We start from the raw sequence: 271,910 nt of genomic DNA, 5'->3' as shown, positions 1-271,910 counted from the left end.
CAGCCGATCATCATTCCTGATGTACATCAAAGAATGACTGATGTCGGCAACAGTGATGTCAGCGCAGATCAACATTCGATGATCTTCCTGAGGGTCCCGCCGCTACTAACACTCAACGCAGACTTCGCGACCCCCAGGGCAGCGCCGACCTCTGAGGGGAATTCAACGGTCTACTAGGACTTTCTCAACCGAGATTGTTCCAGCCGCTGAACTTATTCTACGATGATCAGCCGATCATCATCCTCGACGATGAGACAAGTAGCCACCGGGTGACAGCTACAATGACATCAGCAGAGATCGCCATGCAGCCTGATGTCTCTACACTGATGTCAGACGACTTACCTGAGGGCCCCACCACTAACAGCGCAGAGATGGCACCGACTACTTCGCCGCAGACCATCCCAGACGAAGCTACTACGGCAAATCATGGTCGTGGATGGAGGGTCACTACAGACTGGAGAAGCAGCCAGCCCAGAGTACGAGCCTTCGCTGGGCTCCAACTTAGACAACACTCTAGAGGCACCTCCAGTCAACGAGCAGCCAAGACGATGCAGCCTTCGCTGGCGGAAGTCGCAGACCACCTTGACGGCGACCCAGATGTACAGCTCTTCGCTGCCTTCGCTGGGCGGATAGATCATCACATTCCTCGCTTCATCCTTAGATGCAGACTCAGCCACCAGACCTCACGGAAGCCTTCGCTAAGCTCAAATCGCCGCTCCCAGCACCGAACGAGGAGGAAGCTTCGCTCATGCGCGCTGGAATGCTCAGGAAGGCGCTCGCTAAGGCATTCGCTAAGGCACTCGAAGGACACCAATATAGATCGCCATTTAACAGAGTCAAGGGACTACTCAAGAGCTTCGCTGGCTGTCAATAGTCTCCGATCTCCTCAGACATCACCACATCGACGCTTCACAGGTTACCACACAAGTTCTGCACACAAGTCTACATCACCTTCCTAGAGTGGCAGTACGACGCAGACATACCTGATGAAGGAAGACGACGCAGATGCTATCACCCTACCCTCCGACGAATCCATTGCCGCGTAGCACAGAATCTAGACATAGCATCCCATAAAGCCACAAAAGTTCAGACACCATAATTGCCGAACTTTCACGCCTAGAAGTTTTCCACGCACAACATGGACCCCTTCTTCAAGGCTTAAGACATCGATGAAAACTACAAGTTGATCATCGATATCAACAATAAGAACTACAATCGTGAATTGGTTCAGTTGAATCCATGACGAGACGTGATGTTCGCTGGCCTAAATAGATCTAGAACGATCATTGAGACACTTATCACCAGATTTCGTGAATACTCCACTTCTGAAAATGATAAGATGATCCACTCGCCCTACTTATGCAGAACCAGCAAGTCCCAGGTCAGCCCGCTAAGGAGCTAGAGCCTCACCAGCTACAAGGGACGCCGCTGAGGAGAAGCGCCACGACCCCACATCCTGTTAAACACAGAGGCCATTCACAAGCAAGCCTTATATATATATATATATATATATATATATATATATCTAATCGACTTTGATTCTCGATACCTTCGCTAAGGTCGCTAAGGCTAAGTGGCTCCAAGTCTACTTCACCAGTAGATCTAGAAGGGATACTTCGAGCTTCGCGGAAGTCTCCGGCGCTCACCGAGGAAGTCTCCTCCAAGGTCTCCATATACTAGCCACTCGCCATATATAGCTACTCCTCAGTCCGCTCAAGACATCGCATAAGTTGTCTATCAACTGTATGCCAGATGCCGCCTATAAGCCTACGCTAAGACAATTGCACAGGCTATTTACAACACAGAACGCCGCTGTATTAATTTGTCAACGACGCTTCATAGATCTTCACAGAAATCAACTATTCCGTGATAAATTGCTAGTATATGCAATCCCGACGACGATACGATTATCTACATGCGACCATTACGCATATCTGCAGACAATTCAATATCGAAATTGAACAGCAGCCTTGTTACAGCGAAGTATAACTCATAATCGCCAACATTTCTGAGAAGAAATATGTACAACAAATTCAGCTTTAATTCTACAATTATGACGATACATTCATGTATACAGTCTACAAGCTGACAACTTACAAGTTATTGTACCTTTATATATAAAGAAGTCGGAATTATATTCAAAACTGAAGTACTTTCACTTATTAGCCAGGAAAATAACCTACCCAGCATTAATATTACAGAGCAAGGTATTTTATACCGAAGCTTTCGCTAGCTACCATTAATCCTCAAACACGGTCACTGGGTAACTTCGAAGTTACGATGAAGACCGATGATTGTTCTAATATCAACGACGCACTATATTATACAAGGTTCCTTTTCCTGCTACACCGGGTGACATCACAGCTGGTACTCTACAGAATCAAAATGCCTTATTCTGATTGGACCCTCGATGAACAACGCCTACACAGAGGTCGAAAGCATAGTTCACAGTTCAAGACATAGGTTGCAAGTGACAACTTTATATCAATGAACGAAAGCAAGCCTCCTTACAGCCCAGTTAACCTGAACCTTCATGATTAGGCTGCTTTCTTCAGGTTAGAGACCTCCCCTGTCAAGTTTAGACAAGGGCACAGCAGTCAGGCGATTTTACATAAAGTTCATCGAGGACACAAACTCCCGGTTAGTGCACATACATCGCCAAGGACATCGCAACGATTTACCTAGACGACGCGGATACAAGTGGATCGAAATCCACAGCTTCAGACTACACCTGAATTTCATCATCAAGCTACTAACACAACTAGATGGTTAGTAAACCTACTAAGTTTCTGTTTGGAGAATAAACGGAAGTTTCACGCACACTCAACTTGGGGATATGAATATAGTGCTACAACACCTCACAAGTGAGGTTTATGAACATGCCTGGATGACATACTTGACTCCATGATACGATGATGCTATCACGCTGGCCAGCAAGAGCACTGTAAATTTATCTCCACCAAACCAAACAGGAAGAAAAAATACAACAGATTTTTTTCCCTCTATCATCAACTTACGAGAGTGTAGTCTCAATGCACTATATCTCCGCTTTGATCAGAACTGTCATACTACGCATACAAGACAGATGGACCTAATCCGACCCTCCATGAGCTTTAATACTCTTGATATTAGAGCCCTAACTTCTACAATTTCATCTACACAAATGTTATTTGAAATAATGGAGGGTTTATTACTGTAGATCCGATATGGTGGTTGCCAACCATTATCTGAGAGATATCACCACCGAGGACATCTCAGGTATCCACCAATTCGATCCCATGGTCCTTGCACAACAGTTGACAGTTCCTCGAGAAGATAAGTCAATCTTACAGATTTTACTTATCTTATAACAGTACTAAATAGCTTCATGCTATATATAATTTGCTTAAGCTCGCTTTTTATCATCACAGTGGTTACATGATAAATGCATTAGCTAACAAACTCTACAGAGTTTTTTTGGCTATTATATAATGAGCTTAAGTCAAGTATATTTTAAGCATAGTACTATACTCATATTGTAAAAATACATTAGCTAACAAACTCTACGGAGTTTTGCTATTATATAGGTAGCTTAAGCTCATTCATATCTTAAGCTCAGTACTATGTTTATATCATATAACTATATTAGCTAACAAACTCTAAAGAGCTTTTGCTATTTGGCTTAAGTTTCATCATATCTTAAGCAATATGGTTACATTATAACATGTATTAGCTAACAAACTCTATGGAGTTTTTTGCTATTATATATGTAACTTAAGCTTATTCATATCTTAAGCTTAGTACTATGTTTATAGCATATAGGTATATTAGCTATCAAAACTCTAAAAGAGTTTTTTGCTATTATATATTGGGCTTAAGTTTTCATCATATTTTAAGCTTTATGGTTACATTATATCATGTATTAGCTAACAAACTCTACGGAGTTTTTGCTATACATATGTAGCTTAAGGTTTCTTCATATCTTAAGCTCAATACTATGTTGATACCATATAAGTATATTAGCTATTAAAACTCTAAAAGGTTTTTGTTATTATATATTTAGCTTAAGGTTTACTTCATATCTTAAGCTCAATACTAGGTCTAAATCAACATAATAAAATGTATTAGCTATCAAACTCTACGGAGTTTTACTATTATATATATATAGCTTAAGTTTAATCATATCTTAAGCTCAGTACTATGTTTATAACATAAAAGTATATTAGTTAATAAACTCTAAGGAGTTTTTTGCTATATACATTTAGCTTAAGTCTAATCATATCTTAAGCTTAGTACTATGGTTACATTATAAATCTATTAGCTAATAAGCTCTACAGAGTTTTTGGCTATTGTATATGTAGCTTAAGTTAATTATATCTTAAGCACAGTACTATACTCATATTGTAAAAATATATTAGCTAACAAACTTTACTAAGTTTGGCTATTATATATGTAGCTTAAGTTAATTATATCTTAAGCACAGTACTATACTCATATTGTAAAAATATATTAGCTAACAAACTTTACTAAGTTTGGCTATTATATATGTAGCTTAAGCTAATTATATCTTAAGCACAGTACTATACTCATATTGTAAAAATATATTAGCTAACAAACTATACTAAGTTTGGCTATTATATATGTAGCTTAAGTTAATTATATCTTAAGCACAGTATTATACTCATATTGTAAAAATATATTAGCTAACAAACTCTACTAAGTTTGGCTATTATATATGTAGCTTAAGATAATTATATCTTAAGCACAATACTATACTCATATTGTAAAATGTATTAGCTAACAAACTCTACAAAGTTTGTTGTTATATATATAGCTAAGCTTATTCATATCTTAAGCTCAGCACTGTCTATATCATATAAATATTTTAACTAACAAACCCTAAAGAGGTTTGTTATTATATAATTAGCTTAAAATTAATCATATTTTAAGCTTAGTGCTATGTTTATATCTTAAAGTATTTTAGCTAACAAACTCTAAGGAGTTTATACTAGCATATTAACAAGCTTAAGTCTATTAGTCTTAAGCATTGTATTAATATTATATATACTTATCATAATAAGTACATTGTAATAACTCTCTATATGGCAGCTGATAAGCTGGCAGCAGGAATTCATCAGTTCAATGCCTTTATGAAGTTCTCATAGGGTTATTACAATCATCACAGTTCAAATCACTAATTATTAAAATCCAAAGTATTATATATTCCCACCTCCGCCTGTTGATTCTACAAGCAAAGAGCATGAGTCAGGATAAGGAAAAATATGTAATTTTTGAGTAAAATTGATATTTTATACTTATCCTGACTCATGAGGTCAGCCCCTCCCATCCTCCCCAAATAACACTTTGGATTTCCTGTAAATTCAAATGTTGGGCTCAGTATATGAGGAGAGAGTGAGGCACATGGGTAGAGGGTGGCTCTCGCTCCCCGCTTTGGCCAGGAAGGGAGGTAACTCGTGGTGTACTAATTAGTGATTTTACATTGAAGGAACTTCAATTAGGGAGATACAAGTGTTCCACTATGTTCGCAAGAGGAAGGAGACAAGCAAAAGAGCATGAGTCAGGATAAGTATAAAATATCAATTTTACTCAAAAAATTACATTTATGACCATTCAAGAACACCAACAACAGGAGGAGGTAATGTGCTGACTATTCAAAGATGATGTCAGTGTGATTTGGAAGTCGTAACCGTCCAATAAATGTCGATATCTATTAAATGGATAGTTCCTATGTTGCTGTTTCATCATGACCCTTAAGATGTTTTCAAAACAGACTGAAAGATAATATGATGTTGACTTCAAGAAAATGTTGAATATGCACAAGTATACATTTTAAAAACATTCACTTTGTTATTGTTTAACGACTGTAATCGGATGTACAATCAGGAGGTTAGCCAACAGTCTCAGGACGCAGCTGTGAGTGTGGATATCGATTCCTCGTGCAACAGCAATAGCTTAAGGGGCCCTGACAATGTGTCAGTAAATGTCACAGAGACCTATAGTCATGGAAACAAATAAGGGAACATATGAACGTGCAAGTGTTCCTTTATTCTTGTCCAGGTTTCTTCACAAGGTATGTATTGCAATGTGGGTGAAATTCTGGAAACACTTGTACTTTCATGTGCTCCCTTATTCGTTGCCATGAGTATATATACTGAGAGTAGGTATATGACCTCTGAATGTCAGCATCCTCATGGACAGAACAGCTAGAGTGTTCTCTGTCCTTATGCTTCCATCAATAAAATGGGTTAGAGGTTCCTATTACTGGCGCACAGTATATGAACGTAACCCATGTGAATATTAGCAGCAAATGTCGCTTGAGTGTTCGATTTTAGAACCATTACCATGGCAACAGTTAATATCATGTGCAATAAAATGAAACTAACAAAACATTTGTAATGTAGTTTGATATGATATAGTTGTGATAACAGTAAAGTGAAATCAGAGGACTTGGTTGCCCAGAAATGTCTGTGAGAGTATTAAAGATATGATCGTTTAATACAAAGGGAGGTAACTATGACCGTACTAAAGGAAGGATGGTAGCTATCGGTATGATAGTACAAAATAAGGGCATGTAGATTGACCAGTGCTAGGATAATTACAGCTATGAGAACTGCAGGAAGCATGTGTTGCTGTTAGTGTATATCCTGCTGATATGCTGTTCTTTCCTTACTGTACATAATATCACAACTGAAGGAAAAATGGCATCATGCTGATTCTGTGCTTACAAAAATGAATTTGAAGATTGAATATGTATAATATTACGACCAAGTCCAGTGCTTATGACAGTTGTAGTGTTTTGATTACTTAATCTAGTGCTTGTTTTTTCTTGCCAGGTTAACGTGTACATTCCGAATGTATGTTCCGAGTACATTGTTTCATGAAGAATCTGATATTGATTAAGAATCTTAGAAATAATGCAATTTCATTTGATCAAACTTATTTACTGCTGATCTTGAGCTGATGAAATTGTGTCTGCAAAATTAGAATTGAAAATGTTTATGGTAAGATTACATACTAATAAGATAGAGATTCTACACATTGTGTCTTTCAAGGTTGTTTCCATTTTCATGATTACTGAGCAGGTATTTTGACAGCAGTTACACACAGACTGTGTTTAAGTTTCATAAGTACAAATACAAATAATATTCAGATATGGATGAAAATGGCCACCAGACTGTTTAGGGTAGTCTTCCTAAAAAATAAACAGCATGCCTTGGTATTTCTTGAGTTGACTAGTTTTTGTTGACTCCGCTTAGCTCCAACAGATGCCACAAGTATATGAGAGGTTAGCTGCCCGTATGGTCGTGTGCGATGCTCTGTTACACAGGGACATCTGACGATACTTGTTCCATCTGTCGTCTGCTTACAGGTTGTGCTTCAAGTCACTTCGAGTGTAATCAGATATTGCATATTACTAAATATTTCTTTTTCAAGTTTTGACATCTATCCCTTTCTTGTATTTACAATACTTGTGTACAGTTGACTCCCATGCTTGTGTGTATATGTGTTTATATGTGTAACATAATGGTGTCAATATTATACAGTTGGATTATTATTATAGTGTACATAAAATCTCTACTCCATCTGATGTAACATATTTCATACTTGGATTTTATAAATTCTAATTGTGCAAGTCATATGCAACCTGTATCATTATTTATGCATGTGTATAGCATCAGTAGAGGAGCACTTTTTCATTGGAACTTGTTTCTTACTGGGAGGGAGGGTAAAATTGTCAATAAATTTGAGATCAGTGAATATGACTTTGTTTTTCATGAATTATTAGCTTCACAAAGTGCTGTGTCACATATCTGAGTGTACATCATTGGACAGATTTACTGCAGTAGAATGTGATACAGGGATGGACCTTTATTGAAGGAATGTTATTGTTCTGGAGAGAAAGTTAGTTTCTTTGGTTTTTGATATCTGATAGGTGAAAAAACATAGCCAAAACACATCTTTACAAGAACCATGAACGTTGCATCAAAACGCAACCATAACGCCTCTAGCAGTCACTTTTTGCATGTGCAGGGTCGAGCACATGTGTTTCTGACGGCTTGGTGGATGGTCGACAATTTTGATCAGTGAGACTCGTACTGGCCGTAGATTACACAAATAGTTTGCCATATTCGGGCATAGTATAGATACTAAACAATTTAGTATTATAGTTGTGTATCTTATCAGATAGCTTATTTAGTTCATGTAGTTTCATAACGTATCATATTTAGTGTGGTGGTCGGAGTGGCAAAAGTATCATATTTAGTTTGGTGGTCGGAGTGGCAAGAACGTTGTTTATTTACCATTTAGTTAAGCACGTTTCACGTTCACAAATTATTTTAGTAATTCCACTGCGTAAACATTTGGTAGCAGAGCGTGGTTACTGCTCTTTATTTCTGAACTGAGTTTGTTTATTCAGGTAAGTTGTGTTCTCTCCTTTCTCTCAGTGTAGATAGTGTTATTTTTTCAATATTTTGTTTTGAAAGTCATGGCCAAACCAGAAGCTGATAGCAAGAGTACTATGCTCAATTTACAAATAATAAAACTTAAACATGCAAAGACCAGTTCGAAAACGATACTCACAAAAGCTAAAAACCAGTTGTTAGCTTTACTTGAACAAGAACTACCTTCAAGACAGTCAATCAGAGATTATATTAACAAGGTTGCCTCACTACAAAGCAAGACTGTGGGTGCTATTGTAAGCTTGGCGGAAGCTTATCAAGAAATTGATGATCTAGAAAAGTTTGTTAAAACTATTAAAGAGATTGAACCACTTGAAGAAGAAAGTGAAACTGCCGAAACATGGCTTTGGTATACTTGAACAATACTGCTATAGTACTGTCGGAAATAGAAAAAAAACTGTATTTTCTCATTTATCTCTACAATTTATGTAGTTGATATGTGAAAGTGTGAAATATCTGTTAAACTAAGTTCGGCCTAACTACAGTCTCAGTGGTAGAGAGATAGGAAACGGAGAAAAAGGACTGAGGGGAAATTAGTGCAGAAATGAGCTATGCGGTTTTTTTCTAAGTCCAAAAAGACTTATTAGGAACAGACCATGGCTTTATGCAAATTAGTGTTCGACGATATTGTATTACAAAGGACACTTTTTAAATGCCCAATTTGAAATTAGACGTAGATTCATTATAAACGATAGCTGACGTAACAAATAATAACTTTTATGCCGAAACTATTAAGGATGTAGCTACCATGCAGTCTCACTGTCACTATAAAAAGAAACAGATAGGAGGGGTCGCCTCAAAAGCAAAACCTGGGGTCGGGCTTGGGGATAGAGATATCAGCTAAGATAAGATAACCCTTTAGGGCAATTATACTGGGGAGGTATGGTCGCATATAGGCCTTATAAGGCCCAAAGTCGCCCTAAAACCTTATCTACCTATACTGGGGAGGTACACGGCACGTCATAACAATTTACAAATAATATCCAGTCCTGTGGATCTTCGGGTGGTCATGCCACCTATATACTACGATGCGTTTCTACGGTTTTCGGGTATCATACTCTCTTACATATCTCAACATAAACTTTATGAAAGAAAGGGGTGCAGGCTAAAACGGCAACGCGTCAAAACGGTACCAAAACCAATTGGCGAAAACGGAACCACTCTGGCGAAAACGGAACCAATTTTCTCTGGCGCAAACGGAACCACATTTTAAAAAAAAAATGGACACCAAAATACTAGTTTTTTATTTTTTATTTAACACGATCATTTTATCGCATCAATAACAATACACTGAACAGTTCTCTAGTTCATTAGGCTGGTTATGTCAACATAGTTCACTAGTTCGTTTGGCTGGTCATGTCTGCATAGATGTTTTCATTGGATCACTGGTCCGTGGATCATGGCACACCTGGAGAGCAGCTGGCTGAGTGTGAGGTCTGTTCTTTTATACATCCTCCAGGCGGCAAAGATCTCCTCCTGACGTGCTGTTGCTGCTTTCCTCAGGTAAGACCTGAGTCTCCCCTCCTGGATCAGGCGTGTCTGGATGTGCAGGAGGTCAGCTTCTCGGTGTAGATCTGGTATCAGTCTATAGATACCCAGAGTTTGCTCCCCAACCTTGCCGTTCATCCGTCGGTGCCATCCTGAAATAATATGAGATACTGTATAAATAAAACTATACAATTCATGTTTTTATTACAAAATCTTATCTTATCTAATATAAAATACTATAATATAATACTACTACTACTAATAATAATATACCTTCGACGTGGTTGTTGGTGCGGATGGTCACGCGGTATGCACTCCATGTAGATAGCGCGAAAACTGGATGCTCCATCCACTGACGCCTGAAATAGCTGACCAGCTGATTCAGTCGTCCATGTCTCTCCACCCGGTCCGCAATCTTAGCAAACATCCTAGGAATGTGATCAGAAGGCAAAAACGGAAGGGCCATGAGTTTTCTGACAAACTTGTGGACCGCGCCATCCTTCTGGTAGGCAACCTGGGGAAAATTAGGGAAATATATATATAAATACATAATAAATAAAAATATAACTGTGATAAGTATAAATAAAAACACAACTTACCTGTAGACCAAATTCCTGGCACTTTCTCCAGACTGCTTGCGTAAGGTGGAAAAGGCATCCACGAAGACGGACGGCAGGTAGGACCTTCCCAAGAGCTTTCCATGTAGCCAGCTCAAAATCTAAGATGACAGTCTTCACTTCATGCTCCCTTGGTAAGACGGCCAGCAATCGACGAAACACCTGAACGTAATCTGATGTACGTCGACGAGACATGATAACAAAAGCGAGAGGCAACATCTTTGCATCTTGTCCAGATCTCAAAAAAGCATGAACAGACAACAGCTGGTAGAAGGGAGCCCGCACAATTTTAAAGGTTCCATCTTCAAAGCATGGTGATGATGTAAAACCAATAGAAACCGTAGCTACACAACCAGTTCATGGTAGACAAAAGGTCGTGACAGATAACTCTGAAAATGCTGAAATTGGACGAGATATGTGGAAACAACTGAAAAGAGTTTCAATTCCTGTATTCTCTGGTAAATTTCAAGAATATGAAAGCTGGAGAGCAGCATTTATGGCATGTGTGGACAAAGCACCCGCAACAGGACAAAGCCCCGCAACAGGCGAATATAAGTTGCTGCAATTAAAACAATATTTGTCAGGTGAAGCTCTAACATAGATTGGGCCACAGTGCTTACGCTTATGACATTGCGTTAGAAAAACCTGATAGGAGATATGGCTGTAAGCGGAGAGAGATAGCTCTAAAAATAGAGGAAATTTCAAAATTCAAACCTGTTAGAAACGGAAATGCAAAGGATTTTGAACAATTCGCCGATTTGTTGGATGTCTTAGTTGTAAGTCTAAGAGACAATGATATGGTAGAAGAGTTGGGAGACGGCTGTCTTCTCTCTATATTAAAAACAAAACTGACTGAATCAATGTTAGTTCACTTTCAGAGATGGATGTTCGAATCACAAAGGCAAGAGTCAGTAGAAACTCTGCGTGAATGGGTAGTAAGAGAATCTGAATTTCAGATGATAGCATCAGAGGTTAAACATGGTGTTTCAGAAAAATCTAAGACAGATCAATCATGTTCACGTACACAGAAACGGGTTTACTTTGGTGCAAACAACAACGAGAAAACATTCAAGTGTCATATATGTCAAATGCAAAACCATACAACTTCAAAGTGTCGTAAACTGAGAGCTCTTGATGTTTCTAACAGATGGGAAACAGTAAAACGCCTGCAACTTTGTTTTCGATGTTTAGACAAAGGCCATGTAGGGAAACATTGTCAACAGTCGGAAAAATGTAACATTGACGGATGCCAAGCAACGCATAATCGTTTACTTCATAGCAGCAAAACACAGTTACAAGTTGATGTTGAACAAACCTCAGGTAGTACAGAGCAATTTTCACCTGTTACAATGTCAACTTCTAAACAACAAGCTAAGACCTATGCACTCAGGACTGTACCAGTTGTCTTAAAGAATGGCACTTCTGAAATAAAGGTCAATGCTCTGCTGGATGACGCCAGTACTCAAACTTCCATTAATGAGGACATTGCTAATCAATTAGGTCTTCAAGGTAGATATCAACAGATCTCTGTTAACGTTTTCAATAGCAAAACTGAGACGTTTAATAGTCGGTGTGTTCACTTTGACCTTGAAAGTGTTGATGGTTCAGTACAAATGTCAATGAAGGCGTTGACGACTACCAAAGTGATAGGATCATTGCCTGCTGTGAACTGGCAAAAGATCCGTGAAAACTGGAAACATTTGGAACGTGTAGATTTTCCTAAACCAGTTTCTCCGCCAATAATAGACATCCTCATAGGGATGGATTATATTGAGTTGCACAGTTCACAAAAAGAACTGTATGGACTACCAGGAGAGCCGAGTGCAAGACTCACACCGTTAGGGTGGACATGTGTGGGGATTGTTTCAAAAGGTTGTGCATCCCAGAACCAGATGTCACATGTATGCTTTGTTCAGCACGCTGTTGCTGGGTGTGCAGATGATTGCCTCGATGAACTTGTTCAGAAGTTTTGGGAAACTGAAGAGGTTGCTGTTGCAACACCCAAGTTGAGTCCTGAAGAGGAAGATGCACTTCAAGCTGTTAACACGTCCCTTAGCTACACAAATGAGCGATATAAAGTAGGCATTGCTTGGAAATTGGATCCTGAAATGTTGCCAGACAATTATGAGATGGCATTGAAACGTTTGAAACATACAGAGAAGAAATTGTCAAAAAATGATGCAATATTAGCAGCATATGAAGATGTCATAGATAAGTACCTTGAAAAGAATTACATCAGAAAAGTTCCAGAGGAAGAAATCAGTAAATCGAAATGGTACTTACCTCATTTTCCAGTGGTGAATATGGACAGGTCAACAACAAAAGTCAGGTTGGTATTTGACGCATCTGCTAAATGTAGTGGAATTTCCCTTAAATGTTATACACCAGGGTCCCAAGATGCAAAATGATCTGTTTGAGATACTTTTGAGATTTAGAAGGTATCCAGTTGGACTCATCTGTGACGTCGCAGAAATGTATTTGCAAATAGAGATTGCGGAGCGTGACCGTCCATACTTCAGGTTTCTCTGGCGATCAAATGATCAGGTCAAACCTCCTGCTGTTTATGAATTCTCTCGAGTAGTGTTTGGGATAAACTGTCCACCCTTTCTGGCTAAACATCACACAGGAGCACGCAAAATTACATGAAACAGACTTGACTATGGCGTCTACGGCAGTTGTTAAATCAACTTACATGGACGATAGCATAGATTCTGTTCAAACTAACATTGATGCATTAGAACTTTACAACCAGCTGATGAACTTTTGGGGAACAGCAGGTATGCACGCCAGAAAATGGCTGTCAAATTCAAAGAATGTTCTGAATGAAATTCCAGCGGAAGACAGGCTGCAGGAAATTAGCATATTGACAGATGAATCGCCATCAGTCAAAGCCTTAGGACTTGTCTGGTGTGCTGAAGCTGACGAATTTAACTTTGGTTGTAGTTCAAAAAACAAATTGCTCACAGTGACAGAGAAATCATTTCTCAGAGAAATTGCCAAGGTTTTCGATCCGTTAGGATTACTAGCACCATTCGTTGTGAGAGCAAACATCTTACTCCAGCAAATATGGCTTGCTGGGCTCGGATTGGATGAGAAAATGAATCCTTATCTCGAAGCAAAAACATGGAAGTGGTACAATGAAGTGCAGCTGATTTCTTCTCTCAGATTTCCGAGAAACATAGGTTTAAATCAAGCTGCAATTGACCAGCAGTTGCATGTATTCGTAGACGCTTCTCAAGAAGCATTTGGTGCAGTCTTCTACTGTGTAAGTAACCTCCCCAGTCAAAGCAGGTCTAGCACTCTAGTAGCATCCAAAAGCAGAGTTGCCCCGCTAAAAGCAATGAGCATTCCTAGGTTGGAACTGCTTGCAGCTGTTCTTGGTGTACGACTAACACTGATTGTCACAGAGGCTCTTGCTGTTTCTCCAAAATCAGTAAAGTTGTGGTCAGACAGTGAAAATGTCTTATGTTGGATTAAAAATCAAAGCAGAAACTTTAAACCTTTTGTTGCAAACAGAGTTGGGTTCATACAGGACAATACTCACCCAAGTCAGTGGAAATATGTCCCAACCAAGCAGAATGCTGCTGATATTCTCACAAGAGGAGCACACGTTGAAATCTTAAATAGAAAGGAATGGCTTAAAGGTCCAGAGTTTATAAAACAAGATGAGAAGGAGTGGCCAAATCAAAGGAACTTGAAAGTTGATGAAAACTTAGAAAGAAGCAAGGGATGTCAGTCAGATATTACAATGGTAAGATGTAAAGCTGCTACAGTGATGACCAGGCACTTGGACCCTTCAAGATATTCAGATTGGAGGAGATTGTGCAGAGTTACTGCCTGGATACTTCGGTTCGTTCACAATGTTTCTTCTGGAGAAACTAGGAAGTCTGGTGAGCTTGATGCCGATGAGATTCAAGATGCTGAAACACTAGTTCTTTTGAACGCTCAAAAGGAAGCATTTTCTGAGGAATACGCAGCTGTGACCAAAGGAATACAGCTTCCTAACTCTAGCAAATTATTGGGTTTACATCCATTTTTAGACGATTCTGGACTGATCAGATCAGGCGGTAGACTCAGATATGCTGAGGATCTTTCCTATGAATTGCGTTTTCCAGTCATACTTCCTAGAGCTCACTGGGTAACAAAGCTGATCGTGAAACAATTCCATGAAGTCTGTTGTCATATGGGAACCAATTACACATTGGCTGCATTGTCAAGTAGGTTTTGGATTATAGCAGCTCGTGAAGAGATTCGTAGTTGGGAACATGAGTGTGCTTCGTGTAGACGTCAGAAAACCAAGCCTGCTACACAGATAAGGGCACATTTACCAAGTGTCAGGGTTAGATGTTCCATGAGACCCTTTGCTCAGACAGGTGTAGACTTTGCTGGTCCCTTTCTAACAAAGCAAGGTCGGGGAAAAGTCGGCAGAAACGGTATTTGTGTTTATTCACGTGTCTATCAACTCGAGCGGTACACCTGGAGATAGCTTTCGGTTTAGACACAGACTCTGGGTTAGATGTTCCTGAGACGCTTTCTCTCGTATGACACACAGAAGAGGAATGCCAAATGAAGTCATCTCTGATAACGGCACTAACTTTGTGGGAGCCGTCAAGGAACTTAGACAGAGGAACTTGAACTTGATGGAGACGATCTAAAAGCTTCTTTTGCAAGCAGAAAAGTCGTGTGGAAGTTTAATCCACCACATGCTCCACATTTTGGTGGAACTTTCGAATCTTTGATTAAATCAGCCAAAAGAGCAATCTATGCTGTTCTTAGTTCTGGTGATATATCAGACGAGGAACTGATGACCGCCTTTGTAGGGGCAGAAGCTTTGTTAAACTCTCGACCTCTGACATATCAGAGCGCACATCCCAGTGATGTTGTGCCTCTTACACCAAACCATTTTCTACATGGTCAATGTGGTGGCCCCTTTGCACCTGAGGAAGACCTACAAGACTTCAATCCTCGTAAATGTTGGAGGCGTGTGCAGGAGTTACTGAGGCATATATGGAAAAGTTGGATGAAAGAGTGGTTACCCACTCTCAATGTCCGCAAGAAATGGCAAGCTACACGTAAGGACTTAAAAATAAATGACGTTGTCATTGTTGTTAGTCCTGAATCTCCACGAGGAAGCTGGCCGCTATGTAGAATCACCAAGATATATCCAAACAAAGATGGACATGTCAGAGTACTGGATCTTCAAGTGGGGCAATCGGTGTTGACTAGACCTGTTACCAAGCTTTGTCCACTGGAGTGGAATCCAGAATAGGATGAACATCGTGTACATTTCAAGTTCAGTACAACTCTACACAACATTTAGTGTAATTAGATGTAAATAGATGTCTCTCTGAAAGACCAGGGTCTTGTCAGCAAAGGGGGATATGTTCTGGAGAGAAAGTTAGTTTCTTTGGTTTTGATATCTGATAGGTGAAAAAACATAGCCAAAACACATCTTTACAAGAACCATGAACGTTGCATCAAAACGCAACCGTAACGCCTCTAGCAGTCACTTTCTGCATGTGCAGGGTCGAGCACATGTGTTTCTGACGGCTTGGTGGATGGTCGACAATTGTGATCAGTGAGACTCGTACTGGTCGTAGATTACACAAATAGTTTGCCATATTCGGGCATAGTATAGATACTAAACAATTTAGTATTATAGTTGTGTATCTTATCAGATAGCTTATTTAGTTCATGTAGTTTAGAAAACGTATCATATACTAAACTACAAAAGTATAGCACATTTGTGGAAATTGTATTTAATTTTCAACAAGTAACACTTGATGCTATAATTCATCACGCACAGAAATAGAGTGACCATTTGACCGCACAATGGAAGTGTCAAAAGACGTGTTCAATCCAGGACGTCAAGCTGACGTTACACATTGTAGGGTAAGGGTGAAACGTTCCAAATGACAAAAACGAGTTAATAGCGTGTGTGGGCTCCACGTGCGTGAATGACGGCTGTGCATCGTCGTCGCATACTGCGAATGAGGGTGTGGATCTCGACGACTGTGATGTTGTTCCACTCTTGCCGCAGGGCCTGCTCAAGTCGATGGCTGTTCACCATATTGGGATGGTCTGCCAAGGAGGTCCCACGCATGCTCGATAGGGGACAGGTCTGGTGATCTTGCAGGATAGTCTAGTACCCGGATGTTGGATGCCTGCAAGAGCTGCGTGGTCAATCTTGCAGTATAGGGTCGTGCATTGTCCTGCTGGAACAGGAACTGTGGCTGATTCTGCACGAATGGAATGACGGTTGGTGTGATGATTTCGTCACAGTAGCGCTGAGCATTGAGCCTTCCAGCGACTACAACCAAGTCTGTTTTCCCGTTCAAGTGGATACTAGCCCACACGATCACGCTACCTAAACAGTAGCGGTCCCGTTCAATGACGTTGGCGGCGTCATAGCTTTCCTCTCTTCTCCGCCATACCCGAGCTCTACCGTCCGCAAACTCCACACAGAAGCGTGATTAATCACTGAATAATGTTTGGTTCCACTGTTGTTGTCGCGACCGTTGATGGATCTGCGCCCACCTCAATCGTTCATTCAAATACAACCGGACGTCGGGCACGTAGGCCTGCTGCATGGAGACGCCTACGGACTGTCTGGAGGGGAATGTGTGTACCCGTAGCTTGTCGCAGCTCGTTGGCCAGACGTGGGGCGCTTGTTAACCTGTGTCGTCGTGATGACGTCACAATGTGGCGGTCTTCCCGTGGGGTGGTAGAACGAGGCCTTCCTGACCTTGGTCGGTCTCTAACTTGGCCAGTTTGTTGGACCCGTTGCCGCAGACGAATAATTGTGCTGTAATGCACTTGGAAGTGCCTGTCGACGTCTCTTACTTGATGGCCAGCACGTAGGGCTTCATTGCGTTCAATCCGAGGGCTTCGTTGCGTTGAATTTCTGGCATTCCAAGCCGACGACCCATGCTTCAAACTGAACAATTCTTTGCGGTTTTTGTACACTGAAGCTCCAGTGTGTCATGTCAACCCTTTTATACACCCCAGTTTGCATGATTTTTCTGCCGATGGGCATAAACACAATATGCACGTGCACCATCCTGGTTTTTACAACGGTCCAACAATCGAGTAAAGTTTGATGGCACTCAAGTGTGTCATCATGTGTTCACGTTTCGGCCAAATTTCAGTATTTTGTCTCATATCATTCTTTTGTATATAAATGTTACAAAAATGTGCTAAACTTTTGTTGTTCAGTATATTTAGTTTGGTGGTCCAATTGGCAAGAACGTTGTTTATTTACCATTTAGTTAAGCACGTTTTTTCACGTTTCACGTTCAAAATTTCTTTTAGTAATTCCACTGCGTAAACAGTTATAGCTGATAATAGGTATGTGATACAGGGATGGACCTTCATTGAAGGAATGTTATAGCTGATGATAAGTATGTGGTACAGGGATGGACCTTCGTTGAAGGAATGTTATAGCTGACCTTAGTATGTGATACAGGGATGGACCTTCGTTGAAGAAATGTTATAGCTGATAAGTATGTGATACAGGGATGGACCTTCATTGAAAGAATGTTATAGCTGATGATAAGTATGTGATACAGGGATGGACCTTCATTGAAGGAATGTTATAGCTGATGATAAGTATGTGATACAGGGATGGACCTTCATTGAAGGAATGTTATAGCTGATGATAAGTATGTGATACAGGGATGGACCTTCATTGAAGGAATGTTATAGCTGATGATAAGTATGTGATACAGGGATGGACCTTCATTGAAGGAATGTTATAGCTTATAGCTGATGATAAGTATGTGGTACAGGGATGGACCTTCATTGAAGGAATGTTATAGCTGATGATAAGTATGTGGTACAGGGATGGACCTTCATTGAAGGAAGTACAATCTGCTTAAACTCCAGCTTTCACTTCCAAATCTGTCTCTGTGTACAGTTTGTTGTTAAACAACACACTCAAATCTTGTGATTATGACTGACAGTATCATGGTACGATGACACGCAACCTTCCAGTCGTTGTGTCTGATTACCAGTTTGGTCACCTCTTTCAACCAGACTAGGTTGGCGAGTAACCGGAATGCTCACTGGGTGTGAAGAACTTATCCATCCTGAGTGAGAATCAATGGTGCAGCTTTTGGAGTATTGTGAGTGGGTTATTCTATATCCAACTCTTCATTTTATGGCAGAAAATGAAGAAATAAATGTACAACATGCAAATCATGCAGAGAACCTTTAATGAAGTCAATCAAATGTTCAAATTACTTCTGAAAAATATGACCTTGGTGTCTTGAATAGAGCACAAAGAAAGTGGAATACCGCGAGAACATTGTTTGCTTGATCTGGTATTGTCATACAAAGAGAGTGAGTGGGTTTTAGTTTTACGCCACTTTTAGCAATATTCCAGCAATATAAAGGTGGGAGACACCAGAAATGGGCTACACACATTGTACACATGTGGGGAATCGAACCAAGATCTTCTGCATGATGAACGAATGCTTTAACCACTGGGCTACCCCACCGCCCCATACAAAACATGGCACTTATTGTAACCCTGCCTGGTGATCGGCAATAAGTGGGGAACACTAGGACTGGTAGGCTTTAGTCTGTATAATGAATCGGAGTGGGGTCACCATGTTAGACTGCTGCATGGTAGGCTTGCATAATCTGGACAAAGTACTGTCAGGTGAAAGCGGCCACACACTTCAAAATTATTATTTGTGTGAAACCTTTCTTGTAAAGGTCACTGAACCCAATTTCATCTCAGGTTTAGTGTTTATGGTAATATTATGTCATCGAGCTGTGTAAACCCTTTGTTGATTGCCAGAGCTTCCTCTTGTTTATTTTAAGATTGAGATTAACAAGCTTTTTTTTCATACTTGTCTTATTAGTAAACAAAGGGTAGGTACTAAAATTGCTGGGAATGATAAATAATTTGTTGATCTTGTATAGTCAGTGTTCACTGAAATTGTTTTATAAATGAAACATGAATTCTTGCAGTTCTTGGTAATAATGGTATGTTCCATGATGTGACATCAAATGACATTGAGTGAAAGCATCCATACAGACCTATGAAGTGCCTTAAGCAAGTTATGTTAGTGTATTCCTGGTTGCAAATACAGCAAGAATGGAATGCTGTCACACACATTAAAAAGCACTTTTTTCCAGTTGGATTGAAGTGAAATAGGGTTTAACATGCTGTTCAAGATTAGATCACTTACATGAAGACGTGCCTTTTTCATAAAGGTGGTGAATTAGCTGACACATGTCCAGATTATACAACATAGGCTGAACCTGTCAGTTTGTTTGTGTAATGTCTTAGGCATCACTATTTAAGCCACAGATGGTGACAACTACTCCAGTTTATGCAGGGATTCATATAATGGATAACATCCCACATTGCTTTAACAAAAAACACATATATCAGAGCCTGCCCATCCAATCCATTTAGTTGCCTCACATGCTCAGCATTGCTGGTGACCTATTCACACCAAGATCCCACAATGTGAGACTGTTACATACAACACCTGAGCAAAAAACATCAACACCCATGTGCAAGAAATAGGTTTATTCACCATCTTAGCTACGAACATTGTGCAGAACTGCAAGTGCATACTGATATTCTGCACCAACCACCCTGCTGTGACGGCGCAGTGGCCGACGTATACACACATCTTCATCAACTGACAACCCTGCACTGCTGGGGCAGGAAGACTCATCACAACAAAATCAACAGAGCTGGTACGATTCACCCATTCACTATGAGAGTCTTGCCGTGTAACAATAAAGATCATGACACTGGTTAACCAACTGATTTATCAAAGTTAAGCTTCAACAGGATGATAGATTTGAATTTGATTGCAGTCAAGGTCAGAGCTTAAGCAGATGATATACATAGCCTCAGCTCAGTGATAATGTTTAACCATGTAGACGCAAGTTGTAGATCTGCCTAAAGAAGGGATGGAAATTGACAGTTTGGGAGTAAATCTAGGATTAGTTTTTACTCTCACAATCTATTTACAACAAATTACTGCTTGAGTGATGACTCAGCATATGGTGTGTGCCCTAGACCTTGAAGCAGTTAGGAAAATATTTCAAAGCACTGGATGAGTATTATTTTCAATATATGAATGTGAGATACATGTAGTTTCTGTGTTTTCGCAATAAATATTGAAACTGTTATGAATCATCAGATGATTGATAAACCAATTAGGTAAATCATGATAAACCTGAAAATGTCTTGTAGTGCTAAGGATTCACTGTATGACATAATGCCACGTAAACATCAAGCTGCATATACATGAAGTCCTACTGTTTTGATCGAAAAACAGACTGGCAGACATGGCCCCAGACAATCACTGTAAATCGCAAACTAGCTTCTCCTGCAGGTCAGAGAAACAGTTTTAGGTTACTGTAGGTTTAGCACTGGTAGGAAAGGGAACTGTCCTCTGCTGAAACTGTTTAACTACCAAAACATTAAGGTAACAATTTGCTGTGACTTCAAAGTTCATATATCATGGACAATGTCGGTGGGCTGGTTTCTCAGCTGCAGCAACTGCTGAATAACCTTAAGAAAGGATTGGACAGTGATTCTTTTATGATAAAAATACCATTACACCACTGGAAGTCAAACTGTTCCAGTTGCACAAAACTGTTATAAAGAGGTTTGGATACAGCAGTGCTCTTGAATACAGTTCTATAGCACACTCACAAACATGTCGGTATATAGTTGAAGATTGTGTTTTCTAATAAATGACCGAAAATAATATTTGATTTAGGAGCAAGCACTTATGATTATGACACCCAAATCTATGGCATAATGATACATTCAAGCTAAAGATGCTGTCATGAAGGCTATACACTGCCTGAACCTAGATTGGAGGTTCTCTTCCATATATCCAGGGTTTAGATAGCTACAACACAGGGGCTCCAGGTCAACCCTGGCAGGATCCTTGCATTATCACCCACAAACATATTAGCTTCAGCTAAGTTGGTATGTTTGAAATCAAGCTGGTGTCTGAAAAGGCGCCAATGTCATCAACTAAATACAAGTCGATAACAAGGTTCCTGATCAGATGGCATTGTCAACAGAAGATGCCATAAACCAAACATCACCTTAAATGAACATACTTGTTTCTTATAACAAAGTAAGCAGTGTACACACGATAGATAACATGTGATGCCTTGAAGTACCAGAATCAGCTCACACATATCACCGGTTAAAACTTCCAAACAAGATGACAAACAAACTATCCAAACTTACACAAGTTACTAAATATGTAAGATGAAAAAAGAAAACAAACGTGTCTTTTTGGATGAATCTATCATCAGTGAATCTATTGCCATCAATCGATTTCATAACCAGGGTGAATTTGCATAATTAAATCCTTCCGATACAATCAAGTCATCTTGTATATATCACAAACTTCCATTATTCAAGTGAATCGCCCCAGCTCCAAAAACATAAGAAATCAGGATCTGTAGCCCCAAGAAGTTGGGAGTCCAACATTGCTTATTAAACATATCACCAAATGCCGGCAGGAACAGTGGCCACAAACACAGCATAAATAACATATTCACTTTGATAATGTCATATACAGGCTTGTACAATATGAGTAGACGGGTTCCTGCTTCCAGTCCCATGACACAAGGTGAGCTGAACAACACCAGAATTATGTGATGAATTACAGACGGTTACTGTCCCAGAGCTTGGCCAAGTCCACTACAGTTATTACGGTGAATTCACTATGAAAGCATGATTTGACAAAGGACAGTGAGTGACGATGCAGGGTACCTGATATCCATCAGCCGAGTCTCAAGTAATCCTGTGGTACCCTGTCAGTGATATATATATATACCTTGAGAGTAACTACAAATGATGATGTCTGTTTTAAGCAGCAAGTAATTTCAACACACACACACGTCCATGATTATTAGTGCTACGTCACAACAGAATTATATCTGAATGGAATTTTTCTACAAGTTGCAGACAATCTGCCTTTAGTCATAAACTTCTTTGAAGTTATTGTCATTGATTCATGATTGATGTTACTGATTTGTCATTTTCGTTTGTTCTGAGAACATCTTCTATCAATAAATAACGTATCATCTTCATGATTTCCATGACATGGCTCCTCCTCGAGGTATGAGGTCCAGCAAGTATTGTCGTTGTAGGTCAGAAGGTTTGGTGAATGGGATCTGGTACGGGAAAGGTCCGCGGTGTCCAAAGGGTTGTAGTCCAAGAGGCTGTCCTGCTCTTAGCTGGGCTTGATGAGCCTGGATGAAATTCTGGTGCTGTCGCAACTGCTCCTGACTAGGCTTGTAGGAGGGTGTGAGGTTCATTGGCGAGTTTGTGGAGAGACCCATGGCAGAACTGGACACTAGACCTAGTGGTGTTGTAGACACAGGAGTTGAGGCAGTGGTGGTTGTGCTTGACCTCGGTGACGGGGGCTCATTCACACTCTGAGCCTGCATCCGTTCGATCTCTTGTTCCTGTTGCAGTGCTTTAACAAAGGCACTCTTCAAACGATTTGTGTGTTCCTGCTTCAATGCCTTCTTCTGGTTGGATGTAACACAGTGTTCACAGATAACATTTTTAGAACCTGGCTTCTCTCTTTTCCCAGACTGGAGTGAAGTCGGAGTTACACTGCACACATGAGAAGGGGTTACACACAAACTTCTCATCAGGGTTCTTCTCTCCCCGGGCAATCAGCTGAGAATCAATGATGTAATTAACCACTTCTTCTAAACCCAGCAACAAAACAAAATCAGGGCAGGACAGGCTGGGAATGAAGTTCATCTCTGGTGGTGGTGGTTTGGGAGGTGGTATCTGCAGCAATGTCTTCTCTAGCTGCTTACGTAGAGCCAGTTTGGCTGCTGCCTGTCTCTGAGCTGGTGTCTGCACCTCTTCCTGCTGTTGTTGCTGTTGCTGTTGTTGCTGTTGCTGCTGCTCCCTCTGTCTATGGGCCTGCTGCTGCGACATGCTACGGAACCCAGAAATCAGACTTGGAGGAGTTCCTCCTGGTACCATACCTCCCCTCATGCCGTGAGTCATCAGATGACTGTGACTGTTGCCAATTCTGGGGGCCATGACTAAAGGTGGAGGTCCATGCATCTGGGAGCGAGAGGACTGAGAGATTTGTTGTCCTCTCATTGGTGGTCCATGACCATTGTGTGGCACCATCTTGGAGGAAGAACTCTGCTGTCCACCCCTGACAAGAGGTGGTGGTCCACTGTTGCTCTGTCTGCTAGAGCTGGGAGGCTTTGTACGTTCCGGTGGATGATCTTGAAGCTGGTGGGACAATTGGCTTTGTCTTAATTTCTTCAATAAGACCAGTTTAGCTTCTTCATTGCGTAGTTCAGCCTGCAGTCTTTTTATAAGCCTGCGCCTGTGCCTCAGTTCCTCCTCTGTTGGTTCTTTAAATACTATTCCATTTGGCATCTTAGCATCCTCATCTTCATCATCAGACAATGTAATAACATCTGACCCACTTTTCTTTGGTGCACTCAAATCTACAGGATTCTCTGGTATCCGAATATTTTCTTTCTCACTATCATCTGACTTCACTGTGGAGGTATCATCATTCCCATTCTGGGCTGGAGAATCTGTGAATCTTTGAGCCTCAGAATGTTTCACAGAATTATTCACTTTAACCGTTAGATCTTCCACAACTTCCTTGACAGGCTCCACCTTTGAAGGCTCACTATCACCTTGTTTGTTAGCACTGCTTTTGTCTGTTTCCTCCTTTTCATCATTTTCATCTGTTTTCTTTGGCTCAGTCATGTCAACATCAACTGGTTGAGGACTTTCAGTTTTGGCAATATCTTTGTCTTTTGATGATTCTTCACCAGGATTTACATCCTGATCTGGAGATGCTGCTTTATCATTTTTGTTGGTAGCAATATCTGTGTCTTTATCAGATGGAGTAACCACATCTTCGTCAGGATTTTCTGAGATATCTTCCTTCTTTGGGTCACTAGTAGTTTCTATTGCCTCTGCAGAATCTTTGTCCCCCAATCTGGCCCTGAAAAACAAAAGAAAGCAATCACATAACTGTCAAAATAGCATTTTAATGACTCGGTGAGTGTGTTTTTTAACATCAGAGGTGGTGTACCAGTGGTATCCAGGCAACCTGTAGATAATGTCAATGGTTAATTCTATCAAGGCACATGAACCACTTTAATGACTCTGCCATCAAGGTCATATACTGTACATGTATTTCAGATAATTCTAACAACTAACATGGATGATTGATGAGACCCATCTTCGGGCCTGTAATACTTGCACTGTTTACAGTCCTTGTAGCAAACTAGGATCCTGTGGTTCTTGAGATTTGCTGCTATAGCATTTGATTCTACGATGTCACCTAAATCTTTAACTTTGGGAAGGTGACAACAGGGTCACACTGAATGCAAGTGTTGCTTCTTATGTTCTTAAAATCGTAATAATTAACATTTCAAGTCCCGGGAATATGATAGGATGTCAGTTATAGCCACTGAAATCAAGCAAAGCAAGCCACAAGTTGCCAGGACATTGTTCATGTTCTGAACCAAATACAATTGTTACTCCTGTGGAGTAAACCAGAGTATATTCTTGTGACAAGGACCCCTTGACATTCATACTAAATACTGACTACTTGTTTGTAATGAACAAAAATGACAGGGATTAAGATGAATTTAGGAGTCATTTTAAAACATAGGTGATTTGATTTGAAACATGATGATGATGATCATTCCAGTTCATCGAGAAAAGGAACGAAAACCATAGGATTTCAACTTCCATTTTGTGAACTCATATGGTTTGAACAGTTCTTTGAGATAGGCTGGAGCAGTGGTATGCACTGGTAGACGAGGGTTAAAACTTTAAAGTTCAGAGCCATTTATAAGCATTGAAGCACATGCGTTGCAGACGGTTTAAGAGCTCTTGTGAGATAATCAGATGAGATGACGGTGATGATGATGATGATGATGATGATGATGATGAGAAATGGGTGAACTCATAAGGATTTATAAGCGGATACTGTCCAACTGTTCCAGTTGTTTCAATGCACTGAAAATTTTGACCAACTATAACATTGCTTGGCATCCTTGCATTTTCAAATAACCATATGAATTCACACCTTTATAATTGAGATATGCCAGCCCAAATTTCTGACCATGTTTGTCAAGAGAAGTTTGCACCTATTACACACAATGTTTGTTAAGACATGTCAGCTTCAAGTGAACACCCATGTGAATACAAGGCCCAAGCAAGAACACTGCTTGTAAAGAGAGATCATGTTTTGTAAATGTTTTGTTTTCTCTATACGAAACCTTAATGACATTTGCGGTTGTCTTCACGAATGCCACTGACACAACTGCAAAGCAATATGTTTAACCACACTTATAGTCAGTGAGCATGTCAGTAAGTTCATGCAACAGTGTTGGGTTCTGTTAAGCGGTCTTCACATGGCAAACTTAAGTTTCACAACACATGTTGAAATTTTAATAGTTGTCAAACTCACATTTTCACACATCAAACACATGCTGTCAACCATTCGTGTCATTTCAGCACCATGTCGCTATCGTTGCGGTCACGTGACAATTCCGTTGACTGCGATTGGTTGTTTCTGAACAACACGAGTTTGACAACACTTCACACGTCAAACTCTAGTTTGACTGCACCGAAAGTTTTATGGAAAAGTTGGTGAGTGAGTGAGTGAGTGAGTGAGTTGAGTTTTACACAGCACTCAGCAATATTCCAGCTATATGGCAGCGGTCTATAAATAATCAAGTCTGGACCAGACAATCCAATAATCAACGGCATGAGCATTGATCTACATAACTGGGAACCGATGACATGTGTCAACCAAGTCAGCGAGTCTTCATGGGTAAAGTCAATTTAAGATTTAAGAATGTCTCACTTGCATAGATTGTTCTGCTTTACTTGACAACATTATGCTGAAGTACTGAAGTGGATAGTTGTGAATGAAACCAATGATTTATGCAATTAATTGATGCAATTCCAAGCTGATGATGCAAAAAACATAACAGGGAAGCTGTTGGCGATAGTCCTAAGTTAATCAAAATTGTTTCTTTTGAAAAGAAAAGTCAGTTAAGTGCAGATAGTTGGAGTGGAGAAAAGTATGCCTTGGGGACATGAAAATAATTCCGACAGTTTTTTGAGATTTCTGTTTAAAATCGTAAGTTCTGATGTTATTCCCCAAAGACTAAAATTTGCTGTTGAAACTAGAAACAGCTAACATTATTCTGCAAGTAGGTGGGTGTATGTTGCCACTGTTGGAACATTCCTGCTATATATAACAATACCAGGAAGCCAAGCAAAACCTCCAGTATGGTTATTACTAATACCCTGAGCCCCAATCTATGGCAGCGGGGGAGGGTCATGGACACATGCAGGTCACTGTACACTTCAGTCAGTAAACATGGGCATGTAAAAGCTACTCTGCCCCGGAATCTCCACAAGTCAAAGTCTCCACTTATAATGTCTTTCACTTTTAGATATTTAAGGTCACTGGAAGTGGAACATAGTCAGACAGATAATGCATTGCGCATTTGACTAGATATCATGATATGCAGACATTAAAATTAAGCAGGAAAATCACGGGGTCCATGTGATAACCCCAATGTTAATGGTTAATGTAGGGCTGGCCTATAAGGACAAACTTTATGGATGAGCAACTTCTTTATTCAGGTGATGTGACGCTTTGATACAGATTCTTATATCGTTGTCAAGCAAGTATGATACAAGAATCTGTATCGAAACTTTGCATCACCTGGATAACGAGTTGTTTATCCATAAAATGTGTCCTTATCTGACTCTCCAACTTCAAAATATGCCACTCAAAGAAATAGGGCTGGCTATCGAATTAGATTGTAGAGATTGAAAACCAGTAACTCAATATCAATCGATTATCGATAAATATCAGAGAGGTAACTTTAAGCAAAAATTAAAACAAAATAGTCTGAAAGAAATGAATATATTTCACACCATTGGTGAGTGGTGACATGTTTAAGCATAGATTACTGTAAACATACTTTTTTTTTCACTTGGTGCAAATTTCACGGAATTGACAGTTTAGACCACGTCAATTATTCGCACAATCAGTAATTGCCGGAACTGCCAGCTGTCTCTTAGGCCGCCACTAATAGCAATGAAACAACCAGAGTGGCTTAACCTGTCAGGCGGCGTGTATTGCTTAGTCACAGGAAATCCCTACATGCGCGATTATATATACTAATACGTTTACTCACGGAAGTATTAAGTTCTTTGGAAGTGAGATATCGTGATGGTACTAGTATACTATATAAAGAGATGAAAAACACTTCAGTCTTATGTTTCGATTCTGACAATGGCATTGCGAATGTGGTTAAAGAAAGCACCTAACCCCAAGGCACCTGGACATCCAGACTTTGTGATTTCATTTCGTGATATGCACGAATAAATATAAATAAAATCTTAATAAATAAATAAAATACTGCTGTATTATTTCTTTCCGAGTAGTTTCATGGTAATCCATTTTGTATCAAACCATCTGTCACTATGATTGGTCAAAATAGAACATGTCGGACATGATTTGGGAAATCCATTACAGCAACAGTTAAGTATGATTCTTTATGCTACTATCAGTCGTCATTTTAAGATTCCCGTAGATATCTGTCTTCAAACTTGATGTGTTATGGTAACAACTCAGAGGCGTGGGTAGAGTGAATGAATGAAAGGTTTATTCGCTGTGTATAAATTTTCGCTGTAAAATATTTTGCACGAAAATAAAACCTGCGCGATATATATTACGTTTACAGTATTATTATTATTATTAGTATAGGATATTTTTTATTATAGGATATTTACATAGCGCACATATCCAGGCAACTAGTGTATGCTCAAGGTGCTCGTATTTTTCCTCGATCATTGGATGTCAATCTCAACGGCACATCGTATTATCAATCTCAACTCCCTGGGGAGTATATAACTCTTGCAGCCACTAGGCGCACCAAGTTATTTTGGCTTTCTCATCCTAATGAGGTACTCATTCACAGCTGGATGGACTGGGACACATAGTCACAGTACCTTGTCCAAGTTCACTGCACGTTACTGTACCAGCAACTAGGTGTTTGCACGTATTCATGTGGCCACCATCTGGTCATATACCACGGATTCGTGGGTTCTTTCAAGTGCACAGGGTTGTGAACTGTACACTAGGGGTTGTGACAACACTGAAAGAGTGCACACAAAGTTGACTCCAAGGTTTTTACACCCGGTCACAGGTGGGCTCGATCCTGACACCTCAACCTCGCTGGATCACTAGCCTGGCGCCTTAGCCAGCTCACCCTATTACTAACAAAAGACTGACTGACTGACTGACTGAGTTTGGTTTTATGCCGCTTTTAGCAATATTCCAGCAACATCACGACAGGGAACACCAGAAATGGGCTTCACACATTGTACCCATGTGGGACTAACAAAAGAGCATCCTGAACATAATTTACAAGCAGCCCATGAATAAATACCAAAGTTTGAGTAAATTTAAACTTTACTTTATCACAAAATTGTAGGTATGGTATTATCATTGACACTATTTTCCTATCAATAATCATTAATAATTTTTCTTATAGATGATATTTCCAAATATTGATCTTTTTAGCCAACCCTAGTCTAATTTGTGCCATGTTGAGAAGGGGGAAATACGGTGCACTGTTGCATTTAAGATTTGGCAATGCTTAAGGTGGCTCAAGATTAAAAAACACAATAGCAGCAGAGCAGGACACTGGTGTTTCCTTTACAATTTGAAACAAGGATGTGCATTGCACCTTGATTTTCTTGATTTACTGATGACACAACTGAGTGAATACATATTCATGATCTACATAGGAAATGTATGTGCAGCTTCTGGGGGAAAACAAACCTCTTCTCTGGCATCTGCTCCTCGTCCTCGTCTTCATCTTCATCGTCTGGCGATGATCGCTTCCGACTTGTCTCCACCGTGTCCTTTTCTTTCACATCATGATCAGGGACACAGGCCTCAGTCTCCTCTCTGTCAGAGAAAACATGTCATCAGTGTGACTAGATCTCACATGACACCCAGTTCAGAACTGTCACATCAGTATTAAAGTGTGTCAACCTTTTTGGCATGACTGACCTACATCTAACACATATAGAGATATCTTGACATTAACATTATCTGATACGGACAAATTGGCCCCAAATCATCTATTCTATCAGCCCATACTTTTTCAGCACTTATGCTAAATGTGGGCTATAAATATCACCCCAGCATTAATGTAAAGCCGGTCTCAGACCAGATGATTCTGTATATTGATGTTATCAAATTTCACGGGGCATGCTGGACATATGTAGTCTTGGGGTATGACTCTCATACTTTAATCGCTTCTTTGCTCTATCAGATGACTTTAAAAATTACAGTTAACAAAGAGGTAAGGCGTTTACAAATTCAAATGAGGGCTTGTTCTTGTATATTAAAAGAAAATGAAAATGCTCAAAGACAGCCTAGATTTTTAAGGTTGTAAAGCAAAACACCAGTCCTTCAAAAAGGTAAAGCAAAATGACAATCATCAATAAATTAGAAGCAGAAAAGGTGATACCTAACTTAACCTAAATTATTCCCATGAGGTGTTGCATACTGCATGAGGGGGATTGCAGGTGCAGTTATTTCAGAGAGATATCTGTGAGTATGTATACATACTTCAATACATCGCCGACCTTTATATTATGACATGCAATACATGAAATAACAATACCAGCTAAAATATACCACTTACGTTTGATCAGCATCCTTCGTTTCACTAGTTTCACCTGCATCCATGACCTGCAAGGATAACAATGATATAATAAGACACCAATCACCATCATCATCATCAGTATTGTATGGACATATATGCCACTACTGTACTGATGAGTGCAAGTCAATTTCCTAAAATGTTAAAAAAGAACGGAACTTTAATCCTATGATTCCCAGTTTTTGTAAATGAAACAGCTAATGTATTAACAACTATGGGATATTAAGCCACATCCATGGAATGTTGAGATATAAAACTAAGAACCCCTGTGAAATATTGAAAGTATTACTTATGACACCCCATTTCTTCATCAACTTAATTAAATTAGGAGCCTACAAATAACCAGTATGTAATTAAAACAACAGAGTACAAAACTAAAAAGTAGAAATAACCGTAATAATACTGAAATATAATCAACACCAACAAAATCAAACAAAGAAATGCATTGCTTTGGAAAAGGGAAAGCCCCTCCCCACGTTTAAGCATCCTTCATGTAAAATATAGACGCATTCAGTCATAAAGTCACATAAATTATAAGAATGAACTTCGATTATTAAAATAAAAATGTTTACGATTCCACTTGATGTTGAAATAACAATATTATTCCATTACAAATGGGCCTACTGATCTAAGAATGCAGTGGTGTTTCCCTTCGTTTGCCGGTCACTGCTAAAAATAGACAAATCCAGAACGAGGCTACTAACACCATGACCTTTTCTAACACCGGAAAATTAACAGATTAATAAAATTAACTGATTTGGGTGAGGTGTCCTGTGCGACCATTGACCTATTCCATATTCTCAAACCATTCCTTAATGTCTTTACTACCTAAAATCTACAAATAACTGTATATTTACCGGTAGTTATTGACATATATTTCACATATCAACACAAACATGCGCTGATCTTTTGTTGTGCAATGAATCAGATAAACGACCAGAACGTTCGAGCAAGACGCGATCCAGGGCGATTCAAATCTAAACTTGCTCCAGTGTAATTCTGACTTGTTAAGTAGTTAAATAAGTCGATAATAAAGCAAAAATACGTGGATTTTCACGGGGGAATCTCCGTTCTAAGATTAGATTTCACACGTTATTCATAGCGCGGAATCCACCTTTCGGGCACTTGCTTCAAATCGGAAAGTAGGCCAAGCCAGGCATTGCTTAACTAAAATGGCGATATTGTAGTTAAGTAAGCATGTTGAGACTTCAGTGAAACATATCAACAACGAAAATAAGCTTCAAGTAGAGTGGATTACAAATATACCCCGACCTGGTATGGGCCACTTACTCACCGTCACCGATCAGAACAATCCACTTCACGATGGGTAGACAGGGTAAAGTTTCAGTTTCCACGGAGCACTCGTGCCCGACCGTCTCCAATCGACCCGCGAATCACTGCACGGCGTGTCTCGCACGCCTCAAATATGTCTCCGAGAGCGTTAATGAGTACCTCCGGCGTCAATCCGCAATCAAATTCACCTCATTGTTCTTTTCTCTCCATCTTTCCTTTCAACATGGCTTCCTTCTGTTCATCTTCATGTATGGGGTTCTCCCCTGGCTCGGCACGGCGCAAACAAACAAATTGTTTACAGATAAACAATCTATAAATAGTGATTGGATTGAAAAGTCACGTGACCCTCAAGGAAACAAGCTACCGCGCATTATGTGACCACCGTCTGTTGACCTTGTTTCCAAAAATAGGCATCCCATTTTTCCATCATCTTGACAACTCGGCACCTCAAGTCATTGGCGTAACATTACATACGCAGGAAGGAAATCTGTGAAAAATTCGCACATTGATTCGTTTTCTCCTAAAATCGTTATTTCCGGCAAATCCATATTGAATAATTTATCGTGTGTCTACTGCCACTTATCTGCCATGTTTTACACAAATCTTCTTATATAATGTTGAGTACTTGTATCAGAGTATTGATTCTGTGCACATACGCTCTTATGTATGGCAAAATGATATTGCATTTCACGTTGAGCTTAGATAGGTGCTGACATAATTTCACTTTCCAAGGAGCTGACTGATATAGACTAATCGATTTTTTACAATTTAATGCGACCACCATTTAAGGAATTGTAAAATTCCGCTCCATAGCATTCGCCTAGGATGACCCATAAAATCTTCTGACGACATATTTCACAAAAATATCGTTGTAGGATTATGCAGGCAGTCAGGCTAGTGGATGATACCAACATATATGGAATGTTAAACGATAGGTGTGATATTTTCTGTTTATCACTACAGTGTGCAACCATCTATACCAAACCCGTTTAAGTACAGTTTTACTCATTGTGTGTTCACTGTAAGTCCATCCCATCTTTAAAATTGTTTCGATCACCAGGTATTATAGGCAAATACAACTACATGTTTCTTAATGTTGTAAATCAGTCTTACAACTGGAGACCCGTGTGTTTGAATCTCGTCCTGATAGTAACACAATATGACAAAAGTATAACTGTAATTAATATACTTTACTTCAGTAAATCTCTCACACTATCCAACACTCTAACATGGCAGCTAACATTGACTCTATCGCACTCACATGGCCACCGTAACGCACATTCGAACGCCCTGACATTATCGCCTTAAGCTGTGTAACAGTCCACTGTCCTAAGCTCTATAACATGGCTTTTCTAACGCTCTACTATGGCCACTCTACAACGTCATAAGACAAACTCATCGTTCTCTAAGAACACTTACAGAACAGTGCGACATTAGTTTCATATATATGAACCTGTAAAGGGTATCTATAGGTTATTCACATTTATTTTATGTATATGGTATAAGGGATGTGCAGTAAGAACCACACCATACATGAATGTATAAATTATTGACATATATAGGCTTAAAACTCATTGAACACAATCGCTATGTTGTTAACACTAGAGCAGAGACGGTACATTTTGTATCGTCAATTGCCATACATACATTCCTCTCCCTGAACCTGTGCGAGTGGTGTATATAGAGAATACTACACGAGGTCTCATTACATACGAATTATACGAAACGAGTGTCCTTCCTATGGTATCTGACCGAGCGAAAGTGAGGTCAGATAACATAGGAAGGTCACGAGTTTAATTCGTATGTAATGAGACCAAGTGTGGTATTTTATTTATTACCCACGTCTTACATGCATTAAATTGACAAAATAGCGTATTTTTGTTAATATTTTGGTTTCAAACCGAAACCGGTTTCATAAAGAGGTTGCAGAAGAGTTTTGCACTGTAGTACAATATTTGCATGACGTCACTGTAATGACGTCACTGCCTTGGTAACCGACGTCACGATGCATGTCAGTTGTCATCGCCTCGTACAGCCTCCTACAGTAAACTACTCCGTAGCACCCCGTTTCTTGGTTTGCAGTTGCTTCATTCGGCTAACATCACTGGTGGAAACATTGCGTTTACGTTTTTCGACGGGTATAATGTCTCAGTTCGGCTCACAATTAAACAGCGACACGGCAACGTTCGCGATGTTTACATTCCCACAATGCATTTAAGTTGTAGAATGAATGGATTCACGTGTTTGTTATGAATGAAAAAATAGTAAGGTCAGAATGTGGCCTAATTGAGAGGTCATCGGTTATCCAATCAAATCGTTAGAATCTCAGGTCAAGTCGTTACGACACAGGTCAACGCGATACGACACTCGTGTGACGTACGAGATTAGTATGCAACTTCCCATACGTTGACCACGTGGGTAATAACAGAATTTATTAAACGTTCGCAGTCCACAGAAACAAGCATATTTTGCCCATATACCCATTACACTCCACTGGCTTGGTGGGATTAGCGCTGATACCCGTGAACATTTTAAAATGTGTATAGATATATTAAAACGTGTATAGATATATTTTGAAAGGTATTTATTAACAGAACCCAGCATTTGTGGGAGCGAATCCATGATACATTGGATGGTTATTCAACATAATATCTTATTTTATGTAAAACGTGTTAAGGCTTTAATCGTTGCATATTGGCCATTCGATGATGGTGTTCCCATGCTACAATCTACTAGACGAACCTTAAAACCACCCAAAGGTGACCATTAACTGCTATTTTGATACACATATTAATGTCTTAGCTAGCAGTCTACCAAATAAGAGTTTAGGGACCATAAATATAATTTACTATCGGTAACTATTGATCCCTCGGTAAAGAGAGACGACATTGAGATCGGTACTGTATCCATTTTCTAGTCTACGACTATATGTTGAAGTAAGTGCCCTGCGCGAAACTGAGTCAGCGTGCGTATGTGTTGCAGGGTAATAGGTATCATGAAATTATCAGACAAATAAGTGAGGGTCTAATGCCTCGAGTCATATTTGCCACTTGTTCCTAGCCACTCTTGGATCGGCGTTTGTAACAACCTTTAATAGGGCCTTTGCTACACAAAGCCTTCACTGTATACCTCGCCTTACATGCCTGTCCAAGTGCGTGCATGTCACAACATATATACCAATGTATATGATCGAGCCCTTCCACATGCACATTATGTGAAGCATTGGGAGATGTTTCATCAACATTTCTCCCCTAATATCACGTAGTCAGATGTTTGTAAAATGATATATATTGGTATATCGCCCTCATTCTGGAAGTGGTTATGTGGTTACAGGTGGCGTACACTAAAAGCAGGTGCGCGACGTTATACAATTTACCGTGACTGTTGACACGAGCGTGGCTGTCTGGCCAACAGGCATTTATCCTTAGAAATACATTTATTTTTTTTCAAAAACTACGTATTAAAAAATAACAATGGTTTATTACCTAGAGCTGACGCAGTCTTGACTTACCGAATCATTATAAACTTGACTTTGGCCTTTTAAAGAAACATATTATCTAGTGTCTTGTAGACAGACTAGCTCATCCCTATAACAAGTTAGAATCATGTTTTGTCGAGAATACTTTACACGTCTACATTTATTGACATTCTCGCAATATATTCACACACTGATGACTCATATTTCTGTCTGTATTTTTGTAGTATTCATCTATTCGTTGTTTCAGCATGAGCCCAATAGTTATGATAAAAAGTGTTCGCAATTGCCATACTAATTTGTTTATAACCTAAATATTCATTTAGCTATTGATCCTACTATTTGTACCTGGCTCTCACTGAGCTAAACTACCCTTCCACGACAGACGAAATAGCATTCCTGATCTGTTCCATCAAATTACAATATGCACTGCTGTTGATATCTTCATCGCCGTATCCTCCCAAGACTTCAATATGCCAAAACTGCCTCAGACTAAAACAACAAAGTATAGGGTCCAGCGGTCCCGGTCCAGCACACAGCTAATCTCCGGCCTGGGAGAAGGACAATTGCCACCCGGACAATTGTCACCTATAGGACAACTTGTTATGGATTACCATGTCAAACTCAATTAAAATTGGTAAAGAAACCGATTTTTTTATGTTTTGAGTGGCAGATTATTGGACTTAGAGATTGCGGAATGTCTTATGAAAACTAATGGTAGAAGAACAGGTCGTCACCACTCGGTAATAAGCCGTTTAATTGACAAACATCGACAAACGAATGATGTGAGGGATCGCCCAAGATCTGGCAGACCGAAAATAACATCTGTAAGAGAGGATGACGACTTTTGAGGATCGTTAGACGAAACCCTTCCCAAGTTCGAGACCAGTGGTACACTAATCAGAGACTCTCTACAAGGACTGTTAGACGGCGTCTCAGAGCTGCAGGTTTCGATGCCAGAAGACCAATAAAACGGCCTCAAGTAACTCGTCGGCACATACGTGAACGATTGACGTGGTGTCGTGACAGATCAAACTGGAATTTGGTACACTGGGTCCCGTTCTACAAAGCGATCGTAGCGATACGACTGTCGTAAGTCTATGTTAAAGTATTGGAGTTACGATCATCTTAACTCTACGATCGCTTTTCAGGAACGGGACCCAGAAGACGGATCCTTTGGTCAGATGAGTGCAGGGTGCTTTTGCGGACGGTCGATGGTAGAGTGCATGTCTGGAGGCATTTGCCGCTACAAACATTCAGACAACTCTAGCATGAGCAGGGGGATCAGTCATGATCTGGGGTTGTGTATCCTACGACTGCAAACTGCCTCTTGTGACAGTCAGAGGGAACCTTAATGGTCAACAATATCAGGATGTCATCTTACGCCCAGTCGCTGTCCCTCATTTCGATAACTACACCGACTGTGCACAAGACCTCTCAACATGGACGACAATGCTAGACCGCACAGAGCCAGAGCGGTAACCGAGTTATTGAGACAAGAAGCCATCACCACTCTGCCTTGGCCAGCTTGTAGTCCGGATCTGGCACCTCATATGGTCAGTGCCTTGCATAAATTATCCGCATGCTAATTTTTCTGTTAAAATGTACCATTCAGCAAAGTTTAGTTTTTCAGTGTACGCACTTATTATCAATAAAAGACAGTTTGTCATAGTTTGCTTTTGTCATTTGCTTTGAAGAAAAACACGTTTCTATTTTTGTTTATAACACTAATGAAAATTTCCGACAATCTCAAGAGTGATCTCTCAGAAAGATATCGGGTGCTGCTTAACATTAAAGTTATTTTTAAGAAATGGGAAATAAATATTTTGTAAGACATGACACCATTCTATTAGAATGTCTGATACCACAGTTAAGTCATGAAACCATTGTATTACAGTATCAGATAGCACAGTTATGTCGTGATACCATTGTATTACTCCATCAGATAGCACAGGTAAGCCGTGATACCATTGTATTACAGAATCAGATAGCACAGTTAAGTCGTGATACCATTGTATTACAGCATCAGATAGCACAGTTAAGTCGAAATACCATTGTCTTACAACATCAGATAGCACAGTTAAGTCGCGATACCATTGTATTACAGTATCAGATAGCACAGTTAAGTCGTGATACCATTGTATTATAGTGTCCGATAGCACAGTTAAGTCATGAAATCATTGTATTACAGCATCAGATAGCACAGTTATGTCGTGATACCATTGTATTTCTCCATCAGATAGCACAGGTAAGCCGTGATACCATTGTATTACAGAATCAGATAGCACAGTTAAGTCGTGATACCATTGTATTACAGCATCAGATAGCTCAGTTAAGTCGAAATACCATTGTCTTACAACATCAGATAGCACAGTTAAGTCGCGATACCATTGTATTACAGTATCAGATAGCACAGTTAAGTCTTGATACCATTGTATTATAGTGTCCGATAGCACAGTTAAGTCATGAAATTATTGGATTACAGCATTAGACAGCACAGTTAAGTAGTGATACCATTGTATTACAGTATCCGATAGCACAGTTAAGTCGTGATGCGATTGTATTACAGCATCAGATAGCACAGTTAAGCCGAGATACCATTGTATTACAGCATCAGATAGCACAGTTAAGTCGTGATACCATTGTATTACAGTATCTGATAGCACAGTTAAGTCGTGATACCATTGTATTATAGTGTCCGATAGCACAGTTAAGTCGTGATACCATTGTATTACAGCATCAGTTGGCACAGTTAAGTCAAAAAATCATTGTATTACAGTATCAGATAGCACAGTTAAGTCGTGATACCATTGTATTACAGTATTACAGTATCCGATAGCACAGTTAAGTCATGATTCCATTGTATGATAGTGTCAGATAGCACAGATAAGTCGTGATACCATTGTATTACAGCATCAGATAGCACAGTTAAGTCGTGATACCATTGTATTATAGTATAAGGGTAATGCTATTTTTGAGGGCATTATCATTTGCAGAAGCCTGAGGTCTTCCATTAAACTGCCCGACGAAGGAGTGCAGTTGAAAAAGACCGAGGGCTTCTGCAAATGATAATGCCCTCAAAAATAGCATTACCGTTATTATTGCTAAAATACATGGAATTTGTGTTGAAAAGAAAATGGAAACAAAGAAGGAATTTGATTGTAAGTTTACTCAAAACAAACTTCTGACGGGGTTGACTGCCCGAATGCAATTACGTCTTCGAACAATTCAAGTGACGTCACAACAGAAAGTGACGATATTCGACCTTGGCCTTTGACAAGACCCTGCAACATGTCAAACCATGTCAGTGTTCGGTTTTGGTCCAACAACAACGTTAATAGTGCAATTGTTAAGGTTAGCACCAGCAAGAAAGCTAATATTACCGCTATTTAAAGCGGGAATTCGGGTTGCTTTGACTTGTTTGACCTAGAATATCTGCCAGTCCAAAGCCAATGTCGAATGAACCGACGCACCCACTATGACGTCACTTGACAACAGAACTGATAGTGGCCCGTCGTTAAGGTTGAGCGGTCCAATATCATTTGCAGCGGCCCGCAAATTTCTGATAATAGGAGGGCCGTTTCATGATAATTCCATGTGTTTTAGCTATAATGTCCGATAGCACAGTTAAGTCATGAAACTATTGCATTACAGCATCAGATAGCACAGTTAAGTAATGAAACCATTGCATTACAATATCAGACAGCACAGCTAAGTCGTGATACCATTGTATTATATTATAAGGGTAATGCTATTTTTGAGGGCATTATCATTTGCAGAAGCCCGAGGTCTTCCATTAACTGCCCGACGAAGGAGGGCAGTTGATAAAGACCGAGGGCTTCTGCAAATGATAATGCCCTCAAAAATAGCATTACCGTTATTATTGCTAAAATACATGGAATTTGTGTTGAAAAGAAAAAGGAAACAAAGAAGGAATTTGATTGTAAGTTTACTCAAAACAAACTTCTGACGGGGTTGACTGCCCGAATGCAATTACGTCATCGAACAATTCAAGTGACGTCACAACAGAAAATGACGATATTCGACCTTGGCCTTTGACAAGACCATAGCCTGCAACATGACAAGCTATGACAGTGTTCGGTTTTGGTCCATCAACAGTCTTAATAGTGCAATTGTTAAGGTTAGCACCAACAAGAAAGCCAATATTACCGCTATTTAAAGCGGGAATTTGGGTTGCTTTGACTTGTTTGACCTAGAATATCTGCCAGTCGAAAGCAACTAATGTCGAACTATGAGGTCACTTGACAACAGAACTGATAGTGGCCCGTCGTTAAGGTTGAGCGGTCCAATATCATTTGCAGCGGCCCGCAAATTTCTGATAACAGGAGGGCCGTTTCATGATAATTCCATGTATTTTAGCTATAATGTCCGATAGCACAGTTAAGTCATGAAATCATTGTATTACAGAATCAGATAGCACAGTTAAGTCCTGATACCATTGTATTACAGCATCAGATAGCACAGTTAAGTCCTGATACCATTGTATTACAGCATCAGATAGCACAGTTAAGTCGTGATACCATTGTATTATAGTGTCCGATAGCACAGTTAAGTCATGAAACCATTGTATTACAGCATCAGATAGCACAGTTAAGTCGTGATACCATTGTATTATAGTGTCCGATAGCACAGTTAAGTCGTGATACCATTGTATTATAGTGTCCGATAGCACAGTTAAGTCGTGATACCATTGTATTACAGCATCAGATAGCACAGTTTGAAGTCAAAAATCATTGTACAGATAGCACAGTTAAGTCGTGATACCATTGTATTACAGTATTACAGTATCCGATAGCACAGTTAAGTCGTGATACCATTGTATTATAGTGTCCGATAGCACAGTTAAGTCGTGATACCATTGTATTACAGCATCAGATGGCACAGTTAAGTCAAAAAATCATTGTATTACAGTATCCGATAGCACAGTTAAGTCGTGATACCATTGTATTATAGTGTCCGATAGCACAGTTAAGTCGTGATACCATTGTATTACAGCATCAGATGGCACAGTTAAGTCAAAAATCATTTACTATTACAGCATCCGATAGCACAGTTAAGTCGTGATACCATTGTATTATAGTTTCCGATAGCACAGTTAAGTCGTGATACCATTGTATTACAGCATCAGATGGCACAGTTAAGTCAAAAAATCATTGTATTACAGTATCAGATAGCACAGTTAAGTCGTGATACCATTGTATTATAGTGTCCGATAGCACAGTTAAGTCGTGATACCATTGTATTACAGCATCAGATGGCACAGTTAAGTCAAAAAATCATTGTATTACAGTATCAGATAGCACAGTTAAGTCGTGATACCATTGTATTACAGTATTACAGTATCCGATAGCACAGTTAAGTCGTGATACCATTGTATTATAGTGTCCGATAGCACAGTTAAGTCGTGATACCATTGTATTACAGCATCAGATGGCACAGTTAAGTCATGATATCATTGTATTACAGCATCCGATAGCACAGTTAAGTCGTGATACCATTGTATTATAGTGTCCGATAGCACAGTTAAGTCGTGATACCATTGTATTACAGCATCAGATGGCACAGTTAAGTCAAAAACTCATTGTATTACAGTATCCGATAGCACAGTTAAGTCGTGATACCATTGTATTATAGTGTCCGATAGCACAGTTATTCGTGATACCATTGTATTACAGCATCAGATTGCACAGTTAAGTCAAAACATCATTGTATTACGGTATTCTGGTGGGTGGTCAGTTGCTGCTTGAGGCGGTTTGCTGTACAGCTGGGCCTTCCTTTTACTGGACAGCCGGACCAAAGTCTTGAGTCGTGCGCCAAATGGCCTCCCAATAATCAACAGAAGCAGCCCTTCACCTCCGTGCCAGCATGTCTCGTGTTTTTACTACAAGAAAAAAAATACTAATTGATGTCGCTTTTGACAATCCTTCTAATTAGCTACACATCAAAACAGGTATTCTCATTTTCCTCCTTGAGCTTTCTGTAGCGGTTTTGGCATGTAGAAGGTTTGGGAAGGAAAACCTCTGACGATGATTCGATTGGCGGTACTCAGTCGTGGCATGATGATGGGGAGGAACCTTCATCACATCACTGTAGAGCTGGAATGTTATTAAAGGTGACTGTAAGGCGATGTCCTGTACAGTGAGCTATGTGGTTTGTATCTGATGTTGTTTGACTAATGTGAAATCAGAATGACGAGAGGACACAACACATCACAGACATGAAGGTAGCGTACTAGTTCTAGTTAACTGCCGGACAAAGGAAAGAAAACTGGATTTGACAGAAAAGTTACCAGGCTTTACAAACGTAAAGTCTAAAACACAACTATCATACCACAACATATCACACCAGGACCAATAATTACACGACCATCCTCATGGATGGGTGAACCTGTAGGAACACCCTAAAGCCACTGGTCAACGAGTACTTGCCCAAGTTCCTGCAAGGTCTGGGGCAGTCGCACTCATCTTCTCAGCTCAAATGTGTTCGTTCGGGTTCAAGCCTGGGGAACGTGTAGGTCAGTCCACAATATCAACACCGTCGTTACGTAAGAAGTTGTGGGTCAGAACTGCACATGTGTTGATGTATCTGAAAAGCGATGCAATCGTGAAGTTACAAATGCAAAAACAAAAAGACGGCTTTTTATTCTTTTGTGGATATATAGATCCAGTCGTTTCTGAGCGCAGGAAAACATATACCCTGTCAAGTATACACTTGTGTCGTGTTTCTTCAGCTAAGATCGAACTTTTGAATCGAAGAGGTAAAGACATGATCCACATCGTTTAGAGAACGGACATTTGATTGGCTCAAGAGTGAGTGAGTGAGTGAGTTTAGTTTTAGGCCGCACTCAGCAATTATTCTTTTGTGGATATATAGATCCAGTCGTTTCTGAGCGCAGGAAAACATATACCCTGTCAAGTATACACTTGTGTCGTGTTTCTTCAGCTAAGATCGAACTTTTGAATCGAAGAGGTAAAGACATGATCCACATCGTTTAGAGAACGGACATTTGATTGGCTCAAGAGTGAGTGAGTGAGTGAGTTTAGTTTTAGGCCGCACTCAGCAATATTCCAGCTATATGGCGGCGGTCTGTAAATAATCGCATCTGGACCAGACAATCCAGGGATCAACAGCATGAACATCAATTTACGCAATTGACATGTGTCAACCCAGACAGCGAGCCTGACCACCCGATCCCGTTAGTCGCCTCTTACGACAAGCATGGGTTACTGAAGATCAATTCTAACCCGAGTCTTCACGGGCGATTGTCTCAAGAACCCACACCTACTTCATATAGATTTATAGAGTCCACCAGTTTCGACCCACTATGAATGTGTTGTCAGATCTCAGAGACGCGTCAGTGTAAACGATCTGATTTCAGTGAGATTGTGTCAAATCACCCAGGTGGTTGAGAGCTTAATGGTTAAAAACATCAGTTCGCCCATTTGTGGTGGATTACAGCTAATACGGCGTTAGACTAAACTCGATCTTTCAAATCGATCACTCTTAAACTGATTGAATGGTGCGGTGCCCACGACACAATTTTTGTCATAATGATCAGGAAATCAGTTAATCACTTAACCTTAATTGTTATATATTTTTTTTTTGTCAAACAGTATTCAGCACTTGTACGCCATGGGCCGTTGTTTATGCAGTGTAGAAGACAACCCATATTTTAGCTTTATAACCGCCTTTACATAAACTGTTCTGTTGACACCACTGTCATGAAATAAATACTTCTGTATTCACACTTGTACGCCATGGGCCGTTGTTGGTGCAGTGTAGAACTCAACCCATATTTTAACTTTATAACCGCCTTTACATAAACTGTTCTGTTGACAACACTGTCATGAAATAAATACTTCTGTATTCATACTTGTACGCCATGGGCCGTTGTTGGTGCAGTGTAGAACTCAACCCATATTTTAACTTTATAACCGCCTTTACATAAACTGTTCTTTTGACAACACTGTCATGAAATAAATACTTCTGTATTCATACTTGTACGCCATGGGCCGTTGTTGGTGCAGTGTAGAATACAACCCATATTTTAACTTTATAACCGCCTTTACATAAACTGTTCTGTTGACAACACTGTCATGAAATAAATACTTCTGTATTCATACTTGTACGCCATGGGCCGTTGTTGGTGCAGTGTAGAATACAACCCATATTTTAACTTTATAACCGCCTTTACATAAACTGTTCTGTTGACACCACTGTCATGAAATAAATACTTCTGTATTCATACTTGTACGCCATGGGCCGTTGTTGGTGCAGTGTAGAACTCAACCCATATTTTAACTTTATAACCGCCTTTACATAAACTGTTCTTTTGACAACACTGTCATGAAATAAATACTTCTGTATTCATACTTGTACGCCATGGGCCGTTGTTGGTGCAGTGTAGAATACAACCCATATTTTAACTTTATAACCGCCTTTACATAAACTGTTCTGTTGACAACACTGTCATGAAATAAATACTTCTGTATTCATGCTTGTACGCCATGGGCTTGTTGGTGCAGTGTAGAAGACAACCCATATTTTAACTTTATACCGCCTTTATAAACTGGACAACACTGTCCTTCTGTTTCACACTTGTTGGGCCGTTGTTGGTGCAGTGTAGAACTCAACCCATATGTAACTTTATAACCGCCTTTACATACACACCACTGTCATGAAATTTTATTCATACTTGTACGCCATGGGCCGTTGTTGGTGCAGTGTAGAATACAACCTTTTTAACTTTATAACCGCCTTTACATAAACTGTTCTGTTGACAACTGTATTCATGCTTGTACGCCATGGGCCGTTGTTGGTGCAGTGTAGAATACAACCCATATTTTAACTTTATAACCGCCTTTACATAAACTGTTCTTTTGACAACACTGTCATGAAATAAATACTTCTGTATTCACACTTGTACGCCATGGGCCGTTGTTGGTGCAGTGTAGAATACAACCCATATTTTAACTTTATAACCGCCTTTACATAAACTGTTCTGTTGACATCACTTTCATGAAGTAGGTACTTCTGTATTCATACTGACATGAGGCTTCCGCAATGACGTTCAACATATTTGTAAATATTAAATCTTTGAAGGGCATTTAGAAGTGGAATACATAAGAAAAGCAAGATTTATGGATGTCAACTTCTTTATTGTGAATAACACGACGTTTCGGAGTGTATGCTGGCTCCTTCACCTGATGAAGAGTCAACGGCATGATCTTCGTTCATTATCCCTAATGGGTACGGTGTGATCTGCCTTCATCTGTATGAGCTCCAAACCCCAGTATGGTGTGATCTGCGTCCATCTGTATGAGATCAGTACACCGTATTGACATTTGGAGCTCATACAGATGAACGGAGATCAAACCGTATTGCCCTTTGGAGCACACACACAGATGAACGCAGATCACATCTTAGTGACCTTTGTAACTCATACAACTGAACAAAGATCACATCGTTGTGACCTTTGTAACTCATACAACTGAACAAAGATCACATCGTAGTGACCTTTGTAACTCATACAACTGAACAAAGATCAAACCGTATTGCCCTTTGGAACACACACAGATGAACGCAGATCACACCGTAGTGACCTTTGGAGCTCATACAACTGAACAAAGATCACATCGTAGTGATCTTTGGAACTTACACAGATGAACGCAGATCACATCGTAGTGACCTTTGGAACACACACACAGATGAACGCAGATCACATCGTAGTGACCTTTGTAACTCATACAACTGAACAAAGATCACATCGTAGTGATCTTTGGAACTTACACAGATGAACGCAGATTACCACCCTTTGTAACTTGAACGCAGATCACATCGTAGTGACCTTTGGAACTCACACAGATGAACGCAGATCACATCGTAGTGGCCCCCACCAGTGTGTATATTGTTTGTATTCACTGCCTCCGCCCGTGTGCATATCGTATGTATTCACTGCCTCCGCCCGTGTGTATATTGTATGTATTCACTGCCTCCGCCCGTGTGTATATTGTATGTATTCACTGCCTCCGCCCGTGTGTATATTGTATGTATTCACTGCCTCCTTCCTGCCTCCGCCCGTCTGCATATTGTATGTATTCACTGCCTCCGCCCGTGTGTATATTGTATGTATGTATTCACTGCCACCGCCCGTGTGTATATTGTATGTATTCACTGCCTCCGCCCGTGTGCATATTGTATGTATTCACTGCCTCCGCCCGTGTGTATATTGTATGTATTCACTGCCACCGCCCGTGTGCATATATTGTATGTATTCACTGCCTCCGCCCGTGTGCATATTGTATGTATTCACTGCCACCGCCCGTGTGTATATTGTATGTATTCACTGCCACCGCCCGTGTGTATATTGTATGTATTCACTGCCTCCGCCCGTGTGTATATTGTATGTATTCACTGCCTCCGCCCGTGTGTATATTGTATGTATTCACTGCCACCGCCCGTGTGTATGTATTGTATTCACTGCCACCGCCCGTGTGTATATTGTATGTATTCACTGCCTCCGCCCGTCTGCATATTGTATGTATTCACTGCCTCCGCCCGTGTGTATATTGTATGTATTCACTGCCTCCGCCCGTCTGCATATTGTATGTATTCACTGCCTCCGCCCGTGTGTATATTGTATGTATTCACTGCCTCCGCCCGTGTGCATATTGTATGTATTCACTGCCTCCGCCCGTCTGCATATTGTATGTATTCACTGCCTCCGCCCGTGTGTATGTATTCACTGCCTCCGCCCGTTGTATGTATTCACTGCCTCCGCCCGTGTGCATATTGTATGTATTCACTGCCACCGCCCGTGTGTATATTGTATGTATTCACTGCCTCCGCCCGTCTGCATATTTGTATGTATTCACTGCCTCCGCCCGTGTGCATATTGTATGTATTCACTGCCTCCGCCCGTGTGTATATTGTATGTATTCACTGCCTCCGCCCGTCTGCATATTGTATGTATTCACTGCCTCCGCCCGTCTGCATATTGAATGTATTCACTGCCTCCGCCCGTCTGCATATTGTATGTATTCACTGCCTCCGCCCGTGTGTATATTGAATGTATTCACTGCCTCCGCCCGTGTGTATATTGTATGTATTCACTGCCCGCCCGTCCGCCCGCCCGTCTGTATATCGTATGTATTCACTGCCTCCGCCCGTGTGCATATTGTATGTATTCACTGCCACCGCCCTTTATATATTGTATGTATTCTCTACCCCCGTCCATGTGTATATTGTATACTTCTCATCAAAAGTTTAGACACAATAGTGTAAACATAGCCACTTACTTCAGGCAACTGTTGTAAACTAAATTTTGCAAAATATTCCATGCTGTTTAAATGTACTGTTTACACATGAACTGATGTATTGTAAAACAAATTCGTAACGTTGAAAAGATTATTGTCATGAATTCAGTAAATGATGAAATTAAGTGAAAATTGGCGAATTCTTAACAAACTTTTACACCACCACGCAGCTGTTCACATACACGATATTTGCACATGCTTTTCAGCAATTTGATGCATGATCCTCGTGCAATACAGCTGCAGAAAGTTTGCTGTTGAATCCCTCAAGATAGTTGAGAAATCATCTTCGATGTAACCACACACACACACACACACACACACACACACACACACACACACACACACACACACACACACACACACACACACACACACACACACACACACACACACACACACACACACACACACACACACACACACACACACACACACACACACACACACACACACACACACATAACATATAGTGAGTGTTGGGAGTCTAAACGTTTGAAGAGAAGTATATGTATTCACTGACCCTGTCCATGTGTGTGTGCGTGCGAGTGTATTTTGTGTATAGCCCCTCACTCCGCCCGTGTGTGTATATTCGCTGTCACTACCCATATGTATATAAGTAGACCTTAACAAGTGCGGTTATTTTTAAGATTGTGGCATACAATCCTCAAGAAATCACACTAGTATCAATAACCCAGCACAATGTCAGTACCTGGTGTATCCTCCGCCAACTACAGTGACATCCACGACCCTCCTCCTCGCTGACTGTATCAGACGATGAATTTGACTTTTAGATGTTGCGTTTCATTTTTGCCGGGGGACTTGTTCCAATACATCAAGATGTGTACTGATGGATCTCACTGGCGTATTCTGCAACCCATAATGTCCCAAACGGGGTCTATCGGCTTGGCAAATGAGCTCTGGGTGAGGAAGATAGAATTGCTATCATCTCTTGACTGCCACGGTGTGGCTTAGCACTGTCGTGCATAAAGACTGGAGTTGTGTGCAGAGGATGGTCATCCAAAGGATGTCAGTGATGCCCATCCAGATCTTGTCTGATCGTGACAAGGTCAGGGTTACAGTCATGTGAGAGCACCCCACACCCTCATTGCACCTCCGCCAAACAGTACTTGCTCCAAGATATTCCGTTGTGCATATGAAATGTTTCTGTGGCGCTAAACACGAGCTCGTTCATCAGACATCGACTTTCGTCAGACTGTTGGGCCATTCCCAATGACCTCAAATTCCAATAACGTCGAGTTTGACACAATCTGGTCGTGCTGCTTTGGAATAACAGACGTCTGGTAGATCGTCTGGCTCTTTCTCCGGTTTCAGGTGATTTTGGACCGTTCTGGTGGACAAACAACGTCACGTATCATGAACGGATGATGTCTTGTGGTTCTGAAAAGGGCTGTATCCTCCCTAAGTGTTGTCTCTCGTGATCGACCTGAACCCTGACAGTCTTTAACGTTATTAGTTTGCTGGTGTTTTCTGGCCACTCGGCTGATAGTCGACAGATGACAATGAACATCTCTTGCAATAATCTCTGAGCAGTGTTAGTTGAGGAGACCACATACTAACTTCACCACAACGATGTGAATTCATTTACCAGGCTATCGAGCTTTAAGAACAGTTTACTGAAACTTAATATTTGCTTAATGATGGATACACATTTTGCACTTGATGCTCGTAGCACGTACATAATATTATCTAACATCAATGTAGGGTGTACTTAAAGGGTCAGATTAATCATACGAATTCTTTTTGAGAGAGAGAGAGAGAGAGTTTATTCGCATAATGGCCTCATGACCCAGAGTACAAAAAATACATAATTTTTTGTTTGTGCGCATTCAATACATATACATAAATATAGTACATCAATATATAGAAGTCAAACAGGTAGCTTTCTCTTCAGATAGATTGCTAGACTTTTAATAACATTCACATTTTTGGTGCATAACAACTGCTTAAACTTAAAGACAGATGGATGTATATGATAATATCCAGGTATAAACTGCATCCGACTTGTATGGTAATAAGGACATACTAATAAAAAGTGGTATTCGTCTTCTACGACATCTAAATAACACTTGATACATATTGCTATAGTATTATCGACATTGTCTTTATTGAAACGCAACTGTTGGACACCCAATTTGTGCGATAAGCAACGAAATTTACATAAAATACGCCTTAAGTGTCTATTAGTGTACAACGCAGTTATATACACTTCTGTTTCCAAAACTGACTTGTACGATGAATAAACTTTAAGAAAAGAACTACTACCAATATCACTGCTCCAAGTTTGGAAACAGATATCCTTGCAGCGCTGCTTAAACGTTGTCATAAATACATCTACGTCGCCAAAGTCATGTGTAATCCACACAAAAGAAAATCCAAATTTAAACAATAGTGAACGAACATGAGAAACCCAGTTAACATTTCCATTTTCGTCAAAGACTTTAAGCATTTCATAACAAGCTCGAAGATACCTATGGCTACTCATTCTCACGAGTCTACACCAGTACCTGATACAACGACTAATAATTAACAGCCATTTGATATCTGCCCAACTCCCCTAACACAGCTTTTGTAGACACAAATTTTCCTAAACCTAAATACTTCTTGAAGAACGAGCCCTGTAGCTTTTCAATATCTGCTCTCTATGTATATCCCCAAATTTCAGCGCCATAAAGAAAAATACGTGCTATTTTCGTGTCAAATATGTTCTTAGCCATTTCATGAGGTACGTCATACTTTATCAACACTTGTTTGACAGGAAAGCTCGCTTTCATTGCTCTTAACGACAGAGTTTCATAAGCTTTAGACCATACTAGCCTTGAGGAAAATATGACACCCAAATACTTATAATAGCTAACAACTTTCATTTCCTGACCATCATAAAACCATTTCTCTGTACTTCTAAGATAGCCACCATTTCTAAAGACAATAATTTGAGACTTATCTAACTTCTCCTCCAGACCCCATTTCAAACAAAATTTATGTAAGAAATCTAATTTTCGCTGCAGCCTTACGACAGAATCATCTACCAAGGTGACATCATGGGCAAAGAGCAGCAGTAAAATGTCGTCCAGTTCCAATTTGACAAATATACCCCTCATACCACTATTTTGCATATCCTCTACTAACTCATTTATAAAAAAATATAAACAATACCGGACTCAACATACACCCTTGTCTGACGCCATGTGAAGTTGTGAATATATCCGACCTATTACTGCCACTCGGACGCACGCTTTGACCTTATTATACATGTCTCTTAAGAGCCTAAAGATCTTACCATGAACACCTTTGCTTAACAGTACATACAATAACTTATCCCTACCTACTAAGTCAAAGGCCTTGCGAAAATCAATAAATGAAGCATAAAACCTATGACTAGGTTTCCTTAGGTACTTTTGGACAAGCGACTGTAGAATGAAAATATTATCAAATGTTGAGTAGCCATTAGTGTAGCCACTCGTGTAAAGTTTTGTTTAAGTCCAGCCAAACTCGAATACCTGAAATCTCGAATCTAGAATGCAAGTGAATATTTTACCCATTACATTTAATAAAGAAATTCCCCTGTAGTTGTTTGGGTTTTGCCTGTCACCCTTCTTATACAAAGGATATTCCAACTATCCGGGAAAATCCCACTACCCAGCACTGCATTAAATAACATTTCTAAGTATAGAACAATCATTGGAAGAAACTTATAAAACTCTGGAGGGATACCATCCATGCCAGGAGCCTTTCCACACTTCAGAGAATCTATTGCCTTCATAATTTCATTCTGATTTATAGGATCTGAGAGAAAATCTGGCTCCCTACAATCACTACATTGCTTAATATCATGGGAGTTTACACATCCTTCAACACACTTATCAAAAGCTGTTGATGGTAGCGTGACAGGATTTAATAAATTCATAAAATACGTGAACCATGTGTCAACTGATATATTCACTTGAGAGGCTGTTGAACGTAAAAGAGACTGTACTCTACCCCAAAAGACAGCACCTTGAATATCGCCAATAACAACCCGTTTGTGTTGCAACTCCTTGTCACGACATAATGTACGGATTCTTTTTATTAAGATATGAAATTAAATGGCTAAATGGGGGTTGTGATATTTATTCCATTTGTATACATGTATTTTGGTTCTATAATCAAAAGGTATTTGAAACAAGTGGAATTTTTACCTTGTGGATTCTCATATCAACTCAAACCATCTGCTTGAATGTTTAACGTCTAGGAAAGGTGCAGTTCTATTAAAACATTATCTGTTCTGCCCGTTACTACACTAGCACAGCAAACTTTAGGAAACAGGATTCCTGGGCCAATGGGACATTTGTTACCATTTGGTGACCATTGATGGAGTTATATTGTTTTCATAAGAAGTTCAGAACAATTCGAAAAAGATGAAAGCAAATGGTATCTGAAACAGCAAGTGAAATGTTTCTCAAAGATAACATCTAAGTAAAATGTCGGGACAGAAAACTTACGCATGAAGTAGATAGCGCCGTGGGAATCAACGCTGAAGGGGTCGTTGCCGGCACATGTACTACAGATACGTACCCCAGGTACGTTTCTGTATACACACAAGTACCCTAAACAAAGTCAAAATACAGAAACGTACCCGGTACTCTAAAAGGCGGACGAGTCCATATTCCGCAATCCAAAACCGAAACCGCATGTAGTTGTTGCCGTTCAACTGATTCCGAGTGGTATTCATGTGCATCGCGAAATATCCGTTACTGTGTATTCTCATTACTTACATAACGCAATCAAATGTATCTAATACAACAGCATGACAGTTCCGGTCAAGAATACGACACAATGGGAATGGAATCGTCCTAGGGTACGTTTCTGTATTCTCATTATGGTACATATCTGTATACAGAAACATGCCTAGGGTACATATCTGTAGTACCCGTGCCGACAACGACCCCTTCACCGACTCTGTTCTGCTTCTTTCTCTATGCATTTCTTCTCGGATTGGCAAAATCAAAGTTTAACTTCATTTATATCAGTGATCTGATATTGTTTAATGATGCTCAAATAGCCGATTCCCTACGGATGATTACACCTGAGTTAGAAACTAAAGACAAATGTTGAAAGATCAAGGCTACGCCATTAAAAGTCCGAGCAAAGCTTTAACACATTTAATAGTTGACATGAGAAGGACATTCCAAATTTGACGCATCACCAGCAAAGATGATTTCTGATTCAATTCCTTATTTAGACTTGTACCATACGTTTCCGTGTTCTTTTATGTTAACACTTGTCTTGTTTTTGCATGTATGTTTGATGCGTGTGATGCAAGGTGTCTGAAGAAAGTCTGAAGAAAAGGGAGAGTGCGCTCGTCTTGCACTCTCATCACGCGTATGTAATTATGATATGAGTATGCGATAACGCATTAATAGTGTTTCATATTTCCGGCATGACTGTCTGAATATTAAATGAACTGTCTTTACACTGCTTCCTTTAAAAGTGGAGTAAGGCCCTTCAGAGTCATACCAATATTACCATCTAATACAGTGGTGACTTCAAGGATAACTTGTTGATATCACACTCGAGATACAAATATCTGTTTACCACAGCAGACACGCATTTAGTAATATATTTATCTGTGCACATGTCATTTCGCGAGTTTCAGTATTTACCGACTGATGTATCTATGTATCTTACTGATGCCTTACTCGCGAGGGACTGGGGTAGGTTAGGTCAGTGGTTAAGGTGTTGGCTCGCGTCACCATTGACTCGAGTTCGCCTGTGTGAAACCCACCTTTGGTGTCCCCTGCCTTGATATCGTTTGAGTATTGCACAGAAACATCCTCGATGACCGATGTATTGCAAACTGCCGGGAAAAACAAAGTACAGGGGTGTGGTACTGGTGTTTTGGCTCTTACGTTTGCAGTGTACCGTCGAATGCCCAGTACCGTTTTGATAACGTTTTTGATGTTTCGGTCAAATCCAGCGAGTACTTTCTTTTGACAATGTGACAGAACACTCTTCATTTCTTTCTTGTAACGTTCCATAAAATGCATACATTGGTGTGATTTGATTGGATATCTGTTTTAGCGTCAAGTCACACGAATCACACTCGACACAAACAATAGGAGCGAGAGATCCAGGGAGTTATTGCAAAAGAATGGCAATTGGACAAACTCGAGAGTCAAGTATCAAGCGGGCTAGAAACTCCTCTCGATATATGGTGTTTACACTTTCAGACACAATATAACGCCCTGATCAAAGTGGATGTTCCCTACAGTCCTACCATGTTCAGAAACACCTTTCGTTTGACAGCGCAAGATATTTTCCCCAGTTATTATTCCTGAATATCTCATTGAATGACATTTACACGCTAGAGTTGGTTTCATTCTTTATTCAGGCGTTTTCTGGCGAAACCGAAAGCTCATAAAGATAGCAGTGTTTCGTCTCTACAAATTACTAGCCATGTTTATAGACTCGAGATGGTTTGTCAGAACGTTAAGTCATGAAATTTATAAAAGAAACTTTGACTTCTACCTGTTTCACATTTGCACTTTTGCATGCTCTTCCTAGTTTCACACAACTATCAATATATAGATCATAAACAAAGACATTCTTTGAATTTTTCAAATATAATGTCAGTCTGACCTTTCAGAACGAACAATGTTAAAATGACAATATTATTTCTGTCTATAAGGATGATACTGAATTAAACATCCTTCTGTGATGTACAAGCAAAACATATATATATTGCATAACAGTGTCCCATGGCGTAAAGTCTGATAATGCATATGCAGTTACTGACGGCTGTTCCAGCTGATCCCGGAGTGAAGCTTTGACCACAGCAGTAATTGACCAATCACTGGTATTACTTAGACAAACTTGACATGTGCAGGACCGGTCACGTGACCCCCTGTAGCTAGCTCGGATCACAGCTATATTGATCAATGTCTTCAGGTCCCGACCAGAAACTAGGTCACCGATGACATGGAGAGGATATATTTAACCTCTTTTTGTAATAAATTAGCACCGCAAAGGCCATAAACACCAATTAAAATCCCATTGTTTTTATATTTTCAAATCTTTATTGTTTCATAATGTTGTGTGATATGAAGCTATACCCATGGTACGGAGTAAAACAGCTTTGCTTTTTGTGGGCTCAGTATTGTTTTCACAAAGGGAGATGGAGGAACGATACATCTGTCGCCATTATATATCACATGGGACTGTAAACCCGATGAAACAGAACCAAGGTCTCTTCGCTGTGTTCAATACCGTTATTGTTTCCCAAAATGTAATAAAACCTACCAAACGCCATCGATTTAAATGGAGGTGCACTCAATATTATCAAAGGATAAGATATGCATTTTGTAAAAATGATAAGTCAAATGAATTTTTTAAATCCACAAAACAATGTTATGATGTAACGATGTTATCTGTGTATCATGATCATTTGTATTTTCTCTAAAGTTTATTCAAGTAGCATGTGACGAATGTATGGTGTTAAAATATAGAATCGATATTTTGTAATTACATAATCAACATTAAGAGTCGAGGCGTGATGAAGCGGTATGATCCGGTTTGAGTGGGCGGCCATTGAGCACCGTGTGCAAAGTGTCGTCTGCTTCCCTGTCGTCGTGTTCGCGGTGTCGTCTGCCTCAAGTTAGACCACGTCAACATGCGTGTGTATTGCTCCACACAGATCGATGACGCAGTCACAGGCGTCTTATATTTCTAAAACCAGAGTCAACAAAAATAATACACGTCTATCGCTATGGTTACTCATTAAGAAAAGCAGCTTTACCAAAAAGACAAACTGACATGGAAGCTGAGTGCCATATCTGTGCTCAGGGGGTGATATGCTCAGTGAGGACAATTAGTGGGCAATGTTTATGGAACCTAAAAATACTTCTTTGTGACAAGGACAGTGGTTCTCATCCCACACCTGCCATCTCCAATATATATTATGCCAATACATCCTCAACTTGACCATGCCTTGCCATACATCTCATAAACTCTGGTGCAAACATGCTCATTAAATATGACGTCATTTTTTTAGGGAAAAGATGATATCACGTCTTCTAATACAATTTGACAATACCACACTGAAACGATACTTTTTTAAATATCTAAACAACAAAGGCTGGTCTGGCAGCTGTTTTATAGCTCAAGGACTGAAATGAGACAAATACACCATGGCGGTATATGTATACATGCCTGACTTTAAACATGCAGGCCTCGACCATGTTGGTGCACACCAGAGGCCCGGGGTTGTTGAAAAAAAATCGATCATGTTAGCACAATAGCCCCCTCTGGGTTTATTGAGAGAAATGTGTTTGAGTGTGGTGTTTGTGCGGTGTGATGTGTCGTAGTACTGTGTGAAGGCGGTGGTGCTGAGGGTGTGTGATGTGGTGTGGTGTGGTGTGGTGTGGTGTGGTGTGGTGTGGTGTGGTACTGTGTGAAGGTGGTGGTGCTGAGGGTGTGTGATGTGATGTGGTGTGGTGTACAGCGAAGGTAGCGGGGGTGCTGTGTGGTGTGAAGGTGGTGGTGCTGTGTATGTGGCGCTGTGTGAAGGTGGTGGTGCTGTGTGATGTGGTGTGGTGTGTGGTGTGGTGTGGTGTGGTGGTGCTGTGTGAAGGTAGTGGTGCTGTGTATGTGGTGCTGTGCGAAGGTGGTGGTGCTGTTTGAAGGTGGTGGTGCTGTGTATGTGATGTGGTGTGAAGGTGGTGGTGCTGTGTGAAGGTGGTGGTGCTGTGTATGTGGTGTGGTGTGAAGGTGGTGGTGCTTGATTGCAAGTGGTGGTGCTGTGTATGTGGTGTGAAGGTGGTGGTGCTGTGTATGTGGTGTGGTGTGAAGGTGGTGGTGCTGTGTATGTTGTGTGGTGGGAAGGTGGTGCTGTGTATGTGAAGGTAGTGGTGCTGTGTATGTGGTGTGGTGGGAAGGTGGTGGTGTGTGTATGTGGTGTGGTGGGAAGATGGTGGTGGTGTGTGTATGTGGTGTGGAGTGAAGGTGGTGGTGCTGTGAGTATGTGGAGTAAAGGTAGCGGTGGTGTGTGTGGAGTGGTGGGAAGGTGATGGTGCTGTGTGAAGGTAGTGGTGCTGTGTATGTGGTGCTGTGTGAAGGTGGTGGTGCTGTGTGAAGGTGGTGGTGCTGTTTATGTGGTGTGGTGTGAAGGTGGTGGTGCTGTGTGAAGGTAGTGGTGCTGTGTATGTGGTGCTGTGTGAAGGTGGTGGTGCTGTGTGAAGGTGGTGGTGCTGTTTATGTGGTGTGGTGTGAAGGTGGTGGTGCTGTGTGAAGTGTGTGTGAGTGGTGCTGTGTATGTGGTGCTGTGCGAAGGTGGTGGTGCTGTGTGAAGGGTGGTGCTGTGCTGTTTGAAGGTGGTGGTGCTGTGTGAAGGTGGTGGTGCTGTGTATGTTGTGTGGTGTGAAGGTGGTGGTGCTTGATTGCAAGTGGTGGTGCTGTGTATGTGGTGTGAAGGTGGTGGTGCTGTGTATGTGGTGTGGTGTGAAGGTGGTGGTGCTGTGTATGTTGTGTGGTGGGAAGGTGGTGCTGTGTATGTGAAGGTAGTGGTGCTGTGTATGTGGTGTGGTGGGAAGGTGGTGGTGTGTGTATGTGGTGTGGTGGGAAGATGGTGGTGGTGGTGTGTGTATGTGGTGTGGAGTGAAGGTGGTGGTGCTGTGAGTATGTGGAGTAAAGGTAGCGGTGGTATGTGTGGGTGGTGGGAAGGTGATGGTGCTGAGTATGTGGTGTGATGTGAAGGTGGTGGTGCTGTATATGTGGTGGGAAGGTGGTGGTGTGTGTATGTGGTGTGGTGTGAAGGTGGTGGTGCTGTATATGTGGTGGGAAGATGGTGGTGTGTGTATGTGGTGTGGTGTGAAGGTGGTGGTGCTGTGAGTATGTGGAGTAAAGGTAGCGGTGGTGTGTGTGTGGAGTGGTGTGAAGGTGGCAGTGTGCGAAAGGTGGTGATGTGTATCTGGTGTGAACGTGGTGATGCTCTCTGTGTGTGTGTGTGTGTGTGTGTGTGTGCGCGCGTGTGAAGGTGGTAGTGCTGTCTGTATATGGTGTTCTGTGGAGGCGGTGGTGTTGTGTGTTTGATGTGTATGTGGTGTGGTGTGAAGGTGGTGCTGTGTGTATCTAGTGTGGTGTGAAGGTGGTGGTGCTGTGTATGTGATGTGGTGTGAAGATTGTAGTGCTGTCTGTATATGATGTGCTCTGAATTTGGTGCTGTGTGTATGTGTTGTGGTGTGAAAGTAGTGATTCTGTGTGTGTGTTGAGTGATGTGAAGGTTGCTGTGTTGTGTGTTTGATGTGTATCTGGTGTGGTGTGAAGGTGGTGCTGTGTGTATGTGATGTGGAGTTTAGGTGGTAGTGCTGTGTGTATGTGGTGTTCTGTGGAGGCGGTGGTGTTTGATGTGTATGTAGAGTGGTGTGAAGGTGGTAGTGCTGTGTGTATGTGATGTAAAGGTGATGGTGCTGTATGTATGTGGTGTTGTGTGGTTAAAAGGTAGCGGTGATGTGTGGTGTGGAGGTGGTGCTCTGTGTGGGGTGTGGAGGTGGTGGTGATGTATTTGGTGTGTGGAGGTGGTGGTGCTGTGTATGTGATGTGGTGTTTAGGTTGTAGTGCTGTGTGTATGTGGTGTTCTGTGGAGGTGGTGGTGTTGTGTGTATGTGGTTTGGTGTGAAGGTGGTACTCTGTGTATGTGGAGTGGTGTGAAGGTGGTAGTGATGTGTGTGGTGTAGTGTGGATGTGTTGGTGCTGTGTGTGGTGTGAAGGTAGCGGTGATGTGTATGTGGTGTGGAGGTGGTGCTCTGTGTGTGTGAGTGGTGTAAAGGTGGTGGTGCTCTGTGTGTGTGCGTGGTGTAAAGGTGGTGGTGATATGTATGCGATGTGGTGTGATGTGAGGGTGGTGATGCTGTGTGTGTCGTGTAGTGTGCAGCTGGTGGTGATGTGTATGTGGTGTGTATGTGGTGGTGCTGTGTGGCGGTGGTGTGGTGTGGAGGTGGTGGTGGTGATGTATGCGATGTGGTGTAGTGTGAAGGTGGTGGTGCTGTGTATGGTGTGAAGGTGGTGGTTTTGTCAAAGTGTGTATGCGCGCACGCGTGAGTGTGTTTATCGCGGTAACAATCCTTTGTCATTGCCTCGCTGATCGGAGGCGTCATCGCTGAGCAGTTCCAGGATACCCTTTATCTAGACTGGAGTGCCACATTTGATTTGATTATGGCTCTTGGCAAATCAGCAATAGATCAGTGTTAGTTGGTGTTCATCATCCAACGACCGCCTCCGTGGTGTAGTGGTTAGAGCGTCCGCCCGGAGAGCGGAAGGTCGCGGGTTCGATCCCCGACAGCGTCATACCAAAAGACGTTAAAATATGGTACTTGTTGGTCCCTGCCTGGCGCTCGGCATTAATGGGTACATCAAGGACTGGTCGGCTCGGAGTCAGTATAATGTGTCTGAGTGGGGTATTCATGCTTCACTACAGCATGGTATCTCAGTGGGCTAGCACTATAAAACCAGTTTCAGTCTGGGCTAGTACAAGCAGCCGCGCATACACATACACAGGCATGCACGTCGTCATATGAGCGAAATATTCTCAAGTACGACGTTAAACCCAATTTCACCTCACCTCATCATCCAACATTCATTCCTCTGGCAAGTACACTGTCTAGCAAACATACATTGAAACATTAGGCATAGCTCAGTAACTGATGACGGCGTATCCTCTTCGTCAGTGCATCGTGTTGGTCCGTCTCGCTAAGTTTGATGCTTCGATACGTACATACACTTGCTGTCCAGTTAGTTAGACGGACGACTTTGGTGTTGACAAACACAGAAACAAGTTCGAACATGGATTCGAACCCACAATCATAAGATTCTGGCACGCATAAAAGTATCCGCGCCCCCGAAAATATTAACATAAGTATTTGTCAGTCGTTACACACATGTCAAATGAATTAAATAGAAGGAGTTGTTATATTCTTTTCTCTGTGTGAGTCTGTACTAATTATGCCGTTCTCTTCAGCACCTATATCCTTAGTTATTATAAAGTCCTGGGCAGAAGATGGACATATTTGTCCGTAACAAGTTTTATTTATCAACTTCATCTATTGTCTAGTTAAGAGGCGACTAACGGGATCGGGTGGTCAGGCTCGCTGACTTGGCTGACACATGTCATCTGTTCCCAATTGCGCATATCGATGCTCATGCTGTTGATCACTAGATTGTCTGGTCCAGACTCGATTATTTACAGACCGCCGCCATATAGCTGGAATATTGCTGAGTGAAAACTAAACTCACTCAGTCTATTGTCTAGTACATTAAAGTTTTATCCTCAGATTCCTATCGCTGGATAACGAGGCATATGGGTAACTGAACTTGCATCCTACTGATATAGAAAGACATGTGTTACCGACAACGGCAAACTGAAAGTAAGAGTCTCTGTTACTTTCCTTAAACTAGCTAACAGCCATGTCTGAAAATATGTAATCGTCATATCATTCATAGATGCCGTTTACAAGACGGCAGGAACAATATATGATATGTTTGAGCACCATCTGTTGTCCGTAAGATAAAGGCCCCAGAATGTTTTAGTAAGATCAAGAGGGATGTGCATCCGCCCAGGAATTATTATTGTTGGACTTATGTAAAACATAACACACGCCGAGTGGACTAGGTGTAAGTGGTGACCTGTGTCACACAGAGACTGAACTTCAGTCGAACCAGGTTTTTCACATAACAGGTACATAGTTCTTCTTAAATGGAGGGATCTTCAGTAACCCATGCTTGTCGTAAGAGGCGACTAACGGGATCGGGTTGTCAGGCTTGCGGACTTGGTTGCCACATGTCATCTGTTCCCAATTGCGCATATCGATGCTCATGCTGTTGATCACTAGATTGTCTGGTCCAGTATTTACAGACCGCCGCCATATAGCTGGAATATTGCTGAGTGCGGCGTAAAACTAAACTCACTCATTTTTATACATTTATATCTACATTTCCCTAATGACATACAGTTAAAACAAGGGTTAAAATCTCATTAACTGTAGGACATAATAAAGCATACTCTCGAAAATTCGATTTGAGCTTAATATAATTACAAACATCCAAACGTTACTAGCTTGAAAATATTCTCCGAAACACGAAACACAACCATGACGCCCGTATTAACATCTCCATCGACAAACCATGTCATCTACATTTGTGTCGATGTTAGCCACCCTCTTAACACGGGTGGACACGGACACCATGTGATTGGCAGCTCGCTGTTATTTCTAGGCAGATAAGACACTGCTGAATATAGATCAGTATGAACCTGGGTAGAGATGCAGACAATCTTTATAGACAACTACTTCTATAGTTCCTGAGTGCGACGTTTCGATACAGAAACACGTGGCGATTACTTGGGCAAAGGTCATGTGAATAAGTTGGATGTGCTGGTAGCTGTCTCCACATTCATTATAATCAGCCATTACAACTTGAGTAGGGTGGACCGGAGCATTGTCTGATGGAGAACATCAGGTCGAAATTGCCCCGACGCGTCTCTTTGATGGATGCACGTAATCTTTTCAGTAAGGTGGCATAATATTCACTATTCATAGCTGTTCCCCGCGGTAAATAATCGATTTGTATTAGGCCGTCCCTAAAGAAGGTGGCCATAACTTTTAAGTGAGTCTGGTTGCTTTAAACCACATGGTTCGGGGAATCCAAAGTGTTTCCCGTTCATGGATTCTTGTATGCATCCGTGATCATTGTGATAGATTCAGGTCTCATCACCTGTCACAGACCTAAATGAAAATCTTTAGGTTTCGAACATATCTGGTTAAGAGTTGTGAAGAAGCCGGCGAAGCATTCATTACATCCGACAGCATTCTAAGATCCACTTCGGCACAATCTTTGACATAAGTAGATGTTCAGGAAGGATTGTTTCTATTGGCCCAAACTAGACGCATGTGGTCTCCTCCTGGAGTGTAATGCGCCTATTTCCAGAACCAGGTTGTGGACGGCATCGACCTTTTCTTTTGTTGTATACGCTGGTGGTGGATCGACCTGAGCTGGTGTGGTCTTCCAAACCCTCCCCCAGGCTGAAATTCCTTCACCCAACGTTAGTGGTATATGCTCGCGTGGCCTCCCAGTAAACCTCCGTTCGCATCATCATCATCATCGTCATTATCACTATCATTATTTATTATTATCACTGACCCACTCAGGGAAAAAACCCAGATTAATCCATATTCAGTTTTGTTAATATTTTGCTAAGGGATAGGGTGCCTTGGTTTCGAAACCAGTTATCAAGAAGTTACATAACTGAAGAGCGACGATTTGTGACTGATTACTCAAAAAGCACGCCCTATACGTCACATGTAAGCGCAACACCTCCCATATGGCAGATACCCTTCGCAGACCAGAATATCAAATATTACGCGAAAGAGAAATAATATCCAAGTACACGTACATGTGATCTTGCCTTTGATCTCAGTTCCAGTCGAATGATTATAAACAAGCGAGGCCTGGTTTGAAACGATGGGGTGAGTGATGGGGACATCAGATAGGGAGAAACTGACACAGGTACACTGTCTCGAGGTCGCAATTGATCCGGACGATCACCTTCCATATTTCATTAGGTAATCACAAGTCAGTTTTCTTTCAATGCACTCATCGTGTTAGCATCTATGCCAACTACCCAGCCACATAGGTCCACATTTGTCTAATATAAAATCCACAGAACATCCACGTTCCAATGCGTCCAGATTTTATGAACACTTCTTTGCTCTAAAATGGCTTCAGTATGTGTCGGCCATACAAACACATATTGATGAACATTTTCTTTGCCCTAAATGGCTTCATACACTTCTTTGATTTAATAATGGCTCCAGACAGTGTCCGCAACACAGCTTCAGCAGCGAAGGCACTATAGCATGGGCGAGTGGCACTTGGTACACAGAAAAACTCAAAACTGTTTGGTAACCCCGGCAGACGAGATATCAGGAGAAAAGTGAGAACACTTTGTTGTTCTATATCCTGAAAAATGACAACGTCATAAACATGCGACTGTCTTAGTTGAAATCTCCATGTCACCATTAAAAATAAAGACAAACAACTGCTTAGTTTTTACCTTTTTATAAACTTGATTTGATTGTAAAATACATAAAAATGACGTATTTACAAAGCACTCCTACTGTGTACATCAACCTACAGTTATTGTAGTGACGTTCAATGAGATGAGCGAAACAAGAGGGAAAACAACAGTAATCAGCAAGCTCCATGATCATACCAGAAACAATTTGTATATCCTTCCACAGGGCTTCAGGTGGTCAGATGGCTGTTCTCACAACTAACACTGCCCATCAGTTGTGAGAAACTTCAACAAGTCACAGGCCAGTATAACCTGCTGATGCCAACATTAAGACTGAACTTTATAAGATTATACATATATGTAATCGATTGATAATGTATTCCAACGAAGGAGGGGGTTGTTTCTTGTTGTTTAAGCTTCAATATTCCTGCTATGTGACAGGGCTCGTAAATAGTATAAAAAAGTGGACCAAACAAACCAGTGATTGATGTAATGAACAATGTCCCCAGCGATCTAAGATGGAGACACTAACTGAGCCAGCCTCAAATGAGAAACATACCAGGAAGGTTGCTGTCAACCTATTTAAACAATTACTGTTGGTATAAAAAGCTAAAGGCCTATTTGGTTAAATGTCTTGTCAGCTCTATAACAGTGGGAAAACTCAAAAGTGCAAGCCTTAACTCAACTGGACAGATAATCCACACTTATTGATGTGTCCAGTCTCTTATTCCCATAATACATTCTCAACAAGCAGCATAACCACACAATCCCTACTTCAGATGACACAAGCATGGATAGTTGGGAAACATAAGAACTGATCCTACCTCAGTAGTGTTACATTTTCCCCATTGGTATGGAGACCTGACTCTTTGAAATATTTCTCTCCTTTAGGGGGACTTACAAATTGTGGGCCAAAAGGGGTTAATAGATGGTACATGAATTTGTAAAAAATCAAATTTTATCTTGAAATTCATGAATAATTTGCAGTACTTTAACATTAATTACTGACAGATTTGAGTGACTGAGTTTGGTTTTACGCTGCTTTTAGAAATATTCCTGCAATATCACATGGGGAACACCAGAGATGGGCTTCACACATTGTACCCATGTAGGTACTGACAGATTTGAAGTATGTCTAATTTGAATGAATGATTTATATTGTAAATAACTTACTAGTATTTATATTGATAGTGACAGAATCTATTTCCCTTATCGACAGAAATACACCTCTCTTTTTTGTTCACATTTCAATTATTTCACGTTTGTAGATTGTAAACCAATTTGACCCTGATAGAAAAGAAGGGTGTAGTATATGTTAAGGTTTTGAAACTGGTCACAAGGTTGTTATCCTACCATACTGCCCCCATAATCCACAATGAAGCATTGCTATTATTCTATAGAAGAAATTCATCATGATAGTTGAATAGCAAACAAAGAAACCCAGTAGAATATCAAATCATATGCATAAATAAATATATCGCCTCGATTCAGGCATAATTCATACGTATGTCATACAAATGATTCTCAAAATATCCCAACCGAAGTCAGCATCAACTTTCCTAAACCCACAGCCCTGTTCCAAAAAGTGTTTTTCTCACAGCTATGACCAATATCGAAAGTAGAATACAACAATCATATTGCTAAGATGACTTTGAGGAACAGGTTTCTGACAGCAATAATACATGATCTACAATTACATACAAACCAACATTATTGCATGATTATTTATAAAATTTTACAAGTATAATTTTCAAGCATTTCAAAGAAAATTAGCTCGTAGTTACCAAGAGCTCAACACAAGTACTCAAAACTTCCAGCTATGTCTTCCTATAGTAACATAATATATGCCACTTGTTTATTTATTCAATAAAACTTGATTATCAGCTTTGGGTTAACAGTATATTAAATATACATCTAATTTTTCAAGAATACATATAAAAGCACTCTCTTTTACTGCTGGTGAGCTTTCATTGAGAAATCATGACTTCAATACCTTGAATATTCTATTTGTCATAATTTAGTTCATGAAGGAATCAGATGTTTGGGTTAATACATTTCTATAATGTTTGTCAAAAGCAGTAGATTGATACAGAAAGACAGAAGACAGATGGCATGATAAACCATCAAATATTCCCCAAGTACATAAAAGTTTAACATTGCTTTGAAAAACATTAGGCATATCACAATGTATCGGCTGAAGAGATGGTTGTATACATTTATCACTTTGATGAAACCTTCAAGTATGGCTATTGTGTGGATAGGCAACAGGTCAAATATGAAACCTAGATCATCAGTGCCAGTTATGGGGAAGGGTCACAACTCTGCTGAGTGAGTGCCATTCATGCTCCGTCACCTAAAACAATTCCACCAAACTGCTATTACACATTAGGCCAAATAAAAAAAATGTTGCGGTTCCGATTACACCTCCTTAAAATTTAGGGTAGGTAGGTAGGTAGGAATTTTCTTTTCATATTGTTTTTAAGAAGGAAAGTACAAACTGATAGCACATGTATCAATGTGTAATTGTTTATTCAATCAAGCTTGCGGCCATCATGTCCACTTTCTCTATCAGAATGACCGATATCTGTCGGTGCCGGGGAAAAAACAATGGTATCTGAAAGCTTATTTTATTCAGTCCGCTTACACAGAATAGGGTCGGCACCAGCATTCAAGGGGCAGTCGGGTAATCGGAACAACATTTTTTTGGAGGGGGCTTTACATTATTCATATGAACCTCCGTAGCTATTATCATAAATGTCTCAGGTAGGACTCTGTTGTTCAATAATTCTATTTGAATATTTCAGTTTATAGGATAAAGAAAGACACAAAGTTAACACTTCCTGGTATGACATGTAACACAGCCATAATAATAGTGATTTTAGGATGAAACATAAGGAAACAATGACAATGGATACTGATAATCACAACATAAAGACAAGACATACAGCATAATGACCATGTACATTGGTTCCACCTCAACAGCAAGGGGAACCATCACAGACTGGTACAAACTTCCTCAGAGGTTTCAACCTTCTCTCCCCAGAGACCAGGTACCATCGCTGTGTCAGACTAGGGTGTAAAAGCATATATCATTAACACACTGTGGATTTGGTGTGAAGGAAAATAGTGTCATATCTAAAAATATATATATGTGATTTAGCTATGTTGAAAACCTTGAAATACAGCACTAATATCATTTAATGGCTATGAAAGGCAAAGATAATGTAGTTCCCCCCTTGATGTGATATTGATATGAAATAGAAGAGAGACATTTTCAGCTGAAGGGTAATGGTTAAAAAGAAACAGCTATAATTATGAATGTTTCCACTGTACATAAAATGAAACCTGTCCAACATCTTGAATCCTTTTTTATTACTGACAGAGAGTACACGCCCAAGAAAATGATATTCCCAGAACCTGCAGAGAGAGAGTTACTCAAGGCGTCTTGCATAAAGCTGATAATGAGAACAGTTGGATACAAATTTACAAACAGTGAAACTGATTACACATGGTGTGGACAAATCCTTTTATCACATGATGGATGAAAACAGGCCATGGCAAGAGTAACGGTGCCTTGCCACCTCCTCACATGGATAAGATTTACATGATATATGTTTGTTGCAGTTGATGTTATGTTTTATGATTAATCAATTCATTGCCTTCATCTCCTTATTATGTTTACATTCCATGACTTCAAAAGTGCATTCTGTGTAATACAGTACTAGGAAAAATACCAAAGTACTATCATCAAGTAAACCAATTTCAAAAGGGGAGACAACGTCTTCCAGAAATACACCGGTTTATAAATGTATGATACATGCACGTAAGTACAGTGGAAGCCCTCTAAACTGGCATTCGTTGGGACCGGCAAAAAAAGGCGGCAAAGAGGGTGTGCCGGTTTAGAGAACTTTTCCCTTTTCACCCTGAGAATGATCTTCCCTATGTCGTAAAGTAATAACCTTACTTCGCTTGTCAAAGCAAAGTATCTGATGTCTTTCAGCATATCAAGCAAGTATACAAGTGATCTCACCTACTTGGGCCTAACAGGGGCAGATACAGCTTTTTGAGAAAGGGGGGGTGCACACTATTGAGAAAAGGGGGGGTGCACACTATTGAGAAAAGGGAGAGGCACACTTCATTTTCACCAGAGTTTCAATTAATAAACTTTCAGGACAAAAGGGGGGGTGCGCACCCCTCCTCTGGATCCACCTATGGCCTAATCCTTATCCATACTCCTTTTATCAGGCAACATCAATGAGACGATGGTAATCCACTGTGTTGTTAATATACGTTCAGCCAATCAGCCGATCAACAGGAGAGCCAAGATACTGGATGCTGGTATAGAGAGCATTAATTACTGTACAAACAGTCAATTGGGCGGTCTTTGTTGTGCTGAAATACGGAATTAGAGGGCATGTAAATGATCATAAATTAACTAGCTTCTGCCGGGACCAACTTCTAGTGCCGATATTGAGAGCGTGCCGGATTGGAGGTCTGCCGGTTTTGAGAGCTTCCACTGTATATACTCTATGAGAAATTCATCGATAAAACTTATAACTTAAACTTTAGGCTAATAATATTATGTAAACCATTCATATAGCATCATTCCATTTGACCCTAAGCTTGAGTCCATTCATGTAAACAAATAATAGGACATATCCCTTTTGTCCTGCAAACCTTTTGAGACTATTAGCGCACACTTTGCTCTTATTATCTCCACAGTACATATCTATGTTATGAAATATGGACTACTATTAGCAGAGTTTCCTACATTCAACAGGCTTTTACTTGACTGGAACTGAATAGTGGTACCAACTGTAGTGTAGTGATGGGCTACTCTAAGACCTGACTGCCCTGCGATAGAGACGATGGAGATTTCAATGATTAAGATGCAGATGCAATTGGCGCACAAAATGTCAGTATATTTACATAGAAGGTATTGTTAGAATTCATTGTTTATATTTTTCAGAGACAAATGCAGTATAATCAACATTAACACAAGCATTTTCTATATGAAGCTGTGAGACAGATTTAGACTTTTTCTTAAAATGGAATTTTTTCATCACTCTATATATAACTGCTTAGTATCATCTTATTTATTTTATCAAGCAAAATATTTAAGTGAAATATTACTTACTGATGAAATATGTAATGTACTACCGTTTAAATGGGATCATATAAAATGTTCCAGAATAAGGTCATCTTCCCTCAGCACTTCAGCATAAAAATAAAACAGTTATGTGTAAAATGTAAAGTGAGACTGAAATAAATTTGCAGCCAACATACAGGATGAACACAGGCAATACCAGGAGCTAACAGGACAAACCAAGAGTGCACTTCCCATAATGGTGTTGAATGCAGTCATTGTAGTTGTAGGACATCTTTCAAGGAATATGAATATGGCAAAGATATCTGTATCGGAGATGTTGCTTAGCATGACGACAAGAACAATGGTGAAGGGACCTGCCCTTTCTCCTGACGGGAATCTCAACTGGATTCCACAAATGTGGCAGCACTTCTGGTGTAGTGACTCATCCTTCCCTCTAAACATATCTAGTTGTGAGCAAGAGGTTTGACTATTCCCTGACATCATGTTTGGATAATATCTCATGTCAGTCAAGCTCTGTAGATCTTGTCCTGAGAGGGGTAAGGAACTGCCTCGCACCACAACACTTGCTTTTGCTCTGTGCTTGGAATCTCAGGAGAGCCCAAACCAGAAACAAGAACCACGTTCAGGTTTCCTTTTTGCTGCCATAATGTGTTTAACACATTTCAAAGGACCCTCACGGTTGCTAGCAGTTGGCTCAACTGCAGCCATGGCAACCACAGACACGGGGGCCAGAAGCCCAGGTCCATATATTCTATACACAGCCAGGTCATTTGGACCCCACCTTAGTCAGCTTTCACAACATAGAGCTGGACCCCACTGATGTACTACACAGGTGAAACGGGCACTGACCATCTGTCCACTGAAATGAACAAAAAAACCATCACATATCAGAATATAACAATTGTAAAATTGTTTTAAAAAAATAAGAAAAAAAGAAAGAAACACAAGTGTACTCTCCATGTGCATCTTTCTGAGTAAATAATTATATTTTGAAGTATGGGGTCTTAAATTTTTATATATATTTTGATATTCTTCATAAACTTTAACATTCTCAAACATATTTATTGAAAACTTTTCTGTGGGTGTGTAAGCAAAATATGATAGAGTCCTAAGACTATCACCAACTTGATACAAGTATTTCCTGTCCACCGTATTACTATCCATTGTATGATTACATAGTAACACTAGTCTTTAGCTTATAATTACAAAATCACATTGGATGAGGTTAAAAGGAAGGAGATATTGTAATACCTTTTTAGTTCCAAGAATAAGATACCATATTTCTGGGTAAAACTTACTACAAACCTAGGCCTACACACAAAACACATTAATAGCAGGTGGCTATGCTACCTAAACATATAAAAACAATGTCACTTCAATAGTGTATGACCACCAGGAGACACTATCAGGCAAGTGTGATTGCCTTATCATGAATATCCAATGTGAAAATGTTTAGAAAGTTTGCTCTGAGGTCATTGTATATTTCTTCCACTGAAATTAAATTCACATCTGACTGTACACAACAAGCAAGAAACTGTCTCCATCAAGTTTAACAAAAATGAAGCTTGGGATTTATGTAAGGCCCACATACTTATTCAGTATTCAGAGTTCAGAATCAACAATAAACAGAACCTGGAGCTATCTGTGATCTGAAGAGCTGTATCTGACAATATGATCAGTGTGAGCGCATGGTATATAAAGCTGGGGGTGTAACTGACCTGTATGAGTCCATGTTCTGACATCTGGGAGGACTGAAAGTGGTCTTTGAGGAGGGACTGTGAGAAACTTGAGTGCATCCGGAACTCTTCAGCCTCGTTATGAGAGTCCCCACACATACGGTAAAGGTCTGAAACACCACAGTAAAGATAAAATGCATAATAATATTCATGACGACCTCCGTTTTACACGTATCAGAGTTTGTCAATGTGATGGAGTACATTTCCACTATATGGTATGGTGCTGTCACGGTTAAACCGGGTCTCGACAATGCCCAAGGGATGCACAGCAAGAACATATATGAGAAAATGAAAACAAACCTATCATTACCTGTAATCATATTCACAGAAAAGCCTTAAATTTGTTCAACTTGCACATAAAGAGACTTGTTTACCTTTTAAGAGTGACGATGCCCAAAGTTGGACATGAACATCAGGGATTTTCCCAGCAAGCTGCATTGCAGGTGTTACCATATTCATTGCTTCCTGGAAATATGGGCAATATGGAAATAATACACGATATGAAATCTCACAAATGTCAACAGCACGTATCTTCCACCACTACCAGTAAAATTCTAATGCTAGCACTGACAACACCCACCGGAGGTTTTAGGCATGAACACTGACCTCACCCACAGAGGTGTAGGCATTAACACTGACATCACCCACAGGTAGTTTTAGGCGTGAACACTCTCCTCACCCACAGGAGGGGGGACGGGTGTAGGCATGAACACTGACCTCACCCACAGGGGTGTGTGTAGGCATGAACACTGACATCACCCACAGGTGGCTTAAGGTATGAACACTGACCTCACCCACAGGGGGTGTAGGTGTGAGCACTGACCTAACCTACAGGGAGTATAGGCGAGAACATTGACCTCACCCACAGGTGGTGTAGGCATGAACACAGACCTTACCCACAGGTGACCCAGAACATTGGTGTGAAGGCGTAATCATTGACCCAGTCTACAGGAGTACAGGTGTAATAACTAACCAGCTCTCAGGGGTGAGATGTAATCACTAATCAGCCTATAAGGGTGAATGTGTAATCACCGACCCAAACTATAAGGGCACATGATAGCTTGGACACATCTCAAAGGGAAGTGTACATGAAGACAGTAGGCCAAAGGAGGTTACTTTCTCATACAGTTATACATCAGTATGAATGGTTTTGAATAATATTGACCACTTAATAATGACACAAAAGCATTTGAATGGCTGAACACGAGTTTTTTCCTGGCAGGTGACCTGTATTCATATACTGGAGCACCGAATCAATATCTGTGACGAACAGATAAACTGCTTACAAAATGACGAAACTACGTACTCTGTTGTTTCCTAATGAAAGAAATATATGCCCCAGGAGTACAAGCGAACATGATGTTAATCTGTTCAAATCTTCTGCGTTGGACATCTTCAATGTTTCCCTGAGGTAGCGCCTGCAACACAATGTCATCTTCAATCAGTTACCAGTCTAGTATCAAATTCATCTCACATCACATATTCACCTATACATGCCATTCTTCAATTAAAGACAGGAAAAAGATGTCCTGGAATCATGTGTTGTGATTTGCCACACATGTCGTTGTCTGCTGTCCACACTATCAATAAAACAAACAAACACCCTTAAATGTTCAGACAGATACTGCTTACTGTTATACATTCACATAACAGCCTCATCCAAGTCTAACAAATCTCTGTGGATCAATGTTGTATCATGCTACGCCAACAATTCTACAGCTGCTAAGCCTGTAAGAACATCATGAATAGGGAAACATGCATCTGTCACTTACTTTGCTTCATTGTATCTTGCTTGGAAAAATGCTTGTAAACCCTGGACATAATATGCTGCTGCCTTTAAACTATGTGATCTGCAAGCATATGTGTTACAATAGATAAGCACTCACACTAAAGATGGTAATAATGACAAACATTTTTAATAACATCAACCTATCATAAACGACTATCATATAATCTCCGAAATGAAAACATTTCATACAAAAATGTAGTAAAATTACTCAAAAATATATCAAATGGGAGCCCAGGGACTCTTCATTTACAGAAACTAATCTAAACTTACTGTTATAGCTTTGCATACTATTACTGTTAGAGAATGGGATGTATTTAATAGATTTGTTTCAGAGTTTATGACAGACTAAACACTAACCTAACTTACAAAATTTCATCAAAAGTTTAATCCTGCAAAGGATTAAACCTATCTTCTAAATATGAGGAGCCACTCACCCTGATTCCAGTTTCTCAGGGTCTATACTTTCTAACAATCCCACTAGTTCTGTTTGTCGGTTTGTTCGTAGGTATACAATTGCAAGATTTAAATTTACAAAACTCTTCAGGTCTGATACTGTAGTTAACTGAAAAGCAAAGCAAAACCATTTTACAACCCACCTGACAATTAGAAACATAAAATTATTAAACAACAATACATAGAGTTGCATGATTTCCTATGGAATACAGATGTTTCCCCTTACAACTGTTTACATTACATTGTATCACTGAATGAGTATGTTACTAAATAAGTTTAGTTGCTAGGTGAGTGAGTGAGTTTAGTTTTACACTGCTTTTAGCAATATTCCAACATGTCTTCGGCATGATGAGCGAACACTTTAACCACCAGGATAACTCACTGTCCCTGTAGTAGCTATGTGAAATGGGGTTTCACATTAAGTTCCGATATTATTTCCCACATAAAAGAAAAAACAACAACATACAGTCATGTCAATGAGTGAGTGGGTGAGCATCTTTTCTCCTGACCAGTTTTATGGCCCTAGCACACTGAGACACCATACTACAGGTTTAACTTGAATATCCATCCAGACACAGGTTTAACTTGAATATCCATCCAGACACATTAAACTGACAAAAAGGTGGCCAGTCCATGTTTATCCATTCAGCAAGGACGATTAATATATTTTTGTTTGTGCAAGAGCAAGAACTACTATTACGCAAATGGATATAAATAGTTCAGAACAAAATCCAGTATATCCTGTATGCAAAGTGTGCAATATGTTTCCTCATGTGATAAAACTGGCTTACCTTGGATGCGGTTTTGAACTGGGCTTCAGCTGCTTCCATACAGTTCATCGACATTGCATACAAGCCCTGTAAACAACAACCCCAGATGCAATCAGCATACTGCAAATACAAATCTTGTTGATCCCATACTTTATTCAATAAGCAATCTATCACATCACTGGGCCCCGTTCCACAACACGATCGTAGCGCTACAACTGTCGTAAGTCTATGTTAAAGTATGTGAGTTACGATCATCTTAGCGCTACGACTGTCGTAAGTCTATGTTAAAGTATGTGAGTTACGATCATCTTAGCGCTACGACAGTCGTAAGTCTATGTTAAAGTATGGGAATTACGATCATCTTAGCACTACGACAGTCGTAAGTCTATGTTAAAGTATGTGAATTACGATCACCTTAGCACTACAACAGTCGTAAGTCTATGTTAAAGTATGTGAGTTACGATCATCCTAGCACTACGATCGCTTTGTGGAACGGTACCCTGATTATCAAGTATATCAAATCTCCCTTCTGATTTAACAAATACACAGGACACACTAACGACGAACATCCTTTTTTTGGTGATGACAGCCACGTTTGTTAGAATCTGCTGCACATTCCCCCATTGTGTGATTATCAATTTCACGCCCTTTTTCAGTTATGTCTTGAGGGTGTTGTATTTCCTTTTCATGTTGTAATGTGGTGAAGTATGATTGACGATAATTTTCAGTCATGGTTGTTTTGTCATATTTTGATGGATTTTATTTACAATCTAGCTCTACTCAAGTAGTTCATGGCAAACTTAAACAATTTGTCTTTATGAATGCACCTACAAAATCTGTCTGGACCCTGCTACCAGAAAGACGGGATACCTTTAGATATTTTCAACAAATAGTGAAATAATTTCTGTGCAACTCACCAGTAACGTGTGAATCTGTGCCCCATGTGTAGTAAATAACCTTGGTTGTTGCTGACAAACATGACACGCCTGGAATATCTGGAAGATGCAAAACATGGAGGTTACACAGCAAGTAAAGAAGACAAACTAAAATGTTGCATTAATATGATGAATTTAATTTTCGACTCAGTTTTCAACAATGTGTTTTTTAGAGTAAGAATGTTTTAATAAGCTTACATTCAGACGCACATTTGCTTATACTTACATGTATAGCTATCTACCGTAAGTCTAGTGGAAACGAAGCGTAAACACAAAATATAAACACCTGTGCAATTACCTCCCCTTCCCTGTCACCAATCTTTTCAGAGCAAAAGACCAAAAAGCTGTATAAGAGTGACAAAGAGGCCAAGTCCAGAGGAGTGGATGGGTGTGACTAAAATGTACATCTGAATGTAAACTTGTTGAAACATCGCTTTTATTAAAAAAAAAACCCACCATGTTTTAACTTACGTTTAGCCGTACATTTGCGGTGGGGGACAAGGCCCAAACAATATAAGTGCCTATGTGAAGCCTACGCAACCCTGGTGACACATAGTATTGACAGACTTCACTAGTAGCGTTGTGTTTACCCAAGTTCACAAAGAATGAACAATAACAGCCCTCCATAATAGCCTGTAGAGAGTAGTAACATGGAAAGCTAACGTGGATGCAAGTGCACTAACTTCGTGAGGGTGGGAAGAGGAAGGTGGGTCCATATTCTGCGCTGCAGACACTCATAGAATCACAGACTGTAACCAGTAGGAAAGAGTATTTCTGGTAATCTCCAACTTGGGGGTCGCAGATAATGGGATGAACAAAAGGCAAATGTGTAAAGAACAAACCGGACAAAGTGAGAGGTCAGGGAGTTCTTGAGAACACAGGATGGCGGAAAATGGAGGAATGTGATATATTCGAGGCTTTGAGCAATGCCAAACATGACATTGTAAGTTTTGTATATCCATGTGAAGGTCATCACTGTATGGATGCAAAAGATCCTCCCGGAACGGTAGAGCAATTGCAGGTCTGTTTATGATGTGTAGCAGTTCCGGGAACCACATCCTGGCCGACCAATAGGGCAAGACCAAAAGCAGACTAAGTCGTTTGGCCTGTGGAATCTTCTCTAAGATCAAAAGTAACAGAATGGTTGGTGGAAACGCATAAGCAACCAGATCCTCCAACAATATTGCTAGGGCGTCGTGGTCCCAAGCCAGCCGGTCTGGGACAGGAGACACAAATCAAGGAAGACAGTTGTTGTGTCGGGACACAAACTGATCTACTGTGGAGTCCAGAAATACCCTGTCAGAAGTTGAAACGTGATTGGATGAAGCATCCACTTTGTGGAAGGACTAGATGGCCCTCCAGTGAAGCATCTACGACTGACTGACTGACTGAGTTTGGTTTTATGCCGCTTTTAGCAATATTCCAGCAATATCACGGCGGGGGACACCAGAAATGGGCTTCACTCATTGTACCCATGTGGGGATTCGAACCCGGGTCTTCGGCGTGACGGAAGCATCTACGAAGAAGTGAGACTGAAACTGAGGCACACTCAGAGACAGCTTCGCAAACGTTCGACGGCTGCAGCCACCTCTCCATAGGTGGATTGGCAGTTGAACCAGACAATCTGGAAATAGCAGATGTGGGTGAAGAAATCTCTGAAGTTGGAGACGGCCCTGTGAAGAGAGGTCTTGTGCTGATGTCGACAGCCACAAATCTCCTGCCAACTATGTCACTGGGGCGTGCAGCAGATAAGGAAGACTGCTTACAATCTTTTGCCATCGGTCTTTAGGAACCACAATTAGGTAGAACGCCATTTTGAATCGAATGTTCACTTATTGCAGATCCTGAGTTGGGGATAACTCAGACTTCTGGAAGTTGACTATCCTCCCTAGTGAGCTTGAAAATCGAGTGTGATAGTCATGTAAGTAAGTCTGGCATGATTTAATTCCCTTGTAGTCCGACCCTGATAGCTTGGCGATCCACGACAGGTTTAATAATTTGAGTGAAAATGTACATTGAAATTCCAAGATGAAATGGAGGTATTTCTGGGACCCAGGGTGAATCGGGGCATGCAGATATGTGTCTTGCAGGTATAAGGAGATTAGAAAATCGTTTGGCAAAAATCAACCGTCGTAGAGAACTGAGAGAGATCATGGTGAACTTGTCCGGCGTTTGGAAATATGTGGCAATGAAGTACTTTAGATTGAATATGAGGTGCATTTTTTACGGTAACTTCTCCAATGGTTTTGCCACTGGGGGAGGGTCCATATCTCTCGCTTCTTCCCCTGCGTGTCCCCCTCCAAAGTTGGAGAAGGACACCATTCTTCTGTCCCCTGTAGGGCATCGGTCGCCACCTGACAATCTATTGGCTCGAAATACCCTCTGAACATTACAATGCAGCTATCATTGCTCCTGTTAATGTGAACGGGTTGGCGACTTGCAGGTCTCTGGGCAGTAGATTTAACCCAATAGCTTCTCGCTCTCAAGAGTGTATTTACCCTACACCCTACGTTCATTTCTGTACACACAATAGCGTAGACATCACCATTCTGTCATCGTCCGAAAGGTAATCTTTACCCTAAAAAAACCCACACAATCAGTCACTGTGGATGTCATGGCAAGTGGCAGCATTTGGTGTCGTGCAGCGTTATCAATAGCTTCCAAATGTTTGTCATCAGTCGAGTAAGAAGTTGTATTAGGAAACAATAATGCCCAGTCAAGATCCTTTGATACTAGAGAAGAATAATTCATACCATAGAGGGGAAATGTATGTCGCATCCCAGGTTTGGCAAAATTCTGAGAAGGCAACGCTGAAGCAAAATGAGTCATCGGGAAGTTTCGTGAATGATGAAGGTGACAGAAAACTTAGCGAGTCCAGTAAGTGGCCAAGCTGAAAAAACCCTGCCATGGGGTTCGATTCATTGTTGGCTTCCATGAAGTTTGACATCCACACAAGTACTTCAGTGTCCCGTAGGGGTCAAGGAGGGCTATCACCCCCCTCAGGTGGATCCAGTAGGGGTTGGTGTAACATTCAATGTCGAAAACGAAGTCGTAGTTGGCACAGTAGACAACGACAAAGCCGGCATAACAACAGGGTCAACAAAGGGAAAAGTGCAGCACGTAAATGAGTAACAAAAGTCGTCCAGTAAATTAATACTGGGTTGGACTGGTGCAGAACGAATTGGTGAGGTGTCTGGGTACACACTAGAAGAAGTAGTAGTCGCCGACGTCGAGGAGAACGACTACGTGAATAATTGTAAGTTAAACCATGACATGGATAATAGTCATCATCCTCGTAATAACAATCCTGTCGACAATGAGCGGGAGAAGCTGATAGTGATCTGTCATGGTAGTTCCCATAGTAATCGTTATATCGAGAAGGACGATCATAACGAGAAGAACGAGAATCTTCAAAATGCCGAGAAGAGCTATTATCGTTTTGATCAGGCCGATGACACGAAACACCCCTTATACTATCATAGTCGTCATAGCGAGAATCCATAGAATGTCTAGAGACTTGATCATCGTATCGCTCATTTCGTTCACGCCAATCCGTTCGTTCATATCGACCGGAACAATCTGACGTATCCCTGACGCGATGAATGACAACTCGCACAATATCGACCGAACGAGAGGAGGTGTCAACACGATCACTATGATCTGGTGTAGACATTGACCAATCCGCGAGGCATTGAATTCTATTAATAATAGAACATAGTCCCTGACATCGTAGTGGTTGTCATCGTTTGAGTCCCTATCGCTTGAGTCGTGAGTAGACGACATACCTTTTTACCTTGATTCTCGTTGGTTGTTGACAAGATGCCTGATCAATACAAAATGGCGGAGTGTCAACCGTAGGCCGCTCGGTCAAACTTCTGTTCAACTATAACAGCCTCCTTAGCCTGATCCTGAGAAGAAGCATGCTTCTTTTCATATCACTGATCAGCCTTCTCGCTTGGCAATGGCTCTCAAGTATGCACTGAAATCTTTCTCGGACAACTTACCACACATGATACATTTGAGGTTCACTGAACATGGTGGAGGTCATGATTCCAACAACAAGTTCAATTCACGGATTAGTGTTAGTGAAGCAACAAGTGTTTACACCAAGGAATAGGTTAGTAAAAACTTTACTTATTCAAACTCTATCAACACTGCAACGTCTCAAACACTGGAGCTCTATTTCCACACGTCCTATAGGCACAAGACACAGGAAAAATTGGTGACTGGGAAGGGGAGGAAACTGCACAAGTGTGTTTTTTGGTGTGTTTCCACTTGACCTACGGTAGGTAGCTATACAGGTAGGTATAAGCAAATGTACGGCTGAATTGAAGCTAAAACATACTTTTTAAAAACAAAGCATTTCTTTAATTTTCAGCACAGCCAGCTTTGATAGTGAGAAAATCACTTTAACAGCAGTCAGCTTTATGACATCCATACCATGATGGCCTGTAAAAAACTGAAACAATAGTTTGGACCAGATAATCCAGTGAATGGTACCATCAGCAATCTTCCATGCTGCTGGGATAACAATTCAAGTCATAGACCAAGACATAGGCTGACGACCTGATCAACTCAGTGGCTATTTTACACCCTGTTTCAAACAGTAACCCCAATGGAATCTTGTTTTCAGTCTGCACTTTATTTTATCAGAGGCATGTGGAGTTGGGGATATATTCTGTCCCCAACAAACCTTCACTGAAATAGACTTACTTCCTGGATTGCCATGGATTTGTTGCCCATGATGAGACGGCACATGACGATGTGTTCCAACAGCATCAGCTGGAAGGATGACAATAGCGGATGGCAGTCAAGCACTGAAACACAAAAGATATAAGGTTACCACCAATACACACCACATCGAAAGTAGGTCATGATTATCACAGCGATAGATAACTGACTGACTGACTGAGTTTGGTTTTACGCCACTTTTAGCAATATTCCAGCAACATCACGGCAGGGGACACCAGAAATGGGCTTCACACATTGTGCCCATGTGGGGATTCGAACCAGGTCTTCGGCGTGACGAGCCAACGCTTTAACCATTAGGCTACCCCACCGCCCCGCGATAGATAACACTGAAGTACTCTCACAGACTGCTGAAGTCCGTCGAGATCATTCATACTGTAATCCCACTGGCTGAACATCGTTCTTCACTTAAAAACTATGAAATTCTTGTAAATCCATAGTCAGATGGCAATCTATTAAAAAAAAAAATTACTGAAATTTCCAATTCAAAGGAAGGCAACTATGATTTGTCTCCCAAAATTAATTCAATGAAAAACAATGCCATTGTTGCCTGCAAGTAAATGCTTACTCTTCAGTTTCTCAATCTGCATGAGTGCTTTATCTGTGTACTTCTGTGCCTTGTCCATGTATCCTGCCTGCATTGAGTGCATCACAGTCACCTGAAATAAAAGCACATGGAAACATTCTGATGTTGGACTCAACATTTGGGGAACACAGGTTACACTGATGATCAAATGCCTGAATGAGGTTGGCAAGTAGACTTTCACAAAGCTTGATAACGGTACCACAGTCTACATCAAAACAATGCTAAATGCAATAATCGAGGAGTTTTTATTGATTAAGATGTATGTACTTTTGAATACTCAGAAGGCATAAAAACTGAAGATTAAAAACAAATGCTTTTGCTCATTGGTCCTGTGTGAAAGTCAGAGTTTTAGGGTACGAAACTAATGTCCCCAGGATATTCCATGCCCTATTTCTGAACAATTCTCAGTACTCCACACAAACACCGACACTACAATGCGCTGGGACCCCTAAACCATATTAGCAAGTATATAAGCAGATCAAACATTAGCAGTATATGTATGATATTGTAATGACAGTAATTTCATTAAAACTGATCTTTCACTACAATATCACATGATCTTGTGCAAATTTCTGACATCCATTTCCTGATTACTCATAATATACGATTCTCAGGCAACTAATTATAACAGAACCTATTTTCCCAGGCATAAATATGAGTCAGTGAGCAAGATTCAAGTAGAAATGAACCACAGGAAGATTCCACTTCCTGAAAGTTCTTGAGGCTCTGACATGTTCGACATGCTCTCAAACATCTATCGATCGTAGGATGTCCACTGAGAGATAATCATCTAGAGAGGGTACAGAATGTATGGTCGATCTGTACCTTTCTGTGGCAGAGATTTATCTGGATGTAGAGAAAGTAAACTCTGCTACCATGGCAATGGTCACTACTCTGACAAGTAATGTTGTCGTCTCCACTGAATGAACTAAGTCCGTTGATTGTAAAGGAAAGACGATGATGGTCTCCAAGTCTTTGCCGCTGCTGTAGATACTGATTTAGAGAAACCTGCATCTTCTGCAAACTAAGTTTCCAAGTGGCCACACTGAGCATTGGAAGATTGCTGTTGAAGGTATCCGACTTGGCTTGTCCAAGATCTTGTCTCAGTGGATTAGTAACAGTAGAAATCATGGGAACAATGCTTTGCTTTGGTATCGGCATCCTAGATAATTTCCAGGGTATATGTTCCGATAAATGTCCACTTGTACCCTGGATGCATCTACGTCTCAGCCAGATAATTGTATTACCTCCTTTTGCTGGCTCTGCCTTCACACAGTAGCCAATCAGATAAGCCGTTACAACTGAGCTTGCCAGTGTCAACACAGATGGTGTCTATAGCTGCGGAGGTTTGCTTGCTGTGTGACTCAGATTTAGGGAAAAAATCAAAGACAAATTGACAGGTCTGAAAGCTTCAAAAAATATATGCAAGAACTCCTTCTACCTCTTTTAGGGTACCTCTGCAACAATTATGTTGCCAAGTTTAATGGGTTAGATAAAAGAAGCGAAGTGAGTTATGATAGAAGCCTTATGATTGGTACACTCAACTTCCCAGATACCTGATTGGATAAAAAGCTAGCAAAGGGAGGTAATACAATTATTGGGCTGAGACATAGATGCATCCAGGGTACTAGAGGAGATTTATCAGAACGTATACCCTGGAGATTATCGAAGATGTGGTATTGGGGGAATAATTAGAATGATTTTGGCATTTATTATCTTAAGGATTTCATTTTCCAGATTAACTTTGAGAGGGAATCTGTAGGCAAATGAGCTTGTTAATTCATGGAAAGTGTATCTACTTGAAAGGCCACTGAATATGGAACTCAACTGACATATATCAGGCAACGTTCAGGCAAGTAGCAAAGAGGTGGTGTATCCCACTGTGATGTTAGTAAGTGGAACACTTCTGATGTCCCATGGTAACAATGGTTGCCTGCTTGGATATTCAGTCTCATTGAATATGTCTCGTTTCTCATGGAATATGTCTTGTTTCTGTCCAGCAATTGATGGAAGCCTGCCAAGGCATACAAATTACAATTATGAAGTCTCTAACATCAGTCAACTGGACTAGGTTCCCCCTTCCTTCTGAATGTAAGCTACAACTATGATGTTGTCTGTGGGTATGAGGATGGAGAAGTTAGGTAGCAGATTCCTCCAGTTTTTGAGAACAAAATAGATTGCCTTCATCTCTAAGCAGATGAAGTGAACATTCTCTTCTATAGACCCTGCATCTTGGGTTTATCCATATTGGCTCCCCATCTCATATTGGATGCATGTGTAGGCAATCCACAGGTGTTTGCATTTATCAAAGGCTCATGCTATTCATCACATGATCTCTGTGAAAGTCCAAAGTCTGAGATCTCGGAAACTTGATCCAGTATGGGAGCTGTCGTGGTATAAATCTTCCTCTGCATGTCCAATGTTATAGCAATGTAAGGCTTCCTGGTAGAGACATCCATCAATGGAGGCTTTGAGCTGGCAGATCTGGCAATGCTTCAGTATATCGATCCAGGCAGGCAGATATCGTGCTTAACACTGTCATTGCTTTTGGGGATATCAATCCTCCGCAGTTATGACTGATATTATTAGGTAAACCACATATCCATTAACTACTGTAATTACATAAACTAAGTGCTAGAGACATAAACTCAGCAGAAAGGCAATGTTGACTCTAAAAACACAAGAAAGGGTTGAAGCTTTTCCTGCCTTGACAAGCTGAATGCTCACTGGCTGTACTGTTCTTTTGACAACTAATTGTGTGCAGATGAGTGAGTGAGTTTAGTTTTACGCCACACTCAGCAATATTCCAGCTATATGGCGATGGTCAGTAAATAATCGAGTCTGGACCAGACAATCCAGTGATCAACAGCATGAGCATCGATCTGCACAATATTGGGAACCAATGACATGTGTCAACCAAGTCAGCGAGCCTGACCACCCGATCCCGTTAGTCACCTCTTACGACAAGCATGGGTTGCTGCAGATCAATATTCTAACCCGGACCTTCACGGGTCATGTGCAGATGAGAGTGAAGAGGGCATCTGTTGAAAATTCTGAAGATTAGGTTTGCCTGACTGAAGCCTAAATAAGGGATTTCTGGTAGTGATGTAATAGAGGTGGAGGATTTGTAACAATATGTTTCTGGCATGCACAAAGATAGCTGAAGACGACTCACCAGGTACACCAGCACACACATATGTTCCTTTGGCAGCCACTGGAACAAGTCAACTGGGTTTCCAGACAGTGGCTCTGAAAGGAGAACTGCAATATAGATTTACAATCATGGTTAAAAACAACTGAACATGGTCATGGTATACAGTGGTAATACTGGTATGGGTCAAGTTTTAACACAACACATAACACAAAAGTTACAGACACAAATATTCTCATAAATATTTCATAAGCACTCCTTTAGCATGTGTTTCTCAATGACTGATTTTACTTCTTTGAGTGGCATTAATCATGCTTGACAACGGTACAAGAATCTGTATCGAAACGTTGCACTCAAAAAATAATAGAAGTTGTTATCCATAAAGTTTGTTCCAAATTGACTTTTACATTTCATTAAATAACTAATCAGCTTAAGGATGTCATTCCCATGGAGTCAAAAAGAATTCAGAAAAATGTTATTAAACATGCTCCATCTGGGTTTGATAGTAATTCATATTTTTTCAAGAAACTGTAAACATGATCTGCTACAAAGTTTCTTTCTACCTAAATGTAAAAGTACACAAAGAAATATTACTTGTAGTTGTTGAATTTTATCACAGAGATGTTAGAATGAAAGAGACAGCCTCATCTTCTATAAATCAAAACGAAAGTAATATTCAGTAGTATCTTTACCATCATCTGTGTGTATCTGTGTTATTGTCTGGATACTCTGCTGTAGCTGCTTGAGTGCCGGTTTTACACTTTTCACCTGAAAACAACACAGAATACCACAATTGGAACTATCAAACATAGGACCCGTGAAGGTCCGGGTTAGAATATTGATCTTCTTCGACAACCCATGCTTGTCGTAAGAGGCGACCAAGGGGATCGGGTGGTCAGGCTTGCTGACTTGGTTGACACATGTCATCTGTTCCCAATTGCACATATCAATGCTCATGATGTTGATCACTTGATTGTCTGGTCCAGACTAGATTATTAACAGACAGTCGCCATATAGCTGGAATATTGCTGAGTGCGGCATAAACTAACCTCACTCACTCACTATCAAACACAGACACATGACCAAACTAACTTCCAGAGACCATTCTGAACATAGTTGCCTCATTCCAACATTAGGTGAGGATCTAATACTACATATGCATGTTTAAGGATCTTCCAATGAAAAGTTGCAGCCTGCAGTTTAGAAGCAACTTGGCCACAATTCATGCTACCATCAAAGACATATGGCCTCACCTGTCCTGACATGAGATAGTGACACACTTGCAGGACAAGGAAGAACACTTTCAGAGATTCCTTGTGTATGGGTGAGCCCTGGTATGTTTCAATGAGACCTGACACCATGGATAGACACTCATCAACATCCTTCATCTTCTTATCAATCAGCAGAAGCTATAAGGAAAACAAAACCTTTCTATATTAACAATTATCCAAACGTTTTTTGGGAAATTTATTGCCACAGTTTTAATACCTACTGCACTGACACATACAGTATTCATACAAAATTAATACACAAATGACACCTAATGTATTTATAGTCCTGATGCTCACAGCATTGGCCAATACAGTATTAATGCAAACAGCATTTATATGTGCATAATATATTGATTCAGTCTTCTATTTTATAACAATTATGTAAATGTTACTCTTTCCTGTGAAATGTGAGAAAAGCTGATATCAAAGAAAGAACTATGAATCTGCTAGCATACCATAATACTGAGATACTTGTTCAATCTGTTGTATAAAGCAACAGCTGTCACTAGCCTATCTGAAAGTATGGGTGTTACGATTTCCTGAGCAATAGGATCAGTTTTGAATGAAGCTCTAGACAGTATAATGTTTGGAGTGTATGCTTGCTCCTCCATCAGGTCTGATGGAGGAGCAAGCATACACTCTTAAATGTCGTGTTATTCACAATAAAGAAGTTGACATCGATAAATCTTTCTTTTCTTATGCATTCCACTTCTAAATACCCTTCAAAGATTTCAATTCGATGGGTGTTTTTAAATCCCAAATATGACCCAACCCCTCAAAATACTAGAATCTTAACTTTGCTGGGAAAGTGTAATCACAAATATAATTTATACTGCATATGAAACTATCGAAGGTCTGATGGTTAAAAAGGTTTGAGGTACACAATTTTCAAAGCTGACTGAATGCTGATGCAATATTTGTGACAACTATAGGAGAAAACCCTGGGTAGCATAGATCAGTTCCTGTGTGGGTCATCACAGTTACCATTTAACAGGAGTTATGTAAATACCGTTGACTTGGGAAGGGACAAGAATACAATTCTCACATTTACCCACCCCACCCCAAATACTACTACCAATATTGGATTTCTACTGTGCCCATCACAATTTTGTGGTCTTGGCTAGTGGATCAGCATTCCAAAAGCTGAAACTTACCATGCCCTTGCTGAGGAGGAACAGCATCCGTGTGTAGTCTGACTGAGCTGTTCGAGCAAACTCCGCCCCGACTCCTAGCAGTCCACAGGCAGATAGGAAATCCTTTTCTATGGCAAAGATTTGCTGAAAACAGTAATGAGGACTGTGACAAAAGATTTACTAGTATATAACAAAAGAAATTTTATTTGACCAGAGGTCATCTGTAGGATCATTATGAACTTATCCTTCCAAAGGTACAATTTATAATCATTATAAACAGACTGAACACAAAGTTATCAGTTAATCAAGAAGATGGATACATATGATGTTTTTTAAATAGAGATACTTCCTATGTACACATAGTTACATTTAAGAAATTACGATTACCATTCCTGCACACATGTAAATTTTACCCAATGATTTTGTAAAATGAATTCTCCAGCTATGGTGCAACAGTAAATGATATAATGTTGAAAAGTGAAGCCTCAACATTGCTCAAATATTACATCTATATCATTATGGCCTTTCAATCAACAGAGGCTGGACTGGAGAAAACCAGTGAATATTAGTAAAATCTAAATATTTTTTATATTTGTATACTTATCCTGCACTACTTTCTTCCTGCACTTATTGCATGCATGTTTTGAGTTAATGACTAAAGAGGTGGGTGGCAAGGTTACCTGGCTTACTGCGAGTCATTATGCCTCAATTGTATGGTCGAATGTGTTTATTTTTAACTAATCCAGCACTACTTACTTACTGCACTTATTGCTTATGACTCGAAACATGGCTGTGCCAGACGATTGATGTTGAAAGCGTAGACTGCGATCACTTCCTTGTCTCGGGTAAACATCCGTCACCGGAAGTGACGTCAACCACCTTTGATTATTGCCGTAAATCCCACAGATGAAAACAAAGAGGAGAGGTAGCTGAAAGCGCAGGGTGGGCCCTTATCATAAGTAGTGCAGGATAAATATACAAATATAAAAAATATTTAGATTTTACAAAAATTTTAACTAATCCTGCACTACTTACTTCCTGCACATTTATCGGACAGGCAGGAAGGAGGGCGTATCATCTGTGGGGATCGCCTCGCAAGGTAAACAAAGACAGCTCAGTCAATGTTATCAAGTGCGCCTCGGACAGCGAGTGACGATCAGGCAGTGGTAATAGGTATATAAGACACGTAGTCTTAAATGGAATATACCAGACGATTTTTAAAGCGTTATTAGCTTTAGGGAAATGTAGTAAAAAGCAGTGACTCGGGTTAACCCAATCGTTACTCCTTAACTGACACACCCAGTTGTTCTCCTAGAACAACTCTTTTTCCATACGTCATCGCGTGCTTCATGGGAAGAAAAGCATGGTGGAAGGTATCTTCATTGCACCTGGCAGAATAGTCAACAGACAGTGACTATCTCTCAGTGGTAATTCGCATATAAGACATGTAGGCTTAAATGGAAAAGACCACGCGATTTTTAAAGCGAGATTAGCTTTAGGGAAATGCAGTAAAATGCATTGACTTGAGTTTTTCGAGGTGTTGCTCCTTAACTGACACATCCAGTTGTTTCCCTCGGAACAACTCTTTTCCCACACGGCGACATCATGCCTTGTGGGAAGAAATATCATGAATGAAGACACCTTCGTGGAATTTGGAAGACTGGTCGACGGAGAGGATTACATCTCAGTGGTAATTTGCATATAAGCCATGTACACATAAATGGATTTTTAAAGCGTTATTAGCTTTAGGGAATGCAGTAAGAAGCATGGACCTGAGTCTATCCAAGTGTTACTCCTTAACTGACATACCCAGTTGTTTTGGGTACTCATCCCCTCATTCATTCCCCACATGACATCGTCGTGCTTCATTGTGAACAACAATGTAGGATGTGATATCCTTCGGGGATTGTTGAGGTGCTGGTCTGGCACCAATGGACACATATGGTGTGGAGACTGATTGGCGAAGACTGTGTCCCACTTCTAGAAACACTCTTGCATTATCAATGCCACTGTACAGTTACAGTGAAGCGCTACTGTACGGTGACAGTGAAGCGCCATAGTAGAGGCGAGTGTGCGAAGTACTGGAGGATGGTGTAGATGTAGGGGAAACCAGATCAGCCGCATTTTACGCATGAATAAAGGAAGTCCATATCCACAAAACACTTGGGGTTTTGCTTACATGCCTCTGACGGCTTGAGTTCGCTTAATGTACAAACTGAGTACACCAGCTGAACACAAGAGGAACACAGGAACGTCTTCACCCCGACAACAGATGATAATGGCGAAATAGAGAACCCCAACCTTGACCTCAAATAACACACGCATTGGCAAGATCTGCCCGTAAGTGTTCGCCAAGGACAGTGGGGACCATCCACTACCAAGCCATCATAGAAGAAAGGTAACGATCCTGTACGGATTCATCTCACGTCAGGTCTGGAGAGACAGTGTTAATAGCCGAAGCTAAGTTTGAGATAGGTGTGAGTTTGAGATAGGTGTGAGTTCCAAATCAAGGGCCGTCATCCCTTGAGACTCTCGCCTTGTAAGACGCACTGTACGAAGAAAACTGTCACGCTCTTAATTTCTTGACAAGGGATTGCGTAAACGCCACGCCCGGCCTTAGGCACCATAATAGTTGAAGTCTCCGAGGGCAAGATGTGTTCGTCGCCTGATGTAGGGGCTATCGGAGACAGTGGCGCAACCAACAGCTGCCGAAACCCTTGAACATGTTGGAGGTGGTAATGCAGTATGTTGAACACTGGAGGCACTAGATATAGTGGAGGCGTCATATAAGTGCTGAATCTGGCATAAACGCCGCTGGAACACAGTATTCAGAGTCCAACACTGTTCCATTGAACTGTCTGCCTGCTGGAGTGAGTATGGGTTTATAGGCGCTAGATCTAGTAGAGGCGCCATACAGCTGGTAGCTGTACAGGCGCTAGATCTAGTAGAGGCGCAATACAGCTGGTAGCGCTGTACAGGCACTAGATCTAGTAGAGGCGCCATACAGCTGGTAGCGCTGTACAGGCTAGATCTAGATCTAGTAGTAGCTGGTACAGCTGGTAGCTGTACAGGCTTAGATCTGTAGAGCCATAGAGGCGCCATACAGCTGGTAGCGCTGTACAGGCGCTAGATCTAGTAGAGGCGCCATACAGCTGGTAGCGCTGTACAGGCGCTAGATCTAGTAGAGGCGCCATACAGCTGGTAGCGCCGTACAGGCGCTGCATCTGGTAGAAAAGCCGGACAAGACGCTGGAGTGAGTGAGTATGATGGTATAGGAGTTGGATCTCGAAGAGGCGCCGTACAGCTGTTAGTGCCGTACAGGCGCTATATCTAGTAGAAAAACCGGACAGGCGCTGGAGTCAGTAGGCGCTATATCTGGTAGAACCGCCGGACAGGCGCTGGAGTGACCAAGTGAGTATGGTGTTATAGGCGCCATACAATCGCTGGATCTGGTGGAAACACCATACAGGCTCTGGAGTGAGGAAGTATGGTTTACAGGCACCGTACAGGCGCTGGATCAGGTAGACCATACATTTGCTGTAGTCAGGAACGAAGCTGTAACAGGTAGGTATGGCGACGGAGACGCTGACACCAACTGCTGAACGCCGAGGTTGTAGTCGATGTGGTAGATGCGCCGTACAGGCGCTGCAGTCCCTGCTAACTAGGTCAAGTGTGGAATGAAACATCCAGTGACTGCTGAGCGTGCGGCGCATGGATCTTAGGCGTCAGGAGTATGACGCCTGCCATGGAAACTCTGAAAACAGCAACCTGGAGAATGGAGATCGAGCGCGCCAGACGCCCTGGAGTTTGTGGACGTCAGTGGTGTGGCAAGTATCTGGGTGCTTGCTATAGGCGACATCATAGGCACTTCATAAACGGGGGAAAAAGTGTTAAGATGATATATTAAGAAAGCGCAACAAGCTGGCTGACTGGCTGAGTATGGTTTTATGCCGCTTTTTAGCAAGATTCCAGCAATATCACGGCGGGGGACACCAGAAATTGGCTTCACACATTGTACCCATGTGGGGAATCGAACCCGGGCCTTCGGCGTGACGAGCAAACACTTTAACCACTAGGCTACCCCACCGCCCCCGCAACAAGCACATTCATCATGTTAAAAACGGGGGAAAACACGGAAAAGTGCAATTCAAACAGTATGAATGAAGGCACTTATGAGATACCCCGTCTTACAAACTATACAGCAGTACTATAGTATAACAATAGTAATGAGGAACACAAAGGGAAACAGCATAATTGAGAACAAACGTCTCACAAATACTGACAAAAACTGGAGACCAGAATTAAGGCTTATATATATACGATAATAGTATAACAAATAAACATGAGCCAAGAACAAGCCACTACAAATACATCGAAGCCACGTGTTCTGAATGGCGAAGTGACCGATAATAGTGATGAAAACTATCGTGTTTAACACAAACACCATCACTACAACAGTACTATAAAAAGAAACAGAAGCGTAATACCTACACCCTCTGAAAAACAAAGGAAAACACCCAAAAGTCAGTTTATTATCAATAAACACAATTCATAGGATACAAATCAGTCGAGCTGGCAAACCACACTTCTTGCGAGGCATGCGAAAAGCAATAATCAGAGGTGGCTGACATCACCTTCCGGTGATGCGTGGGCAGACGGATGTTTACCCGAGACCAGGAAGTGATCACAGTCTACGCTTTCAACATCAATCGTCTGGCACAGCCACGTTTCGAGTCATAAGCAATAAGTGCAGTAAGTAAGTAGTGCAGGATTAGTTAAAAATAAAACATATTCGACCATACAATTGAGGCATAATGACTCGCAGTAAGCCAGGTAACCTTGCCACCCACCTCTTTAGTCATTACTCTGCATGAGGTAGTGGGGACCTATTCTAATCAGGAATCCCTACAGAGCAGGTGTATGTACATACCGCCAACTGGAACAGAAGTCGACAGTGCCAGTATGGAGCCTGTTGGGACATCTCAATTGCCCGGTGTAGGATTGGTTTGGCCAGCTGAACCTGGTTCTTCAAAAAGAACATTCCCAAGTCAGTTTCAGGAACATGATATTACATCACAGAGTATGGGCAATATAAATATTAAGACAAAACATGTAAAAATTATATGTTGTAAGAGACAAAACAATTAAGAGTGGTAGTAAATACAAGAATACAAATACTTTTAAGAATCACTGGGCAATAAATACAAAGCCTGTATATAATAACTTTATATCTGTTTAAAGGAAAACATAACTTGGAAAACATGATGCAATGCTTAAAACAAATACAACTAATAACACTGTACCATCCCAATGACATATGAAACACCGTTTTGGGGTAATTTCATAAATACATCACATCAGTTTCAGTGATTTCTGAAGTACAGTCAGACCAATATGCAGTGTGAGCAATGTCTCTAATATCCTCCTGATGGCTAAATATTACCCTGGTTAAACTGAGTAAGCAATGTTCTCAAGATGAACCGAAGAATAAAGGATGGGAGATTTAAGGATCACTAATTTCAAATACCAAGGGAACAAATGCAAAGGACTGCAGGAACTTACACACCTAGCATCTGGGATGATAACCCCATGCTATGAAAAGACTGACATAAAAAGCAAATCATCAGAAAATGTGGTCACTTATATTGACACCCCAAAAACACAAGCATGATTTAGGGTGAGGAGGTGAAAAGCTAATATTTCTCTTGAAATTCTCATTTCAGTTGTGTCTTATGACAAGCTATGTCTGAGACTTTCAAATTGTACTTGTTAGATCTTGGGATACTATTAATATATAAGTTATGTTTTGAATCTCATGTAAGAAAAATATCATAAGCAATTACCCATGCTCCCATGAGGTCCACTTAAAGCATAGCAAAACAGATCAGATGTCTGTGGCTTACCTGCTGTTCATAGAGCTGAGACAGGATACTGGCTGACTCAAACAGGACGTCATCATTTGCTGATAGCTGGCATAGTTAAGGTTACAACACAAATAATGTAAATATCCAATTGTTAAGTACTTCAGCTTTAACCAAACCTCAACATTAAACTTGCAATAAGTTATAACATATTTAATTCAGTGAACTAGAACAAATTCTACATGTTTTTTTCTTTAAAAACTTTTGTATTGTAACATTCAATTCAAATAAACTAATGACAACATGAGAGCATTAAAAATAATATTACCCTATTTCTCACCTCTGTCAATATTTGCTGTGTTTAGAAACACCACTCTATGATGTTATCAACAGCAGTGATAATTGAAAAACCTGTGGGTTTTTTTCCAACAATCTCACTACATTAACAAGACATCTCCCTTGCATGTATCAGTAGCTTTTCTACAATGGTGAAATGTAAGATAAGCACCTGTAAAAGTCTTCACTAGTTTGGTACAAAATTTAAATAATTGACTAAAAAGTATGAAACTGTGGGTGTTGCTCATATTTTTCTAAAGTATCAAATGAGTTAAAATTCACAAGTAAGCTTAAATCTATTTGAAAATTAATATCTAATAATAATAGTTAATCAGTATTCTTTGCAAAGCTTTAACAATATTGCAGCAAATGGACCTCACACTGTACCAATGTGGGAAAAGAACCCTGAAATGAGGGAATGCTTTAATCACTAGGCTTCCCTACTGTCCCATATAACAAATGTCAGTTGGGGCAAACATATTTCACATTTATCAAACAAACTTACAAAACCTTACAAAATCTAGCTGCTAGTAGTGGTTTTTGCTTAAATAATCAGATAAATGTTGAGTAATCTTTGACAAAACAAAGCAATGACATAATGTTTGTTTGATGAGTATCTAATCTTACAAACTGATCAAGCTTCAGTTGGATTATAGGCCATGAGCTAAATCTCATCACATGAACTTCCATACATTTGTATTGAAACAATCTAAGTAGTAACTGACTAGTTCCCATTACACAAATGGAACTTCAGTACATAACTGACTCCACATATATGCTCATAGAACAGAATTTTCAAGCAAAAAATTACTCCTCGTGGAACCACACGGTATCAATTATCAACAACTACCACTGATTAATATAAACAATGCTCTACTTAATTATCAATAAAATTCAGAACAAATTCAGAGTTCAATCACACTCATGAAAAGAATATTACAGGAATGACAAAACAAATTCTTTTTCTGAGCACTTTGTCGAATGTCAAAGTTCACAGACCGTTCATTGTTAACACGCTGCATATGCATTTTCCTCATTTCATGATCTTTCATTTTCAAAACAAATGTACAGTCACCAATGTTTGATATTAAGTAGTGCTTGTTACATATCCATACAAAAATTGAGTTAGTTCAGCATGTTGTAGGATCAATAAACATCAATCTACACCATCAAAAATGACCACTACATTTACCATGTGAACAGTCCTAATATAAAATATATCCAAATTTTGAAATACACTGCGTCATTACAAGGCACACTCACAATATATTGAAATCAATGTCATTCAGAAGAAGGAAAAGACGATATCATCACATTAATGGATATAGGTCACATGATCAAAACAAAGCAGTCAGCTGTCAGAACCTAAGAAACCCAGCCATGTTCTCTTTTGACACGAACAGACGAGGAAATACACTGTAGGACATATGACTGTATATGTCAACTAAATACTGTTATTGAAACGTTGTCACTGTGGTATGCCAACATAAGCTGATGTGATAATGTCAGTTTACACAATGTGCACCTGTTCCATGCTTGGCTTCTCAACCATTGGCATGCCACATTTCAGAAGGATACCGATGACGACACGCTCCACTGAAAATAAAAGTAAAACGAAATTAATATTGTAAAGTGCTTAAAATATCAAATTACACATACAAGGCTACGAAATACTCTACATTAATTGCCTTGATCGCTCTAAGAAAGTGACAAAAATACTTGAACATACCGCCTTTTCCAAATGAGCCCGTGCTGCGTCGATGTTTTTTGTGTGGGTCAGTAAAATATTGCCGAGTTGGAGGTGCGTACGAGCCTCGATTTGTGGCGGAGGCTTGAAAGTAAAGATCGACTGAAGACAGTGTATGCAAAGTCGGATGTTTGGTGGGTTAGAAGTCCTGAAATTTTCTGCAAAACCAAGGAGGGCCGTGTACCAAGGTTGCTCATTAGAAGTCGACGCCATTTTCATTCCTTCCCGCTGGACTAAATCCGCGAAGATAATGTCAATGTTTTGTCCCCAAATTCGACCACAACACCCAAAAACATTTAACGAAAATCAAATGTTAATTTACTAGTCAAATATGAATCCAGAATATAATAACTATTAAATTCAATCAATTATTTCGGAACAAAGGCGTAAGTGCGGAGCAAATCGACGACCCTAATGTACAAATTGCGGAATGATGTTTTAACGAAACGAAATTCTCACGCGTCAGAAACTACTAAAATCCATTCCTATATTTACTCTCCACGTATTCTTGTGCATGTGTATTCCCGTGTTATAGGTTTTAGGAAGTTTAAAAAATAAATACAAAAACACATCACCCTCATACAAAAGCCAACTTTCCCCAAGTATCAATTCAGATCATTCAATAATTTCACTAACTCTTTCTCTGGGAGATACACTAAGAGGAAAAGGTTTTTGGAAGTTTAATAATTCATTACTTTATGACGAAAAATATGTGGAACGTGTAAAAAATACCATAAAAAACACTTTACAGCAATATGAGGTAAAAAAGAAAATGAAAATGAAAACAAATATACCATCAACGACCAGTTATTATGGGAAATGTTATTGCTTGAAATAAGAGGTACAATTATTCATCTACCCAAAATAAAATAACATCTAACAGAGAAAAAGTTCTAGAAAATAAATTAAGAGAATTAGAAATTTAACTACATAGTGTGTCAGAGGATAAAAAGACAGAGATAATGAAAGAAATAAATGAACTGAACCACGATTTGGACGATATCACAAGCCAAAAGACGAAAGGGTTATATATAAGATCCAAAGCAAAATGGATTGAACAAGGGGAGAAACCAACTAAATATTTTTTGCAACTTGAAAGAAGACATTTTCCTAATAAATCAATAATGGAATTGGAAAAAATGACGGTTCAGTGATAAAAGATCAAGCAGAAATACTTAGGGAGACTAAATCATTTTATAGAAAATTGTATTCAAGTGAGGAATGTACACAGATAAATTTAGAAGATTTATTTACAGGTGATGAAATACCAAAATTGTCTGAAAATATAGCATCTTCCCTGGAAGGGAAATTAACTTACCACGAAACATTATCAGCTTTAAAGAAAATGAAAAATGATAAAAGTCCAGGCCCTGATGGATTTTCAAGTGAATTTCTTAAATTTTTCTGGAACGATTTAAATAAGTACCTCATAAATTCGTTGAATTATGCATATGAAAATGCTTCGCTGTCTGAATCACAAAAACAAGGACTCATTACATGCTTGCCAAAGGGTACTAAAAGTAAAAACTTCCTAATAAATTGGAGACCTATATCACTACTAAATACTTCATATAAGTTAGCATCAGCTGTGATTGCAAATAGGATAAATGCAATACTTCCGAATATTATCAACGAGGACCAAAAAGGTTTCGTTCCTGGAAGATATATAGGGGAAGTCACAAGACAAATATATGACATTATGGACTATACAGAATCATACCAAATTCCAGGATTACTACTACTTATCGATTTCGAAGGCCTTCGACTCAGTTCATAGAAAATTCATGCAAAATGTTCTAAAGTTTTTTAACTTTGGGCCAAGCTTACAGAAATGGATAAATATTTTTTCAAATGATATTGAATCTAGCGTAATAGTAAACGGTTTTGCAAGTGACTTCTTAAGATAACCAGGGGCTGTCGCCAGGGAGACCAAATATCACCTAATATCTTTATTCTATGTGCCGAAGTGTTAGCCTTACTAATCAGGAAAAAAAAAAAAAAAACGGGAATAAAGATAGGAAATATTCAAAGTCTGCTTGCCCAATTCGCTGGTGACACTACAGTAACTTTGGATGGATCAGAATCAAGTCTTGAGTTTTGAACACATTGGCTTTCTTTGCAAGATTTTCAGGGTTAAAAGTTAATACAGAAATAACTAGGCTGATATGGATAGGATCCAATAAAAGACCTAAGCACAAGATGTGCAAAGAATGGAATTTAGACTGAACGCAGTCAAACTCCAGATTATTAGGAATAGACTTTGATGTCGAGTTAGACGATATAATAGACCTCAACTATAAAAACAAATTTGGAAAATATATAAAGAAATGAACCTCTGGTCCTTGAGATATATGACGCCAATGGGTAGAAATACTATCTTAAAATCATTGCTATTACCAAAACTAAATCATCTATTTTCTTCAATCCCTAGCCCCCGGATGATATAATACAAAAATTTCAGAAAAAATGTTTCAATTTTGTGTGGCAAGGAAAAAAGGATAAGGTAAAACGAGAAATCATGTCTCAAAAACCCAAGAATGGAGGCATTAGTGTACCTATTATAAACAATACCATAAATACATAAAAACTAATGTGGATCAAAATGCTTATCACTGGAAATTTAAAATGTATTTCTATTGCCAATGTATGTATACCTGATAGGATTAAATTATGTTATGCTCATACAGATTATGTACGCAACTATATCATGCCAAATGTTACAAACCCATTTTGGAAAGATATATTATTGGCTTGGTCCAATTACCTAAGAATTGCTATTCAGAGGTGAACGGAATCTCAGATATTCTCTGCCAATCTCTATGGTTCAACAACAATATACAGATAGAGGGAAAATTTGTTTATTATGAATACATGGCCAAAAGGGGAATACATTTTGTTACAGATATCTTTGACCATAATGGGAATTTTCTACAAGAAGCTGAGATAGAAAAAAAATATGGAATACCCAAGGTAAAGTTTCTGCATTTTGAAGGTATAAAATGTGCTGTGTTGGCTTATTGCAGATCTAAACATATAACTGTTATAGGGAAAACTGGTTCAGAATTTCAAAATCCAATATTACCGTTTAATATAGCTTGTATTTGTGGAAAAAAATAAAGGAGCAAAGCCTTCTATAATACTCTCTTGCCACAAAGTCACGTCGTTCCCAGTGGCCAAAATAAATGGGAGGATATTCTGAAACAACATTACAACAAAGAAGAGTGGACTAATATTTATTTAATGGCAAACAGATGCACAGAGAGCGTACAGTTAAGATGGTTTCACTTTAAGATTACTCATAATATTTTAATGACAAAGTACAGATTACATTTAATGAAATATACTGATTCTCCCGTGTGCTCTTTCTGTGAATCTACTCCTGAAACAATAATACATCTACTATGTGAATGTCCATATACTGTGAAATATGAAGGGAAGTGTCCAGTTGTCTTGATATATTATCCGAAGGAACATCAATCTCTCGCATGAAAATATTTTATTCGGCTTGAAAGGCAAAAACAATAATCCACTAAATGTGTTTAACTTATTGTAAAGTATACATTATATAAGATGAGTTTGAAAAATACAAAGCCAAACTTTCAATATTTTCAGCGGGAAATACTAAATTATTATAAAGCCACCAAATATATTGCCTTTTCAAATGCGAGGCTAACACAATTTTGTACTTTTTGGTCTTCCTTCCATACACTTTTTTCAAATATTATTACCCATGATGTATCTATGTAAACAATCGTATATATATACTCATGCCAATAATGGTTGTCATCCCCCTTCAATTTTTTTAATTGGAGAGGGGGTGTGGGGTGTGTGTTGGGTTGGGGTGGGGAGGGGGTGACAATCATTATTGGCATGAATATATGTATACGTATATATATATGTATATGTGTGTATGTATATATATGTATATATATTTACGTATATGTATGTGGAAGTATGTATGAATGCGTATGTACGTGTACTTGAGGTATATATATATATATATATATATATACCTCAAGTACACGTACATATGTGAGGTATGTGCATGTATATGGAAATGTATACAACTTGATACAAGCAATGTATATTATTATCCTATTATGTATCAGCTAAGTAATGAATACGACTCATGATCATACAACTGTGTAGATTTCTTATTATACATATTGCATTGTCTATATAACTGAAAAATGTACAACATACTGATGGGAAATAAAAATACTTAAAAAAATAAATAAATAAAATAAAAGCCAACTTTATCTTAAGAAGCAAACCATCATCCGATTATATTCAGTAACATATAGTTGTGACGCCTCACCACCCCCTATATGAAAAAGTGATCGCTTCCGTAAATGTATTACTATATGTCCTAAACCTATAATCCAACTTTTGTATATGTGATACTAATGCCATTTCATATTTCTATCTATACAGTTGTGGGGCGGTGGGGTATCCTAGTGGTTAAAGCGTTGGCTCGTCACGCCGAAGACCCGGGTTCGAATCCCCACATGGGTACAATTAGTGAAGCCCATTTCTGGTGTCCCCCGCCGTGATATTGCTGGAATATTGCTAAAAGCGGCGTAAAACCAAACTCAGTCAGTCAGTCTATACAGTTGTCAACTGTGTTATAGTTTGCCGCGACCAGAAAACGATCGTTCTCTCGATCAACAGCACTGTACTGTGGTTTGAAATTACTTAAGAAGTTTTTTTGTTTTTCTTTTTTTGATTAGGTAAGAATTTGTTTGTCATGTTTGTGTTATCTATCACTTGAATGAACAAACATATTTGTTAATGATACATAATGCTGCTAATTTAAGTCTTTCATCTTCGATGTTTACAAGTAATGTGGGTCGCAGCTAGTTTTAAAAGCTCCCCGGCTACACCCACTCGAGGACCATTACACACACTTTTTTCCATATGAATTATACACTGCCCCCAATTCTCTCCGTGAACATACTCTCTCTGGAATAAGGAAACCAGACATTTTATGGCCGCTACATTGGGGCCCAACGTGGGGCGGAGCACGTCCGTATATGGGATTTCTGCATAGGCGGATCCAGAGGGGGAGGGGGCCTTTTGTGCTGAAAGTTTGTTTAATGACCATTGAAAGTCGGGTGAAAAGGAAGTGTGCACCCTCCTTTCTCAATAAGTGTGCACCCCCTTTCTCAAAAGCTGTATCCGCCCCTGTTCTGAGAGCCCCACTTTGTGACATGGGACGTGCCCGAAGGGTGAGTATGTAACGGCGTGGATTCAACCCGCAGGTGACATGGCAGCCCAACAGCTTGCTGTCGAGGTTAACCATTATCCTTTATGGCATGCAAAGGTATACTCGCAGCCGTACCCCTTATTATCCACACAAATATTAATCGATTTATGTCAATTTAGCATTTAACGGAAACTTGGCTTCACAGCACCTCGTATGAAATGAAAGTGCAGTTTCATTGTAATACTATGACCGCCATTAACAATTCGGATAATCGATATATTAAAGAAGAGAGTTTTCAGACAGTTTTCGAGTGTTGCCTGTCATGACCTGATCAAGACCTGCTGGAGATGCTGATGAGTGCTTATAAACTGATGGCCATAATTACACACGGGCACTAGTTATGATTTACCAGCCCTGGAAAAGGCACCAGGCTGTGACGTATAGCCCTGTACAATCACAATGACAACCGACCCGTGAAGGTCCGGGTTAGAATGAGCCTTCAGTAACCCATGCTTGTCGTAAGAGGCGACTAACGGGATCGGGTGGTCAGGCTCACTGACTTGGTTGACACATGTCATCGGTTCCCAATTGCGCAGATTGATGTTCATGCTGTTGATCACTGGATTGTCTGGTTCAGACTCGATTATCTACAGACCGCCGCCATATAGGTGGAATATTGCTGAGTGCGGCGTAAAACTAAACTCACCAACTCACTCACAATGGCAACCATACACACAAAAAAGCGCACATAAAATTTGCAGATTTTGCCGCGTTTGGTATTCTGGATAATTTACTTTACTCTATGCGATGATGGGATACTAAAAATAGTATGTAATAGCATCAGAGGGGTCTTGGATATACCGTAGAGAGGGGAACTGAAGTGTGTGGGCGTGGCGTGGCGTGGCGTGGCGTGGCGTGCATGTGTGTGTTTGCGCATGTGTGTTTGTGCTTGAGACTGATGTGTTGGTGGGTTTACTGCATGTACTATTTCGGGCTCTCCTTCAGCAATGAGTGAGTGAGTTTAGTTTTACGCCGCTTTTAGCAATATCACGGCGGGGGACACCAGAAATGGGCTTCACACGTTGTACCCATGTGGGGAATCGAACCCGGGTCTTCAGTGTGACGAGCGAGCGCTTTAACCACTAGGCTACCCCACCGCCCCTCCTTCCGCAATGAACTGACACTGACTGGGTATGGCTGGACTCCTGATGAAAACGACTTAAAACTCAACTCACACTATACTCAACTACCCACACCTCTGTGATACGCCTTAGCCATCAGACACACCATACTGGTCTCTTACAACTAAACTCGCCGACCTTGTATCTATTCCCATGTGAATCGTGGTGATTCCAGGTTAGGATATGTTAAACTATTCAGCCACCTGTATGCTGGTGGTGAGATGTGACGTCATGTTTGTTGTTTAGCGCCTCATGCCCCGATATGGTGGTGGCCCGTAAACCATCGCATCTTGTCTAATTGATTTATTAATCCGGCGAATGACAACATGAACATTGATTCACGCAACTAAGATACGGTGACATACAAGTCAGCCAAGCCTGACCACCGATTCATTTAGAGGCTTTCACTTTAACACAGGCTGCTTGTGATGAGTGGGTGAGTGAATATGGTTTTACGCCGCTTTTTAGCAGTGATCACGTGAGGTATGGAGAATATTTCGCGCCGCTGGTTTTATAGTGCAATATACCATGCCGCAGTGAAGCCAGCAATATCACGTTGCGGGGCCAGGCAGGGACCAACAAGTACCATATTTTAACGTCTTTTGGTATGACGCGGTCGGGGATCGAACCCGCAACCTTCCGCTGTCCGGGCGGACGCCCTAACCACTACGGGGACACCAGGAATGCTTGTGATGAAATTCCGACCAAGGGTCCCCACGAGTCGACATGATGGAACGGGTGGCTTTGGTGGTGGCGTCGTTCCATATCACTGTGGGCCTCTGTTCACAACGTCAATGAAGCAGTGACATCTATATAACGGTGATTATGTTGTGTTATTGTTTAGAGGTAAAATAAGAAAGAACATAATATATAAGTCATAAAAAGATTATAAAAAATATTGATGATTGGTGGCAGTATTGTATCGTTTGTGGTTTTAAGCGAATGTCGGTTATGTTGGCATTTGATTATATTTGTTGAGGATTTCCAATGTATTTTGTTAATTTGAAAAGTTGTTTAGCTATGGTTAAAAGTAGCAGTAAAGAGTATTGTCTCATTCTGGAGCCACGGTGACACCTGTTTATCACCTGAACATGTTTCGTAGCTCCCAACTGATCTAATTTCAAAACTAACATATAGTTCCCATGCACCGATCTGACCAACCCTGGCACAGAACTTTCGTTACAGCTGACGCCGAGAAAACACGACTGGCTGTGGGGGGTGAATCCGTTTATTTCCAAGAAGCAGATTATCAGAGGAAATATACCCCCTCTATAAGACAAAGCGACTCCTTTATATCTCTGCACGACGGCAACCTGATGATACACCTGGTGACTTCTCCAGCTCGAACTCACATGTTCAGCTCTCAAAATGCAATGGCAACCACAAGACACGAGCTATAATCTTATTGAAGCAGATGATCCAATCAGCCAATCAAAATCCTCACTATTACAACAAACATTCCCATTAACATGAAATGCACGTGATCTGCATATTCATCAACGTGGCCTACACTGAGAACAGGCACAGAGTGAGTGAGTGAGTTGGGTGTATGCCGCTTTTAGCAAGATTCCAGCAATATCACGGCGGGGGACACCAGAAATGGGCTTCACGCATTCTACCCAAGTAGGGAATCGAACCCGGGTCTTCAGCGTGACGAGCGAACGCTTTAACCACTGGGCTACCCCACCACCCCACCGGCAGAGAAAATACCATGAATAATACTGTTGCCCACAAAACTGTATAACATAAACAAGAAAGTGAGTGAAAGGCAATCTTCCGTCTTCACACGCTGCCATTCACAACACGGTGCAGTTAATACAGCTCAGTTCCACACATGGGACTTTGACTACATTCCATGACAACATGACCATAAACCGAGCACCGCCTCATGTTTTAACTTGGTCCCTAAAATAGCTGTAAAATAAATCAGTTTTGTATGGTCCTGGCTGAATTATGTACACGTAACCGTCATATAGCTCAAATATTGTGGCGTTAATCACCCAACAAACAAAAAACCTAAAACTATAACACCCCCCCTACCCCCAAAAAACCAACAACAAACAAACAAAACAAAACAAACAAAACAAACACACAAAACCCACAAAACAAACAAACAAAAACCCAAAAAACACACAAACAAAACAAAAAAAACCCACACAAACAAAAAAAAACAAAAACAAAACACACACACTGCTTAAATCGAATTCATTGGGACCATCAAACATTTGTCGTGATGTCCGTAGTTCGAGGCAACATCAATCTCAGATTGATAACGAGTCTGCAGGGGCCTAAAGGGATAAATCAAGGTGAGTTAGTTCAAGTGGGCTGGGTTTCACTGTATATGCATGTACCGGTACGTGATATACTATACATTACTCGTCTCATATTCACACACGTCGTTGTGTCCACTTTCCTCAACACATGACCTAAACCCGGATCTGCATGGAAATCAGCTAATTCACACAAGACACCATCTGAAACTTGATAGGTCCTAATTTTTTAAAATATTATCTCAACAGGAAAGTATGTGAACGACTACACAATTAACCCACACTAACAAATTAAGGCTATCATGTAGTGTCTACACACTTCTCTGGTATGGACAATGGCGATTCATATTTATATCATGACACATGCAGAACATGCCCATCAGACCCAGAGAGTTTCATTTGTAATGGCCGACTTTGTCCGGAATCGTTGTTGTATTATAAAACTACTGAAAGCAGTCAATCGTGGTCAACAGGTATCATTAAACCCATTTAAGAAAATGGGTAATCCGACGTACCACACAAGGTAAATATGGAAATATCAACCTATTACTATGTTGAGCTATTTTTGTTAACCACCTCTATGTGTGTTTTCGTTTGGCTTTCCCAATCACTGACATTGATAAGACAGGACCATCTCTATGTGTGTTTTCCTTTGGCTTTCCCAATCACGGACCTTGATAAGATAGGACCAACTCTATGTGTGTTTTCTTTGGCTTTCCCAATCACGGACCTTGGTAAGATGGGGCCATCTCTATGTGTGTTTTCCTTTGGCTTTCCCAATCATCACGGACATTGATAAGATAGGACCATCTCTATGTGTGTTTTCCTTTGGCTTTCCCAATCACTGACATTGATAAGATAGGACCATCTCTATGTGTGTTTTCCTTTGGCTTTCCCAATCACTGACCTTGATAAGATAGGACCACCTCTATGTGTGTTTTCCTTTGGCTTTCCCAATCACTGACATTGATAAGATAGGACCATCTCTATGTGTGTTTTCCTTTGGCTTTCCCAATCACTGACATTGATAAGATAGGACCATCTCTATGTGTGTTTTCCTTTGGCTTTCCCAATCACGGACATTGATAAGATAGGACCATCTCTATGTGTGTTTTCCTTTGGCTTTCCCAATCACTGACATTGATAAGACAGGACCATCTTTATGTGAGTCTTTCTTTGGCTTTCCCAATCACTGACATTGATAAGATAGGACCATCTCTATGTGTGTTTTCCTTTGGCTTTCCCAATCACTGACCTTGATAAGACAGGACCATCTCTATGTGTGTTTTCCTTTGGCTTTCCCAATCACTGACATTGATAAGATAGGACCATCTCTATGTGTGTTTTCCTTTGGCTTTCCCAATCACGGACCTTGATAAGATAGGACCATCTCTATGTGTGTTTTCCTTTGGCTTTCCCAATCACGGACCTTGATAAGACAGGACCATCTCTATGTGTGTTTTCCTTTGGCTTTCCCAATCACTGACATTGATAAGACAGGACCATCTCTATGTGTGTTTTCCTTTGGCTTTCCCAATCACTGACATTGATAAGATAGGACCATCTCTATGTGTGTTTTCCTTTGGCTTTCCCAATCACTGACATTGATAAGACAGGACCATCTCTATGTGTGTTTTCCTTTGGCTTTCCCAATCACTGACATTGATAAGATAGGACCATCTCTATGTGTGTTTTCCTTTGGCTTTCCCCAAAACTGACCTTGATAAGATAGGACCATCTCTATGTGTGTTTTCCTTTGGCTTTCCCAATCACTGACATTGATTAGATATAGGACCATCTCTATGTGTGTTTTCCTTTGGCTTTCCCCAAAACTGACCTTGATAAGATAGGACCATCTCTATGTGTGTTTTCCTTTGGCTTTCCCAATCACTGACATTGATAAGATAGGACCATCTCTATGTGTGTTTTCCTTTGGCTTTCCCAAAAACTGACCTTGATAAGATAGGACCATCTCTATGTGTGTTTTCCTTTGGCTTTCCCAATCACTGACATTGATAAGATAGGACCATCTCTATGTGTGTTTTCCTTTGGCTTTCCCAAAAACTGACCTTGATAAGATAGGACCACCTCTATGTGAGTCTTCCTTTGGCTTTCCCAATCACGGACATTGATAAGATAGGACCATCTCTCTATGTGAGTCTTCCTTTTGATAAGATTTCCCAATCACTGACATTGATAAGATAGGACCACCTCTATGTGAGTCTTCCTTTGGCTTTCCCAATCACTGACATTGATAAGATAGGACCACCTCTACGTGAGTCTTCCTTTGGCTTTCCCAATCACTGACATTGATAAGATAGGACCACCTCTACGTGAGTCTTCCTTTAGGTTTCCCAATCACTGACAATGATAAGATAGGACCATCTCTATGTGTGTTTTCCTTTGGCTTTCCCAATCACTGACATTGATAAGATAGGACCACCTCTATGTGAGTTTTCCTTTGGCTTTCCCAATCACTGACATTGATAAGATAGGACCATCTCTATGTGTGTTTTCCTTTGGCTTTCCCAAAACGGACATTGATAAGATAGGACATTGATAAGACAGATAAGACCACCTCTATGTGAGTCTTCCTTTGGCTTTCCCAATCACGGACATTGATAAGATAGGACCACCTCTATGTGTGTTTTCCTTTGGCTTTCCCAATCACTGACATTGATTAGATAGGACCATCTATATGTGTGTTTTCCTTTGGCTTTCCCCAAAACGGACCTTGATAAGATAGGACCATCTAAATGTGTGTTTTCCTTTGGCTTTCCCCAAAACTGACCTTGATAAGATAAGATAATTTCTATGTGTGTTTTCCTTTCCATTTCCAACTATAGGTATTGACAGGACATGATATGTTTGAGGTCCTCCGTTGTGGACGCGTGCCACTGACATGTATTGTGACACACCCCTGACTGTGATGAAATATGTGTAGGTCAGGGCCGCCTGATCTGTATGTGTCATCAAGACCATTGTCACCCAGTAACTATGTTTGTAGTTTTAAGTCTGGTATAATTGTCATTCATGAGATTTTCAATTTCATCTGACGATACACATTTTATAGTGGAGTGAAATGAACACACTTAATGTAAAATACGCAAATTAATTCTCGTCCTTTTCGTCCATCTTGTCTGTGCAAAGTAGACCACAATGTAACTTAACACCGTGCAGAGTACAGTACGGGATTTGATAGTTGTGAAATGGGCATATGCATGATCTTGCATGATTTGTGTCTACTGTAGGTTTTGATCTTCTGACAGCGAGGCGCATCAGTTATATGTGTTTTCGAACGAATCCAAGTGTAAGTGCGCGATAGGTTATTGCTTATCGTAGGTCTTATTAATGTCCTACTCGTGTGTGTTCTTCAGTCACTGCGAGATCACTTATTAAATAGATTCTTGGCTGCTTATCCTGTTTGAACCAATTTGTAGACATCGATACTCATATGTTATGAAATATATATCACAACACCTTTGACATTTGATTCGGTGAGGATGGTGTGGCACATTAGTGTTGGACACGGGGTGGTACTTCATAGAGAGTAGTGGATGATTATTAAGTAGGGGGCGTACATTACATGTGATCACACGCATCTTTACCGTCAGTGAGACATCGTCGATAAGGTAGAGAGGTGAGCGCCGTCGGAGTGTACACATGGTCTGAGATGGACCACCTTCTGTGTCTGGTTCTAACACTGGCCATTGTGGCCAGTATTAACGCACAGCGACCAAGCAGTAAGTCCAACTTTACAATTGCACAGGAATCGCACTGTAAACTGTCTGTAAAACGACGAAGATTTAGATATAACCATTTATAAATATGCTTCTGTATGCACGTCCACTTTACCAGTTACCTCGTCACCGTTTTGTCCCTCCAGTTAACCGGTCACCACCGTCACCGTTTTGTCCCTCCAGTTAACCGGTCACCACTCTCACCGTTTTGTCCCTCCAGTTAACCGGCCACCACTCTCATCGTTTTGTCCCTCCAGTTAACCGGCCACCACTGACACCGTTTTGTCCATCCAGTTAACCGGTCACCACCGTCACCGTATTGTCCCTCCAGTTAACCGGCCACCACTGACACCGTTTTGTCCATCCAGTTAACCGGTCACCACCGTCACCGTTTTGTCCCTCCAGTTAACCCGTCACCACTCTCACCGTTTTGTCCCTCCAGTTAACCGGTCACCACTGTGTTGTCTCTCCAGTTAACCGGTCACCACCATCACCGTTTTGTCCCTCCAGTTAATCGGTCACCATTGTCACCGTTTTGTCCCTCTAGTTAAACCGGTCACCACCGTTTTGTCCCTCCAGTTAACTGGTCACCACTGTCGCCGTTTTGTCCCTCTAGTTAACCGGTCACCACCGTTTTGTCCCTCCAGTTAACCGGTCACCACTCTCACCGTTTTGTCCCTCCAGTTAACCAGTCATCACTGTTTTGTCTCTCCAGTTAACCGGTCACCACCATCACCGTTTTGTCCTCTCCAGTTAACCGGTCCTTCCACCCACCGTCACCGTTTTGTCCTCCAGTTAACCGGTCACCACCGTTTTGTCCTCCAGTTAACCGGTCACCACTGTGTTGTTGTCCAGTTAACCGGTCACCACTGTCACCGTTTTGTCCTCCAGTTAACCGGTCACCACTGTCACCGTTTTGTCCTCTCCAGTTAACCGGTCACCACCGTTTTGTCCTCCAGTTAACCGTCACCACTCCGTTTTGTCCCAGTTAACCGGTCCCAGTTTGTCCGGTCACCACGGTCACCACCGTTTTGTCCTCCAGTTAACCGGTCACCACCGTCACCACGTTTTGTCCCTCCAGTTAACCGGTCACCACCGTCCTCCAGTTAACCGTTTTGTCCCTCCAGTTAACCGGTCACCACCAGTTACCGTTTTGTCCCGTTTTGTCCAGTTAACCGGTCACCACTGTCACCGTTTTGTCCTCCAGTTAACCGGTCACCACTCACCACCGGTCACCACCACCGTTTTGTCCTCCAGTTAACCGGTCACCACTGTCACCGCTTTTGTCCCTCCAGTTAACCGGTCACCACTGTCACCGTTTTGTCCCTCCAGTTAACCGGTCCACCACTCCTCAGTTAACCGGCCACCACTTTGTTTTGTCCATCCAGTTAACCGGTCACCACCGTCACCGTTTTGTCCCTCCAGTTAACCGGTCACCACTGACACCGCTTTGTCCATCCAGTTAACCGTCACCACCGTACCGCGTTTTTAACCGTCCCCTCCAGTTAACGGTCACCACCGTTTTGTCCCTCCAGTTAACCGGTCACCACTCACCACTGTCGCCGTTTTGTCCCTCCAGTTAACCGGTCACCACCGTCACCGTTTTGTCCGGTCCAGTTAACCGTCACCACTTAACCGTCACCGTTTTGTCCCTCCAGTTAACCGTCACCACCGTTTTGTCCCTCCAGTTAACCGGTCACCACTCTCACCGTATTGTCCTCTCCAGTTAACCGCCACCACTGACACCGTTTTGTCCCTCCAGTTAACCGTCACCACCGGCCACCGTCCCTCCAGTTAACCCGTCACCACTCTCACCGTTTTGTCCCTCCAGTTAACCGGTCACCACTGTCACCGTTTTTGTCCCTCCAGTTAACCGGTCACCACCACCGTCACCGTTTTGTCCCTCTAGTTAACCGGTCACCACCGTTTTGTCCCTCCAGTTAACTGGTCACCACTGTCGCCGTTTTGTCCCTCCAGTTAACCGGTCACCACTGTCACCGTTTTGTCCCTCCAGTTAACCGGTCACCACTGTCACCGTTTTGTCCCTCCAGTTAACCGGTCACCACCGTTTTGTCCCTCCAGTTAACCGGTCACCACTCACCACCGCTACCGTTTTGTCTCTCCACCACTCCAGTTAACCGGTCACCACCATCACCGTATTGTCCCTCCAGTTAATCGGTCACCACTGTCACCGTTTTGTCCCTCCAGTTAACCGGTCACTACCGTTTTGTCCCTCCAGTTAACTGGTCACCACTGCCACCGTTTTGTCCCTCCAGTTAACCGGTCACCACTGTCACCGTTTTGTCCCTCCAGTTACCGGTCACCACTGTCACCGTTTTGTCCCCCCAGTTAACCGGTCACCACTGTCACCGTTTTGTCCCTCCATTTAACCGGTCACCACCGTCACCGTTTTGTCCCTCCAGGCAACCGGTCACCACCCTTCCCATCCAATTAACCAGTCACCCAGCCACTCCGTCGTAATCATGTGAATAGGCTTGCACTGCTGGACACTGACCAGAAATAACGAGGTAACCGATGTCCTTGTCCAGTCCGTCCCCATTATGTTTTTGGAGTTTTTAGCACTCGTTAGTTTTAAGAAAGTGGTAAACCTGCCTAACACACTTATGTAAGCTGGAGTGATGTGACTGGAAGAGTGTTATATGCGGCGTTAAATCCAACCCATCACTCACTCACTCATTGGAATCTGAATGACTAGCCACAAGCCACGCCCCTCCGAGTACACGAGATTGTACTTGTTATCCGGCTCATGAGCATAACAGTTTCACAAAGGAGTGTTAGGGAAATACGATACATGGCCGGGTAGAGGGTCGCTTTAATGTATCTGTAACAATCACATTTTAGCGTGTATATATGTATAACTTGTTGACGGACTTAACGTATATTTAGTGGTATATACTTTGTCATAACCCCACGGTTGACGTGTAATGATGTTAAGAAGGATAGTCGGGGTCGGGGCAGGGGTAGGTTAGGGAGTACACCATGCACATTTGTCAACACTCGAGTTAACCCATGTACTTTCTCCATCTATATCTCTCCATATCTTCCCCACTTGTTCGACTAAGACAAGTTCTTGCCACAACTGAAGTGATGCCTTCTAGTCTTTATCAAAGAATAGAATTAACAATACCTTGTTTGCTGTTGCCTGACACTGTAAATCCGCACTTGTGTGATCTCCCGTACTTGTGTGATCCCCGTACGTGTGTGATCCCCCGTATTTGTGTGACCCCCGTACCTGTGTGATCCCCCGTACCTGTGTGATCCCCGTGCGTGTGTGATCCCCCGTATGTGTGTGACCCCCGTACTGTGTGATCCCCCGTACCTGTGTGAACCCCGTACCTGTGTGATCCCCCGTACCTGTGTGAACCCCGTACCTGTGTGATCCCCCGTACCTGTGTGATCCCCCGTATGTGTGTGACCCCCGTACCTATGTGATCCCCCGTATTTTGTGATCCCCCACACCTGTGTGGACGCCTCTGTGATCACTATGACCATATCAGGTTTCCCCACATGGGGGTGTGTTGGACATTATGCAGGCCGTGTCGAGTTACAACAATCACCGGTAGTTTGTGTGACATATATGAGCCACAGTAACTGCCGTAGCAGACACAAGTTCATACATGGCAAAGCGTACCCCTTTTGCATCGCCTTCACCCTGACATATCATGGCTATTTTGCCATACAATGTACAATGTGCTGTTCACAGACAAACTAAACCAGTAAGCCTAGTCAGCATCGTTAACACACTTTCAGCTGTCTCATCCTGACGTGTCCCCAGCTGAATAACGCGGCATTGTAGGAACAGGACAGCAATATATATGTGCCTATAAAACCATTGAGAATTCCGTGTATTTGAAAGGGGCGGTGGGGTAGCCTAGTGGTTAAAGTGTTCGTTCGTCACGCTGAAGACCCGGGATCGATTCCACACATGGGTACATTTCTTGTGTCCCCCGCCGGGATGTTGTTGGAATATTGCTAAAAGCGGCGTTAAACCATACTCACTCACTCGTGTATTTGACGAAGTGATCATCAGAGAAACAAGCAGGGTTTATATTGCTTAAAACATCTGTATATTTCGCTCTGCCCACCCGTGTGACTCATAAACAATATTAAAGGAAAGACCGAATAGATTTTGAGAAACTCCGGTAGTGACCGAAAACGTAACGTATGTTATATTTGGGATAACACCTCAGTAAAGTACAGATTCTAGTACTTTTTGTTGGGTTGAGTCCCATCCGGGATTCGAATCCACACCCTCAGAGTAAGGCACCTAATCGCCAGCACATAAAGTCATACGCCTAACCGCGGCTTCCTCTGACCGAAGACCGGTTCTATATCAAAGCTTTTACAACATGTAAGCCCAGAGTAACGTAAACCCTGAACGCCCAGTGCGTCAACGTCAACGCCCTGAAACCAACGTCAAGGAATGTGGACCTGACAAACCAAGAACCATATAAGGACGTATATGGGATTCGAACCCACAATCTCTAGGTTCTGTCACAGCACTCTGTAGGGTCTAGTTGGACAGCCGATATTCCCTGTTAATGAACTCACATGGTACTAATTTTGTAAATTCTCATTTCAGGCATTTTAGTCCGCATTGTTGGCCCTTCTGCGACCTATGGTAGGGTAGAAGTCAGAAACAACGAGACAGCATCATGGGGGACAGTGTGTTCCGATTATTGGGGGAACAAGGATGCTACTGTCACCTGTCGGATGCTGGGATACCGCTGGGGGAGGGTACGTGGAATGATGTGTAAAGAGGGATATGTTACGTGTTACCTAGGTGCGGTGGGGTAGTCTAGTGGTTTAAGCGTTCGCTCATCACGCCAAAGGCCCGGGTTCGATTCCACACACGGGTACAATGTGTGCAGATCATTTCTGGTGTCCCCTGCAGTGATATTTCTGGAATATTGCTAAAAGCGGCGTAAAACTAAACTCACTCACACTACTTGTTACTAAAAGTAGTTACCAACAGAATAAATGTCATGTCGAAGACTAAACTTGTTGCCTTATCGTACTATCATGAAACCAGTGGTTTAACGTGGGGCAGCTTCTCAATTTTGGTATTTTTTATGTTTAATATTGTTAATTTCTGTCACTAATATATTACAAACAGTACGGAAAACGGTAGGTATTTTAGTCAAGTAACAGAAAGCAATTGGGAAGAGCAAAAAACGACAAAGGTATAACATTACTCTGCATTCCCATTGTAGATATGCAGACACCGAGATATCTGACCTGACTTGTTGGGGACAAAGATGTTCTGAACATCTTCTCTAACATTTGACGTGTCATCGTCAGTGCTTGCCATGTTTATATGTATGCTTGTGGGGTGCTCACGATGAACATATTCTAGTTTCCGAAATATACACAAATACCCGTTGGTAGACATATCCTCACTTTCACGCTTAACACCCACTTTCATACTTTCTCAGGAAACTGACCCGTGAAGATCCGGGTTAGAATTGATCTTCAGTAACCCATGCTTGTCGTAAGTGGCGACTAACGGGATCGGGTGGTCAGGCTCGCTGACTTGGTTGACACATGTCATCGGTTCCCATTTGCGTAGATTGATGTTCATGCTGTTGATCCCTGGATTGTCTGGTCCAGACTCGATTATTTACAGACCGCCGCCATATAGCTGAAATATTGCTGAGTGCGGCGTAAAACTAAACTCACTCACTCACTCTCAGGAAACTTTATCTAACAATCAAACGGGAAAATCATTGTGCCGAAAATGGCCTAGGCCTCCTTTCACAAGCACTAAGGTGATCGTAAGTCATTAAGGTAACCTTAGTGCAATGTTAAAGAATGGGAGTTAAGGTTAACCTAAGTAAATGTTGCTTCGTGAAAGGAGCCCCTTGTCACTCATGATCTGTATGTTTTACAACAGTATTGATTCGAAACATGTGTACACGTTACTGAATATTTGCAATTATCTCCTTTCCCAAGGCCCTAACATACTACGGCGGCGGGAGCGGCATGATCTACATGGACAACGTTGAGTGTACCGGCAATGAGAACACGCTCGCCACATGTCGGTACTCAGGCTGGGCCAATCACAACTGCGGTGGCCATTACAAAGATGCAGGGGTGTCTTGCTCCAACGATAACTGTGAGTCTCAGCATTACAGATTCCCGCATTACATTAGCGCTATGGAATAGTGTTTCCTTGCTTGTCGTAAGAGGCGACTGTAAGGGTGGCCAGACTCGCTGACCTGTCTGGTGCGTGTCATCGCGTCTCACCTGCGTTAAGATCTATGCTCATGATGTCAATCACTGGATTGTCAAACCGATGCTGTATGACTATAGAAGACCTTCATATAGCTAGAAGATTACTGAGTGTGACAACAAACCATCAAGAGTGTTTCTGTTACACATAATCGCGGAGTGTTCACATACGTAATAAGGGCGGTGGGGTAGCCTAGTGGTGAAAGCGTTGGCTCGTCAAGCCGAAGACCCGGGTTCGAATCCCCACATGGGTACAATGTGTGAAGCCCATTTCTGGTGTCCCCCGCCGTGATATTGCTGGAATATTGCTAAAAGCGGCGTAAAACCAAACTCAGTCAGTCAGTCACATACGTATTACCGTTACGTATCGAACTGGAAGCGTAGAATAACGTTTTCACTTACCTTGCCTGGACTAATTAACCAGTCCTTTTCATAATTTGTCCATATTTCCTGTTACTAAACACAATCAAGGCAAACTACATGTACTTGCAACTTTTTTAAACAATGTCGTCTTTCTGATACTGAAAATGTCCTGCGGGCAGTACATACAACCGTACAACCGCGATTCTAGTGTTTGACATGTAGGGGGCGGTGGGGTAGCCTAGTGATTAAGGTGTTCGCTCGTCACGCCGATTCCCCACATGGGCACATTGTGTGAAGCCCATTTCTGGTGTCCCTCGCCGCGATATTGCTGAAATATTGCCAAATGCGGCGTCAAACTAAACCCACTCACTCGACATGTAGGGACAGAGTGCAGAGTTGCGCACCTTGGGAGTGTTCGGCATTTGTGACCTTGGATTGAATCTCGGTTCCTGCTGTAATGTTTCTCCGTTTGTCACGACCATACCCGTGCTTGTGAGTTTCAAACCTCTGAGATCTGCGTCATATCGGACTTCTCTACCACATCAATCTGATATGGTTCCAATAACAGCTCGTCAACCCCAACTCATTCCCCTCCTCAAGGATCCTTATGCTATAATACGCTCATGGATCCTTATGATCTTTATCATAATCTGAACGTAAAGGTTAAAACTTCAGGCAATACTTGATTCCAAACCGTGTTGATCCGTGTTAGATTTGGTCTTCAGCAAACCCATGCTTCTTGGGATCGGATGCTGACTTGGTTGACACATGTGATCAGATCCCAGTGGCGCAGATCGATGCTCATGCAGTTAATCACTGGATTGTCTGGTCAAGACACGATTGTTTACAGACCGCCGCCATATAGCTGGAATATTGCAGAGTGTGGCATTATACAACAAACAAACAAATAAACGAACAAACACAAACTTGATTCAAATAAAAAAAACCCCGTATTTCCGTGGATGTGGGTTTGAAATTGGCAATAATGTTTCATCTAAATGGTTCCTGATAAATAATACTTCCTGACAAACGGGAAACATACAAGAGAATTGCTTTGTGTCTCAATGTATAGGAAACAGTAGGAACGTAATGTGAATATCTACTTTGTAGTCCGTTTGGTTGGCAACGAATTGGTCAGCTCGTACAGAATACCTTCAACATCGTATGGTGCTGTTCAGTATCGACATACTACTGGCTGGAAGCCTGTGTGCGACTCTGGCTGGGGCGACAACGATGCCAAGGTGTTGTGCAGGTATATGATACACTGTAGAACTTTACCGGGAATTATTGCTGTTAACGTAAGGTAGCAGTGCACTAACGCCACAGAATTAGTAGCTTTAAGATATACCGAAATTTTACTGTAAAATTCATGTGAATGTACCGTAAAATGAAATAACCATTTACACAAGTTGGCTGGATCTACTGACCAAAGACATATGGATTTCAACGTGCTTATTCTTTATACACAACGTTTCGACGCTTCTTATTGCATCTCAATCAGGTGAATGACATTGCTGGATTTGTAGCAAATCACCCAATGAAAGGACAAAATGTAACCTGATATCAGAAGTTGACGTACATATGTCTTGGTCACCAGATGTAACGTTCCAGTGGATGTCATCAGCGTATGTGAATGAAACCTTTCACATTCTGAGTGTAATTAACTTAGTGATAGCCAGTTAGCTCTCACCTGTTGCTCTTGATACACGGTGAGCTTGAAGAGAAACCTGTCCAGGTTTTGATGGAGACTCATCTAATATACATTCAGCACCAGTTGGTAGATAATCAGTGTATTCATCTAACCATCTTATTGGTTTATAATGCTAGCCTAATGCTACCAGTTGGTAGATAATCAGTGTATTCATCTAACCATCTTATTAGTTTATAATGCTAGCCTGTGTTGTGATTCAGGATATTACACCAGTATTTTCTGCAGATTATCGTAATTTGTTCACGTCAGTTTTCACATTCGGACGCCAAAGCTCAAAACATATAGAAGCCAAGTAATACACCAAATATACATCAGTAATAATGACAACAGAATAGAACCAGGGACATCGTTCAGTGTACTAATGACAACAGAATAGAACCAGGGACATCGTTCAATGTACTAATGACAACAGAATAGAACCAGGGACACCGTTCAGCGCACTAATGACAACAGAATAGAACCAGGGACATCGTTCAGTGTACTAATGACAACAGAATAGAACCAGGGACATCGTTCAGTGCACTAATGACAACAGAATTGAACCAGGGACATCGTTCAGTGCACTAATCATAACAGAATAGAACCAGGGACATCGTTCAGTGTACTAATGGCAACAGTATAGAACCAGGGACATCGTTCAGTGTACTAATGACAACAGAATAGAACCAGGGACATCGTTCAGTGCACTAATGATAACAGAATAGAACCAGGGACATCGTTCAGTGTACTAATGATAACAGAATAGAACCAGGGACATCGTTCAGTGTACTAATGACAACAGAATAGAACCAGGGACAACGTTCAGTGCACTAATGACAACAGAATAGAACCAAGGACATCGTTCAGTGCACTAATGACAACAGTATAGAACCAGGGACATCGTTCAGTGTACTAATGACAACAGAATAGAACCAGTGACATCGTTCAGTGTACTAATGACAACAGAAAAGAACCAGGGACAACGTTCAGTGCACTAATGACAACAGAATAGAACCAAGGACATCGTTCAGTGTACTAATGACAACAGTATAGAACCAGGGACATCGTTCAGTGTACTAATTACAAGAGTATAGAACCAGGGTTCAGTGTACAATGACGTTAGAACCAGGGTTCTCTGCTCTAATGACAACAGTATAGAACCAGGGACATCGTTCAGTGTACTAATGACAACAGTATAGAACCAGGGACATCGTTCAGTGTACTAATGACAACAGTATAGAACCAGGGACATCGTTCTCTGCACTAATGACAACAGTATAGAACCAGGGACATCGTTCTCTGCTCTAATGACAACAGTATAGAACCAGGGACATCGTTCAGTGTACTAATGACAACAGTATAGAACCAGGGACATCGTTCTCTGCTCTAATGACAACAGTATAGAACCAGGGACATCGTTCTCTGCTCTAATGACAACAGTATAGAACCAGGGACATCGTTCAGAACCAGGGACAACGTTCTCATCGTTCTCTGCTCTAATGACAACAGTATAGAACCAGGGACATCGTTCAGTGTACTAATGACAACAGTATAGAACCAGGGACATCGTTCTCTGCTCTAATGACAACAGTATAGAACCAGGGACATCGTTCAGTGTACTAATGACAACAGTATAGAACCAGGGACATCGTTCAGTGTACTAATGACAACAGTATAGAACCAGGGACATCGTTCTCTGCTCTAATGACAACAGTATAGAACCAGGGACATCGTTCAGTGTACTAATGACAACAGTATAGAACCAGGGACATCGTTCTCTGCTCTAATGACAACAGTATAGAACCAGGGACATCGTTCAGTGTACTAATGACAACAGTTTAGAACCAGGGACATCGTTCAGTGTACTAATGACAACAGTATAGACCCAGGGACATCGTTCAGTGTACTAATGACAACAGTATAGAACCAGGGACATCGTTCTCTGCTCTAATGACAACAGAATAGAACCAGGGACATCGTTCTCTGCTCTAATGACAACAGTATAGAACCAGGGACATCGTTCTCTGCTCTAATGACAACAGTATAGAACCAGGGACATCGTTCAGTGTACTAATGACAACAGAATAGAACCAGGGACATCGTTCTCTGCTCTAATGACAACAGTATAGAACCAGGGACATCGTTCAGGGTACTAATGACAACAGAATAGAACCAGGGACATCGTTCAGTGTACTAATGACAACAGTATAGAACCAGGGACATCGTTCTCTGCCCTAATGCAATACCAGATCATGCCTTTAATAAAAGGATTTCAGAGGGCTTGGCCTACTCTGTTTTCGATTGATAAAAACATAAACGAAAAAAGAAATCAACAGTTTAGCCAATCATATGCCACGTACCTGTAATATGTTTTCACCGTAGGTCCCTGGGTTACCGAGATGGTTCAGCATTGTCTGGCAGTAAACTTAGCCCCTACACCTATAACCCACGTCTGTACACTCTCCGCTCAAGAACCAACTTTAACTGCTCTGGGATTGAAGCTAACATCTTCAACTGTACAAACCAGCAGCGTAACAGAGACTGCAGTTCTAAGAGATTTGCGTCAGCTATCTGCTACTCTCAACCCAAGGGTGAAGTTGAGATGGGTAAGTTGTCATCAGTTCACTTGGATCTAGTACCATGCAAAGACGCTGAAGATGGGGGCCTTATATACTTAGGTATTTTTAGTTTGAAAGCATCTTTCTTGAAATTGTTCCCGAAACAACTATAACCCAGTGAAAGCTTTGGTGCGTGAGTGAGAGTGATGTTGCTTCAGCGATTTTCAACACAACTAAAATTTGTGTCATGCGAGTTCAGAGGATTTTGACTATCACTCATTTGCGGTCAGTACTCGGCGTTATGGAGGCGGGGGGTGTATTAACAATTTGTTCAACTTGACCCAATGTTTGTTAACCTATGTACACATATCCATGGGAGCCTGTTGGTCCAACCACTTCATTTTACAGGATTCAGTCTTCGCCTTGTAAATGGCACAGGCGTATCAGGTCAAGTTATAGTTACATATCTCGGGGTAACGGGCAAGATTTGTGCCAACAACTGGAACGTCAACGCCTCCAACGTTGTGTGCAAGCAGCTTGGCTTCAGAGGCGGTGTCACCTACGGCACCACGTACACAAGGTCTGACCTACCAGTGTGGATCACATCCGTGAACTGTACCGGCCAGGAGACGAGCCTGGACCAGTGTGTGTCCTCCGTCTGGGGTGTTCCAAAGAGATACTGTTATCCCGCCAATGTCCTGTGTTACACAAGCAGTAAGTTTTGACACTTTTCACCCGTCACATTAGTTTGAGAGATGTAGTGGTGATATATCTGTTGTTATAGTTTGATTAATGAGAAAGACACCTATTTTCGTCTTATGTCTTTAGTACTACAAACTATATTTCATCTGTACACGATTATTCCCCCCTGTCATTGATTTAGTCTATTTTCTCATTTTGGGGTTTATTCTTTTTAAGCCTGCAACAGTATGAATGCACAATGTCATTTAGAAAGTGCAACATATGTTATATCAAATGCAACATATGTTATATTTCTCAGAAGAGAGTGTGGGTTTGAATCCCATTTGAGACTCAACCTAACAAAAGTACTAGAATCGTTACTTTACCGAGAAAGTTAGACTAAGGCTTAGTCTCTGAATATATATACTTTTGATAGTAACAAACAAGCCCATTTATATTGAAAAGGAGCCCTAGGGAGACCAGAGATCCTGAACCTGAGGAAATCTAGACTTGCTTTATTTAGGGCTTTAGCACTGCAGAGAGGGCTTCGCAGTAGGGAAATTAATGTGGTTCAGGCACTGTGAGACAGACTACGAGAAAGTGTAATCCCACATATTACATATATGGCCTTAAACAGCAGTACCATGTTATCACCGTCTTCACGGAGTCTAATTGCCAACACACTCCGTTCCAGGTCCCCCACAACTCAGCCTAGCTGGCGGAGATTCAACCCACGGCCGGGTGCAAATCACAGTAGACGGAGAGACAGGCACCGTCTGTGACAACAGCTTCTCCAACGGGGATGCAAGGGTGGTCTGTAAAACGTTAGGCTTCAGGGACGGGAACTACCTGAAAGGTAGGCTACGTCTCTGTGTCTTTTAAACCTGCTAAACATTATATACTGTAGTTCTATCTTTGTTCCGTGGAATTGGCCAGTTTCTATGGAAATATGATAATACACGTTTTTCACTGACCAATCTCTGTCATTCATGGCTTTGTTTTCAACCCACAGCGTCCTACTACGGGGCTGGGAGCGGCCCTATCTTTATGGATAGATTATATTGTTCGGGATATGAACGAACGCTGTGGTCCTGTCGTAACAGAGGCTGGAGGAACCCTGCATCAACCTGCCTTGACCACTCGAAAGACGCTTCGGTCACCTGCTTCAACGAAGGTAAATGAAAAAACATGTTTACAAAGTAATGTGTCTTACTGTTAATGTTTATAAATGGCCTTTCCAAAATTGGCATAGATAACGTTCTTGTTTGTCCACTAACATAATACATGCACACATCTTTCCACATGTTTATGCATGCAGCGTTGTGAGGTGCTCAGATTATCAATCACTGGTTTCTCCTGTATTAGCTAGATTGTTTATAGGCCCCTCTCATACAGTAAGCGCGGTGTTAAACATCAAGCAACAAGTTGTTTATCGTTGTTTTGCTTTTAAACCACAAATTGGTATCTCAGCAAATTTGACATATATGATATGGGCCGGAATGAAGCTCTGGTTTGTTAGATGTTCAAAGCTGTTTGTGGATTGTGGATTGTGACAGAAATGAAACCACGGATTCGGGGTTTTTTTTCGTAAGAAGGGAGTAGCAGTGGACATTACACTGAGATAATTTGGACCCATACCCTCTGTATCCATGAATGATTTAATTGTAAGAGTGAGTTTTACGTTGGTTTCAGTGAGATTATACAGAGGAGATCACAGTCATGGTGCCGTTCAACTCTGGAACCAGGTGGGAAGATACTCCCGGTGGCAGCCGCTTTGTGGAACTGGCTTTGATGACTCTGCTGCAAAAGTCGTCTGTCGAGAGCTGGGATTCCAGAATGGTCGAGCCTTACCAAGGGGATCTTACGGCACCTACTACTCCTCCTACTACTTAGGCAGCAACATCACCTGCACTGGTAACGAGGCATCGATCATGAACTGCACGTTAGGGAGTGGGACCTGCAGTCGACAGGGCTACACCGGATATGCGTCAGTTTCCTGCTACAACGGCACTATCAGCACCAGTAAGTGACGGAAGCTACGATTCTGTTCGCGGGTAGGACATTGTCGTATGAGCCTTCGTAGTTACATTGAATGGATCACTAATACAAGTGCCGCTAACACAAGGTGACTGGATTGATTGTCACATGGTCAAATATACGATGCCGAACAGGGAGCCGAGGTCGTTGCAGTGAATACTAACGTGACTGGATTCATCACACAGTTGACGTCTGTACCTAGAGAGCTTGCTGACGGTGTTAACCGTTTCGGTAATATAAACACATTCCCTAGTTCGAACGCAGTCACATGGGTGTCCACATATGCCCACATAGGCCTTTTACGCACAAAACGATACTCGAGACTGGTTATTCAATCCAAAGTGTAATTTGCCCAGATGAGATACCTTATTTATCTTTCAGCTTCTTCTATCAAGCTCTCTGACGGACCCGACGGGTATAAGGATGTCAGTGGGCATGTCGCAGTTACCAAGTCTGGAATTTCCGGGAGAATCTGCGAGGTGAATTGGGATGACACAGACGCGGGTGTCGTCTGCCGCCAACTGGGTATGACAGGTGGAGTCAGCTATCAGTTCAACACACGAGCTTTTGGACCGTTCCTTTTGTCCGAGGTGAACTGCGCCGGCAACGAGACCTCTCTGTTTAACTGTCCCACCGGAAGTGAGGTCTGCACGTCTCAGACTTACTCTAACCTCGATGCAGGAGTATTGTGTTACAGAAACAACCGTGAGTTGTACGATTTGCCACTTTGACTGACTGACTGACTGAGTTTAGTTTTACGCCGCTTTTAGCAATATTCCAGCAATATCACGGCGGGGGACACCAGAAATGGGTTTCCACTTTGATATAAAAACAAATGCCTTGCCTTCTTTCACTTCATAATGTATGTTTTGTAAGACAAATGGGCATCTTGAATTCCGTTTATTGGGGAAGAATATTTATTTATGCCCTCATCACTACATTCCGTTTCCGGACACCTCAGGTCTAAATGTGAGGGTATATAAATTTGTTTAAGAGAATCATCTCTTTTGTTCATATTCTAAATCTAGGTCTTTACCCATGCGTTTTTAGTGACGATTTGCGTGAACATTTACTGTTAGTTTTATCAACATTTGAGATATCAGATAACTCTATGCCTGTGGTGATTACGTTGCAGCAATCCGAGTAGAACTGGTTGGAGGAACTGCGATGTCAGGGAGGGTAGAAATCATCTACAACGGCGTGCGAGGCACCGTGTGTAGCCGTTATCGGTCTTCAAACCTCGCAAAAGCTGTGTGTAGACAACTAGGTTTCAAAGACGGCATTACGTCAAGGTATGTGGGACGGGGTTGTGGCATGGACGGTAGTTTGTATTATAATTTTGGATATAATAACAGAAGCTACTGACAGCTAGTGTGTAATGGCCATAACTATTGTATTGTGATCTAGCATTTAGGTATGGTTGTTAATGTAATGAGGAAAATATATACTGAAGGCAAAAGAAACGTCGTAATATTGGACTGACTGAGTTTGGTTTTACGCCGCTTTTAGCAATATTCCAGCAACATCACGGCGGTGGACACCATAAATGGGCTTCACACATTGTACCCATGTGGGGATTCGAACCCGGGTCTTCGGCGTGACGAGCCAACGCTTTAACCATTAGGCTACCCACCGCCCCTCGTAATATTGGAAATGACATTTAAGTATCAATGGAGTATTGGAACTATTATTTTTTAAATATACACCGGAAGTCAAGTTTGAGGAACATATGACTCGTTGTAATAAAACCTGTATTGCCCCATAAAGTATTGATTGAGATTGAGGTTTCAAATGTTTTTGTTTGTGGAAAGGGAAGAGTTCGCACAAACACATCATTGAAATCGAGATGCACGTGCATTATGCATGCATTCAGGCATAAATTGCCGGCTTGAATGGCAATCGTTCACCTGTTTTCTGAACACATCAGCAATGGCTAGGTTAACGAGAGGTGCTGATGGACGATGTGACGGTCCTGGCGACGTGTTGTTACACGGGGTCGACCACTTCGTGCACGGTCATCAGATCTGTTGGTGGCGTTGTATCGCTGTCTAAGACGTTGTATCGTTCGTACGCTGCAATTGAATACATTAGCAACGACTCGAGCACGTTGGCCAGCGTCTAAACGTCCAATGGCTTGTTGTCGTCAGTCTCTCGTTAACCTTGCCATAGCTTCTGTGTTCAGAAAACAAATGAACGATTGCCATTCAAGCTGGCAACTTATGTAATTTGTGTTGATATGTGTTGATATATGTGTGTGTAACTGATGGTGTTTAGCAGCAATGCAGTCCCCTGCCATCTAGAATAATTGACCTTTATCAACGGTAAGCTAATCTTGTTGTAAGATGTCCCACATGCAGCGACACAAGGGAGACGCGTTTTTGTTTTTGAACGCTGAAGGTAGATCTAGTACCTTTCAGTAACGGATAAATAAGACAAATAGAAAGACCATGTAGATACTTATCTCACAAATGACCCTCACAGATACAGAATCCTTCCGTCAGCTATATCCCGATTCCTGTTCTTTAAACCTGCGTTAGACATGACAGGGTGGTGATTGCATCCCAAGTGCCAGATCAGTGTCAGTCACTGATTGTCGGCTTCAGACTCGATTAATAATTACACACCTATCTCATACATCTGGAATATCACGTGTGGCGTTAAAAAGCAAAGAAGAAGGCCGTACACATTTATGATCATGATAATATTGATAGTTAGAACGTGGATAATTTGATAGAGGCTACTTTTCGTAATTTTGCCCTTCTCACAATAGGGTGCTTCTTATTTTGATACCCGTGAAGGTGCTCAATGCTCATGCTAAACTAAACTCACTCACTCTTATTTTGAACAGCTCCTTTGGCCCTGGAAGCGGACAGGTGTTCCTCTCCAACCCCTACTGTTACGGGTACGAGACAAGCGTCTTCCAGTGTCCCAATTATGGGTTGGGTGTCCAAACGACTTCCTGTCAGAGTCACAACTACGATATTGGAGTCCAGTGTTACGGAAATGGTGGGTGTAACTATGCTATCTAAAGTATGATAAGGTAGCGAACTTACGCAGTATAACTACAATGCCATGATACAGGTCGGCACTATGACCAAGAACTCGTTTGGGTTGGAGATTGAAAAAACAGGGTGTTTCCAATTGACGTCGCTTTGGATTTCCCGAGACGGCAATAACGTAATAGTAATAGTTCGCTTATATGGCGCTCATATCCAGGCACATTGCCTGCTCACGGCGCTACGTACATTACTGTCCCCGGTCAAAGGACACTGTCGTTCTTTCCTGTACTTTTTCAACTCCCTGGGGATCATACCGCCATGCTGCCTGTTAGGCGCAATGAACTAAACACTCGCATTGCCATCACATCCTCACGGGTACCCATTTTACAGCTGGGTGAACTGAGACAATGTGGATCTAAGTATCTTGTCCAAGGAAACTACGCAAATGTTCCCACCTCGGGACCCGAACCTAGGTGCCTCCACCGGGGATCGAACTCGGGCCTTCAGCGTGATAGGCAGACACCTTACCACTGCAACCCTACACGTATAATCCTACATTGTTCCTATGGTAAAGTAAGGCATGGCAACCCGAAAGCGATAACAATATGCACATGCAAAGGCATTTTCCAAACGCGAAACATGTTATCATCAGTAAGTAAAGTGTAGCCACAATAAACCGTCATTAGGCCCTTTGTATTTTCCTTAACGAACGAGCAGAACTTTGTGTGCAGGGCAAACGCAACACGTGATAAATAATCTGCTTTACGTTGAAAATCTGACTTCTCATATTGTTACGCTTCGTCAAATCGACCCTTTGAGCACACATTGTTAATTGCCATAGATATCCACAAGTCAAAAATATAATTTCTATCCAAGTCTATTCTGATAACTTTGGAAGGATAAAAGCAGATGTTGTCCGCAGGCTACAGTAGTGACCATGACCTGTATAACTCAGGGGCAGTTAATTAATACTCTATTTGGGAGTGTCATACAACTAAAGTAACAATATGTTATGGGAATTTTGTATGTTAATTAGTGTAGGTAGAAACTAATTTCCTGCAAACTGGTCAAAAAACCATTTCTTTTCCTCCATCCCTAAATATAAACGTTATGTCTGTGATATTTGAGTAAAGCTGAGTTGATCTAACTTTTTCACGTCCATTTCTCGTCCCCAGTGAAACTTGTACAAGGAACTACAAACACAAATGCATCCACTGGCATTGTGCAGTTCTTCAAAGACAACACTTGGCGCATCATCTGCGGCAGCGGCTTTGACAACTACGACGCGGCTGTCGTGTGTAGGGAACTTGGGTATCCTTACGGCTTTTCACTTCCAAGGGGACGTTTGGGGCGCGATATTATTCCTCTGCCATCAGCTACGTAAACTGTACCGGCTCAGAGAGCACAGTCGCCGACTGCGGCTTCAGAGTGGGCGGCTGCATCAACTACTACCCTTACAACAATTACGCCAGCGTCATCTGCTCTAAGCAACCTATAACCAACGGTGAGTCATGGTCCTATTACCCCACAGCACCACAGTGTGTGTGTGTGTGTGTGTGTGTGTGTATACGCACAAAATGTCCAAAATAGTACAGGTGCTCAGTCATTAATATCACGTAGATAAATAAAAACAGAATGCCTTTTTTAATGATAAATTGTAAANCTCCAACATGTTTCGTTCTTTACTCTTGAGGGAGATTGTGCTTTCTCATTTCATTTTGAACACAAATATATATATATATATAGATGAGTCCAGAGATTTCTTCTTGCCAAAACTCCTTTATCTGCACAAGATCTTTCGCCGTACAACGGCTCTTCAGGTGACCCCGTACAATGAAGTGTCGTCATAGGCGACGAATAGCGTAGAATGTGTGTCGTCGTCATATATATATATATATATATACACACACACACACACAAAAGACAAAAGTCTGAAGATCCTTAGTACAATAATTTCTTCAATTCTAACGGTTTCACACTGTCAATATATATATATATATATATATATATATATATATATATATATATGCATAGATAAATAAAAACAGAATGCCTTTTTTCTCCAACATGTTTCGTTCTTTACTCTTCAGGGAGATTGTGTAAAGAATCAAACAGAGTAAAGAACGAAACATTTTGGAGAAAAAGGCATTCTGTTTTTATTTATCTATGCAATATTTATGACTGAACACCTGTACTACTTTGGACATTTTGTGCGTATATATATATATATATATATATTTGTGTTCAAAATGAAATGAGAAAGCACATCTTTTGCATACGTTTCCTCCGCATCAAGGGATTTCTATGAAATGGTAAGAAAGACAATTGGTTGCAACATTGTGGAATTAACATTTTAGAAGATTAAAAAGATTCCTTAATATACCCTTTCCCTTTGTCAGACTTTGAGGTGATCCTTGACACAACCTTCCCCTCGATGGTCAGGGTTCGGAAGATGGGCCTGAATGCCACTGTGTGCAATAGCGGATGGGGAGACGAGGAAGCTAGGGTGGTGTGCAGGTCTAAGGGATACGTGTCGGGTGTGGCGTTTGGCGCCGTGGGCTACGCTTACAACAGCCCTCCCCGTTTGTTGTTGACTAACTGCATCGGCAACGAGACGAGGCTTCAGGACTGCGCCGTTTCTACAAACCTTCCGTCTTCCTGCAGTTCGTCATATTCAAAGGCAGCATACGTCTATTGCTACAACGACAATACAGGTAAACTATAGGAGGGAAGCTTCAACATTGCATGACTGTTAAATTATCGATTTGTATAACCATATTCGTACACGCACCTAAACCAAACACTTAAATGACTACACTTATACGTATTTGTAGGGGTGAACCTCCGCCTTATAAAAAACGGCCAAATATCCAACAATGCTGGGCGCGTCGAGGTCCAGATCGGCGGTGTGTGGGGCAGCGTCTGTGGTTACAGCCTCAGCTCCGGCAGCGCACGCGTCATATGTAAGACCTTAGGCTACCCCGACGGCTCAAGTCGGAGCACCAGCACATACGGCAGAGGGACTGGGCCGGTATGGTTGTACTATCCGTCCTGCTCAGGTACAGAGAAGGCGCTATGGAACTGTCGATCTAGTGGGTTCAACGTTACCAACAGGTACCCCTGCAGCGGGCATCGATACGACGTTGGTGTGCAGTGTTCTGGTCTAGGTAAGTATGTGGACTGACAGTCGTACTAGTCTAGTTGAGACATATATAAATACGATTATTCATTATCATCGTGACACAAGTATATTGCGACTGACTATATGTTTTGGCCAACATAACGAATATTATTTTTATTGATAAAATGTCTGCGTGTTCTCAAGCAAATAAAGCTATGGTACGTATTTACATATTTAACTATATTTCAGTATTGTACTGGAGTTAAATTAAATGTCACCTTATGTGCTGCAGCATTTCGGTGACGGTAATGGAAGTAGCAAACATTATGAAATCTTTAAGTACATCTTAACTTCAACCAGGGATCTTATTTATGTAGTCTACCTGCATAAACCATGTGGGTTTTGGGCTCAGTTGACTTGAAGTCCCATTAGAACTCAATTGTCCTAAATAGATGAAATTCCATACACTTGTTCCCACCAATGATGGCATCCCAATTCAATCAAGTTAAATATGGTTACCAGGAGCACCTGGCCTGGCCTCGTTTTGACCTCTACCCAGCTGTTTCTATCACAGTTATAGTATATATTTTTGTAGTGGGACTCAACGTAAATGCTTTGGTTTTCAGACATTTAAAATGTCTTGTTTTTGCTATGTACAATATGTCACGGGCTCGGGATACCATTTCGGACCATATTATACCAGTAATTCCTCCATTTAGTTACCGACAGAACTTCAGTTAATTAATTAATATACTCTTGACTAGAATGTCTAATGTTGACCAATTGCTGTCCGTTTGGTCAACTTGAAATCTGTAGTGCCTGAATTATCTCATGACATAGATCTCGAATTGTAAACATCTTCACCTCTCCTCCCACATCAATGGATGTTCAAGAGGTTCCCAATTGCAATACGACCACCACACACTTACTAAAACAGCTGTTCATGGCACTTGAATGTGTAAAATTGTGTACATGTATTTTGCTACATTTGCATATCTCGTAAAATTTAGAGTTACTGTTTATACTCCGTATTTATGTAGAAGATGTCAGAATATCTACACTGACAACAACTTTCCGGAATTGGTGTCTTTGTTGAGATTTTAAGCATTTTACTACATATGCAAGTGAGGCAAAGTCGGTGGTGCTACTTTTGCATATGGTTATCAATGGTGTTTATTTGTGAACATGATTAAGTTTATAAAATGTTTTTGAAATTGAAGACCCTGGCGTACATTTTCTGGCACGGGTACTGAACTTGTTTTCATTTCTCAGTTCGCCTCAAACCAAACAGGCAGTATGGCGCTGTTCAGGTGTACGACGGCACCAGCAGCTACCAGACAGTGTGTGCAGACAACTTCAACGACATCGACGCCAAGGTTGTGTGCAACGAGATTGGCTACCAGTACGGCGTCAGTGTCGGTGCCTCAGCCTTCGGCAGGCAGTCGTATGGTATTGGCTTCACGAACGTCCGCTGTACCGGCCGCGAGACTCGCTTCAGAGACTGCCCCCATGCCATCAGCATGACCTACTGCCCCAGTAGGAAGTACGCCTCGGCGGCCTGCTCCAACACCAACCCTCGGTCAGGTCAGTAACCACGTATTGTATTTATAACATAATATAGGATAGTACCATATCTGATGGTTTTGGACAGTCGTTTGAACAACACTGCCAAAAACGTGCATGAAACTCAATATTTACAAACTTCACAAGTCACTTTGCCGGAAGTTTTGTTAGAATAGAATACCCCTGAAGTTAACTCTGCTGCTTTTAAACACATATAGATACCATGTATACTTAATGACAATACACTGTTTCCCTACAGGATACACCATGACCATACAAAGCACGTACCAGGGCCGCATCACGATCCGTCACATGGGCATCAATGGCTACATTTGCCCCGACGGGTTCGACGACAGAGAGGCCATGGTGATTTGCCGAGAAAAGGGATTCACCGGCGGCTTTGCTTACACCTACTACCACCGATACTACTCCTTCTACTCTAGTTCAACAATGAGATGGTTATCTAATATCAACTGTGACGGCACAGAAACCTACCTCTCCAACTGTGCTGGTGTTAGGTTCGGCGACACTGCTAACTGTTCTTCCAGCGGGGACGCGGCTGTCTACTGCTACCAAACTAGTGGTGTGTATTGACATCAGTATGTTATGTGAGAAGGTCTGGGACTATTACTATATAAAAACATGACAGCCAAAATGGATGTACTTGTGGTACTGGTAGGTTTTAGTGTACATGCAATTATATTAAATAGAGTGAGTGAGCAAGATATTACGCCGCTCTCAGCAAGATTCCAGTAATATGGTGCCACGACTACTACCTCTTTGTTGTAACGTCATCGCATATGGATAAACTTTTACTGTAAGCTTGTTTCAAACAGTGATGCTCAGAATAATTTGTCCTAAAGGTCTCCAGGTGCGCCTAGGAAATAAGACAGGGTCTGCAGGTCGGGTCGAGCTGAGCGTGGACGGGTCCTGGGGTACCATGTGCACATTATACTCCGGAACATACTACACAGACAAGAACGCCGATGTTATCTGCCGCATGCTCAACTACACAACAGGTCGTCACATGGGTCTGGGGTCATTTGGCCCCGGCAGTGGTCCTGTCTATCTTAGCCGTCTGTACTGCCAAGGAACGGAAAGATCTATCTCACAGTGTACGTCTTTGTGGAGGCAGAGCTACTATGGCTGTTCTAACCACCAGAAGGATAACGATGTCATGTGTTATGACAACGGTGAGTGCGCTTTATTGAACTGAATAAACGTTATGGGTAGTAACACCTTTGTCATGGATGTTTTGGTTCAGGTGAACATTGTTTACTATACGTAAATGAATACACGCAGTATAAACAGAACAATTTATGGTTTTGTTGAGCCCAATTTTGTCTTCACCCCAGTCCGTCTTATGGGAGCCGCCACCGTCAACTACGGCCGTGTCGAAGTGTACAGGAACAACCAATGGTCCGCCGTCTGTGACCACAACTTCGACAATGCAGCTGCCCGCGTTGTTTGCAGGAAACTAGGCTACGCTGACGGCAAGGCTCAGTGCTGCAACGCAGTCGGGAATGTCGACGCCTCCACCATCACCGTCACCGTCAACGGTTGCACTGGCTCTGAATCAGACCTCCTCAGCTGTAACCTTGCGTTTGGCAGCTGCACTACCGGCAAATACGCCACCGTCTACTGCTCCTACAACGGCATACACGCTAACGGTAACTACTGTTGCATGTCATTCCATTATAATTTGTCTCCTAACATTGGTCTTTGTGGGCCACTAGAAGGCTTTATTTCCAGAACTAAACACGTGTTTTGTTATGGCGGAGGACACTTTCAGGTACAGGTGTACTAATGGCGTGAAGAAACCTGAATCCCCCTCATAGTGTTATATTTAGAAAGCAGTTCCAGAATTGTCCATAATGAAAAGGAAGATAATGTTTTGATCTAAGACAACGGAAATTCATTGTATTAAATATTGACTTAAATATATTTCCAGAACTAAACACGTGTTTTGCTATGGCAGAGGACACTTTCAGGTACAGGTGTACTAATGGCGTGAAGAAACTTGGATCTTCCTGAATGCATGGTGTTATGTTTAGAAAGCAGTTCCATAATTGCCCATATTGAAAGGAATGTCATGTTTTCATGTACGACAAGGGAAATTCATTGTGTTAAATACTGAAACTATAATACAGGATGTGCTTCTTTGTTTCAAGTTCTGGTCAGGTCACTTTAAGTCACTCCTCTCATTCCTCAACTTTCCAGATTTGGCTGTCCGTCTTCGAGATAGTTCCAAGGACTATGGCTCCATTGAGGTTAATCGGTATGGATTCTGGGGACCTGTTTGCAACGTTGGCTGGAACAACAAAGACGCCGATGTTGCATGCCGTTCCATGGGATTTGTTGGTGGCGTTACCTTCAGTGGCCAAATCTATACATCGGCTCCCATTGTTGGTTGGGAAGTTCAACTGTCAAGGTCGAGAGGGTAATTTGACCAGCTGTTCCTACAGTGACCTTGACGACAAAGTTGACCTCGGTTGCAACTCTCAGGCGAGAAGCTATAGACAGACCGCTGGAGTCCTCTGCTATACAACTGAAAACGGTAAGATATGTTCTTCACACTGTAGTGACTGACAAGGTGAACATTATGACTCTGCTCTTGAATGTTGATAGAGCGACAGAACCATACTCCTAAGACGTTTCTGCTAAATGCAGAATCCAGTGTACGATTTCGACATGCATTATAATATGCATATGTGTGTATGCTTAAATACCATTTATATACAATATCATGCATTGTAATGAATGAGCGTATCCTGCTTCACCAGTGGCACAGGTTGCAAACACATGCAAAGGCGTGGTAAATAATTCGCACTGTTACCCTGCATGGTTAACGTTTTACTGCTGTTTTACTAAGGTTCAGTATTCTGTTCTGCTTTCTGTTACATGGTATAACCTGGCAAGAATGGTCGCCATTTTCTCTCATATTAATTTCTCATCTGTTGCTATCTTCACTAAAATGCATTTCGTACTGTCATCATATGAACGATAACGGTCAGCGGCCTTTGCTTTTGTTTTCCAGGCGCCTCTGTGAGGTTGGCTGATGGAGGGTCGAACTACGGTCGTGTTGAGATCAACTACAATGGCGTTTATGGGCGTGTATGCGGTTGGTCCTGGAGCGACGTGGACGCTAAGGTCGTCTGCCGTCAACTTGGGTTTAAGGATGGGAGTTCGAGACCAGTAGACAGAAACAACAACACTAAAGTGTGGATGAACTATGTGAGATGCAGCGGTTCAGAAGCATCTTTGTTTGACTGCCCCAGTTATTGGAACTACAGATGGGGATGTACTAGGGACGCCGGAGTCGTCTGCTATAACACAAGTATATATATTATCCCTCTTGAAAACAAATGTGACAAATAATATGAACTGTTAAAAAATGTGCTGCAAATACCAAACGATCAGAGAGGAATAATTAAGTTCAATATAATTATAAAAGTACATGAAACTGAAGTTTATGCAATTATTCAATCATTCTCTTGTTGGCTGACATTCTTTTTTAACCGTGTATATGGCGGTAATGTATGAGAGAATGTTTTATGGTAAACGTGTATTTCAGTCCGACTGACGCGCGGCAACCAGATCTCCATGGGTGCGGTCGAGGTGTACTACAACACGAACTGGGGCAGCGTCTGCAGCAATGGGTGGAGCGACACTGATGTTTGTGAGTGACCGTTATTAATTAAGTACATCTATGGCATATTATGATATCTTGTTTTAAAACGAGGTAGGAAAATAAAAATAAGCTTAATACAGGTATGGAGGGGTCCGTAACTATAACTAAACTATTTTTTTGTAGACAGGGGAGGTAGTGGTGGTGGTGGTGGTGGAATTGGGTTTAACGTCGTGCTTGAGAATATTTCGCTCACATGACGACGTGCATGCGTGTGTATCTGTATGTGCGGCTGCTTGTACTAGCCCAGACTGAAGCTAGTTTTATAGTGCTAGCCCACTGAGATACCATGCCGCAGTGAAGCATGAATACCCCACTCAGACACATTATACTGACTCCGAGCCGACCAGTCCTTCTTGTACCCATTAATGCCGAGCGCCAGGCAGGGACCAACAAGTACCATATTTTAACGTCTTTTGGGATGACGCGGTCGGGGATCGAACCCGCGACCTTCCGCACTCCGGGCGGACGCTCTAACCACTACACCACGGAGGCGGTCAGACAGGGGAGGGAGGAGTTGTTAAGATTTCATTGTTATCTAAAATTGACAATAACCTTGACAATAACACAGTGCTTGATCAGTGACGGTGTATGCTACTATGGACTATTAGCAAACACTTAAGACAAGAGAGTACGTAGTGTTTATGCAATCCATATCACCACGGGTAGTTCCTGTAAATAAACTTCGTAGTGGTGTTGAGCACAAAGTAAGATCGTGGGCGTACGCCTGGCTAGTCCACACATTAACGAGAGGGATAACTGTAGCCAACTTTATGTTTATTGCTTCCTGATATTACATGTCCCCAAGGCCACATATAAAATATTCGTGTTTCTCATTACCGCCTGACACTATTTTTTATATAGTTTTTTCACTGGAGAAAATGCAACTTTGACTATCAAAATGTGCAAGAATTTATCACACTTCTAAGTTTTGAATTTCTGTTGGAGAAAAGGTGTAAATTTCCACAGAAATCAAGGGGTTTTGGACATAAAATAAAGTAAATTGTAAAAATACAATCTTTTGGTCAGAAACAAGAATATTTTGTTATGTGGCCTTAAATACAGGTATTTGCCAGTTTGATAAAACCACTGCCGATTCATTGTAAGCACTATACATTCAGCCGTGGCCTGCAAGGAGCTTGGGTATCAGAATGGCTTCAACCTGTGCTGTGGAGTGTACGGGAGTCGGTCCTATACCGTGGTGGACAATGTTCAATGTGGAGGAAGCGAGGCGAGGCTGATTGACTGCCACCCCGACGCCTCTCATACCAGATACTGCAGCGGAGCTGATGCTTCCGTGGCCTGCTACAACGGCACTGCCGCTACCAGTCAGTAATCAGAATTATCAGTGATATTAAAGACAGATATCATGTAGCATTACAAAACGTATTCAAAAGAGCCCCTTTTCTGTATTTTGTTCATCAGGGCAAGATATCCACAAGGCATTTTCCGCTGTCCGTCAGCTTTCAGCCCCCTCTCAAAAAATGACTGAAGCGACTGTCTTGAAGCTGTTGTGTAGTCCCCCAAATATGACTATTTGTTATGGCCATTAAATAAAATCGTGAAATGTGCTGAATACTCTCTACGTTTTCAGCCTTCACGTGGTCGCTGGCTGACGGCAACAACTACACTGGCGAGGTGAACGTCAACTACATGAACATGGTGGGTCGTATCTGCACTGATGACTGGGACGACAAGGACGCCACCGTGGCGTGTAAAGAACTGGGGTTCACCAAGGGCAAGGCCTACACCCACTACAAATACTCCTACAACGCCGACAACGGCCCCTTCTGGACGTCTAAGATGAACTGCGCCGGCACAGAGAGCCGTCTATCAGATTGCTCCCGAACACAGCTGGGTCAAGTGGCGTCTTGTCAGAACTCCCACTCTGCTGGCGTGCTGTGCGGAGACAATGTTGGTACGTAAATGTCCAGGAATCGAAAGACAAAAAAACTTTTTTCTGAAAAGTTGGTATAAGGAGAGAAATGTGACATCTTATAAATAATAAGTAATGCTTGTGAGAAACAAAACATGGCGGCATGGTTAATAACCTTTACTTGCTTTCTTTAAAAGGTATGTATTCTTTGCAACAGAGACCAAGAAACAGCTTAATTGCTTCACGTTGGGACACTGTCAGTTCAATATCCCATTATTTACATTTCCCAAAGTTTTCGGCACAGTCCTCTAATGCGACAAAACCTTCTTGATATGAACTTAATGCAGATCTATACTGTAACACAACAATCTGGGTGTGATTGTCATGCATTTCATCTGCAACACAACCATATGAATAAACGTCATGCAGGTCTCTACTGTGATACAATCAGCTGTATATTAGCGTCATGAAGTTCTCTACTGCGCCACAACCATCTGGATATGACTGTGATGTACATGTATTTCGTCTATGCAGGTATTTACTACAGTCTCTCCGGGGGAGGCCCTGAGAACGCAGGTCGAGTGGAAGTGTCTGTCAATGGCGTGTTGGGTTCAGTATGCCGCTCCTACTTCGACAGGAGGGAGGCTATGGTCATGTGTAGAAGTCTTGGCTATAATACGGGCGTGGTTGACTACTACACCAAGTACCCCAACGCCACCGGTCCCGTGTACGAGAGTAGATTCCAGTGTACAGGCAACGAGGGATCACTGTCCGAGTGCCCACATCAGGGGTGGAAGGTAGCCACCAGTAGATACTGCTTGAACCACAACTACGACGCTGCCATCACCTGCTACGGAGACGGTGAGTTCAAATATGAATTAATTCATGCTTTTGTGTATAATATACCATATGATCTACCCTCCTTATTGGCGTTGATGAACTCTGTGCTATTCTGATGTAGTGGTTATTAGGGCTGGATATTGCCCTGATTCTCATGTTGCGATATATTGCCATAATTTAAGAGATATTGCAAGATATATTGTGATCTATTGACTGGAAGGTTTCTGCCCAAATGCATACATCATAAATTCATAATAGCTCTCTGTGTGCGACATCATCTTCTTAGTTGCTGTTGCTGGTCAGCGTTGTTTGCTTCAACAGAATGCACTTCAATGTAGAATGTAATTATTGTTACTGTATGTCAGTGATTCATTCAGATTCAACGCCAGGGTAGACATGTGTTAACGTGAAATATTGCCGAATGAATCAAAAACATGATTCAGGTGAACTACTTGAGCTTAAGTTCTCACGTGACCTCCAATAAGGGACCATTCATGATTTAAGGCTGGGGTGGGGGTGGGGGTTGATGATGATTTGTATGGGGAAGCATGTACAATTTGAATGCCCCTCCTCCCACCCCTTTCTAAATTTTATGTACATAGTAAGTGACCCCCTGCATGTCATGTACAAAATCAATGACCCCCCATAATATGTTTATCTAAATATGTACAAAATTGGACGGTCCCTAACTAAGATCCTTGACTAGAATGTCATCATACAGTCCTACTAAATTATGTGAACTGTGAAATGGTTATTCACAACCAGAGGCTCTGTTGATAGGTAAAAATAATTGGTCCATTTGAGGCCACTTAATTCCTTCAAAATGTCACATATGAAACCGTTCAAACCCACAAAACTTAAAACCTTTGGTAGAATATTTGGCACTTTTGGAGGCACTTATAAAGATACTTTTTCCTCTTGAGTTGTTTTTGACATGGACGTAACACCTATTGCACACAACTACGTTCTCTTCAACCTTACAATCACAGACGCGTGGTGATATTTCCAAACTTCACTTTCTGCACGTTTGTTCTGAATCACCTCACGAATTCACGAGGGGTATCAGTAATTTTGTTGCTATGGAAATCAAGGGAGCTAGCTATGGATAACCCAACATATTGCAGAATCTGAACCATATCGTGATATTCACACAGAGATACTGTACCGGTATATACCGGTTTACCGGTAATATTGCAATAGTTGTTATTGCTTGTGTATAATCCTAAATCTGGCCCCCGCGTTGTCTTCAGTCAAACTGGCTTCTGGATTCTCCCCGGACATCAAGCAAGGCCCTGTTCAGGTGTGGAAGAACAACACTTGGCACTACGTGTGCGACACCAACTTCGATGACCTGACCGCTAAGACTGTGTGTAGAAGTCTTGGCTTTGTTGATGGGAAGGCCTTGTGCTGTTCGGCCTATGGATCGAAATACGTCAGGTACTCCTACTACGGCAACGGCCTCGGCAGCTTCCTACCCAACACGACGATGAATTGTGACGGCACCCAGTCTGATCCGATGACGTGCCTCGCACCCGGCACCTGCTCCCAGGACTATGCATCTGTCGTCTGCTTCAACACCTCAGACAGAGTCGAAGAAAGTAAGTGATGACCCTTTACTCTATTTCTATGTGTCCATTTTTCTTCAGAATCACCTGATCTAAATACCATGTCTATCATTTGATTTGTTCAGTGTGTTTTTGAAATACCTTTAACTAACGACACTTCTTTGACACAAACATCTTAATGACATGTGTGTTCTGTTATGCAGAGTGGACCAAAGGTTGTAAGCACCTCATCCCCTGAAACCAAGGGGAGGTTGGTCCAAGCGTACACTGCATCATATACTAACCGTGCTGGTCGCGGGCTATTATTTTTTTTTACATTTGTATATTTCCATTTATTCCCACCCGTGCTATTATTAGTCCACATTTGTAATATACACTGTCATGTAAACCCGGATGAAGTTGGTCCCATCGAGCTAACATACTGTCCTCTTTGTCCTCGGTTATATGCATTGTTTGGAAACTGTATACAAGCAGTTTCATATTGGCCACACATGAATAATGCATGCATGCAGTTTAAAACTGACCCCAAAGTAATAATATATGCACACAGTTTCATTCTGGTTACACAGAGGTAATGTTTACAAGCAATTGCATACTGGCCCCACAAATGGCAATGTTTTGTGTATACAAGTAGTTTCATATTAGTCACATATTGATTATATAGACAAGGAGTTTCATACTGGTCACATATTTATAATATTTAAATAGTTTCATACTGGTCACGTACCGATAATGTATACACGTAGTTTCATACTAGTCACATATTGATAATATATACACGTAGTTTCATACTAGTCACATATTGATAATATATACAATCAGTTTCATACTGGTCACATATTGATAATATATACACGTAGTTTCATACTGGTCACATATTGGTAATATATACACGTTGTTTCATATTAGTCACATATTGATAATATAGACAAGGAGTTTCATACTGGTCACATATTGATAATATTTGATTAGTTTCATACTGGTCACGTACCGATAATGTATACACGTAGTTTCATACTAGTCACATATTGATAATATATACACGTAGTTTCATACTAGTCACATATTGATAATATATACAAGCAGTTTCATACTGGTCACATATTGATAATATATACACTTGTTTCGTACTGGTCACGTATTGATAATATATACAAGTAGCTTCATACTGGTCACATATTGATAATATACAAATAGTTTCATACTGGTCACGTAGTGATAATGTATACTAGTTTCATACTAGTCACATATTGATAATATATACAAGTAGTTTCATACTGGTCACATATTGATAATATAGACAAGTAGTTTCATACTGGTCACATATTGATAATATACAAATAGTTTCATACTGGTCAAGTAGTGATAGTGTATACACGTAATTTCATACTAGTCACATATTGATAATATACACACGTAGTTCCATACTAGTCACATATTGATCATTATAAACAAGCAGTTTCGTACTGGTCACATATTGATAATATATTCAAGTAGTTTCATACTGGTCACATAGTGATAATATATACAATTAGTTTCATACTGGTAACATATTGATAATAATGACAAGTAGTTTCAGACTGGTCACATATTGATAATATGGACAAGTAGTTTCATACTGGTCACGTAGTGATAATATATACAAGTAGTTTCATACTGGTCACGCAGTGATAATTTATACAAGCAGTTTCATACTGGTCACGTAGTCATAATTTATACAAATAGTTTCATACTGGTCACACAGTGATAATATATACAAGTAGTTTCATACTGGTCACGTAGTGATAATTTATACAATTAGTTTCATACTGGTCACGTAGTGATAATATATACAAGTAGTTTCATACTGGTCACGTAGTGATAATATATACAAGTAGTTTCACCTACTGGTCACGTAGTGATAATTTATACAAATAGTTTCATACTGGTCACACAGTGATAATTTATACAAATAGTTTCATACTGGTCACGCAGTGATAATATATACAAGTAGTTTCATACTGGTCACACAGTGATAATTTATACAAGTAGTTTCATACTGGTCACGTAGTGATAATTTATAGAAATAGTTTCATACTGGTCACATATTGATAATATACACACGTAGTTTCATACTAGTCACATATTGATAATATATACAAGCAGTTTCATACTGGTCACATGGTGATAATATATACAAGTAGTTTCATACTGGTCACATAGTGATAATATATACAAGTAGTTTCATACTGGTCACATAGTGATAATATGGACAAGTAGTTTCATACTGGTCACATATTGATAATATATACAAGTAGTTTCTTACTGGTCACGCAGTGATAATTTATACAAGCAGTTTCATACTGGTCACGTAGTCATAATTTTTACAAATAGTTTCATACTGGTCACACAGTGATAATATATACAAGTAGTTTCATACTGGTCACGTAGTGATAATTTATACAAGCAGTTTCATACTGGTCACACAGTGATAATATATACAAGTAGTTTCCTACTGGTCACGTAGTGATAATATATACAAGCAGTTTCATACTGGTCACAGAGTGATAATATATACAAGTAGTTTCATACTGGTCACACAGTGATAATATATACAAATAGTTTCATACTGGTCACACAGTGATAATATATACAAGTAGTTTCATACTGGTCACGTAGTGATAATATATACAAGTAGTTTCATACTGGTCACACAGTGATAATATATACAAATAGTTTCATACTGGTCACACAGTGATAATATATACAAGTAGTTTCATACTGGTCACACAGTGATAATATATACAAGTAGTTTCATACTGGTCACACAGTGATAATATATACAAGTAGTTTCATACTGGTCACACAGTGATAATATAGACAAGTAGTTTCATACTGGTCACGCAGTGATAATTTATACAAACAGTTTCATACTGGTCACACAGTGATAATATATACAAGTAGTTTCATACTGGTCACGCAGTGATAATTTATACAAACAGTTTCATACTGGTCACACAGTGATAATATATACAAGTAGTTTCATACTGGTCACACAGTGATAATATATACAAGTAGTTTCATACTGGTCACACAGTGATAATATATACAAGTAGTTTCCTACTGGTCACGTAGTGATAATTTATACAAACAGTTTCATACTGGTCACACGGTGATAATATATACAAAGTATACTGGTCGCGTTGATAATATATACAAATGTATACTGGTCACACAGTGATAATATATACAAATAGTTTCATACTGGTCACACAGTGATAATATATACAAGTAGTTTCCTACTGGTCACGTAGTGATAATTTATACAAACAGTTTCATACTGGTCACACAGTGATAATTTATACAAGTAGTTTCATACTGGTCACGTAGTGATAATATATACAAGTAGTTTCATACTGGTCACGTAGTGATAATTTATACAAACAGTTTCATACTGGTCACACAGTGATAATATATACAAGTAGTTTCATACTGGTCACGTAGTGATAATATATACAAGCAGTTTCATACTGGTCACACAGTGATAATATATACAAGTAGTTTCATACTGGTCACACAGTGATAATATATACAAGTAGTTTCATACTGGTCACACAGTGATAATATATACAAGTAGTTTCATACTGGTCACGTAGTGATAATTTATACAAACAGTTTCATACTGGTCACACAGTGATAATATATACAAGTAGTTTCATACTGGTCACGTAGTGATAATATATACAAGTAGTTTCATACTGGTCACACAGTGATAATATATACAAGCAGTTTCATACTGGTCACACAGTGATAATATATACAAGTAGTTTCATACTGGTCACATATTGATAATATACAAATAGTTTCATACTGGTCAAGTAGTGATAGTGTATACACGTAATTTCATACTAGTCGCATATTGATAATATACACGTAGTTTCATACTAGTCACATATTGATAATTATATACAAGCAGTTTCATACTGGTCACACATTGATAATATATTCAAGTAGTTTCATACTGGTCACATAGTGATAATATATACAATTAGTTTCATACTGGTCACATATTGATAATAATGACAAGTAATTTCAGACTGGTCACATATTGATAATATGGACAAAGTAGTTTCATACTGCTCACGTAGTGATAATATATACAAGTAGTTTCATACTGGTCACGCAGTATAATTTTATACAAATAGTTTCATACTGGTCACGTAGTCATAATTTATACAAATAGTTTCATACTGGTCACACAGTGATAATATATACAAGTAGTTTCCTACTGGTCACGTAGTGATAATTTATACAAATAGTTTCATACTGGTCACACAGTGATAATATATACAAGTAGTTACATACTGGTCACACAGTGATAATATATACAAGTAGTTTCCTACTGGTCACGTAGTGATAATTTATACAAATAGTTTCATACTGGTCACACAGTGATAATTTATACAAATAGTTTCATACTGGTCACGCAGTGATAATATATACAAGTAGTTTCATACTGGTCACACAGTGATAATTTATACAAGTAGTTTCATACTGGTCACGTAGTGATAATTTATAGAAATAGTTTCATACTGGTCACATATTGATAATATACACACGTAGTTTCATACTAGTCACATATTGATAATATATACAAGCAGTTTCATACTGGTCACATAGTGATAATATATACAAGTAGTTTCATACTGGTCACATAGTGATAATATATACAAGTAGTTTCATACTGGTCACATAGTGATAATATGGACAAGTAGTTTCATACTGGTCACATATTGATAATATATACAAGTAGTTTCTTACTGGTCACGCAGTGATAATTTATACAAATACGGTTTCATACTGGTCACGTAGTCATAATTTTTACAAATGGTTTCATACTGGTCACTTGGTCACAGTGATAATATATACAAGTAGTTTCATACTGGTCACGTAGTGATAATTTATACAAGCAGTTTCATACTGGTCACACAGTGATAATATATACAAGTAGTTTCCTACTGGTCACGTAGTGATAATATATACAAGCAGTTTCATACTGGTCACAGAGTGATAATATATACAAGTAGTTTCATACTGGTCACACAGTGATAATATATACAAACAGTTTCATACTGGTCACACAGTGATAATATATACAAGTAGTTTCATACTGGTCACGTAGTGATAATATATACAAGCAGTTTCATACTGGTCACACAGTGATAATATATACAAGCAGTTTCATACTGGTCACACAGTGATAATATATACAAGCAGTTTCATACTGGTCACACAGTGATAATATATACAAACGGTTTCATACTGGTCACACAGTGATAATATATACAATTAGTTTCATACTGGTCACACAGTGATAATATAGACAAGTAGTTTCATACTGGTCACGCAGTGATAATTTATACAAACAGTTTCATACTGGTCACAGTGATAGTGATAATATATATCATACTAGTCGCATAACCGGTAATTTATACAAACAGTTTCATACTGGTCACACAGTGATAATATATACAAGTAGTTTCATACTGGTCACACAGTGATAATATATACAAAGTAGTTTCATACTGGTCACACAGTGATAATATATACAAGTAGTTTCCTACTGGTCACGTAGTGATAATTTATACAAACAGTTTCATACTGGTCACACAGTGATAATATATACAAGTAGTTTCATACTGGTCACGTAGTGATAATATATACAAGTAGTTTCATACTGGTCACACAGTGATAATATATACAAGTAGTTTCATACTGGTCACACAGTGATAATATATACAAGTAGTTTCCTACTGGTCACGTAGTGATAATTTATACAAACAGTTTCATACTGGTCACACAGTGATAATATATACAAGTAGTTTCATACTGGTCAAGTGTGATAATTTATATAAAAGTAGTTTCCTACTGGTCACGTAGTGATAATATATACAAGTAGTTTCATACTGGTCACACAGTGATAATATATACAAGTAGTTTCATACTGGTCACACAGTGATAATATATACAAGTAGTTTCATACTGGTCACACAGTGATAATATATACAAGTAGTTTCATACTGGTCACACAGTGATAATATATACAAGTACTTTCATACTGGTCACACAGTGATAATATATACAAGTAGTTTCATACTGGTCACGTAGTGATAATTTATACAAACAGTTTCATACTGGTCACACAGTGATAATATATACAAGTAGTTTCCTACTGGTCACGTAGTGATAATATATACAAGTAGTTTCATACTGGTCACACAGTGATAATATATACAAGTAGTTTATATACAAGTAGTTTCATACTGGTCACATATTGATAATATATACAAGCAGTTTCATACTGGTCACACAGTGATAATATATACAAGTAGTTTCCTACTGGTCACGTAGTGATAATTTATACAAACAGTTTCATACTGGTCACAGTGTGTATGATGTAGCGCTGTTGACGCCAGTCGCTTCATATTCAGTACAGTGGCGTTTCACTTTTGGTTCCCATCAAGTTTGTTATTCTGACCTTATTCTCCATAGCCTACACGCTGGGATTTGACGACTCCACGTCGGACAGTGGTCAGATCGCCGTGCAGCACTATGACGTGAAAGGCAGGATTTGCAACACTTTCTGGACCGACACGGAGGCCACGGTCTTCTGTAAAGGCCTGCACTACGACAACGGTATTGCCTACCACCACTCTGTCAAATACAACTATCAACCCCTCCGATCACGTGGTCCCTTCTGGCTCAGCGCCGTGAACTGCACCGGAAGTGAAACATCCTTGACAGACTGCGCCTACAGCGACAGGATGAGTCTTGGGAACTGCAGCTCCGCCGACATCGCTTCAGCTATCTGCTTCAACGGCGACAAAAGTATGTCAAACCTAACATGATCACTGTGTGATTCCACTGAAGTAATTCTTGCAATTATCGTGGGCCTAGGGCAGAACAGAAATCATCACAACCCAAACGAAACTTGAACCATTTACATTTCAAGTGGCTGAAAACTGCCTATTAACCTAAGATCTATGTGAATATTGGCTGTACAAGATATTTCAGTCGGGAATATGTAATGAAATTAAATTTATTAAAATTCAATAGAGCGTTGAAATGCATATGAATTTAGCTTGGGTTTGTACCCTAACTGCTTAAGGTCATGCAATGCCGTTAATTCGTCACATCGTATTGGTACACTCAAAGCATTGTTACTGAACCCTCCCCCAGGTATCCAGTACCGCATGGTGGCGCCCGATGGTACACAGCAGAACTACGGTCGGGTGGAGATGTCTGTGGGCAATGTTTGGGGAACAGTCTGCGACAGGTACTTTGACAACCGCGAGGCCGGCGTCTTCTGTCGGCAGATGGGATACAAGGACGGCTACGCCATCCCAAACGCCTTCTACGGCCAGGGAAGTGGTCCCATGTGGCTGAGCGGCCTCCAGTGTGTCGGCACCGAACCCAGTCTTCACAGCTGCCCCCACTCTGGCTACAACAGCGAGGTCGTCTCCGGCTTCAGCTTCTGGTCGTGCCAGAGTCATCGCGATGACGTCTCCGTCTTCTGTGTCGACAATGGTGAGCTAGTATGCGCATTTGATCACTGCATACAGAGCATCTGCTTGTATAAAGATGTGTATGACAGGGTTTTCTTCTAACCGTATATCCCCATTTAAACAAAGCAGCATTGATTATTAATGAGCCAGCTGAACCTGACGGAAATTTGTATTATTATCCCAATTTAATTAATTTTAGAAACTACAGATATTATATAATGGAATTCAAGATGAAAGAACGAAAAACACTCGTTCTCAGAAATACAAAGGACTTGTCGCGTGTAGATGGTAAGGTTATCACCACTGTCTACAATAATCAAAGCCCTCATGTTCAATCTTATATTTCCAGTGAAGCTCAACACTGGCCTCAACTCCTCCATGGGCGCTGTAGAGGTGTACGCCAACAACAAATGGAACGCCGTGTGCGACAGCGGCTTTGACCAGAACGCCGCTCGAGTGGTCTGTAGAACAATGGGCTTCAACTTTGGCATAAATATTGGTGGTTCTCTGTTCGGCATTACCGACGGGCCGATCGCCATTAGCCAGGTGACGTGCAATGGTCGGGAGGCCAACTTCAAACAGTGTTCAACAACATCATCAACAGCCTGCAAAAGTGGCACCTACGCCTCTGTGGTGTGTTCCAGCGACCCCATAACTGATACAGGTAAGTTATTTTGCATACATAAATGTAAGACAGTAAGCATACAAAAGTAAACCAAGGAAAACAAAGAAAAGCTAAAAATACCCCAACCATCATGGAATGATATTTGACTGACTGCCATAATATTTCTTTGACATTTATGCAACCCTGCTTCAGAATCATGTTACTAGGGTTACACGTTGTGGACCAGGGCGTGCTCTTGTCGGGGAATGCTCGCCTATGGTTGTCCCTACACCCTCGGTAACGAGGATTGAGTTAATGTTAGTGAGTGAGTTTAGTTTTACGCCGCACCCAGCAATATTACAGCTATATGGCGGCGGTCTGTAGATAATCGAGTCTGGACCAGACAATCCAGTGGTCAACAGCATGAGCATCGATCTTCGCAATTGGGAACCGATGACATGTGTCAACCAAGTCAGCGAGCCTGACCAACCGATCCCGTTAGTCGCCTTTTACGACAAGCATAGTCGCCTTTTATGACAAGAATGGGTTGCTGAAGACCTATTCTTCCCGGGATCTTCACGGGTCGAGTTAATGTTAAGTCACTTAGGCAGTATTTCACCCATGTGGTAATTGTTCGCTGCTATGTCGGCGTCAGTGACGACCTATTTTCACTTGATCCAGGTTTCCTTCCTCGGCTCGTTGCTGACGACGTAGTTGACGACACCCACGGGTTTCTGGAAGTAAGAATCAACGGCATCTGGGGCAGCGTCTGCGGCTCCGGCTTCGACGACCGTGCAGCTAACATCGCCTGTAAACAGTTGAACTTCAAAGGTGGCGTTGCCTACACGCCCGCCATATACAACCCCTTCCACAGTACAGGTCAGCATATCATCAGCGAGAAACGCCCCATTTTGATGACAGACGTGGTCTGCAATGGCAATGAGGACAGTCTGGCAAAGTGTGCCTACAAGTCACGCAGCACCACCAAGTGGTGTGACTACTACGCCCCGAGAGCTGGACTGCTGTGTTACAGGAACTCAGGTAGGTCATAGCTGTGGCTTCTCTTGATTCTTCGTATAATCAGAAACGTGGTATACGGATGTCCCGATACATTAAAAGATATAAAACAATACACCTAGTGTCAGCATATGAAATTTCGTGTAATAAAACAGAACTTAACAGAAAGAGAATAGATTTTGAAGTGTGTTTCCAATGACGAGAGATCTCAGAAGGGTCACTTCCCAAGGCCGTCACTCTAACCTGAACTACTGTTGCAGTTTAATATGTTTCCACTCCATCTCAGAACGGGTAATAAGGGACGCGTTCTGTATAATAGATTCACTAGTATCGCATGTTAGCATCATCATCAAGAATATTCTGTAGATTCAGTCGGGTGAAACAGCACCATTGTCTTTGTACTGACGTCAACATACAGCCTAAACCAATCTCTACACTCTTCGTAATGTCTAATGTTAATAATTGCAGGAATACAGTATCGCTTGGTGAGCGGTGCAGGTGACAGTCCTCTGCAAGGCCGTATTGAAATGAAGTATGACAACCAATGGGGCACCATCTGTGACGCGTCCGTCTCCTCCAACACCGCCAAGGTGGCCTGCAAGAGTCTCGGCCACGTGGATGGACTCCCAGTGTCCAGTGCCGGCTACAAAGTCGCCAATGACAACAGGCCGATATGGTTCCATTACTTTAAATGCTATGGAAATGAGACTACTCTCCCTACCTGCATGAACGACGGCTTCGATTCGTCCCTGTCATCCTACAGCTACTGGTGGTCGTATTACTGTAAAAACATTGGACCGTCATCCGCCAAGTGCTACAACAAGGAGATCAGTAAGTATCCTCACAGACATTTCTAAGTCACACATACCAGACCAAGAGGGCACTTGCACTTCGCTTTCTATCTATGATAATAATCCGAATGAATGTTATTTTGCCCAAACCTTCTAGAATTGTAGCAATATCTCGATGTCTTGGTTGTGATCAAACGGGACCAGTGGATAAACAAACTTGAGCAAGGACCCACCTAGGGGCACCTGTCACAGGATCTGTCGGGGAACAAACACGGGATCTTCTATACTGGGCTTGTATGGCCATGTGACACGATTGCACACTTGTTTCATATAAACAGCATTTTATGTCAGTTGTGAATCTCAGCTTGACAGAGACTTTATTACATCCAAATCCAGAGTTACAGATAACTTTTTGGGTCATTAAGTTATGTACTCGCTTGTGCTCATCCCAATTGGGTATCCCAATTTTCCTTTGAGTAACTAAATAAATTGCACTCATCTCACTCAAACTCAATTGGGTATTTTGCTATTTCCATTAATTTAAAAACAACAACAAAGTTTAAATGTTAGTGTTTGTTATTTACATTTGATCTGTAGTATGAGAAACAATAATAAAGACTGCAAGTTGCCAAGTTCATGTACTGAAATAGAATGTCTCAATATACCACATTTATTTTATTTATCCACCGGTACGCAAGCTAAGATTTGACATTTTTGTGTATACGCATGTAAGATCACATTTATTGAGTATTTACAAAACTTCAAGCGTATTTGTACGCAATAGTCTTAATAGGAATTGAGTTTTCACATAAATATTTGCGTAATTTACGCAGATACGCAGCTTATCTGTACCTCTGTCAAATCTGATTGATTATCTTCCATCCCTCAGAGGTAACAAAAGTACGTCTTGTTGACGGCCCAACCAACAACACTGGGAGGGTGGAAGTATTCCTTCAGGGACCAGACAAATGGGGCACCGTCTGTGACGACTTATGGGATGACAGAGACGCCACCGTTGCCTGCATGATGTTTGGATATGCCAAGGGCAAGGCCATAACCAAAGCCCTTTACGGCCAGGGTAAGGGGCCGATCTGGATGGACAATCTTGGCTGCAGGGGGAATGAATCTCACCTACAGGACTGTCCATTTAATGGTTTTGCGATACAGAACTGTCTCCACACGGAGGATGCCGGTGTAGAGTGTTCAGGTGAGCATGGATGACCAGACACCCAACTTGAAATTTGAACAGACAGTAGAAACAGGCTTTTCCATGTAACATAAACCATAATGGTTTCACCCTTTAATATTTTGCGAATTCGGGTTTTCATTCGGCAATGACTAAATCTTAACCAGAAGTGAAGCAACATTATTATCAACCAGTCGGATTTTTACTTCCTCACTGTAAATGTCCAGTGACCATCCTGCATGGCTTACGATGTCCAGTTATTTTGTATTGTTCATATATGTTTTTATCTGTGACGCAAGCTAGTTCAAAGCGTGTCCACCTATTTCGTATCATTCTACCTGTGTTTCCTCTTCCCCCCAGGAGTTCTCCCAACGACTCCAAGCGTTCCCACGGGAGGTCCAGTTACTCAGAAAATCTCCAACAACTCGGCCCCAGCAGCCGCCATTGCCGCCCCTATCGTCTGCGCTCTGGTCATCGCCGCTGCCGTCTGTGGCTTCCTGTACTACAGACGCCAGTACAAAAACAAGGACACCCTGACCAAGGGACTTGTGCCTGACATCCCAGCCAGTACCTCGAGGGGGGGATTCGGAGTGTCACTCGGGGGAGCCTCCGCCTTCTTTTCCAAGTCTACTAATAATGGAGATGTATCTGGAGTGAGCAATCCCAATTATGACAATGTTTCACCTATCGAGGCTTCCATTTCACATGTCGACGACGATGCAGGCAAAGCATAATATGCCGAACCGACAGGGATGCTTTTCCTCAGCATGAAGAACTCTTCATTACCACAGTCTGATGACACGGCTGTGAAATCATGATAAACATATTTGTGTGATTTGATGATATATTGCATCCATACGCAGTCTGGATAAGTATTAAAAATATCGTTCATTCTACGCATGTCACGTATATATGATTTCAGGATAACATATTTTTACAAAATATCTAACATTATACATACGTTGCGTCACTCGTCAAATATGTTGAAACATGCAAACTTCGCTCCCTTGTTTGCTATGTAATTGGGTGTAAATGCGTGAAGAAGAACCTTACAACGATGTAGTTACTCAGGATATCTTCCAAATAATTGCAAAGTAAAGACCATTCCAATGCCTTGTGTTTCATATATGTACCTACAAAGCAAAGTACTGTCGTAGGCGCCCGCACACCTACAAACACACCCACTCACTCACACACTTGACATGTGTATATTTTGTTGCATCATTCTAATTACTTTTTTATTTTCATAATATTAAAATTCTACAAATTTATGTTGTTACCAATGAGTTGTTTGTTGTTTTGTATGAGAGAACACGGGTGTCGTGGCTTCCTTGGATCATGTTCAACAACGTATGTCGCATCCAGTCCAGGGTCACCAAGGCACCATGAACACAAACAGCACTCTGCCAGGACGCATTAACCTCATCCACACTGATTTCTACTGAAACAAACCTTTCGTTCGTGTGAGACCTATTTATTTAGATTGAAACATTTGATAAAGGCCCTTGACTTAAAGGGTGATAAGACTGTCATTCCCATCCACAAGTTCGTATTTTACCATTTTTGTCTTTCAAATTGTCTTGTCAAGATCAATCTGGCAATAAATGGGTAACCTAATTACACATGGAAATATCTAAGTTATCCAGAACTCTAATTATGGCACGTCTTTGGATTGAGTTCTATCTGGGATTCGAAAATCATACGGGAGGCACCAAATCGCCAGCACACTAAGTCAGCGACCCACTAAAACATGGAAAACAACGGGAAGTCTAGATCACCTACTCTGGTTATTGTAAAATCGCACTGCCTGCGTGACTAATAGCTTTGAAAACAAAAGGTTATATAGGATTTGGTTAAATGTATGAAAATAAAAATATAGGTAAAAGTGGATTTCAGATGTATACTTTATGTATTATGTAAATATTCACAGATCATAATTTTTTTTACAAATTTTGCATGTCGTTGTGACTGACAGAGGTTCATAATTACACGGATGAAACCATCGAATGTCAAGGTGAAGGTCTCCTGTTTTCAGTATTTTGGATGGCCCAATGAAAGTCCAGAACGACCTGGTATAGAACCAATCAGGTTAATAATTGTGGCCTGTGGAATGTTCATCTACTCTTTCTGGAGTGCTTGAGCCAGCTGTTGGATGATCACAGACGTTGATCATAAGCATCCCATAAATGTTCGATGGGATTTCGATGGGAGAGCCATGCAGAACTTGGATATTGTGGTTCCTGAATTAGGCCTGTGTCAGTCTTGTCGTGTTGAAAAATGACGTTTGCTTAAATTGCCCTGGACGTGTACCAAGTTCGTTCTGCCGGTATTACCCTAAAGCCACCAAACCTGACCACTTTCTGTATGCAGTTTAGAGCATAACGTTCCCATGACATCTGTCAATACGATGTCTTCCGTCTGAATGGAGAAGTGAAAAACGTCACTCGTCACTTAACCAAACACGTCGCCATTGCTGTTGTGCCCATACTCCCTGTCCTTGACACCATTGACGACGCAGGCTCCGATGCTGATAAGTCAGAATGGATTGGTGGTCTCGGGCGAATACGTACGGTGCGTAGTGAGTGAGTGAGTAAGGTTTTACGCCGCTTTTAACAATGTTCCAGCAATATCACTGCGGGGGACACTAGAAATGGGCTTCACATATTGTACCCATGTCGGGAATCGAACCCAGGTCTCCGGCGTGACGAGTGAACGCATTAACCACTAGGCTACCCCACGCTCCCGTACGGAGCGTAGACGGTTGGTCATTGCCTGGGCTGAAATTCTACGCAATCCTGGTATTTCTGAAGAAGTCACTCTCCGTACTTTTCACTTTTCACTTGCTATACATTTCTGATTACAGACAAATGAAAACCAATTGTTAGATGATTGTTCAGTTAACATTTCTCATTTGTCGGATGTTGAAATCTCGCCTATATCATTAATTACGTCCACGTCGGAGAATAGTCAGCATCGAAACAGAATCATTAGAGCGTGACAGAGAATGTGATTGTGGAAAATACATGTATGCGTCAAGTACACAATCAATGATGACATCATGTGAAAAGAGTAAGCAGCTCTGCTTCACGGGCAGAACCGATACTGAAACTGCAAGAGTGAGAAAGGTAACAGGGCCCCTATTCTCGAAACGACCCTAGCCCTAGGATATCCTAACTTTGATCCTAGGGTCTAGGATAGGTGTCCTACCTTATTCTCGAAAAGTATCTTAGCGCTAGGATATCCTAACTTAGGACAAATGCTAGGATAGGTTTGACGTGTCCTAAATAAATAATAGACGAACACAACATGTTGTCGTACTTGTTTGTTCATGCAATGTTTGGGGACTGACTGACTGACTGACTGAGTTATGTTTTACGCCGCTTTTAGCAATATTCCAGCAACATCACGGCGGGGGACACCAGAAATGGGCTTCACACATTGTGCCCATGTGGGGATTCGAACCCGGGTCTTCGGCGTGACGAGCCAACGCTTTAACCATTAGGCTACCCCACCGCCCAAATGTTTGGGGAATGTCAATAGGAAGAATGCCGAAATGGTATATCATAACCGGACGGCGCCCCTCGATTTATTCAACAATGCAGAGTTAGTGAGTCGATACTGTCTGTCACGGCGAGCGATTCCGGAGGTAAAAGAGTTGTGTCGGCCCGAACTAGAGAGAGCCACTCAGCGTTCAAGAGCCTAAACCCCGACCAGGTTACTATGGCCTGTTGTTATGATCGGAAATTTTCATGCTCTAATTTGAAGTAAACATTATTTGTATTTATCACTTCATAACACATGTCCAATCATTCTGTGAGATTTTGACTCCACAGTTTTTATGTGGTTTGCAGGATCACTAATACATTTTAACAGTTTTCCAGGGTAGAAGGTGAGAGTAGATACACTAGAGTCCGCCAACGCCATTGTGGATAATCGTTGAATATCCTCTGCACCTGAGTGAATGGTATATTTTTAATTCGAATAGTCATATTGTGATCAGTTCTTGGGCCCGTTTCATTTTATCATTTTTAATGAGGTATTATTTTATGTTATAACCAAATTTATCAATAAATCAATAAATACAATTTCGGGTGGGTTTGGAATGTTGGTGTGTGTGGGGTATGGGTTGTGGGTGTTAACATTTAAATTTCCAAATGGTGGCTCATGATACCTTTTGCAAAGCACAAGTTGGGCCACTGCCATTACGCGCAAACAAAACGAAAAAACTAGGCTGAGGCGAATTAACGGGCGAGGTTTAAGATCAATTGTTGTTGGGCAAACGTTATGTTGAATATCTCCAACTTGTTAATAGTGCTTGTGATCCCACTACATGCCGGGATTCGGGAATGAACGCTCCCGATCACTCGCCAAGGCTCAAGGACTACACCATTTCTTACCTGATCCGAAATATCTCGTAGTCCTTCGATGGTTCTTCACTAGTCTAAGCTACAATGAACAGACCCCATGCATTCTACTGATTGGGGATCATCAAGACAACCATTACACAGAAATGTGAAATGTATGGCTAAACCTGAACACAATAAGTTGACCAGAAAACAACAAAGATAAAGAAAAAGCTGCAAAATTAACAATTGCATTATAAAAATAACTAAATTTAGAAATCAAATCAATTCAAATGGCGGTACAAACTTCAATGACAGTAGTATCACAGTGTCAGTATACTATAGAACAGCAGCGGTAATAGCACTGTCACTGATAAGAATATTTACCTGTAGCAACAGTGGGCAATCTACCGAATCAGGTGAATATGACGATCTTCACAGACTGCTGATCTTCAGCAAATATGAGATCAGCCCCTTGACATGCATACAAAACACTTCCAGAAGTTTCTGTACAAAAATAGATTATTTGGACTGTTGTATAAGCTTCCAAATTACTCTTGACTTCCAGCCTGAATATGTTTATTAGGTAACTGTTATCTGGCGATGTTGTTCATTATGTAACACTGTACAGTAGAGGCTAGGTGGCGTGGTTTATTTAGACAGAGTTCTTGAAGTTACTACAGCACTACGAGCCTTTCTACTATTTTCTGACCCAGGGAACTGGAGAATCTTCTAGAGCTTCTCTCTCTATATATATACACAAAGAACATAATTAAGCACCCCTGTATTTTTGCAATAATAGGTTGACCCTTTGACTCATAAAAAAAGTTAAAATGATCGGAATCCATCTTGATTCTGTGATGATAATTCCTAATTTTAAAGAAACACTGATTTTCATACAAAGCCATGTCTGTACAAGTATGGCCCTGGGATGTTGAATGGTGAATGTATTGGCTGATGTGAACATTCAAAATGTCATTTTGCGTGTCTTAAACGATTCAAGGTCAGTACCGAGTGTAACCTCCATGTGACTGTATGACAGCCAGCACTCTCCTCCTCATACCCCCTGTCAGCCTCCTGATCCTCTGAAGGGTCAGTCTACGCCATTCCTCGTGTAAGCAGCTTCCAGTTAGGCCAGGTTCTGTACAGGAGGATCCCATTGTTGCACACGACGACCAATCATGTCCCAGATATGCTCCAAAGGGTTAAAATAGGAGCTCATTCAATCGTGAGATATGTTAGGGGGTGCTTAACTAAGTTCTTTGTGTAGGGGAGCTAACTGTCATATCAAATTACATCTCAAGTTATGAGAAGAATAACAGTTTTGTTGAGATATTTCTTACCCAAGACACTTAGTCAAGGCCTTTTTTGGCACCTTGACCATTGCTGGAGTGAGATGCTAGAATCACTGCTTTCGTATTATACGCTTTGAATTGGTTCTGCCTCTGAAATACCTCTGTAGTAGTTGCACTGATTTATACATTTTAGAATATAATTGTTAATTATATCAAACATCTTTGTTGTGTGTTGGTTTGACTTGGGAATCAACACCTAGCACCGCTGTACTCGACTGAACCTTAACAAAAACCACATGGTACAATAACTACACCAGGCCCCGATTTCTCGAAACAAACTTAAATTTCAAACTGAGTTTGACAATTTGAAACAGATCAATTTTTAACTCAACTGCTTTTTTAAATAAAAAAAAGCCCCAACAACTTAAGTAATCTATCCACCAAACTCAAATTGTCTAATAAGTTTGAGTTTAACATTGATTTCAGTTTATTCTCGGAACTGCATTTTCCTCCGTTTTCTCAAATTTGAGTAAAAACTCTGACTTAAGTCAAAACTCAGATTTAAGTTTGTTTCGAGAAATCGGGGCTTGGCCATATTACAATATATGTTCTCAGATATGTCAAATACATTTGTCAGTTTATGTTATGGCATGAGAAAGATTGTTGAAAATGAAGTGTGACAGGGACTGATGAAGAGGATGTACACCAATCATCTTAAAGAATGTCATGACAAGTAGGATTAAATGAAAAATTAAATCTATTAAAACTCATATGTCAGAGTATGCACCTATGACTTTTACCATACATATAGCCATTTATATTCATATCATATGAATCTTGTTTGTATGACTATTTTGACCCATCGTGCACACCATGTTAGAAACCATGTTATGTATGTTAGATATGCACTTGCTTGGAATAAAATGTCCTTACAGCTCGATAACTTGGAAAATCAATTGATATTGTTGTTGATAAGCAGATGTGCCTTGACGTTGTGACGGTCAGACAAAATCTGAAAGGACAAAGATCACATTACTGACACCTAGACAGGGTTTTAGTATCACATTTCCATGATTATCCTCCGGCCACAAGGACAGTGTTCATAAAAAATTGAGTCTGGACCAGATAATCCTGTGATCAACATCATGAGCTCCGATCTACGCAATTAGGATACGATGACATGTGTCAACCAAGTCAGCGCGCCTGACCACCCGATCCCGACCATTTAAATATTCCTGGAAGGTCAATGTATCCAGATAGTAACCTAAATTGAGGTTTGGATAAGTTCCTTTGCTATGGTTAAGGGTAACAAATAATTACTATGACAAATATGGGATGTTGAAAATACTGGTTAATATCCATCCAACGTTCCTACTCTTCGCATTTGTTGACATTTTTGACATTTTCATAGAGAAACAGTGAGAAAAAAGTATTTGTTTTATTTTGCATTTAAATTCCCTTTCTCATTATCTGTTAAAAACAAATCATAACACATATCGCAATCTCCTGTCTGTTTTGACTGGACGCCGTCAATAAGGATGACGACAGCGACGTCTTTTATAACTTCTATAAATGTTAATGATCACATTCCTGTGTTAAGATATGCCGCTACATCCACAGCCATACCAGATCCGCCTATTGGGTGACAGGTACAGACGGGACACTGTAACAAGAAGCGGCTCTATGTTTCACCAGGAGAGAGGTACCCAGCTCTTCTCGGTGTCATCAATACCGCATTCCTCAGGGACTCTCCTACGGAGAGTGATACAGTGTGGGACTCTACTTTGCATGAAGAGTGCAAGTGGAACTCTATCTTTGTGGTGTAGTGATTGAATTAATATATACTGGTTGTAAGACGATTAATGGTGTCAGCGTTAAACTGTTACAACTTTCATTAAAGAAATATAGGTTCACCCGACACCATGTACAACGAGTAAAGAAGTCAAAGTGTCACACTCCGATGTATTCTACAGTGGTGCAAGGGTTATAGGATTTTAATTTTAAAAAAAGAAATCCCATACTTAAACCTACACTTACGATGGTCGTAGCGGTGTTAAAGATCGTTTTACCCCAGTGGAAAGGGGTCATGTGTTCTGTCTATACAGATTGTTTGTAACCCGTCTGCAGTGTTTGTTATACTCAACTAAACGGTCCTGGCAGACAAATGTGAAAAAATAGTTCTTATTTTTAAAATTTAGAATTTTTGAAAGAAAGTTTTTCTCAAAAAAATCAGATGTCTGTTTGCATTGTGTGTTCATACAAAGCCATAAAACTAGTTATTTGTTATAGGTAGTAACACATCAAGATTTGTGAACCTCTACCGACACTTTCTAAACACGTTGGTCGAATATCGGCCTCTGAGCACGTCTTGATAAGTGACGCTAAATGTGTGGAAAGTAGGCAATATTGACAACAAGAAACACGTCCCATGGAAACAGAAGTCGTGGTCCATTATGGCAGCACTGGGAAACGAGCGCGGTGAAGTCTGTCCTTAACGGGTGACAGTGGGATGGAAGGCAACATTGGAGGACACAGATAATACATAAGCAGTGGACATAATGTTATTTATAGTCTGTTGGCAGTGAAAACGTACCGATCAATTTCACTTTAAACAAAAAAGTAAATCAAATAAAGTGAAATTTTGATTGCGAATCCTCATAATTTTACCTTGCCAAATGAACATTTAAATCTCAGTATTTTATTCAACTTAGGATAAAAGATGTTTAACAAACGATCATAGTTTCAAATCGCTATTATTGGTTTGTATTACAAGGGGTACGCGCAGTAGTTGGAACAGTGAAACAAATGCACGTACGGTACGTGATGAGCGTTAACTTAGACTACCGTAGAAACCAACCCTTCTTGTTCTCGGAGTTTCATTTAAAGTGCATACCCCCTTGTAATACAAAACCAATAATATCGACATTAAACTATGATCGTTTGTTAAACATCTTTTATCCTAAGTTGAATAAAATTCTGAGATTTTAATGTTCAATTTAAGTGAAATTCATCGGTACGTTTTCACTGCAAACAGACTATAACACATCTAAAATCAGACTGGACAATAGGTATTGTTCTGCTGGTCACATAGTTGTTTGTTCAGTGACCATATCTCATTTGTCTGGTATAGACCAAAGATTTGTGGAAAATGGACGGATCAAGTACAACGAATGTTGACATCATATGTTCGCGAAAAGAGAAAAAAATTCTGTTTCGCAGGTAGAACTGCCATTCACCCATACTACCTAAGAGACAGGTATCAGTTTACTATTATTACAGTGATGATCATACATTTTTAAGCTCTAGGGGACCGTTCATAATTTATGGCCATGATGATGATTTTAAGGGGGGTCACCCATTTTGTTCTGGGGAGGAGGGGAGAGGTCCAGCAATTTTGTACATAAAAATATTTAAATTGTATGGTTAAAAATTAGGGGGGGGGTCATTGATTTTGTACATGGCATGCAGAGGGGTCACTTACTTTGTGCATACATTTTAGGGGGGACATTCACATTGCACATGCTTCTCCATAAAAATCATCATCAACCCACCCCCCACCCCGTTCCTAATTTGATGTAAACATTATTTGTATTTATCACTTTATATCAGATGTCCAATATTTCTGTGAGATTTCGACTAAAAAATCCATGTGATATGCAGGATTTATTTTATGGTCGACCCACCACCCTTGTTTCTGAAACCGACGAAATCTATCTACCACGTCGTCAGAATAACTAACTAATTAACTAACTAACTAACGAGTGTATTAATAAGAGAGAGAGAGAGACAGACAGACAGACAGAGACAGAGAGACAGAGAGACAGAGAGAGAGAGACAGACAGACAGACACACACACACAAGCTTACATTAATAGAGATGACAACGCACATTCAGATTTGGTAAGACCTTTGACCAGAGAAATTAGTAGCGGTGGCAAGCCGTACTGTCGTTACACTGTTGACAGTTATAGGAAGGAGAATGCACATGGAGGGGGCGTGATCTGCGCATGTGCGACAGTATGTACATTACTTCTCTAAATGTTAATGCCGCAGTTTCTGAACACTGATATAAGATCAAAGCTCGTCGATTAAGGTAGAGAGGTGACAGTCGACGGAGTGTACGCCTGGTCTGAGATGGACCACCTTCTGTGTCTGGTTCTAGCACTGGCCATTGTGGTCAGTGTTGATGGACAACAACCGAGCAGTAAGTCCAACTTGTCATTTATTGTGGATGTAGTACTATTAGGGGCTAATATGCTGGCACTCCCTTACCTCAAAACAACGCCAGGTAGTTTCAGTTTTTGCATCATAATTTCATACAGGTCATTTCATAGTCCACCTGTAATACCTATTAAGTAAAGGAGGGAAGCGACACTGTTTGAAACAAGTCGTCCTACTGTGTCCAAGAGGGAGAGAAAAGTATTCACTGGTGTTATGTTCACTTACTCCCTTAGAGAGAGCGGGTGAATGCTGTGTAGCACGGAGACCTGTAACTGACTGAGTAGATGTGGGCCAAGAAGGAAGCTTTTGTGTTATGACCTTTTGACAATTTTGTAACAGTTGCTTATAATTTAGTATAACTATCAAGAGACTCAAGTTATATAGATAACTTCCAAGGAGCGACTGGAAACAAAGACAAAGTTATGTAGGGTAGGAAAATTCCACTGCTGGTGTGAAATCGCGTTTATACGAGCTCTGTTCACCGGTCGTTTATTGGAGCTTTTATGACAACGTCACTTTTCCGCGCTGTGGTTAAATGTGATTTGTTCTGACTTCGATATATACTACTAAAGATGTTGAAAGGCACCCGATTCTTCCATGTTACTACAGTCAATCGGTCATGACATCGGCTGTTCTTTACCTTCGTCTCAGTACTATATAATAATAGGCTGCAAGGCATTCTCAGTATGTTTTCAGTACGATGTACAGCAGTTAAGATGGTGGCATGATGGCTACAGGAGTTAGGATGGTGGCAGGATGGCTACAGGAGTTAGGATGGTGGCAGGATGGCTACAGGAGTTAAAATGGTGGCAGGATGGCATCTCAGGAGTTATAGTAGCATCTCGAATGAACAAGGTTTCAGTGTAATACAGTATGAATCCCAAACATTGGTTCAGTCAAGGCCTGTCAACCACAGACGCTATGCATGCAGATGTCGCGCTCTCTATGTAGGGGGTATTTTAAAATCACCATGGACAGTGCAGGGACACGCACATAGGTGGATGATAATAGAGGCCTGTGCTTCACAGCGCGGGCTGTGATTATACGCTATACTTTGTACCATGTACCTGTGTAACGATGACATGCAGCGACTGAACCTGTTACAATGATCATACCACTGCTGTCCAGAGTGGATTCCATTCGTGGGCAATCAAACATAACAACACATATCAACCCTGGGTGCTGCTGTACAAAGCGATCTTAGCGCTAAGGTGACCGTAACTCCCATACCTTAACATAGACTTAGCGCTAAGGTGACCGTAACTCCCATACCTTAACATAGACTTAGCGCTAAGGTGACAGTAACTCCCATACCTTAACATAGACTTAGCGCTAAGGTGACAGTAACTCCCATACCTTAACATAGACTTAGCGCTAAGGTGACCGTAACTCCCATACCTTAACATAGACTTAGCGCTATGGTGACAGTAACTCCAATACCATAACATAGACTTAGCGCTATGGTGACCGTAACTCCCATACCTTAACATAGACTTAGCGCTATGGTGACAGTAACTCCCATACCTTAACATAGACTTAGCGCTATGGTGACCGTAACTCCCATACCATAACTTAGACTTAGCGCTATGGTGACCGTAACTCCCATACCATAACTTAGACTTAGCGCTAAGGTTGCTTTGTACAACGGCACCCTGATCATTTGTCTACACTCTCATAGGCGGATCCAGAAGGGGGTGGAGGGGTGCGCACCTTTCTTTTGTCCTGAAAGTTATTAAATGACCATTGAAACTCGGGTGAAAATTAAATGTGCACCCTCCCTTTTCTCAATAGTACGTACACACACACACACGCGCGCGCGCGCGCACGCACGCACACACACACACACACACACACACACACACACACACACACACACACACACACCTTCTGAAAAAGCTGTATCCGCCCCTGACTCTCTACTAGTGCTCATGGGTTTCGCCAGAGTGGTGTAAGTGGTCAACCGACATCGATTCTGATAGCTGTAAAAATACTGTTAGACCATACTACTCCATCCTACATCTACATGTACATGTGCTCTTTAGCCTATTTCTCTTTCCAGGGTCATCCACCGATCTTACATTAGCAAGTAGACATATTCTTTCACCACAGCTTTCAAAAATATCAATAATATGTACTGTTTGGAGGACGATCCATATTGACTACATTACACTGTTGTGAAGCCACAAAACTGGCGTTACAAAGCCTCGTTTACGGTTCATATTTACAGTATGATAGCTATTCGGTACAGTTACTTTACAGTCAGGACGTTAATGTGCTATGGTATGTAACCTTCTACCACCTCAGCTGACTTTTGACCCTTATTGTAAATAGGTAGAGTTACCCATCACGAGATGCAGCAGACATTAGACATAGCGTATCGTCTTACAACAGTTGTATAACACAAACACTACCCCTGTTTACAGCGTCTTATCTTAAAAACTGTAACAGCTATGAGGACTCGTTTGTTGAAAATGTCAATGAAGCCTAATTACTATTTGCATGTTTGTTATTGAACCTTTGAAGCGCAATGCCGATTTTATCTTGTCTACTGACCAATCGTGTGTGCGGACCTGTCATAGTGGGCGTGGTCGGTGGGCGTGATACTGTTTGTCATTCCACCTGGCGGGTGAATGCGGGGAAAAGTAAAAGCATCAATTTGACAAATTATGTGTGTGGCTGTCAACAATATAACAAACGACTGAAAGCCGGTACAAATATGTAACAATACTTCCCCCTTTTCGGCTCATTCCACGATCTTAAACTGACAAATTTATGAAGGATATACACCCAAACCGACAATACACAATGTGCATGACTAGTTAACTGTACAACCCTGTCGTGTTTCAATTCCAGTGATATCAACGAAAGAGATATACCTAATGTAGGTAACACTTTGTGATGATGTGTAAAGCGCTTTTCACCAGCATCTCTAGCACACCAAAGGTCCTAACATAGGTAGTAATGTCATCAAACGGTGTGAGGATTCTGCTAAAGGAGACGGCCAGCAAAATGATTTTGTGCAATAATCAAATAATCAGTGTTGTTTTAACATTACAGCAATATTAGTCCGCCTTGTTGGCAGTTCTGCGACCTATGGTAGGGTAGAAGTCAGAAACAACGCGACAGCGCCCTGGGGAACAGTGTGTTCCGATGCCTGGGGGAACAAGGATGCTACTGTCACCTGTCGGATGCTGGGATACCGCTGGGGAACGGTATTTGACATACTTGCTGAAATAATTACTAGGAAGAGAAAACTTCAGTCAAGGAAATCTTATTTATCATTTCCTTTTCAAGTTGTACATCCAGCGTGTTCTTGAGCATCTACGCACACAATGTCTGATTACGTACTTTCAATGCTATTAAAAGTAGTATTAATTTATGTGCTTTAAGGCTACAGTTATGGCTACAGTAGTTTCATGATATGCAATTACCATTTCTCGTGTCAGGCTTTTCCGTACTACGGCGGTGGCAACGGCATGATCTACATGGACAACGTGGAGTGTACCGGCAATGAGAACACGCTCGCCTCATGTCGGTATGCTGGGTGGACGATACACAACTGTCAGCATTATGAAGATGCAGGGGTTTCTTGCTCCAACGATAACTGTGAGTTTTAGCGCTACATATAGTGCCAGGGTATTAACGCCATATGCAAGGGCCAGTTTCTTTCATGCACATACAACTGAAGTGTTGGTTTGGGCATTACCCAAATTTCTTCGTAAACAATCCTGTTTCACATCTACAGACAGCAAAACTGTTTACGGGCCTTGTTTTGTTTAGTTAAATTGTCGTTTTCATAACTAACTTTTTTAGTAAACGTATACTAAGTAATCAAAGTCAATTGAATATTTGCCTTCAAGTCCGCTTGGTTGGTACCGTGCAAGCATCGCAGCCACGACGTCCTTCAACATCGTATGGTGCTGTTCAGTATCGAGATCCTACTGGCTGGAAGCCTGTGTGCGACTCTGGCTGGGGCAACAACGATGCCAAGGTGTTGTGCAGGTATGTTGTAACTTACCAACTGATTGCAACCGTTTTTCACATGTCCTGACAAAATTGACATTGACTAGTATACAATTTCTGGATGTCATGTTTATATGAGAGCACTAGCACAGTCTACTGGGTTAGTGCCAGTATGTCTTCTCCAGCATCTACACGGAATGATTTCGTGCAATATGCTACATACACAGAAATAATGGTTGTGTAAATATTTGTATCACTGTTTACTGAACGGACATTTTCATATTCTTCCAGGTCCCTGGGCTATCAGGACGGGTCAGGACTGTGTTGTAGTAAACTCAGCCCCTACACCCGCAATCCAACTCTGTACACAAGGCGCTCAAGGAGAAACTTTAACTGTGCCGGAACCGAAGCTAACATCTTCAACTGCACAAACCAGCTCCGTTCCTCTGACTGCAGCTACAGACGACTTGCATCAGCTATCTGCTACTCACAATCCAAGAGTCAGGTTGAGATGGGTACGGTATTGTTTTACAGTAATGTACACACGGATTGTCTTAATGCATTTGTTTTTTTACATCTTTGTGTGGCAGCGGGAAACCTAATGAATCAATGGCAGGGGCGTAGCTACCATTATAAAAAAAGCCCGGGGCTTACACGTGATTTTTGATAAAATATGTCTAATTATGGCAAAAAATACCCATAAACACGTTATCAGAACAATATAAAAATGGTAATCCCTCTATGAATCATATTGACTACAATATTCTTTGATAACAAAGCATTACAAATAGAGTCACCATTTACAGCAAACATGTTATTCTTCATATCATAGATTTCAAAGGTGTCATGTATGTATATGTTTTGTTACAGTCATGATTATATGTGAATCATAACTGAAATGCAGGTACAATCACTTAGAAAAAAACAAATACTCGATGCATGGTATTGTATCAGTAAACGTGCGTTGAACAATGTCAAAACATATTTGCATATGAGAAAGTCACATGTCAATCAAATGCTTATTCTTTCTGAAATATTGGTAGACTACTCTAAGTTATCCTTATGATTTCAAAATATTGATAAGATAACAACATTTTGAAGTTATTAAAATCATCTAACGTCAAACAATAACACTTCAGGTCTCATAATGAATGAAGGTAGGCAAGCCCTCAATACTATCTAAATTTAAGCTTTGCAACCTATCGGGCTTACACTAAAAATGGCTTGCTACGCGCCTGAATGGAACTGAAAAGCTGGTGATTTCGGTTGTGGTTGCAACAGGTAATGGAGTAGAAGAGGCAGTAGTAGCAGTAGTTATTTTTGCAGAGGCATTTTGTATGGCTGCTTTCAACGTATGGAAGTAGATAAGTACGAGAGTAATATATTAGTTGACATTTTGGGTGTTAAAGTTGTTGCCATCGTGATAGAAGGTGAAGCAAAAATATAGTGGAGATTTGATCATATAGTATAATAGATGACCGTATTTGTCTTTGTACTTGACGTGCCCCCAGTGTTGTTAGATGTAATCTGGCCTTCATAGTTGTTTACAGGAGACATTGAGGCTTTCATGAACTTTCATTCCCAGGATTCAGCCTTCGCCTTGTAAATGGCACAGATATGGCAGGTCAAGTTGAAGTTACAAATCTCGGGGTAGCGGGTAAGATTTGTGCCAACAACTGGAACGTCAACGCCTCCAACGTTGTGTGCAAGCAGCTTGGCTTCAGAGGCGGTGTGACCTACGGCACCACGAACACAAGGACTGACCTACCGGTGTGGATCACATCCGTCAACTGTACCGGCCAGGAGACGAGCCTGGACCAGTGTGTGTCCTCCGTCTGGGGCGTACCAAAGGGATACTGTTATCCCGCCAATGTCCTCTGTTACAGGAACGGTAAGATTATTTTGGACCAAAATATTGTTTTGTTTAATTCCCATTCTACAGATGTTATTATCTAACTATCACTAGAAGCAGTGTCTTTGAGTGGTTTGAACATATTTTTTTGTTGCCAGGAGACGTATTATGATCAAAATTAGTTGATTGTTGATTGATCTTATATGTTTTCTAAAAATTTAACAATCAATTTCTGTAGGTACTGACTTCATGGTTAACTTTCGCGTGTCAGTCTGGTTCTTTCAAATTAATACAGTACGTTGTATAACTGTTGTACAGTGCAGTACCGCTAGTGTCTGAACGACTGGTTGAGCGAGTGATTGAGTTCAGTTTTATGCCGCTTTTAGCAATATTCCAGCAACATCACGGCGGAGAACACCAGAACTGGGCTTCACACATTGTGCCCATGTGGGGAATCGAACCGGGGTCTTAGGCGTGACGAGCCAACGCCTTAACCACTAGGCTACCCCACCGCCCCCTCTGAACTAATGACTTTTACAGGTCACAGATGTAATACTACCTACATCATTTCAAACATTCCTACACTCACGTTTCCAGGATTTATAAGGCAGAAACATTTTGTGGCAGAACAACTGTTAAGCCTTTTCAATGCTTGTGTGTTGCTCGGTCATCATGGCTTCCATCACATGCCCCTTACAGGGACTGACTCTACCTACTCAATAACCGCATGTAGCAACATGGTTTAGTGATCTAATACAAATCTATATATATTCTTAAATATCTGAAATACACTGCATGAAGTGACCTTTTTGACTGCGGACACTCTTGATGCAAGTTGAACCTGTTCCACCATCATGCTTACACAATACACGAAACTGTCTTTCCTAAAACAAACATGGCGGACAGCAACTCGATCTGTACATAGTATACTAGTTCAGGAGTTGAGGACATGTGATAATCCAACTGTAACTTAGGCATGTTTTTTCAAAAAAGAAACTTCCCGACTGGACATTTACATGAATAATATGGCTTCTTTGTTTTGGATTTTCTCAAAATTGACACTTGTTCCAATAAAGTGGATATGTCATGGTAAAATCACTAACATCCAACACACTCCGTTCCAGGTCCCCCACAACTCAGCCTCGCTGGCGGAGATTCAACCCACGGCCGGGTGCAAATCACAATAGACGGAGAGACAGGCACCGTCTGTGACAACAGCTTCTCCAACGGGGACGCAAGGGTGGTCTGTAAAACGTTAGGCTTCAGGGACGGGAACTACCTGAAAGGTAGGCTACGTCTCTGTGTCTTTTAAACCTGCTAAACATCTTTGTTCCGTGGAATTGGCCAGTTTCTATGGAAATATGATAATACACGTTTTGTTTTCCACCCACAGGGTCCTACTACGGGCCTGGGAGTGGCCCCATCTTTATGGATAGATTGTACTGCTCGGGATATGAACGAACGCTGTGGTCATGTCGTAACGGAGGCTGGAAGAACGCCGCTCCATCCTGCGGAAACCACTCGAAAGACGCTTCGGTCACCTGCTTCAATGAAAGTAAAGTGACCAAATTTTACATAGACCCACCCATTACCTAAAAGGATACTTTCGTATGTAATGTCTTGAAGAAAATGTATTATAAGGACATATTCAGAACATTTGGTGGACACAATGAGGATCACACCCTTCAGGACCTCGCGGTGTCCAATGTGATCATCTTTGGCTGAATATAATTCAGTACAGTTAAACGCTGTCCGACCTCTTCTTAGGCTATACATAATAGAAACTGAAAACATTGTCTTCAGAAAGTAAACGTTTGGAAAAGTAAACATATTTACGAGTTGACATTTATGTTTTCAGTACAGCTGCATGGAGGCGACCACGGCCACGGGATAGTGCTGGTATGGAGCCAGGCTCGTTATGGAAGCTACTCGAACTGGCAGCCGCTTTGTGGAACTGGCTTTGATGACGCTGCTGCAAAGGTCGTCTGTCGAGAGCTGGGATTCCAGAATGGTCGAGCCTTACCAAGGGGATCTTACGACACCTACTACTCCTACTACTTAGGCAGCAACATCACCTGCACTGGTAACGAGGCATCGATCATGAACTGCACGTTAGGGAGTGGGACCTGCAGTCGACAGGGCTACACCGGATATGCGTCAGTTTCCTGCTACAACGGCACTATCAGCACCAGTAAGTAACGGAAACTATAGTAGTGAGCCCATACTTGTAGTCATATTCATTATGATTTGGATCAGTCATCCATGTCATCGATATGAAACTATTTCAAGCAGGAATGTTCAAACTGAACATGACACCAGTCACCAGGAACGAACTTGTTATTGAATTGTACCTACAGCGTCATCCGTCAACGTTCTTGAAATGCCAATCAAACAAGACATTGGCTGAGATTATCAATATTATTCAAGGCCATTAACCATATTTCAGGTTCATGGCATATTTTTCTCATATTAATCATAGGTTAGGGCACACGTATAGATTTGTATATATAAAACGTTCACACAGAGAATAACCAGTCCCCATTATCAGATTCAGATTCTGTTTGGCGTAAAGAGAAAAATCTAGCTGAAAAGTATGCATATAGATGAAACTCAGCGATGATTGTTCACCTTCTTATCCGAGTTACGATTGGTTTCACCAATGATTATCCTCTCAATTGTCCGTCAGCTTCTTCTATCAAGCTCTCTGACGGACCTGACGGGTATAAGGATGTGAACGGGCATGTCGCAGTTACCAAGTCTGGTATTTCCGGGAGAATCTGCGAGGTGAATTGGGATGACACAGACGCGGGTGTCGTCTGCCGCCAACTCGGTATGACAGGTGGAGTCAGCTATCAGTTCAACACACGAGCTTTTGGACCGTTCCTTTTGTCCGAGGTGAACTGCTTCGGCAACGAGACCTCTCTGTTCAACTGTTCCACCGGAAGTGAGGTCTGCACAACTCGGAATTACGCTGGTTACGATGCAGGAGTATTGTGTTACAGAAACAACCGTGAGTTGTCTGAGCAAATGCAAACTGTTATTTCAAGTATGATCAACATATAAGTATGGAATCCTGGAAGGGACATTGTCGCGTTGTCGCATTGTCGCGTTGTCGCCCTCTCAAATACAAGCAAAATGAGGCAAAATTAACCAAAACGCGACACGCGACATAGCGACAATGTCCCTTCTCGGATTCCATATATAAGCAAAACTCATTACTCATGACAATATTCCTTAAGAATAAAGAACTTGTATTTCCTGCTTGTTAAGCATACAGATTTTCCATTCTTGCAACCATTAGCTTCAATGTACCATGAGCTTTATTAGAAATATCATGTTAGACATGCAAGTTTAAACTTAGACATTCCAGTTACATGCATCGTTAGGTCCACCATTTTAAATCATTATATGCACTGAATATATATTATATATTAGTGTAGAAAATAAAGTATAGAATGTAAATAAAATAAATACCATTGTCTGAGTAAAACTATTTCTTGGCGTGACATTTGTGACCGAGCCTTAAGTTAGTGCGTGTAATCCCTGTCTGTCAACAGCAATCCGAGTGGAGCTGGTTGGAGGAACTGCGATGTCAGGGAGGGTAGAAATCATCTACAACGGCGTGCGAGGCACCGTGTGCAACAGTTACCGTTATACAAGCGCTCCAAAAGCTGTGTGTAAACAACTGGGGTACAATGACGGCACTTCCTCCAGGTACAATGTGTAGAAAATATTGCTTAGTACATATTGATAGCCTCTTCTGTAGAAATAGTATATATTGATTCCAACTTCTATAGCACGAGTATATATTGATATCACGTCCAGTAGGAGTATAAAATTGTATGGATAACCTCATCTGAAGAATACATCAATGTCCTAATATCCTAATGTCCACTTCTAATTGTGAATTATTAAGAAACATATCTATGTGCATCTATAAAGCTTTGCTTCTAACTAAAGTATTTCTACAAAGTATTGATAGGTAAAACATCTTAAACATAAATATATCAATCATCTTTATCTGTGCATTGCTAACACGTCTTAACAATTGATTACAGTATTGCCTACAGTATGGCCTACACTATTTGCGTAATAAAGAGTGAGTGAATGAGTGAGTTTAGGTTTACGCAGCACACTCCAATATTCCAGCTATATGGCGGCGGTCGGTAAATAATCGATCTGGACCAGATAATCCAGTGATCAATAGCATAAGCATCTGCCTGACCACCCGATCCCGTTTGTCGCCTCTTACGACAAGCATGGGTTAGAGAAGATCAATATTCTAACCCGGACCTTCACGGGTAGCGTAATATAGAATTGACACTATATATAAACTCTGTCAAAAAAGAAACGCAACCCCTGTATTTTAGAGATTTTGATCTGAAGTTTTAGGACGACACGGCATTTTTATTATTTAAGACAGAAGTCTGAAATTTGGCAGAATAATAACCCAGATGGGCATGTTTAAAATTGTCATTTCAAAAGTCATCTCACAGACACCAGTTTGTCACCAGGGGGGGCGTCTTTCTCAGTATCTCGTATGAGCACCACGCGCTGCAATCACTGCACGGCATCTCCTTGGACAAGAACGGATAAGACGCCGGATTCTTTCCTGGGGAATGGCTCTCCACTCCTCCTGCAGTGCAACGGCGAGCTGTTGCAGCGTCTGTGGCGGCGGCTGACGTTGACGTACGCGTCGATCCAGAGTATCCACAGGTGTTCAATAGGGTTGAGGTCTGGTGATTTAGAGGGTCATGGCAAGACATTGACGTTGGAATTCTGCAGAAAGTTCATTGTTGCACGTGCAGTATGAGGCCGGGCGTTGTCCCGTTGAAAAATCTGTGTCTGTTGGTCAATAATCGGGAGAAGGTGAAGCTGTAACACGTGGTTGATGTAACGTTGGGCTGTCAGGTTCCCTGGAACGATCACCAAGTCTGATTTCTGGTTGTATGAGATGGTTCCCCAAACCATGACGCTTTCTCCGCCAAATCTGTCCACCTGTCGGACGCAGATGGGCGCAAAACGTTTATGACGTCTCCTATACAGACGCTGTCTTCCGTCGTGACGTTGCAAAAGAAAACGTGATTCATCAGAAAACCAGATTCGCCTCCAGTTTTGTAAAGTCCGTATCCTTACGTTGTTGCACCACCTGAGTCGTCGGCGTCGATGTAGGGGCGTAGTACAGGTCCAACAACTGGTCTACAGGCACGTAAACCCGCTTCTTTCAGACGGTTCCTAATCGTTTGAGCTGACACTCTCCTCAAACCTGGTATTTGTGTGGCAGTCACGGTTGGTAGGGCATGCCGATTACGCAGGTGATGGACCCGGATGTACCGATCTTGAAGGGGGGTCGTGATTCTTGGCCTTCCACTTCTCGGGCGATCGTTGGTCAAATTGAAGTTGTTGTAGCGGCTCCAAAGTCGGGATATCGTTGTTTTGTGAACATTTAGGTGCCGTGCAACAGTTCCAAAACTTTCTCCGGCTTGAACACGACCAATGGCGATATTTCGGTCGGCAGCACTCAATCGTGGCATTTTTAACACAGCTTTTCGGCGACAAATGAATGAATATAATACGGAAGCACATGGGCTTTTATACACCTACATTAACTGCCATTTTCATGATTTGCATGTGTTTTTTTTGTGCGAAGTCACCATGAGGGTCATTTCATGCGTTGTGACGGAATAAGCAATAAAATACACTTATGCGTACAAATGCAGTTGTTTGGATGGTAATCTTCATTAATTACGTGTATCATTTCAATACATTCGAATAAAATTTAGTTTGGAAGCAATAACTTCATTCAAACGAATTTTTCATATCTGAGGACAGGGGTTGCGTTTCTTTTTTGACAGAGTTTATATATACATATATTAATAACAGTTTACGTGGAACAAGTATAGAAAGCAGTTTCTGTAGAACGAGTATATATTTGCTTGCAGCGTATTTGTTCAGGAAGTAGGACATATTATAGACGTGTGAGAAAAGTTGGAAATGTTGATGGCTACTACTGTCGGAAGCACTACACTGCTGCTGAGGGCAGGAATAAAGATACACTGATATAGCAGAGTCTTGTGACTGCTATATTTTACATATGAAGGGCGTCATACTGACTCACAAACCATCTCTTTGTTACCAGTTCGTTTGGCCCTGGAAGTGGACAGGTGTTCCTCTCCAACCCCTACTGTTTCGGGTATGAAACAAGCGTCTTCCAGTGCAGCAATGGCGGGTTTGGAGTCTCCGCGCCTGATTGCCAGAATCACGCCAACGATCTAGGAGTCCAGTGTTACGGAAATGGTAGGTGAAACCCAGAAGAGACATTATGGTACAAGGTATGGTGGCTACAGTAGAGGCAGAAATCGTCGTCTTAACACTATTGATGACATGATGCCGTCAAATGGCATTAGCTTTAAGAACTGGCTATTATTATTTCTGTTTGCTCCCCATTGCCAGTTTAACCTGGTCGAATTGGCCAATTGGCTGGAGAGGCTACGAGATGTATTGAGTCGATTTCGGTCTTCAGAACTATAAAACGTACACCGTGCATTCATCCATATAGTCACTTTATGAAAAGTAATTTCCATTTTGCATTCCCAGTGAAACTTGTACAAGGAACTACAAACGTAAATGCATCGACTGGCATTGTGCAGTTCTTCAAAGACAACTCTTGGCGCATCATCTGCGGCAGCGGCTTTGACAACTACGATGCGGCTGTCGTGTGTAGGGAACTTGGGTATCCTTACGGCTTTTCACTTCCCAGGGGGGCGTTTGGGGCGCGATATTATTCCTCCGCCATCAGCTACGTAAACTGTACCGGCTCAGAGAGCACAGTCGCCGACTGCGGCTTCAGAGTGGGCGGCTGCATCAACTACTACCCTTACAACAATTACGCCAGCGTCATCTGCTCTAAGCAACCTGTAACCAACGGTGAGTTGTTATGTAAGCTCTCAAAGCAATTAAAGTGTAACACACTTTGATGAAAGCGAGGAGTGGCAGGTACATACCATAGTTACACAGGTGAGTGAATTAACATAAATGAATGTGACTGACCTGATGATCTACCTTCCCTTCGGCAGATTTTGACGTAGTCCTTGGCACAACGTTCCCAACTATGGTTAGGATTCAGAAGATGGGAATAACAGCCACTGTGTGCAATAGCGGATGGGGAGACGAGGAAGCTAGGGTGGTGTGCAGATCTAACGGATACGTGTCGGGCGTGGCGTTTGGCGCCGTGGGTTACGCTTACAACACCCCTCCCAGTTTGTTGCAAACTAACTGCATCGGCAACGAGACGAGGCTTCAGGACTGCGCCGTTTCTACAAACCTTCCGTCTTCCTGCACTTCGTCATATTCAAATGCTGCGGCATACGTCTACTGCTACAACGACAATACAGGTACGTCGATATTGTTGGTGGGTGACATGCATGACAAAAAATGGTTAGAATGTTGTGATATTTCAGGTCTATTTGTTGGTGAGAGCGCATATTCTTGAAGACGTCATAACATTGTGACGTCATAACGTTATGATGAAGTTTTCATATTCATATACTGATTGAATTGTGTTTCAAATAATCTTTGTGATTGGGTGAAGAATCTTTTGATGGTGTTTCCCAGTAAATAAAAATACACGTCCAGAAAATTGGTTTGAATAATTCAAACATATAGTGACCTATAGCACACGCATTAGTTTTCTTGCCTAAAGGACACAATGTATAACGTTTGGGATTGTCTTGCATTCACCTGTCTTCCAAAATACTAAATCTTTGATACTTAGAAATATTTACAAGATGGCATGTAAAATCATGACATTATAATATTTGGTAGGGGTGAACCTCCGTCTTATGAACAACGGCCAAATATCCAACAGTGCTGGACGCGTCGAGGTCCAGATTGGCGGTGTGTGGGGCAGCGTCTGTGGTTACAGCCTCAGCTCCGGCAGCGCACGCGTCATATGTAAGACCTTAGGCTACCCCGACGGCTCAAGTCAGAGCACCAGCACATACGGCAGAGGGACTGGGCCGGTGTGGTTGTACTCTCCGTCCTGCTCAGGTACAGAGAAGGCGCTATGGAACTGCCGATCTAGTGGGTTCAACGTTACCAACAGGTACCCCTGCAGCGGGCATCGATACGACGTTGGTGTGCAGTGTTCTGGTCTAAGTAAGTACGTGTATGTGCTGTAAATCAGGCGATGTTTAATCATTCTGCTGATACAGGGCACTGTGACCTGTAGAGTTTTAGTATTATGCAGACCTGTGGAAGTTTGGTAGTTTGGGAATCAAGCAATGTTATTAGAGTCTCTCTGTTCATTCCACAGTTCGCCTCAAACCAAACAGGCAGTATGGCGCTGTTCAGGTGTACGACGGCACCAGCAGCTACCAGACAGTGTGTGCTGACAACTTCAACGACATCGACGCCAAGGTTGTGTGCAACGAGATTGGCTACCAGTACGGCGTCAGTGTCGGTGCCTCAGCCTTCGGCAGGCAGTCCTACGGTATTGGCTTCACGAACGTCCGCTGTACCGGCCGCGAGACTCGCTTCAGAGACTGCCCCCATGCCATCAGCATGACTTACTGCCCCAGTAGGAAGTACGCCTCGGCGGCCTGCTCCAACACCAACCCCCGGTCAGGTCAGTAACCACGTATTGTATTTAAGCAGTATGATGAATGACAGTATGGCTCTGGGAAATGCTACCATTATGAAGAACGCCCGGAGGATGTAGTTATATAACGTCAGCGTTAGAGACGACAGACTGGATTGCCCTCCGAAACAGATGCCACTGGGCATAGTAGTGGGCAATAGAGGGGAACATTATATCAGTGGATCACTAGGATTCAGTGATGAGATATCAAACACATCTCTTTTTAGGAGCTGAGTTTTGTATTCTTAGCCTGAGTTGCATATCATGACCTTCCCTGACGTTGCTAAGTAAGAATTAAGGGGAAATAACATCCGAGTAACTGTATCATAAAGTAAAGAGTACACAACTTCCTGGTAAATTGGGAGCCTATAAAATACACCTGAAGTTAACTATGCTGCTTTTAAACACATATAGATACCATGTATACTTAATGGCAATACACTGTTCCCCTACAGGATACACCATGACCATACAAAGCACGTACCAGGGCCGCATCACGATCCGTCACATGGGCATCAATGGCTACATTTGCCCCGACGGGTTCGACGACAGAGAGGCCATGGTGATTTGCCGAGAAAAGGGATTTACCGGCGGCTTTGCTTACACCTACTACCACCGATACTACTCCTTCTACTCTAGTTCAACAATGAGATGGTTATCTAATATCAACTGTGATGGCACAGAAACCTACCTCTCCAACTGTGCTGGCGTTAGGTTCGGCGACACTGCTAACTGTTCTTCCAGCGGGGACGCGGCCGTCTACTGCTACCAAACTAGTGGTGAGTATTAACATCAGTATGTTATGTGGAACTGGAACTATTCATATATGAAACAATGAGAGCCAAAATGGATGTACATGTGATAGGTTTTAGTGTACATACAATTATTTATTAAATAGAGTGAGTGAGTAGATTTTACGCTGCTCTTAGCAATATTCCAGCAATATCACGACGGGGGCCACCAGAAATGGCGATCGCGCATTGTACCCATTTTGGGAATCGAACCCGGGACGAGCGAGCGTTTTAACCATTGTCCTACCCCATCACCCCTTATCAAAAATAGAAAAAAGTCAATTGTTTTTCAAGACCTACATCGACGTAATAGCTTCACATTGAAGTTCTGTATTGATCATGTTTTAAAGATGTGTCTGCTCCAGACCTGTTTTCATGGGTTTCTCCAAGAGATAAAGGTTAAGAACATACATTATGAATGTACTTTTACTGTAAGCTCGTTTCAAACAGTGATGTACAGAATCATTTGTCACTATTACTATATAAAACATGAGAGCCAAAATGGATGTACGTGTGGTACTGGTAGGTTTTAGTGTACATGCAATTATATTAAATAGAGTGAGTGAGCAAGACATTACTAAAGGTCTCCAGGTGCGCCTTTCAGGAAACAAGACAGGGTCTGCAGGTCGGGTTGAGCTGAGCGTGGACGGGTCCTGGGGTACCATGTGCACATTATACTCCGGAACATACTACACAGACAAGAACGCCGATGTTATCTGCCGCATGCTCAACTACACAACAGGTCGTCACATGGGTCTGGGATCATTCGGCCCCGGCAGTGGTCCTGTCTATCTTAGTCGTCTGTACTGCCAAGGAACGGAGAGATCTATCTCACAGTGTACGTCTTTGTGGAGGCAGAGCTACTATGGCTGTTCTAACCACCAGAAGGATAACGATGTCATGTGTTACGACAACGGTGAGTGCGTTTATTGAACTGAATAAACGTTATGGGTAGTAACAGCTTTGTTATGGATGTTTTGGTCCAGGTGAACATTGTTTACTATACGTAAATGAATACACGCAGTATAAACAGAACAATTTATGGTTTTGGTTGAGCCCAATTTTGTCTTCACCCCAGTCCGTCTTATGGGAGCCGCCACCGTCAACTACGGCCGTGTCGAAGTGTACAGGAACAACCAATGGTCCGCCGTCTGTGACCACAATTTCGACAACGCTGCTGCCCGCGTTGTTTGCAGGAAACTAGGTTACGCTGACGGCAAGGCTCAGTGCTGCAACGCAGTCGGGAATGTCGACGCCTCCAGCATCACCGTCACCGTCAACGGTTGCTCTGGCTCTGAATCAGACCTCCTCAGCTGTAACCTTGCGTTTGGCAGCTGCACTACCGGCAAATACGCCACCGTCTACTGCTCCTACAACAGCATAAACGCTAACGGTAACAACTGTTACATGTCATTCCATTACAATTTGTCTCCTAACATTGGTCTTTGTGGGCCACTAGAAGGCTCTATTTCCAGAACTAAACACGTGTTTTAAGGCGGAAAACACTTTCAGGTACAGGTGCACTAATGGCGTGAAGAAAGCTGAATCCTCTTGATAGTGTTATGTTTAGAAAGCAGTTCCAGAATTGTCCATAATGAAAAGGAAGGTAATGTTTTAATCTAAGACAAGGGAAATTCGTTGTTTTAAGTGCTGATTTTTTCAAGTTCTGGTCAGGTCACTTTAAGTCACTCCTCTCATTCCTCAACTTTTCAGATTTGGTTGTCCGTCTTCGAGACAGCTCCAAGGACTATGGCTCCATTGAGGTCAATCGGTATGGATTCTGGGGACCTGTTTGCAACGTTGGCTGGAACAACAAAGACGCCGATGTTGCATGCCGCTCCATGGGATTTGTTGGTGGCGTTTCCTTCAGTGGCCAAATCTACTCATCGGCTCCCATGTTGGTTGGGAAGTTCAACTGTCAAGGTCGAGAGGGTAATTTGACCAGCTGTACCTACAGTGACCTTGACGACAAAGTTGACCTCGGTTGCAACTCCCTGACGAGTAGTTATAGACAAAGCGCTGGAGTCCTCTGCTATACCAATGAAAACGGTAAGATATATGTCTGAAACTGCAGGAAGTTCACTGTAGGAGCTGACATGGTGAACATAATATTTAATGTTGGGAGTTACCCTGATCTTGAATGTAGAATTATAAGTGCTCTGTATTGGGTAACCAGGCAGGATAAAGCCTCAGAAACATACTTATAAGACGTTTATGCTAAATGCCGAATCTATTGTAATATATAGCACATGCATGTGTGCATAAACATGAATTGATACCATGCATTCACAAGAACAGTGGCTCCGGTCGCAAACACATGCAAAAATCAGGTAATTGTTGGCACTTTTTACCTTGCATGCTTTCACTGCTGTTGCACGCAGGTTCAGTAATTTATGAGCTTCCTCTTGCATGGTGTCGTCTGCCGTACATTTGTCTCATATTAATTTCATAAAGAACGTGTCGTACCATACAACTGGCACCTTATGAACGATAATGGTCAGCGGCTCTTTGCTTTGTTTTCCAGGCGCCTCAGTGAGGTTGGCTGATGGAGGGTCGAACTACGGTCGTGTTGAGATCAACTACAATGGCGTGTGGGGCGTGTATGCGGTTGGTCCTGGAGCGATGTGGACGCTAAGGTCGTCTGCCGTCAACTTGGTTTTAAGGATGGGAGTTCGAGACCAGTAGACAGAAACAACAACACTAAAGTGTGGATGAACTATGTGAGATGCAGCGGTTCAGAAGCATCTTTGTTTGACTGCCCCAGTTATTGGAACTACAGATGGGGATGTACTAGGGACGCCGGAGTCATCTGTTATAACACAAGTATATATATTATCCCTCTTGAAAACAAATGTGACAAATAATATGAACTGTTAAAAAATGGGCTGCAAATAACAAAACGATCAGAGAGGAATAATTAAGTTCAATATATATAAAAGTACATTAAACTGAAGTTTATGCAATTATTCAATCATTTTCTTGTTGGCTGACATTCTTTTTTAACCGTGTATATGGCGGTAATGTATGAGAGAATGTTTTATGGTAAACGTGTATTTCAGTCCGACTGACGCGCGGCAACCAGATCTCCATGGGTGCGGTCGAGGTGTACTACAACACGAACTGGGGCAGCGTCTGCAGCAATGGGTGGAGCGACACTGATGTTTGTGAGTGACCGTTATTAATTAAGTACATCTATGGCATATTATGATGTCTTGCATAAAGATGAAATAGGAAAATAAAAGATTCATACAGGTATGTAGAGGTGGGGGTGGGGGAATGGGGAGGAGGATTTAAAATCAACGATTATCCTTAACAGTAACTAAAGTATTTTATCTGTGACGTAAACAGATTCATATGGACTATTAACATACTCTCTAGAAGAGAGAGTAAGTAGCTTTTGACCGTGTTGTATATGCAGTCTGTTGTATATGCAACCTGTTGTATATGCAGCCTTTTGTATATGCAGCCTGTTGTATATGCAGTCTGATGTATATGCAGTCTCTTGTATATGCAGCCTGTTGTATATGCAGCCTGTTGTATATGCAGCCTGTTGTATATGCAGTCTGATGTATATGCAGCCTGTTGTATATGCAGCCTGTTGTATAATGCAGCCTGATGTATATGCAGCCTGTTATATGCAGTTGGTACACCTTTACACGACTTGTATATGCAGTATTTGCCATTTATCTGATGTATATGCAGTCTGATGTATATGCAGCCTGTTGTATATGCAGCCTGATGTATATGCAGCCTGATGTATATGCAGCCTGATGTATATGCAGCCTGATGTATATGCAGTCTGATGTATATGCAGTCTGATGTATATGCAGCCTGTTGTATATGCAGCCTGATGTATATGCAGTCTGATGTATATGCAGCCTGCAATGTATATGCAGCCTGATGTATATGCAGCCTGATGTATATGCAGCCTGATGTATATATGCAGCCTGATGTATATGCATACATAAATGATGTATATGCAGCCTGATGTATATGCAGCCTGTTGTATATATTTATGTTAGTCTGTTGTATATGCAGCCTGTTGTATATGCAGTCTGATGTATATGCAGCATGATGTATATGCAGCCTGCTACCAGTGTATATGCAGCCTGATGTATATGCAGTTTGATGTATATATGCAGGCCTGATGTATATGCAGCCTGATGTATATGCAGCCTGTTATGCCTGCTATATGCCGCTACAGTCTGATGTATATGCAGTTTGATGTATATGCAGCCTGATGTATATGCAGCCTGATGTATATGCAGCCTGATGTATATGCAGCCTGATGTATATGCAGCCTGATGTATATGCAGCCTGATGTATATGCAGCCTGATGTATATGCAGTATCATGACGGCTGGCCCTGAAGCAACATCGTGGGCGTACACCTGACGACCCCACACATTTCCAAGAGGGATAACTGTAGCCTAATTTATGTTTATTGTTTTGCTAATATTACATGTCCTTTAGATACAGGTATTTGCCAGTTTGATAAAACCACTGCCCATTCATTGTAAGCACTATACATTCAGCCGTGGCCTGCAAGGAGCTTGGGTATCAGAATGGCTTCAACCTGTGCTGTGGAGTGTACGGGAGTCGGTCCTATACCGTGGTGGACAATGTTCAATGTGGAGGAACTGCCGCTACCAGTCAGTACATACATAAATAGGGTTACTACAACGGCACTGCCGCTACCAGTCAGTATTTATATGTTACATACATAAATAGGCCTGCTACAACGGCACTGCCGCTACCAGTCAGTATTTATATGTTACATACATAGATAGGCCTGCTACAACGGCACTGCCGCTACCAGTCAGTATTTATATGTTACATACATAAATAGGCCTACTACAACGGCACTGCCGCTACCAGTCAGTATTTATATGTTACATACATAAATAAGCCTGCTACAATAAGGGTGTATGTTCTCTCCCTGCTCTCGATTGTCTTTTGGTTTTCTTATTTCACGTAACCAAATAGGACTTGGCCACTGGATTCGTGTCCTCTTACTTTTATGTTGGTGTAATTTGAAATAACATGGACATGGCATGCAGATGTATTCGTCTTTAGTAAATTACCTAACGCAATGCTGTAACAATGCCAAGCTATGTGTACAGTGACATTTACAAGGCTTAGTGGACTTTCCAGCGCTGATCATACATCATTCTCCCCCAGAATGAATGGCCAAACAGCTGTTTTTCAATCATATGGTCAATTATAATCTGTTCTTGTGTTAAAACTTTCTAATTCCCCATTCAGCCTTCACGTGGTCGCTGGCTGACGGCAACAACTACACTGGCGAGGTGAACGTCAACTACATGAACATGGTGGGTCGTATCTGCACTGATGACTGGGACGACAAGGACGCCACCGTGGCGTGTAAAGAACTGGGGTTCACCAAGGGCAAGGCCTACACCCACTACAAATACTCCTACTACGCCGACAACGGCCCCTTCTGGACGTCTAAGATGAACTGCGCCGGCACAGAGAGCCGTCTATCAGATTGCTCCCGAACACAGCTGGGTCAAGTGGCGTCTTGTCAGAACTCCCACTCTGCTGGTGTGCTGTGCGGAGACAATGTTGGTATGTAAATGTCGACAGAGACATGTCATTATACATAGAACCATGAATGTTTATCTGGTGGTCGCATGTTCAATAACAAGCAATAATTTTCATGAAAAAGGATGTGTTCTTTTCAGTATGGAAGAAAAGAGTACAGCAAATGTTACCCGTCAGGACACTATCAGTTGAATATCCCATTATTCTCCTTTAGCATTGCAGTTCTCTACTGCGATACAACCATATGGATATGATTGTGGTGCATTTCTTCTATGCAGGTATTTACTACAGTCTCTCCGGGGGAGGCGCTGAGAACGCAGGTCGAGTGGAAGTGTCTGTCAATGGCGTGTTGGGTTCAGTATGCCGCTCCTACTTCGACAGCAGGGAGGCTACGGTCATGTGTAGAAGCCTTGGCTATAATACGGGCGTGGTAGATTACTACACCAAGTACCCCAACGCCACCGGTCCCGTGTACCAGAGTAACTTCCAGTGTACAGGCAACGAGGGATCATTGTCCGAGTGCCCACATCAGGGGTGGAAGGTAGCCACCAGTAGATACTGCTTGAACCACAACTACGACGCTGCCATCACCTGCTACGGAGACGGTGAGTTCAAATATAAATTAATTCATGTTTCTATGTATAATATACCATATGATCTACCCTCCTTATTGGCGTTGATGACCTCTGTGCTATTCTGATGAAGTGTATAATCCTAAATCTGGCCCCCGCGTTGTCTTCAGTCAAACTGGCTTCTGGATTCTCCCCGGACATCAAGCAAGGCCCTGTTCAGGTTTGGAAGAACAACACTTGGCACTACGTGTGCGACACCAACTTTGATGACCTGACCGCTAAGACTGTGTGTAGAAGTCTTGGCTTTGTTGATGGGAAGGCCTTGTGCTGCTCGGCCTATGGATCGAAATATGTCAGGTACTCCTACTACGGCAACGGCCTCGGCAGCTTCCTACCCAACACGACGATGAATTGTGACGGCACCCAGTCTGATCCGATGACGTGCCTCGCACCCGGCACCTGCTCCCAGGACTATGCATCTGTCGTCTGCTTCAACACCTCAGACAGAGTCGAAGAAAGTAAGTTACACTGGACTTTTTATCTTCTTTCTTTTTGGTTCCTGTACATCGTTAGAAATCCTTTAAATTTAGTTAAGCATAAATATATTTACGTTATTGACAAAATTTGATAATTTCAAACTAAACTTGCCCAGGACAGATGAATGTTTTATGATACAACCGTTTGTTACGCTCCATAGCCTACACACTGGGGTTTGATGACTCCACGTCGGACAGTGGTCAGATCGCTGTGCAGCACTATGACGTGAAAGTCGGATTTGCAACACGTTCTGGACCGACACGGAGGCCACGGTCTTCTGTAAAGGCCTGCACTACGACAATGGTATCGCCTACCACCACTCTGTCCAATACAACTATCAACCCCTCCGATCACGTGGTCCCTTCTGGCTCAGCGCCGTGAACTGCACCGGAAGTGAAACGTCGTTGACAGACTGCGCCTACAACGACAGGATGAGTCTTGGGAACTGCAGCTCCGCCGACATCGCTTCAGCTATCTGCTTCAACGGTGACAAAAGTAGGCATCTTCAAACAGCGATAAATGGTGATGTTTAGCTGTCCAAACCCAATCGGTGTTTTTTTCTTCGAAACTACGCAGTGCTTTGATGTCTAACTTGGTATTATAATAAGAGATCTGGAAGTAGTTTTGACATAAATACGTTTGAAAAAAGTCTACTGAATGTAGTGACTGTTCTAATTTTTATGATTGCAGAAATTGGTTATGGTTACCAACTTCAAACAGTTCACTGACGTTTTGTTCGCGCTTAGATAAAATACCACCAAGAGTCGTAATATTTAGTTTATATACTAGACATTCCTTGGGTATATTCTTGGACTTCTAGCAAAGATTTTACATTATCAGACTAATTGTGTGTATACCTTTAAAATGGAGCATTAAAACAGTAAGGTTTTAAAACACAGTAAGGTTTTAAAAGACCTTCATTAAACATCAAGATTACAGTATTTGCAATTACTTTTGTATCACCTGTTCATACATCTCTCAACAAGGACAATGCCTCTCAATAATTTAATCTTTGTCAAGCTTCACCTTGTGTGTCCATTACTTGACGAAGATGATGACCAGTGTGTCGAAATGTAAGATTGGTTATTGCCCTCCGTGTTAATATTGCTGTCAAAATAGCACATCATTCACTCGCTATCTAATTCTAAATTCAAAATGATCCTTACATTTCTCTAAAAACACAAATTCTGATTTGTCAATAAAATGGAGAAGTGTAGATAATTTTCGGGTTGTACAGTGAGTGAGTTAAAATGTGTTCCCGTCATTCAGGATACGATTACAATTCATCAGCCATGAATTAATCATCGTCCTTTTGCTACACCCAAAACTTTGTTACTGAACCCTCCTCCAGGTATCCAGTACCGCATGGTGGCGCCCGATGGTACACAGCAGAACTACGGTCGGGTGGAGATGTCTGTGGGCGGTGTGTGGGGAACAGTCTGCGACAGGTACTTTGACAACCGCGAGGCCGGCGTCTTCTGTCGGCAGAAGGGATACAAGGACGGCTACGCCATCCCAAACGCCTTCTACGGCCAGGGAAGTGGCCCCATGTGGCTGAGTGGCCTCCAGTGTGTCGGCACCGAACCCAGTCTTCACAGCTGTCCCCACTCTGGCTACAACAGCGAGGTCGTCTCCGGCTACAGCTACTGGTCGTGCCAGAGTCATCGCGATGACGTCTCCGTTTTCTGTGTCGACAATGGTGAGCACACACAGTACATTTTCCCTTGATCACTGCACCAAGAATGTGGACAAATGCATCTGTTAAACACATATTACAGGATGTAAATGCCAATGAGTTTATCAATGAATTGCAATAATCTATGCTTATGAATCCCAATCATGAATGACTCCTGAAGTAATAATTAGTGGTTGATATTATGATCAATGTCCGCCGCTGCCGAGATACGATGGGATACTACCAGCCAGGTCACCCAGTCTAACATCTCATCTAATATGTTCATGTGTTGCCACAAGTAGTGTCAGGGAATCTCTTCCAACCTGATCCCAACTGTGAGTTCATGTCCGTTGTTGAGTTGCTCATGGCATCACACTATTGCAACCCTCGGCGTCTGTGAATATATTCTACTCAGATTGGATCACTTAGTCGTAAACATCTGTTCAAGGGTTTCGGACGCGATTTCTCTATAGTGCCGTCGCGTCAGACAGACCAATTGTGGCTATTGCGCAGCCAGCTGTATCTGAAATGCAAAGGACTTTTGTCACGTGCAGATGGTAAGGTTATAACACTGTCTACAATAATCATGCCCTCATGTTCAATCTTATATTTCCAGTGAGGCTCAACACCGGCCTCAACTCCTCCATGGGCGCTGTTGAGGTGTACGCCAACAACAAATGGAACGCCGTGTGCGACAGTGGCTTTGACGGGAACGCCGCTCGGGTGGTCTGTAGGACAATGGGCTTCACCTTTGGCGTCAACATTGGTGGTTCTCTGTTCGGCATCACCGACGGGCCGATCGCCATTAGCCAGGTGACGTGCAATGGTCGGGAGGCCAACTTCAAACAGTGTTCAACAACATCATCAACAAGCTGCAAAAGTGGCACCTACGCCTCTGTGGTGTGTTCCAGCGACCCCATAACTGATAGTGGTACGTGTTTAGCGTCTTCCAGAAGACATGACATGATTAACTCTAATAATGTATAAGTGATAGTTTTCAGAAAACAATTACGAGATGATTGGTAAGATGCATAGATAAAATTAGTCACCATTTCTATTTTGTCTGTTGAAGTGTTTAAAAAAACCCAGTAAACGCGAAATCTTGATGAATGTAGTCCAATTTTTTGCCCAAATGAAGACCTTAAACTGGTGTTTACTTCTATGTGTCTTTTGCATGTTGCAACCACTAGGCTTCCTTCCTCGGCTCGTTGCTGACGACATAGTTGACGACACCCACGGGTTTCTGGAAGTAAGAATCAACGGCATCTGGGGCAGCGTCTGCGGCTCCGGCTTCGACGACCGTGCAGCTAACATCGCCTGTAAACAGTTGAACTTCAAAGGTGGCGTTGCCTACTCGCCCGCCATATACAACCCCTTCCACAGTACAGGTCAGCATATCATCAGCGAGAAACGCCCCATCTTGATGACCGACGTGGTCTGCAATGGCAATGAGGACAGTCTGGCAAAGTGTGCCTACAAGTCCCGCAGCACCACCAAGTGGTGTGACTACTACGCCCCGAGAGCTGGACTGCTTTGTTACAGGAACTCAGGTAGGTCATAGCTGGGGCTTCTCTTGAATCTTCGTATAATCAGAAACGTGGTATACGGATGTCCTGATACATTAGGGGCGGTGGGGTAGCCTAATGGTTAAAGCGTTGGCTCGTCACACCGAAGACCCGCGTTCGAATCCCCACATGGATACAATGAGTGAAGCCCATTTCTGGTGTCCCCCGCCGTGATACTGCTTGAATATTGCTAAAAGCGGCGTAAAACCAAACTCAGTCAGTCAGTCAGTCGTATAATCAGAAACGTCATATGTGGATAACATTTGTTTTAGAACATGTAAGAGGACTACACTATGTAGGGTGATCATGTGAGATTTTGCGGGTTATATCTTTAAGTTGACATGTTGCAGTCCGATAAAAAGAGGAAACTATGACATACGGGTAGTGGGATGTTTGTGAGAGATGTGGACAGTGTGTATTAAGATTCCATTAAACTTCACAATAGCCAACAGTACACATTCTGTTTCGACTGAATGGTTCGAACATTTCTTACATGCAAGACAGGTCTGAGAATGATGATATTTCCTAAAAATCACTGAAATTAAAGAAATAATGATTTGGTTTAGTCAGGTTATCCATACCAGGTGTTTCAGAGTACGTGAGCCTAGTGTTCTGGTGTTACTTCGTGGTGACGTGTACAACAATACACATACTTACGTTTTATGTATGAGCTTTATAATTGCAGGAATACAGTATCGCTTGGTGAGCGCTGCAGGTGACAGTCCTCTGCAAGGCCGTATTGAAATGAAGTATGACAACCAATGGGGCACCATCTGTGACGCGTCCGTCTCCTCCAACACAGCCAAGGTGGCCTGCAAGAGTCTCGGCCACGTGGATGGACTCCCAGTGTCCAGTGCCGGCTACAAAGTCGCCAATGACAACAGGCCGATATGGTTCCATTACTTTAAATGCTATGGAAATGAGACTACTCTCCCTACCTGCATGAACGACGGCTTCGATTCGTCCCTGTCAGTCTACAGCTACTGGTGGTCGTATTATTGTAAAAACATTGGACCGTCATCCGCCAAGTGCTATAACAAGGAGATCAGTAAGTATCCTCACAAACATTCTAAGTCACACATACCAGATCAAGAGGGCACTTGCACTTCACTTTCTGCCTTTGATTATAATCCGAATGAATGTTATTTTGCTAAAACCTTCTAGAATACTAGCAATATCTGGATGTCTTGGTTGTGATCAAACGACATCAGAGGATAAACAAACTTGAGCAAGGACCCACCTAGGGGCACCTGTCACATGATCCGTCCGGGAACAAACGGGAACTTCTATACTGGGCCTGTATGGCCATGTGACACAACTGCGAAATTCATATAAACAGCTTTTATGTCAGAGACTTTATAACATCCAGATCTGATTGATTATCTTCCATCCCTCAGAGGTAACAAACGTACGTCTTGTTGACGGCTCAACCAACAACACTGGGAGGGTGGAAGTATTCCTTCAGGGACCAGACAAATGGGGCACCGTCTGTGACGACTTATGGGATGACAGAGACGCCACCGTTGTGTGCATGATGTTTGGATATGCCAAGGGCAAGGCCATAACCAAAGCCCTTTACGGCCAGGGTAAGGGGCCGATCTGGATGGACAATCTTGGCTGCAGGGGGAATGAATCTCACCTACAGGACTGTCCATTTAATGGTTTTGCGATACAGAACTGTCGCCACACGGAGGATGCCGGTGTAGAGTGTTCAGGTAAGCATGGATGACCAGACACCCAACTTGAAATTTGAACAGACAGTAGAAACCGGATGCTCCATAGGGCTCATCTTCTGCTTGAAGTTTATGTATTAGCCATTGTTTTGCAGTGGAATGAAAACAAACAAAAATTCTAAAAGTAACCCAAATTTTATTTTCCCACAATCGTCGATTAATGCAAGACACTGCACGGAAGCTGCAGTGTTTTACTAAGGTCCGATTATGACCGAATAATCTAACAGACGTCTAAATATCAAACACACAGATGTTCATTCGATTCTAACCAGCTTACTAACTAAACACTCAACACCAACACTCTATGATTCTAAGTTTAACACACCAATACACTCGTGTAGGATCACGAAATATGTTTATATAATAGAAACATGCATGAAAATCTCGTACAGATGTCCAACCGCAAAGCGTTGTGTGTTCGCGTGTTCAACAAATTGTCCGAGAACAAAAACATCCATAACATAACTGAACATGTCCCAAAACGCACCTGTTATATAACGTCCACCGAGACAACGTGCATCTGGTAATTATCCCTCGAAGCAGATTACGTTTTTAAGAGTTTCGAATATTCCATGAACTGTTCTTCAGTCCAGCCATACTGGTTTCATTCTCTATTACTTGGCGAATACTACTTTTCTTGTGGCAATGACTACATCTTATCCAGATGTGTAGCAATAGTATTTTCAGCCAGTCGATTATTACTTCCTCGCTGTAAATGTCCACTAACCCTCCTCCATGGCTACCTATTTTGTATAGAATATGGTGTTACCTGTGGTGCCCCCAGGACATAGTATGTCTACCTATTGTGTATCACTTTACCTATGATTCCCCCTTCCCCCAGAGCAAAACGTTTCTACCCTTTTTGTAACACTTTACCTTTGTTTCCTCCGTCCCCAGGAGTCCTAACAACGACTCCAAGCGTTCCGGTGGGAGGTCCAGTTACTCAGAAAATCTCCAACAACTCGCCCCCAGCAGCCGCCATTGCCGCCCCTATCGTCTGCGCTCTGGTCATCGCCGCTGCCGTCTGTGGCTTCCTGTACTACAGACGCCGGTACAAAAACAAGGACAACCTGACCAAGGGACTTGTGCCTGACATCCCAGCCAGTACCTCGAGGGGGGGATTCGGAGTGTCACTCGGGGGAGCCTCCGCCTTCTTTTCCAAGTCTACTAATGATGCAGATGTATCTGGAGTGAGCAATCCCAATTATGACAATGTTTCACCCGACGGATCTGATATGACACATGCAGATGCAAGCAATGCATAACATTTTCGTTATCCTATTGGTTAACTCGTCGAGACGAAGACCGGGTTCCATTCCCCCACATGGATACAATTTGTGATACCCATTTCTGGTGTCCTCCGGCTTGATATTGCTGGAATATAGCTCACTCACTCACTCACTCACTCACTCACTCTCTAAGAATTTGGTAATATGCCAACGGGTTCAGACATACCCAGGGGAGAACGAAGTTGTTGATGGATGTGTTGGAGCTGTGTGATGTACATGGTTAGAGCATATAACATCTATTTTGACCATTAATGAAATACCTTTACACCAGCACTATTTCTTTGTTCATGAGACTTTTGTACACATATGTTTTCTTAATCATTTTGCCACGATGTATTTCATGCAATTTTGATTGAGACTATACGGCAAATGAATGGTATATTACACTTTAAATTTTAGAATTATATCTGAGATATTTCTCCACATCTTGATGAAATATTGTTTAATGTATATATGTATTTGTAAATTTATATAAAATATATATTTGAACGACTTTATGAATGGTAATAATTTATATTTCCATAATTCATTTCAAATAATGTTGTTTGTGTTGTTTAATTATTTAATAAACTAATTTGATCTCTTTTTCTGCTTGCTTGTTGGTAACATTGATGCTGTGCTTAAACCCTGTATTTTAGGCTGACACATTGTTGGGTTATGCAATAGTACAGAAGTAAATTCTCACGGCTGTAAGTGACGTTTTGTTCATAGAGCAACTAGGTATGCATCTCAGGCATATCGGTCGTAGTAGTTGTGGTCTGAATAGCAATACGTAACATACCTATTACTAAGGTCAAGGTTGTTCCCCAGTATTTGGCGACTTGGACAGGTGTGTACCAATCCCCAAAACTATCAAACAAGCATTCTGTTACAATGTAGTCAAATGTTTTGCTCAAGTTATAGGTATCCAACAATTACGAAAGCAGCTTCAGTGATGATGCAGGATAGGATCGAAAATGAGTGCTTGGATAATTACTGGGTAATGCTGTATTTTCTCAGTATCTGTATGTATAATATCGTCTAAAAGAATGAAAGCGAACGATGACAGCCTGATCCTAATACTATATTAACAGAAACATGTTAAACGACAGTAGAGTTAGTTAACAATATTGCATTGAATTATATGAGCACCTTGAATACAAGTCGGAATAAGTCAAATTCAAGTGTGAGTGAGTGAGTGAGATTAGTGTTACGCCGCACTCGGCGATATTCCAGCTGTATGGCGGCAATCTGTAAAATCCAGTGATCAACAACATGGAAATTCACAATGTAAAGTACTTAAATATTTAATATCCACTAATTATATTTTGGTGTACGGAACTGGAACTGAATATATTTAAGTTTCTTTAAGATACTGCAGTGCTAAAGAATTAAGGAAACATTAACATTGGCGCCTATATATTTTATAATGTCACTGTATTTTACACCGTTTGATGCGCACGTACAATCTAAACCTAGTTGTCTTCAGATTTCATCAGATTTTCTTCGGGTTTGGGATAGACGGTCGATTTGTGTCCGGCGATGAAATACTAAGGGTGAATTCAACCCAACAAAACTACTAGAATCTGCACTTAACGGAGAAAGTGTAATCCCAAATATAACATGCACAGGCGAAGGAACCGGGGGGTCAGTTTTTCGGGGTAATAATAATCTGATTATGATTACAGCGTCCGGTGAGCTACTAGTCAGATGGATACTAGGCGCTATATAAATGAATTATTATATTATTATATATTTTACGTCATCATACTAACCCTGTAGTGTCCACTATAAGAAATATGCTTTGGAAAATTCAGACGAAAGTTCTAAAACTGTGTTACAATATCTCTTTTAGTCATATTTGAACACCTCCACAACGTTTTTGAAAATATCTGTACAATTAAGGGATTTACTAAATGTATCATATATACTAATGGGAGTAAGGATACTGTGTATCACATATGATACAATATCATATAAGATCATAGTTGTTTAAACAACTGTTTTATTAACTCAATTTGCACGCAGCAAATTAAAGCTACTTTGGGAAAATTAAGCTCAGCTGAGTAGAGACGTAAGTGTTTGACTGTCGGTACGATATCGTAAAGTTTAAACTAAAGGGCCCTGATTATCGGAAGTGAGTGAGTTGAATTTTATCATCGGCAGTATTTCAACCATATCGTGACTAGAAAAGATATACATACGTAATAAGTACATATAGTTAATATAGAATCCTGTCATCGAAGGACAGTAAATAACTAGGTTATCACATCTGTTTACAATCACTCTACGCCATGAGCTACAACATGTCCACCATGTGAACCAACCGCCTTAACAAAACTTATTTTTTCTGAAGCACTTGTATGTACTGAAAATGAAATCGAATGTTAACACTGAAAATATCACTATATGTTTTTCAGTATATTCGTGGAGGTGACACGGATTTCGATAGAAGTTAAGCGTCATTTTTCACCCAAGGAAATCGATCCAATGATGGCTTAAAATATCTTCAAATATCAAATGAAAGCTGAAGGGAAGGTATTGGGGTTACAATGATGTCATTTCCACCTGAATATCATGGAAAGTGTATTGATTATGAAATGTTTAGCTAATGTTAATCAGCAGTCATTTGTGACCAACTTGAGTTATTCCGCGACAGGCCGAATAGCGATTTCTCACCCTCTAGATGGATTATATATTGATGTTTTAAGACGAGAACTACTTCGAACAAGAACGATATATAATAGTCATACACGTCCCAGAAGCACACGCACATTACTGTTTTTTAAAGATTTGAACCTATTTGAAAAAATACTACTGATAAGAAAAGGATATTTTGTTGAAAAAACACATTCTATTCAACGATTCTCGATCTGCTGCTTGTTATATTTCCAAATGTATATTTCTAAATATGGTTTTAAAGTTTATAAAGAGGAAAATATGCGCAAATTAACTTCTTCAAATTTCCCTGACATTTGGGAACCATAATGTTTCCTTGAATAGTTAGTTAGATTCATACTTTTAATCATATGCTTTTTATGACCAGATGTAAAGACAATAATACTGTTTGGTATTCCACTATTATAAACCTATTTAAGTTGTTTCAGGCTTTTTTCAACTGACTTTAAAAAGAAAATAATCATTGTTTTAAATATAATTATTCAATAACAAATCAACAGTGAGACAACTGAAGACACTGAGCATCAAGGTCACTCTATGTGGGACTTCATGTTTGATTATTTCAATCTAGAACGTTTTTCATTTGATAAAAGTGCAAAGATAAAATCTTGGTCAGTTGGTGTAATTGTCCCCAATCATAAACAGGGTGATATAAATAGTATGAATAATTATAGAGGGATTACCCTCCTCAGCATATTTAGTAGAATATTTACTTATATCATCAATAAAAGAATAGTTCTATGAGCAGATACTCTGGATAAAATAAATGAAGAACATGCGGATTCAGATATTGATTCTCAACAGTTGATAATATTTTAATTCTCCAAACAATTGTAAAAAATATTTACGTACTAAAGGTGGTAAATTTTATGCTCTCTTTGCAGATTTCTCGAAAGCATTTGACTCTGTAAATAGAAATAAACTATGGAATCTTTTACGAATGTATGGTTTGAGTAGGAAAATGAATCAACTTGTATGCAGTATTTATGAAAATGTAAAAGTGTGTGTAAGAAATAATAACGACGTCTCAAAAACGTTTACAAGCCAGTTAGGAGTAAGACAGGGTTGTATTTTTAAGTCCTTTTCTGTTTAGTTTCTTCATAAATGAATTAGCAACTCAAATTCATGAAAATTGCAATCATGGCATCCAACTACATCTTGATATTACGCAGCTGTTTCTCCTTTTATTTGCTGATGATATCATATTATTTTCCAGTACTGTTAATGATTTGCAGAGACAAATTGATGAATTAGAGGACTATTGTGATAATTGGAAACTAAGTGTAAACAAAGATCAAACGAAAGTTGTAGTTTTTAAAAAAGATGGTAAAATATCGGGTAAAGAAAAAAAAAATTCACAGAACTTCTAAAAATAACATCGTTCTATAAATATTTAGGTGTTCACTTCACCAAAACCCTCTCATGGAATAGACACATTAAACAGGCAGCCATACAAGCTCAGGTTTTTTTTTTTAATTTGTATCTATAAGCAGTTAAATGCTTTAGTAAATGTTTCATTTACGCCGCTTTTTAAAATATTTGATGTTACAATAAGCTCAATACTACTGGATGAATCTGGGTCTTACAACATTTTGATGTAATAGAAAAAGTTCATGTATATGTCTGTAAAAGATTTCTTGGCGTTAAGACAAGTACGTCTAGTGTTATGGTGTATGGTGAATGTGGTAGAGTACCTATGCACATATTCGCTCAAGTTAAGGCTATCAAATACTGGTTAAGATTCTTAAACATGCCTCCACATAGGTTTCCCAAAATGTGTTACAATATGATGATAGTTTATGACAATAATGGAAAAAATAATTGGGAAACGAATATAAAAACATTGTTGTTCAAAACTGGTTTTGGTAACGCATGGTATGAACAAAACGTTAGCTGCTACCCTAATTTTATCATGTCACTGACTCAATTTATTTATGTGCAGACATAGTTTGAATCTCTGACTCTATCAAACAAATGTTTTTATTATAAACTTTTTAAAGCGAAATAAGTTTGGAGTTGTACCTCTCTAAGATAACAGTAGAGTAGTTCCGAGTTGCATTATAACGTTTTCGATGTTCATCTCATGATTTATGTATAGACACTGGACGCAATACTTATAATAATCGACAGGAGAGACTATGCCAACTACGTGATTTAAATACTGTCGAGGATGAGTACCATTTCCTTCTTGTTTGTGCGCTGTACTCAGATCTTAAAAGAAAATATTTACCAAATCATTTTTTTAGATATCCAAACGTTATTAGATTTATATCATTACTAGCAAGTACAAACATTTTAATACTTCAGAATTTGTCAATGATTATATTCCATGCAACATTACAAAGAAAGAAAAATAATAACATTTGAAAAAATGTAAAAAATGTTACTAGTCGTGCGATATAAATGTATGCATGTTTTATGTACTATAGGCCTGTGGCCTCTTCAGTACGGAATAAAGGCTAACGGTTGACATGAGCATGGCAACTAGGTGTATGCAATAAAAACAACATTTGTTTGAAACCATGGACATAAAGGTTCATAAACGTTTGAAGCGTCAATTTAAAAAATAAGTTATGAATGAAAAGGAATCTATTTACGTCATCATATTAATGTAAATCAAAAATGTTGAGATCAGGGGACATCCTCTTGCTCTTCGACATGCATTTGGTTATTGGATATAACTTATATGTTGATCACTTTATTATGTTGGTCTTTTTTATTGAATGCTAGTCCCAAGCATAGGGAGTATAAATTATCATAACACAATTCATAAAGGGATTATTGAAAGCGGAAAAAAAAAGACGTGGACGGAATGGACTTGTGACTGAAGTTACCTTTTCTGGTTGGACAAATATCAACTCACTACATATTTACTAGATAAATATACCGCAGGAGCGGACACTGTTTCAAAAGTGATGCGCCACTTCATCTGATCCGAGTGAGTGAGTGAGTGAGTTCCAGCTATATGACGGCGGTCTGTAAATAATCGACTAACGGGATCGGGTGGTCAGACTCGCTGACTTGGTTGACACGTCATCGGTTCCCAATTGCGCAGATCGATGCTCATGCTGTTGATCACTGGAACGTCTGGTCCAGACTCGATTATTTACAGACCGACGCCACATAGCTGGAATATTGCAGAGTGCGGCGTAAAACAAAACAAAACTCACTTCGGCCGTATAGGAGCCGTGCCAAATTACACTTACCAGAGGGGTACACAAAGTTCCTGCTCTAGACTACCAATTGTCTAGACTACCAGTTGTCCGACTTCCATTTTTGTGCAAGCCGTGGTGACTGAGTGGGTTAGACGGCTGACTTTGTGTGTTGGCGATTAGGTGCCTGACTGAGGGTGTGGGTTCGAATCCCGCATGGACTCAACCCAACAAAAGTACTAGAATTTGTACTTTATTGAGAAAGTGTTATCCCAAATATAGCATGTTTTACATATGACCTCTTTCCAAAAAAGAATGAAATTGTTAGTCAGTTCCATGCCTGTTAAAAAAAAACCCAACAAAATACCCCTAACTGTATCCCAGGTTAAAACGGGTGGGTCAAAATCGACGATTACAAAAATATAACATGTCTATAAGAAATAGTCTCGAAATCTATCGCTATGTATGGTCCCACAGCCCCTTACACGGAATAGTACACATAAAATTATCATAAATATTTCTGTATTTTCATGGCTATTAACATGGTAGATTAGAGTTATTTCCCTTTATTGATCTTCCTTGAAGAGATATGAAAACGGTGTTTCCTACTACCCACAATGCAAAGAGATATGGTCTCTCCGAAGATGATGTCATCTCCGTAGAAAGTAATTGTTGTCAATGAGTGCTTTCTGGCGTACTAATTAGTATATTTATTGGTTCCCATTGCATTTGCAATACCCTTTAGTGTAATCGAAGTTATTAGCCGTGCGTTGCTAGCCTCCAAGGAGGAGCATCACACCTGTTGGAAATCTCCGAAGATGACGTCACAGACGTGAATACCCACATCTCAAGACGATCATAGAAGGGGACAAATATCATCAACAAACCATAGATAATATCGAGTAATTACCATCGTTACACCATCCATTTTGTGATGGATAGCGATGAAGATTTCTTCCAGGATGACCCGGAATCCGAGAGTTCAGAATATGATGATCTGCCCATGGAAATGGAGAACGCAGAGTCATCCGCTCAGGAAAAACAAGAAGAAGAGGATTTCCAATATGAAGTTTTGACCGCTGATCAAATTGTGCAGTATATGGTCGACTGTATAAAGGAAGTGAACTCAGTAGTTCAGGTACTGACAAGACCAATGCATGTTGATATTTTGACAATTTTAGGAATTTACGCCAAATTCACCCCTGTCAGCAGGATCATAATCTAAAAATAGATTGTTCCTGTGACTGTAAACCATTGTGCATTTCACAGAATTTTAATCATTTGCATTGCTACAATATTCCATAGTTTACACACTGTGTAGTTAGAGTTGTGGGATTAATGTATGTAAGTGTTTGCAGAAATTCACAGGGATCTTAGTTTACAGTATATGAACGATGTGGAAACGAAATTTATGATTTTGCTATGTTGGACATTGCAAACATTGCTAACAATCCCAACAATCTTGCTGTAAGCTTTTATGTAGGTGATTACAGTGGTGTTCAGAAATGCACTGTAAAGCTTGTCAAGATGGGCTTATTCCTCTGTGGTAATTTTGACAGAACTTTTCATCATGTTCCTGATAATATTTCTTGTTTACGTTGATACTTGTAACTCGTTGCACAAGGCGTTTAGCATTACAATTCTTTATTGGTAGATCATGTACTTCGTCAAATTTGGAAAATTTGTATGTTGCAAGCGGAAAACTATTATTTGGCTTAATTATAATGTCAGTTGTGTGAAATAATATATGAAATAAACAGTAGTGTTGTACATATTGTATGGCATTACACATTATTTTCTAATGGACCTATAGGAATCTACATGAGCTGTGTAGGGACTTTTCATTAACCATGTCATAAATTACTTCAAGTGGTAGCTGCCCAAACCTTTTTTCTTTTCTGCTATTAGCAGGATAATTGGGAATAAGTTTAAGTTCTGTCATGATCCATCCTATCTACATACACGCTCAAAGCACTTTGTTCTTTCTGTCGATCATTGGATGTCAATCTCAACAGCACATCATATTTTCAATCTCAAATCCCCGGGGGATCATACGACTTGTGCAGCCATTAGACGCACCAAGTTAATATGGCTTTCCGATCCTTACGAGGTACCCATTCACAGCTGGGTGGACTGGGACAAATAGTCACAGTACTTTGTCTGAGTTTTACTGCACATTGCTGTACCCGCAACTACATGTTTGCACATATTCATGTGGCCACCATCTGGTCATTTACCAATGGATTCGTGGGTTCTTTTAAGTGTACAGGGTTGTGTACTGTACACTTGGGGTTGTGACAACACGTTCACAGTCATAGTGTAAACATGTTGTGTATTCATATTCAAATGGTTCTTTCATCCATTATTGATATTATTTATCTTGTTTTTTTCTGTATGATTATTTTCTTTGTGATAAAGAAGATAGTTGGCAGCCCAGTGGTCCAACACACCAGATGTTGCACTCAATTTGTTTCAGCTCAGCTGAACCTCGGTTAATACTGACAGATATCAATAGTTTTATGCATGGACTATTGCATAACACACTTCAGAGCCTGTGTATCACATACATATGACTGGTCAGGTTATTTCAGACAGACAGACAAATTTATGCAGGTTTTTTCCATGTGCTCTTCTGCTAATCAGAGTGTAATCTTTCTGCAAAAACAACTATCATGTTATACAAACTATATACAGAGGTGTCTTGTATACACTATGACTACTCCATTGCTGCCTTAGGTATTACATTAGGAGCAGAATAGGGCAAGTTGTACTGCATGGAATATGAAACATAAGTGATCCTTGACTGTGATTCTTAGCCAGTCCACCGATATTGCAAACCAGTTTTGGAAACTGGCACTAATCTTGTAACATTGTCTTGGGGTATTACAATGCATTTGATTCATCATATTCATATATTAATGCATGTTAATGGGATGATGCTATCTTATGCCTGAAATAATGCACACTGACATAAAACCAGACGTAAACCCTCTTCCTATGTCCATTCATGGTTTACATTGGGTTAACCATATATATTATATTGGTTTTCTATGCTTTTTTTCAGATACCAGCAACAATTACAAGGATCTTGTTAAACCACTTCAGGTGGGACAAGGAGAAATTGATGGAAAGGTGAAAAAACCCATAAATAACAATTGTTACTTGTATAATGCAGCAAATACTGCTTTTTTCCAATGTTAAGTCATTGTCATTATCAGTAAAGTTGACTGTTCAACTATTTTGCATAACAATTAGTATGTTTAGTAAGGAAAAAAGAAATGCTAATATTGTATTTTACCCTGTTGACATTATTGATAACATTTTGGTTTCCATTATATTTTGTCCATCTTAACCTGGGTAAAAATAACAAGTCTAAATGCCCCTGTAGCAGTGAATTACTAGTTAAGCATGTTAAGTGTCAGTGTTCATAAGTTTGTATCAATACAGAACATATCTGATTATATATGTATGAGATATGTTTGAATATTGAAAATTTTCCTATTTCATTTCCTCTCAGATACTATGATGGGGATCAAGAAGGTTTGTTCTCTGAAGCTCATGTCATCAACCCTCACAAGAGAGAATCCCGTAGCAAAGACTCAAAGGTGATCTTTCACATAGCTGAGTCACTTAGAGGCTGCACTGGCCTTCAGGATAGTTTGACATGTACATTCCAATGAGTGTGAAAATCTTATACTCTGTCTGGTTTGATCCAACTTGGACAGCCTCCTTGGTGTAGTCATTTGAGCAACCACTCATAGAGCGGAAGGTCGCGGGTTCGATCCCTGGCTGCGTCATACCAAAAGACGTTAAAATATGGTACTTGTTGGTCCCTGCCTGGCGCTCGGCATTAATGGATCGACCCCATTTCACCTCACCTAACCTCAACTTACCTAGATCCAACTTGAACTTAACCTGCATTGTATTGGCAGTTGTAATTGCCACACTTGTCAAAGTAACATCACATTTCATTTGTACAATGTAACAACCACCACATTTCATGTTACGAAATACTGCACTGTTGTTTCAGTACAGCAAATATTTTCTTAAAACTCTGCCAACAGTAGTGAATTTTGTTGCTGTGATTCCAGAGGACAACACGGTCTGCTGCAGCTGCTGTGGAAGATGAGTGTTGTGAGATCTGTTGTGTGGATCAGAAACCAGGTGTAAGTTCACACAATATTCTGTTGGGTTTTCACTACCCTCTATAGCATTTACCTCAGCTAGATATTCTCTAATCTTTTCAAGTAACCTCTGTGCAAAATATATCCTTGTTGATCAGCTGGGGCGGTGATGTAGCCTAGTGGTTAAAGCGTTCACTCGTCATGCCGAAGACCCGGGTTCGATTCCCCACATGGGTACAATGTGTGGAGCCCATTTCTGGTGTCCCCCACCGTGATATTGCTGGAATATTGCTTAAAGTGGCATAAAACCATAATCACTCACTCACTCACTTGTTGATCAGCTTGAACTTGTCTTACAAATACTTATCAAAAGAAATTTGGGACGACTCAATTCTTTCATTTGCTTTAGTTAACTTGCCAAAATGAAGGATCTTATTTTAGAATTAAGGGACATGGATTTCTTAAAAATTGTTGCCCTTGTTGATTCAAGTGACTAGGTTGTTAAAAGTGACATCTGCTTCTGTGAGACTACAATTCAGGAAGGACTAGTAGTGTTTCCTTCTGGACTGCTGGAGGCACCATGATTAGGGTTAGCTTAAGGGTAGCTCTGTAGAACACCATGTTTACAATTAGTGCAAATTAAAGTTACATATTTACTGTGTAAGAACATATCCAATGTACCTAAGTTCAGCGTTGAGATTAAACATCTTAAATATTGAACATTTAAAACAGGAGGAGATGACAGGGCTGGAGTGTGGCCATCGGTTCTGTACAACATGCTGGGCAGATTACCTCACTGCCAAGATCATGGATGAGGGCATGGGACAGACCATCACATGTGCTGCCTACGGTTGTGATATTCTCGTAGATGATGCTACTGTAATGTAAGTACCAAATTTAACCTCATTAATACATACCTTTGGGACTTAATCACATGATACCATATTGATATACTTATGGTTATACAAATCCTTTGTTATGTACTCTCTCACTTACTAAGGTCTGTTCTGTTTTTCTCAAACCTGTATATCATTTCAGGAACTTCTTCTCACATTGCGATAACTGGAATACTGTTCAAAGATATGATGAACCTAACACCGAGACTCAGTCGCTATTTTTAGTTCTCTTGATGTAGATCTTTTTTTACTGTGATTGTATTGTGAAATACTTTTCAAGTTTGTTCTATAGATAATATTCCTCATATGTGAACATACCAGGCAAACTACAGAGACAGACCATAGTTTATTAATTCAGAAAGAAGTCATGCGTAACTGAGTTGTATACATATGTATATCTTGATTGTTTTGCAGGTCACTCATTAGCGATGCCAAAGTCAAGTTAAAATATCAACTCATTATAACAAATAGTTTTGTAGAGGTAAGTCTCATCTTGGTTTTGACCACGCTGTGGCAGTAATGCAAGTGTGGGCGAAACTGGGTTTTTTTCTCAATAAAATGGAATCATTATGAGATAATGGATGGAATGTGTTCATTCTCTATAGCACTCTAGTCATGATGTTCAAAGATCTGTAGGGAATTGATTACCATACCATGATAACTTGATAGAGATATACATTAAACGAGGAAATCACTTCAGAAAGTTCTTTTAATACTGGTACATAATACTGAAGAGTTGCTATATATTTATCAGGTACCATGTACATGATATATGAGTAGGGAAGTGTTACTGCCTACTGTTACTATATTTACAGACAACCCTTCATTACTAGCAGTGGCAGTTGATGTTATGTTTCAATGTGTTGACAGGTATGTTTCATATTTGTCCTATTTGTGTTCTAGTGTAATAGGTTACTACGATGGTGCCCAGCACCGGACTGTGGACACGTAGTCAAAGTGGGCTACTTTGACAACAAGCCAGTCACCTGTATCTGCAGTCACACATTCTGGTTTGTGTATATTAACACATTTGTCTGCTTTATATATTTTTATCCCCCTGGCATGCAGTGTATGAAATAAAGCTTGTCTGACCGCCCAAGATGGGCTAGATTTCTGAAGGACGGTCTAAATTTACAGCTATCCAGCCCGATGATCTGGTAATTTTTTTGTAGATATTATATACATCTGAGTAAGTTCACCATATCTTGGTGTCTGGTCTGGTTAAATCCATTTTGGGCTGGTAACATTTTGAAGTTTCCAGCCCTGATGTCTTGATGGGATTTTGGCTTATTTCATACACTGTGGCATGTAATGTTCGAAAACAGTTCAATATTTTTCAACAAAAATTGCTAGATATATCAAACAGAACCAACAGTGGTGCATTTTGCTTTTTACAGATTTTTGTCATTTTTAATTTTCTTTGTTTCCATGGAAACGTTTTGGACTTAGTCTCACAAGGGAGGGGTTGACTCGAAAACCGTTCAATATCTTTCAACAAAAGTGTGTATATATATTAAACAGAACCTAAAGTGGTGCCTTTTGCTATTTACAGATTTTTGTCATATATATTTTTCATGATTTCCATGGAAACGATTTGGACTTAGTCTAAAAAAATCATCAAGTAGGACTTGTAACTGACAGATGATTTGTTCGTTCAAATAGGTGGGGACAGAGGGGATTTGTCATCTTCTGATAACTCTTGTTTATATTAGCTTTTATTATATTTTTTATCCCCCCGGCATGTAATGCGGGGGGATATAGTCGACGCCTCGTCCTGCTGGCCAGCCGGCCGGCCGTAATCATTTTGTTTCCGGAGCATAAATCAAAAACCGTTCAATATTTTTCAACAAAACTTGGTGATATATCAGAACCTAATGTGGTGCCTCTTGCTATTTACAGATTTTTTGCATTTTTATTTTCCTTGGTTTCCATGGAAACGGTTTGAACTTAGTCTCAAAAAGGAGGGATTGGTTTCGTTTCCAGAGCACAACTCAAAACCGTTCAATATCTTTCTGCAAGACTTGGTAGATATATCAAACCTAAGCTAAAGTGGTGCCTTTGCTATTTACCGACTTTTGGCATTTTTATCCCCCACAACGCGTTTTGCGTGGGTTATTAAAATGGACTCCGTCCGTGCGTCCGTGCACATTTGTCTTTGCTGGAGCAGAACTCTAAAACCTTTCACTATTTCTTCACCAAACTTGGCACATGGATAGATTTGGTGGTGTACTGGTGCCTTTTGGTAGTTTTGGAATTCTGAATAAAATATTTTTGGCGTTTCTATGGCAACAAGTTTGACTTAGCCTGAAATTGGTGGTAGTGCTCTTTACCGGAGCAGAACTCTAAAACCGTTCACTATTTCTTCACCAAACATGGCACATACATAAATCTGGTGGTGTACTGGTACCTTTTGATAGTTTTGGATTCTGAATTAAATATTTTTGGCATATCCATGGCAACAAGTTTGACTTAGACTGAAATTGGTGATAGTGCTCCTTTCTGGAGCAGAACTTTAAAAACCTTTCAATACTCTCCTTCCACTTTTCTATATACACACCTAAATATTTGACATAATCATAACTCATAGACATAATCATGAAGAGTATTTTGCCATTGCGGGGGATATTGATGACTTTGTCTTCTTGTTATTTTTCTTGGTTTACCATGGAAACGTTTCAAGCTTAGTCTCAAAAAGGAGGGATTGGTTTTGTTTCTGGAGCACAACTCAGAAACCGTTCAATATCTTTCTACAAGACTTGGTAGATATATCAAACATAAGCTAAAGTGGTGCCTTTTGCTATTTGCAGATTTTTAGCATATTTGTTTTCCCCGGTTTCCATGGGAACGATTCGGCCGTAGTCTCAAAAGGGAGCGGTGGGTTTCGTTCCAGATCACAACTCGAAAACCGTTCAGTATCTTTCTACAAGACTTGACAGATATATCAAACAGATCTTAAAGTATTGCCTTTTGCTATTTGCAGATTTTTGGCATTTTAATTTTTCATGATTTCCATGGAAACAATTTGGACCTAGTCCCCCAAAATCAAGTTGGACTTTCAGTAATTGTCAGTTGATTTGTTCTTTCAAATTTATGGGGGCCGCGGGGATTTGTCATCTTCTGATTTCTGATCTGTTTACAAAATTAAATGCCGAATTCTTTTTCGTAAGGATAGGAACTTTATGCACTTATTTTATGTATTTAAGGTAAATAATATGTTCATAAATAATAAGACGTTGTTCACTGGTCTCGAGGGGGACATGGGTTGACAGGGAACACAAAGAAACATCGAGGGTACATCAACCCATGTCCCCCTCGAGACCAGTGAACAACTTATGTTTTACCAAGTTTCTTTGTTTGTGACCATTTTTATGTAATATTGATGTAATGTAATTATTTTGTTTCAAAGAACTGCTGTATACGGTGTTTGTCTTGTAACTGGACTTTCACACTGTCCTCATCGCCATGTTGTCTCCTGTTTCAGTTTTGCATGTGGAGAGAACTGGCATGACCCGGTCAAATGCAAATGGCTAAGAAAGTGGATCAAGAAATGTGATGATGATAGTGAAACCTCCAACTGGATAGCTGCAAATACTAAGGTTGGTTATTTTGACATGGTGGCTAAAATGTTTTTGGTTGTTGGGCAGTTGCTTTGTAATACCAAAGTAATGATTATGAAAAAGTATGGCTGCTGATTTCACTCGCAGACATTGACCAGTTCTAACTCTTCTTGATATTTTTTGGAATGTTCACAACACAAGGATTAAAAAGTTACTCACAGAGATCATTCATGTCTATTGTATTATGACTGTTTGAATTTGTTTGCAGGAATGTCCAAAATGTCATGTGACAATTGAGAAGGACGGTGGCTGCAACCACATGGTGTGTAAGAATCAAAACTGCAAAGCTGACTTCTGCTGGGTGTGCCTTGGGCCTTGGGAGCCTCATGGATCTTCATGGTATGGATACAATATGACTATTACTCTCCTGTGTGTGGTTATGTACCTTGGTCAGGGAAGATTTGTATGGCATTTAACTGCTCACCCTTCCAAATGATTGTGATTACTATGTTTTCACGTCCATATTATTGGTAAATACCCCTAGTACATGTGTACAAAATTGATGGAACAAACAGCCCCACACCCACCTACACACCCACACCCACTTACACACCCACACCCACACCCACACCCACACCCACACCCACACCCACCCCCCCTTAACATCATCACCCACCCTAGCTATGAATTATGAACGGTCCCTGAAGTGAATTTTTTTTTGAAACTGTGCACACTTTGAGACCAGGTTGACAACTGGTGCCTTTTACTATTTAGCGTTTATTAGAATTTGTCATTTTCTGTGTCCATGGCAAGTTTGAATGTTTTAGTGGTGAGTTTGTCTGTATCATATCTGTAAAATAAGTATTCTTTCATAAATTTGCATCCACCAAAGACAAGGGTTTTAACTGATGCTCTTTAGTGATATTTAGATATACAATTTTCCCATTTCCATGGCAACAAATGTGATTTTGATTCTGTTCATAGTGGCGTGTTTATCCGGACCATATCCCTAAAGCTTATAGGTATTCTTTCATGACATTGCACAAAGAAATACAAAGCTCTGAATTCCAATTCCATATTACTGTTTTGATCGCTCAATAACTTCCCTTGTATTCAGACAGAAAGATTAGATTTAAATTCTTTCAGTAAGTTAGTTTAAAGTAATATTCTGATGATTTGTTCATTTGTATGGGCCAGGGGATTGTCATCTTGAGATTCTTGTAATATTATCAGATGCTACCTGCAGCTCTCAAAATTGTGAAAAATGATGAAATTTTTAAACTTATCCTATCTCACGATTTGCACTTCTCTCTCTTGCTTTGACGCTGAGTGGAACGAATGAGAACTTTTCCTGTAGGTCTCCCTTGTCCATACGCCCGTGTTCCCCAGGCTGCTCTCCTTATAGGACAGGTCCCTAGTCCCGGCTAAGCGTGCAGCACGTTCCCCTGTCTACCCATGTGACTACCTCAGAGTGATCATTCTTCTTCTTGTCACACCACTGTGTGGACATATTGTGAGAGTTATCAGCTTTCCTTACAAGTTAACATCCTAAGTCACACTGTAACAATATTTACTTCCTCGGATCCCCACTCGTCATGTGTGGGTTGTATTGACTAGTGTTGGGATTTGGTTGAAATCTTACAATTGATGATTGGTTCGATACCAACGACCAATCATCAAAACAAATTGGTTAGCGGCATTTTTTAGATTTTCCTATTCAGGTTGTAGTTGCAGATAAGTATAAAGAAAAAGAATTTGGTTCTCTGTTGTTTTTTTGTTTTATTTAGAAACTGCACAAATTACACTTGCAGATTTCACATCCAGTGTAAAATGATTCAGTTCCAGTGTAACATTAACTTCCCAGATTCTTCAAGAAATATTCAGTCATGACTTTTCAGAAAGTGAAGTGAGTTTTCTAAGAATTAAACACGTTTTCCGGCCCTCACAACGTCCTAGATATGTTCCATCATCAAGTATTTCAAACTTCGATTACAGCGGTTCCCAAATCGTTTATGTTCGATTATGAGAAACGTGATCGATTGCTTGGTCGTTTGGCCACTACGACCAATCTTCGATTATTTCAATTAATCGGAACACCACTAGTATTGACCTGTGTTCCTGGAGCAAACATTGTCGGGAATGTGCTCCCTTATCAAGGACGTTTTTAGAGCATGTAGACATGCTTGCTCCCGTTGGCTGGCAGACAGAGCTCGTTACACTTCAACAGTTGATCACCCGACAAACCCCCGCTTTCAACGACCAGTATTAACTGCTCGTCGTCCGATTCTATTGGCGCATCATCAGATGTCTACTCGTCGTTCAGCCTCATCAAACCGCTCTGTGTTGCCAGCTGACTCACACAGCCGATCTACATCGTCAAATCGCCGAACCGATTCACCACACCGAATCGGTTCGCCATACCGAATGGATTCACCAGACCGAACCGTTTAGCCACGGCGTATGTGGATTACGACATCGACTCAATACGCCATAATATTAAGACTGTTTCTTATTGCCGAAACGGTTCACATCATTGATTCAATTCACAGCACCGAAACGACTCGCCTTGCCGTAACGGCTCTCTTCACCGAAACTATTCACCTCGGCCGGAACATTTCACTTCGCCTCACTGGTTCATCTGATCGTTTTAGATCTCTCCATCAGCTGAGATCATTTAAGTGTTTCGGATTACCGAACCGATTCAGATCACAGTCACGATCCAGCTCACACCGCCGATCAAGATCACGGACTGATTCAGATCACATCAACGTTCCGGCTCACCACCCTGAACCGATTTACCAGCCCGACTCGTACCGTTTCACCAGGCCGAACCGCTTCCTATCGTCGAACCAGTTCACCTGTCCGTTCAAGATCACTGAATTGTCATCATTCATCGAACTGTCAGCATTCGTCAATAATCCGTTCCTCGGACCTAGCCAGCAATTGAGCTTATTCACGAATTGGGCGATTCACCAATCGTGTTATTTCCAACACGGCGCATGTTACCAGCCTATCAGAGCCTATGCCAAATGTGGCTGGGATGCCTCCCAAGACACTTAACCCACATCGAACCTCGTCTTTGTTTTCATGGTTCGGGCTATGCCAGTCACCTATAAGATTCAGGAATGGTTTTGGTTGATTCGACACACATGATCGCATGGTTCGCCGACCACCTACAGCTACCTAGAGCAAGATACAAGATGTTCTATTGATTACATTCAACATGAAGGATCAGGACTTGTCAACACTGGTTTTCCACATCCTCAATGAGGTTCGTGAACTTGCATCTAGATAGGGCCAAATTTGTCGAACTCTGCTAGTTTTCAACACGATCCCAGTTTTCAGGGCATCTGTGAGGCGCTGAATTCCTCATTACGAAGTGGCAAGCTCTAAGCTCGACAAATTGATTTGTTTATCCGGTTTACCTTACGGCTTGTGAGGCGCTCAATGTTTTTAGTCACATAAATTATCCCACCTCGTACCCCTTTTTCGGCTGGTTGAACAGAGGTAGTAGCTATGTGCTTCACCATGCCGAATCGATTTACATGTGATGTCAGTAGCGCAGTCATCTAGACATATAACGCTCGGCACTTGACGGTCTGACGATCCCAGTTCTCAAGAGTCCTCCGTGACCGGGGCTCATCTCATTCCAGATTTAATCTACCATCCGATCTTCACCTTTGATGAATGATTCGGTTCAACGAATCTACCCTTCGGTGTAGATGTCAGTTCTACAACCACCCGATAGGGCATTACTAGATAAGCTTGCTAGCCAGGAATACTTTACCACGCTTCACTGAGTCTTGTTACTACAGACTACTGGTAACAGCATGTTTGTGTATCGCTGGGTGCAATTATTGCAGATGGTTTGTCATCTTCAGCTCCCTTTGTTTTACATGATAAGCAAGTTTCTGGACAGATAACAGATGGGTCAAGTTTTTGCGCATGGTACCAGCAGTGATGTTTTGTCAATTAGCCAGCATAGCTCATCCCGGGAATTTATAGGTTGCGACTCGCCCGGTTAACCGAAGACCGTTTTGTTCGTTTTTTTTGTCACTCGTGTGTAACATGTGCAAATGGCGGACTACTGTTTGTTTACCGGAATTTTGATGATTAGAGTGACTATGAAGTGCCCTTGCAGACTTGTCTTGGTCCCACAAATCGGATATCAAGTCCAGCCTTTAAATGCTAGTAACAATGAACGGTGCCATTCCCGGTAAGAGTGATTGTGTCGGGATTTCGACAGCCAGTCGAGAGAGACTGCTTATCGAGGGTGACAGACAGAAACACCCGTGAACGGTTTGACTTTTTGCTGGGGTTACTCGGTTTTCTACATTAGCTCAAGCACTGAGTTCAGAGGTCACTGCAGTTATGTGTGGACTGTCACCAGGCAGCGATCTACTACCTTTCTCACTCTACCTGGCGAACCATCATTTTGTTCGGCCAACCAAAACATTCCTGAGGTCGCCGATCGTATGAATTTCTTCAATTCGTTAACAATGTGAACGTTCCTGTAGATTGACTGACAATCTCCATGCGCCGAACATACTACATTCAGCACTCCGTTAGAACTGACATAGTAGCTCGACTTATTGAACGTTCTTATATCAGGAGATATCTCTTTGTCAGAGGCAAGAGTGTTAGACCTCTCATTTCCTTCGACCTGTGAGACGCCTACCTTCACATCCTGATACATCCAGACTATCGGAAGTATCTTCGATTTTCTTTCAAGGGCGTCATTGATACCAATGGAGGGTCCTGCTGTTTGGCATATGTACGGCCCCGTGGCTTTTTACTCAGATACCCAATCCGATAACAAGCTACCTGCATTGTCTAGGCGTGACATTCGAGAACTATATCGACGACTGTGTTCAAGCCCAGCAGGATCAAGTCGTCCTTCCTCTCCACAGGCAGTTCATCATCAATTTGAAGAAATGCTGAATTCGGAGAAATCGGAGGTAACACTGTCCCGGTGATTTCTTTTTATTGGGACAATATTCAACACGACAGGTCATGATGTTTGTGCCCCAGGAGAGGTGGGGCAAGATTCAGTGCAACGCACCACTAGTGCTGGTCCAACCCACAACTTTTCACCAGTGGCAGAAGTTACTAGGGTGGTTGACGTCGGCACAAGCGCTGACTGACAGGGGCCAGCTGCAGCTTCGCCCTCTTCAGATGTTTCTGTGCCCATACATCCAGGACGACAACCCCAGGGAGTTGATTCGTCTTCCCGCACAACTACATTCAGTCTTTCGTTGGTGGCTCAACAAGTGGAATGTTTGTGTTGGAGTCTCTATGGTGCCCTTCACACCTGTTCGTCGACACATCTTTCAAGCTGGGGTGCTCACTTTCTCCATCAAGTGGCCTAGCAGTAGTCATCAGGAGAAAGAGCCCTTCATATCAACGAATTGGAATTCAGCACTGTCATTCTCGCCGTTCGGCATTGGGCAGTTGAACTACGGTTCACTCATATACTAATTCAATCAGACATTTCGATGGTAATTTTGTACATAAACCATCAGGGGTCGACAGGATCAGCAGCTCTGCTTCAGTTGATGTTTCGAATTTATCATCTTGAGATAGATAAGTTTAAAATTTGAATATGAATTGTATATTTATATACTTATCCTATCTCACGAGATGGATGCCCACCCAGCCTCCCTTCTACTCAGATTACGTCAGTTACGTATAACTGTCATTGGATCCAAGAAGAGAATGATCACTCTGAGGTAGTCACGTGGGTAGACAGGGGAACGTGCTGCACGCTTAGCCGGGACTAGGGACCTGTCCTATAAGGAGAGCAGCCTGGGGAACACGGGCGTATGGACAAAAGAGGCCTACAGCAAAAGTTCTCATTCGTTCCACTCAGCGTCAAAGCAAGAGAGAGAAGTGCAAATCGTGAGATAGCTAAGTAAAATTTTCAAATTCAATTAAGTTTATGGTATGAAAAGGTAATAAAATTATCAAGAAATTCAATCAAACTTCAGATAGTTCGATAACACTGCCCATCTTAATTCGAAGTGTTAAAACTGTATTCCATAGAAAGTATTTGCGTTTATAGGGTTTAACCAACTTGACTTCCATGAAAGACCATGACATGTTACTTATGGTACAGATGCTTTGAAATAGTCTTTGAAACAGTACACCTATATGCCAGACATGTACCTAGTTTGATGATGTCTGTGTTTGTTTCAAGGTACAACTGTAACAGATACAATGAAGATGAAGCCAAAAAAGCCAGAGATGCACAGGAGGTAGGTATCTGACTACAGGTTATGAAAGCATTCCGTTTGATAGGGCTGCGCAATATAACCGGTTCACCGGTATTTACCGGTTCAGACATGAAAACGATACGTATTGCGATACGCTGATCGAAAACCGGTATTTTGACATGCATTCGGATATTTCCGTTTTTTTAATTGTACTTAATTAGTGCCAAATGTTACTTAAATTTTAATTTGTCATGATTAAAAGTTTTAATAAAAGGTGAATCAATCATAGTGATTTTGTTGTGTTTTTGCTTTATAATCAAGCATTAACTCGATTATAAGTAGTTTTTGTTAAAAAAAATAATCCTTGAAATATATTGCAATACATATCGCAATATATCGCAATATGAAAATTCTCTGCAATATCCACCCCTACTGTTTGAATTCTGGGGAAAAATTCCCCAGAACCTTTCTTTGTTGTCATTGTACGTATGGATGGATGGATATGTATCATATGTATTGTATATATTTGTATATGAATACTGTAATTCCTCTTTCTAATACTTTGTTCCTTTGAATTGCTTATTTTGTGTTTCATCACAGAAGTCCAGAGCAGCACTACAACGGTACCTGTTCTACTGCAATCGCTACATGAACCATATGCAGAGCCTTAAGTTTGAACACAAGGTTTGTGGGATATACAGATTTATAGTACTAGAAATAGAGGTAAACTGTAAACTGAAAACACTTCACATCTTTAGTAATTGATCCAGTATATGAGTGTAGATAAACCAATGTCTTAACTTGAATCTTATTATCAGTATCAAAATGAGATGTCTGGTTCATAAGCTGAACCACCAACCTTCATTCATCTTGTCATCTTGTCATGAGTGTCAGTAAATCCGTGGAAACATGTGCATGGCTGATTACTATTTCAGGCTCTTTTACGAGACAGATTCCCATGATAATATTAATCCCAAAATCCCTCCAGTAACACCTGTCAGACTATATATAACACTATTCACCACACATCCCTCCTGTAACACCTGTCAGACTATATATAACACTATTCACCACACATCCCTCCTGTAACACCTGTCAGACTATATATAACACTATTCACCACACATCCCTCCTGTAACACCTGTCAGACTATATATAAAACTATTCACCACACATCCCTCCTGTAACACCTGTGAGACTATGTTATAACACTATTCACCACACATCCCTCCTGTAACACCTGTCAGACTATGTTATAACACTATTCACCACACATCCTTCCTGTAACACCTGTCAGACTATGATATAACACTATTCACCACACATCCCTCCTGTAACACCTGTCAGACTATGTTATAACACTATTCACCACACATCCCTTCTGTAACACCTGTTGGACTGTTATAACATTCACCAAACATCCCTCCTGTGACACCTCTCAGACTATGTTATAATACTATTCACCACACATCCCTCCAGTAACACCTGTCAGACTATGTATATAACACTATTTCACCACACATCCCTCCTGTAACACCTGTCAGACTATGTTATAACACTATTCACCACACATCCCTCCAGTAACACCTGTCAGACTATGTATATAACACTATTTCACCACACATCCCTCCTGTAACACCTGTCAGACTATGTATATAACACTATCACCACACATCCCTCCTGTAACACCTGTCAGACTATATATAACACTATTCACCACACATCCCTCCAGTAACACCTGTCAGACTATGTTAAAACACTATTCACCACACATCCCTCCAGTAACACCTGTCAGACTATGTTATAACACTATTCACCACACATCCCTCCAGTAACACCTGTCAGACTATGTATATAACACTATTTTACCACACATCCCTCCTGTGACACCTGTCAGACTATGTTATAACACTATTCACCACACATCCCTCCAGTAACACCTGTCAGACTATGTATATAACACTATTTCACCACACATCCCTCCTGTAACACCTGTCAGACTATGTTATAACACTATTCACCACACATCCCTCCTGTAACACCTGTCAGACTATGTTAAAACACTATTCACGACACATCCCTCCTGTAACACCTGTCAGACTATGTATATAACACTATTTCACCATACATCCCTCCTGTGACACATGTCAGACTATGTTATAACACTATTCACCACACATCCCTCCAGTAACACCTGTCAGACTATATATAACACTATTCATCACACATCCCTTCAGTAACACCTGTCAGACTATGTTATAACACTATTCACCACACATCCCTCCAGTAACACCTGTCAGACTATGTTATAACACTATTTCACCACACATCTCTCCTGTAACACCTGTTGGACTATGTTATAACACTATTTCACCACACATCTCTCCTGCTGCAGCTATATGCCTCTGTGCGGGCCAAGATGGAGGAGATGCAGCAACAGAACATGTCCTGGATCGAGGTGCAGTTTCTGAAAAAGGCTGTGGATGTTCTGTGCCAGTGCCGTCAGACACTCATGTACACATATGTCTTCGCCTTCTACCTGAGAAAGAACAACCAGTCCATCATATTTGAGGTGTGTTGCAAATTATGCATTAAAGTAAAGGATAGTGTAATTGTAATGGTAAAGTCCTGATGGCAACAGTCAAAATATTTAAGGGCTCCCAACTACTGTTGCAGAAAGTCTCACTGATTTGAAAATTCAGCATAAACCCACTGTGTTCCAGGTTGTCTCAGTGTAGATTTGGTGTTTAATTTGGAATTAGATAAACTATTGCATCTTCAGCGAGATTAAATTTCAGAACACTGTAGGTTAACTTCCTTTCTGCCATGATAAAATTAAATGTTTGGTGATGACAATGATATTGAGTGAAATGGCAATTGTGACAGCCCACTATTTTGAGCAAGTTTTCCATCTGGATGGACAAAACACCTAAAATTATATAATGTCATTGTCTATGATGCATTTGTTTCACGTGATACTTTACTCCCATATATGACACACATTGAAGTGTGAGCTCAGGTATGTCAAGTAATCATGAAGTGAACACCACAAATTAAGCATGCCTTAGAAGGTTCAGTTCTACTTCAAATGGCATAATTTGTCAAAGCTACAGAAATGTCCCTCAAACGCCAACTCTAATACTTGAAATGAACTCTTTGTTGATTTCTTTGTGTTTGGTCGATTTCATGTATGGACTGCAACTGTGCATTTTTAGGTTGTGAATTGATCATTCTGATCGACCCGTCAGAACTGAGCATTTTCCAAATTTGTAGTTGGAATTATAACATTGATGGATCTGTCTTTGAATATGTTGTCACTTGGGATTAGCTGAACCACATGACATGATGCTGTTTGCTAGGACAATCAGCGAGATCTGGAGACAGCAACAGAGCAGCTGTCTGAGTATCTGGAGAGGGACATTTCTTCTGATGTACTGCATGACATCAAGCAGAAGGTCCAGGATAAATACAGGTACACCGTAACAGTGTGTGGGTAGATACTGGAACAATACAGGTTCTAGGAATGTTGGCTGAGGTCAGGCATGGGAAGACTCCAACCAATTTTTTTGGGATCAGGTATTGGATGATGCAGGTTCCAGGAATGTAGGGCGTGTCAGGTACAGGAAGAATACAGGTTCCAGGAATGTAGGGTGGGGCAGGTATTGGGAGAATACAGGTTCCAGGAATGTAGGGTGGGGCCAGGGCCAGGTATGGGTACAAGGAGAATACAGGTTCCAGGAATAAGGTTCCAGGAATATAGGGGGCCAGGTGCATTGGGAGAATACAGGTTCCAGGAATGTAGGGTGGGGCCAGGTATTGGGAGGAAATACAGGTTCAGGTATTGGAATGTAGGGTGGGAATGTAGGTGTGGGGTCAGGTATTGAATACAGGTTCCAGGAAAGAAGGGTCAGGTATTGGGAGAATACAGGTCAGGTATAGGGTGGGTCAGGTATTGGGAGAATACAGGTCAGGAATCCAGGTGTTGGGAATATAGGAATGTGGGTCAGGTGTGGGAAGAATACAGGTTCCAGGAATACAGGTATTGTTCAGGTTCAGGAATGTAGGGTGTGGTCAGGTACAGGGAGAATACAGGTTCCAGGAATATAGGGTGGGGTCAGGTATGGGAAGAATACAGGTTCCAGGAATGTAGGGTGGGGCCAGGTATGGGAAGAATACAGGTTCCAGGAATGTAGGGTGGGTCAGGTATTGGGAGAATACAGGTTCCAGGAATATAGGGTGGGTCAGGTATTGGGAGAATACAGGTTCCAGGAATGTAGGGTGGGGTCAGGTATTGGGAGAATACAGGTTCCAGGAATGTAGGGTGGGTCAGGTATGGGAAGAATACAGGTTCCAGGAATATAGGGTGGGGCCAGGTATAGGGAAGAATACAGGTTCCAGGAATATAGGGTGGGTCAGGTATTGGAAGAATACAGGTTCCAGGAATATAGGGTGGGTCAGGTATTGGGAGAATACAGGTTCAAGAATATAGGGGGTCAGGTATTGGGAGAATACAGGTTCCAGGAATGTAGGGGGGGTCAGGTATGGGAGGAATACAGGTTCAGGAATATAGGGTGGGTCAGGTATTGGGAGAATACAGGTTCAGGAATGTAGGGTGGGGTCAGGTATTGGGAGAATACAGGTTCCAGGAATATAGGGTGGGGCCAGGTATTGGGAGAAGAATACAGGTTCCAGGAATGTAGGGTGGGGTCAGGTATTGGGAGAATACAGGTTCAGGAATGTAGGGTGGGTCAGGTATTGGAGAATACAGGTTCCAGGAATATAGGGTGGGTCAGGTATGGGAAGAATACAGGTTCCAGGAATGTAGGGTGGGTCAGGTATGGGAAGAATACAGGTTCCAGGAATATAGGGTGGGGCCAGGTATTGGGAGAATACAGGTTCCAGGAATGTAGGGTGGGTCAGGTATTGGGAGAATACAGGTTCCAGGAATGTAGGGTGGGGCCAGGTATGGGAAGAATACAGGTTCCAGGAATGTAGGGTGGGTCAGGTATTGGAAGAATACAGGTTCCAGGAATATAGGGGGTATTGGGAGGAATACAGGTTCAGGAATTGGGAGGAGAATACAGGTTCCAGGAATGTAGGGTGGGGTCAGGTATGGGGAGAATACAGGTTCCAGGAATATAGGGTGGGTCAGGTATTGGGAGAATACAGGTTCCAGGAATGTAGGGTGGGTCAGGTATTGGGAGAATACAGGTTCCAGGAATATAGGGTGGGGCCAGGTATTGGGAGAATACAGGTTCCAGGAATGTAGGGTGGGGTCAGGTATTGGGAGAATACAGGTTCCAGGAATATAGGGTGGGTCAGGTATTGGGAGAATACAGGTTCCAGGAATGTAGGGTGGGTCAGGTATTGGGAGAATACAGGTTCCAGGAATATAGGGTGGGTCAGGTATGGGAAGAATACAGGTTCCAGGAATGTAGGGTGGGGTCAGGTATGGGAAGAATACAGGTTCCAGGAATATAGGGTGGGGCCAGGTATTGGGAGAATACAGGTTCCAAGAATGTAGGGTGGGGTCAGGTATTGGGAGAATACAGGTTCCAAGAATGTAGGGTGGGTCAGGTATTGGGAGAATACAGGTTCCAAGAATGTAGGGTGGGTCAGGTATTGGGAGAATACAGGTTCCAAGAATGTAGGGTGGGTCAGGTATTGGGAGAATACAGGTTCCAGGAATATAGGGTGGGTCAGGTATTGGGAGAATACAGGTTCCAGGAATGTAGGGTGGGGTCAGGTATTGGGAGAATACAGGTTCCAGGAATATAGGGTGGGTCAGGTATGGGAAGAATACATGTTCCAGGAATATAGGGTGGGTCAGGTATTGGGAGAATACAGGTTCCAGGAATGTAGGGTGGGTCAGGTATTGGGAGAATACAGCTTCCAGGAATATAGGGTGGGTCAGGTATGGGAAGAATACAGGTTCCAGGAATGTAGGGTGGGACCAGGTATGGGAAGAATACAGGTTCCAAGAATGTAGGGTGGGTCAGGTATTGGAAGAATACAGGTTCCAGGAATATAGGGTGGGGCCAGGTATTGGGAGAATACAGGTTCCAGGAATATAGGGTGGGTCAGGTATTGGGAGAATACAGGTTCCAGGAATATAGGGTGGGTCAGGTATTGGAAGAATACAGGTTCCAGGAATATAGGGTGGGGCCAGGTATTGGGAGAATACAGGTTCCAAGAATGTAGGGTGGGGTCAGGTATTGGGAGAATACAGGTTCCAAGAATATAGGGTGGGTCAGGTATTGGGAGAATACAGGTTCCAAGAATGTAGGGTGGGTCAGGTATTGGGAGAATACAGGTTCCAGGAATATAGGGTGGGTCAGGTATTGGGAGAATACAGGTTCCAGGAATGTAGGGTGGGTCAGGTATTGGGAGAATACAGGTTCCAGGAATATAGGGTGGGTCAGGTATTGGGAGAATACAGGTTCCAGGAATGTAGGGTGGGGTCAGGTATTGGGAGAATACAGATTACATTAAAGCGTGTTCAAGAACACAGCATTCAATACAAACTAACTGGCAATGGATAAAATTGTTGGCCATTCTCATAAATATGTATGCTTTTTTCTTCTTGGACACATTGCATGCAAAGTAAGCTATTGCATCATACTTTAAAGATGTGCCATTGCCCCCACCCTGAGTTTTGGATTGACTGATCAAAGCTGACAGTTTTCTTTGGGCTTGACAGATATTGTGAGAGCCGTCGCAAGGTGCTTTTGGACCATGTACATGAAGGCTATGAGAAAGATCTATGGGAATACATCGAAGACTTCCCCTGATGTCTCTGCTGTACTCGCAACATTTGGACACCTTTATCCTGTTTTAACCAATTGAGAACATGTTTGAAAATTCTGAGCTTCACATTTGAGTTGTTGTTTCACAAGGCAGTACGCTACTAAACCTGTCAACCCTCCCTTTTCCTCACGGAGATTGTGGCCATTTGGAATGTTACTGCCAAATTCTGAGACAGTTCAGAAAATTGTTTGATTAAAACTCACTTTTGATGTCTGATATGCTTTGTTATGTTTCAGTTGATGGGGCTATATGTCTCCATGGTGATTAAAATGTGGGGGTTGACAGCCACCACTTGGTTTCATCAAAACACTAGTGAAAGCTATTCTGTATTGAAAACAAACAAAACTTGGTTTCATTTTTCATGCAAATCCATCCACTAGAAGTTCATATTTAAAATCTGAATTCCTGATTTGGACTATATTGTATATCAGGGGGAGTATATTATTGCATACGTTGGGGTGGGGATTTGAATTTCATGACAACATAAGATTTACTAGGTTGAGTAAAAGTTCCATTTAATTATTTTGGTTTGTTGAGAGACTATTTCTGAATGAATGAGAGTGGATCGTGGTGGTACATATCCCAGGGAATCTTTGAAAGGCTATAATTATTACAGACACATACTTGAAAGATACAAAATGGTTGCTGCTTGTATGGCACAGTAGGAGGTGCTATTCTTGTGTTTGATTCTGTCAGCTTTTGGAAATACTACAATTTGCAGATCATGGTAGCTTCATTGGTCAGTAAATATGAAGGTGTCAAATTTGATGCAAATTATCAAATAACAACTAAAATACATTATATGTATTCATAGTGTAGGCTTTTTCAAGACAATGTACATAATATGACAGTATATAGATGTTTTGCCCTAATAGGGATGTACTGTGTATACATAGGCTGTATGAATATTGAATATAGACTCCAAGCTCAAGTAGAGGTTGAGAATGGCACTTTTTCTCAACTGAATAACCATCTTGAGTTTGTTACAGGAATGAATGTTGGTGAATATGTGCTTATTTGAGAGGCATAATTAGCCATATGTCACCTCTGGCTTGTTCACATAATGATTGTCTGAGTGGCATCCACTGAAAGCTTGTTGCTGTATTGTCAACTCAGAGTCTATTGAAGGTTCTACTTGATCTCTTGAGAACTACTCTGAACTTATACAAGTTCTCACTGATATTTAATTATATTTTGACGTATGTAAAATCCCCTGAAAATGATCGTGTGTATTTACAATGTTTGTTAATGCATTAAGAAATGAATTGGTATTCATTATGTTCTGAGTGACAATGCAGCATTTAAGATATTACATCGTACTTGCATGGCCATTCATCAAGCTGTTTCCTTATTTATTTTAATCTATTCATTCCTGTGTAAAAATGATTGATGAGGGTATTTTGAGGTGTGAATACCCATACCTATGCAGATGGAATTGTTACCGAGTGTGTTGTACAATGAATGGTGTGTGTGTGTGTGTATGTGAGAGAGTGGAGCTTCAGATGTGGTTTGTCTAGTTCCTTTACAACGTGGTCAGCATTGTATATGTTATCACTAGTTGATGTGTCTGAATATTTACCCTGTCCTCACTGTTTTACCGAGTCAGCAGCTTTATTTAGCATTTGCACATCCTGCACGTCACAGTGCTATCATGTTTGTCGTGATTCACAAATAGGATGATTTGTGTCAGATACGATTTACTTCATACCATGCATCAGAGATAGCAGTTAGCACTAGTCAGATGTCTAATGTTTACTGTGTTCTACAATCTCATAGTACTTCAACCAATTTGCACGATCTGCTAAATGTAACTTCTATTCAGATAAGATACTTAGACATTTCAGGGCCTAGATTTTCGAAGCTCTCTTAGCACTAAGATAGTCGTAAGTCTGTGTTAATGTATAGCAGTTGCGACAATCTTAGCGCCAAGAGAACTTCGAAAATCTAGGCCCTGGTTATTTTCTCCAATAACAGGTAATTGTAAGTTAGAAATGTATTTCAATGGAACTCATAGAACATAGGGAATGGAATAAAGTCTGCTATTATAGAATATGTGACCAAAGTATAATGTTATCGTTGAGTTTATGCTGAATGGTTGTTTTACGTATGTGTGTACGACATAGTTGTTTGAATATCATTCGGTGAGAAGGAAGATAGCATGCTATTTGTGTGTATGGTGCTGCCAGCCAAGACATGTTTTCAACATTTAAAGTGAATGATTTATTTGGTGTGCCAAACATCACCACAGGTCAAGTATGTCAGGTTTGTGTTTGTTGTTATCAATTAGAGACTGATCTACCACCAAACCATATTACGTTATTCTCAACCATGCAAAGATGTTTTGTTTCAGTTTACATTATGAAGCATGTTTTCTGTGTTGGGTTATGTGTTAGAGACAACCAGTCCATCATATTGTCCACGTGCTTTGATGTTAGTGCTCTGCAGTTATTAAAGAAAACCAGTTATTGTTACCTTTTTGTATGCCCTCTAGATAGACCCTTATATTTATTGTCACTAGTTTGTTGACAAATCGTAGGGATGAATTTTTGGATGAATTTTTTTAATTTGTAAGCTTTCCCTATAGATCAAGTTTGATGAATAGTATTGTAAATGGCTAACATGTTTGTACAACTTTGTAAGACCGGATTTGTTGAAAGAAGATGGACAACTCCACAAGTGTGCTGACCACGGTTCTGTTGTGTCAGGTTCAGGTACTCAGAACAGCAGTGTTGTGCACCAGGCTATTCTGTCTTCCACTACAGTGACCTGTATACCTCCATTAATAACCTCAGTTATCAACTTCCTACTTCAGTTCCTAGCTGTATTCCACCTTTTTTAAAATGCTGTGGTGCTTACTGACTCTGATTGAAGTGTAGTGTCATGGCAGATGATTTTGTAATTTGATGTTTAAAACCATTGACATCCTGTCAGTAAATCCTTACACATAGACAGTTGAAGGGTTGAGTGTACATGTGCTATGTAACCGTTAAAGTCACCCAGCCTGTTTGGGCGTTGATGGACTCCTATTGTGACAGTGTGTCATATACTACATTAACAAAGTTAAGAGCACATGATTCTTTCATTGACTACAGTTATGATGTGACAGATTAACTATTGTAATATGAAAGAAGCTGTGATCCTTATCTTTTTTTCAGTAGTATGTGGGGTAATACTTGTTGGAAAGTGATACGATTATTTCAGTGATATTTCTGGGACCTTTTATCTTTAACTTCTGTTTGCTGACTTCATCTGTTATGTATTTCTAGTTTGAACGTCTATATTTTTATGCTAAATTGTTCACCTGATTAGAATAGACACTGCCAATGTGTTTTCTACAAAAGCATTATTTGATTGATTGACAGTTCAGTAATTTATCTATGTCAGGCATTTAGACATGGCACAAAACTAAACCAGTGGAGCCAGAGAGAAGTTGGTTATATTTTTGTACTCCAGGTACAGCAGTGTTCAACATTTGGCTGTGTTGTCAAGATTGTACATGTGTAACATTTTACAGTACAGTACAGTATGAGGATAGCAAGGTGCTGTGTTGTCAAGATTGTACATGTGTAACATTTTACAGTACAGTACAGTATGAGGATAGCAAGGTGCTGTGTTGTCAAGATTGTACATGTGTAACATTTTACAGTACAGTACAGTATGAGGATAGCAAGGTGCTGTGTTGTCAAAGATTGTACATGTGTAACATTTTACAGTACAGTAACATTACTGTATGAGGATAGCAAGGTGCTGTGTTGTCAAGATTGTACATGTGTAACATTGTACAGTACAGTACTAAGCATGAGGATAGCAAGGTGCTGTGTTGTCAAGATTGTACATGTGTAACATTGTACAGTACAGTACAGTATGAGGATAGCAAGGTGCTGTGTTGTCAAGATTGTACATGTGTAACATTTTACAGTACAGTACTGTATGAGGATAGCAAGGTGCTGTGTTGTCAAGATTGTACATGTGTAACATTTTACAGTACAGTACAGTATGAGGATAGCAAGGTGCTGTGTTGTCAAGATTGTACATGTGTAACATTTTACAGTACAGTACAGTATGAGGATAGCAAGGTGCTGTGTTGTCAAGATTGTACATGTGTAACATTGTACAGTACAGTACTGTGTGAGGATAGCAAGGTGCTGTGTTGTCAAGATTGTACATGTGTAACATTGTACAGTACAGTACAGTACTGTGAGGATAGCAAGGTGCTGTGTTGTCAAGATTGTACATGTGTAACATTGTACAGTACAGTATCAGGATAGCAAGGTGCTGTGTCTGGAAGCAGCTTGAGGAGACAGAAGCAATTGCTCACCAGTCAACAATTGTATCATGTCTATGTCACAACAATGTACTCATCTTTGACTATATTTCATCACAGTATGTGGTGGCCAGGCTGCAGTGTGTTTGCTAGACAGTTACAAGCTATCATATACACTTTATATCATTGACAATATCCACTGCCTGGTCTGTTACTCTTCTTCATCCTGTAGATGATGTAACTGACAGGGGTACTCAGTGTAATTCATTAGCTAATGAATCCACATGTGTCCTTTGTATTTTTAACTATGGTATTTTCAAACCTTGACATTACTTCCTTTGTAATTTCTTTCTTTCTTACTGAAATGTGTTGTAGCCAAGTTAAGAGATGAATTTGATATGTTTCGTTCCTGATCATGTGTAGTATGTACTGCCACAGGGCTGACTCATCCCATGATACTAGGTATTCTGCTTTGTGTGGCCACACTGTGCTTTGGCACAATAACCTTGACGCTTGTATTAGAACATGTCGCATATGGACAAGAATATTCAAACACACTTTAAGGAAGTGAATGACAATAAGTACATTTATATTATTGAAGTGAACTAAATTACAGAAGTGAATATGTTTAGTTCAGTATTTAGGTAAGATAACCCAACAACCATTTAGGAGATGAACATACTGTGTTGGAAACTCAGAGGTATATAACAAGATTAAAGTAGCTTTAAGTGAAATATTTAGAGCTATTATCATTTCGTCATACATCTCTGATTTTCCAACACACAATGTTTATCTCCATTCTACCATAACCATGTTATTAAGATTAAAAAAACTACATGCTGTGTTTGAAAATCAGAGGTATATAACGCGATTATATACCTCTGAATGACTTTATTTAACCAATCACAATCCAGTATTTACTGCAGTCATGGTAGAAGTGAAATGGAAACAGCTTTGAAGAAGTATTTAAATTTATTTTAAAATTGTCTAAATTTTTTCACTGGTATCATTACCTGTGGAACATGTGCTTGCTTTATTTATTTAACACCACCATATGAACATGTCGTAATACAGCTGAAGACAGTTTCTGCGTTTAACACCTTTACTGGCAATATCACGGTGTAAAATGTCTCAAGTGGTATGTAATACATGTTTAAACTGCTATCTCAGACTTGTACAGGGTAATGTTGAATTTTCATTCCAAGGCCCAGATAGAGCAGTTACAGCGCATAGATCATAAGCCTATGTTGATATTATGGGTGTTTTGACAGTTTTTGCACAAAGTTCACTTTGTGGGACACATTTGCGATTTACACTTGCTTGCTGAAGTGATTATGGTAGATTAATGCAATTTTGCTGACTCACTTACTCTTTAAGTTCCCTTTACTGTAGTCTGATTACAAATTGCCCTTTTCCTCACAAAACAGTGGAAATAGGCTTCTGGTTGCCACTTGGCATTGAGTAAAAGACAACATTCAGTCACGTTAAGTCCTGAAACACTGCAGACAAATCTTTCACTGCCAATTTTGTTTTATCACCACTCCTATTACTGCTCAATCTTGGTACTTATGGTTGAATATTTGACTATCTTTAGAAAAAGTCTGCATAATTACAGATACCAATACCGCTGTGTCCCACCTTACCAGTTAATAGAAGCCAGTTCCTTTCCAAAGAGTGCAGCTCCAGGGTAGCATATATTTGTATCCCAAATCCGCAATATGCTGTGTTGTCTGATCCCATACCCTTTAACTAGCACTTCATGAGCGTTTGCATGGCCTTTTAGGACATTCTGGTGAATCCCTTTCTCAGTGCTACATCTTGTTTACTGTGTGTGTATTGTTGTAAGCAGTGTTTGGGTGTTGAATGTGACAGCTGCACCTGGTGGTTCATCCCTCTACCATGTTAGACATGTCCTCATACTTCTCTGTTGGTTGATTGTACAGGCCTGGTATTTTATATGTCCTTTTTTCAATTCAAAACATATGTTGTCAAACCATACTTACATTACATTGCATGTAATGTATATAATATATAAATCTCAAGAATAAAGTTGTCAGAAAAGTGCAGTTTGATTTTTTTATTGTTTATGTGCTCATGATACTTTGGGAAGTCAAAATATCACATGACTAAATAATGATTTAAGTCAGGATGATTTTATTGTATACATGTACTGCTTTTCTACCACTGCTTTCAGTAATTTCAGGAATTGGTTAATCTAAAGCGTTCTAAAATATCCAGAATTCAGACAATATGTCCCCAAACTGGATGCAGGAGTAATTTTTGAAGTGAAGACCAGTCTTACAATAAGAAATACATTTCTGGAGACCTTGGAATGTGTTTGAAGTATTTTTTCATATTAAGATAAAGTATAAGTACTAAAATGTGACTATAGCACGTGAAATACTGAGATAAGATAGGAACAAGTAAACATGAGTTTTTGCAGGGTATCTGGAGCAGTGGTCATTCATAATTCACAACGTGATCACATGCCACTATCTGGTGTGTCCCCGTGTCTCTGGCGAATTGCCTCCTTACACTGCGTGATACGCCTTTGATATGGTTCCGAATGACAGCACGCCACTCACGTTGAAGACGAAGGAAATGCTCGTCTCGTGTCTGGGCGATCGCTGATGTCTTGGCTAATAACATCCCAAAGATGTTCAGTGGGACAGATTTATGGATTCTTGCCCTTCTAAGGGAGGACTATGGCGTTACCTCTGACAGAGCATCTTCCTAGAAACCGGAAGGTAGTTGGTTCGATCCCATGGCCCCGTCAAACCAACACCTGTTTCACTGCCTGGTGCATGGAACTAGGAGGTAAAACGTGTGCTGGTCGTCGATGAATTTGAGGGGGCCTGATATCTCACTTGGTAATCACTAGAACACCAACGGAAGTCCGGACGCACACGTACATGGATTCAACAATGTGCAAAGCCGAGCTTGTAATAGTTATATTACGTCGTTAATAATAGTATACCGCCAATGCCAGATATGAATTTAACCTGCTTTTTAGACAATGAAACAATGCATTTTATCGTTTATAACTAAATTGTTCTTGATAAAAAAACCCGACATTGTGAATCATTTGTAGGCTTGCAATTATGCCTGACCCCAATAGCCTTTCATGAGACATGCAGTTCCACGTGGTACATATATATTGTATATTTAGAAGTATAACACCTCTTCTAGTTAATCGCTTTTTGAACAACCCCGTGACTTCTAACATCATGATGTCATATTGTGTAATATCGGGAGTTCAGAATCACCACATATGCTTGGTTTAACAATTACGTTCCCCGAAATATGCCACGTGTTCCAGACTGCAACTTGCCAGGAAACAAAGCCAGGCTGCAACTTGCCAGGAAACAAAGCCAGGCTGCAACTTGCCAGGAAACAAAGCCAGGCTGCAGCAGATTCGGATGCCATCACACACATGATGATTAACACTTGAATGTCGCCTTCAGAGTAACATCCATCCATCCACTCTACTATAACACACGCTAGGGTAACAACCCTTCTGTGAATGACGCCAAACCATACAGGTATACTCACACCTGGAAAATGTCTATCCACGCATATATTACACCGGGACAACACTCGCACATATGTCACACCTGGACAACACTCACACATATGTCTCACCTAGATAACACACATTTGTCACACCTGGATAACACACACATAGGTCACACCTGCACTACACTCACACATAGACAACACTCAGGTCACACCTGGACCAGGACAACACTCACACAAAGGCCACACCTGGACAACACTCACACATTATGTCATACCTGGACAACACTCACACATACACCTGTCACACTGGAACAACATGTCAACACTCACACATGTCACACCTGGACAACACTCACACATATGTCACACTGGAACAACACTCACACATGTCACACCTGGACAACACTCACACATATGTCACACTGGAACAACACTCACATATGTCACACATGGACAACACTCACACATGTCACACCTGGACAACACTCACACATGTCATACCTGGACAACACTCACGCATATGTCACACTGGAACAACAATCACACATATGTCACACCTGGACAACACTCACACATATGTCACACTGGACAACACTCACACATCATGTCACACACTGGACAACACTCACACATGTCACACCTGGACAACACTCACACATGTCACAACTGGACAACACTCACATATGTCACAGCTGGACAACACTCACATATGTCACAGCTGGACAACACTCACACACATATGTCACAGCTGGACAACACTCTCACACATATGTCACAGCTGGACAACACTCACACATATGTCACAGCTGGACAACACTCACACATATGTCACAGCTGGACAACACTCACACATATGTCATATGTCACAGCTGGACAACACTCACACATATGTCACAGCTGGACAACACTCACACATATGTCACAGCTGGACAACACTCACACATATGTCACACCTGGACAACACTCACACATATGTCACAGCTGGACAACACTCACACATATGTCACAGCTGGATGGACAACACTCACACATATGTCACAGCTGGACAACACTCACACATATGTCACAATGGACAACACTCACACATATGTCACAGCTGGACAACACTCACACATATGTCACAGCTGGACAACACTCACACATATGTCACAGCTGGACAACACTCACACATATGTCACAGCTGGACAACACTCACACATATGTCACAGCTGGACAACACTCACACATATGTCACAACTGGACAACACTCACACATATGTCACAGCTGGACAACACTCACACATATGTCACAACTGGACAACACTCACACATATGTCACAGCTGGACAACACTCACACATATGTCACAGCTGGACAACACTCACATATGTCACAGCTGGACAACACTCACATATGTCACAACTGGACAACACTCACACATATGTCAACTGGAAGCAACACTCACATATGTCACAACAGCTGGACAACACTCACATATGTCACAACTGGACAACACTCACACATATGTCACAGCTGGACAACACTCACGCATATGTCACAGCTGGACAACACTCACACATGTCACACCTGAACACATATGTCACAGCTGGACAACACTCACACATATGTCACAGCTGGACAACACTCACACATATGTCACAGCTGGACAACACTCACACATGTCACAGCTGGACAACACTCACACATATGTCACAGCTGGACAACACTCACACATATGTCACAACTGGACAACACTCACACATATGTCACAACTGGACAACACTCACACATATGTCACAGCTGGACAACACTCACACATATGTCACAACTGGACAACACTCACACATATGTCACAGCTGGACAACACTCACACATATGTCACAGCTGGACAACACTCCACATGTCACATGGACAACACTCACATACACAGCTGGACAACACTCACACATATGTCACAGCTGGACAACACATATGTCACAGCTGGACAACACTCGCATATGTCACAACTGGACAACACTCACGCATATGTCGCACATCACAGCTGGACAACACTCACACATATGTCACAGCTGGACAACACTCTCACATATGTGTCACAGCTGACAACACACATACGTCACAGCTGGACAACACTCACACATATGTCACAGCTGGACAACACTCACACAACATCCGCACATGTCACAGCTGGACAACACTCACACATATGTCACAGCTGGACAACACTCACACATATATGTCACAGCTGGACAACACTCACACATGTCACAACTGGACAACACTCACACATATATGGACAACTGGACAACACACACACATATGTCACAGCTGGACAACACTCACACATATGTCACAGCTGGACAACACTCACACATATGTCACAGCTGGACAACACTCCGCACATATGTCACAGCTGGACAACACTCACACATATGTCACAACTGGACAACACTCCGCACATATGTCACAGCTGGACAACACTCACACATATGTCACAGCTGGACAACACTCACACATATGTCACAGCTGGACAACACTCACACATATGTCACAGCTGGACAACACTCACGCATATGTCACAGCTGGACAACACTCACACATATGTCACAGCTGGACAACACTCACACATATGTCACAGGCTGGACAACACTCACACATATGTCACAGCTGGACAACACTCACACATATGTCACAGCTGGACAACACTCATCACATATGTCACAACTGGACAACACTCACACATATGTCACACTCTGGACAACACTCACACATATGTCACAGCTGGACAACACTCACACATATGTCACAGCTGGACAACACTCACACATATGTCACAGCTGGACAACACTCACACATATGTCACAGCTGGACAACACTCACACATATGTCACAGCTGGACAACACTCACACATATGTCACAGCTGGACAACACTCACACATATGTCAGCTGGACAACACTCACACATATGTCACAGCTGGACAACACTCACACATATGTCACAGCTGTCACACTCACTGGACAACACTCACATATATGTCACAGCTGGACAACACTCACACATATGTCACAGCTGGACAACACTCACATATGTCACAACTGGACAACACTCACACATATGTCACAGCTGGACAACACACATATGTCACAGCTGGACAACATCACATATGTCACAGCTGGACAACACTCACACATATGTCACACGGTTTATGGACAACACTCCTGGATATCACAGCTGGACAACACTCACACATATGTCACAGCTGGACAACACTCACATATCACACAAGTCTGACCCCTATCAACGCTTTATATCACACAAGTCTGACCCCAATCAACGCTTATATCACACAAGTCTGACCCCTATCAACGCTTATATCACACAAGTCTGACCCCATATCAACGTTTATATCACACAAGTCTGACCCATATCAACGTTTATATCACACAAGTCTGACCCCAATATCAACGTTTATATCACACAAGTCTGACCCATATCAACGTTTATATCACACAAGTCTGACCCCATCAACGTTTATATCACACAAGTCTGACCCATATCAACGTTTATATCACACGTTTATATCACACAAGTCTGACAACGTTTATATCACAAGTCTGACCCATATCAACGTTTATATCACACAAGTCTGACCCCAATCAACGTTTATATCATCAAGTCTGACCCATATCAACGTCTTATATCACACCTGACCCCAATCATATCAACGTTTATATCACACAAGTCTGACCCATATCACGTTTATATCATATCAACGTTTATATCACACAAGTCTGACCCATATCAACGTTTATATCACACAAGTCTGACCCCTATCAACGTTTATATCACACAAGTCTGACCCATATCAACGTTTATATCACACAAGTCTGACCCCTATCAACGTTTATATCACACAAGTCTGACCCCAATCAACGTTTATATCACACAAGTCTGACCCATATCATCGTTTATATCGTTCTGACCCATATCAACGTTTATATCACAAGTCTGACCCATATCAACGTTTATATCACACAAGTCTGACCCATGACCCATATCAACGTTTATATCAACGTTTATATCACAAGTCTGACCCCAATCAACGTTTATATCACACAAGTCTGACCCATATCAACGATATCCCATCTGACCAATCAACGTTTATATCACACAAGTCTGACCCATATCAACGTTTATATCACACAAGTCTGACCCATCATCAACGTTTATATCACACAAGTCTGACCCCATATCAACGTTTATATCACAAGTCTGACCCATATCAACGTTTATATCACACAAGTCTGACCCAATCAACGTTTATATCACACAAGTCTGACCCATATCAACGTTTATATCACACAAGTCTGACCCATATCAACGTTTATATCACACAAGTCTGACCCATATCAACGTTTATATCACACAAGTCTGACCCATATCAACGTTTATATCACACAAGTCTGACCCCAATCAACGTTTATATCACACAAGTCTGACCCATATCAACGTTTATATCACACAAGTCTGACCCAATCAACGTTTATATCACACAAGTCTGACCCCAATCAACGTTTATATCACACAAGTCTGACCCATATCAACGTTTATATCACACAAGTCTGACCCCTCAACGTTTATAACGTTTATATCAACGTTTATATCACACAAGTCTGACCCATATCAACGTTTATATCACACAAGTCTGACCCCATATCAACGTTTATATCACACAAGTCTGACCCATATCAACGTTTATATCACACAAGTCTGACAACGTTTATATCACACAAGTCAACAACGTTTATATCACACAAGTCTGACCCATATCAACGTTTAACGTTTATATCACACAAGTCTGACCCATATCAACGTTTATATCACACAAGTCTGACCCCATATCAACGTTTATATCACACAAGTCTGACCCATATCAACGTTTATATCACACAAGTCTGACCCCAATCAACGTTTATATCACACAAGTCTGACCCCAATCAACGTTTATATCACTCAAGTATTGTAGGAAGCGTCCAAAGACAGTGGTATCCACTTCTCCAAATCCCGACATTATGCCGCGTATTGCCAGTAGAACTGGGCAGATGGAATAATATACTCTTAATAGAGCGAACCTGAAACCTGTGTCGAAATAACTGCGTTGGTGATGAATACCATGCATTTTCGTATTTGAGGACTTCTGCAAATGTAGAAACAAACCAACTATTGTCAAGATATTTTTATGTTCAATTTTATACTCTATTTAAAATTAAAAACAAATCTGTATTAAGAAAGTTAAGTAAACGTGGCTCTCTTCTAATGGAAAGCTACAAGTCCTCAAGATAAGCAAATAAGTTCTTTTACACTTTACACAATATTCAGTTAGTATGTACACAAATACAACTAAATGTCCTACCACCATGTACGGTATGTATTGTTTAATGATAGTGTACATTGAACTTCATATGCCACGGATAGTGGCCAGGAAGTAATACATGTTCTGTTCTGTAGTTAAGCTGTCGTGTCAATCCTTTCAACCGCACAATTGTGTTCACTGGCCCAGAAAGTTAGCAGTCACAATATCCGCATCGGACAAAGGGACACGCTGACCATGTGAAAACACAGTTATAATTCACCTGTCCTTCGGGTTAGCCGGACCGCCTCCGTGGTGTAGTGGTTAGAGCGTCTGCCCGGAGAGCGGAAGGTCGCGGGTTCGATCCCCAACCGCGTCATACCAAAAGAGTTAAAATATGGTACTTGTTGGTCCCTGCCTGGCGTTTGGCATTAATGGGTACAACAAGGACTGGTCGGCTCGGAGTCAGTATAATGTGTCTGAGTGGGGTATTCATGCTTCACTGCGGCATGGTATCTCAGTGGGCTAGCACTATAAAACCAGCTTAAGTTTGGGCTAGTACAAGCAGCCGCACATACACATACACACGCATGCACGTCGTCATATGAGCGAAATATTCTCAAGCACGACGTTAAACCCAATTTCACGTCACCTTACCTCAGGTTATCCGACATGTACTTGCATAACCATCTGTATTTTCAGCGCCACTTCGGAAGGAAAGCTGCTGCCAAGGTACGCCAATGTGGTAATTGTACGTGAAAGCATAAAGTATACTCGATAGGCTTTATGTTTTATGGCGCAAGTACAGAGGTAATCATACGTTGTATACGTTTGAGGTTCGGGGTCCGACATACATGGCCATGTTATATACAACATACTTTTATGTACATATACACGTTGTGTTGAACTGCACCATGAACGAATGAATCTAATTACAACATATGCACCAAATGCTCAGATTCTGCTATAATGACCGTCGGCAACCATTGACGTATAAATGACGTATAAAAATAATTTATGTGTGTGCCATTTGTCAACTAATGTCTCGAGCGTTCACTAGTGTTAGACGAACAAGTGGCATCATATACATGCCTCCATGGGCAGCGGGGTATATCTATGGCCATGGGGCGAGTCGTGGGTTGGGGAGAGGGGAGTGCGGTGAAGTTGCTGACGCATAGTGTAGTGTACTGACTGTCACAGAGACTATACATATACAGGTGCAGTGTTTTTGTCTGTAATGATGACAGATCATGCTGTCTCAGGACCTCTGATGCTCTGGAGATATCTACTGGGGAGATAACGTGTGTTATCCACCTGTGATAACTCCAGTAGGTGTGCCACATGTAGGTGTGTCATGCGTCACCAATCACAAGACAAAGCTATCGCTGAAGGCTGCAGGCTTCTACTCACTGCGAAGATCGACCCTTGGCTTATTTCGAGCCCACATGGAAGACTGGTACGTTGTCTTAGTTCTGTGTGTCCCTAAATCCACTTGCTGGATAAAGGTAACGTCGAAATCTGCTACTTAACTCTCTCTCTGTCCGTCCGTCTGTCTGTCCCCCTCTCTCTCTCTATATATATATATAGGCGTGTGCGTGTTTTGTTTTGATCTTTTTTCTTTCTTATTTTTGGTTGTTTTTTATATTGGGAGCGGGGTTAGGTCTGTAACGGCCGTCTTCGTGGATATATAGTTGAAACGTGTAGGCGTAAGAAATTGTGTTGTGTCATCATTTTGTCAATTTCTTTATCTAGGTGCTTGTCAGTACTTTTGGAGGTGTCCTCCCATTAGTCATACGTCCCACTAGTCATACGGGTTAAAACAACATATGGTATGGTTGACTGCATCAACAACTACCTTTGTAAATATAAAGTGGAATGATCCAAGAAACAAAAATACAGCTTCACATCAGTGAACTTTAATAATCTGTCTTCAGCATAGTACACATACATAATCTGTACACTTAAACGGTATCATTAACACATTATTCTTTACTTAAATTACTTAAATAACTTAAATTCACAGTTTCGCAATTAATGGCCATTTGGGGTAGAGGTAGCCAACAGCAACCAGAATTTGAACAGACTTTTTCTCACCTGTTTCAAGTTGGTCCTACAATCGGACGAGACTGTTTTCCTTCTCGCGATGCACTCGCTTTCCTCCCTGGATGGCAGCACCGAAGTCGATTTGGCGCATCTTGGCAGATTCAGACTTCTCAATCTGCTTGATCAGCTCAACAAAGCGATAGATGTTTGGATGATGGTGTGGCAGAGTCATGTTCAGGTGGTAGTGGAAGCCTTCAAGATTGTTGTTCGCTCGAGGCCCAACGTATACAGGGTTGGCATTGGGGTAATCTCTTCTCTGGCTCTCTTACTGATGTTGCTGATGAATCTGACCATGTCAGGTTCTTGTGGGCCATGGTTGTGAGGAGTGGAGTTCCTGACATGGTTTCCAACAGTTGTAACTCTGCCCCGGCATGTCTTCACAACACACCTCCAGTGGATACAGTGGTCCTTTGTAGAATTCTTGTTGTGAAGGTGACCTTGAAACAGTACCAGCTGTGTACCTCGTCTAGAGGTAACGTATTCCACTTCAATCAGTCCTGCCATGATAACAAGAGTGATATGCTAGAGTCTATAGCATGGAACTTTTATGCACTAGTTTATGTTTTTTTACGAGATTGAGTAAACTCAATCAGACTCAGTAGAGTTTAACATTCATTCAAATGTTTTGATTATCAACGGTTGTGGTGTATTATGTTCATATAACTTCAGTGTAATTTACTTTAATAACATTCGTTTATATGTTTTCGTTACCAAAGACAGGCATTCTCAGTGTTAGCAGAGACCATATAATATATTATATATATATATATTATATGGTCTCTGGTGTTAGAGATTCAACTAACCTCAAGCTCTCTAATTAGCGGGCTAGTCCATTTTGCGCAAAGGGTATATGCCTGTTGCTGTTTTAATTACTCCCTCATTTGCTGTATGACTAGTGGGAGAAGGACTAATGGGCGTATGACAAATGGGACATGACCCTTTTGGACATTGCCTTTCCTTCCAGTAATCACAATATAATCCTGAAACTCTAAAGGTGGTATTTCCCGTGTCCAATTACCCGACTTGCCTTTGTAATGAGTGCGTGATTAGTATAGGCTTAATTCTTAGCTGCGTTTCGGGTATAGATATTATTACCAGATAAACTGATTCTATTTTAGTCGTAATGCAGGCCTATGGAGGTGACAGTTTACTGTGCTGATACGAGTTGGAGAGTCTTGGCACATATCCCATGTACATATAGTTGTAACTATCTGTGCAGCTTAATGCTTCGCTGGGAATATACCTTGTGAGATTAAGTTTTGTATGAGCTCTGAATACATGTACTTCCTTGCTATATTTTCAGTCTGTGAAAAAGTAAATAGTAAAATTGGACTCGTTTTCAGTAAAATCATGCTTACAAAGGCTACAAACGATTCTGGCATGTACATTCAAGTATAGTTCTGGTGAGAGTGCATGTACAGCCAATAGCCGCTCAGGCGAAAACACACCATCTGGACAGATTGTTTTGTATACATCAATTTTCCTAATAAAGTAGTTCAGGGTACATCTAACCAACTTAATATTGTATAGCAATAGGCTAACCATGACAACGGGTAAATTAAATAACGTCGTTAGTGATATGTGCAAGCGTTCTTACATTCATATCATGGAAAATTACATGACAAATATGACAAAACGAACCTTGTCAATTTCATTTTTAAAATTGGACTACTTGTAGTGTCAAAGATTGTTCATGCATAGCCTACACATAGATAATATTGTCTATCACTGGCATTTACATCTGGTCGGGCGGGGGGTGGGGGGTGGGGGTGTGGTATGATGAAAAGAATACAATACATGGCGATTTTTCAACCCGAGGAGGGAGTAGAAAAAAGAATCCTTTAAGAAGGGCAACAGCAATAGCATTTTAAGTAGAGTCATGTGTTTGGGAATTCCCAGCTCCAGCTCCTCTGTGATCAGGGCGGTGGGGTAGCCTAGTGGTTAAAGCGTTGGCTCGTCACGCCGAAGCCCGGGTTTGATTCCTCACATGGATACAGTGTGTGAAGCCCATTTCTGGTGTCCCCGCCGTGATATTGCTGGAATATTGCTAAAAGCGGCGTAAAACTAAACTCATTCAGCCAATCACGTTTGGTAACATTATTAAATTGTTTGGTGTGGAAGCAGACCATGTGGACACTTTCATCTTCATGTAGCCATGTGTATATATACTGACAGACAATATTGTTTGTACATGTTTACAAGATATATTCTTCTCTCTGCATGTTTCCAATTTCCCCGAACATAATAAAAACTGGTCCATTTGTATTGGGTCTGTCAATGAATTTGTATACACTCGAATTTCAGTCCCCGCTTCCAAGTGAGTACATACTAACTTGGAAGCGGGGACTGAAATTTGAGTGTATACAAATTCAAGCTGCATTCGAGAAAACTGGAAAGTTTGCAGTAACACAGCCATCTTATCCTAGCGCGTACTGGTCAAGCTGGGTGAACAGAGCCATATTTCTTGCCATGGAACGTGTTTGAACTTATTTAGAAACTCTCAGGACTAAAGCTGCTGAAAACATTATTCTATCCCTTTATTTGTTCCGTTTCAAGTAAATACCTTAGCCTACAAATGTATTTACGATATCAGCGCATATCATTTGATTATCTCGGTAGACGAGAATTACATGACAGACGTCTGCTTGACAGATAGGCTTTGTTGACGTTAGCACGGTATCACGTGACAAGTCACATGACTTACCATATGACTTTGTTGTGGGAATCCGCCCCGTGACTGAAGGCTTGGTGTAATTTTAGTCATAAGAATGCACGTGACAGGTACACATGGCCACTGTGTTTGACAGGGTATTACGATATTCACTATCCTCACTATGTGAATCCTAATTTCACGTAAGTACGGACGGCTTATATGTGCAACATCTTGCTACAATCGTAAAACTGACATGTCTGCTTCTTGTTGTCTAACTGGTTTTTGTTTACATCTGCTATATTCAGTCAGGATGAGGAAATGCGATCGATATCCTATTTACGAAAGATTGATTATGTTATTTTCTTTGTTTGTGTTTTTAAAACCTGCAGCGATTTTAAACTCGAGTCTACATGTACACTGTGATAGTGATAGACAATGTTTATAATTTCTCCAAGATTGACTCAATACTCCAACATATACCTCCGGTGTAAGTGTTTAAGTCTGTATGTGTTGATTTAATTACTGACATTGAAGCCTTGCCTCTGTGTGTAATTTTGACACATCTATTCTATCAATAGATGCTGGTATTATTACTTTTTGAAACTTGATATACTTTTAGTAAATTATTTTTTAAACAGCTTTTTGTTACTTTGTGTTGATCCCTTTCTATGATTTCAGTGAATTGATGACCTATTAGACTGACATGTGCACAATATATTAAACATCAAACATTTGTAGCAAGTTAGACATGTTTCACTTTCTGGTGACTGTACAGATGGTGTATTATGTTCAGGTACTCTGTAGTTGACAGACTGTAGAACCAAGCACAGGGGCGTGTCACGCTTAGAAACAGCGTTAGAAAGACATATAGGTATATAGACCCTACCCTAGTACTTTTTATATAGTACTAGGATAGGGTCCTATATACCTATAATTTCTAACACTGTTTCTAAGCATGACACGCCCCTGTGGAACCAAGCAAACGGTTTAATGTTTAGATACTTTATATGTGTAGTTGCCTGACTGTCAGGATAGTCCCTGTCCCGTGCCCCTTCTACCATGTACAGCTCATAGTACGTGGGAATAGCTTGGCAGCAGGAAGTTTCCGATCATGTTAGTACTAGTTCTCGTGGTTTTGATCTCAGTTTACAGTATGTCCCCGTCAAGTTCCTGGTTGAAATAGGCTAGATTGTCCAGTGATATAATATGCAGTGTCTAGGCTGCCGGCCAAGAATATCCTAGACCCAGTTTTTATTGAACAAACTGTAAATACCAACTTCTTGGTTTAGGCAGAGACCATATACCAATTGGTATATGGTCTCTGGTTTGGGGTATCTCTGTAAATTGATGCATGATTACTTTGGAGGCCTGATAAATTGACTATTTGAAGCTTGCACATTCACAGAAAATTCTGATATGTAGGCCTGTTTCAGCTGTTTCTGTGGAATAGAGATTTTTATACTTGTGTGACTTCTGTATGATAATAATGATTGAGTTGGCACTTTTGAAATCTGTTGTTATAACCATTAGTACATTGTGTATACTCAGGTTATAACGAAAACAAAATTCCCTGAGGAGCATTTCCTCCCTACCCTTTGGACTTCATGATTCATGTGCAAACAGTGCCCTGCTAGAAAATTACATTTAGTGGTCAAATGTAACACCCAGTGTGATACATGTTATATTGGGAATTACACTTTCTCAGGAAAGAACAGGTTCTAGTATATTTTGGGGTTGAGCCGATCCATGATTTGAACCCACACTGTCAGTCAGAGTGCGGCACCTAATTGCCTGCATACAAAGTCAGCAATCACAAGAATGGAAGTGTGTGATTACAGGGATTGTGATTTAGCGTTAAAGTAAGGGTGTCCTTGTCATGACACAAATGTAGAATGCTGGAGACTAGGGGTCCTTTGATTTATATCCTATAAGGACCAACCTTAGTTATGAGACTGAAAGTAAATGCAAACATACACAAATCATACGTTGAGTAGTTTTGATGGATTACAGGTAAACTACGAGTCAGAAGCAGTAACAAGGAAAGTGATTATTTACATTATCGTCAAAGGGAAGTTTTTGACAAGGTAGAGCAGGGTAGGGGCTGTGTATGGTGCCAGTCTTGGACAAGGTAGAGTGGGGTAGGGGCTGTGTAGGGTGCCAGTCTGGGACAAGGTAGAGCAGGGTAGGGGCTGTGTATGGTGCCAGTCTGGGACAAGGTAGAGTGGGGTAGGGGGCTGTGTTGGGTGCCAGTCTGGGACAAGGTAGAGTGGGGTAGGGGCTGTGTAGGGTGCCAGTCTGGGACAAGGTAGAGCGTGGGGTAGGGGCTGTGTAGGGTGCCAGTCTGGGACAAGGTAGAGCAGGGTAGGGGCTGTGTAGGGTGCCAGTCTGGGACAAGGTAGAGTGCAGGGTAGGGGCTGTGTAGGGTGCCAGTCTGGGACAAGGTAGCGTGGGGTAGGGGCTGTGTAGGGTGCCAGTCTGGGACAAGGTAGCGTGGGGTAGGGGCTGTGTAGGGTGCCAGTCTGGGACAAGGTAGCGTGGGGTAGGGGCTGTGTGTAGGGTGCCAGTCTGGGACAAGGTAGAGTGGGGTAGGGGCTGTGTAGGGTGCCAGTCACAACGGACAGTCTGGGACAAGGTAAGGGGGTAGGGGCTGTGTAGGGTGCCAGTCTGGGACAAGGTAGAGCAGGGGTAGGGGCTGTGTAGGGTGCCAGTCTGGGACAAGGTAGAGTGGGGTAGGGGCTGTGTAGGGTGCCAGTCTGGGACAAGGTAGAGTGGGGTAGGGGGCTGTGTGGGGTGCCAGTCTGGGACAAAAGGTAAGAGAGGTAGGGTAGGGACTGTGTAGGGTGCCAGTCTGGGACAAAGGTAGAAATGGGTAGGGGCTGTGTAGGGTGTCAGTCTGGGACAAGGTAGCGTGGGGTAGGGGCTGTGTAGGGTGCCAGTCTGGGACAAGGTAGAGTGGGGTAGGGGCTGTGTAGGGTGCCAGTCTGGGACAAGGTAGAGTGGGGTAGGGGCTGTGTTGGGTGCCAGTCTGGGACAAGGTAGAGTGGGGTAGGGGCTGTGTATGGTGCCAGTCTGGGACAAGGTAGAGTGGGGTAGGGGCTGTGTAGGGTGCCAGTCTGGGACAAAGTAGTAGCGTGGGGTAGGGGCTGTGACAAGGTAGCGTGGGTGCCAGTCTGGGACAAGGTAGAGGTGGGTGGGGAGCTGTGTATGGTGTCAGTCTGGGACAAGGTAGAGAAGCAGGGTAGGGGCTGTGTATGGGTGCCAGTCTGGGACAAAGGTAGAAGATAGGGGTAGGGGCTGTGGGGGTGCAGTCTGGGACAAGAGGTGTGTGGGTGTCAGAGTGGAGTGCAGGGCTGTGTGGGGTACTAGTCTGGGACAGGTGAAGTGCAGAGGTAGGGGCTATGTAGGGTGCCAGTCTGGGACAAAGGTAGAGTACAGAGTAGGGGCTGTGTAGGGTGCCAGTCTGGGACAAAGGTAGGAGTGCAATGAGGGGTAGGGGCTGTGTAGGGTGCCAGTCTGGGACAAGGTTTGAGCGTGGGGTAGGAGCTGTGTAGGGTGCCAGTCTGGGACAGAGTAGGGGGTAGGGGCTGTGTAGGGTGCCAGTCTGGGACAAAGGTAAGAGGAAGTGGGAGTAGGGGCTAGGTAGAGTCTGGGACAAAGGTGAAGTGGGGAGAGGGGGCTGTGTGCTGGGTGCCAGTCTGGGACAAGGTAGAAATGGGGTAGGGGCTGTGTATGGTGCCAGTCTGGGACAAAAGGGACAAGGTAGAGGCTGCTGTGTAGGGTGCCAGTCTGGGACAAGGTAGAATGGGAGCAGGGGGCTGTGTATGGTGCCAGTCTGGGACAAAAGGTAGGAAGTGGGGTAGGGGGCTGTGTAGGGTGCCAGTCTGGGACAAGAGTAGAGTGGGGTAGGGAGGCTGTGTATGGTGCCAGTCTGGGACAAAAGTAAATAAGTAGGGTAGGGGCTGTGTGTAGGTGCCAATCTAGGACAAAAGTAGAGTGGGGTAGGGGGCTGTGTATGGGTGCCAGTCTGGGACAAAGGTAGAAAGTGGGGTAGGGAGCTGTGTAGGGTGCCAGTCTGGGACAAAGGTGAGAGGGGGGTAGGGGCTGTGTAGGGTGCCAGTCTGGGACAAAGGTAGAGTGGGAGTAGGGGCTGTGTAGGAGGTGCCAGTCTGGGACAAAAGGTAGAAGTAGGAGTAGGGGGCTGTGTTGGGTGCCAGTCTGGGACAAGGTAGAAGTGGGGTAGGGGCTGTGTTGGGTGCCAGTCTGGGACAAAAAGGTAGAGATGGGAAGTGGGTGCCAGGGAGGCTGTGTAGGGTGCCAGTCTGGGACAAGCTAGTCGGGAGTAGACTGGGGTAGGGGACAAGGTAGGGGTAGGGGCTGTGTTGGGTGCCAGTCTGGGACAAGGTAGAGTGGGGTAGGGTCAGTCTGGGACAGGTAGACTGTGTGAGAGGTGCCAGTCTGGGACAAGGTTAGAGAGTGGGATGTAGGGTGCCAATGTTGAAGTGTGTGGAGTGGGGGTGTGGGTGCCAGTGGGACAGGTAGAATAAGGGGTAGGGGCTGTGTTAGGTGCCAGTCTACAGGACAAGAGTAGAATGGGGTAGGGGCTGTGTAGGGTGCCAGTCTGGGACAAGGTAGAGAGTGGGGTAGGGAGCTGTGTTGGGTGCCAGGTCTAGGACAAGAGTAGTAGAAGTAGGAGTAGAGGCTACTGTTGGGTGCCAGTCTGGGACAAAGGTAAGAGTGGGGTAGGGAGGCTGTGTAGGGTGCCAGTCTGGGACAAAATAGAAGTGCAAGGAGGTAGGGGGCTGTGTATGGTGCCAGTCTGGGACAACAATGCAAGAAGTGGGTAGGGAGTGTGTAGGGTGCCAGTCTGGGACAAAGGTAATGAGAGTGGGGTAGGGAGGCTGTGTTGGGTGCCAGTCTGGGACAAGGTAAGAGAGGAGGGGTGGGGCTGTGTAGGGTGCCAGTCTGGGACAAGGTAGAGCGATGGGGTAGGGGCTGTGTAGGGTGCCAGTCTGGGACAACGGTAGCAGTGGGGGTAGAGGCTGTGTAGGGTGCCAGTCTGGGACAAAAGGTAGAATGGGGTGGGGGCTGTGTGTAGGTGTCCAGTCTGGGACAAGGTAGAGCAGCAGGGTAGGGGCTGTGTAATGGGTGCCAGTCTGGGACAAGGTAGAATGGGGTGGGGGCTGTGTATGGTGTCAGTCTGGGACAACGTAGCGTGGGGTAGGGGCTGTGTAGGGTGCCAGTCTGGGACAAGGTAGAGCTGGGGTAGGGGCTGTGTTGGGTGCCAGTCTGGGACAAGGTAGAGCGGGGTAGGGGCTGTGTAGGGTGCCAGTCTGGGACAAGGTAGAGTGGGGTAGGGGCTGTGTAGGGTGCCAGTCTGGGACAAAGGTAGAACAAAGTGGAGTAGGGAGGCTGTGTTGGGTGCCAGTCTGGGACAAGGTAGAGAGGGGTAGGGGCTGTGTAGGGTGCCAGTCTGGGACAAGGTAGAATGGGATAGGGGCTGTGTTGGGTGCCAGTCTGGGACAAGGTAGAGTAGGGTAGGGGCTGTGTAGGGTGCCCGTCTGGGACAAGGTAGCGTGGGGTAGGGGCTGTGTAGGGTGTCAGTCTGGGACAACGTAGAGAGGGGTAGGGCATGTGTAGGGTGCCAGTATGGGACAAGGTAGAGTAGGGTATGGGTCAGTAGGGTGTCAATTCCCCCATTCCTGTCACACTAAGAGTTAAATCTAATAGCAGAAATTAAAACCTGAAATGCTGTCTATTTAAACTATGTTCGGTATACATTTGTATTTCAAGGAAAGTCCAATAAATTGATTTCGACTTAAGTACAAAATCTCAAAATGTGTTTGATCATGTTGATCATCTGTAACCAGTAAAAGTCAAACTAACTTTGCGACATTAACAAAGGACAACCAGACAGTGAAATCCTACTGTTACAACTGGACAGTCTAAGCAGTGATGCCAATGTCACCACATTATGACCCTTCTTGATCCTTATTACCTATATGTCCCACTCCTTGACTGTCAGGGACGGTGGGCTAGTCTAGTGGTTAAATCGTTGGCTCGTCACGCCGAAGACCCGGGTTCGAATCCCCACATGGGTACAATGTGTGAAGCCCATTTCTGGTGTCCCCCGCCGTGATGTTGTTGGAATATTGCTAAAAGCGGTGTAAAACCAAAACTCAGTCAGTCAGTCAGTCTTGACTGTCAGGTTTTAAGTGTGTGTCATACATGAAACCTCATCACTCACACTACTCAAATGTATACATAAATATCATCTCTACTTTTGTCAGAAATTGGTATCGTAACAAAACCCAAATGGAAATAATTTGAATGCCCTGAAAAAAGTACTTGATTTTAAATAATACCTGTGCCACAGGCTATGGGTTTCAGAATTGTGAATTTTTTTTATGAAATCACAGAATTCCTTTCAAAGGAAGACAGTTTGAACTAAAGTTTAAAGAACTGATAATTTGTCAACCTTATTTTTAAGACAACTCTTTTGAGATTTATGTAGGTAATTTGGTCAATAATGGTGACTAATGTATTGTTTACAGTAGGAAATTACACATTCAGTTCAGCAGTGAGAGAGTGCTGAGGTAAGGTTTATGATAATGATTTAATTACTGGTCCACTTAGGAATGGTCCACTTGACAACATTTCAGTGCAGCGGAACAGGATAATTAGCAGAAATTTCATACCCACTTCAGGTTTTATTGTTGGATACATATATAAATATTCAGAAGCTTACCGTGTTTCCTCAGTTTAAGGGAGTAACATCAGTTCTAGGCTGGGTAGTTTGGAAGCACAGATTTCTCCCAACTTGTTACATTCAATGACCGGCTAGACAGACACTCACTCCCCGAAATAAAGTTATCAGATTCAATAATACATGTTTCTAAAAATAAGTCCAAATGGATATACAGTAGAACACGGATATAACGAACTCCAAGGGACCAAGAAATTTAGTTAGCTATATCCGTTGTCCGTTATTCACATTTGACTGCCATCTTAGCCATCTACAGCCTGAATTATCTGAAGCTTGGTGTCAAAAGTGATAGCTTTACGTTTGCCTGCCATAGTGACGAGAGTGAACGAAGACCTGTATACCAGTCAAGCTTTTAAACACGACATGTTTGTTTTGTTAATTAATTAATGACCATCAAACAATGTTGATTCGCCACCAACAAGGTTGATGTATACCGCTAAGTGGCTGAGCTGACACTGAGTGAGTTCGCTAATCACGTTGTTAATTGGGTCTTGGGGGTAGTAAATCAGTTCGCTATAGCCGTTAATTCGCTACTCACAAGTTTGTTATTCACGTATAATTTTAATGATATTATAAAGGACTATTGACGGGACTTTTAAATTTTATAACTCACCAATTGAAGATATCACTGTTTAATAATTTGTCAATACACCCAGGGCTCAGTATATGTGTATAGAGATGTTGGGGTTTGTAAATACATGCTCATATTTTGTGTACCGGTATAACATTTTGCAATCAACAGACATCATAACATGTCATGTGTACATGTATCACACCTGCCTGTCTGTGTAATTACATAATGTGACTGAGACAGGTGAGGTGAGATTAAATTGGATTTAACTTCGTGCTTGAGAATATTTCGCTCATATGACGACGTGCATGCGTCTGTATGTGTATGTGCAGCTGCTTGTACTAGCCCAGACTTAAGCTGGTTTTATAGTGCTAGCTTACTGAGATACCATGCTGCAGTGAAGCATGAATACCCCACTCAGACACATTATACTGACTCCGAGCCGACCAGTCCTTGTTGTACCCATTAATGTCGAGCGCCAGGCAGGGACCAACAAGTACCATATTTTAACGACTTTTGGTATGACGCAGTCAGGGATCAAACCCGTGACCTTCCGCTCTCCGAGCGGATGCTCTAACCACTACACCACAGAGGCGGTCAAGACAGAGACAGAACTCGGGTGCACGAACCATAAATCAATACGTTTTGTTTATGGTGTACATGTATATAATACATATAGGTGTCAATAAAACAGACATCGAGTTTTGTCTGTGACAGAGGCATATCTATATCACAGTTAGAAATTCAGACAATGCTATAATGACGTTGCTTTTATGTATCAAACTGAGAAAGTGACTCGGTAAGAAGAATGTGTGGTGAATAGTCAAATGAAATTATATAAACAGTTAAATCAGTAATCTACAATCTACTGTCATAACATATAAAAAGCATGGTGTGTGTGTGTGTGTTCATCACATCTCAACTTTATAAGTTAAATTTTAATTTTTGATAATTTGTTACTGTAAATCCATACCGAAAGGTATCAGAATCTGCAATGTTTTACGTTGCATGTGACCTTTAAGCAGCCTTTTACGCGGCAAACTGAAGTTTGAGAGTGTGAACATTCCAGCTCGCCACCAACACCAATTTCAGAGTTGTCAAACTGTTGTCGAGAAATAGGATCAGTCTCTATTCTCGCCAACCTTTCAATCAAACTTTCGGTGCTGTTAAAGATCATATACTCTAGGGGGGTACAAATACATAAATCACTAACTGGCATCGCTATAAATGAAACCCCATCATTAAAACTACTCACTTCGATCTTTAATCAACTTAAATCGACCTTTTGGACAACAGTGCGCAATTCTCACCCGTGAACGAAATTTCAACCAATCAGAGCGGCGCGTCTCTGTGACGTCATATGAGGAATAGATATGAGGGCTGATGCAGAATTCATCTACATTTCAGAGGGTAAATTATCTTGTTTACAGGTTTGTATAAACCTGAAATCGTGACAACTGTTGTGAAAAATGAAAGCTATATGTTCTCACAATCTACTGTCATTTAATTTTGTCTCCTGCTTTGCCTAGTTTCCGAGTTACAACTTGTTTTCATAGACGATTCTGTCAAAATCGCTTGGTGTCGTTGTATAATGACTGATCCAAATTGATCCCATTTCTGTGTTTTTTTACCTCGATATTTAATCATGTCATGTAAAACTATGACGTCTATTACGTATGATATTAAAAATTGACATTTGATTTATTTGAATCGGTAAACTAAACAACCCTATTTTGCCATTGCTAAAAGAATCTGAAATTTTTCTTAGGTACATTGTAAATAGGTACATACAGTTTGAGCACACAGAAAATGCTTATATTTATTTCTTATGCAACAATGAAGTTCTGTTTGTATTCTCAAAACAGTTTCGACCCATAAGTTTTCACATGCAATTAAAACATATGCAATTGTACTCCCTCGTTGTAACCAATGAATGGTTTATTCTCATGAAGATCACGCAATAGTGACAGAGAAAAATACAAATGTACAGATTTGTTTCATGGGAGCATACGTCGTCCGGTTTTCACATAGTTGCTTAATTTGAACAATAGTGCTTTATGTGTACAAGACATAAGGGATATAAATTTATCTAATGATGGATAATTACAATAATAGTTTGGTAGGAATGAATTTCTTACATTACTTAAACATGGACAATATAACATGAAGTGAAGTTCATCTCCTATTGTGTTCTTACACAATGTACATAATCTTTCTTCTTTAATAATATTATACCATCTACCTGTTTCTATTGAAGGTTTATGGTTACAAGTTATAATATAGGTAAGCCAAATGCGTACATTTAATGGGAGGTGTAATAGATAACTTTCAAGGTAACCCGTGTTAGGTGGTATAAACCTACACATGTTATTTGTCGTCATTCACTTGATGGTCAGTTAATGAATTTATAACAGGTATAATTAGTGGTAACACCACTTAGATTACCCGACAAAGGTTCCCATTTGGCATTTCTTTTGTCTGGAGTAAATATTCAACATTATAAACATCGATCAAAGGATTAACTGATAACACGCTGATTGATTAATTACTTTTGTCTTACACAGCGGATTTGTCAAAATGTAGTGTTTATGTATGTAGATTTACTAATCTATTCTGAATACACTCTTTCGTGTCTGTGTCTACGTAAAAACAACGTCCTCCCTTCAAAGGATTAACCGCCAATACAGTGATTGATTGCTCATTATTGGCTAACTAAATTACCATTTATAAAGAATGGCGGACATTATGCAATCAGTTGCCAGGTGTGCTATCCTGGGTGACCAATGAGACTATACACCAATGTGACATACCTGAAACTAGTGAAACGATATATCACTTTTTCCTATACTAGACTGTTAAAAGACACATTACTTGGAACAGCTGCAGATGAATGGCATATCACTTGTTTTTGTGGATATTAATGGATACATTCCTCGAACAAGGTAATAGCCTGACATTGTTCCTATAAATTTAATCTGTTTTAATTTTAATATTTGCATTTTGTTTTTATTCATTTGTCGTAGCATTCAACAGAATCGTTGTTTTCGCCGTGAAGGGTAATGAGACATACACTAGGGCGTGTGTGCAAATTATGATTCACATTGGCAAACTATAAACTGTCTAGATATTACAGTCCTGTTATAAATGCACTATAAGTATCAGCAGATCGTCTGCTTTTCATTTAGTTTCAAAATGCATACAAGTATGATAATAAACTAATTAGGATTATAAGACCAAATATAAAGACGCATGGACTAGTATCTACATACTGGTGAGTGCACGCTAACCACGTGAATGTAGCAAGAAATTTATCGGCGCAGTATTGTCACTTCGACCCCCACCTCGCTTCCGTGGAAGAAATCGTTATGTTATAAGTTGTGTCATGCAAAATGCTTTTGGTTATGATTCAAATACATATTTAACTACGAGTAGAAAGTAGTTTTGATTTTCTAACTTGATGAAAACAAACCATAATCTCATTAATTTTAACAGACTTTATCCCGTGAGTTTACGATTTTCAAAATTGGCGGCGCCCTGTCGCGAACATCCACCAGTCTGAGTATAAATGCTATTTAGGTTTGTTTTCACCGAGTTACAAAATCAAAACTACTTTCTACTGGTAGTAAAATATGTATTTGATTGATGTCCAATAGGATTTTGCATGACATAGCGTATAACATAACAATTTCTCTCGTGGAAGCGAGGTGGCTGTCAATATAATACTACTTACAGTATTATTGTTACCTCGACCACAACCTCGCTTCTGAGGCAGAAATCGTTATGTTACAAGTTGTGTCATGGAAAATCTTTATGGTCATCAATCATATACATATTTGACTACGACTAGTAAGTAGTTTTGATTCTTTAACTTCCGTGAAGCGATCCACAACGCTCGCTTCACACTCACAAACATAACCCATTTTTGCACGAACTGCGGGGTCCTGTGGAAATCTGTGCATGGCGACACCATCGCCCGACCTCTAGGAGCAATTGACGACAACGCAACTGATTTGGCATGTCTTCGTTGATGTCGAGAAATCATCAAAATGACGAGCTTGCTACATGCTTTCTATACAACTAACTGAAAATCCTTCCTCATATGACGTCACTGCAGTGCTCTGGTACTAATTAACCACAAGTTTTTAAAGAATGAAATTGGTGTTCCGCATAAGACTGATCACAAATCTTTCATATGTAAAAGTTAAGAGAGTAAAAAAAACCAAAGTTTATTTGTTCTTTAAACTCGAGTTGTTCAGAAACAAACAATCGCAGTCAACGAAATTGTCACGTGACCACACAGATAGAGACATGATGCTGAAATGACACAAAAGTTTGACAACATGTGTTTGACGTGTGAAAACATGAGTTTGACAACTTTTAAAATTTCAACAGCATGTGTTGTCAAACTTTAGTTTGCCATGTGAAGGCGGCTTTAGACCTTGCTTGACTCACGGAAAGCTGAGAGTCATCACACTCGTTGAAAGAAGTACTTTGCTCAATATTATTTTGATAATGTTGGGTGAGTAATAAATAAAATCCTGTGTAATGCCATGTTTATTGAAACTTGTGAATGGTATTGGTTAGTGATGTTCAGATGATCGAAAATAATCGAAAATTGATCAAAAGAAGGATTAAAAATGATTATCGATTGTAAAAAACATATTTTCGATTAATCGGAATTTGGTTGTTTTGGTATAACACCCTTGAATGAAGTTAACTAACCATCAATTTGACGAATATTCACGAACAAACATGCTCAACAGCGTAAAGCTGTGCACATTGTAAAATTTTAACCACTTTTATTGTTTAATTACAATTCCAGTGTCTTTCTTGCATGCATGCATTTCATTGCATGACAGCATTAGTTATAAAAAAAACATTAATTAGAAAAAACTGGGGAAAAACGCTTAAATTTGGTGATTACATTAAAAATGTATATATTTTGATTATAATCGATAATTAATCGATACAATCCTCCGATAATCGATAGTGGATTTGGTTTCCGATTCCCAACACTAGTATTGGTATCAAACTCTCTTTCTCTCGTTAGATACCAAACCATTCAATCGTTTTATATATATGGTATTACATGGGACATCGTTTAGTATTCTCTATGAATGCAATAAACATTATGGGCATCAAAGTAAGTGGTCAGTCATCAGTATGTGTTAATGTAGGTCTGAATTGTGTCCTAAGTAAACAATGTACTTATTGATTCTGTGTCTTGGGTATTATCAATTCATTATTTATCTTCTTTCAAAGTTTCATTGAAATATATATGCCTGTACATCTGCCCTCCAGGATATTGCTTCTCTTGTCAATAGTTGTAGTCAACAGTGTTAAAAATGAGTGTTCAGATTTGTCCTAGTACAACATAGGTTAATGGATTTCAAGGGTTAAGTTACAGGGTTGTCTGATAACTCATGTTTGCCACTTTGGCTACCGTTACCTGACGGTTTAACGATGATAAACCTAACCAGGGGCCGAAATAGTACAAAATTTACGAATTATACGAATCAATGTCCTTCCTATGGTATATGACCGAGCGAAAGCGAGGTCAGAAACCATAGGAAGGTTACGAGTTTCGTATAATTTGTATGTAATGAGACCGAGAGTGGTATTTTATTTATTACCCACGTCTTACATGCATTGAATTGACAAAATAGCGTATTTTTGTTATTGTTATGGTTTCAAACCGAAACCGGTTTCATAAAGAGGTTGTGGAAGAATTTTGTTCTCAAGTACACTTTTGCATGACGTCACACTGTATTGACGTCACTACGCCATTCACGTCTGTCCCCTTGGTAACCGACATCACGATGCATGTCAGTTGTCATCGCCTCTCGTACAACCTCCTACAGTAAACTACTCCGTAGCACCCCGTTTCTTGGTTTGCAACTGCTTCACTCCGCTAACATCACTGGTGGAAACATTGCGTTTATATTTTTCGACTGATATAATGTCTCAGTTCGACTTACAATTAAACAGTGACACGGCAACATTCGCAATGTTTACATTCCCACAGTGCATCTAAGTTGTAGAATGAATGAATTCACGTGTTTGTTATGAATGAACAAGTAGTTCCGTCACAACGGACCTAAACTGAGAGGACATCGGTTATCCAATCAAATCGTTAGAATCTCAGGTGAAGTCGTTACGACACAGGTCAACGTGATACGACACTCGTGTGACGTACGAGATTAGTATGCAACTACCCATACGTTGACCACGTGGGTAATAAATAACAGGAAGTCCTGTTTTGGATGATAACAGTTTGTGGGTTAGTTTATGGGTTCAGGACATATGAAGCTGAACTATTCTTGTAGTCATGACAATTTCCAGGAAACCCAGCTGACGAGGTAGCAGGTTTACATGATGTTTATTGATTTTTCAGAAAACATCAATGAACTGAAATGTTGAAACTGTTGTAATGGTTTAAATTTAATGGGATAATCGAAGGATATGGGCACACATATTTTCATCAAGGCACGCATAAATCATCTGTCTAGTGCCCTATGGCACATTTTGCAAAAAATATGCATTTTTATAACAGCTAACTTCTCACTCCTTGAACTGATGGCCATATCCGGTCATCGCAAAAATGACAATGAGGTTTGTTTTGTTGCAGATGAATCAAACTTACGTTATGTGTAATATTTTCCAGAAGGAAACCGTAAGAGGACATACAATCTCATCCTTTGTGTCAAGTGCAGAAAGTCAAGATGGCTGACATTGAAGCACCAAAGATGTCCTTTGTGTCCCGCCTCTCGTATGGAGTGGGTCACGTTTTAAATGACCTGACAGCCTCAATGTGGTTTAGCTACCTACTTATCTACCTCCACCAAGTGAAGAACTTCAACAATAAGTTGGCAGGGGACTTGATGTTGATTGGTCAGGTCAGCGATGCACTTGCCACGCCTTTCATAGGCTATGAATCAGATAGAACAAAAGGAATCTGCAAAATGGGGAAGAGGAAATCCTGGCACTTAGTTGGTGAGCCTTTTGCTTTATACTTTCATAGACACCATACACTTTCAGATTCCCACAATAAGATTCAAACCACAGACCTTCAGATCCGAGGATGTACACAATTTGAGCACCTATGTAGTGGTCATAAAATTTCCTTATCCCATGATGGGATTTGAACCACGGACCTTCTGTTTTGGACGCCTTATCCAGACAGCCAAAGAGGTTAACCTCATCAGAAATCTGACAGTAATTATAGACCCAAATAAAATAATTCAAATGTAGAGCGGTGTCAGGAATCACCTCACTAGCAGCTATTACCATAGAAAACCCAATTTCTGTATATTATTCTCAAATGGCTGATCGCTACGGCTATTTCTGTGTGCATCGCATGTGAGTGAAACTTCCTCTTCCAGCAAAACTCTCGTTTAACTTAGAAAATATGTATACTGACGAAAGTAATGGGCATCACATCTTACATGTAATGAGTATATGGTCAGGTCTGTCAAAAAGGGATATCTTCCTTATAATTATGATGAAAAGAACACAAAACACAATGTCTGTATTTGATATTAGCCATCGAATTGACTTGATATTAGTAGAACAAAACTCTACATACACATATGATGTAGACACTTTTATAAGTTTAAGCCAAGTGAAGCTTACATTGAAGTATGTCCTGTTCTAAAAAACATGATCAGTGTTAGTTTTAACTAAACTTTTGGCATAATCCATTGAAATATGAAATACTTCCATAACAATATTAAAAATAAAGTTAATTAGAATATGATGTAACAGTACATTACTTGATCATCGTTATAATAATTAAAATATTACGACTACTTTCAGAATAGTCTTAGTCCTGTGTGTTGCTGTACTCACGGCTTACTTAAGACTTTAATCTCAAATGTATTGAAGTTAACAGCCTTCCTGTTATTTTATACACTTCTGCTGACATTGTTTTGATAAATTTGACTAGTTGTCGGTTTCTCTGCAGGTACTCTGTGTGTGGCTTGCAGTTTCCCCTTCCTGTTTATTGGATGCATCACCTGTAACCATGCTCCGGACTGGGCCCAGTTTGTATATTTTGTCCCCTTCGTGGTCATCTTCCAGTTTGGGTGGGCATCGACACAAATCTCTCATCTCTCACTCATCCCTGATCTAACACCGAATGAAAGTGAAAGAGTGGGACTGAATGGGTTACGGTAAGTATCTCCAAGGCATGAGCAGGGAAATGGCCTTGAAAGAAAGAAAGAATGTCTCAAACTAAACAAAAGCTATGTTTAGATTACACACTCATGTGTGTGTCTATGTCTCCATGCTAATGCCCTGTGGTATGTGTGTGCCCATCTCTGTCCAATGTCAATGAAGAACTGAACCTGTGGTATGTGTGCCCATCTCTGTTCAATGTTAATAAAGAACTGAAACTGTGGTATGTGTGTGCCCATCTCTGTTCAATGTTAATAAAGAACTGAACCTGTGGTATGTGTGCCCATCTCTGTCCAATGTTAATGAAGAACTGAACCTGTGGTATGTGTGCCCCATCTCTGTCCAATGTCAATGAAGAACTGAACCTGTGGTATGTGTGTGCCCATCTCTGTTCAATGTTAATGAAGAACTGAACCTGTGGTGTGTGTGCCCATCTCTGTCCAATGTTAATGAAGAACTGAACCTGTGGTATGTGTGTGTTCATCTCTGTCCAATGTTAATGAAGAACTGAACCTGTGGTATGTGTGCCCATCTCTGTTCAATGTTAATGAAGAACTGAACCTGTGGTATGTGTGCCCATCTCTGTCCAATGTTAATGAAGAACTGAACCTGTGGTATGTGTGCCCATCTCTGTCCAATGTTAATGAAGAACTGAACCTGTGGTATGTGTGTGCCCATCTCTGTCCAATGTTAATGAAGAACTGAACCTGTGGTATGTGTGCCCATCTCTGTCCAATGTTAATGAAGAACTGAACCTGTGGTATGTGTGCCCATCCTGTCCAATGTTAATGAAGAACTGAACCTGTGGTATGTGTGCCCATGTGCCCATCTCTGTCCAATGTTAATGAAGAACTGAACCTGTGGTATGTGTGCCCATCTCTGTCCAATGTCAATGAAGAACTGAACCTGTGGTATGTGTGCCCATCTCTGTCCAATGTCAATGAAGAACTGAACCTGTGGTATGTGTGTGCCCATCTCTGTCCAGTGTTAATGAAGAACTGAACCTGTGGTATGTGTGTGCCCATCTCTGTCCAATGTTAATGAAGAACTGAACCTGTGGTATGTGTGTGCCCATCTCTGTCCAATGTTAATGAAGAACTGAACCTGTGGTATGTGTGTGCCCATCTCTGTCCAATGTTAATGAAGAACTGAACCTGTGGTATGTGTGCCCATCTCTGTCCAATGTTAATGAAGAACTGAACCTGTGGTATGTGTGCCCATCTCTGTCCAATGTTAATGAAGAACTGAACCTGTGGTATGTGTGTGTGCCCATCTCTGTCCAATGTTAATGAAGAACTGAACCTGTGGTATGTGTGCCCATCTCTGTCAATGTTAATGAACTGAACCTGTGGTATGTGTGCCCATCTCTGTAAAGAACTGAACCTGTGGTATGTGTGTGCCCATCTCTGTCCAATGTTAATGAAGAACTGAACCTGTGGTATGTGTGTGCCCATCTCTGTCCAATGTTAGTAAAGAACTGAACCTGTGGTATGTGTGCCCATCTCTGTCCAATGTTAGTGCCTGTGGTATCTCTGTGTGTGCCCATCTCTGTCCAATGTTAATAAAGAACTGAACCTGTGGTATGTGTGCCCATCTCTGTCCAATGTTAGTAAAGAACTGAACCTGTGGTATGTGTGTGCCCATCTCTGTCCAATGTTAGTAAAGAACTGAACCTGTGGTATGTGTGTGCCCATCTCTGTCCAATGTTAGTAAAGAACTGAACCTGTGGTATGTGTGTGCCCATCTCTGTCCAATGTTAGTAAAGAACTGAACCTGTGGTATGTGTGTGCCCATCTCTGTTCAATGTTAGTAAAGAACTGAACCTGTGGTATGTGTGAACCCATGTGTGTGCTCTCTGTCCAATGTTTAATAAAGAACTGAACCTGTGGTATGTGTGTGCCCATCTCTGTTCAATGTAAAAGAACTGAACCTGTGGTATGTGTGTGCCCATCTCTGTCCAATGTTTAATAAAGAACTGAACCTGTGGTATGTGTGCCCATCCCTGTTCAATGTTAATAAAGAACTGAACCTGTGGTATGTGTGCCCATCTCTGTCCAATGTTTAATAAAGAACTGAACTTGTGGTATGTGTGCCCTGAGTCCCTGTCCAGCGTTAATGAAACACTCCATGTTTCCAGGTATGCCTTCACTGTCTTGTCCAACCTGGCTGTGTTCGGCATCGCCTGGCTGCTGCTGGCTCTCGGCTCCAATTCAGACACAACCCAACTATCAGATAAGGATGCACCAAAATTTCGGGTATGATTTAGAAGTGATAACAAATGCAATATGTGAGTGATTGAGTGAGTTGGCTTTCATGCACTGTTGAACAGTTTTCCACTTATAAGCCATCGATGCAGTTCAACATGGAAAAAAAATATTTATAGCAGCACTGATCTCAGACATTTACCAGACCGCCTCCGTGGTGTAGTGGTTAGAGCATCCGCCCGGAGAGCGGAAGGTCGCAGATTCCATCCCCGACTGCGTCATACGAAAAGACGTTAAAATATGGTACTTGTTGGTCCCTACCTGGCTCTCGGCATTGATGGGTACAACATGATCGTCTCGGAGTCAGTCTAATGTGTCTGAGAGTGGTATTCATGCTTAACTGTGGCCTGGTATCTCAGTGAGCTAGCACTATAAAACCAGCTCAAGTCTGGGCCAGTACAAGCAGCCACACCTACACACGCATGCACGTCGTCATATGAGCGAAATATTCTTAAGCACGACGTTAAACCCCATTTCAACTCACCTCAGAAATTTACCAGTTTTATGAAACCCACAGGCATGGATATAATGGTGACTAGAGAAAAGTAGAATTTGGTAAACTGGCATTAAAAACCATGGTAATAGGTTTAGGACAAGCACATTATTTTGGGGTAAAATTTTACAAAAAATGTGGTTGGGACAGCAAAATATGATACAGTTCTAAGACCAATCTCATCACATTGGCTCCCATCCAAACACTGTGTAAACCATTAGTGACAGGCCATTCAATGAAAGATTTCAGTTTGAAATGGATTCAAAAACATTAATACTTGTACCCAGCTGTTGGATGTTGAACAAAAATCGAGTTATTTCAAGTAGTACCTTGGCTATTGTATTTGCACTGATACAGCTATTTCATGTTAATAAAACTTAAAAAGAACTCTCTCAATGTTTTTATATATTTCTCTGTTGATTTGCTATTTGAAACAGTCACTATGGTATCTGCTGTATGAAACAGTCACTATGGTATCTGCTGTATGAAACAGTCACAATGGTAATTGCTGTATGAAACAGTCACTATGGTATCTGCTGTATGAAACAGTCATTATGGTATCTGCTATATGAAACAGTCACTATGGTATCTGCTCTATGAAACAGTCACTATGGTATCTGCTGTATGAAACAGTCATTATGGTATCTGCTATATGAAACAGTCATGGTATCTGGTATGAAACAGTCACTATGGTATCTGCTGTATGAAACAGTCACTATGGTATCTGCTGTATGAAACAGTCACTATGGTATCTGCTGTATGAAACAGTCATTATGGTATCGAGTATATGAAACAGTCATTATGGTATCGAGTATATGAAACAGTAACTATGGTATCTGCTGTATGAAACAGTCACTATGGTATCTGCTGTATGAAACAGTCACTATGGTATCTGCTCTATGAAACAGTCATTATGGTATCGAGTATATGAAACAGTCACTTTGGTATCTGCTGTATGAAACAGTCATTGTGGTATCTGCTGTGTGAAACAGTCACTATGGTATCGAGCATATGAAACAGTCACTATGGTATCAGGTATATGAAACAGTCACTATGGTATCAGGTATATGAAACAGTCACTATGGTATCTGCTCTATGAAACAGTCACTATGGTATCAGGTATATGAAACAGTCACTATGGTATCTGCTGTATGAAACAGTCATTATGGTATCGAGTATATGAAACAGTCACTATGGTATCAGGTATATGAAACAGTCACTATGGTATCTGCTCTATGAAACAGTCACTATGGTATCTGCTCTATGAAACAGTCACTATGGTATCAGGTATATGAAACAGTCACTATGGTATCTGCTCTATGAAACAGTCATTATGGTATCAGGTATATGAAACAGCCACATGGTATCAGGTATATGCAACAGTCACTATGGTATCTGCCCTTTAAAACAGATACTGTTGTACCGTGCTGACAAATCAGGGTACAGCATTGTGTGATTCTGTGATTCGAACCTCTGCTCTTGCATACCTTAGGCATAGCACACTTAAAAGAAGAATTATAAGGCCAGACCAATTTTATTTATTGTTTTACGGATTTTTGTCCTTAGAAAACCTAAAGGCAAGAGGGAAAAAATTAAAAATTAAAAAAGTAATAATCCTTTTAAATGCTAAAACTATTTTACTTTGGGCAGTTTATGGAGTGTATATGGGGCAAAAACAATCAATAAAAAAAATTCTTGTAAGTTTACATTTTTAGCCAATAAAACATTAGGATTTTATTTTTTGAGCGGGGACAATTAATTTATAGTTTTTTTCTTATTCTTGAAAAAACACGACTGGCGGATCCATAAAACAAGAAATAACATTGGTCTGGCCTAATGGTTGACAAATGGAGCTTGTAAAGTTTATGCCTGTTTTCAGGATCTAGCATTTATTGTGATTGGTACTGGACTGGTGTTCAGCTTTCTTTTCCACATTGGAACCAAAGAGAAACGTACAGAGAACTTGGACCCGGAGTTCTCCCATGGTCGAGATGCCCTCGACACCACCACCTCTGGATCCTTACAGAGGTCATCAAAATGTAACAGAATGAGCACCACAGACTGGTTGAAAGAACCCCAGTTTTTTCAGGTTGGTGTAAAGTGTACTAGTCTGATATTATGAATAACATGTTGTGGAGGTACGATACCACCCAATCACTCAAACCTTTGGGCCTGATCACCTGATCCATGAGGTTGTGTCTTTTGACAGGCATAGGTGTCGAAGGACAATGAGGTGACTGTAAATGCACGATATTAGGATGAGCTAGAAGTGTAGTACCTTCATTAGGGTTTGGCAATAATACCGGTTTACCGGAATATTGCAATTCGAACTTCACAATACGATATATTGCGGTACACTTTTCGCAAACCGGTTCACCCGATATGATCGGCAATTTCCGTGACAATGATCGGTAATTTTCGTGGTGTAGTCAAAAATACGATTAACGTTTGTATATCCTTTATATTGTTATACGTTAATAGTTTTGAGAATTTGAGAATAGTTTATTGGTCACATAATTGTATTTGCGTGACTTTTAAACCATATAGATGAAAATAAAATGACTGGTGCCAGCACTTGTTGTAGGGAAACATTTTCAATTGATCTCTTGTACAATCACATTCCGACAGTGGCCAGAGGCATTGTTTGAAAAGAAAGGAAACAGTAGTTCCGATCCATTGCCTTAAACCATGTGTTCCACTTTCAAAATATATTGCAATACATATTGCAAGACGCCAACACATATCACGATATATCGCAATACGAACATTTTATCAATACCCAACCCTAACCTTCATTATAGTGGATACATTCATGTACTATTGTAGTTTACATATAGCACTTACTGTCTGCAACCAAAGTGAGTGCATTTGGTTTAACTTTGCTTTGAACAGTGTTCCCGTCATATCACTAGGTGTAAGCATAATGTGAGAGCAAACCCAAACAGATGCAGGTTTTGGACCACCTTGGTTTAACCCTCAGTCAAGGATACGGTACCGACAAACCTATAAGCATAACTGGTGAATTGTCATGTCAGCCCATCATGGTAGGTTTATGTCATGCCCAAGGGATGCATCTTCTAAAACACATTTCTGCAACTGAGTCATTAGTACCCCAGCAAGATTTCTGGATTACCTGTCAGAAATGATTTATTTTGAGCATATTTACACTCATGAACTGATGTATTTCTTTTTTCAGGTTGGAGTATTATACATGTGTACAAGATTATATGTGAACCTGTCACAGGTGTATCTACCTATGTACCTGGTGGAGACACTGTCCCTAGATAAGGTATGTTAGTTGTATACATGGGTACCAGATAGTGTGTGAACCTGTAACAGGTGTATCTACCTATGTACCTGGTGGAGACACTTGCCCTAGATAAGGTATGGTAGTTGTATACATGGGTACCAAATAGTGTGTGATCTTGTCACAGGTGCAGTGTTTACAAATTGCGTCTGACCCTCTGACAAATCTGGCAGATTTGCCAACGGTCCCATAGAAGTCTACAACCAGCCGGCCCCAGTGTCTGACTGTATATCTCACAATGACTTCGACTGAAGTTGTTATATGTGACATGTGACACTTGTTTGCTGTTTATAAATCTTATGTTTGTTAATAATTTCAATGCCAATTATAAGAAATAATAAATCTGAAATGTGTGTTTAATTTTAATCTATGGGTCCTGTCAATTTCCAATGGGTCACACAGACATCTTAAACTTACAGGACCAAATGTCCTGTTACTCTGAAACACCATTCGTGAACACTGCAGGTGTATCTAACTATGTATCAGGTGGAGACACTGTCTCTAGATAAGGTATGTTAGTTGTATACATCATGGTACCTGGTAGTAGATGAAGTTGTCACAGGTGTATCTAACTATGTATAAGGTAGAGACACTATCTCTAGATAAGGGATGTTAGTTGTATACGTCATGGTACCAGGTAGTAAGTGAAGTTGTCACAGGTGTATCTAACTATGTATAAGGTAGAGACACTATCTCTAGATAAGGTATGTTAGTTGTATACATCATGGTACCTGGTAGTAGATGAAGTTGTCACAGGTGTATCTAACTATGTATCAGGTGGAGACACTATCTCTAGATAAGGTATGTTAGTTGTAGACGTCATGGTACCAGGTAGTAAGTGAAGTTGTCACAGGTGTATCTAACTATGTATAAGGTGGAGACACTGTCTCTAGATAAGGTATGTTAGTTGTATACATCATGGTACCAGGTAGTAAGTGAAGTTGTCACAGGTGTATCTAACTATGTATAAGGTGGAGACACTGTCTCTAGATAAGGTATGTTAGTTGTATACGTCATGGTACCAGGTAGTAAGTGAAGTTGTCACAGGTGTATCTAACTATGTATAAGGTAGAAACACTATCTCTAGATAAGGGATGTTAGTTGTATACGTCATGGTACCAGGTAGTAAGTGAAGTTGTCACAGGTGTATCTAACTATGTATAAGGTGGAGACACTGTCTCTAGATAAGGTATGTTAGTTGTATACGTCATGGTACCAGGTAGTAAGTGAAGTTGTCACAGGTGTATCTAACTATGTATAAGGTGGAGACACTGTCTCTAGATAAGGTATGTTAGTTGTATACGTCATGGTACCAGGTAGTAAGTGAAGTTGTCACAGGTGTATCTAACTATGTATAAGGTGGAGACACTATCTCTAGATAAGGGATGTTAGTTGTATACATCATGGTACCAGGTAGTAAGTGAAGTTGTCACAGGTGTATCTAACTATGTATAAGGTAGAGACACTATCTCTAGATAAGGTATGTTAGTTGTATACGTCATGGTACCAGGTAGTAAGTGAAGTTGTCACAGGTGTATCTAACTATGTATAAGGTAGAGACACTATCTCTAGATAAGGGATGTTAGTTGTATACAAGTCATGGTACCAGGTAGTAAGTGAAGTTGTCACAGGTGTATCTAACTATGTATAAGGTGGAGACACTATCTCTAGATAAGGTATGTTAGTTGTATACGTCATGGTACCAGGTAGTAAGTGAAGTTGTCACAGGTGTATCTAACTATGTATAAGGTGGAGACACTATCTCTAGATAAGGTATGTTAGTTGTATACGTCATGGTACCAGGTAGTAAGTGAAGTTGTCACAGGTGTATCTAACTATGTATAAGGTGGAGACACTATCTCTAGATAAGGTATGTTAGTTGTATACATCATGGTACCAGGTAGTAAGTGAAGTTGTCACAGGTGTATCTAACTATGTATAAGGTGGAGACACTATCTCTAGATAAGGTATGTTAGTTGTATACATCATGGTACCAGGTAGTAAGTGAAGTTGTCACAGGTGTATCTAACTATGTTTCTGGTAGAGACACTATCTCTAGATAAGGTATGTTAGTTGTATACATCATGGTACCAGGTAGTAAGTGAAGTTGTCACAGGTGTATCTAACTATGTATTCTGGTGGAGACACTGTCTCTAGATAAGGTATGTTAGTTGTATACGTCATGGTACCAGGTAGTAAGTGAAGTTGTCACAGGTGTATCTAACTATGTATAAGGTGGAGACACTATCTCTAGATAAGGTATGTTAGTTGTATACGTCATGGTACCAGGTAGTAAGTGAAGTTGTCACAGGTGTATCTAACTATGTATAAGGTGGAGACACTATCTCTAGATAAGGTATGTTAGTTGTATACATCATGGTACCAGGTAGTAAGTGAAGTTGTCACAGGTGTATCTAACTATGTATAAGGTGGAGACACTATCTCTAGATAAGGTATGTTAGTTGTATACATCATGGTACCAGGTAGTAAGTGAAGTTGTCACAGGTGTATCTAACTATGTATAAGGTGGAGACACTGTCTCTAGATAAGGTATGTTAGTTGTATACATCATGGTACCAGGTAGTAAGTGAAGTTGTCACAGGTGTATCTAACTATGTATAAGGTGGAGACACTATCTCTAGATAAGGTATGTTAGTTGTATACGTCATGGTACCAGGTAGTAAGTGAAGTTGTCACAGGTGTATCTAACTATGTATAAGGTAGAAACACTATCTCTAGATAAGGGATGTTAGTTGTATACGTCATGGTACCAGGTAGTAAGTGAAGTTGTCACAGGTGTATCTAACTATGTATAAGGTGGAGACACTGTCTCTAGATAAGGTATGTTAGTTGTATACGTCATGGTACCAGGTAGTAAGTGAAGTTGTCACAGGTGTATCTAACTATGTATAAGGTGGAGACACTGTCTCTAGATAAGGTATGTTAGTTGTATACGTCATGGTACCAGGTAGTAAGTGAAGTTGTCACAGGTGTATCTAACTATGTATAAGGTAGAAACACTATCTCTAGATAAGGGATGTTAGTTGTATACATCATGGTACCAGGTAGTAGATGAAGTTGTCACAGGTGTATCTAACTATGTTTCTGGTAGAGACACTATCTCTAGATAAGGGATGTTAGTTGTATACATCATGGTACCAGGTAGTAAGTGAAGTTGTCACAGGTGTATCTAACTATGTTTCTGGTAGAGACACTATCTCTAGATAAGGGATGTTAGTTGTATACGTCATGGTACCAGGTAGTAAGTGAAGTTGTCACAGGTGTATCTAACTATGTATAAGGTGGAGACACTATCTCTAGATAAGGTATGTTAGTTGTATACATCATGGTACCAGGTAGTAAGTGAAGTTGTCACAGGTGTATCTAACTATGTATAAGGTGGAGACACTATCTCTAGATAAGGTATGTTAGTTGTATACATCATGGTACCAGGTAGTAAGTGAAGTTGTCACAGGTGTATCTAACTATGTTTCTGGTAGAGACACTGTCTCTAGATAAGGTATGTTAGTTGTATATGTCATGGTACCAGGTAGTAAGTGAAGTTGTCACAGGTGTATCTAACTATGTATAAGGTGGAGACACTATCTCTAGATAAGGTATGTTAGTTGTATATGTCATGGTACCAGGTAGTAAGTGAAGTTGTCACAGGTGTATCTAACTATGTATAAGGTGGACACTATCTCTAGATAAGGTATGTTAGTTGTATACATCATGGTACCAGGTAGTAGATGAAGTTGTCACAGGTGTATCTAACTATGTTTCTGGTAGAGACACTATCTCTAGATAAGGTATGTTAGTTGTATACGTCATGGTACCAGGTAGTAAGTGAAGTTGTCACAGGTGTATCTAACTATGTATAAGGTGGAGACACTATCTCTAGATAAGGTATGTTAGTTGTATACGTCATGGTACCAGGTAGTAAGTGAAGTTGTCACAGGTGTATCTAACTATGTATAAGGTGGAGACACTGTCTCTAGATAAGGTATGTTAGTTGTATACATCATGGTACCAGGTAGTAAGTGAAGTTGTCACAGGTGTATCTAACTATGTATAAGGTGGAGACACTATCTCTAGATAAGGTATGTTAGTTGTATACATCATGGTACCAGGTAGTAGATGAAGTTGTCACAGGTGTATCTAACTATGTTTCTGGTGGAGACACTATCTCTAGATAAGGTATGTTAGTTGTATACGTCATGGTACCAGGTAGTAAGTGAAGTTGTCACAGGTGTATCTAACTATGTTTCTGGTAGAGACACTGTCTCTAGATAAGGTATGTTAGTTGTATACGTCATGGTACCAGGTAGTAAGTGAAGTTGTCACAGGTGTATCTAACTATGTATAAGGTGGAGACACTATCTCTAGATAAGGTATGTTAGTTGTATACATCATGGTACCAGGTAGTAAGTGAAGTTGTCACAGGTGTATCTAACTATGTTTCTGGTGGAGACACTGTCTCTAGATAAGGTATGTTAGTTGTATACATCATGGTACCAGGTAGTAAGTGAAGTTGTCACAGGTGTATCTAACTATGTATCAGGTGGAGACACTGTCTCTAGATAAGGTATGTTAGTTGTATACATCATGGTACCAGGTAGTAGATGAAGTTGTCACAGGTGTATCTAACTATGTATAAGGTGGAGACACTATCTCTAGATAAGGTATGTTAGTTGTATACATCATGGTACCAGGTAGTAAGTGAAGTTGTCACAGGTGTATCTAACTATGTATAAGGTGGAGACACTATCTCTAGATAAGGTATGTTAGTTGTATACATCATGGTACCAGGTAGTAAGTGAAGTTGTCACAGGTGTATCTAACTATGTATAAGGTGGAGACACTGTCTCTAGATAAGGTATGTTAGTTGTATACATCATGGTACCAGGTAGTAAGTGAAGTTGTCACAGGTGTATCTAACTATGTATAAGGTAGAGACACTGTCTCTAGATAAGGTATGTTAGTTGTATACATCATGGTACCAGGTAGTAAGTGAAGTTGTCACAGGTGTATCTAACTATGTATAAGGTAGAGACACTATCTCTAGATAAGGGATGTTAGTTGTATACGTCATGGTACCAGGTAGTAAGTGAAGTTGTCACAGGTGTATCTAACTATGTATAAGGTAGAGACACTGTCTCTAGATAAGGGATGTTAGTTGTATACATCATGGTACCAGGTAGTAGATGAAGTTGTCACAGGTGTATCTAACTATGTATAAGGTGGAGACACTGTCTCTAGATAAGGTATGTTAGTTGTATACATCATGGTACCAGGTAGTAAGTGAAGTTGTCACAGGTGTATCTAACTATGTATAAGGTGGAGACACTGTCTCTAGATAAGGGATGTTAGTTGTATACATGGGTACCAGATACTAGTAGTATGTGAACCTGTCACAGGTGTATCTAACAAACCATTATGTATTCAGGGCTGAAGACATTTTGTTCTTCTGAAAACTATGATACAGTGATAGAGGAATGCTTAAAAAAACATTTACAGTAGATTTTGCTTTATGTACAAATCATTCTGGTATGTTGACACAAGGATGGAAATGATTGTGATAATTGTACCATTTTTCAGACCAATATTGCCATCGTACCTTTGGTTGTGTATGTGACTGGGTTTTTCACTTCGCTTGTTATGAAGCCAGTCAACCATCTAGTTGGGAGGAAGGTGAGTTTTGATACTAAAACATGATTAAAACTTCAGCTTTGATTGGTTTACCAAACGACAATATGAAGTGTAAATAAATTTTAAAAATGCCAAGTTTTCTATTTGACCTAAAGGAAATGCATTCACTGAAAAATAGTTGTAGTTCATTAATAATGTCATGGTAGAGACTTTGGTAATGTCATGTAGTGACTACGGTTCCCTTCTGTGCAGGTTACCTACATCATTGGGATTGTGTTTGCTGTGGGGTCGTGTGTGTGGATCCACTTTATAACCAGCGCCAGTGCCATGCAGGTGTTTGGGGTCGCTGTACTCATGGGAGTTGGAGGAACCACCATGCTGATTACCTCCCTTGCAATGACCGCTGACCTCATTGGTAACAACACTGTAAGATTTCCTGACACTCTTAGTGGAGATTTCAACATTGATTTAAATATGGAAACAGTTTTGCACCCAAACACTGTGTAATGTTAGCCAAATATACTTTGAAATTCTTATTATGGTCCTTGTATCAGACAGACTGAAGAATGAGTTTTGTAAAGTTACAATGACTGTGATGCTGACATGTTTGCAGGAGAGTGGAGCATTTGTGTATGGTGCTATGAGTTTTACTGACAAGCTGTCCAATGGGATCGCCATAGAGATTATACAGCTGTTGCATCCTTGTGTGTAAGTATTATACATATGACTATGTCATATACACATTTATACAGTGTGTGTAGATAGTTATAACCCTGTTTGGGTTTACTATTCTTTTAAGATCGCTGCATTGACACATTGTAATGTAATCCCTACAGACGTCAGCTCACCAGGAAAATGTTCATGTGAGCTTCTGTCTGTCTACCAGTGGGTCTTTTAACACTTATCTTCACAATTCTTTCTGCGGTAATATACTATTCGCACTATTGCTCTACATGTCACTGGTGATCAAAATGGCTTAGCACAGCAGCAAAGTCCAAAATAATTTTTAAACTTTTATACTCTTATGGAAACAACAAGGGTGGTCATAGATTATAAGAAGATGTATGCAATGTATTTTTGTTCATCAATTTTGGATTTTTGTGGTTCCAACCTTTTGGCAACAAAAAACATGCCATTCAAATTCATTGATAAATCTTCAATGGGGGTGGAATTGGATGGGATTGACAGACTCAATGACTTTGTTGAATGGGCATCAGTTAACTTTAATGGTGTGGATCATTGTTCATGAATAGCCGGGGCGGTGGGGTAGCCAGACTAGTGGTTAAAGCGTTGGCTCGTCACGCCAAGGGCCCGGGTTTGAATCCCCACATGGATACAATGTGTGAAGCCCATTTCTGATGTCCCCCGCCGTGATGTTGCTGGAATATTGCTAAAAGCGGCGTAAAACCTAACTCAGTCAGTCAGTCAGTCAGTCAGTCATAAAATGCCATCACTGGAGTGTCTGGTCCAAACTCAGTTATTTAAAAACTGTCGTCATGTAGCTGGAATACTGTGCAAACAACAAACAAACATAATGATGAAGTTTCCTTTGCCTTCCATAGTTTCCATGCACCATGTATGCTAACCGTGTAAGTATGTCTCTGACTGTACATAACATATGGAACAATTCTCTTTATCATGGGACTGCCTGCTGTATACAAGCGCCTTGCTAAATATGTAGTATCATCCCTGCCTTCATGTTCATGAGACTCTTAGTCTTCCATCTCATCTTGTATCTTTGAATATGAATATCTGTCTTCCGCATTGGTTCTGCTTTATCCTCTCTCCTGCTTTCTACTTAATATAAGTCAGGTGTTGGATTCAAATCAAAGGGCAACAATTCAAATACAATGGATAGGGTACATTGCTGTTGAATGGGGAGTGATTGGGTTATGGTAGGGTAGTGGTTGTGTGAAAGTAGGGTAAAGACTGGATTGAGGTGAGGTGGTGACTGGGGTGAGTTGGGGTAGGGACTGGGTTGAGGTGAGGTTGTGACTTGGGTGAGGTAGGGTAGTCACTGGGGTGAGGTAGGGTAGTGACTGGCTTGAGGTAGGGTAATGACTTGGGCGAGGTAGGGTAATGACTTGGGTGAGGTGGGGTAATGACTTGGGTGAGGTGGCATAGTGACTGGGTTGAGGTGGGGTAGTGAGGGGTGAGGTGGCATAGTGACTGGGGTGAGGTGCGGGTGACTGGGCTGAGGTGGGGTACTGGGGTGAGGTGACATGAGGGTGAGTGACTGGGTGAGGTGGGGCAGTGACTGGGTTGAGGTGGAGTAGTGACTGGGCTGAGGTGGCAGCAGTGACTGGGGGAGGTGGGGTAGTGACTGGTGAGGTGGGGTAGTGACTGGGGTGAGGTGGGGTAGTGACAGGGTGGTGGGGCAGAGTCTGGGGTGAGGTGGGGTAGTGACTGGGGTGAGGTGGCATAGTGACTGGGCTGAGGTGGCAGTGACTGGGGTGAGGTGGGGTAGTGACTGGGTGACTGGGGTTGAGGTGGGGTAGTGACAGGGTTGAGGTGGGGTAGTGACAGGGTTGAGGTGGGGGTAGAGTCAGGGCTGAGGTGGGGTAGTTACTGGGGTGAGGTGGCATAGTGACTGGGGTGAGGTGGGGTAGTGACAGGGTTGAGGTGGGGTAGAGTCAGGGTTGAGGTGGGGTAGTGACTGGGTTGAGGTGGGGTAGTGACTGGGGTGAGGTGGAGTAGTGACTGGGGTGAGGTGGGATATTGACTTGAGTGAGGTGAGGTTACACAAGAACTTTGTAATCAAAGGTCAGTTGTGATATATTTGACTGGAATGGGATTGGTTACTGTTAAGATATTGGAACACAATATGTTCAACAAAAAGAACGCAGCAAACTTTGATTTGGCCTTTCACTTTGGAAAGTATGATAATATCACTTTTGTAATTTTCTCTGCTGTTATCTAATATGATGAAAAGAATAAATTATAAATGGCGATTTTTCAACACGAGGAGGGAGTAGAAAAAAGAATCCTTTAAGAAGGGCAACAGCAATAGTATTTTAAGTAGAGTCATGTGTTTGGGAATTCCCAGCTCCAGCTCCTCTGTGATCAGTCAAGTATGTATGCACAAATGTAACAAGAGCATTTAAGTGGGTTATCTGTGTTTATGTGAGATATCGCTGTGCAGTGGTAACGTGATGTGTTTGGACATTTTTATTGTCTATTGATAATGTCTTGATTGGAAACACTGGGCATGCAGCCAGAATACAAGATAAAGATGATTGTCATATCTCATGCATGATAAAGTGTATTTACTGGACTGCTCGAAGTATTATCTGTCTAAGGTCACAGATTCAGGTCACTCAGCGCCAGGTCAACATGCATGTTGTGTGTTGTTACATGTATTTTCCATGATCTGTCTGACACTAAAGCTGTAATGATTTGAATTAGATTACACCTGTGGATCTGTCGTGAAGATGCCCTCTGAAATCAAGTTTGTTGTTGGATATTATTTTATGCATAAACACATTACAAGTTATAAATGTGGAGATGATACTACTACTACTACTACTACTACTACTACTACTACTACTACTACTACTACTACTACTACTACTACTACTACTACTACTACTACTACTACTGCTACCACTGCTACTACAACTCTACGACTACTACTGTCTCTACTCTGGGGCGGTGGGGTAGCCTAATGGTTAAAGCGTTGGCTCGTCCATCCTTGACCCGGTCGAATCCCCACATGGGTACATCCCCCGCCTTGATGTCTGCTGTCCCCCGCCTTGATAAAAGCTGGAAAACCAAACTCAGCAGTCAGTCAGTCAGTCAGTCAGTCAGTCAGTCAGTCTCTATTCTAACTACTACTACTACTACTACTACTACTACTACTACTACTACTACTACAGTCTATTCTAACTACTACTACTACTACTACTACTACTACTACTACTACTACTGCTGCTGCTGCTGCTGCTGCTACTACTACTACTACTACTACTACTGCATACCCTTGGAGATGTGGGTTAGAATTGGTCTTCAGCAACCCAAGTCATAGGAGGTGACTAACAGGTTATGGCTGTAAAATTACAGAGTACGGCATTAGGCAACAAATAAACAAACTACTGCAGCATTGGAGGGTTCCAGGCAATGCTTGCACATGTTTGATTATCCAGTGTAACATTTGACTATACAGGAAAGACATTATTCATGGCTTCATCTCCTCTAGCTCTGATCAAATATTCAAATTATCAAATGCACAAATGTACGAATTCACGCACTCACAAATGCACGCATCCACACTGCATGCATGCACACACAAACGCACGTACAAAGATATGCTTGCTGAAATACAGACACAAACACATACACACATACACACAAATACATGCACTGTCTTGGATATCACGCAAAGCAAATTCATTCAAACTTTCAATATTCTATACAAAGAAACTTATGCCAATTGTGTCAGAGACCTACCACGAACATTTTTTGCCTGTTTTCTTTTTTTCAAATTAATTACTTCGGACAGTCTTGAATAAAATGTGAACATCAAACGAAACAATTATTTATCATCAACTAAGAAATATAATGTGAGCTAAGGTTGATGGTTCATGTCAATTTTGTTTTCTATGAAAAACTGTAGCAGATGCATGTTTTCAAAGTAGTATAATTAGAATCTGGCAGAATCCAATATGCCTGCTGCAGCAAATTCAAGGATCTATGAAAAAAACTCCAATATGACCACACCCAAAATGGTTACAGCAAATAAGTTAATTTCCAAATGTGGAAAGTACTACAGCTGATAGATTCAGAGAAAATGATTGCAGAAAATGTATAACCTAGAAAGATGACAAGTGAATTCTGAACATGTTGAATCCTAAATGGCTGCCACATCATGTTACTTTTGACACGTGATCAATAACGGAAAGTAAACTCTGACAATATATGAAGCAAAGTCTGGCACTACTTAATATAACTTTCCATGCAAGCAAATCTCAAAGATACCAATGCAAGAAAGTTATGAACACTTTTGAAACATTTGGCACCTAATAAGGATTCATGATGGTGGCATGGCTAACATAGTCTTTGCTCATATAACTGGAGAGATGATTTGGGCAGGCAAGTACTAGTACAACAATATTGCTGCCAAACTTTTCTTAGCAACATGGAACCTTAGATGACACTGATCTACCGGTAATACTGGTTTTGTATACCCACTTGTCAGGCCCTCTGACTACAGAGTTCGGAGACAATTGCTGCTATAAGATTAAATTAAGATTTGTCTGCCTTTACTCCCTGAGTAATAATAATCTATCCAAATAACATAATCAGGCTTCAACCAACTTGGTTTGGAGCCCTACTGGTGAGGATGATGACAGGTGACTTCACTGCATGGACAGGATGAAAGGGTGTGCTCATAGTACCTCACAGTATTGGGTTAGTTTGTACATGTATTAGTATTGCAGCAGTTCAGTATGGTTTTACAATGTGTTTAAACATATGCCAGCAATGTCAAAATGGGGGATATAGATATACCCCAGTTCACAGATTTTCAAAGAAAAGGCATCATTTTTTTGTCTAATGTGCCGTGTTAGACAACACATAAACTCATCTAAATCTGCCTGGGTCACATACTAAACCAGTTTGTCAATGAAACAGGAATGATATACAGTATACAGTGCCATTAGCTATTGGGTCAATAGACATGTCAGCAAGGAATTCATGAAAACTTTGTACTAAACATCAATGTAGTTTCCTGCAATAAACACAAATTCACTGTTTTCAGTTAAAAAACCTAGATGTTATATGTAACATACAGCCTACAATCAATAAAGCTGGACTTGATATTAGGCTGAAGATTTACTCTGATCTGACCCGGGTTAGAATATTGGCCTTCAGTAACCTATGCTTGTCGAAAGAGGCGACTAACGGGATCGGGTGTTCAGGCTCGCTGACTTGGTTGACACATGTCATCGGTTCCCAATTGTGCAGATCGATGCTCGTGCTGTTGATTACTGGATTGTCTAGTCCAGACTCAATTATTTACAAACGAACGCCATATAGCTGGAAAATTGCTGAGTGCGGCGTAAAACTCAACTCACTGACTCACTACTCTGATCTGATGTAAAATGCAAGGGAATGTTAAAATATGTCAAATATGTTAAAAATGTTTTCTTTGCTCCAAACATTTGACTGTCAACCTGTGTAACAATTTGTTTGACAGTGTGAGATTTGGTGGGCATACAGGATACTTCACAAATATTACTAAATGTGCTAATGACAGAGAGAATCAGAAACTTTAAAAAATGTTGACATATAGAACAGTTCATCAAGGCCCTCAGTAGACACTCTCCTTATACAGGGTTTTACATGACGCGTGCTTCCTGCGTATTTGATGCAACAATTTTGTTAATGACTCTCAAAATACTATCATACGAGTCAAGCTTGATGCAAGATTTATAGGTGGCTCTCACAATTTTCATGACTCCCAAATATTGAAAATGACTCCCCCCCAAAAAATATTGTGAGTCAGCACGACTCCCATTTTTAAATGTCTGTGTAAAACCCTGCTTATAGGTTATACAGAATGTATAGGTCACACTAATGTGCTGCTGCTTTAATAACAATATATGGCAACACCAGCTGAGTGTCCCGTCCGTCTTCTCTCATGGAATCCTGGGACATTGGCAAACAAATCACTGACTTTCCTTCTGTCAAAGAGCACCAAATTTGCAAGATGTGTTAAGATTTATAGAACGTGTGATTGCACAAGACTTGTTCCTCCCTGGCAGGGACTGCTGTCCACTCTGTCTACCCTTCTACCGCTTGGTCCAGTCTGTGGTGCCAGGATCCTGTGCCATTCTAGGATTTGTGGTGTTGCTGACTCTTCTACCCCAGAAACTTGGCGCCAGGTGGAGAGATAAAGGTACCAGGCATTCTATCAATTGTAGCCATTGCAGGAGCCCAGTGTATACCCTGCCACTATAACACTAGTCAGTTACAGGTGCTGGTGAGATCAGTGTCTTATTGGCTGCTGGTGAGATCTGTGTCTTATTGGCTGGCTGGTGAGATCTGTGTCTTATTGGCTGGCTGGTGAGATCTGTGTCTTATTGGCTGGCTGGTGAGATCTGTGTCTTATTGGCTGGCTGGTGAGATCTGGGAGTCTTGTATATCAGTTACAGGTGCTGGTGAGATCTGTGTCTTATTGGCTGCTGGTGAGATCTGTGTCTTATTGGCTGCTGGTGAGATCTGTGTCTTATTGGCTGGCTGGTGAGATCTGTGTCTTATTGGCTGGCTGGTGAGATCTGTGTCTTATTGGCTGGCTGGTGAGATCAGTGTCTTATTGGCTGGCTGGTGAGATCTGTGTCTTATTGGCTGGCTGGTGAGATCTGTGTCTTGTATTGGCTGGCTGGTGAGGTGAGATCTGTGTCTTATTGGCTGGCTGGTGAGATCAGTGTCTTATTGGCTGGCTGGTGAGATCTGTGTCTTATTGGCTGGCTGGTGAGATCTGGGAGTCTTGTATATCAGTTACAGGTGCTGGTGAGATCTGTGTCTTATTGGCTGGCTGGTGAGATCTGGGAGTCTTGTATATCAGTTACAGAAATTTGTGAGATCTGTGTGTCTCTCGTTAGTTTCAGTCTGATATCAGGCATAGAGCTCACCTGACATGTTTACATGAAAGGTTTCTGTGTTGTAATATTCTTGCACTGATTCCATATGAATACACAATGCCATTTAACATGTTGACTGCCACCACATGTATACTGTATTTGCCACTATGAGTTATCTCGTAACTACATCAATGGTGTTTTGAAACAAGTTTCACATGTTGGCAAAACAGGCAGAAGAAGAAATCGTCTCCTGGCGGTAACAAAGAACGCCAGGAGACGTTTGTTTCTTGTGCCTATTTTGCCAACATGTGAAACTTGTTTCAAAATACCATTTTGCCACTACGAGATAACTCGTAGTGGCACATTCGGCCAGAATTGATACTACAAGTATACTCGTGATAGGCAGTCAACGTGTTAAAAAGTTGTCAAATGTAACATGTTATATTTGAACCCACACTCGCACTGCCAGGCACCTCAATCGCCAGCACACAGTCAATGATCTAACCCACACTCTCACTGCCAGGCACCTTAATCGCCAGCACACAGTCAATGATCTAACCCACACTCTCACTGCCAGGCACCTTAATCGCCAGCACACAGTCAATGATCTAACCCACACTCTCACTGCCAGGCACCTTAATCGCCAGCACACAGTCAATGATCTAACCCACACTCACTGCCAGGCACCTTAATCGCCAGCACACAGTCAATGATCTAACCCACACTCTCACTGCCAGGCACCTTAATCGCCAGCACACAGTCAATGATCTAACCCACACTCTCACTGCCAGGCACCTCAATCGCCAGCACACAGTCAATGATCTAACCCACACTCTCACTGCCAGGCACCTCAATCGCCAGCACACAGTCAATGATCTAACCCACACTCTCACTGCCAGGCACCTTAATCGCCAGCACACAGTCAATGATCTAACCCACACTCTCACTGCCAGGCACCTCAATCGCCAGCACACAGTCAATGATCTAACCCACACTCACTGCCAGGCACCTCAATCGCCAGCACACAGTCAATGATCTAACCCACACTCTCACTGCACTGCCAGGCACCTTAATCGCCAGCACACAGTCAATGATCTAACCCACACTCTCACTGCCAGGCACCTCAATCGCCAGCACACAGTCAATGATCTAACCCACACTCTCACTGCCAGGCACCTCAATCGCCAGCACACAGTCAATGATCTAACCCACACTCTCACTGCCAGGCACCTCAATCACCAGCACACAGTCAATGATCCAACCCACACTCGCACTGCCAGGCACCTTAATCGCCAGCACACAGTCAATGATCCAACCCACACTCTCACTGCCAGGCACCTTAAATCGCCAGCACACAGTCAATGATCTAACCCACACTCTCACTGCCAGGCACCTTAATCGCCAGCACACAGTCAATGATCTAACCCACACTCACTGCCAGGCACCTCAATCGCCAGCACACAGTCAATGATCTAACCCACACCTCACACTGCCAGGCACCTTAATCGCCAGCACACAGTCAATGATCTAACCCACATGCCAGGCACCTTAATCGCCAGCACTTTTGCAGTAAATTACAGATTATGAGAAAAATCATTGACTTTGTGTGCTGGTGATTAGGCCTCTGAGAGTCCAAATTTCAGATGGGACTCAGCTTAAAGATCACATATACTCTATACTGTCATTAACACTACTCATTTCGATCTTTAAATAACTTAAATCGACCTTTTTGACAACAGTGCACAATTCTCACCCGCGAACGAAATTTCAACCAATCAGAGTGGCGCATCTCTGTGATGTCATATGAGGAATAGATATGAGGGCCGATGCAGAATTCATCTACATTTCAGGGGGTAAATTATCTTGTTTACAGGTTTGTATAAACCTGAAATCGTGACAACTGTTGTGAAAAATGAAAGCTATATGTTCTCACAATCTACTGTCATTTGATTTTGTCTCCTGCTTTGCCTAGTTTCCGAGGTTCAACTTGTTTTCATAGACGATTCTGTCAAAATCGCTTGGTGTCGCTAGGCCTTTTTCTTCGAGCCACACGCTAGTGATAGTGAAAACGATGATCAGCCTCGCTCATCACGGTTACGGTAAATTTCTTCAACCTTAACAGTGCGACATTAGGAAGGGTGGATGCAGTATACTGTGTCTGAGTGGGGTATTCATGCTTCACTGTGGCATGGTATCTCAGTGAGCTAGCACTATAAAACCAGCTTAAGTCTGGGCTAGTACAAGCAGCCGCACATACACATACACACGCATGCACGTCGTCATATGAGCGAAATATTCTCAAGCACGACATTAAACCCAATTTCACCTCACCTCACCTCCTTAACTTCTTTATTAGTATAAATGTAGCATAAGTTTGATGAAAGATGTGAAGGAATCTTTTCATATTTGATTGAATCTGAATGTGTACACATATCTTCCCCTTTTTTTTCCAGTGGAGCTAACAGTGGACCCACTTTTTCAAAATGGATCCCTTCCTGCTGTTTGTGATGACGACTGTGATGAGAAGTCCCCTCTTCTCAAGAAGAACATCAATACATCTCCAGTAGTAAGGGAGAGACTATCATCCAACTCTCCACAAATAACCGCCATACTTCACACTTCCATGAATAGTCCACCTGTAGATGTGGAAGCCATTAAGTAGAAGTTGCTGTTCCAGGTCATACACTGCTGTGCCAACACATATGTCTCCTGTGTAAGCCTACACAATTTCGTCAGTGCTGAGTTGATAGCTTTCAAGGAACACCACATTAACATGTTCATTCTTCGTCACAGGATCTCTTTGAGCCATACAACATCCCATCACTTTATGTAAGGAAAACAGTTCTTTGTTTTATGCACAAGTGAACCTGTGACCTCCTGAGGACAACTCGTTTTCATACAAGTAAACCTGTGACTTCTTGAAGGGGGAACAACTCTCGTTGTACAAACAAGTAAACCTGTGACTTCTTGAAGGGGGAACAACTTCGGTTGACAAACAAGTAAACCTGTGACTTCTTGAAGGGGGAACAACTCTCGTTTTCATACAAGTAAACCCAAGGCTTCTTGAAGGGGGAACAACTCTCGTTGTACAAACAAGTAAACCTGTGACTTCTTGAAGGGGGAACAACTCTCGTTGTACAAACAAGTAAACCTGTGACTTCTTGAAGGGGGAACAACTCTCGTTGTACAAACAAGTAAACCCAAGGCTTCTTGAAGGGGGAACAACTCTCGGTCTACAAACAAGTAAACCTGTGACTTCTTGAAGGGGAAACAACTCTTGATTTACAGACAGGCGAACCCGTGGCTTCATGTAGGGGAGACAACTTCATAAATGTGCAATGCATTGTATAATAGTGGGAAACATTCTGAAAGGCAGCTTTTAGATGTACATACTACCACAGTATGTTGTGAGAGCCTTGCTAAAAAGGCAACAGTTGTAGCACAGGCCTGAACAATGCTATTTTTACCTGCTGAGAAACAGAATTCAAACAACAACCAGGGGTTGACCTAATGATACAACTTGACACTCCAACTGCTTCTTTGAGATTTATCATTTGAATTTGATATTTAAAAAAAAAAAATTATCAGTTGTTATGTTATACAGCAAGAGATTGTGGTGCTTTTAGCTGATGTCAGGAAGTGTTGGGAGGAAGAACTCTTTTCGAGTTTTCATTAAAATATACATGTAACCTAAAGTAATGTACAAGAACTTACCTTCAAGTACTGTTTTCAAGGTGTGCCCATATGTACTTATGGTGAGTATGATCATAAAAAATGCCAGTTTTGGACAGGACTGGGGTGGTTGTAAATGGTAAGCTTAGAACAGTTTACATGTGAGTTTTCTAGGTTTTAGACTATCTGACTGAAAGTCAAACGACTTCCAGTCATGGCTCATTCTGTTTTATGTCTATGAATACATTTATAGATGTCTATCAAGTTCATATATACCATATCATAACATCATAGGTTTTTTTCGCCAGGTTTGTTTTTGAACCAGCACCATTGTTTGGCTTTCATGTATTCGAGTTTTTCTAATGTTACTGCCTTTTAGTCAACTATGAAACTAAAGGGTCTGTGGAGCTGAAACTGTGAATGTCTTGGAATTGTTTTGTCACAATTTTGGTGCATTAGAGAGTGTTGTAATACAACTCCTTGGATGTGGCTAACTGGATTGGGTAATCAGGGGTTGAAATAACCCATTGCCCAGTCCAGTGTTTTTTTCTGTCGGGCAAGCAAATATGTATATCACACTGTACCGGTGTCCAGTTGATATTCCAATGTTAATTATGTTGTTTATTTAAAAAATCAACAAGAAAACGGCCTGTATAGTGGAAAAATTATCAGGGCAAGTGATTTTACATGTGCCACTGTACCGGAGTACACTAGCAATTTTAAAGTTATTTCCACCCCTGGTAATGAAGTTCGCAGATTGGTTGATACAGGTCATCTTCTACCATATAGTGTAGTCATGCAAACAAGCAAGTATTTTGGAAAATGTTTTGACTATGACTTATTGTTTTGTTAATTAGTTACAGAAGACTACAGTAACATAGGGTCCAAGTACTAGCTAGAGTGTGGCATTCATTCTGATGTTTATTAATATGTTGAGAGATGTACTATCATGTTGAGACTGTATTGAGACATAGTTAGCTGAATAGTGCATTTTTGAATAGTTTGAACTGAAACTAAATACACCTGCTCAAATGTTTTACAATTTTGGCGTCAGGATGTCTGTTTAGGGAACTGTTTCATAAATAATTTGTAGGAATTCATCAATGAAGTTCATTTCTGTTGAAGATTAGCTCATTAGAAAGTGAAATTTCTTCCTTCATACTAAACCCTGTCACCTTGTCAAACTCAATACAAAAAGACTGAAACCATATCACTTATTATCCCCTAAGTTGAAAAACTGGTAATATAGCGATCAGTCAGTCTGTCCGGTGTGTTTCCCAGAGCAGAACTCCTTCGCTGTTAGACAGCTCTTGATGAGACTTGTTATACAGATCAGTCTGTTATGAGCTGGTGCTTTTTGATGATTTCAGATTAAAAAATATTAATTTATGTTTTCATGACAGTATGTTACTCCCAAGTCATTAAATATTTCTGGATGAAACTAGATCAGTATAATGGTGTAATGAATCCACTGGACCCGGAGGGAAAATGGAAACTCTTAATCACCCTTGTTTCTATGTCTGAAGTCTCTGTCATGTTGGATTGTCAAAATAGTAAACCATAATTTGTTTGTAAGGTGTTTGTCTTCCACTATTATTTACAGGATGGCAATCACATATACTGTTATGACATAGAGAAAGTCATCAAGCACTACCCAAAGGAGGAAGATGTGAAGTATCATGTGACCTAGACCTGCCCACAATGTTGGGAGTTACATGTATGCACACAGAAGAAATTCTTTTGGGAATTATAAAGGACCACCTAACCAATTGCTACCTTACTTTATATTTACGGTATATTGTGGTAGATAAGCCGAATTTTGAGGACCAAAAAAAGCGGTCTGTAGAAGGGGGTCGGCTTATCTATGGGCTACATTTTCGTCAAACCTTTTTTCAGGGGGTAAGAAAATGACATCATATCGCTTCTCATGAACAAACAATCAAGAGAAAACGACAAGTAAAGACGTCAAATTTGAGATTAAACATCACTAGACAAGATTATTTACCTATTCTTAAAGCAGCTTAATTTTTCTAGCATTGAATGTTTATACAATTTTGTCATTGTTGTACACATTCCTGATTATACCTTTTAGTATTTCTGTGATAAGCTGGACTAAGTGATACTAATGAAAGACAGCATTGATACAAAGACCTGTGCGTTGATACTCAGACCGAGTGATGTAAGCCTTTAACTGTGATCCCTCATACCATGTATACTACTCAAAACAAGTTAGATATCACCCTCTGTATGGAAAGCTGCATTTCTACATCCACAAGCCAAGCCTGATTTACTGAAGTCATAAGAAACAATGGGGTGCTCTTGAACTTCACTTTAGTAGTATCACTAAATACATGTATTGGCTGTGAATCAAATGTCTTCATGTTTCCACATATCATATTAGTATGATTGTTACAGTGTAAATAGTGTCATTTTTTTAAGTACATCATCTTATATTTTTAACATGTTGATGATTGTTAAAAACATTTATTCAAGTTTCAGTTTTATGACATGTACTGCTTGATGATACAGAGTGCAATATCATATAGCCTACGGACCACAATATATCAACTTTTACAGTTTCAAGTGGAAGAAATGAGATGGGAAGCATATTATTTATATATTCATTTTCATATATATTTATCTAAAGAAGATTTAAATGGCATTTGTATGTATATTAACTGTTGATGGATGTGATTCAGATGGAACCATCAATGTTTGGTAGCACAATGTAAATGTCGGGATTGGTTTACCTGTCCAAGGTGTTTTCCTTGTATGCCAAATCCTATAACAGGTCCGTGTTTGTATACATCAGTAAATACTTACAATGTACTCAGTCTCAATATTTCCTTTCTCAGGGTTATTGAAAGGTCAGGCATACTTACATAACATTTATAATACTCACAATCTATTCTGTCCTGCATCTTGATCTTGACAAACCATGTGGGTACTGTATGATATGTAGTGTATGGGTATTTTATACTCAATACTAACCTTTTCAGTGTTACTCACATTTGTACTTATAGTTTTGTACATCAATCATACCTAATCAAAAAAGGTTGCATATTGCTTTTCCTAATGAGACAGTGACTGAATATGTTAAGGGTCCCATTTCAGAATGCCTGAGTACCTCAGAGTATACTTTCAGGAGCTGGTAACAAGCACGGATCACGCACTGGGCCTCTGCTCAGAGAGTACTTTCAGTAGCTGGTAACAATCACAAACACTGTCATCTGCTGGTGTATGGGGATGTTAGATAGCTATACATGAATCAGTAATATAAGGGCTGCAGGGCACGGTGTACAGTTGAGTACTTACCCGTGCCAGAAACTTGGATCAGGATACCATACTTTCCCTGATGAGGTTTCTAGGTCAGTCAGCACCATAACTGTGCTCGTGGCTTTCACCTAGTAAAGGTTTAAGACCTGCATTGCAACATGTCACACTTCCATTTTGTGGAAGCCGAGGTGTCTGTGTGGGTTAGATCGCTGACTTAGTGGGATTAGGTGCGACGCTCCAAAGGTGTGAGTTCTAAAGCTGGATGAGACCGAAATAAGAAAAATACTAGGATGTGTACTTAACTGAGAAAGTTCAATTCCAAATATAACATATGTTGTAAGGTAGTATTAAATAATACCCATTCATGTGCTAACATTTTTTCAACTGTGTGACAATGATGACATGTTTACATCTGCTGATGAGTTGCTTCAGTGGCGAACATTTGGTGACGTTATTCCTATTGGCAGATGAGCCTTGGCAACTTAGTCTTTTGAAAGGATGCCCATGTCTTGCCATAGGCCCATGCTTGTCACAAAAGGTGACTTACGGGATCGGGTGGTCGGGCTCGCGGACTTGGTTGACACATGTCATCGTAACCCAATTGCTTAGATCGATGCTCATGCTGTTGATCACTGGATTGTCTGATCCAGACTCGATTATTTACATACTGCTGCCATATAGGTGTTATATTGCTGAGTGCAGCATAAAACTGAACTCACTCACTCTCTTGCTTGCCATGGGAGTAGCAGATAAGAGTTGGTACATAGAAGATGAATGAGTGGTGCCTGATGTGAGGACAGTGACTTGTTCAGTTATGTTCTATGTGGTCTGTTGTACGGTACCTCCGCAGCCTGAATACATATATACATGTAGTTCAAGTTCTTACAGCCAGGATTAGAACATTACCTGCCAGTCAGATTATGTCCAGGTTTATATAACTGATGGTAAATCACAGGAGCATCTGTCTTTCGAATTTAATTAGTATGTTTATGAAGATTAAGGCAGTGACCTTTTGATATTGTATTTTTTTAAAGACAAAAGACATTGTTCCAGAAATTTTTTAAAAACATCATTTAGATATAATAATACAGTCGAGCACCGATATCTCAGTTGTCTCGATATAACATCTCGGTCCCGGCAAAATGCCTCATAATTCAAGCTCTTTTAACTCGATACGAATGTCTCGATATTTTGGATATCTCGAAATAATTTCATGGTCCCAACAAGCAAAATTACCCTTTTAACTCGATATTTGCAAAGAAACTCGATATTCACCTACCTTTCATGGACAAGCATCCATCTGAACTGAGGTAGTTTCCACATGTTTCCACACGGTGTGGCATGAATCAAAGGGATGCGGTAGTGAAAACTAATTGGGGCTAATTGAGTTGAAGGTGTCACTTGTTTGTTATTTAATTAGGATTAATTAAGAAGGAATTAATTAGGAAGTACTCACTGTTACGACAAAACACTACTGATAATGGATTATAGTTTCAAATCAGAACATACTGAGAATCCAATGATCGGTCGAGTTGTCTCGAAGTTAACTCAATATTTTTTCTTGGTCCCATGAATATCAAGACATCGGTGCTTGGCTGTAATTGTTGTGTTAAAAATATTGTACTCTGAATGAATAGGCTTCTCATTGCAAAGGAAAGCTTCATATGACACAGTAGTGCCCATCCTTCCGAATGGCTATTCCTGTAACACCATGAACTATAGGAGACAAGAGACCAGGGTTTGGGGCTGTCAAGTACAGATGCAAGGTGCAGTGGGAAGCTGAACAGTTTCTGCTGATAGAGGATTTGTTGGCAGCTGGTCTGCACTCAATGTTGTGTATAAGGGGACGTTCATAATATATGGCTAGGGGGGAATGATGATGATTTTAAGGGGGGGTCACCCATTTTGTTCTGGTACACACTTTTTAGGGGTCAGCTATTTTGTACATGAATATATTAAAGAAATCATGTTTAAAAATTATAGGGGGGGGTGTCATTGATTTTGTACATGACATGCAGGGTGGGTGGTGTGTCAACTTACTTTGTACATAAATCTTAGGGGGGTTCATTCACATGCTTCTCCATAAAAATCATCATACACACACACACACACACATTATAAACGGTTCCTAATGGTGGAATAAGGACCTGAACTAAACAGTGAAGACATTGTCTTTCTAAATGTCAGGAATGGAATTTAGGCATTAAATGAGCTGGTACTGGTGTCATATCATTTGTCTTTCTGATTGAATGCTAATAAGACATGTATGATGGTGTAAATCACTGACCTTTGCTCTCATACCACAGCTGCTACTTTGTTGTTATCTGTGTTGGTACATTTGTTGTGTATAATGCTGTACATACTGAATTGTTCGCTGAATTGAATAAAATCATATATATTTTCTTAGTTTTGTTATGTAAGTGTGTGGATCAAAGATGTTCATACAGGTGCATTCATTGAAATCTGTACACAGAAATGTGAAGTTATCAGAAACAGGGACATAACAAGGATGTGTTTTCTTAAAATTAACAACCCACGTTACAACAGGTATAATTCTGGTAGACATCCAAGGGAAAATTTGTCATATGATTGAATTGCTTTAATGAAAGAAAAAAAAAGGCAACAAAGAGCAATGTTGAGCATTTATCATTAGAACTTGATTTAAATGAACATGGTTTATACAGTGTTTCTTGGCAAACCTCTGACAGTCAAGGTACAAGACAATCCAGAGTCTGACCATTAAGTCTCCATAACGTAACATAACATTTCATTCATTCATTCTCATTCATTCATTGCTGGTGACCTATTCTAACCCAGGCTCTTATGGATTAGTGTGTTGGAGACAAGATAAACTGAAGGTTAATGTCTACAGGAATATAGGACTCATATAATTTCTTGACAATTTTCATTTTTAAAGTGTCAGTTTGACTGATGTGGTATTAATATTGTT

The 271,910-nt window shown here is 41.0% G+C and overlaps 5 protein-coding genes and 1 long non-coding RNA gene across 10 annotated transcripts; 4 read left to right on the top strand and 2 right to left on the bottom strand.

The window, feature by feature from the left end:
• Window positions 1–20,093: 20,093 nt before the first annotated feature.
• Window positions 20,094–30,996, bottom strand: LOC124253399 (transcriptional repressor p66-alpha-like). Its single transcript, XM_046687155.1, is given in 5 exon segments — window positions 20,094–23,158; window positions 23,160–24,564; window positions 29,446–29,574; window positions 30,320–30,366; window positions 30,962–30,996. Coding segments are annotated over 4 exon segments (2,085 nt in total). The 5' UTR covers window positions 30,364–30,366; window positions 30,962–30,996; the 3' UTR covers window positions 20,094–22,651.
• Window positions 30,997–66,122: 35,126 nt separating this feature from the next.
• LOC124253400 (MAU2 chromatid cohesion factor homolog) lies at window positions 66,123–91,378 on the bottom strand. 2 transcript variants are annotated; one of them, XM_046687156.1, is made up of 18 exons: window positions 91,109–91,378; window positions 90,958–90,975; window positions 89,086–89,151; window positions 88,113–88,208; window positions 83,204–83,326; window positions 82,032–82,187; window positions 81,471–81,546; window positions 80,803–80,888; window positions 77,610–77,700; window positions 77,006–77,109; window positions 72,275–72,352; window positions 71,379–71,444; window positions 70,569–70,696; window positions 70,118–70,195; window positions 69,652–69,763; window positions 68,720–68,810; window positions 68,328–68,455; window positions 66,123–67,468 (listed from the first exon to the last, which is right to left on the bottom strand). In XM_046687156.1, exons 1-18 carry the CDS (start codon window positions 91,343–91,345, stop codon window positions 67,403–67,405), a joined length of 1,800 nt encoding a protein of 599 aa, XP_046543112.1. In that variant the 5' UTR covers window positions 91,346–91,378; the 3' UTR covers window positions 66,123–67,402. The 2 variants fall into 2 exon arrangements, with proteins under 2 accessions (XP_046543112.1, XP_046543114.1); XM_046687158.1 differs by having other exon boundaries at window positions 80,803–80,876; window positions 91,109–91,377.
• An 8,368-nt stretch (window positions 91,379–99,746) lies between these two features.
• LOC124253355 lies at window positions 99,747–182,520 on the top strand. Its single transcript, XM_046687105.1, is given in 67 exon segments — window positions 99,747–99,819; window positions 108,127–108,281; window positions 109,497–109,659; window positions 111,249–111,390; window positions 114,211–114,434; window positions 114,795–115,100; window positions 115,762–115,923; window positions 116,080–116,241; window positions 116,760–117,089; window positions 117,486–117,809; window positions 118,240–118,396; window positions 119,953–120,110; window positions 121,279–121,434; window positions 121,437–121,607; window positions 122,503–122,817; window positions 122,938–123,270; window positions 124,497–124,808; window positions 125,047–125,370; window positions 125,651–125,980; window positions 126,143–126,457; window positions 127,008–127,163; window positions 127,201–127,344; window positions 127,825–128,124; window positions 128,362–128,466; window positions 129,597–129,803; window positions 130,070–130,393; window positions 130,886–131,212; window positions 132,442–132,789; window positions 139,288–139,623; window positions 139,975–140,322; window positions 140,650–140,964; window positions 141,586–141,945; window positions 142,390–142,752; window positions 143,602–143,919; window positions 144,259–144,621; window positions 156,814–156,968; window positions 157,203–157,362; window positions 157,617–157,758; window positions 158,011–158,234; window positions 159,305–159,610; window positions 160,696–160,857; window positions 160,965–161,126; window positions 161,430–161,762; window positions 162,258–162,515; window positions 163,129–163,285; window positions 165,711–165,868; window positions 166,169–166,498; window positions 166,648–166,965; window positions 167,396–167,728; window positions 167,886–168,197; window positions 168,665–168,988; window positions 169,605–169,916; window positions 170,079–170,393; window positions 170,714–171,049; window positions 171,525–171,607; window positions 173,790–173,817; window positions 174,265–174,588; window positions 174,843–175,169; window positions 175,307–175,654; window positions 175,834–176,054; window positions 176,057–176,168; window positions 177,025–177,372; window positions 177,965–178,279; window positions 178,539–178,898; window positions 179,599–179,961; window positions 180,311–180,628; window positions 181,544–182,520. Coding segments are annotated over 67 exon segments (17,238 nt in total). The 3' UTR covers window positions 181,912–182,520.
• Window positions 182,521–188,364: 5,844 nt separating this feature from the next.
• On the top strand, window positions 188,365–209,557 carry LOC124253402 (E3 ubiquitin-protein ligase arih1-like). The gene is made up of 14 exons (XM_046687163.1): window positions 188,365–188,883; window positions 190,810–190,877; window positions 191,263–191,350; window positions 191,837–191,911; window positions 192,602–192,753; window positions 193,180–193,246; window positions 193,669–193,775; window positions 196,247–196,361; window positions 196,591–196,721; window positions 202,519–202,576; window positions 203,135–203,218; window positions 204,930–205,106; window positions 205,894–206,006; window positions 209,235–209,557. The coding sequence occupies exons 1-14, from the start codon at window positions 188,680–188,682 to the stop codon at window positions 209,323–209,325; spliced, it is 1,530 nt and encodes a 509-aa protein (XP_046543119.1). The 5' UTR covers window positions 188,365–188,679; the 3' UTR covers window positions 209,326–209,557.
• A 1,741-nt stretch (window positions 209,558–211,298) lies between these two features.
• LOC124253404 lies at window positions 211,299–215,671 on the top strand. Its single transcript, XR_006892202.1, has 2 exons — window positions 211,299–212,946; window positions 213,154–215,671. It is a non-coding gene; the product is annotated as an uncharacterized LOC124253404 (long non-coding RNA).
• An 8,162-nt stretch (window positions 215,672–223,833) lies between these two features.
• Window positions 223,834–267,254, top strand: LOC124253401 (major facilitator superfamily domain-containing protein 12-like). Of its 4 annotated transcripts, none has more exons than XM_046687161.1 (12): window positions 223,834–223,910; window positions 241,209–241,537; window positions 242,508–242,715; window positions 244,857–244,974; window positions 247,356–247,565; window positions 248,673–248,765; window positions 254,382–254,474; window positions 254,685–254,858; window positions 255,046–255,140; window positions 255,995–256,021; window positions 261,194–261,327; window positions 264,466–267,254. In XM_046687161.1, exons 2-12 carry the CDS (start codon window positions 241,267–241,269, stop codon window positions 264,672–264,674), a joined length of 1,632 nt encoding a protein of 543 aa, XP_046543117.1. In that variant the 5' UTR covers window positions 223,834–223,910; window positions 241,209–241,266; the 3' UTR covers window positions 264,675–267,254. The 4 variants fall into 4 exon arrangements, with proteins under 4 accessions (XP_046543117.1, XP_046543116.1, XP_046543115.1 ...); XM_046687160.1 differs by having other exon boundaries at window positions 223,901–223,959; XM_046687159.1 differs by lacking the exon at window positions 223,834–223,910 and adding an exon at window positions 227,275–227,410.
• The last annotated feature ends 4,656 nt before the right edge of the window (window positions 267,255–271,910 follow it).

Source organism: Haliotis rubra, unplaced genomic scaffold (genome assembly GCF_003918875.1).
Source record: "Haliotis rubra isolate DU_JTF1 unplaced genomic scaffold, ASM391887v1 Scf54, whole genome shotgun sequence".
NCBI lineage: Eukaryota > Metazoa > Mollusca > Gastropoda > Lepetellida > Haliotidae > Haliotis > Haliotis rubra.
The sequence above is the reverse complement of the archived record's forward strand: the minus strand, read 5'-3'. Positions and strand labels throughout refer to the sequence as shown.

What these genes read in the sequence shown, in the direction of transcription:
- LOC124253402 (XM_046687163.1), top strand. Translation starts at nt 188,680, where the DNA reads ATGGATAGCGATGAAGATTTCTTCCAGGATGACCCGGAATCCGAGAGT. An exon ending in ATCTGCAGTCACACATTCTG is followed by an intron (nt 193,776 to 196,246) that starts GTTTGTGTATAT and finishes CTCCTGTTTCAG; the next exon opens with TTTTGCATGTGGAGAGAACT. An exon ending in AAGCCAGAGATGCACAGGAG is followed by an intron (nt 202,577 to 203,134) that starts GTAGGTATCTGA and finishes GTTTCATCACAG; the next exon opens with AAGTCCAGAGCAGCACTACA.
- LOC124253401 (XM_046687161.1), top strand. Translation starts at nt 241,267, where the DNA reads ATGGCTGACATTGAAGCACCAAAGATGTCCTTTGTGTCCCGCCTCTCG. An exon ending in GAAATCCTGGCACTTAGTTG is followed by an intron (nt 241,538 to 242,507) that starts GTGAGCCTTTTG and finishes GTTTCTCTGCAG; the next exon opens with GTACTCTGTGTGTGGCTTGC. An exon ending in AGACACTGTCCCTAGATAAG is followed by an intron (nt 248,766 to 254,381) that starts GTATGTTAGTTG and finishes ACCATTTTTCAG; the next exon opens with ACCAATATTGCCATCGTACC.
- LOC124253400 (XM_046687156.1), bottom strand. Translation starts at nt 91,345, where the DNA reads ATGAAAATGGCGTCGACTTCTAATGAGCAACCTTGGTACACGGCCCTC. An exon ending in TCCTCCTCAGCAAGGGCATG is followed by an intron (nt 82,188 to 83,203) that starts GTAAGTTTCAGC and finishes TTTTCCTTATAG; the next exon opens with CTTCTGCTGATTGATAAGAA. An exon ending in TTTCATTAGGAAACAACAGA is followed by an intron (nt 68,811 to 69,651) that starts GTACGTAGTTTC and finishes CCATATTTCCAG; the next exon opens with GAAGCAATGAATATGGTAAC.